The following is a 207,050-nucleotide window of genomic DNA, read 5'->3' on the forward strand; positions in this document are numbered from 1 at the left end:
AAGGCTAATGGTGAAATTAACGACGGGGCTCGTGCTTCGCACTGCAGCGCACGTAGACGCCTTCGAACTGTGCACTGAAAAAAATGTTTATACGATAAAAAAATTCAATTCAACATGATAGAAAAATAATAATTATAGCAAGCTAAGGGTGTAAAATCTAAGTTTGCAAGATATTAGACATTATGCATCTTTATAATACAAATGTTATACATTTTTAGTAGCCGCAAGTGAGTACATAACAGCATTACGATGTAGTCATAAATGTAATATAAAATATTTATTATAAACACACACTATTGAAAACCTGTTTAAGATCTAAAAAACGTATGCTTCCTTAGAAATATAATTTCATAAGACAAATCTAGTCTATGGAATCGCAAAGCAAAAAAGGGGGAACTCCCTTCTTCGAGTTAGCTATTGCTCATGGCTGCAAGAAATTTCTTAGAAGAGCTTTCACATTGATACTAATACATACTAAGCATACTAATTTCGCCAAGTGTATTTCTTACACCCCGTCAAGGAGTACGTGGTGCGGTGCATGGGACCCGCGGTCGGTTGCTCTGCCACCTTATCTGGGTGCCCGGGCCGACTTTAGTCAGCTACTAAGGGCTAGGCCAACACTTGTGCTTTCAATGTTTGTATGTGGGTCACAGCGGCTCGACTTTCGATTAAAAGACTTTGACGTCAAAGCAGCTGGCTGCCGGAACTCGAGCTGGAATAGTGGAATCAGCCTACAGATCGTACGATGCATGCAATCAGCATGATTCGTCTGCGGATTGCTACACCCACAACCATCCGATATCCCTTACAAACAATCTAACAGTCGAAAAGTCGCGAATCTAATCGCGTGATAGTATAAAGAATTTCCTCTTTTCGGGGCTCGACTCATTTCCGGATGGTGATACCTTGGCGCATATATCCCCATCGCCCCATTTTCAGGTGTGCTGAATGTGAGTGCTAAAATTAAAATATTGCCACGATACTAGCCTATCAATAACTATCACTAATGCCCATTCGTGTGACCTTATAAGGAGCACTTTTTATTGTTTTGCGGAACCGCTTAATGGGCTTATCAAGGCGAATGTGTAATTGATTTGCTGATTTGCTGAGCAATTGTAAAACCACCAAAGGAAATGCCTCAGGGGTAAGTGAATAGATAAAATGTAGGCATTTCCATGACTTTGTGCTAAAAATACAGGGCTTTGATAGTACAATTTTCCCTCCCAAGTGCTGAGTTACTCCTGAAAGTCATCTTAATTGTGAGCTTGTCAGTCGCGCTGATTAGAATGTCATTATGAGGTATCAGACTGCACGTGGCCCACCTAAAAATAGGCCAATCTGCGGAACGAACTTCAAAAATACCTCCTGACACTGCGACACTCCAGACAGAGACATTCACACTGATATGAAAATTTTTGTTCATCCGCTAATTGTGACATTTAAATCAAATCTTATCAGGTGTTAATAGTCGTAAAGCTTGTAAATATGCTGGAGTGAGTCTATCTAATGATAGCAAATGGGGGTCTGGGTCTACAAGAAGCTCCCTGTAGTTTTCCATGGCGGAGGAAAGCAACAAATCTTCCGCTCTCGACGATCCAGGGTGTGAATTGTCAACATCGGTGGCCTTTCTCACGATTTTTTCTAGCGTTGGATCTAACTCCACCTTCATTTGGCTACTGACTACCGACTACTGGCTACTGCATACTGGATGATGTCCAGACGTGAGACTTGCGTCATAAGGTCGATATGTCCACGATATCGCCGGCTGAGCCCAAGGCGCTAAGTTTGCGGTTAAGCCTCGGCGATTGATTTATTTTTGGCTTTCGCGCCATAGATTGATTGTGCCCACAAAAGAAAAAAAGTAAATGTGACTGCGATTGGTGACTGCTTTATAAATAAATAAACAGTGCCAAAAATATCACAAAATAACAAAAGAGTTTCAGTCTGAAGATCGTTGCTATTGTTGGTTTGGATGGATCGTACAGATTGCTTTTATAAGTTTTTCTGATTTTTTGGCAGCTTGATTTCATACTTTGTTACTCATTTGTGCCCCCAAGTCGATGAAATAACGCCAAAGCGCGCCTCCAGTGAAGTTATTTTTATTGTTAATTAATACCTGCTATTTTTATGTGCACAGAAAACACTAGAAATCCACATAGTTGTCTATAAGCTCAGATATGTGATCATTATGATTGGGACTTCAAGTCCGATGGCGAAGAATTTGCATTTCAAATTCGCACCCAGAAATGAGCAGACGGCGGAAAAAGTCACCTTGCTTGGAATTTTGCTGGAGAAAAAAAAGTTTTTGAAATTAAAGAAAAAAGTGTGTAAGTCATGATGAGAAATCTATAAAAAGCTGAAATTTAAATAGCAAAACAGAGTTTTTGGCTATAACTGTCGAGGGATTAAAAAAGAAAGAACCAGGGAATTATTTTAAAACTTAATAGGAAAGGCAAAGTCGAAATGAAATAATCACCTCTTTCGCGAGATGTTTTTATCTTCTGTTGGCTTTTTACGCCAACTTAGCTGCTATTTATATATTTTATAAAGTGTCTTTTTCGACAGTTGGACACCCAATTTGGAGTCAGTGGCAGAGTTAGGAACCACAGAACCACTCGAGCTGACGCACCTGGAATTCCCCATAAATCAATCGCAAATAACTAGAAGCAGCTTGTTTGTTTGTTTGCTTATTTGTTTGAATATTTTGTTTATTCTCTGTTATTCGTTGTTTTTTTTTCACAGCCGGGAATTATACAGTAGCCCTACCGTACAGTAAGGCCACACAACAACAATGGGGCAAAAAGGCAAAAAGCGACAATATCGATGGATAGACAAGGGGAAAGCTAAAGACAGATTGCTGATTTATAATTGACTGCGGTCGTACACTGGCTTCATACTAATTACTATTATTATGTATGGAAATATCCAAATGAAATCGAGCTAATAATTCGGTAGTCAACTTTTGGTGGCGTGATTATTTGATGATGATTAGATTGAATTTGAATTGGCATGGTTTAAAAAAAAATATGAGAGCCATTTATGTATAATTATTTCCAAGAATCGAGAACCCAGAGGGGTAGCATGTTTTTAAAGGAAGTTAAGCCATTTTTCTTGGTATTGCAAAATAACACAATGGAAATATAAATCATTTCTTTACACCAGCTGCAAAAGTAATCACAACAAGGCAAATAATTGGCAATAGCTTTCCATATATGGGCGCAATTCTTGCTTTTGTTATTGGCTATTGAGTAAGCCAACAACTTGAGTAACGACGTTCAAGGTCGGCCAAGGTCGTTATAATCGTGCAAACTCAATATTTTGGCTCGTCCAATGACCCAGTTGATCGGGTTTGTGAAGTGTGCGCCAGATCAAAACAAGGGAACAAGAGGCAGCGCAACAGTAAATAGCCATTCCCATGGCTCACGCGGCGTATGCGCAATAAAGTCTCAAAATGCGCCCAAAAACCAAAAAACCTACCCAACCCACAAGGCGCGTTCATTGTACACATAAGCGTATGCAGCTTATGTAGCTCACTTGAAGCTATGGCATGTGCGATTCCATTCGATTCGATTCAATTCGATTTGATGTCTGGCGCTCAGCCGGAACTTTGACTGTGAAAACAAAAATGTGTATATAAATAAAACAAAGTGATGCCAGTTTCGAGCTGCGCTATCTGGGCACGGAACTTAGGGAACTGTGAACTCAGGGAACTGTGAACTTAGGCGACTGGAACCGAAAACTGCGACTGTGACTGCGACTGGATTCGATCAGATCCCATCCCATGCCATGACATCCCATCCAATGTGCGGGTGCTGTTTTTGTGGGCGGGGGCCAGATTGCAGCTTCAACATTCGAAACTGAAAAGCGAAACAGCTTTGTTTGACTGCCGCCGTGTTGTTGTTTCCATTTCGCCGCTTTATACAATTTATTTATAATTTTTTTTGTTGCGAGTGACGCCGCCGAACTTGAACCGCTCAAGGCCAAATTATGTCGATACACCCAGAAAGCGGAGGGTGCGATTTGTGTTTGTGAATATGTGAATATGCGTGCTTTCCGATGTTTGTCGAGCGAATCGAAGGCATTGGGGGTTGTTTATGAAAAATGTACTATAGATCTAGCATGATAAGAGGTCTCTTGAGCCAGAATTCCACGGAAACAAATTACAGATTTTACAAATACAAATATTGAACCCTTGTAATTGCGTTTTTAGCATGACTAACGCTTTAGCAATCGAAGGAGAAGCGTACATAAATCAGTGCGAACTTACATTGTTATTTTAATAGCAATATTACTAATGGGAAACGTTTTACACACACTTCTGATAAAAGCAGGCTTAATTCCAAGAAATCGCTCGGAACCCTTACCCTTCGCTTTCGCATTCTTGGAAAGTAATCTCCTATTACATTTCCGTTCTGTTACAACGGAGACCTTCAGAGGAACCACAGCCTTATCGCGAGCAGAGAGACAAGTGTAATTGGTTTTCGAGTGTGCAACCACCAGTTACTGGAGTTGGGCAAACTTACGCAACTCACTTCTTGGCCACAATGCATGAAAGGGCCTACCTGCGGCTTACTGGCTTACTGGCCAGCATTGCCTAATCCTGGCTAAAAAAAAGGCGCCCAAAGGCTTACGACCCGAGGGGATTTCCATTGTAATCCCGCTCTGCGGCGGCGCACTTAACACCTAGACCAGACTAGACTGGACTGGCTAAAACCGAGGAGTCGGCGAAGGTGATCAAGTGATCAAGTGGACAGGGTGATCAGTGGTCAGTGGTCAGTGGTCAGTAGTCGGTGATTTGGCGGTGCTAATTACCCCTAAGCCAACGGCAGACATCATATATCAGACATCGCGGATTGTCGGACTGACGCATCTTGCCGTTGGCATTGCGAAACCTTGCATAATCATCGACAGACAGACACAAAGAGCGAGTGTGTCGCGTGATCAACGCTGTTGTCAGGCAGGGACTTAGTATCCAAATCCGTATCTGAATCTGGAGCTGTAGCTTTAGCTGTTGTTGTAGCTGTCGCTTCACGTGAAAGGCCTAATCCTTCACGCCGCCGTGTGCGAATCATTAGGAATTCGCTAAACGCAGTGTGTTAGGCAGCGGCGCGTCGTCGTTTAAATGTGATAATCGAGTGGTATTGCATTTAATTTTCAGCCCAAACATTCCAGCCAGAAACTTTCCACCCGCCAGCAAAAGCACGGGATTCAGCCTTTCATACTGAGACTCACATTCAGATACAGATACAGATACAGATAAAGATACTGATCCATTGGCCGCACGCTCGGTTCATTGGCGCGTGCTGCTCTAATGTATCTGTGCGATTGCATGAGCAACTTACGATTTACCAGATATACCCATATACCTATATACCCATATATAATCCATTTCGAGAGACACAAACTCCGAATTTCAGTCACAAGTCACTGGCGACGTCACAGTCACACGAACACTCAAAACAGCGGGGAGCATTCGAATTGTATTCATTTTATTTGGCGAGTCGCTAATTCTAAGTGCTAATAAGCATTTAGAGACATCGTTAGTTAGTACGTGGCAATCGGCGAGTGGGTCATTTCCGGCCAGCCATCAATATATGTTATTTTGATTGATTACCCCAAAAATTACCGGGCTGGTCATCAGCCTGGCTCATCGGGCTATTATCTCTGCGATGCGTCACAAGTTATTCGCACATTTGATATGCACCTAAAACCTACTATATTCTATATTCCCCCCAAGGGGCCATCGCAGGTTAATATCGGGTATTTCCCCAATTATTCGACAGTGCCTTCGGTCTTGCCAATTAAGCTTTGCTACGAAAAACATCTCCGGCACTTTGGCAATGTCACCGGGTTCAGTATACAAATTGTGCGAGAACTTTCAGCGCCCTTAGAAGAATTTCAAACGCTTGCTCTAAGAATTTCAACAATGACTATCTCATTTTGCAATCACCGGCATTTTTTCCATATCTGTTGTCAGTTGAATGCCAAACGCAGGAATTTCATCACACTTTTGGCCCATCTATGAGTCATTTTATGGGAATCTGAGCATTAGTGCGTTGAACATGGGTAGATTGATGTTCTGATGAATGGTATCTGCCATGAGATGATTTCATGGCTTTTATCTTATCAATGAAAGCGTAATAATGCCAGCGAGATCTTTCTGCAAAAAAAAAACCCGGAAAATATTTGTTCTATTAATTGATCCATAAAACCAATTTACTCAGCTACCTCTGCTCTTTCGCGTAGACCTAATATAACAAAGCCAGTAGCTCCAGGCTGCACTGATTTATGGTGCTGCCATATTGCCCCATTCGGCGAATAATTTCATTTGTCAAAGTCACCTTATCAAAAAGATCCATCGAGTTGCCGCGGACATTGCGGACTTTGCATGATGGCAGTTCCATTACTCATACGCCAGCGAGTACACATGCACTTGACTTTGTCGCGCACTTGTGGCGGTGCACCCCATTTGAACTGTCCATCGTTAACACTCTAATGCCCGCGTGACCCGCTGGTGGATATGTACATATAAGCTCCACATAGCCGTTGGTTAAGCCCCAACTTAAGTGCGACTATTTTTGGGGTCGGCCCGCTTCAAAGCGGATGTTTACCCCCCCAAAATAGCTGGCGGATTTCCCCAGTCTGGACTGGCGTTTCCCACAACATGTTATTGATTGCAGAAATGTAAGCCACGTGCTCTAGTGGCATAATGGATGAACTGAAACCGTATCACACGGCACACGCTTCGTGAAAATGAGGAACGGGAGCCACTTGAAAGATAATTGCTAACGAATTTATAGCCGAAAAAAATGTGTTGAAATATGGGAGCATATGGGAGTATGTGTACATGTAGATCGATTGGAAAATACCCTGAAAGTATAATTTCAAACTAAATTATGATCAGTTTTAGTTTCTGATCACAGCTGCCTGAATTTATGTTTGGATAATAGACACCATATGCATTTGAATGCCATCCATTAGATGACTCATCGTTGTAACATCGTATTTTATATCGATCCAATAAACAGCCAACGATAATGTCATTGTCAACTCATTTGCCGAAGTTCAAGTGCCCGTCATTCATGAAGCAAAACGCCAGAGAAGTCACGTTTGGAGCAACGCGATCGTCATCGCATGGGCGTAATGCAGTCAAAGTGGGCGAGTGCGAGATGATGACCAGGAGTCCAGGGTGTCCAGGGTTCTACGACTGAGTGGTCCAGTAATCCGAGCAAACACTCTCAGCTTTCGCACGCTCCAAATGACTGTGTCCACAAACACAATTCGCGGAAAAGCGAATCACAGTGCAAATTTTGGAGCACCACACCGACGGGCACGGGACAAGAGCTCACTTAGTTCGCCTGATTAGCGGGGCAATCAATCGGTTTTCATCGAATGGCTGATGTGTCCAGCTCCAAGCAAAAGGGGGTGGGGCTGTCAGAGAAAAAAATAAGAAAAAATAGTATAAATATTTGCTCTCCTCCCCAACTTCGCCCCTAAAAAACTAACACAAAACTGTTGATCCATTAACACGTTTTGCGGCAGGAGGCGTGTGCTCTCCGTTGGTCGGCGGTTTTTGGGGCGTTTGGGTGTGGTTTTGGGGGGGGCGGTGGAGCCTGGCCATGGCGGGTGGTGGGTGGTAGGGGGGTCAGGTGTGGTGTCCAAGGGTGGCGGCAACAGCAGCCAGTTAAGCAAACACAGCCGCGCAAGCTGCAGTGGAATATTCCCACAGTTGCGTCAACGTCAATGCTCCGTTGTTTGGTGATTTCAATCAAAAAACACCGCGCAAATAAATCACAACAAAAATGTGCCAAGTCAACACAACAAAAGCAGATATCAGAATAACAGAAAGCAGAAAACTGGTAACCGCCGCACCGAATGGCAAACGATTCCCCTCCAGGTCCCCAAAACAAAGCCCCACTCTACAAGGAACACGGAAAAAAATTATTATCAGGTTTAGTAAGTAAGCGGTGGGGAATTCAGAATAAGATATAATGTAATTGGATATGAAATAAATCTTGTTTAATCTTTGATTCTTCCTCATATCGAAACTGCAAATCTACAATTAACAAAACCTAATACATGTCAGTGATCCCACTTACTTTCAAATTTGTGCAAAGTTTAGTGGATATTGTTTTGGGAGTGCCCACTATATCACTTCTAAACATTTGTTCGGTATATCACAAATTCTAATTATTATAATTAATGTGTCTGTGTTCTTTACTCGTTAAATTAAAATATATTTTAAATCAATTTCAGCTTATAAATATTGTGTAGTGTAGAATTACAAAGATTGCTTGTCTTGTTCTTTATATCTTTGTTCTTTCAGATATTTTGGGGCTTTGAATACTTTTTCTTGGATTTTAATAATAAAAACCAAGCATCAATTTTACTTGTATTTTTAATTTTCCCATTTACCTTTGTCATTTCTCTCTGTGGAATCAGCAGAACTGCGGAGATGAGTGTTAATTTCCGGCGGAGCAGAGGGTGTCTATAGAGTGGGTCTGCAACTGGCACTGGGAGTGGAAGTGGGTATGGGATTGGGATCGGGAATGGAAGTGGGAGTGGGAGTGGGCGTGAATTCCCCGGGGCCAAACCTCCGAGTGGATCCACAATTCGATGGAAACACCAGCGGCAACGGGGACGGCGACCGCGACTGGCACCTGGTCGACGATTGACGTCCCGTCCCCGAAACCGAAACCGCGATGACTTTGGCGGTGCTAATCAGACGAGCACATGTTGACACTTCTCATTGGCGGGTCTCGAGCCGTTGATGTAAACCATGAAAATTTTCCACTTGCGGTGCAATGGGTCAGGCCCCAGTCTCCCAGCCTCCCAGTCTCCCAGTCTCCCAGCCTCCCAGCCTCCCAGACAGCCCCAATCCCACAGCAATGGCATTTTCCTCTGGCACGCGCACCAAAATTTTTTCTTTTTCTGTTTAATTCAGCAGCTTGTGCTTTTGGTTCGCCGACAGTGCGACACCGATAAGAATGACGACGCTCCACCTAAAACCCGCGGAGCTTAGACACCTGTTAGCAGTTCCCAGCTGCTAAGTATTGCGATATTCCAAAGTGACACATATCGCAGATTAGACCAGTAATGCAGGAGCCTTAGTAATTTTGGCCAGCTTTAAGATTGCATCAGTGGCGTATGAGTAATGTCTCCGGCGAGTTATTTCGTTTTCTTTCGAAACGTAAAAGTAATATATATACGTTAAATACAACCATTTTTTTAGGTACTTCAAATACTTAAGACTTGTTTTGGAAACGCAATAGAATCCTCTGCACCTGTAAGAGTTCCATTAACATTCCAAGCATTTCACCAAAGATATGGCCAATTACCAATGATAACGTCTAGACTGAAGACTGTTTAGTTTGCAAACATGGCCAACACTCAATCGAAAAACGCCAAATCCGCTTTATCAGATTATGCGGCAAATGAGCGCCGCAAACGCTGACCACTATCAACCAGAAGCTGCCCAATTAATTCCCCATTTTGGACTTAACCCACTCCCACTTAACCCACTCGCTCTCCACCACTCCACTTGATAAGTCAACAACCGTTTGGGTGGAGGAAATGGAAGTGGGGGCATTGGGAGTGTGGAGCCACCAAGACCATATGCCCAGTATACTAGTAAACTGCGCCATTTCCATTTTCAAATCAGTTTCAATGAAAGAACTCAAATTGCGTGACAGAAAACGTGATTCAAGTGGGTTCCGTTGCCGTATTAGCTGCATTGCCTTATTTATTTGTATATTTATTTACTTTTTCCACTTGCTATTGCTTGTTTCAATTTCCCAAAATAAACGGCTATATTTATTTATGTGAAATATTTTGCGTGGCCTGCAGTTTCCTATGCACGGGCTCTGAAAGTTTATGCAATCGAACAGCACAGAACGCAACTCAAAAACGGAATGCAAAACAAATACAGAGAAATGAAAACGAGTGCACTGATGAAAATTCTAATTTAACAATAAACTTTGAGCTAGAAAAAATACAACAAATAATTAAAGTGTAATTAAAGAACTAAAAAGAAGAAGCCAGTGAATTATTATTATATTAGAATTATATTCTTTTACTAGTACATTTTCCTCTCTGCAATTCTGCAAGTGAGTTTGGAGTGATGCATGTATGTACATATATCGAAGCACCGTTGATATTTACATCAGGTGAAGTCAGCCCCCAACCCCAAGGATCCAATGGCATACGATCAGGTTGCTCGCTGGAATTGGTTCGCACCACTGTGATCACCGGAATGGGGCGGTCACGTGCCGCTCAAGGTGATAAGGTGGTGGTGGTGATGGTTCCCTTCGGTGGCTCAACTTAGGTGGTATCAGCGATAGAGTGTGTAAACACCCCCACCAGAATTTTAATGGCGCAGTGTAAGGTGTAAAGTAGGTGAACTGGAGTTAGTTAGAGAACTGACCTTGCTCAGTGGTTGGGATGGTGGTTCGGGGTTCGTGGTTTGGGGTTCGGGAGTGGTTAGTGGCTAGTGCCACTTGAACCACCGAACAGCGAGTTGAATGTCAAAGTCACCGAATTCGATGCCGTCGCTTGTCTATGCTGAGCACGTCTGCTAGCCCAGAAGCAATACAACTAAAAACAAAAAACAAAAAAAAAAAAACAAAAAGCAGCCGAAACCAGACAAAACGACCTTGCCGTCTGTGTAACTGTGTTTAGGCCCAGTTAGCAGCTAGAATCTCATGAATCTCGTTGAATCTCAATCTCCTTGAACCGCCGCACATGGTTCAATAGCACCTAACATTTCCGAGATCCCCGTTCACGGGACTCGCGCTCATTTCATATGCGTTGCCTCTAATCAAGACTCGCAGAACGGGTTCAAAAACACCGAAAATATACCAATCACAATAATAATCCAAACAAAGTCAGTGCGGGTGTCAAGAGCAGTCGGCGAGTCATTAAACTTGGCTCGCATTTGACATTGCCAATTGGCTGGTAGGGAAGTGGTAGTGGAAGTGGAAGTGGAATTGGCATTAGAGTCGCGAAATTCTTGGGTCATTCAACTTGTTTATGCGTACTCCCCGTATTCACCAGCTGCAGCCTCCTAAGCCAATGGCGACTTCAACTCCGGATTATCTGGGCGGCAATTCGCCGAAAAATCTGCGACGACGACGAAGCGATCTTCAATTACCATGAATGAAGTGGAGTGAACTGGAGTAGAGTGGTGTGCTGTGATGCGATGCGAAGTGAGCTGCTCCATGCCGCACACAATTCCACGGAATGCTACACGAGTCGTCGTAAACAAACAGCTTTGTTTTTTCATTCATTTTTGGGGTCATTTGTCAGAGCAAAACGTGACAACTGGCGACTGGCGGCATTCCACGCAGTCGCGAATAGCCTCAAATGTCGCACCAGACCCTGAGTTCCCTGACTTCTCAGACTTCCCTACCATCATATCACAACCCAAGTGAAACCCACAAGAACACAGTACCCAGTACCCAGTACCAAGTACCCCGAAGTTCTTTAATTTCGATTTCATTTGTGCGCAACTGTGGCAAATTCGCTTTGCGGAGTGGAGTGACTGCTGGCGTTGCCAAGCAGATCAAATTGAAGGACCACCGACTTTCAAGCGGAACCAAAAATCGGACGACATGCTGACTGCCGTCGAAGGAATGCGGCTATGCAAATTGCAATTTGCACAGAGTGCTGATCTGGAAATTAGGTAGCATGCATGAATTATAGGGAGCACTTAAGGTTTCTAAAAAACCTTACCGAAATATGTAAAAAATATAGCCCATCAAGAAAGCAAAGAAATGGTATAATATGTGAGCAAAGATTTTAAATTTGTTTGTTTTCAACCAGTAGGTACATTTCCTTTAATTTCTAATCGTTTAAGGAACTTTATTCTATCCATATCAGAGGGTCAAAGAATTGCATTACTAATAAATGAGATGGGTAAATGTTATTCTTATATAAGCATTCTGATTCAGGCTCCCTTGATATACATACATTAGTCATTTAATAAAAACCATTACTTTAAAATCCCAAAAGGCTAACCCAATGAGTTTTTTTTTTGGGGGGTTTTGTGATTAGAAAATTTAAATAGAAATTTGGTCCTCCAATGAAACCAGATTTTCGCCAATTAAAGCGAACGATGATGACTCAGTGGGCGCTTTTTATTCCCCCAAAGGCGGTTTCTTTGTAAATTAGCAGACATGCTGGCAAATTTTTCGAGGCTATTTCCAGCTAGACGAGCTGCGATGAGTAATCCTCATTAATGGGCCGAAAGTCGGTAGCCCACAAATGACTAATCAAGTGCACTTTCGGTTCAGTGGGGCAAAAGCCTGGTCATGCAACCACCCAACCACTCAACCACCAATCGGACTTTTCTCGAAGCGTGTTTCCAGTGTACTGTTTTAGATTCCAGAACATGCGACATCTCAACGGCGTTTGCTGTGTGCAATCTTTGCTTTGTTTTCACGACAATTTTCCCCGGACTTTGAGGCTGCACGAGTTAGTTTTGTGAATATATGTGGGATCTAGTCATGCGGCGAATGAGAGCAGGCCCAGATTCAGACGCATTGCATCACGGGAGCGGCAGGCAAACTCTGCACTTGATTCACCAGCAAATGGGAAAACAAATTTATACACTTATCCGCTTTATCGCACTCATATTATCAGCATGATGCGGTATTTTTTCCGCAGACTTCGCGGAAACTTTTGTCACGAGCATGACGATTAATGGCCCAGGGATTTGCTTAGATTAGAGTGGTGGGGGTGCTATGTGAATATGTGAATTGAAGGGCGTGACTCGGTTCGGTTGCCACTGGGCAACAGATTTCCCTAATGACTGATTAACTTGTATGCGAGTATATCGTGTAGCTAGTAACTCACTGCACTGGAGTGGAGTGAAGTGGATAATTCCAGGGAAGTTCCATCGTTATCAGCCATTCATGATCCATGGCGATATCCGATTGAGTTCCAACTAACGCGATCCGGATCGACTTTCCTGCGGCTATGGCTATGAGTATATTGGCCAACCTCTTGAAATTCCATATGCCTATAAAATTCGGTATTATGCTGAATCATCAGCAAAAAGAATTTGTTGATAATTGCAATTAGAGCTAACCTGCGTTGAATTTCAAAATACACTCTTTTGCGACTTAGCTTTTGCAGCAAAACTTGGCATGCAAACTCAATGGTTGAAATGCAAAATATTTTGAAATACTATTCGTCACAGCTGCTAGAATTCCTGGCTTATCAAACGGATGTGTGAAAATCAAAGCATTCCCATATAATATTTATGGCACACATATATCTATATCCGTTACGCTCTGGCCACAAAGAAACCTTCAACCCGTCGTGCCGATTACATTAGCAGAAACGACCACAATCGAGCCCCTTAAAACGTAGTAGTTGCAGTGTAGAATGGTCGATCCTCTCCAGCGGAATGAATTTCACCATGGCCATGCATGGTCATTATAATTAGCGTCGAAATTTGCTACGATAAGTCATAAGTCGTCGGGGGGCTCGATAAGTCTCTTGTCACTCTGACCGTTTAACCTCCAAAAATAAACAACATGGGACTTTCACCCGATGAAAGAAGAGACCCAGTAAAAGATACCCCAACCACCAGAATAACGAAACTGTTTTGCGTATTTGATTTTTTAGTAGAATCTTTTAAATTTATTTCTTTTTAGTGTGTTGTTTGTTTGTTTTTTTCTTTCTTGTTGATTTTTTTGCTTTTGCTTGCATCAAATTCTTGTTTTGTTTTTTCTTAGAAGCTCATTATGTTCACTATATCACGTGGCCTTATGAATAGATTTTTGTGTTTTATAAATATAATTATTCTTTGATTCGACTTAAGAGCGAGAGAAATAACTAAGCGGCTTAGCTTAGCTGGCTATGGTACAAAACCTATACTTAAATGGAGATGTACATACGTCTATGTGTAAGAGTTATATGCTTTTGCGTTTATCTTTTTCATAAAAAGTATTTCAGCTTTTCAAGTGTTTTTTTTCTTTTCACATTTCGATTTGCGGTGAGTGTGTTTTTGGAAGACTTTCGCTGATTTGCTGTTATTCAAAGAGTAATACATGATACATGAGGCAATTCAACACCAAGTACTTGGACTGAGGTAGTTTGGCGATGTCCTGGTAGAATACCGTTCTCTCAAATCGTTTACATAATATAATAATAAATAAATTATAACAACGTTTGTGTGTTTGTGTGTGTGTGTGTGTGGGTGCGTCTGATGAAGGTCCTTAGTCTCGCCGGCTGGTTTCCAGGATATAAGCGAGGAAACTGAGCCGACGAAGCCCGTGGACCGAGTTAGGATTCGCATGTTTGCAACACTTCAAAGCAACATTTGCGCAATCCCGGCGAATGATGTGAAATGTCTACGCGCATGCGCACAACGCCTGCGCCTGTGTGAGTTGGATGAGTTGTGGGTTGTGAGTTGGATGAGTTGGATGAGTTGTGGGGGGGTCAGTCTTAAAAGCGGGAGATTCGATAGGGGGCTATCTTCAACTGCATATGTGCATATACAATAGACACCCTCTACCAGGGCCGCCAGGGCTGCTCCTCCTCCTTGATCTGCTTCTTGATCACCAGCGACAGGGGCTGCTGATCCATGGGCACGCGCTGGATGACCGATGGCTTGATGTCCATGGGCTCGTAGCTGGAGTTGGCCGGACTGGGCGGTGCGTAGCTGCAGCTGCTGCTGCTTCCGGGCGCCGACTCGTAACCGGCGGAGGAGTGCGAGCTGGCGGAACCGGTGCTGGCCGTGCGCTGTGGCATGCTAACCAACATGGGTTGCTGCTGTGCTGCTGCTGCGGCTGCTGCTGCTGCGGCGGCGGCTAGTTGCTGCTGCTGTTGCTGGTGCTGCAGCAACTGTTGCTGCTGCTGCTGGGGCAGGCTCTGGGGCAGAACGAGGGCAATGCTGCCGTTGGGCAGCTTGGTGGGGATCACCTGCATGCCATTGGGCAGAAAGTAACCGCTGGCCGTCTGCTGGATCTGGCCAAAGAGGTAGGGCGCCGCTGCCGCCTGCTGGCTATCCTGCTCCGGCGAACTGGGCGGCGAGGGCAGCATCTGGGCGTGGATGGACTGTTGTTGCTGCTGGCGCTGCTGCTGGTGCAGCTCCGTCTTCACGCCATTGATGCAGTTGCTCAGGTGCTGCAGCAGGCGACGACGCTGGGCGGGCTCGATGCCGGGAAAGCGGCTAACCTCGTTCACACAGTCGGCGAATCCGGCCTTGAATTTGTTCACAATCTTGGGATCGGCGGCCTGCTGCATGGCTGCCTGCTGGCGCTGCAGCTCCTGCAGATGCTTCACTGTCTTCTCCAGAATGTCGGCCTTTTCCAATTTGGAGTGGCGAGCCGGCTAAAAGTGGAGATAAAATAATTCGTAAATTAGTAAAATTCAACAAAAATAGTTTAGATGTTTTTCGAGTGTTTCATTAATTGAAAAACTTATATTTTTCTGTTTTTTTTTTTTGGGATCTTGTCAGATACTTACGTCTTTTTTGGTGGCATCCAGAATCAGAGTCTTGAGTTCATTGAGACAGTTGTTAATACGGGCACGTCGGCGTTTCTCCATGATGGGCTTGTTCGACTGCAAGAGGCAAGAAATGGAAAAAACATCGATTAGTCACGGCTTTCGCATGGTTAATTTGACCTCATGCAGCGACCCAAAAATAGAGTAAGCTGCATGGGTCTACATTTGGATGGGCTGAGATCAAGGAGGAGGCGGCGGTTGCTGGTGAGGATCTGGGGGATCTGCGGGGAGCGAATTGACTGGCTGGCGGCCAAATTTAGTCGCACGGCGCGTGCTCTATTTATAGCGCCACTCGGCCGAGGCATTTATTTAAAAATAGTTTGGCGGTTATAAATTACAGCCAGTGGCTATAAATAAACCAACCAGGTATGAGCGCAAAAAAAAAAAAAAGAGAATGCGACAAGGTCAAAGCGGAAAATTCGAAGATGACAAAACTAGGTACATTATTATCTAGGGAGCACAAGTTGCCAAATTTGGACACGTACAAAGTCAGCTTTTTTTTTGCTGGCCAACTCAATGAACCGGTGCCGCTCGAATGGCCAAAAACGGCGGCTGATGACCGACAATTGCAGCCACCACGCGACGCACGCGCCAAGTGGAAGCCGAATCCGATTCCGAATCCGAGTCCAAATCCGAATCTGGGAAGCTGGTGGGCAGCTACGCCAGCCAATTTTGGGCGGCACTCATGAATGGATGGAGCGTGTGTAGTCGGAGTAGTATGCCATATGCCACCATAGTAAATGCCACCAACGCGACGCGAGATAAATTCGCTTTGTGTTGGCGCGCCGACGGCGGTTGCGCTCTTTTTTTGGTTTGGCTCAGGCTGTTTTTCTTATTTTTATTCCCAACCAGCCATGTGGGAGATGGCTAAAAAGGAAATGCATTTGGGCAGCGGGATTGATGGGGCCAGTCGCCGCCCACAGTCGCGAATGGAAATCAACTTGAGCTCGAAGTGGGTGGCTCTCAATTAGGGGAATTCTCGATTTGGTTTGGTTTGCTTCGGTTCATTTAATCCACAGATTTCGGGGGAACCAGCGGTTCTGATTTAATCCATTGCGGGAGGTTTTGGGGTTTTGGGTTTTTCGAGCTTAGTTTACTCGATAGACACTTACCCGACGGTCACTTTTGAGCGGCGTCTCCTTGAGCTGGGCCGGCACAACGGCGGTGCCCAGAACGTTGGTCATGTTGGCTGATGTTACGCCGGTAACCATTTCGGTCAGATATTGTTTGTTGAGTTTGAGGCACAGTTTGGGTTTCACTTGGCAGCAAATCTGAATTTGCTGCTCTTTGCAATATATGAGTTCACTGCTGTTTTGGCGTTTTAGTCGAATTCAGTTGACAGTTATATTTAATATTCAAGTTCACTTGGTTTCACTTTCGCGCAGCGTCGCAGAGAAGCACGTAAAATGGTATTGTATCTGAGAGTTCTCTTGCTGTTTTCGTTTCGGTTTATCAAAGCGGAGCGATAGAACCTCACGCTACGAAATGCGGCAGACGAATGAGCAGCAGGTTCTGGCTGCAGTGCGATTAAAAGACCGAAACGACTCGGCACGAAGCAGCAGGATCGATCGTTCGGCTTTCCGATGCTTGCGCTCGCTATATATATATATATATGCGTGTGTGTGTTTGTGTATATAAACGTGTATGCTTTACTGCGTCTGTAGGTTGCGGAGCGTAGCGGGACTACCTTATCGCTGGGCTCTCGGCGGACGACTGACGATTGATCGACAGGTTCGTGGGCTAAATCGCCGCTGCGAGACGCGAGCGCGAGCCACACGACCGCACCAATACAGTTGCACTGGCATTGCGGCTACCTAGGGGCATACTTTATGCGCTACCTGCTCGCACGAGTGTGTGCGTGCATCTGTGTGTGCTGTGTGTGTGTGCTTGCGAGCGGTACCTAAAGTACACACCGCGTTACTCATACGCCCCCGTGGCTCGCGGGAATGGGCATTTCTTCCTTTTTGGAAATCACACTGCGAAACCCCCATTGGTGATCGTCGCTCGATTAGCGATCGGTTTGGCTTCACTCAGGGATTCACAAGAGGCTGTGTTTTCTGGTGTTGGTGGTGGTGCTGTTAGTGGTGCTGCTTCTGCGGTGGTTTCTGTTTCTGGTGGCTCGCCGTTTCGTCGTGGTTTGCTGATTCATGCGGCCAACGCGACGACGTCCCATAGAAGGTGAAAATAGCTGGCTATATGACGCCACCCCAGCAGTGCGACAGGTTCGCTTTTTTGTGTGTACTGTGTGTATCTGCGGCTCGGGGGTCGCTAAACAGTAAACAAGATCACAAGGTTGTGCGCACGCCAGGCGGAAGTGGGTGGCTCGCTGGTTGGGTGGTTGGATGGTTGGTTATTCGGGCAGTGGGTGGTGGCTGGTTGCTATAGTTTTGCCCATAGCATTTTCCAGACCAGTCTGTACAACAGACTCACTCATTCAGCATGCCGTGCGCCTCAATTAAGTGAAGGTCGCCCTTTTGGCTTTTGATCGATAGCCGCCGACGGGCTGAATGAAATGGAAATCGTTATGGACAAGGCTGCGTGGATCACACGTGCTCCGCCGGACGCTTAGATTCAGTTTGATGGCTTCTACGTGCGGCGCTGGCTTTTCACGTTTTACACATACTTATGTATTATGTTTTGTTTGGTGTAATGATTTATTGAAGGTTGGCTGTAATTACGCGACACACGGTATATAGCTAACTTACTATTCATTAACAGAATAAAAAAAAGGGTATTCAGAATATTAAGGTGAAAATGAAGTTTAAGCTATTATTTATTTGGTAGTAAAAGCCTAAGTGCGTCACACATATTGAAAGTGATATTTTGAGTAACGGCTTAAGCCCCGTATTATTTGTAAAATATGGGTATGGTTTCAAGAACTGGAGATAAACATGCAATTAGTGTAACCAGGGTGAGATCAGTAAAGGTAGATGACATATATTTGGGTTACACGATCTACAAAGGGAAATTACGTTATCTTTGACGTTTGTTTGTGGGAAATAATTTTAAAACCTGACTTGGACTCTGACCACTTATTAGTGAAGTTATACCGAAACCACAAATGGTCAACAAAGTTACATGGGAATGAGTCAGTCAGGCAAAAAACTTAAGGCGGGTGTTTACATTCTTCTCTTTATAATGAAAGCAGCTGGGAGTTTTTAGATAGATGCTAATAAAGCTGAATGTAATGGAAATGAACAAAAAAAAGTTTACAAGGTAATACCATTTTACCATACTTCAAGGGGGATTTCTGTTAAATAACTAAATTACATTCTACTTAATCAACAAATGAATTCATGAAAACACAAACATTTTTGGGGAATTTCTGACATTTTTTGAAAACTGTCTAGTGCGTTGTGCGTCTTGTGGTCGCCAGAGAAGGTTGTTATGCCGTGAACACATGCCCCAACATTATGGACATATATATAGGCGGTAGTGGCGGACGTCGACAACACCTTCGCGTTCCAATTACAATTTGGCAGCCGATCAAAAGGCGGCCCGCCCGCGGTCAGCGTCGGCGGAGACAGCGACTGCGGCGGTGGCGGCGGCAGAGGCGGCACTTGTGCATGCCAATTTAATTGCAACGAAAAGCAGCAAGAAAATAAACAAAAAAAAAAAATAAGAGAGGTACGGAAAACGTTGGCGGCGTTTTACATCATGCTCGCTGGCCAAAAACAGCCAAAGGTGTGGATGTATCTCACGGATACAATGCTAAAGATACAGTCACATATACAGATACAGATACACTCGCAGTTGTTTGTGCGTTGAACGCCCAATTTGACGCCCCATTGTTGTTGCTGTTGGCGGACCCGATCACATGCAGCTTCTAAAATAAACTGTGGCAAAAATTTATAGTCTAAAAGGCGCAAGCACACAAAAATGTGCGCATTGCTAATTGCGTCTAAAATTAGACAGCGCCAGATCCCCAGATTCCCCATAAACCCCGGGAGCCCTGATCACTGAAAACAAAACAAAAACGTTGGTGGGATATAGGAAACTAATTTAAGATATTTTGAATCACTTTGGACCATGTAACTAACTATTTAATAATCATAAAAGCGATAATAATAACATGCAATTAAAAAGAAAAAGTTAAGAAGAATATCTTAACTTGATAAGTATCTTCCTGATACTAGTCCTGATATCTAGTCCATCTAGTATCCATTGAACTATTTCTTTATCTGTTGATCCTAGGGCTCTGTTAACAGCGACGTCGCGAGTTTAACAGCGCCAGAAACGCCCACGCGCCGCTTTTAAGTCGGTAGTTCGGCAACAGCGGCAGGTAACTAAAAATAACAGTACTTGGTGGGGAAAGGGGAGCAACTGTTAAGCCAGCGAGTGGGGCAAATAGAGTGAGAAAGAGAGAACATGCGGACGCTCCATGGCCGCGGCGAAAATAAATTTCTAGCCGCGCGCGCCACTCTCGCGATTAAAACGCCATAAAAATCGCCAACGCTGTTAAAAACGCGCGCCACATTTGCGCTATCCGCTGTTGCGAGTGCACTTCGCAAAAATGTTACATACATCAAGAAAAATATATTGATATATTATAAATATTATTGAAATAATTAATAAATAAATAATTACTTTTGTTTTAATATTTTACCATCAGTTTTTATAAAATTTCGGAAAGATTTTAGTTTAAATATTGGTTAAAATATTGTCTTAATTTGTTTCTCTGAGTATGATGCTGTTTTTTTTGCAACTAATGGCGCTGTAAATTTTGGCAAGCCCGAGTGGGAGGATCAGAGAGAGTGGAAGCGAGACAGAATGCGTGCGAGTGAGTTAGCAATCGCATTTGTTCCCCACATTGTGCAAAGTATTTTATTACTCATTAAGCGTAACGACGCATTTTGCCCAGAATTTTATTTTCAGGCAGAGAGGGTAATGAGAAAGGGGTTGGGGTGGCGAGTGGGTGGGTGGGGTTTATTTGCGGCAGAAGGCTTAATTTTTCGACACAAACGTCAGCAAATACCCGACGACAGACATTCTAAATTTAGCAACAGGTAAAAAAACAATGCAAAAATACACTTTTCCCCTTCCTTTCGAGGCTGTTGTCTTCGTTACGTTCTGCGTTTGTATTTTTGCCTCGTATTTTTTGGGTTGCTTGGCCAAGCGACTTTATAAGGGCAAAAAGTGGAAGGGATCCGGGGATTGCGTGATGCGGAAAACGGCTAACTGAAAAAGGGGGCAGTCCAAAACGGGTTTATATTTAGGTAGGATCTAACAGTATTTTCAGGAGTAGAGGAATGTTTCTTTTATTATGATATATTATTATTTGAAAACGGTTTTAAAAGCTTCAAAAGCTGCTATTTAAAGATTAGAATAATACTATCACATGGAAGTTACTGGATTTCTCAGAAAAGAATTAAAGAATTAAATGCAAGAATCAAAGTCCACAGAAAACTTGTTTGTTACCTTCAAAGTTACAAAGGGAGCTGCCGTGTTTCCTAATCCCCTAGAAATGGGCATACCTCAATGCCTTGTGGATCCTCGTTTTGCCGGCTCAGCCGGATAATTTGCTGTTGAAATCCCAAAACCAGACTTGACTTTTCGACTGCTGGCCAAGTGCTGAACAAAGTGCACTGTGTGGCCCTTTGGTATTTGGTAAATATTGGAGTTTTTCCGAAAGTTAAGTCCGGCAATCCTTTCGCTGGAAGTCAAATCCATACGCCCACCGCTCCCTGTCTGACTTTTTCGATAACGCCCACAATTGCTACTGCATCGATGCATCCTTAACCCGTCCTCGGAACAGTAGCCGGATGGCTTTTAGCAGGGCCACCTCCTCCTGTCCTCCGGAGGAAAGGGTTCCGATTTAAGCCATGTCCTGGTATTCGGTGGCTTAGTTGCGACCGCGTTAATTAAATCGCCTTAGACACGCTCGCCTCCGCCTCCTCGCAATGATTCTGGCCCAAAAAGGGTTCAGAATCGCCGCGGAAAGGATTTAGAGTCAGGTAGGGTTACAAGTTGCAAGCGGGTTTCCACGCTTTCTATTAACAGGATGATCATGCCCATCAAAGGGCTAAAACCACACACCCATAAAACCGAGTGTGCAACAATGCCACTGCGCGTGTGCAACAACTCTTGCCCATCCTTCCATATCGATAACCCATACCCTTTGGCCATCTCAACCCGGTTTATTGCACCCTTTTGGCACTTTTTACCTAGCCACGGCAATCCTTCGCGACTGAGTCGCCGTGACGTTGTTTGTTTATTTGCCATAAAAGGATTATGGGCGTGGTGGGTGCAGGTATACCTCTATCCCTCTCTATCTATATCTATATATCTATATCTATGTCTATATCCACACGCCTCTGCACCAAGTTAACCCGTTGAAACTTGAGTGCTGGCGAAGATTTCAGCAAGCGATCGAAGCGAACGGCTAGTTAAGCCAAGTACACAGGAATACTTCTCTGTTTTTTTTTTCACTTTAGAGTTTCCTGGTACTGCAGCACGTTTTCCCTTTTCCTTGACTCCCTTTTTTAATGCCCGCTCCTCCCTCATAATTTTCTCTAAAAAAGTCAACTCGCCATCCATAAAGAAAGAACAACAATCCAACAGACGTTACATGGCATTGCGTAAAAAACGAACGCAGTTCCCTGAATTTTTCAGAAGTCGTTGACAACGAATTGCATAAAAAATGATTTCCTCACATTTACGAGTTCGGCTAAAAAGCGCGTGAAAAAAAAAAGTGGAAAGAAAAAACAAACCTTAGATGGCGGGTGGCTCAAGGTGAGGATCTTTCGATGGATGGGTTCGCAGCATGCAGAAGGATTTTATGGTTTTATTTAGGGTTATTTGACGGTAGAGAGCCTTCAATGTCAAATCAATTGGCGGGCAAACGTCAAACTCGGTGGACAGGTAGGTAGTTGGACTCCGGTGATCGGGGAATCGGCAAAGAGTCGAAAGAGTGGAAGGAGTGGAAAGAGTTCTACGGCTTTTACCTAGCCGACGGCGTAGTCTCGCGCCGAAAGAGGTTCTCTCTGGGATAGAGTTTAGAGTTTCCACGGATTAGCCCTCTCTGTCTCTGTTGTTCAGGGGTTTTACGATCCACCAAGCTAATGTCTTTCATGGCCTTGATGGCTAATACCGCCGATGCAAACCCGCTGCCGCTGCCTGATTCGCAAAGAGTTTTTACGACACGCCATGCCACTGAGCCACTGAGCCACCATGCCACGCACCCAGGCAACTCATTCCCTCTCCTCTTTCAACCGATTACGAATCCTTGCCAATTTCCGGGAATATCATTTCGCCAACGCCAGAGGGCGCTCTGCATAAATTTGGCTAATCGCCGCCAAGGCAAAAAGGAGAAGCTATAATATTATAAAAGAGAACTCAAAGCAGCCGCCTCCTCTAATGCCCAAATAAAATCGTCTGGGGCCCAAAAACTTGTTGAGTTAATTATGTGGGGACTAATTTGACTGCCTCTGATTGGGGGCACCGTTAGGAGGCAGATGCTCCTCTTTTCTCTCGCCTCTCCTCTCCTCTCCTCTTCAATCAGATTCAAAACGATCCGATATCTACATAAATATTTCCCTAATGACAGGATGTGTTTGGCAGCAGTAACGAAAAAAAAAAATCGAGTTCCCACCGAGTGGGCGTTCTGCTTGGTAGCTGGAACAGAAACACAAAAATGCAAAAATGCCATTAAAACGGGCTGGCGAACTCAGCGAGAACAAAGGCAATCGAGTGTCGAACTGCTGAAGTGCAGTATTGCACGCGGATCGATGTGTATGGATGATCGTCAGTTCTCGTGGTCGTCGTCGAGGTGCTAAAAATGTTTTACGAGTCCCAACAAATCGTGACCAGACCCAGACATGGCCGCATACAACACCGCCATCCGCACCAGACTCAAGATCCCAGATCCCAGGTTTCCGAAACTCTCTCCCACCAGCAGCAGTCCCAGTGGAAGGTGTCGATGCTCTATCAGTGGCGGCCCAGGAAAAAGGCAGATTGGCGAACTAAAAATACCCTTGCCTGGGTTGGAATGTATCTTGAAGATAGCATGATCTATTCGCAGTTAGTTCAAAGCTTAGTAACAAAGCCATCATAAAGGGAATTAGTTAGCATTTTTTTCAATTTAAAACAATACTTCATACTGTAAGGTAGCATGTATCTGCTGAAAGAAGTGCACATCCTGCCCCCTACAAGGTAATCGCGTGCAGGAGGAGCAGAAACTTGGGGAGCTCACGCGCACCGGCAACTGAAGCATCCGATCTTCCAAGCAAACCGAACGACGACAATCACAAAAGGCAGCCTCAAAGAAATCGGCTCTGGTATCGATCATAAATGCGCTGGGGGAGTTAAAGGGTCAAGGGGGGCTGAGGAATAGGGTTAGGGGAGGGCGGTGCCACCAAGTCGTGGCTGGCGTTGCATGCACTATTGAACTTTCTGAATGAAACCGACGGTTTGCGGCAAAATAAGCAGCAGCAGAAGCAACAGCAAAAGCGGCCGACCCGCAAAAAGTCGGGGCGTTGAGCCAAGAGGCAAGTTGTAATTTACACTCGCCACAGCCGCTGTGTTGGATAAGGGGATTGAGTGGAGGAACTGCAGCATCCACATCCACGTTCACATCCAGATCCACATCCAGATGCCCCAACCACTCAGCGGGCAGCTTGTCACGGCGGTGGCGTTGGAGGTTCGCCAAGATCATGCCCAGCGATTACCTAAACGCACACACAGACCCAGGGAGTCCGGCTTCAAATCCTTGAGCTGCTGCTGCTGCATAAATTATATTGCGTGGAGGGGAGAGGAGGGTCGTGCGGCAACTTGGTGGGGGCATCGCAAATGCTGACCAACCGGTCCAAAGGTCCGTCCTTCTGTTCCAGCGTCTGCATCTGAATCCGAATCGTCTGGCACACTTATTGCGCAAAATGCGCGATCCACGAAGCATGGCCAGCTCGCTTGGGGTTTAAAAAGTACACTGAGAGAAGTGGAATTGCTTGCCAAAAAAATAAAGGCACCTAATGAAATAAGATTCGAGTTAACTGTCTTTGTGCAATAATACTTTTAAAATCATATAAACACTTGCCACATTTTTACTATGAAAATGGATAATTAAATCTTTTAATAATAAAGTTACACTGATACTTTTAAAATAATACTCTCTAGTAAGTGCAATATTGCAACCACGCATTTTAATAGCATAAAAACGTGTTGTAAATAAAAAGTTTTAAATATTAATTTTATTTCTCTCAGTGCCTTTCGGGAGCTGCAGAGCTCAAACATTTGAGGCTGGCGAGCGAGCGTCGCGCCGGCGCATTGTTTTCATTTTATGGAGATTAACATTGCTGCGTCTGCCACCCGGCCCCCACTCCCTCGAAGCCCCCTACCTCTCCACCCCCTTGAAGCCCCCCATCAGGCTCCCCTTCTTAGATAGCAGCATCTCCGACAAGCATCCGTTGCAATAAACTCTTTCTGTGTTCTGCTCCCCTGCCCGATTTTACTTGTTTTTCATTTCGGCAAGTCACGACCCGCGTAATGAGCTATGTGGCGAGTGGCGAGTGGGGAGAGGGGAGGTGCAGCTTTTGGGGGCAACGAATGGGTGGGGACTCAGTCAGGGTCCGATCTTCGCTTTGTCTGGGCCCCCAAAAAGGAAGTCGCACCAGCGAGAAAATGTTAATTTTTCTTATTGAGCAATGCGGCGATAATTAACCTCGTTGGTTACACAGATGGAAAATGCCGAAATCAGTTCCAAAGTGGAAGGCACAATTTATGAAGGCAATCAAAAAATGGCTAGGTTGTAGCTTTGAAATTTTGTGCTTCAATGAGTTGGTATTATTTTGAGCTTACTGCACTGAATTTCAAGTATGAGGAACTAATTATAATTATTTGTATGGAACCTGATATTGTTGTTCAAAGGCGGGCACGATTTGTATGATTGAGTGAGCAAATTTAATAATTGTAAATAATTTATGCATTTATCTTTGTTTTCATTTACTTTAAGTTAGGGTTTCTCAGTTGTTGAGATTTCTGTCTTCGCAGTGATTTTCCCAGAAAGCAGATTAACTTTGGGTTAGGATCTACTTTATGATCGTCTTTGTAAGTTACCAACGTGTCTGAAAAAACTGATTCCGCGCCACGTGAAATCTCCGCAAAACCCTTTTTTTTGTCTTGTTCCCATAAAAAATAGCATTTGACTTTCTGGCTTTTCGACTTAAAAACATAGTTTTCTAAGGACATCTCCTTTATCTAACCATCTCAATTAACACCAAGGTTGCGGGCTGTTTTTTAAGCCTTTTGCCTAATCAAAAAAAAAAAATGCTGAAATTCTGAGAAACCTAATAAATTCCGCTTAAGTCCCTATAATTTGCCAAAATAAAGATTGCACTTCTAAAAAAACCAAAACATTCTTAAAAAATCGCTACAAACTTCCGGGAATCTGGTAAAAAATGTTATTGTTCCAGAGGGATTTTACAACCCGCGAAGAGAACCCGAAAGAGTTGACCCCGAACTGATCTGAACTGAACGGGTCAGAGCAGAGCAGAGCAGAAAGGCTTAAAAAACGGGCGGAGGTCGTAAAAGCCGTTGAGGATCGTAAAAAACAGCGATCCCGGGTCGAAATTTGCCACAAAGGACACGACAATCGCCACCACAATGGACCGTAACCCTCTGGCAAAAAAGGAGTTGAGACAACCGCAACAATGGACAAATCGGCAAAGGATTGTCCTTCGCCAGGGACGAGTTAAAAAACGAAAGTCAAAGTCGAAGGATCGTGGCAAGGACATGCGCTTGGCATGCGTTTTCGCCAAAGTCGGAATCGCAATCGCAAACGCATTCGGGTTAGGAGAAAGTCGTAAAATTGCGAGCGTGTGCGCGAACGTGGAAGGGTCCAAGGTTGCGAAAGGATGTGTGTCGGGTTCGGCTTAATCCTTGCACATTTTCCCTTTCAGCCGTATTCCCTCAGCGTGTTTGCCAATATTTTGATTTCGAAACTAAACAATAACGCCCACCAAAACTGAACTGCCGTGCACTGAACCGGGTTCAGGTCGCTGCGAAGGGCTTACGGGAAGGATTAGTCGCGTTTAACCATGACGCGGATTTCGCGGAAACTCAATGATTCAGCCGGACACTCGGAAGAACTGGAAGAACTGTGCGAAACGGGGCGGTCTGTGTTGCTGCGTTTAGCAAAGGATTACGGCCCATTTCGACCATAATTAGAGACAACAAGTTGTAAAGCCATTACCCATCCAGCCCTTCCCGTCCGCCACCATTTTCCAACATTTTTGCCCCTCAGTCAAGATGCCAAATCAAAAGTTAAACGCAGTGTCAACGAAGGTCGCGTTCTATGTAAATTCCAAAAGATGTGCACTAATTTTTTGCTACAATTATGCAGAAGTTTCCAAAAAAGGACACAAAAAGCCGCTCGACATTGTAAAACCCGAAAAAGGGTTGTCCGCCAGGACAATGATGTCCTGGGATGCGCTCTACTTTTTTATTGGCCCGCATTGTGCGTTTTTTGTGCCCAACGATCCAGTGACCTAGTTCGGGTGTTCGATCCCGAACCTCGCCAACCCTTTGGTGACCCTTTTAGCGAATAGTTCCGTGGTTCCCGGAAGAACTGACTCAGTGTTTTTGTGTTTTCTGTTTTTTCTGCTTTGTTAAAAATTAGTCTTGCTTTGCTTTGAGGCAACTTTTTGGGAATTGTTTTGAGCAGCGCGTTTTTCGGCTTAACTAGCGCAATTCCCTTAGCGTCTCTGAGGGTTTTTATTGCTTTTATGATATTTACTCCAGTTTAACATTTTAATTGTAGCAAAGGGTTTCGCCCTGCTCTCTCGTCTGAATTTCAGTGATTTTAATGGGTTTTTCGAGTATTTATGGTTGGCAGGGAAAGTGTTGACATTATGGTGTGTTTTAGGTTTTTGGGTTTCGGTTTCAAGCTGAGTTGAAACTACTCATCTGTCACCAAGCCACGGCGATTTGTCAAGGTTGAAGGCAGACCGATTCTGGCCAGTTGTCATTACCAAAGGTTAAAGTTGATCATTAGGCGAAAAGGTAAAAGGCAAGCGCGAGAGTGAAAGTTGAAGTTAAAGTAGAAGGAGTGATACTCTTTCGCCAGAATATGCTAAAAACAACTGAAAATCTTTAAAACTTGATGGACTCAAAAAAGAGTTAGTAAAAAAGAGTTTTAATCTGCGTAGGTCTCATTATAGCTTAAAATTTTACCAGCTGCTACCTAGTCCAGATTTCAGAACAGCTCTCTGTTCGAAACCACAAAAATTGCAACAATTATTAGCTAAAAATTGGGTCCTCTGCTAACCACAAAAAAAGAAAACAGGGCCAAAAAGAACAGCAGGGCTCGGGGCAAATAAAAAATCATGAATAGAAACAAAAACCCCAAAAACAATGCAGAAATCCATAGAAAAACACGACTGCGGCTGGCCACAAAGAAGTGCGACAATTTTTGCGCGTGCTCTGAACCCATAAAAAATAATTAGAACAAAAAATGGGAACATGTCGAGCAGCAGGACGACTTCGCGCATATTACCAATGCAAATATGCAGATTCATAAGTTGTTGGCCAAATTTTCGGCAATGACCTGCGGAATTCGCGCTAAAAATCTGCGAGCAGGTCGCCCTCTTTTTTGTTTGTTCATCTTTTTTGTCACGTGCTGGGTGTTCTGCGTGTCCTGGGTGCTATGGGCGAAAAGTCCTTCGAGGATTGTTGCAAATTATGCGAAATTATGTCATGCCGTGAGGCGGTCAAGAAAAGGACATCGGACGGATGGCGGACAGTTCCGCTAAAAATGGAACGAGATCAGAACATTGAGATCAGAAAACGGGAACGCGTTCCCATTCTTAAGGGAAAAAAATTTATGATCCTCTCATAAAAACATATTTCGGTCACTTACGTAAGAAATTCGTCCTTTTTATGTTGTCCTCCTGTCTGGCCTTGAGAAATTACGCAAAAATCTCGTGGCACATCGGATTTTTTCCCGCCTATCTATGGATCATCCAGGAGACTTGTAACATTTTTTTTCTGCCTTCGCCACTCATTAGGATTTCAGCAGCAGCTCAAGGACAGACCTGCCCTCAGTAATTAAAAGTTTTTTATTAATTACACAAATCTGTCTCATTAATTATCCGCAGATCCCCAGATTCGCAGATCCGCATCACCCATTGCCCATCGCCCGGTCAGCCAAATCGTTTTGCACATAAACAACATTATCAAGAGTCTTGGCAAAATGCGATTAAGTTGGCAACATTAACCGGCGACAGGTAAACGCAGAACAGGCAAGATGCGACCAGTTGGCCGGGACATTCGGGTGGCAATTAATCACCTCTCTTGCATCTGGCCGCATCGACTGGAGTCGCCAGATCCCGAGCCTGGAGCAGCGGAGGATGCTGGAGAAAGAGCTGGCCCAGCAGCCGGATCAGGAGCTGCTGATGGAGTCAAGATAGGGCCAAAAGACGATAATGGCCACGATAACTCCGAACTACTTTGTATCTGAATGATCATTGACAGCAGCTGTTTGAGGGAAGGGGTAAAAAAAAGATTGAAATTTAAACACAAAATCGATTTTATGGGAAGTTTTTAATTAAATATAAATTCATTTTAAACCGTGTCAGTGTAAAATCTGCTACAAAACATAAAGGAAATAAATATAGCTTAAAAGTGTGTATGGTAATGAACTATAGTTATGGCTATGAAATAAATATATTCTCTAATTACCCTTTTACTTTCCAATATTTTCATAAAAACTGCTCCCCAATTAAATATTTGTTGAGTAAATATTTACACACCACCCATAAGAGGAGCATTCAAGCAAATGATCATGCCCGCGGGATGAAAAAAAAAACCAAAGTGTTATCGATATTTCTCAATCATCACTCTATAAATTTGAAATCTTTAAGTATGTGCTTGGTGTCCAAATTGAAAGCCAAGTGCGAGATGGGCATGGACATGGGCATCCTTTTCCCTTTTAATGGCAGCTGCCTGCAAGCGAAGATCTCGGCTGGCAGACACTTTTACTTTTATATCCTGTTAACAACCCGTAATTTGGCCAATTTAGCACTTGTAAACGCGCTTTCGCCGCTCTAATGAGGTACAAAACGTTTGGCTGGCGCGAAAACAGGCTGATGGTCAAAATAAAAAGTGCAGTTTTGAGCCCGGGCCACGAAATTAACATATAAAATAACGATGGAAACAGCAGATGAAAAAGGAGCAGATACACCTCTCCTGACCCAAATTGCACGTTTTCTACCTCTTGGGAGATTTGAGTTCGAGACCAGCCAGTGATGGACACACATTAAATCCAACCAGGATGGGCTGTACCCGCTGCAAGTGGAGCGCAATTACACAAATCTGCAGAGGATTCGGACTTGGATTTCCGAGACTCTCTGGTTTCTGGTCTCTGATCTCTGGTGTTAATTTATGCGTTGACCATAAAAAATCCCCACCAATTACCTACGAAATGCTTCAATTATGGCCTGCAAACAGCTGCTGCCGCTTCTTCAGCTGGGCTGAAACCCTTTTTAGCACTTGGTATCGGTATCTGGCAACTGCCTTTGAACTTCAACGCCGATCTGGAAGCATATCTAATTTGGGTGCACCGATTTGCTCAAGGCCAACTGGCCACATCCCTGAGATGTTCGAGATACCAGATTCCAGATTCCAGATTCCAAGCCCATGAAATGCACTATTTTATGTGAATTCCGGCATTTGTTTCGTGCCGAAAGCGTAAACAATTTCCCAGAAAAACATACGACTGCGATAAGCGCAATAACTGGGGCATAAAAGTGCAAGCACTCGTGGGCATTGGAGACTCTGTTTCACTGGGGGATCTGGTGCTAGTATATCTGGTTACCCATTGCCCATTGCCCATTATCCATTATCCAGGCGACTGACATTGACCAGAAGCGTGTCACAGTCACCGGTCAGCGATGAGCAGTCCCCAGATTTGCGTCGACTTGCTGACTTGTCGCCTGTCATTAGCAGCCACTCGACTGGCGAATGGCGAATGTTTTGTGATAAAAAATGATTCGACTTCATGGCGCGGACTCGAACGCGGACGCGGGCAGCACTTTCATTGGAAACCTTGAAATCGTATCTGCTGCGGTGGGTTATATCGTTATGTATCGTCATTAATGCTGACTCAATTGATAAAGGAGAAGTGAACTTTGGGGCGGAGAGTGAGTGTAATCGGGAATAATTTGCATATGCCCAATGAGCTACTTGTTTCGCGCAACGGCCCTTGATTAATGTGCTCCTTTAACTCGATAAACAGCGACAAAATTGGGTTATCAATCACGAGTTATGTTTCCATTTGGGCAACATTAAGGTTTATAGTTCATTAAAAACGTATATTTTTCCTTACCATATAAGGTATATAGTAAAATAAAAGACAATTGAGAGATTATATTAAATACTTCCTTTGCAGAATTTAAAAGCCTTCTAAAACTGATATATTAGCCTTTATTTTCTCGCAGTGCAGAAAGCAAGGGCTCTCCTGCTTATGGTCATATATCTCCATTTCTGTTGGTTTAATTGGCGACAATTGTCGGGTTGCGACCGACGAAAGTTCACTTCGAGTGGCAGGTGCTCCGAGTAGTCCACTCCACTCCTGCCACTACTGCTGTTGCTTCTGCTCCACTTTTAACCCTTCCGATGGCTCCGGAGAAGAGCCGTGATAATTAAGCCAAAGTGAAAAGCAAGAGCACTGCTAATGAAGCTCATTTAACTGAATTGAAGGGGAAGAATTAATATTCTGGAGCTGCGGACCGGTCATCAAAAGTGGTTAAATCGCATTCCAGGACTTCGATTGAGCCTGGGAACTGCAGACACACAATTAGTCAATTAATCAATCAGGTTTCGCCAAGCTTGCGTCAATAAAGAGGGTGACTAGTTGATCGCAATTAGGTCGTGTTTAAAAACGTCGAACCGTGTTATTTAAGCTGATTTCGGAAATGAGTTAATGCTTAATTACATAAGTAAGTGCGGTTTAATATTCACATCTGCTAGCTTTAGTTTTTACCTTCTAAAATCCATAACCTTAAATCTAGATGAATCTAAACTATTTAAGATGTTAAAGAAATATTTCCTGAAATCGTTAGAAAGTAGATGAGTAGTGTCTCGTCTGCCAACCACAATCCTTCTCGCATTTCCTCGACTTCTGCCTAAAAACGGGCACCTTCAAAGTCGGGTTACACCCACCCATCCGTATGCTCACTTCACGGACTCCTGTGTGGCCGCTCGACTGGTAGCTAATGGATCTACACCTCGACATCGGCATCGGCATCGGGATCGGGTTTAGCCTCTCCTGCCCAGGGGCTACTTAGCAAATAGGGGAAGAGCAAGAAGTCTGCCACTTACACGCAGTACAGATATACAGATCGCTCCCCAGACAATTGCCACATCACGCTTGTTTGCCATCACATTAACGCCGCCGACGAAGACGACGATGCGGATGATTCCGGTGATTCTAGAATGCTGAAATACTGAAATGCTGATGATGACGAGGCGAGACAAATCCTTTCGGGCTGGAAATCGGGCCCGGGGATTTGGGATTGCCTTGGATAAACATTTGCACAAGGCGAGGCATTAGGACAAAGCGGCGGACAACGCGTGATCGTGATCGCACAAACAGAGATCAAGATGCGAGGCAACCCTTGACCATTTGGGTGGGCTGAAACGTGTACGCAGCTATTTTGATAGCCACCGTATTTTCGGTTGAGCAGTAGTAGTAGCAGAGTGTTGTCTCTACCACTTTTCTGGTAGCCGACTGCCTGGCGTCAGTCGCACGCTGTTTGCCTGAGATGGATTCAAAAACAAGAATGATTAATGTCCGGCCAAGGCAGGGCATTCATAGAATCTTCTTCAGCTTCATCAGCTCGAGCAGCCATTGAGCAGTTGAAGGAGCAGCAGCCTCGCTGGCAAACAACATAATCAAGCGCACATCCGCTCATCTACTCATACCCCAACTCCTCCCCTGGAAGAACTCCATGGGTTATATGCTAATGGAGCAGCGTGGTTCGTCACCAAGCGAACACAGATTCCTGGAAACCAAGCAGCAGAAAAAGACAACAAAACGACTGGGAATGTGGAGGGTGGAGGCACGGAAACCGACCTGCATTCGGCATTAGTTTCGCAAAACTTCTAGAGGGAGTCAACTCACACTCATACTCACTCACTGACCAACAGCCAGGAGCGGACTTACTGAAAACCCCCCATTAATAGTAAAATTAATCAAAAATTGAACAAACATTATATTTTGCAGGCACGTGGCAAAGTTTAAGTAGAGAAATCTGGTTCACCCTATGTGCAAACTGGATCAATCAGGCTTAAATGCGAATATGCAAATTTTTCTTTCATTCTTATTATGATAAGGCGGGTAGAAAATAAACTGTTTAAAATTTCTACAAAAATTTAAACAATCAAATACGAGTATTTTAAGCCTTTTAGTAAGGCCACATATAAATTATGCAAGCTTTGATTTTATGTTAGCAATTGTACAGCAAGTAAAATGATATAGCACTTAATAAACGCTTTGTTGTTCCACTGTTTTTGTACTTTTGTCAACTTTTTTCATTGTCATACATATATGTAAGTATTTTAAACCGAACTGAGACCTGAAACACTTTGCATATTTGGTACTTGAATTTCACTGTTCAACTGCACAAACAAGGCACTCTTATTACTCCAGCTATATTTTGTTATTCCCTTATTTTTTTTTGGAGTGCTATCCCATATATTTTGCTGACATGGCCGATCATCCAGTGGAGGCGACCTCGCTCCGCTCCTGATCTCGTGGATAGAGTCACGCATGGAAGCGAGCACTTGGCAGCAGCGGAAGTTGAGACCGCGGGCACGCGCTTTTGCTTCTCTTACCTTGGGCTATTGGGGACTTTGGTATTGGAGTTTGGATCTTGTATCTGGTATCTTGGGTATCTTGGTTTCTTGCGTATGTGTCTGGATTGTATTCGCACTCGGAGTTGCTTCTAACAGGGCTCTGGAATTATTCAGGCACAACTTTGTCAACGAGCTGGCATCCCATAGCCATAATTTGCAATTCGATGCTCTCTTTGCATTTCTGCGTGTTGGCATTTCATTTGTGGTCACCAGCGTGGACGGATTTGCATATGAATGAGACGTGGAGACAGAGCCATCGCCCATCAGCCACCAACCACCAGTTGGGTTAGACTCTTCTCCTCCAATCCTCCGATTTTTCGATCCAATCTGAATCTTCTGTGCTGCGCATGCGCGCCTTCGCCTGTCGCCTCGTTGATTTGCAAACGCAATTGTGATGAACTGTCGTCTTCCCAGGTTCCCCCGATTCTTCTGGTGCTTCTTGGTGCCTTCTTGTTGGCTTCTTGGTTGCCAAAGACGAGAGGAGAACGAGGAGCGAAGACGAGTCTTTGACCGTCGCCGCAATTAGCATTTGAAGTTGCATTTCCATTAGCATTTCGTGCATAAATCAGCGTCTCAAGTGGCGACCACTTCGGCGTCGTGTTGTTGTGCAAACACTGGGACCTTGGGCTCACTGAATCTGAAGAATCAGAGGAATCAGAAGAATCCGAAGAATCGGTGGAGTTCGCAGAGGAGCAGGTCGCAGGAGAGTTTAGGGGCTTCGCTGCGTCATTAGGAATGCCTCGGGCACCTGCTAAACACGCTAACTGCTTGGCATCCTGTTTGGTTCTGGAGTGGCATTTTCTAATTCATTTAAAGGGTACCAATATCTTAGGAATGCTTTAAATATTTATGCAAAATTAAATATGATAATAAAAGCAGAATGAGGTTGTTTTACAATCAACTAACAAAACATTAATGATATAATGGTGAACCTTTTTCAAATTTCTTTTATTTTTATAAAAAAGTTGGTAGTTTATTGTAAGTTTAACTAGATTACCATATAGGAAAGTACCTTTCCTGTTTGAAGCAGAACAGTCTTTATTCTTTGTTCTGGAAGTTTATTCTGAAAGTGAGATTCTGCACTGTGAATAATTCATTTTTCGAAACACTTTGCCTCGCACACCTGATAAAGTCGTGTAAAGAAGACTTCCTGTTCCAAACTCAACCTAGATTTGCACTGCACAATTTGTGAATTGCGAAGCTTTAAGTGCTAATTTCCTTGAAATTTCTGCAGAGCGCACAGGTTTCCCATAACCCACTTCTGGTTCCCCATATTTGGTCACGTTTACCTTGCCAAAAAGCCCCCATTTCCCCCATCCCCCCACTGCCACCCAAAATGTGTGTGTGCTCCACTGTTCGGATGCTCTGACGTCAAAGATTTGCGTAGAGAGGCGGTTGCTAATTTGGCTCATTGAGAAGCAGAAAACTGCGTGCGGATGTGAGTGTGTTTGTGTTGCTTTTTTTTTGTTCTTATTTTGGGTGGGATTGGCATGGGGGCATTTGCGGGAAAATTCTGCTGAATGAATGTGTACTCAAATGCTGCCGGTTGGAGGTCTAAAGCTGCGGAGCGGACTACGGACTACGGACTGCAGACGTAAGAGCCACACACTATACTATATACTCGTACCTAATATCCACACAATACTTGTATATCTGCTATATCTGCGGTCACATGAGGCCGCGTGCGTCAGTTGCTGCAGACGCGTGGCCCTGTCGCTGTGCCCCGAATCCGTGGCTCTGCATCATGGAACCAACCCACCTGATCTGATCCCCATCCGCATACCCATACCCATACCGAGTGATGCTGCCCCCGCATGGGGGAATGCATTAAAATGCTTATGGGCAAATTGCTGGGGCATCGCTCATTATTACATTACACTAATTGCACTTACGCACGAATGGCGTTCAACCTTGGACCAGGTTTATATTATCGCGGTCCGGTTTTAAAGACCAATCCGCAGATTAACAGTAGTTAAGCGATCGTTTAAGCCGCCAGTTAAAGTCCGTCTGTCCGTGTCCGTGTCCGTTGCTGTTTTCAGTTGGCTGGCTGTGTTTCTCGCCGCTGACCCAAAACAATTGCCAATTTTTCAATGCCCAGCGTCCGACGACGAACGCGGTAATGTCCGTCGCGGCATGGCACTACCACTGCCTGCACTGCAAGAAATTACTCACTTTAAATGGTGTATTAAGAAAAATTGTTAAGATTTACATAAATCAAAGGCTATAATGACATATTCAACAGCATAGGAATATAGATATAGTTATTTCATTATGAGAACTCAACTGTTACTCAGATTTGTTGCCCACATTTTGCACAGTGCATATCTGGCAGCAGCACCTGTAATGCCCCCCGAGATGGAGGAGTGCAGGTGGGTGGCGGGATGGGGATGGGAGACGGTAGATGGGGATCTGAGCGGATTGCCCGTCAGCCAAGGTTGGTTGCCAAGTCGTTGAAGTCGTTGGCATCCACGGACAACGCAACACGCGACAATGAATTTCGCATATGTCACAAGGCGATCCTCCGACCATGTCCACTGCCCCTTTCCCTTGTTTAAAAAAAAAATAAAAATAAAATATAAAAAAATACAGCGATGATGCCAACAGCATCCCATGTAAACAGAGGAGCAGTTGCAGCAGCTGAAAGGCAATGCGAATCTTTTAGCCGATTTTGGCTTTTTTGTGTTTTTTCTTCCTTTTTTTTTGAGACTAAAGGGAACAATCACTTTTATTTGGGGATTGTCACCCTGCACGTGGGATACAGAGTTTATTTAGGCGCATAGGAGTGACAGAATATATAAATATATTTATATAGATATATTTATATATGTGTATATACTGGGGTTACCTAGTTTGTTAGTCATATCTTAGCTTTCATAAGGTTTTGCTTATACTGATTAAATATTATAAAGAAGTATTATTTAATAATCGCTTCTGCAGACACACTTTTATCAAGATATACCCTCCACTCCTCTGTAGCTCATTAAAGTGGTTTTTAGTGCCGAACCCTTTGGGAGCTAAATGAAAAACCTTGGCACTCTGGGATATCTCAGTGAAGCGGGCAATAAGCGGCGATCACAATAAATGCCAAGCATCATCTTTCTCGTTTTTTGCAGCTCAAGCTTTTTACTCCATATACTTGCAGTATACTTGCACTATATGCAGCGACTCACTGCCTTACATCGACGACGAATATCGGATAATTTTTGGCATGTCTGTGCAATTACCTTTATGTTTATGCGATTTCGCAAACGGCCCCGTTCGATCCAAAAAATAAACAAAAAAAAAAAGGCGAATAAAATACATATATATGTATATATGGATATAAGGATATAAGAATGTGTGTGCCTGGCACTTTGGAGGACAATGGGGCAACAGGTGGGCTCCATTCGAAGCTGAGCTCGAAATCAACGCTCACTTAGCTGGGGAGCTGGAGTCGGGGCAAATCTTTTTATAACTAAATCCCGGCGGGAAATAAAAGGCTTAAGCTGGCGGCATGTTGGCCAAATTGGATGCTGATTGCCGGCCATTTGGATTTGGATTTGAAGCTGGAGCTGGAGTGGAGTGGAGCTGGCCTAATGATTGCTAATTTAATGTCCGCTGTGCGAGCGGAAATGGCACTTAAGTGAGGTGTCTGCCTGGTGGGGATCCAAATGAGAGCATGTGGCTGGTTAGGGATCCGCATCCTATCATCTCCCATCCGAAGGACACGTGCGGCTACGCATGAGCTGGCCCCTAAAGGCTAATCACATCTTGTGATCCTCGCCGGAAGTGGAAAGTGGGAAAGTGGAAAAGGCGAATGCAATGATTACCATTCCATCAAATCGCCAGTTCATAAAGTTCATAAAGATCTCAACCACCCACTGGGGCGCGTGTGCGAACCGCCTGACCAGCAATAACGAAATGCAAATGCCCACCTTGTTATTTTTGGGAAGATCGGGCGATCGTTGGAAGTCAGCAAAAAAAAAAAGAAGAAATAACAAATCAAAGGCAAGTTCACGCGTCATCGCCAGCCAAAAATTCGATTTAGCAGCAGAAACAGCAGCTCCTCCAAACTTACACGCCCACGTCTGGACTTAACAGACGTAGCCGCCCCCTTTTTCCACTCGCCGCCCCCTTCTCACCCAGCCAAGACTTTATTTAATTTTCGGGAAAAAGTTTTCCCCGCCTTTGCGCTCGCTATATGTACGTACATTCATACATATGAACATTTTTGACAGCCTCCGTTCGCATTGACGTCATTGACGTGCTGCAAAGGAATTTGTTTTTCGTGAAAAATATTTTCGCGTTTTGCACTTTTTGCTTGTTTTTGTTATAAATGTGTTTGGCGTTAGGGTAATGCTAAGATAGGGTATAAAAAAGGGTAACTAAGCTCGCTCGAAGAGTTCGAATGCAAGGCAATAAACTGAACTTAAGATGTAAAAGTATATTTATCAGTGTAAAATTAATATCAGAAAGTAACATTTTGAAAATAAATGTATTTATTTATACATTTATATATTTGAAGAAGTAAAATTTATATTAAATACCTTAAAGGTATGTATTTTTTTTAATTTCATGTGCCTTTAAAGTATTCATACAAATAATCCCATAGAGTATCTACAAGTCGTTTAATTCGAAATTGTTTTTAAATACTTAACGCTGTTATCGTTCAGTGAAATGGATTTTTAGGCCGACTGCTGACGCCTTTGGACCACCATCATCATCATCACCGCCACGATCACCGAAACACACATTACTCGCCCAGCAATTGCGATCCGCATGCGATCTGGCTTTTGCCAATTTTAGCGATTCCCAAGATTCAGCCCTGCTGTTTGCACTGGTCAATGGCAATTGGAGATCGTCATCACCTGGATCTGGAGCCCTCTGTTTAGAATCAGTCCCACGATCCGAGAACGCGTCATCGCGGGGCGCACGTCAGTCGACGGCGGCCGGAATACGGAATATGGAATATAGAATATGGAATCCGGAATCCGGGGGATCTGGGACGGATCCGTGTGGGAGGCGGCACTATTTTTAGCCGGTGAGACGGGCCGCTGAAGTATTTTGGTCATGAGTTTAAAAACAAGTCGAACAGATCAACCGTGGATTGTCGGACACAGTTTTATCTATTCAACAAATTATTTATACGCCAAATATTTTGCACGGAATGAAACAACTTATTTATAGCCGACTGCGAGACGACCTTGTTCCCCAAAAATCGTTCGTCTCGCCGATTTAATTGTATTTTTTTGATCTCTTGGAGCACGCCGAAAAACGTCCTTCACCCTCATCAGTCATTAAATGCCAGCGAGAACCATTTCAAAACCCAGGGCTCACAATGCGAGGGAAATAAATCAATCTCAGTGTTGGATGCCTAATTCAGACATCGAATTTACAAGCTGAATTACAAACACTGCAAGTAATGCGAAGGTTGCAGATATGGAATATTCAAAATCACTCATCACATCGCAGAAATAAACTAGATCTAATATTTTTAGAAACAAATCGCCGCGATGGCTCATCTTGTTTATGAATATAAATTTCAATCAGTTTTTGTTAATAGAACTTGCTGGCGCTACCAGGAATTCAGCGTTATGATTTATGGGTAAATAAAGGAAACTCTTCAAATTGAGTGCTTTCTTTATACAGTAGCCGCTGTGACCCATTTTTTGTTTATTTGGCCAGAAGTGGCAGGGTCCTTTTTGGCCACGCGTCTGCACAGTCGAACTGCCGCCGACTGAGCCAATTTTTTTTGTTTATGTAGGACAACTTTTTGTTTGCCTGGGTCAACCTCAAGTGGCACAAAAAAGAAAAATTGAAAAACAAAAAGAAAAACCTGCTGCCACGCGCATGCAAATCGGCCGAAGGTACAAAAAACAATTGTAACAAAAAATTAGAGCAGCCCCGAAGAGATGATGTGATCCTGTTTCCCTTGATCCTGTTCGCAGGACGACGCAAATTCTGGAAAAAAAAAGAAATGCAAAAATACTTCGCGGAATTAACAGCGGGCACCTTGGCCTTGTTTTTTGCCCGGAATTGCGTAAATTGCCATCCCAAAAACGAAGAGACCCAAATTCGGTACCGCTCTCGATGTCCTGAATTTTTTAACAACATGCCATAAACAAATGTGCGCAGATTTTTTCAGGTCGCAGAGGAATGGCTGGCCATCTCGGCCAGGCAGCGAATGTAGTTCAGTGGCCGTTTTTATGGGCCATCTAGGTCATCTTGGTCTAAGGGTCCTGAGAGCCTTGGTTTTATGGCACCACAACAGCCTCGCTGCTGGTATTGCATAACATTGCGTTTGCCGCTGGCAGGATTTACGCAAGTCCTGGCTGGCTGCTCTCATTATGTCATAAGCGAGCTAGAACAATGGCGTGCCAGGATCAGCGAGGATATGCGAGGAATACGGCGTGCGTAGGTTAGGTAATAATAATTTCCAGGCCGTGAGTTTCGAAAATTGGGCATTCAACACCTTGTCAAGAGTTTCCTGTTGCCTCGGAGATGAAATCTTATGAATAAATAAATTCTAGCGGCCAGGTGAATAAATTCACACCAAATCTAACGGTAGCCACATCCTGGCTGGCTCTCAGCATTTTTAATTACCCCAACAAGGATGTCGGTGATTCCTGTTTCATTAGCCCCGTGAAGACAGGTAGCAGCCCTAATCATTCCACTGACAATTATTTCCGGCACTCTTTTGTCTTTCTTCAAACGAAGGATCTGCTTATCAAGATTGCCCTTATGTTACGCCCACTCAATGTAGAACTGGAAACTGAAACGCCAAGAAACACGCAGAGAAAAACCATCTAGTTTGCGGTGTGTTCTGTGATGATGTGGAACTGTGCACCAACTGTGCACCGAAGGAGGTCTCGATGCCAACTACACGTGTTAGCTGACCAAAAGGCACCGAATGAGCCGGAAAGAACCAAACGAAACGCAACGCAACGCAACGGTGACGATTAAGGCCCCAGTAACAAAACGCTGAAACAAAATTAATACCAGCGACAGCAGTCGTAAAAAGAAGACAGTATCAGTGGAAGTATGCCAGGGAGCACTGGGCACAAAAACAGAACGGACTCGTCGACGTCGTCTGCGGATCCTTTATGGCGCAGATTGGGCAGCGAGATTTCAAAGGGGGCGCGTGATCGCCATCAAAATGCTCGTGGAGGCAATTTAAATTGCTGAACTGAAAAGCGAGGCGCGTGTACTGTGGTGTGTGTGTGTGGAGTTCTGGGGTTCTGGAGATCCAGGTAGAGACACGATTCAGAACCTGCCGACGATAAGGTCCCCCATACCCCCAACCCAACCCATCCCATCCCAATCCATACCATACCATCTCGATCTCCAAGGGAGGCACACGTTTCGAGGGAGCTGCCGAAGCAGAAGCGATTGCCTCCTCGCGTGCTGGGTGTTGAAATACACTTCTGCTCTCCGTTTATTTATAACGAGCTGCAGCAGAAGAACAACGCAACCTTGACACCGACGAGATCCGTGGGGCCAGGGCCAACTCAAGGTTATGGGCCTAGACAACGTGAACTCGGTAAGTGACCAATTTTTAGCCCCTCAATCGCCTAAGGCTTGCAACTTTGTTGCGCTGCTAATTTATTGTAATTTTAAGGACTTTCTGATTCATTTAAAATTGTGTTTCATTTTAATGACGGCAAAGACACGAAATGGGGAGACATTATCGCTTAAAAGTATTATTTCCTTATGCATTTTTACAGAATATCCAATTTAATTTTAGCTTTATACTTAAAATACATATTTAAATGAAAATCAAGGCATAAGTATTTCAGTTTGCGCCGAAATATTCAAAATAAATTAGAAAGCAGTGCTTGCCACTGACAAAGCAGTGCATACATGTAGAATGCGTGTTAAATAGCAAGGTCGTGTATACTGCCGATAGGGTGCGCCACCTATTTATAGCGCAGCCCGTTCTTACCATAAATTTGAAATAATTCAAGTTAAACTAGTCTAATATGTATCAATATTATTATAAAATTAATATTTAGAAAACGTTAACCATATTTTTATATGCAAGTAGTACTACGCTTTTACCAAAGAAAACTTCAGCTGTGCAGTTTTTAAAGCAAATAATGTATTTTTGATACCTGCAAGACTCCTTCATTAAATAATTATTTAAAATAAAATGAGGTGCCGAATTCCCAACAAGATCTGACTTCGCCTAAGGATGAATTCAGCACCTCTCAGCTTGGCAGGCACCAAAAACCGATTTTTATTAACACAAACAAGGCATTAATATCAATTTTGGCTTCACTTGACGGCCCAGCAGATAATTGCAGGTCAGCAGCTGCTGTTCCCTGGTGTCGGGAATCGAGAGTAAGGTCCTCCCGATCTGCCCCCAATTGTCAGAAGAAATCAGCGCCAATTGGCTTCAAAGCAAATATTTGCCCCGAGTGGCACTTAAAGCTCAGTCCCAGGCTGATAATGACGGGATCGGGGTGCCAGGATTTGGGATATGGGATGTGGGATACCAGGGAGCAACTGCTGCCATTTCACACCATGTCAGCCGAAAAGGTGCGATGGCTGGCACACCTTTGGGCCATATCCATCCACCTTGTTGGCAGTGTCAATTCCGGGAATGGCAGGGATTTCGGCTCCACTCGGGCAATAAAACGTTGCAGCAAATTAGCGCTTTATTGCGTGTTTGTTTGGTCAGTTGGTCAGAGGTAAGCCAACCGGATAGGGATGCCAAGTCAATCTCCATCTCCGTCAGCGTCTGTTGGCTTTTGGCTTTTGCCACCTAACCAATTCGAACTCCAATTCCGAGATCCGTTAAATTCTTGTTAACTCAAGGGCCGCGTGCAAATTATAGCCAGAGGCCAACAGGCCAACTTATTGTGAAGGGCATAATAATAACACACAGAGCGCAGCAGAAGAACCATATAATTCATACAATAATCGTGATATATGTAAGCTTTTATTGACATTTTGAAGCACCTGCTTGAGGTTTATCACACAGCTATTTACACGTCATCTTTTGTGCCGATGAGTCCTCGTCCTTGTCCTCAGTTCCTTATAGGCATTGCATATAGCTCAGCTATAGTTTAGCTTGTAGGCCTGGCTATTTCGACGCCACTAGCGCCTTATCACATGTGTGTTCGGTATTTAGGGAGTACCAGTTCCAGTTTCCAGTTGTGGGCATGCCCTGTACAAAACCTAGACGATCAGTTCGCCACTCAGGCACTGCGGGGTATACACGCTGGCCAAGGAGTCCCAGCCACAGTCGGCCAACTGGTGGGTCCTGTGGGGATTCCAGTCCAACCCGCACACGAACTCTGTGTGCCGGGCATTGATTTCCTGGGCGGACTCGCCGCGCTCCAGATTCCAGATCCTATAAAAGGGAGTTGTTACTAACCATACATGTAGGTTATTAAGACCATCACACTAACCTTGTGGTAAAATCATAATTGGCCGATGCCAAAACCGCTGCCGAGTGCGGTGAGCAGGCCAATCGCCGGACAGCAAACTCTCCGGAGTACAGCTCAAAGACATGGGTCCTCATCTTGCGCAGATCCCAGCCACGAATCAGGCCATCCGATCCTCCGGTGACCAGGACATTGCGATCGAAGTGCGACCAGTCGCAGGAGAGTGCCTCACTCGCATGCGCCTCGATGCTCATCAGGGGTTTACCTGCAAAATCAAGAGAGTTCCATAAGTTAAGGTGTCCATCGGTACTTACGCTAGCAAACAGATTGGCGATCAGGGGCGAGAACTTGGCCCCATAGATCAGATCGTTGTGGCCCACAAAGGTGGTGATGGAGTTCTGTCTGTTGCAGTCCCACAATTTCAGTGTGCAATCCCAGCTGGCCGAGAGCAGTGTGTGATAGTTCCACTTCTCGCCCCAGTCCAGGCTGTACACCTCGTTCTTGTGCTCCTGCAGGCAGATCAGCGGTTGCTTCGGCGTCTGCTGGTTGCTCGCCGATTCGCCGTCCAATCCGCACCAGATCTGGAGTGATCCATCACCGGAGGCAGTGGCGGCGATATCGGCGGCATACGGACACCAGGCGACGTCGAATAATCCATCGGACCACTCAAGGCGGCACAGCTCTCCGAGACTCTGGCCATCTGTGGCTGAGGATGAGTTGGCGTTGGAGTTCTGTTCCAGCAGAAAGAGGGAACCACCTCCAGCAAGACCGTAAAGTTGGCTGGGTATCGGAAAAATGGTATAAGGTTAGTTTCCATTTGGTTAGTAAGTTATAAGATTAAACTCACCTTGTAGCTAGCAGCAAGTAGTTAGCCTCGAAGGGCGAGAAGCGCAGGCTGTAGCCATGTCGATCTGCGGTGGTGTGTGTCTGAGTCTGCATCTTGGTTTTAGATCTCAACTGCAAAGAAAAAGGAAATATTATAATATTTACCAAATATCTTATATATAATCTAACATTTATCTATAATAAATTGCGACCTTTTGTATGTCTACTAAACAACTTGCATACAAATCAATACATCGACGTTTGATCAAATTAACACTTCTAAGGTTTCCCCCTGCTGACCACCAATGTTTGGCTGGGAAAAAAAACCAGACTGGCCAATTGATAACAACCCGGTAACATCAAATCGGATGCTAATCCTGCGCCAAGTTGCCCACCATGCCCAATTATTCAACAGTTGGCCAGATGACCTCGCACTAGGTCGGAATCGGAAAAAGATACTTGACATTAGCCAATTTGCTCGGGCAAGTGGCAAACTGCGCAGAAAATAGACCAACCCCTGGAAGCAGCATGTTTGCAGTTTTCCACGTAGTTTCGCTGCTTCTATTTTCTTTGTCGTGTGTTGGTATTGTATTGTCCAACAAACAAGTGCATAACGCGCAAATCCAGTTAGTGGCCAGAATGAAGACCCACGGACAGGGCCAGGGCAAAGGTATATAAGCAGGTTGCACGGCACTTGGGTTTCGCATTTTCCTCCGCCGAACGGAAAACTCTATAACGCGCATCGCCCGCCTTAGCCTCGAATCCAGTTGCATTTGCCAGGAATCAAAGAGATCTATAAGTCAAAAAATCTAATAATCCAGAATGGTTGTATCCGTGAAGGTCTTCAAGAAGGCCACGCCCAACGGCAAGGTCACCTTCTATCTGGGCCGCCGCGACTTCATCGACCACATCGACTACTGTGATCCCGTCGATGGAGTGATTGTCGTGGAGCCGGACTACCTGAAGAACAGGAAGGTCTTTGGCCAACTGGCCACCACCTATCGCTATGGCCGCGAGGAGGACGAGGTCATGGGAGTGAAGTTCTCCAAGGAGCTAATCCTGTGCCGCGAGCAAATCGTGCCCATGACCAATCCCAACATGGAGATGACACCGATGCAGGAGAAGCTGGTCCGCAAACTGGGCAGCAACGCCCATCCATTCACCTTCCACTTCCCGCCCAACTCGCCCAGCTCCGTCACTCTGCAGCAGGAGGGCGACGACAATGGAAAGCCCCTGGGCGTGGAGTACACCATCCGTGCATTTGTGGGCGACTCCGAGGACGATCGCCAGCACAAGCGCAGCATGGTCAGTCTGGTCATTAAGAAACTGCAGTATGCTCCCCTCAATCGTGGCCAGCGTTTGCCCAGCTCGCTGGTCAGCAAGGGATTCACGTTCTCGAACGGCAAGATTAGCTTGGAGGTCACGCTGGACAGGGAGATCTACTATCATGGCGAGAAGACGGCTGCCACCGTTCAGGTGTCGAACAACTCGAAGAAGTCGGTGAAGAGCATCAAGTGCTTCATTGTGCAGCACACCGAGATCACCATGGTGAACGCGCAGTTCAGCAAGCACGTGGCCCAGCTGGAGACCAAGGAGGGCTGCCCCATCACTCCGGGCGCCAATCTCACCAAGACCTTCTACCTGATTCCGCTGGCGGCCAACAACAAGGATCGCCACGGTAGGATTGCTTGTGATTGCTGGAATCTGGGATAGTTTCTAATGGAGTCTGATTGATTGTGCATGCAGGTATTGCCCTGGATGGACACTTGAAGGACGAGGATGTCAACCTGGCCTCATCCACCATGGTGCAGGAGGGCAAGTCCACGGGAGATGCCTGTGGTATTGTCATCTCGTACTCGGTGCGTATCAAGCTGAACTGCGGCACTCTGGGAGGCGAAATGCAAACGGATGTGCCCTTCAAGCTGCTCCAACCGGCACCGGGTAAGCTCTAGAAGATTACCTCCCTCACTTCTGGCTTATGATCTCATTGATGCGGTTTAGGAACCATCGAGAAGAAGCGCTCCAATGCCATGAAGAAGATGAAGTCCATCGAGCAGCATCGCAATGTGAAGGGCTACTACCAGGATGACGACGACAATATTGTATTCGAGGACTTTGCCAAGATGCGCATGAACAATGTCAACATGGCGGACTAGGCCACCGATCTTCAATCTTCTCTGGCTCTGTTGTGAACCGTATTGAACCAAATCGAAAGCACTGAAAATTTGTTGCAGCAGTCTCTATCGTGGAGGCCACAATCTTTGTATTATAATCGTATCTATAATGTAACTTTGGTGGATCTGGAGTTTGTACCCGTACATATGCATGTTGATGAGTTGAACAGACCTCGTGTCCCTATATTATAAATGTGTTATGACTATCAAAAGCACTCACCTTTTCACTCGTTTGCGATGGTGTATCCAAATAGGGTTTCGCTATGGATTTGGTTTTTTGGTAGAGGAGTTGCTCTTGGTGTTGCTGTGGGTTTCAACTTCAGAAGTCGAATGAGCTACACAACTGCGCAGCTCGACGAGGAAGGATCGGCTGGCCGAAATTCTAGGGGGTGATTTTCCAACGATGACAGGGGGTTGAAAAGCCCAGTGCTTATAGGTCACATCGCAGGCTTTCAACCCCTTGAGTGAAGCAACAGGCTGCCAGGATATGCGGTGCGACCAATCAGGATCAGCCAGAACTGGATATGGCCGGCTCTAACGGTCAACGGAAGTTCCAGATGTTGACAATGAATTTGCCGAAATACTTTTTATATGCTAAATAGCCCAAGCTTTTGACCTTGATGATGGCTAAGGCCGCCAGCTGCCAGCAGTTTGATTCTAGGTCTCATACCCGCCAGTCTAGCTGATTTTCCACTGTTTTCTATTTTCTTTTTGTATTTAAAATTTTTTCCATTTTATTTGGCATATCTTATATAAGCAATACCTGCAGCTGACCGTTGGAGCATTGCACAATCCGGGGCAGCAGCGTCGATCGATTTCACACACCGCTGATCGCTGGGCAAGTGACTTCCGGCTTTTGGCCAAGCCCCGAAAGGTGGCCAACTATAAATGGCTATGTTGTTGTCAAAATGCTGCCACAAATTTGACGAGAGTGCAACGCGATGGATCTGCCCCCTGGAAAGCCAAACGGACTACTTAAGATGCAAATGTTGCTCCTGCTTTTGGCTTTCTTCATTTCACCGGCATTGTTGCAGCAGCCACCTGTCTTCTATCATCCAAGACAATTGTACTACGATGCACCGCGTCTTCGGCGATTTGAGTATGCTTCAGCTGCCACGCCCATTGTGGGCGGCTATAGTGCGGCTCCAGCGCCGGCGATTCACTTCCAGCAGCAGACACCGCACTTCCAGCTGCTCAACTATCGACCCAGCTATCAGCCCTTGGGCTTGGATTACCAGCAGCAGCAGTTGCCCGCTCCTGCCCCGCCCCTCCCGCCCCTGTATCCGCAGCAGAGTGTCCAGTATCAGCAGCGGACCATCGCTCCACATGCCGAGCTGGCCAAGTACCGATATGAAGGCAACTATCTGCCGGTGCAACGCGTTTCGCTGCAGCAGCCTCAACGTCGCGCCGAGGAGCAGCAGCAGTTGCAACAGCAGCACTTGCAACAGCAACAGCAACACTTGCAGCAGCAGCAGTTGCAGCAGCAACACTTGCAACAGCAGCCGCAGCAGCTCTTCAATGTGCCACCCGCTCTCTTTACCAGCGATGTGTTGCACGTGATTCCACCTCGCATTGCCAGGTTGCAGGAGCAGCAGCAACCCTCACAGAACGTCCAAACCGAACGACCCAGGAGGTACGCCAAGGATCTGGACACGGATGTGGCCGAAACCAGAAGTCCAAGTGACCGAAGTGCCAAGGAAACCAAGTACTTTCAGTGAGTTGAATGGGTTGAGATATAAATGAATAGTGGTGGTTGCTCATTATTTTGGAATAGCTCTTAGCATGCACTTCATGCCTACAATCAATCATCCACTTTTTTCAAAAATTTATTAACATACATTTTCATGCAATCACTCAGAAAATTTTGGCTTGAATATGGGTGAAATTATCACGAAACTGCGGTGGTGGTTCAGTTAGTAATTAAATAATAGGATTTTCCTAGTGAAAAATGGTGGTTGTTAACCCAATGAGCTTCACAATTTTTTAAGTAGGAAAATTGTTTGAGGAAAAAGGGTGAAAAGTGAGTCAAAAGTTTCGTACAAAATGGTGGCTGTTATTCAGACAAATGAAACCAACAATTAGGCAAACCCAATTACTGTCCGATTTTAAATTTATATGATGTAGCGCACAAATTATTTGAAACCCTTGGTTTTAAACATATTTTCTTTATTTTACTATCTAATATTTTAGTGATATTTTCATGCGCTTTGATGCTCCCGATTCGCGGAGTCATGGTCACGTCCTGAAGCATCCGCAGGCGCAGGAAAAGCGATTTGAGTCGCAGCGAGGCACGAATCGCTACAAGGGCGAGGTGAGTCGAGCTTGAGAGCCAACTCAATAAATTTCCAGATAATTCGCCAGACTTTCTCCCTCTCAACCAACCACTTCACGGACTTAGGTGATTTGGACAGATCGTCAAGGAGGCCACGGCGAACACCGTTGGGACCTGGCGCAGGGAAAACTCTGAGATCAGACCTCAATTTGCATACTCCTCCTTTACATTACCCTCCCCCTAACAAAATGAAAAGAAACTCTTTGTACATACCCATCCGAACTCGCATAAATCGTGACTTTTCATAATTTTGGCGTATTATTTATTTAAGGGCAATGATTTGGCGTGAAATTGGAATAATCACTGCAAAAGATTTGCATACAAATGCAGCTTCCTCAGCTTCTTGTCTTAGGTCATCTTCGGAAAAGATTTGAGATTTTCTCACGCCGCTCCGGAAAAGTGGACTGTCCAACCGGTTACACAAGTTCAGCGGGCACTGGGCCATCCAAAAAGGTCAACTGGCGACGGGCCATCCTTTAGCCGGAAACTGGTTCCTCCAAGTGACCCGAATGTCCTGCAGTTACTTCACTTACAGGACAAGACAGTCGGTCCATCATGCGGGTCGCTCGTAAGGGATATGTAAATGACTAAGGAGCAGGACGAAGGGGTTGAAGATGTGTGAGGGCATTATATCTTGTAACCTCGGGGGTTGCACTCGCCTCATTTGCCTCATTTGCATATCCATCCCAAGACGGCCGAGCAAATGACACAAATGCCCGGCGGCCTGGCCTAATGTCCAGTTGTTTGCTGGAACGTCCCCGGTCGCGAATGACCATGCACATGTTCGGGATCCTTGCATCAGATCAATATTAAGTCCCCGAACCTATACTCTATGTAAATGGGTTACGAGACCTTTGACCCGCTATGCGGGTCATTAGCGAAGCGATCCCGACTGGCTGTCAGTCATCGCACCTCAGCTCATCATCTGGAGACTGTCCAGAACCGGTTCGTAATCGCCGGCCGTCGTCTTCTTGGGCGATAAGGTCATCATCATCAAAGCCGGGGATATTCGGCTGCTCAAAGTTCTCACACGCTCGTCTAATTTATGCAAGGACATTGCAGAAGGACACTGCGATGCGACTGCGATGCGATTGCGATTGCTGTTGGTGTTGCTATTCCTATTGCTTTTGCGGCGTGAGTTCCCAAAGGACAACCGGTCTGACCGGTCCAGCCGGGTCCGAATCGAAAGCCGTGTCTTCGGTGACCACGATCCACTGTGAGAACTTCCATTAGATGGCCTTTGTCAGCGACTGCCCGAACGGGTTGTCCTTAGATCTGCCTTGGGTGTCACTGGGTTCTTGGTGCTCGTCCTTTATGAACTTTGCCAATTGCTCGGGGGTTAGGACATTGATTTATACGCAAATAAAATTGTGTTTACCTTTGGGTTGGCAGACATTGGTGTGACCTCAATTTGGACAGTCTAAGATGATCTTAAGACACATGGGTTTTCAAAAACTGAGAAGAAGTTTTAGTGAAAGTGGGGTGAGCAAGGGAAATTTATATTACTTCTTCTTTGGTTTGATTTTAGCACCTCGCCGCAAATAAAATGATCCATCACGCACATTTCAAGTTTTTCGAAACTTTTAATTTAATATTCTAAACAAGAAAGTCGAACCTAAATGAATGTCATAAAATAGAATAATGTTATAATCTCGTGCCAATCGAGTCTCGGCATATTTACAAACTACATGGACTTGCGGAACTTTCAAGAGTGTTTCGACAAGAGTCTTCGATCTGCTCCAATCGAATCCCCTACTGGTACTGGTGGTACTGTGGCTGCTGCTGCTGCTGTTGGTGCTGTTGGTGCTGTTGGTGCTGATACTGCTGCTTGCTGGGTCCGGAGCTGTACTCCTGCTGGGCCTTGTGGCCACCAGCGCGGAGCAACTGCGTCGGCGGCGGGGGTGTGGGTATCTTCACCACGATGTCGGTGGGCTCGCGGATGACCTCGGCCTTGAAGCCCTCCTTGGGATCGGCCGTGTACTTGACGGTGCGGATGAAGCCATCGGAGTCCACCACCGAGTAGCTGCCCTTGATCACCGAACCATCGCGGATCTCCTTGCGGTTCTGGTAGTTGGTGAACTCGTCGTCCTTCACATCGAAGCCAAACTGGTACGAGGAGTTTTGCTAAAACACATCGGTCAGAGATTAGTTACTTCATCGGGATTTAGTTGAAACTGTAACTGAATATGATAGATACGCAATCTAAGTGCAAATCAAATCAAATGTCAGCACATGTATACTATTACTCTCCTGTAAGGCTATTCATTTCTATTACTTTCCATGTTGCATTAAAGTTTTGAATTAAATGTAATAAAAAAATTGAGATCATATAAATATTTAAGTGGGCTTTTACTGATAGATTAAAGATATGGGTATGGGTGCCAAGTAATTGACCATTGAAAACTGATTAAATTGTGCAATAAACCCCGTACCGATTCCCATTCATTTTCTCAAAGAAATTAAATCCGAGTGGACACTTTGTGGGTGTGTGGGGTTCGATTGGGACTTCAAATGCGTACTGCAACGTGGTGCTGACCCACTTTAGAGGCTGGCCCAAAAAACGTGTCCAGACGCTGGTTACGTCACCATCAACGCCACAAGGCGCAAGCGCGTAGGCTGTGCAACTCGGAGCTCCAAATCGCAGATCACGCACAAGTGAAAGTAATTTGGAGCCGCTTGCATATATTTTAATAGTTCAATCGCACGGATTCAAAGTGCCGGTCCGTTGCAGCGATCCGATGACTGCGAACTATGTTTATGCAACCAGGCGATGGAAGTACCACCACCACCCATAATACCTCGAGGCATTTGATAATTTATGCACAAGGTTGTTGCGATTTCCCCGCAGTTTCTGGTGAGGATCCAATGGCAGCAAGGCCTTCGGCTGGCCAAGACAATCGGATCTAAGATTGTTGGCAACTGGGTTAAGGTAACAAGAAGATCGTGGCTCAAAGGCGTGGCCACAAATCACTAATCACAAATCGATTCCTCGTTCTCTATTTTAAGTAGCCTTAAAGGCCTGAGGTGGCCCAAAAAACAAAGAGCTTGAATGCCCACAGAACTGCTGGCCAAAAATTGGAAAGGCAAAGCCAGTTTGCAAGCCGGTTCTAATGCGTGCCATGTCCACTGGAGCTCATTGTTGTGGGAATTGGGCTCCGAATTGCAGATCTTTTGGGCACGGAGTGGCGACTGGGGGGATTGAGGTAAATGGGTCGCATTTGAAAGTGATTGTCTGGCGGAGACAGTGAGCTGTAAAGTGCAATTACTTAATATAATATATCTTTGCACCAAGCAAGTAGTATTCATGTATACCATTTCCTTGTGTCTATTTATCTTTTTTCTATTTAATGTTAGGCTTGTGAAATAGCCACTTGTATATCATGTAACCGTTTCCTTGACAAAAACCCATCAAACTTTGTTGGGGCCATCAATTTTTAAGTGGGAAAAAGGATGACACGCCAACTGAGCACCTCAATCCCATCTCGTTAACTGGCCGCCACATTAAGCCTGATGGATTATGGTCACTTTGGTAACGGATATTCGCCAGCTTCCGCATGCAAAGGCCATAAACAATCGCCGGTGGCTAAGTGGCCAAACGGACCGGACCAGGAGCGAACCCGGGCCAATGAACATGCACAATGCGATGCACACACATATGGCCATGGCCAAATCCACACTCTTGCCACACAGAGTGTGGTTAATGAACCCCAAGTCAGAGTCACTCCCCCGATCCCCCGATACTTCCACCAATGCCATTGCATGCTTCAATTGTAATTATGTTGCTGTTGTTTCTGTTGCAGTTGCTATTGAAGTTGCTGTTGCTATTGGAGTTGCTGTTGCAGTTGCTGCTGCAGTTGCTGTTGCTGCAGTGAAGCGAAAAGGAAAGTGCGCGAAAGTCCCACTCGAACTCTAGCTGGGTGCACCGCAAAAAGAGGATCGATTCCACTTTAATATAATGTGTCAAAATGGCTGTGTTCAATTAATTGAACTTGTTTCTCTAGGCATTATTCATTAGGAGGTAGCATTGATTTAAACAGGTTTCTGTGTTCCATAAGTATCTGCTAAACCATTTCTTTCACCTATTTGTTTCAATACTACTTGTGCATATCCCCATTATTTGTATGAAAATAAGTTTTAAATGTTTGCTGTGCACTGTCTACTTACGTCATCGTATTCCTCCTCCTCGTTTGGCTGCTGCAGCGACAACTTGTGCTGTCCTTTGCCGAGGACCGAAGTGGACGGAGCCTGGTACGAGGACTGCTGAATCCTGCGGGGTGGCTGAGGAGCGGCCTGGGCAGGTGGACGGTAGGCGGCCTGCTGTGGCTGATATTGCTGCGAAACGTTTGCAGATCCAACCATATAGAGATCGCATTATGGCTTATATGTGGTAAGCAAACCCACCTGATAATCCCGGACAGATGGAGCCACATAGCCCTGCTGCTGCTGTGCCCGAATCTGCTCCGCCACCGTATCCTTGATCCTGATCTGCTGGCCAGAGTTGACGTACTGCTGCGTCTGCTCCGAGTTCTGCTCGAAAATGGGCGTGCCATCGTGGGGCTGAGCCTGCTGTTGCTGCTGCTGCTGCAGCTGCTGGTAGTACTGCCTCAAGTAGGCGGGATCCACGCCCTGCTGTCCGCTGACCACCACACCACAGATCGCCAAGGTGGCCGTCACCAAAAGGAGTTGCATGTTGCTACGGTCTACGTTTGCTCGGTACTAGATCACACTTGGACGATGGGACGACGCGGGCACTGGTATTCAAATTCGAAATCAAATATGAACTCTAACTGAAACCTCGATGGAGCCACAATTGTATCTGCGCTGGCTGCGAATCCAAATTGCACTTTTATATCGGCAAACGACAAACGACGAGCGGCAAACAAAACGTCGGCTCTCTCACGCTCATTTTGGCCATAATGCGACCGACGCTGGCTCTCTTGGCTGATTTACAACAGCTGTTTTTTTGGGTGGCCAAAAGCCCCCAGCTCGCTTCTCACTTCCGTTCGAATCACAGTTCCTCTACCCTCGACCTGGGCCATTGTTAAAGGTTTTTTTTTTGTTTTTCCCTACTCTTTTTTGTAACCCTACGTGATCTCGGCCAACAGCTGTTAACTTGGCCAAAAAAAAAACAGCATTGGAAAACTTTCCCGAATTTGTCATTTGCAACTGCAACACACATTTTGGAAGGCATGCGGTGCCCACGGGTAAATGTAAATTACATTTGCGGTTGACTCCTCCGACATGCAAGTCTATATAAAATATGTATATCTACCTTCGATGCAATTCTATTGATGGCTTGCCATTAGATAATCATGCCCAATTAATCGCTTGGCACTCGGAGAAGAAGAGGTCAATGCGATCGGAGGAGGGCCACACCCGAGTCAAAAATCGAACCCAACAAGTGCATTGTTGCTGACCCAAATTCGACTCTAAACGTTTTGCCATGTAGCCATCTATCTATCTGTGAAAAGCTATCTGTATATCTGTATCTGAATCAGACGTTGCGTTTGCGTTGCGGTTGAATGGGTTCAAGCAAACTTCGATCTACGATGTCGCCGATTGCCAAATCTCCTCATTTTCTGCACTCCCAAGCCCTTTGCATATATGTATGTACTCGCATGTACGATCTTTGGCGATCATGTGATTGGCATCGTGTCATTAAGCCCCATAAGTCCTCCTACAACATTTGATACGTGATTACAATTGCCACACAGAGCACTCTTTTTTGAGTGAGTGGTTCATGATACGCCCTGAATTTGCATCGATTCGCATTCGCATTTGGATTCGCATTGGACAAGGTCGCGTTTTTGGAGGAATCGAAATCATTTGAAAAATGGGGCTGACCGTTTAATGGGATCGCGCTGACATTGTAACAGCTTAAAAATAAAAGTACACAATTGAAAGAAAAACCAACCACATTTGTGGCTTACTTAGCCGTGAAGTGAAAGTACATTATGTGTTGCAGACAATTGTTATGCACATTACACACGTACATACACTCTCGAGTGACTTATTTCCATTCAAATTAAAGTCAAATTTATGGGTACGCTCATTTCTCGGCTCATGTGTGCATATAGTTTCAATATAAATACGTTTAATTGCCGGAATGATTGATGGAATAAGTGCAGATCTGCAGCGTCATGTTATGCAAAGATTTTTGGCTACTTCTTTTTGGTTTTTGGTTTTCAGTTTGGGTTGAACTGGGCTTGGCCCTACTTAATGTTTCACAGAAGGGAGACTGACAGACAAAAAAGAGCTCGTCATATTCAAATCATTGTTGGCATGTTGAAATGTTCAATTCAAAATATATATCGCACTTCAGACACAAACATCAGGTGCAGGCATTTGTAAATTACTAAATAAGTGAGCTATCGCAGAGCTTTTCCACATATGCAGTATAATTGCATCACACTTGAAATATAAAAATCAGGTTCATAATGAATGGGAAATTATGCCTTTCTAGATTGAAATCACACAGTTCACGCGTATCTTTCATCCAATCAAAGTGACTTTTATTAATAAAACATTCTTAATACCTATTACATTCCATGACTAGAATCACTCGGTATTAACACACCTGACGGCTGTTAACTTAGAATCAGCATAACATAAACATAACTATAAATCAAAGATTACTTTCTTTTTTTATTTAATTAATTTATATACGTTTTCTATTGCATATGGAGACAGTAATTAGGTTGAGGCGAAGTTAAGTGGTGTTTAAATTGTAGACACTCGTATATCGTAAATGTATTTCGATGCCAATTGATTACCAATCCATTATATCATCAAGCTTGTTAGTGGTTCACAATTTCTTGTCGTTCTTCATACAATTTATTGAGTAAGTTAAACAGAATTTCATAAAAATCCGCTAAATATGTTAGGAGATAAACAACTGTCGGTGCCCCAACTGCAGCAGATGTTGCTGATGTTGCCGATGTTGCACTGATATGTTGCACTGATGTTGATGTTGCTGCTGTCGCTGGTGTTGCAGCTGCACTTTCTAGTACTCGGTGGCACCAATAACGCTGTACATGAGACGATTGAAGGAGCCGCTCTGGCGTATGTTCTCATCGTGGGTGTTTACCACCTGTACACCAATAATATACATAATTAGCTTAACATTCAGTTAACAGCGACTATAAGTGTGAGCTACTTACATTGTACGGCGGCCGGGATACTGGCGCTGATACTGGTTTCTGTAATAGCATTTGGATGGAGTGAACAGATAAGATACAGCTTATTAACTCTGGCTAAGTCCAGCAATATCGGTTACAAACTTTTCAATGCAATTGTCATGAGCAACTGTTATGAGCTTCGGTTAGATGTTATTTCCATGTTAGAGTGCCAAAAAGATGTGTGTGCTTATTGTGATTTGGAAAATATACACAGAGATGGGGTTAATGGATGTGTATTAGTGTAGTTCGATGCCAGCAGATGGTGATCGACCAAAAATCAGGTTAGTAACACTACTTCGGCCCCATTAGTTGTCGTTACAGCGCGTTTACATGCCGCCAGACAAGGACACACAGACACTGTTGACTAACATTCGGTTGGTTCAACTGTACACGTTACATTGACACGGATAGAGAGACAGCGAGCGAGATAGGAACAGAGAGAGATAGATAGACAGATAGACTTTGTACAGGATGAGCTTGAGGATCGAGCGATATTGTCGGATGCCTGCACATAAAGTTTTGTTTTGTTTTGACTGATTGTTCGACTGATTGTTCGATCGAGTTGATTGAGAGATTTGCTTGAGTTTCGAACGGTTGCGCACGATCTTACCTTTCCTGGAACCAATCTATTGGGCTGATAGACCTTAGTCTGCACAGGAATGGTCACTTCCTGTGGCGAGGATTGGCCATAGTTGCTGTAGCCGCCCTCTTCTTGAATGGCTCTGTAGGTGTCGCTGTTCCTGGGATCGTACTGGACAGTTTTCTTATAGCTGCTCGTTGGCAGTGGTCAGTGATTTGGATTCCGGATTCGGTTTCGGATTCGGATTAAGATTCAGTAATTCGGGGATTTGCATTGAGATCGTTGAAAGCGCCGTTGGATTTTTGTTTGGTGTTACGCAAGTTTTCAAAAGATTTATTTTTTTAATTCGTTTTATTGTTGTTTGTTAATCGAGATTTATAAAGAATATGTTGGTTTTTGATTTTTTTTTTTTTTTTTACATCGGTTGAGTAGCGTGAGACAGAGTAGTGAGAGAATAGAAAGAGAAAACAGGATGTGCACAAAATACGTTAGAATTATTTTGTTTTTGTTGTAGTTGTAGTTTGTTGTTGCTGTTGCTGTTGTTGGTGGGCAATAGGTGTGCTTCGTTGTCTTGGAACTGCACACTCCTCAAACGGATTGCGATTAATAGGTAACTCATTAACAAATTCCTTACGAGCTAGTTATTATTATTATTAAGTGTAATCGAACAGAACTGCATAACAGATGCGAGATTATATTGAGATTATTCGAGATATGTCATCGGATGATTCGAAGCCTTGAGATCGGGCGGGATTAGGATGGTTAATATGGATGGGTTGCATTGGGCGATGGTTAGTGTGATGGCGATGGGAATGGGGATCATGAATAGGAACTTTCAGTGCTGTCTTTCAAACAGTTCGTAAATATAATTCAGCAAACGTCTTTTAGTTTCGGATTAGTCTTGTTGGGGGGCTTGGGTCGAAAAGGCGGAGAGGGGAGGGACTTTCAGCGGGGGTATTGGGAAAGGGTATTTGGCTCATAGTCTAGTAGAAGTGGGTTCAGTTTTTTGGCTACTATTTCATTGATCATTTGTTTTGTTGATAGAGTATTTGCAGTTGATGCTGGCGTTGTTGACGTTGTTGCTCTGCAAGTTGTTCTTTTTGCTTTTGTTGCTCCAGAATAATACGTTTTTGTTCCAGGAAAGATAGATCGATGAAAATTCTAACATTAATCGTGCAGCTAAGTTCTAAGCTTATCAGAATCTAAGAGCTAGATTGGTAGAGTGAAGGGTTTCGCTTATTTGTTGTTAATCTATTGAAACAGCACCTGATCAACCCGTTTAATACCCTTTCCGATGCACCTACGCCACTTTTGCCACACCTTACACTTATGTCTTTACAACCAAAACTGAAAAGCCTCAAGACAAACAACGTACGCTGGGGTTTTCGGTGGAAATAGTTTTCAGAAATACACGTATTTACACAGTAAGGATTTCCTTATCACAGACTCGGGTCATTGGAGCTTTTCTTTGCAATAGGAAGTTTTTGGGAAATATATATAGGAAACACACAACAGAGCACATGCATTTGGGGTTTTGGACTCGTGTCGTGTTGTTTCTGTTGTTCTGACATACATAGATATTGTATCTGGTTCTTGGAAATTACACAGTAAAGTTGTTTAGGTTGCGGGAGACAACAATAATCGAGGGTTAAGCTGTACAGACAGGCAGGGGAAACACGGGAAACTTGGCAAACATTCCTCATATTCAATTCAATTTGTCTCAAGGCAAGTTCAGGTACAATTGCAAGTTCTTGCTCATGTGCTTTCCATATCAAAGTGAAAGTGAAAGTGATAGGATTCAATCAATTCAAAGAACGAAATCAGGCTGTGCTCAAGATATGAATTTACTTTTACCCGTTAAGTTTTGTTGGCAAAGGACGATGCAAAGGACTGTCCTTCAAGCGATTGCTTTCGCTTGTGGCGAAGCTACAACAATATACATAGAATATATATAGGATATATAGAGAGTGGTATATATATATTTAAAACAGAGATCCGGCAATAGGCAGTAAAATAGTAGAGTAGTACGTACAACATCTATGGACTGGTTTTCGTGTTTTTTCTATTTGTGTGTTTGAATTGTGTGTGTTTCTCATTTCGTGTGTGCATCGGTTTAGTAAATTTCGTTTCGTTTCGTTTCGACTTTGATTTTGTGGCTTTTGGGTTAGTGGATTATGGCCGCAACTTAACCAGGAACCAATTTATCGGGTTATGTGGACCTTAGGCTACTCGTAACCGTGTTCGTGACTCGTTTTATTAGTTTCAAGCTACTTGGCGCATTTCGAGTGGCTCTCTCTCTCTCTGGCAAAAAGAAAAGCTGCATCAAAAATTTCGAAGAGTTCTACGCAGGTTTATTCATAAATAGCAAAATCCAAAGAAAATGTAGCGTAATTCAATTTGACAAGCTTTTTCCAAAGTTCAAATATTAGTGTTTTTTTTTTTCGTTGTATTGAGCTAAGCATAAGAGTTTCCAAGTGGTACATTTCTGGGTGACAACTTACGGAACTGTGGATCTGATGGTGTCCTCGATGTTGTTGTTGGAGTACAGGCCGATGGGCGAGTTGAATTGCTTGTGGAAGACCTGAAATCGGGAAATATTATTGTATACATTTTCATTTGAATTTTGAAAAAGCGTTAGAACAAACACCACAGGTCACGAATTCAAAATGATATTGAAAATGTCAATTTTACATGTAGAAAACTGTATTTTTTGTAATTTAACATTATGTGAGTGTGGCTTTAAGTAGTTCACTTACGCGGCCAGTGTCGGCTTCCGAACCGACAACCTTGTGCAGCATGGTGTCGGCCACACGCTGCTTCATGATACTGTCATGGTAGTCGTGTCCTGGGTGGGCGCGCACAGCCGGGTTGGGGTAGTGCCTCAAGTAGGACTCTGTCGTGGGCGCATCCTTCTTCACTTTGGCGCCGGGCAGGACCAGCGGAGTTGTACGGTAGGGCTGGAAAGCGGATCGGTGAAAATTAACGACTTTGTTTACGCCGAAATGGGGCACACATGTGGCAGACCAGCCGTTGCCGCAAATGATAATATAAATAAATCAGACAAAGATTACCAAAGTTTCTAGAAATCACCAGATCTTTGCCCACTGTGCTAGGTATTTCTACGGTGTTTGTGTGTGTGCATAATTTTTCGCTATATCTAAATTCCATTTTATGTGCGCCCGTTTATATACTTTAAAAATATCCCACAACCAGGGGAAATATTTTTAGGCACTTACGTAAGCGTGTTCAGCGTCCAGCGATTTGTGTTTTCTATCTGCCGCGAAGCATTTTATTTTTACCAGGCAGTCTACGCGCGCGTATGTAAGTAATTCAATATAGGCGAACTGCTGTTCAAAATGTTGTAACTAAGCGCGGCTAATCGATAGGCGATAAGCGATCATCGATCGACGATAGGCAGCTCTGGGCCAGGGCTGCCAGATGGTCAGACCAGGCTTGATCAGCTGTTGCTCGTTGTGAATGGCAAACACAATTTGCGCGCTTTTTTAACTGTGACTGCCAGCGAAGAATTTCAACGCACGCTGTGGCTTAATTAACTAGTATTTAATAGTAACTAACTGCTGAGCAATAAACCACACTAAAGCATGGCTGCTGTACGCCGCTCCACGCGTCTGAGTAGCATCAGCAAGTCAGCCGCCGCCTCTCCGCTGCCGCAGTCGACGCAGACGCCGCGTCGCTCGGAAGTTTGGAAACGCAGGCAGCCGAAAAAAGTGCTTGCCGATAGCGACGAGGAGGAGGAGGTGGAGGTGGTTACGGCGATCTATGACCTGACCAGCACCGTTTCAGAGAACAACGAGAACCGCAACGTGCTCAACAAAATGGACAAGATACCCAGGCGCAGGAACTCGCAGGTGCAGGTGGCTCAAGTGGAGCACCCAAAGACGCCACGCAGCACAAAGAAAACAGCCCAATCAGCTGGCAGTTCGCGGGCCAAACGAATGCAGGAGAACCGCGAGGCCACCGCTAGATTCTTGGAAAGCGAACAGGATCTCGAAGAGGTGGACCCGCTTCATGGATCGCCGCCCAAGCAGAGGAAGCTGCAGCCACTGCCACAACACCTGATCAGTCCTTCGCGGCTGTTGGACAGGCTCAGCATCGACGAGCGCCAGGAGGAAGAGGAGGTGGAGGCACCGATACACAAGACTGACAAGGCTGAGCAGCAGCAGAAACATGTGGCCAAGGACCAGCCAAAGCCACGACCAAAACAGCTGGAGGACCCATTAGCACTAAAGCAGCTGGAGAAACCGGCAACTAAACAGCAGGAGAAACTTCCATCAAAGCAGCAGGAGAAACTTCCATCAAAGCAGCAGGAGAAGCCTGCAACAAAGCAGCAGGAGAAACCTGCAACTAAGCAGCAGGAGAAGCCTGCAACAAAGCAGCAGAATAAAACCCAAATCAAAGAGCAAAACCAATCCGAAACCAATGAGGAAACCCTCCAGAATAGCCAGCCCTCTCCCTCCCGCAACAAATACCAAAACGCCAGACGAGTGCTCAACAGCGCCGAGACGCAAAACCTGCCAGGACGTGAGTCGCAGCTTCAAGAGCTCCGTGAATTCTTCAGCAGTCACCTGGAAAGTCAGACATCCGGCAGCCTCTATGTCTCCGGGCAGCCAGGAACAGGAAAGACCGCCTGCCTATCGCTGCTGCTAAGAGATCCCGACTTCTCCAAGCGTCTGCAACGTGTGTACATCAACTGCACCAGCATAGCCAGTGTGGGAGCAGTATACAAGAAGCTATGCACCGAACTGCAGCTCAAAGTCAGCGGTCGCACAGAAAGAGATCACTTGGAGGCCATACAGCGTCACCTGAAGACGGCCAAGCGAATGCTCTTGCTTGTGCTGGACGAGATCGATCAGCTGTGCACCAGCAGGCAGGAGGTGTTGTACACAATCTTCGAGTGGCCAGCTCTTCCCAGCTCTAGGATACTGCTCGTGGGCATTGCCAATAGTTTGGATCTCACAGATCGTGCGCTAATGCGCCTGAATGCCAGGTGCGAACTAAAGCCCAGACTGATGCACTTTCCGCCCTACTCCAAGCAGCAGATCGTGGAGATATTCAAGTCGCGTCTCGCTGAGGCGGAGGTGCTGGACGTCTTTCCACCCGTCACCCTGCAGCTGCTGGCCGCCAAGGTGAGTGCGATCAGCGGAGATGTGCGTAGGGCCCTGGACATTGGACGACGGGTAGTCGAGATAGCCGAGCAGCAGAAGCGCGATGGCGAAAAGGAGTTCAATATGAAGGCCCTGCAGCTGGAGGGCAAGGATGCGGAGGAGGCCAGGGAAAAGCAAGGTAAGCCATTGTACCTTAGTATTAATCAATCTGGAGACTAAATGTTTGTGTAGAATATATTATAAGAGATCATATTTGGATTATTTCAGACACTCTGAAGCCCGTTCAGGTCACCCAAGTGGCAGCAGTGCTGAACAAGGTCTACGGAGCCTCACAGAATCTGGAGGAGGACATCGAGGCATCCTTCCCGCTGCAGCAGAAGCTGATGCTGTGCACCCTGGTGCTGATGCTGCGCAACGAGCGCAACAAGGACATCAGCATGGGTCGCCTGCACGAGGTCTACAGAAGAGTGTGTGCCAAACGCAACATCCTGGCCCTGGACCAAGCGGAGTTCACTGGCACTGTGGACCTGGTCGAGACGCGTGGCATTCTGCGGATCATGCGCAAGAAGGAGCCGCGCCTGCACAAGGTTCTGCTGCAGTGGGACGAGGAGGAGGTGCATGCGGCCCTCAGCGACAAACAGCTGATCGCCTCGATCCTCAGCGACACTGGCTGCCTAAGCAAGTGACAAGATCTGGACGATTACCTCTAGGAAATTGGTGTGCTCGACCAACTGCTGGGTTAATTGCGCATTTTTCTCATTTTCATTCACCTTGGGAACGAACGTATATGTATAAGAATACTTTTTTGACGCTAATTTTAAAATTCGTGGCTGGCGCAAGCAGTGAAATATTTTGAAATATCATTTGACGGTCACTTTCGACATTTTCTGCTATTTTCTGACTATTAATTCAATCGAATCTTCAAGACTTTGTGTGTGTGTCATAAATTTAAGTAAATGTTGCGCCCATAATCTATTTCTAATCCGATCCGTTGACCAATAAGTTATAGAGAATCCCCTTCCTGTTAGCCCTAAGCAAATAATAATAAACTGAATAGTCCCGCAATACACAAAACGCAAAAGTGAAAACACTTTCCACTTTCGCTGCGCCACAAGTTGAAATCATGGGTCGTGCCAAAAGTTGTGAAAACCATAGGGAAAGTCTGCCATTGTTTTCTCAGGCATTTTCCGAATGTACGAGTCAAATTAACACCAGTGTTTCTGAGTTTGTGTGGGCCCGTTTGGCCATCTCGACATGAAATTAATTTCTTCTATAATCATTTTGTTTATTTATTTGCTGGCTTATTGTTGCTCCTCCTGCGCTCTCTGCTCTAAAAATATCCCCATTTGAGTGGTATGAATTACATTGAGCACAGCACAGCACAGCCAGAGCGCAATGAAGAATATGTTTCTGAAACTCTGATTTTCTTTCGACGCGTATTGACGAAAGGCGAACAAATGTTTGAATAATAAGCTATATGCAGAGATATATATATGCATGAATATATCTATAGGTGTAGCTATATGGCGTTCTATATTCCTATTGCCCAAATGTATATATATACATGTATTTCTGAGGGAACAGTAAAACGAGAACGAAAAACCTCGAAAAACACACAGGTCTGTTGGCGCTGACGTTTGAATTTGAACTTGAATTCCAAGATCAAATGCTTGACGGCAAAGGTGAAATGTTTCATCTGGACTTTGGCTTGTACTTAGATATTATTTATGTTTATATGTAAGTTATGTTATAGGTAAGGGTTCAAAGCAGTCTCCTTTATAACTAGCTAGCTATAGTTGTTGCCTCTATAAAACCAACAACTAAATCTTTGTTTCTGATTAAATATATCCAAACACACATTTTAAGTTCTTTAGGCTTTTGTTTAAATTTCTTTTAGTTGAGTTAATGGTTCACTGGCTCGCTTACTTGGTATTGAATGCACTCATTGAGGTCTGGCTGCTCCTTGTAGTAGACTGGGGATCCGTTTTTGAACTGAACGTACTCCATTTTTGTAATGTGTGTGTGTGTTTTGGTTTGAATTTAAACTCCTTCAATTCGAACAAAATAGAAACGAAAGATATTATAGCCAGGTACAATTACGTAATGCAAAATCACGCAGTTTTTTTTTTTTTCTTTAATTTTGTTATATTTTTTTTAATTTGTAATTTATGATTGGTAACTTGCTTCTTCGTCACGTTTAAATCAACGCTGCAGCTGGTGAGATCTGAGATCTATTCACTAGGATTCACTACAAAAAGGATGCTCGAGCTCGAGTCTGATTGTTGTTTATTTTTCAATATTCCGAACGCAACTGATTCGAAAATTTTCAAATGCTGGCGAATTATTGCTATTCCGACTGCGCGGAATTCCAATTTGTCTATATAGCCGGTAGCTCGGTATTGGTTGGAGAGTGTATGTTTGTCTGTCTGTCTGTCTGTTAGTGTTTGTATCTGTATCTGTGTGAGCCAGAAATATAGAAAACTGAGTGCTGACGGTCAGAGGCCGTTCGACCCACGCACCCACACCAACGCACTCGAAAATCCTATGTATTCGAGAGAGAGAGGGAGCTGATTTTTCTTAAATATACAAAATATGTTTTTGTGCAAATCGCCTGTTCACCGAGCGTAAACTCGGCCAACAACCATACGCCATCATATAAACTTGGACTTGGTGTGATCTATATTTTCATTTTGTTTTTCTCCTCGGCTCCTCGCCCACGCGCCACCTCAAACACCCCCACTTCCTCCTCCTCCACCTCCTCCTCCCCCTCGGCGGATGTTGTTGTTTGTCCTGCCGCCTCAGTCGAAAATTATTCACATATAACACATCGCCTATATGTTTTAATTGCTGCTTTTGTGGAACCATTTCACATAGCACTTTTTTCCCATTCCGAAAATTAGGCACAAATATTTATCGCACTCGAGGTTATTGTTGCCCCCATGCAGCAACATAAATGTGCATATATAGTAGATATATTTCGCCAATCTGCAGCTAATTTATTGATTTGCTCAGTTTGCTTTTGGCCAAATTGCACTGCCACTGAGCATTACCAATTCGCAAATTTGTCAACCAATTCTGACAGCTCCAAAGATACCGATCTCGTCTATCTATATTGGATATTGGCATTGGCATGCCGAGTTTTCTTGGCTGTCATAAGCAATTGGCATTGGAACAGGGCATTGGGCATATCATTTGATGTTGATGGGGCGGACAGATCCGAAAACACACACACACGAGCAGGTGTAATTAGCCTTGAAAGGCGGTTGGATAAGTTTCAAGTTCGATGGAGGATCCAAGGAACGCATAACTTACACGCCATTATGTGCTGTGTTTCTTCCCACTGCGAAGGTTGCAGTTCGTCTGTCTATGTGATGCACATGGAGAAAAAGTTATGCCGTACAAAAAGAAAACAAAAGTTCTTCTAAATTTTTTATCGATTTAGTTTTGTTGAAGATAGTTGTTAAAGATGTGTTCAACAACAATGTCAGTTTTTTAGATACCCACTTACTCGCAATTTTAAACATTTTCAAACAATTCTCACTTCATTTTCAGTGTACCTATTTAATTTTTTCTTGGTGTACCCCCGCTTGTTTAAAACAAAACGATCAATAAACAATCCCACTGATGGTTTCTTGTGCCTCCAACAAAGAGAAATTCAGAACACAAATAGAACGCATTCAAGGCACATATTAACCATAAATTAGTTGAGCCAAAGTGCAATAACCCCTCGCAATTTGATGCCGAGAATAGACCAACTCTCAGCCACGGGGAGGTCACCTGTTCTGGAACTTTTCCCCCAAAAAGACACCTATCTCATCACACCTTCGCATGACAAATGGTCAAACATCAAAATCATATAGGTAGACACCTTGATTTTATTTCGGTGCCGCACTCACACCAAACACACACCAAATGGCGACCTTGGCAAGTGTCTTGATTCATTAGCGGCGTCATCTGAGGGGGGTAATGGGGCATATGGAGGGGGAAGGGGGTGTTCTCAGTGGCCTTGCCACGGGGCATCACAAGTTTGGACGGACATTGGATCAAAATCCCCGCTCTGCGCCTCTCACTCACCTGCCCCGAAATAGTTTAGAAAATAGACGCTTGTTTATTTGCGTCTTTGCCTCTTGGCATTTTCCGTTTGCAGTTTTTGGGGGGGTGGGAGGTTTAGTTTTCTGTAGGAGATAGTGACTTGTTTTTCTTTGATTCCCAGCCAATTTCCACCTGCGCACTGCGTCACCGAGCCTTTCCTGTTCAGCGCCCCGCATCCTCGATCCCAGGTCTATATATAGCGGATGTAAGCGATGGAACCTTGACCACCAACATTGTTATGTGCTGATGTCATCGTTTGCGTATATATTCAAAGTATATTCAAATTACAAAAAATATCTGTTTTCTACATTTTTGAAATGCGCTTTACATGTACATTTTCCATATCTACACACACGGACGATGAGAATGAACAACAAAACACGGTTGTCTGCACATTTGGCATTTTGTTAAACAATTTACGTAGATGTTTTGGTCTGACATCGCAAAATTATTTTACCACATTTAATTTACACACATTTTCCGAGTTTATCCCCGAAAAGTATGCAACGCTGAACTGAAGTATTATTTGAAAAATATTTAATATTTTGGCGACGTTTTAAAATATTTATAGGTTATAAGAATTTCACTTGCTTAAAACGCAATCTTAAATATTATTATTATTGAAAAATAATTTCAAATGTATATATTTAATTATTAGTTGCAAAAAGCTGCATCCAAACCTTTAGAAATGGATAAATCCTTTGATGACATTTTCATAATTTCAGTGCGCGCAGCATACCTTCCGGCATAAATGCATTTGTCTTTTATTTAATTTAAAATTTAGACTTGCACACACAAAGGAATAATCGATCAATCAACTTTTATAAAGAGCTGTATCCCCTACAGTATTAATCCTATTCCAACTCACCTGATTCACAATGGCGGCCTGCTCCTCATCGACATCCTGCTGATGATCCCTGGTTGGCTTGGGTGAGAACACAGCCGAAGGCACCTCGTAGCCACCGGATGAGTTCAGCTGGGGAAACACGGTCTGCGGCAAGGTGTCCACTGGCAACTGGAGCGCCCTTTCAAAGTGGCTGGGTCCCGGCAAAAAGGGCGACGGACCACGGTGGGGCAAAAGATCCGGAGTGAGCGGTGGCACAGTGGAGTTGCTACGCGATCCAGGTCCTGCCTCCTGAGTGCCACCCTGCGTGTAGGCGATTTTGTTGTCCCTGGAATTGGAAATTATTAGTATTTGCCATGCCACAAAACATAAAGAAGAAGTGAAGTCAGTTTCGAACGTTTTCTAATCTCATCGAAGTTTTAAGTTTAGTTTCCTTTATATCAATACTATATATCTTTTCTAGAACTAACTAAATTAGTGGTTTTCCTTTTTTATTATAAGCGAACTTTCTTTAAAGTGTGTATAAATAAGTATTTTATGAAATAGATAGCAACGTAGGGAACTGATCTTTGGTATCCCCTTTAACTACATGCGGATTTCCTGGCTCACCTGTGCACCACCAGGCGGATCTCGTTGCCAGCGCCGCGGAACAGCTGCTGTGCATCCGCATGACTCAGGTCGCGTGCATCGTACTCGCCGATCTTCGAGATGATATCGCCACGGAGCAGTTCCCCGTGCGCTGGGCTGCCCACTTGCACCTGCAACGGGCGGATTGAAAGGAGATTAGGAAGGTCATTTCACAAACACACACCGTAGGTCTTGCAGCCTTGACACAGATTTATGGGTGCCTAAATAGATGCAGACAGAATTATGATCGCCACATTGTGTGTGTTTACAACGCGGCTCAGGGCAGGTGGGGGGGAAAAGGGGGGCAGGAAAAGTGGAAAAGTGGGAAATTTCTTCGACTATTCGGTTGCGCCTCAATTAGTTTTACTGGCGTCGCATTTTGGCAACGCTGCTGCGTTTATTGTTGCTGTGCCCGTTTCGCTATTTTGATTTGTTGTTGTTTATTCGGGCGCTGAGAACAAAGCGGCACAAAGGCCAATTGCATTGCCTCAATTTTGATGAATGGACCACAAGCGACCACAAGGCGACAGTCTCTCTGGTTATATAACGCCCATTTACCCTGGTGATGATTAGCGGCGTGTCCAGATCGTTGCCGCCCACCAAACGGATGCCCCAGGGCGTGGCCTGTCCATCGCGCAGCAGCACCACCGCGAACTCATGCAGCTTGGGGCTCATCCTGCTGTTGGAGATGCTGGCAGTTGGTAATCCTGGTCCTGGTCAGAGGCTCATCCAAGCGATTATTCCGAAAATATCAATATATTTTATTGTTTTTTTATGGCCTGCGAGGCGCAGGCGGCGCGAGATTGCAATCCGTTAAGCGTTTTGTTCGATCGCAAAGCTGCTCAAGTACTAATTTTAAAATACAATTCGTATTCCTTTTTGCAGCAACAGCAGCGGCAGCAGAGTACACTGCGCCACAAATCGTTTTCTTACATACATATATGTATGTACCTACATATACAACTTATATCCGCCGGCAAAGGCGACTACATGGTGAGAAACATGAATTCGATTGGCGAATCCTAATCGTTAAATGGGGTTTCCGCTAAGAGCACTCTGAATTTCTCAGAGAGGATGTCGTGGGTTCGAAAAAAAAACAGCGGGAGCATTTACCCCTACTTACCTCTGCAAAATTCATAATTAACAGCGAACAACTAGGCGTATACTTGATACGTGGTTGCATATCATATTACGCATACGCAGTGTTAATGAGCATGAGTGCCTGGCATGTATGCTATGTTTTTGAACCTATAATATTTCCAACAAGCATTTGAACATATTCTATATCCCCCAATCCCATAGAGCATCCAAAAGTCACTAAAAACCCAAACCTCCTTCCCTCATTGTGCCCATTGTTTAATTTGACGTGTGCCCTGCATTGCTGGCATTCTGCATTTCGTTGACCACATTTCAGGGCAGCACTTGATCCAGTTGCACGCCGACCCTGAAGAAATGAATGCCACATATCATCATCTAGGCGAATGCTTTGATGAGCTGATGCCCGATGCAAAGCATAAAAATCAAGTTTCTAGGCATCTGTTTTTCCTCGACAATTTCAGCTATTTTATTGGTGTGTTTTTCCCCCAGTTTTGTTTGCCGAACGATGAGGCAACCAAAAGAGAGAGTGTAATTAATTTATTTATTTACTGAGGCGGTACTAGCTGAACTGAACTAGCAAAAACAAATTCGCCACTCTTGCTTAATTTAAACAAGCTAATCATATCAGATTTTTAATGCATTAGTCAATGGAAAAGTCTACTGGCAACGTGACGTATACGCAATGTGAACGGGTCAACGGTTGAAGGACGTTGAATTGTATTAAACATTTCGTCTGCCTCTCGAATTTGGCAACAATTTTACTGTTTACAGCGGAAAATCTTTTCCTGCCTTTCGGCTTTCCGCTGAATGTGTAAATATATATGCACAAGATATGGCTTGCCATTTCATTTTTCATTTTATACATTCAGATTTCGGCACTTTTTGGCTGCTTCTTGAAAAGTTTCTACTATTTGCGGCTTGAATTGTTTTCATTTCATTTTCAATTGGAATTTGTGTAACGTTTTTAGGGTGACTTTAGCTCTAGATCAGCCTTGAGCGCATCGTAAATCATTTGAAAATCTTTAAGCAACGTATGGCGAATGGTATAAAAGTCGTGGCAATGGAAATATAGATCCATCCATCTTTTTTGGCCCATTTTACTTGACCGAAAAGTGCAGCAGTGGCCAATTAATTAGATTTGGCTTGACAAATTTACGAGCCGCCAGGGGCAAAATGTTATTGAACTGATTTCTGAATCGGTCTGCTGTGAATTGGGGCCACATTATACATTGGAATACGTACAAGAACACCAACAAGAAGCGCGCGATGATTGACAAGCCGGCGATTTTGAAGGGGAATGGGGTTTTTCACTTTTCTCGGGCACTCGGTTAGTCGGACTCACCCCCACATTTTGTTCATCGGCAAAATGGACGCGCTTCTTCAGGCCGCTGCTGCTGCGCCGTCTGCAGGGTGATAGCAGCGGTACAAGCGGCACAAGCGGAGGATTTGAGGGCGGTTGTGGGCGGTAGGACGAGGGCAGCTCGTAACCGGGCACCTTCCAGAAAGCCGGTCGACTGAATGACGCGGACGCCGATGATCTGCTGGTCGTCATTGCTGGCCAGCGACTAGAGTAAACAAAAGAAATGCTCCGCACATTCAGAAATATGCGCTAAATTCTACGTTTCGAACGCGTCTGCTCGCGACTGCGTGTGTGTGTGCACTACTAGGCAATTGAAAAATCAAATAAAAGCATAGGAAAAACGCGAGCAAATGAGCGCAAATAAATATTAATCATTCAAAAGCCTTAGAAAAAATGAGAGCTGGAGAATTAATTGATGAATGAATGAATGATTGATGTTTTAATCAGCTTAGTTTGATAGAGCGAAGCAACAAATTAACTTATTTTGAAACATCTAATAATATTGATTTAATCATTTACACTTAAAATTCAAGTAATAGGGCCTTTCGTCATTGCAAAGCATTCAGCTTGAAACTCGAACATAATCTGGAATTATTATCATTTTTCTTTGCTGCTTTTTACGTTTCAATTATTTTTTAAAAATTTCCCTAGCCAATTAACGTTGCCAGATTAAGAGTTTTAAATTTTACCGCCCAATCCAGCAAATATCGATAATTACACTAAGCATTCGATAAGAGTTCGCACTGTCTGGCAACTCCCTCCGTTTTGTTGTGTTTTTATCTGCAGGTTTCACCCAGCATTAAACGGAGATAAAGCTTTAATTAAGTTTACAAAGGGGTACTGCAAGGACCCAGCATAGCCCCGCTCAAACAAGACCCAAAAAATGTCTATTTTCAAGGCGCGGTATGTTGTCCTTCTAAGCTAATTCAAACCGTCCCATAAACAAAGACTTTCTCCAACCAAATTGCAGAGTCAAGGAATTTGAGGACATTTTGACGGGGCCACAGGACTTTATTGACCTGAAACAACTCAGGAAACTGGCATTTAATGGTAAATAGCAATTGGTGCTTTTGAAACGGACAAATTTTGAAGTCTGAACAATCCACAGGTGTGCCCGACGTGCAGAGTTTTCGAGCACTCAGCTGGAAGCTGCTCCTTGGCTACTTGGGGCCCAGGCGCAGTAGTTGGACCACGACCTTGGCCCAAAAGCGAGCGCTGTACAAACAGTTCATCGAGGAGCTGGTTTTGCCACCAGGCCACGAAAGCAATGGCGGTGGCGTAGACGGAGGAGATGGGGACAAAGTCGATTCGGGGGGCGTTGGCCTGCAAGATCATCCGCTGAGCGAGGGACCCGAAAGCGCGTGGAACACGTTCTTCAATGACAACGAGTTCCTACTGCAAATCGACAAGGACGTGCGGCGCTTGTGTCCAGACATATCCTTTTTTCAGCAGCCCACCGATTATCCCTGCGAGATTGTGGTTCACAGCAAAGGAGAGCATGGACGTAGACTCCACGAACGCGTAGTTCCCGCCGTTCTTAGCTCGGCGAATGTGGAACGAAAAGGCCTGGGCATGACAAAGGTGAGTTACAGATGGGATTTGTGCTAGACAATAAGCTCAGAATGTGTTGTTTTATGCATACCTTATGGACTTCAGCAGCAAGTAAGTAAGAACATCACAAGTTGCCCCAAACCTAATGAATCTTGGTCCTCTTTTTAGATAAATTTGATTACAAAACGCTCCGTTGAAAACTATGCCGCCATGGAGGAGGGGCAAGAAGCTCACTGGGAAGTTGTGCAACGCATTTTGTTCATCTATGCCAAACTGAATCCCGGCCAGGGATATGTCCAGGGCATGAACGAAATCGTGGGACCCATTTACTATGTTATGGCCTCCGATCCTGATCTTTCATATCGCGCCCACGCGGAGGCTGATTGCTTCTTCTGTTTTACCGCCCTGATGAGCGAGATAAGAGACTTTTTCATTAAAACATTAGACGACGCGGAGGGCGGCATCAAGTTCATGATGGCCAGGCTATCAAATATGCTGAAATCAAAAGACCCAAGCATTTACGAGCTGCTTAGGAGCCAAGAGCTGCATCCGCAGTACTATAGCTTTAGGTGGCTCACACTGCTCCTCTCGCAGGAGTTTCCACTGCCGGATGTACTGCGCATTTGGGATTCCGTTTTTGCGGACGAACAGCGTTTTGATTTTCTGATCAAAATATGCTGTTCTATGATACTGTAAGCAAACATCACCTTAGTAGACAGCTAAGACTTATTTTGATTTTTACAGAATCCAAAGGGACGCAATTTTGGAAAACGACTTTGCCTCGAATGTGAAACTCCTGCAAAACTATCCGCCAATTGATATTAATGTTGTGATTGCTCATGCCGGTTCATTGGCGTAGCAGCCAATCCTTGTGCCCAAATGCTTGCAAAGCCCCCTTAGTTTATCAACTGAAAGAACCAAGCAATCAACTATATTTTAGTTAGCAGCTATCTTCGAAACGCACCCTTACAGGAAATCCAATAAGTACACGCATTCACTTTTTTACATGACTTATAATTTGTATGTCATTAATAAACGAAATAATTTTAACATTTTGTGGTCCCAATTAGATAAACGTCAGAACGTTAAAGAAGTCATAGGTTGGTCAGTCGTTAAAAGAATACCGATGAACGTGTGGCATCGTCTGATAAAACTAAAACACCGTTCGCAGGATCACTTGTTAAGTTTTGGAGCTGTGTCCTTGCAAATGGACTGTGCAATAAACTCGATGAGTGTCCTTGTAGGTCGTCCGGCCATGCCCTGACGCAGATACTCGAACTCATCGCCACGTGTGATCATCACGTTGGTGGCGTCCTGAAAGGAATAGTTGCATCAAATCAAAGTGTTACAATTAATAAAATCACAACTTACAATATGCATCCATTGACCACAAGGCACGAATTCACGCAGGAAAGCGGCGGCTTTGCAAGGACGACCACCACGGCCAATGCCGTAGTTCTGCACATCACTGCGTCCTCCGGCACGCACCGCCTTGCTGTAGTAGTTCCACAAGGGGAAGCGCCACACGCGGTCTCCAGTGTGCATACTGGCGTGCTTAATCTGCTGCCACAGGATCTCCGAGTTGGTGAACACCCCACAGGCCGCCTCATCCAACGCCTGGCGCATATATCCCGAGCAGGTGCCAATGTCAATGATGCACTTCGGACAGAAGTTCTGCCCGTAGAGCAGGGCATCCGCCAGCACTAGAACATCTTCGTGGTCGGTGCACTGCACCTCAATGGTCTTGCCATTCATGGATTTCACCATGTCTCCGGGCCGGAAGGAATTGCACCCAATAACATTCTCGCACAGCGGGATTAGTCCACGAATGTTGACCTAAGAGCGAGACGGTTATCCTGGGAATTAAATGCAGCGGTCTAATAACTTACCGGTAACCTCAGACCAGCGACCGCACGACAAGTGGCCACCACTACGGCCGCTCCAGTCATATCTCCGCGCATGTGGAAAAGTTCCTGCTTCTCCTTTAGGCACAAGCCACCCGCATCGTAAGTCACTCCCTGCCCAACCAGGACAATGGGACGCTCCTCGGCACAGGTTCCGTAGTAGCTAAGTTCCAGAAAGATGGGTGGCTCGCAGGAGGCCTTGCCCACCGCCAGGAAGGCGTGCATCGACTGGCTCTCGGCCCAGCCCTCGACTTTGACCTCCACGTTGACACCGGACTTGCAGAGCACCTCGACGACATTCTGGGCAAAGGCAGTGGGGGTCAAAAGGTTGGAGGGCATCTCCTGCAGCTGGCGGGTCAGGTTCTGCGCGGCAGCCTTTTGGAGGCCAATGCGCCATCCTTCTATGTCGCAGATCTCGTCCTTGGTGGCATACAGATCGATGGAGGGCACTGAAATCCGCCGCTTCGGATCCCGTAGCTCCTGGTAGATCCAGATGCCCAGAGCTGCTCCCTCCGCTGCAGATTCGGCGTGTCCACAGTTCTCCACCTCGATGCGGTCGGTATCCAGTTCAGCGAGTATACGGCAGGCATCTGCTACCGAGCGTCGGATGGCCTCCTTTTGCTCGTCGAGCACTTCGTATGGATTGTAGCCCAGGCACTCTTTGCCCAAACCGATAACCGCCACCGCCGAGTAGTAGGGCACACGCTCCGGCTCCACGGCGAATAGGACGCGGGTCTCTCCCCTTTTGGGCATGGGTCCGGACATTCGCAGCACTTCCAGCAAGCGGCCGTGCGTCTTCTGCACATTGTACTTCCAGCCGGTCGGCGTCAGGATGCCGGCGTCATTCTTGTCCTCCTCGTCGGCATAGACTCCTACAACCAGGCCACGCGACGGAGGATCCGCGCAGATCTCCATCTGCTGCAGCTGCAGCATCTGGTTGATCGCCTGCGAGGCGTACCTACGATGACGGATCACCTCCGGCCGCCGAATGGCGAGACTACACGCCCGGGTTATGGCATTGCGAGAAAACCGAAACATTTTGCTTGAAAACTTAACTTGAAACTTTGAGGAATGCTAAAGGATATTACTACAGGGATCGAAAACTACGTTGCTCTTCGATTTTCTGTGCCGCTTCAAAATTATTCATGAAATTTTTTCACCCAGATTAGCTCTAAAAGTGTGTACGTGTTCAACCTCGAAACAAATAAAAATAAGACTGAGCTCAGTCCTATGTTTCAGTTCGCACGTAGCACTGACAGAAATATCGCTAAGGTTGCTAGATCTTTACGATTTTAATTTAAAATCTTTGCCTGCTCAGTGCGATGCTTTAACTGAAAAGGTTCTTCGAATGAAATTCCACGGTCATCAGTGAATTTGCCACATCTGCCTATTTGTTGCATGCCTGCGATTGTATAAAATACAAATCATTGGGAAATTCCATGGTAATTGTGCTTGCAGCATTCCAATACATCCATAAAAAGCCTTGAAACCACTCTTTACCAATACCAAAACTTCAATAGTCTACTGCAGATTTGATCATTTATTTTATTTTATTTTATTTTATTTTTAATTTTAACGTCAACAATTTTCCGAAGACGATGTCTAAATGTTTGCACAAATACATATATTTAAAACCAATTTTATACTAAACCCACGCAAATAAACCTAAAGATCTTATTAGACCAATTAGATACTGCAATAAGCCATTAAAAATATCCAAAATATTCGCCATAAATGGTCTACCATTACCAAAAAACATATATATTTATATTTGAGTGATTTTAAAGGTATTTTATTCATGTTTAATATGTTTACTTAAAACGAACAAACATTTTTTTCCCCGGGAACAATGTCGTTGGAAATTTTAAAGGGACGTTGACGAACTGACTAAAGACATCCATCCTGCATAGACTTCAAAATATTTCACCAAAAATTTGGACATAGTGATAGCGCTGTCACTGCCGCTTGGATTTCGCATCTTCGGTCAGCTGCACATGCCCCGATCTCGCCACCTGGTCCTACTTGCCCATCTTGGGAGCGGTGTCCTTGCAGATCGTCTGTGCAATGAACTCGATCAGAGTTCGAGTGGGTCGGCCAGCCATTCCACGACGCAGGTACTCGAAGTCAATGCCATTGGTGACCATCACATTGGTGGCATCCTTGGTTAGTGAACGAAAGGGATTAGTGGAATATATCTAAGCCATATGAGCGGGTAACCTACAATATGCATCCATTGGCCGCAGGGAACGAACTCGCGCAGGAAGGCGGCAGCCTTGCAAGGACGTCCACCACGACCGATGCCGTAGTTCTTGACATCACTGCGTCCTCCGGCACGCACCGCCTTGCTGTAGAAGTTCCACAGGGGGAAGCGCCACACGCGATCCCCGGTGTGCATACTGGCGTGCTTGATCTGCTGCCACAGGATCTCCGAGTTGGTAAACACACCGCATGCCGCTTCGTCGAGGGACTGACGCATGTAACCCGAGCAGGTGCCGATGTCGATGATGCACTTGGGACAGAAGTTCTGGGCGTACAGCAGGGCGTCGGCCAGAACCAGGACATCCTCGTGGTCGGTGCACTGCACCTCGATGGTCTTGCCATTCATGGACTTGACCATGTCACCCGGTCGGAAGGAGTTGCAGCCAACGACATTCTCGCACAGAGGGATCAGACCACGGATATTGACCTAAGAGCAAGAAAGTTATCTTGGGAATAAGATGCACCTTTCCAATAACTTACCGGTAACCTTAGTCCAGCAACAGCACGACATGTGGCCACCACCACAGCCGCTCCAGTCATATCTCCCCGCATGTGGAAGAGCTCGTGTTTTTTCTTCAGGCACAGACCGCCGGCATCGTAGGTGATGCCCTGGCCAACCAGGACGATGGGTCGCTCCTCGGCACAGGTGCCGTAGTAGCTCAGCTCCAGGAAGATTGGTGGTTCGCAGGAGGCCTTGCCCACCGCCAGGAAGGCGTGCATCGACTGGCTCTCGGCCCAGCCCTCGACTTTGACCTCCACGTTGACACCGGACTTACAAAGCACTTCGACGACATTCTGGGCAAAGGCAGTGGGGGTCAAAAGGTTGGAGGGCATCTCCTGCAGCTGGCGGGTCAGGTTCTGCGCGGCAGCCTTTTGCAGCCCAATGCGCCATCCTTCTATGTCGCAAACTTCGTCCTTGGTGGCGTACAAATCGATGGCCGGAACAAAGATTCGGGTCTTGGGATCGCGCAGCTCCTGGTACAACCAGATACCCAAGGCGGCTCCCTCGGCAGCCGATTCGGCGTGTCCGCAGTTCTCCACCTCAATACGATCGGTATCCAGTTCGGCGAGTATACGGCAGGCGGCGGCCACCGACCTGCGGATGGCCTCCTTCTGCTCGTCCAGGACCTCGTAGGGATTGTAGCCCAAGCACTCCTTGCCCAGACCAACGACCGCCACCACAGAATAATAGGGTATGCGCTCCGGCTCAACGGCGAAGAGGAGACGTGCTTCGCCCCTCTTGGGCATGGGTCCAGACATCCGGAGCACCTCTATCAGACGACCATTGGTCTTCTGAAGATTGTAACGCCAGCCGGCTGGCGTCAGAATGCCGGCATCGTTCTTGTCCTCCTCATCCGCATAGACGCCAATGACCAGGGCTCGCGACGGCTGATCCGCACAGATGTCCATCTGCTGGAGCAACAGCATCTGGTTGACCGCCTGCGAGGCGTAGGATCGCTTGATGAACTTCGGGGCATATTGGCGGCACACCGGCGATCGTGTGCAGATGCGGAAGAGCAACTGGCGCGATTTACCGAACATTGTCCCAGTACTTCTTCACACGTAACGCGTACCCTTGAAAAAGAAAAAATGCTGTTCCGAAATCGTGAGAAAACAAACTGGGAATTTATCGTTCGCTAAATTTAGTATCCAATTAATTGGAAATAATAAACCAGTCGAAATGGGTTTCTAGTGCAAGTATAGTCAATTTTTTTAACGTTAAATTTTTTTTTGTTGAGTTAGTTGTTAACTCTACGAAACGATCACGGATACTGAGTACTGGGGAGCTGCCCAGCGCTCGGGTAGCAAACGGCACCGGAATTCGGATGACGGATGTTCCAGGGCCATCTATACAAGTTTTCAAAGCCTACAGCGATTTAAAGAGAGAATTTAGTTTAGTTTCGTTTTATTAGTTTCCATACTCAGCATAATCATTTAGGTACAATTCGTTCATTAGGTATAATACTGCTTAACATTTGAGACACCAACTAGACACAGACACCATTTTTTTTTTTGTGATAACGCACATACATGGGTATATTTCGATTTAGCTACTATTTGTTTATTTAGTAGATATCAGTATATATATTCCGGTATATAAAATAACAATGGCTATCGAACGTCCTCTATCGTAATTCACTGCGACAATTCTTGTACTTATTGTATGTGTAAATCGAAATCGACCTTTTGCTTGGTTGGGTTGCCGTTGCCTCGGGATATGTTTCAGTTTGAATGGCTTCAGATTCGATTCCTTTCGCTTGGTGGGGTGTGGTTTGTGGTTCGCAGTTCGCAGTTCGATGCGATACAATATGCAGTTGACAAATAGATATAGATATATGTAGGCTTTAGGTCTATATAGTTGAAGTTCAAGTGGGTTGGGGCAAGAGGGGTCGCGGATTCAACAGAGACTAGCGTAAACTTTGAAGGAGTGCAACAATCTAGGGATGCGCAGAGCACAGAAGAGGCACATTAGTTATTCGAGTTATTTGAGCAACAGTAGCATAGAGACTAGAGTGTTAGACAGCTGTGAGTACCCAAGATGCTTGGTACTCGGCGGTACTTTGGCATTTAATCATCAAAAAAAGATCATCATCATTCCAAGCCAGCACTTTAAAGCCCGGCTTTAGTTCTGTACAAGAGGGTGGAACTCCTAACACTTTCCTTTATATCATTATATAATCATATTTACAATTATATTATTTTTACCTTCAAGTTCCTAACAATTCTTAGCTTTTACCTTTACATACTGAAGTTGAGACTTTTAAGACTTCTAAATTTGATTTATTTTGTGCCCATCTTATTTAAAATAACTCGATCTGCATACCAAAATTTAAAATAACTTTATCCGCTTTCCACAATTTAAAATACCTCGATCTGCTTACCAAAATTTAAAATACCTCGATCTGCTTACCAAAATTTAAAATAACTCGATCTGCTTACCAAAATTTAAAATAACTCGATCTGCTTACCAAAATTGCGAATAATTTAGATACTTTTTTATGGAATATTAGAAAGAAGATAATCATTTCAAAGGTATAAAACAGTTCCACCCTGTTGTACAAGCGATATAAAAACCCGATCCGAACAACCTTACGTTCATTGCGACCCAATCTTAGAGTGGCAATCACAAAATCGTGGTCACTGTTACGGGTAACCCATCGGCATTCACGGCGTGCTCCGTCTGCACACGGGTGCCGAAGCTCTCCACGCTGGTGGCCTTGCTGAGATCGATGGCGGGCACATCCTCATCGTAGTCGGAGGCCAGCTCCTCCTCGGCCAGGTAGCTGCACTTGGTGCTGGGCACCGCCACCGATTTCGCCTGGTGCGACTGCTCCTGGTCGTGGTAGAAGTGGGTGCGGTCCATGTAGATGATACCGTCATCCGTGTCGTCGTCCGTGTGGCAAACCGGATAGTGTCCATAGCCCGCCTCGCACTGGTACGGATTCGACTTGACGTGCACATTCCGGCAGCTGCCGCCACAGTTGTGATGGCTCTCGGCATCGCCGCCATTGGCGCCATAGCACTGTCCGCGGTGCAGCGAGTGACCCACCGAGTGGCCATGGGCATTCAGTTGACCCACACCAGCCGCACTGCTGGAGTGGGCCACTGACTGCTAGATGTGCGAGTGGGAGCGGGCTATGGAGAGCGAGTAGGGACTGAGGTCCTTCTGGATGCGCATGGAGTCGTAGATGGGGAACTCGCAGCACAGGATGAACTTCAGGGCACTGGGCACCTCCACGTAGACGGCAGGTGGCACTGGTATCAGCGGCGAGGTGGAGGCTTTGTACTTCCGGTACTCCAGTTGGCTGCAAAAAGGGCAGTTTGGAATAATAAATCACTTCACTAATAGACAGGCCTGTAATTTATTTATGAGCTACTAAAAGCCAATTATCTACTGTTAGTGTAATGGGGTATACTAGATACGCTGATATATTTGAACTTACTCTTTGTACTTCTCGTCGGCACTGCGTTCGCGAAGGGGAATCCCCGACAAAAAGAGGATGATCATCGTGGTGAAAATGGGCGAGGCAATCGCCACCCACTCGTGGCCACTGATCACGTTCAGCGATATGGCAAAGATGCCCCACCAGATGACCACTTCGCCAAAGTAGTTCGGATGCCGCGACACGCTCCACAGTCCTTTTCAATTTCCAGCCCATTGTAAATTAAATATATATTATAGTATTATAATTCCTAGCTCACCATCATTGCAGAACTTGCCCTGATTGGCGGGATCCTGGCGAAAGGAGAACTTCTGCAGATCCGCATAGGTCTCCGCCAGCAAGCCCACGATGAACATGCCCGTGCCCGTGGAGTCCAGTGTGGTCATGGTCTTTGGAGCACGTGGCTGCGAGTGGCGCGGTGAGTTGATTATTATTACGGGCAGTGACACAATATACACCCAAACGGCCTAAGGAAGGAACATGAATTAGCAATTACTTTATGTTTCCAATACTAGTGCTTATGCAATCTATATTTAAATCATTTAGAGGATTTTTGAGTCCTTATGTCACTTATCACAGTCCTCGTTAATAGCATACACCTTTTAGCACTTATCCAACTCTTCGATCATCCCAGAAGTTATATAGCCAAAGTGGCCATTTATAAATAAATGCAAATGGACCAGGCGAATTTCCATTGCGGCAGTTATGCTCAGATTGCAATGGCAGTATTTCAACTGGCAACAAGTGATTGGAATTCGGGTGAAATGGGAAATAAATGAAGACAAAACGATGGCAGGACATGCCACATGCAGCACGCCAACGCCAATGGCCATGCCACTGGCAATGCCAATGCCATGGACTGCAACCACCACCCACTTGGCAGCCAACCGCCCACTTAGCCACCAGCCATCAGCTATCAACCATCCAACCATCCAACCACCCAACCCACCGATCCACTTAACGTTTAGCTGGTGTCGCCCACATGTGTCATGTCACTCTGTCGGAGAGAATGGGGTTTTAATTGTTCGTCGGCAGGGGTCGGGATCTGGGTATGGGTTTTGTGCCTCTGGTTCTGGGCCAGGTTCTGGGCCACATTGAGATTACAATGTCGAGCTCGAATGGACGGACGACAGGTGCTGAAATATGAAATATTCAAAACCTTTGGGCGCGTGTCAATTAGTGACAGTTTGATTGATTTTCCACCAGCAAGTTGAAGGTTCTGTCATTGAGCGTCGAATTGAAAAGTGGCTGACGCAACCAATTTTTCTCTGGCCCCTCCAACCAATCAACCCAACCAACCAAGTCCCAGCGGAACTCACCTGGAAGGTCCAGAAGACCGCGTAGCGAATGATGTTGCGGCGGGTATCCTCGAACTGCTTGTCGCGGCCCAGCTTCACGATCCGATATAGTAGGTATCCCGATAGTCGAGCGCCCCACAGGCAAACGAAGAGCGTGACCATCAGCTGGCGGCTATCGTAGGCCTGGAACGAGGATTTGTAACTATAGGTTAACTACCAAGAGCTTAAATGGGTGTTTAAATAATAAAGTTAAGATCTCAACAGGGTATTATCAATGCACAGCAGCTATGTGATCTGTATCTTAAATATTCCTTCAGCTTATACATTCCCTAAATCCTTGAACTTTAGCTTTATCCTTTACCTTTACCTTACATATTCCTATATCTTTTATATTCCTTCATCTTATACTGTATACCTTACATAGCTTATCTTACATATTCCTTTACTTATTACTTACTTACATATTCTTTTTTACTGACGTTAAATATTTCTTTTATAAATTAATCCATTTTCATTCTATTACATAGGCTTTCAAAGCTTCAAGGAGTTGGCTAGAATAGTAAAGATGTCCCTGGGCAATAAACTGGCGATAAACTGCTGGTTGCATCAGCAGCTCCACTTGCAATAAACATTTACTATCTGCCATTTAGACGAATGAGAAATATTCGGGCGGCAATTGAGGGAGGCTCTGGTAAAGTTAGAGTTCAAGGCTGAGCTGCTATCCTTGGAGAGGAAGGCGCACTCGTAACTATTTCGATATCTTCACAATAGCAATATACCTAGGGTATACCGCCATTCGTGCACACACCTCTAAAGCGTTGGAAAATTCATTGGCCAACGAGCAATTTGCACGAATTTTCCCTTTTTTTGCGCGCTCAAAGTCGAATTTTCTTGTACTTTTTGTTGCGATATTTTATTTTACAAAACAACTTTCAGTGGTCATGCAAATTTTGCATAAATAAAGCGAAAGCGAAAGCGCAGCACGCACGAGTGCCAGCGGCTCTATGCTCCTGCACCCTGGACAAAATGGACACGGGGCAGCCTGGTTTGTGGGTTTCTTGGTTTGTTGGTTGGTTGGTTCAATAATGAATGAGTCGACTGCACTTTGCATATTTATAAACGCCATTGACGGCCGAACTGAATCAGAAATGCATTTCGCATGGAGGAGGAGTCGTCAAGCGACGTCATGGAAAATGCAGGAAAAATTGTTAAATTGCTTTGTCAATGGCAGCGAATGTGCGGCCTGGTTCATGACCGTAACCGTAACCAAAGTCACTGGCAGGACGAGGTCATTGTTGGTTGTATGTGGCATTATGGAAGGGCACTTTTATTGGAGGATAGAGGTTGGAGGGATGGGCGCCCCCTTCAAACAGTTGATAGTTTAATGGGCTTGTCGTAGCGCAGGGCGAACTTGATTGCCCATTTTGTCGATTGATTGAGCTGCCTTCCCCAGCCAAGTGGCTCAAGCTATTTTATCGCTCGATTTATTAAGCGACTCTGAACGGCGATAAACCATCGACGGGCGACTGCATGAGGCGGCAGTAAAGCATTTTTATGGCCATCACAGCACAGCTGCATAGTGCAATATAGCAATAGTGCAATATAGCAATAGTGCAATAGTGCAGTACATGCAACAACGGCCACAAGCAATGGCAGCACTTCCGTTTCCGCTCGACGTCCTGCGAACGCCATTTTTCCCCTCCCCTCCCTCCCCCTCCTTCTCCTTCCACAACAAGGCTTTAAATAAATTTTGCATTGCCAACTTAATTCGAGCCGAGAGCGGCCATTTAATTTTAATTTACGATCGATAGCCAATCCGTTCATGCCACATAAGTGTGGCAACAGAAATTAATTGAACTGTAGCTATAGCTGTAGAGTTAATGCTTCATTACTTACTTCTATGTTTATTTTGCGAGTGGGAGGACACATGAAATGCACATAAATGTGTTTTGCGGTCAAAGGAACAATGCATTTTGTTTATTTTCGCACACACGCGTCTGTTTGGCCAGCAAAAAGCAACAAAAATACCAAGAAATAATTCATTTCTCAATTTGTATGTGTGAATTGCTTTAAACCCTTAACCAGATTTCATGGCCCAAAGACATAAAGTAAATCGATACATTGGGTGGCGTTTAAAACCGAAAACAGGACGAAAAGCTTTTAAGGCCTTTGTTTCATGAAGAGATCCTTCAAGCGTATCGTATTTTATTATATTATATTTTACAGATATATCTTCATTGAGTTCGTTTCAAGAGGCTATAATGTTTCATTTAAATTATATTAAAACCATCTAGATAAGCGGGATACTGAAGCAGATAACTGCGTTTAATGAACACTGAAAATTGAAACCAAATTGAAACCTTCGTATCTCACATATAACTGGATAATTGGGATAATGTTAATTAATACCTTGTTAAATGTTTTATTAAAAGCAATATCAAATATTAACTCTATTTTAAAAGCATTTTTGTTTTGTTTAAATGGTTTTAAAAAAACGGTTCACTTTAAAGAAAGTGCTGTACATGCAGTGCTCTTTAATTGCCTGCAGACAATAATTAAGGTGAACATAATTTTCCACTTTAGTGGCGTGCTAATGAGCGGTAAAACAGCGAAATGGGCCATCAATTGGGATTAATCAATGGCAGTGGCTGATTTCAATCGTTTGGCTTTCGCTTTCGCTTTCCAGCGGATTCGTGCTGCTTTTGGCCACAAATAGCCTTAGTTAGCTGCTTAGGCAGCGTGTTAGCCTGGCGGAAGGACACGCCGACAGACAGATTGAGGACCCTCACGATGCCAAGGTCATGCTCAGCCAGAAGGAGACCAATGTATGTACACATGTGTGTAAGTATGTGCCAGCTGCATCTATGCACCAGCTACTAGATTCTAGCTACCAGCTACCAGTGCTACCAGCTACCAGAGACCAGCTACAGCAACTACAAGTAAAACAGAAACAACAAACGGAACAACGAGGAACAACAGCTGAAATGTGCGCCTCGATGGGCGGGTGGGCGTAACCTTTTGTTTGTCGGCAATGGATGTTTGCCTCTGTATGCGTTGATGTCTGTATCTGTGTCTATACATGTATCTGTGTCTGTGTCTGTATCTGTGTCTGTGTTTGTATCTGTGTCTGTGGCTGTGACTGCGTGCGTATGCAAAACTCAGTTTTCAATGTCAGCAGCCGAAGCCACCAGAGTCCCAAAAACAACCACCACCCATCAACCACCACCCACACCACCAACACCACCCACACCACCCACCACCTACAATAGCAGCCCCTTTACGCCCAGTTGGGTGACTTGTTTATGGACACGCTTCAAGTTCACAGAATTAAATTTTGCTAACAAAAAAAAAATTAACGCACGATGGAAAAGCAACGAGCTATTAAACAAAATAAAGCAAATGGCACATAAATTATGCATTGTTCAAATTTTAACTATAGCAATAAATTATGCGCATATCAGATGTCACATAAATGCAGCTTTTAATTGGAAAGCAATTCATAGCATTTTTTTCTTCACCGAAATTGGTTTCCAGTCATTGGGTATTTATTATTGGCCTTGTGAAAAAAACGCAATTTTTCGCAGAAATTTGGCTGAGTAAAATTTAAATAATAACCAATTCATTATGTTTTTGATGTTTAAAATTTTTTTACGCAAGACTGAGTTTAAATTATTGCATTGCTGCAGCAGACTTGACATTATATATTCCCTTTTTTCCTATTACTTCTTAATACTTGTAAAAGTACTAAAATGTTTCATTTAAATGTTTCCTATTACTTCTTAATACTTGTAAAAGTACTAAAATGTTTCATTTAAATGTTGAATTAATACCTATTCTATAGCCCATTTTACAATTCAACAACCAAACTTGTAGCTTAACTTTATATACCCTAATTAATTATTAAACTGCAATTAGAGGGTAATTTTTACGCACCTTTGAAGGCCGATCAATTTGGCCGAGAAAGAAAGTGAGCAGGGAGATGATGATGAAGTTCACGCCGCCGGCAAAGTCCGTCAGCTTGTCCATTTGGAGCACGGAGTTGATCAGGAAGAAGACCAACTGCAGACTGCCCACCACGATGGCGCTGATGGCGAAGTGATCGTAGTCCAGTACATTTACGGTCATTGTTGCGGCGCTCTGCTTTCACCTTTCACCCAGCCAGACAGGCTTTCACCCAATCCGGTCTCTTTGTGGACGTGTCGGCAACAGGTTCTGTTCCTCCAGCACCTGACCCACCTGCTCCTCCTGCTTCTCCTGCTTCTCCTGCTCCTCCGGCTCCTCCTTCCCTTGGCTGTTCTTTAATATTGCAAAATGTTGTGCCTTCACATCGCTTCATCCACACCTAGCCAAAGTCGCCTCCGAACTGGTGTCTGTGTGTGTGTGCCACTCCCACCGCCCACTGGGCTTTACATGCTGTGGTGGGTGGCTCACTGGTTGGGTGGATGTGGTGGGTGGTGGATTGTGGGTGGTGGTCTGTGGCGTTGGCCGCCTGCCAAAGAGTCGCTGTCTGCTTTTTTGGGGGGCCGCTTGTTGATTACGTATTTATGTGATGATTGTTTATATTGGGGTCGCCTCTGCAAAGTGCAATAAATAATGCAATTTGTATTTGCTGTGGCAGCTGCAAGTTATTTGCTAAATGAAAACTTAATTCAATTTCCCGCGCTCAGCGGCACGCTAAGAGCATCACCCCCAAACCCCCAAACCGCAATCCCACTTTGTAAGCAAATTTGAGTGAAACCACCTCGATATGGCAACAGTCTCAAGCATCGTTTGTGCGAATCTGTGTGCATTGAGCTGGCAAATCGCTGGCGAAACGGAGTCTAGAGCCATATGCCATCTTGGCCAGGGGTGTGCATATGGAAACTTTCCTGGGGGTTTTAAGTCATTCACACAGCACTTAAATATAGTAAACAAACATTCTACAGCACTTAAAAATAGTACACAAACATATATGTAAGCCACACTTATGCGGATTTTTTCTAAACATTTAATGAGCTTAATGAATAAATCCACTTGCGGTCTGAAGTGGCAAATCAAAAGCCTAATCGAATTACGCACAAGTCAAGCCATCAAATGGGTGCACACACTGAAGTATCAAGAAATCAAAGAGGCTTATGCACCCCCTCTAGTAAAATCCCGCTTAAGCCACTGGTGCTGACTTTAAGTGTCTGCCGGAATGTTTTATATGGCACATACTTGAGCTGGCTGGTTTAGCTTCTTGAGCCTTTATTTGCCCCTTGGTCTTGACTGCATTTGCACAGCACTTCCTTTGGGCATCCTCGACTATCCAAATATATCCCCACACACACACGCAGTTGGCTCTTCAGAGATCCTTATTTGGGCAACATTTCCAGCCTGCATTTATAATTAACTTGGCTATCTTGGATGCAGAGTGGCCATAGTTTATAGTGCTTTTGGCGGTGGACAACCGCAGGACATCGATTTTCGGAGCGTGGGCTTTGACATGGGGAAGCTGTGCAAAATTTACTGATGACGGATTAGCTGCGGTTGAAATGCGCACTGAAATGTTTTGATTGTGTTGTGCAACTCAATTAAATGTACATTTTTACGGATTATTTCAGAGATTTAAATATTCAATTGATGCACTCATGGCTTTTAAATAATTACCCCTTTTGGCCCATTTCAGCTCACTTAAAAAAGTTATGAAACTTTCACGTGCTCAAGCGATTTTCCTTTGTTTAGAAATCTGAAGACGCTTTTAAAAGTTTACTCTTGACGGGATAAACTTCACTTGGAATTAATGTTACTGCTTCGCAATTAAAAAGTTTCGTTGTTCGTTTCTATTAAGAAATTCAATTGGATTTTATTCTCCGCAGTGCTGCTCCTTAATAATTTAACCGGAAAATAAAGTTTGTGGCAGCTGTCGGAACTTTTAACCGCCAATAAGTTTTGCTAAACGTGTAATAGTCTGCATTTTAAATTAATTTTTACGCCATAACGAAGCCTCTATTTTCAAACAAATTAGGGAAAATGCGGTATGAGTTCTATAAAATTAAAATGGTATTTAATTTAATTTCGAATTTGCTCCTAATGATTTCTTAATAGCATTGCCATTTGCCAGGATTTCCTATTAATTTATGCGCTTTTTGCGCCATAGTAATTGCTATTTGGGTAATTACATTTCGGCTTTGCAATCGAGTGTGAAATTAGCAAATTTGTGGACGAAGAAGAATTTTGAAAATGTGAATTACGCCTTTCCTCCTTCCTAATTGCCAATGTCGGACACACAAACTATAAGCTAATTCTATTCGCGCGACTTGCTTGCAAGTTGCAATCCTCCGGAGGGCCCATAAAAGTAGGCAATGCTTTTTGTGCCGCGCATTCTTGCCAAAGAAATGCATCAGCGTTGCACATTCATTAAAGCAACACCCGCGGCGCATTCAAGGCCCAAAAACAAAGGCGGCAACAGTGTTAAACTCGTGCCACCTGCAAAGGCAAAAGAAAAGGCAAAAGAAAATGGAAAATGGAAAAACACCTCAGTGTATGCAAATGTGTAGTCAGTCAGCTGTGCTGTTGCCACTTGGCTTGCCCCTTGCTCGCTGTCGTTGTCATTGTTGCTGTTGCTTGTGTTACTTTGAGCTCTGGATGCACAGAGAGAAATGCTAAGCATCAAATGAGAAATGCATTTCAAAATAAATTACACAGCTATTTTATTATATTTACTATATGTATAGATATTCAATTCAACTTTAGGCAGACAATCTTTTGGAGTACAGTTCAAAGCTTTAGTTGCCTGTTTGTCAGCCTAGAGATGCCATATTTTTTTGCAGTGCACTTAGCATTGCTTGGCAACGCGTGGCAGAGTCGCCGGAGTGCGGGGCAATCCGGGCGGACAGGGGTTATTCGTTGCCGCAAGACATTGACAAGGTGTCTGCCAGGCTGTCGCTCACACTCACCGCAACTCACTGCAGTTGCTTGTTGTTTTCCCTGGGCTGTGTTCCTAGTATCACAGTGTGTTTGTGTGTGCCAAAGCTCAGGAGTGAATTTGCATATGCGGCTAGGAGCCCGATGCCTGAAGCCCGATTTCCCCTACATTTCACATTCCACACTCTGCACGCTGGAAGCGAATAGTTTTTCCCCAAGCTGTGCCCACTTTTAAACGCATTTTCGCGTGCTTTGCATTTTTCGCCAGCGTCGTTTGCCATTGTCGCCACCTTCTTGCGGGCATTAAGGAATGGCAACGATGCACTTTTCCCCCACAATTGAACAAGAAAAGCCATTTTCCATGGGGTTTGCGGCTAATAATTTTGACAAATCGAATCAGGCGAGCTTCGCTCGTCAATTGAAAGGATTTGTCAGCAAGTGCTGGTGAAAAAAACTAGTTTCGACAACGAAAATCAAAACCCTGAACATATTTTCAAGTGTTAGAGTGAATATTTATATAACAACTTGAAGAGTAAGTTGTTTTTAGTTTTAGAGTAAGTTATTTGTTTTAAGTAGCAGAGTAAGCTTTTTGTTTAAAGTTGCAGAGTAAGTTTTTTGTTTAAAGGAGCAGAGTAAGTTTTTTGTTTCAAGTAGCACCAGAAAGTATTAATAAGCAGTGATTTTAAATTCTAAAGTCTGTAAACTTTAAGATAAGTTTATTTGGCTCAAAGGCAAAGAAGTGGGGATACAAATAGTTAGAACCCCTTTTAAGAGTTGAGTGATTAAAGTGCTAGCTATAGTAAAAGCACAACACGCTAGATTCACACCTCTTTCCGTGCACTTACATGTGCTCGGCATTAGAGGGAAACCGAGCAGATTAAATATAAACCTAAAACTATTACAACACATTTTCCCGGTCGAGCCAAGACAATTCTCGATTTTTCGCGCTGAACTACTATGTATTTTGCACCGCAAGTATTTGTGTGTGTGTGGCTGTTGGTGGGTTGTAGTGCTCTTGGCACTGAAAATTGCAGCCATGTAATGGAATTGGCTGCGGTTCAACGGTGCGTATGATTAACTTTATGGCAGCGGCAAAGCGGAGGACTAAACAACTTCCATTTAGTGAGCAGCAAATTGCCCTGCTGTACGATACACCACTTACGTGGCTGCCCGTTTTGCCGTTTATGCTAATTGTTGTCATAGTTTCGAAACTACAGCGTTGACCTTAAAGAGACAGTGGTTATTAGACCAGAATATCCACCAGAATATACGCTTTGTGTTGACCTTATTGATTGCCGGGTTGCTGGATGTCTCTAGCAATTAATGGTGTCGAACCTTCCCTGCTGGCGACCAAACCTAATTTAATTATACATGTCCGACCGCAATTTGCTGCATCCACTTGCAGTTTTGCTCAAGTAATTGAAAATGGAATCACGTTTGCACGTTTAGACAAAATGAATGCTTTGGGGCATAATGGTTTCTTTTGCAGTTCTTGATTTGAGATTTTTTGATTTGCGGTTTGAAGGTGATTTAAGTTTCAAACGAAGTATATCAGAGCAGTTATTTAATATCTTGAAGGGTTTTCAAAGCACATACATTTCTAACCCATCTGGTTTTAGAATGAACCAATTTAAATAACATGTTTACATAGCTAGAAATTTGAAACTCAGCTTCAAATGTGCATTTAGGTTTGGGTAACTGGCACAAGGAAGTGCTTCTCGGAAATTAAAGTTTGCACAATGATATCATCTTTGGAAATGTGCTGCTCAGACTGCTGCCCAATGTTTGGCCATGCCCAAGGATTGTGCTGTGTAATGCAAGGAAATTGTATTCCCTTCGATGGAAGTGTATTAAACTTAAATATTCATAAGGTGCAACACAAAGCCGGGCAATTCAATAACGCCGAATCCATATTGAATTGACTGCCAGCGATGGGAGAACTCCATAAATTACGCATTCTGTTGCAAAGATTGGCACTTTATGTAATGCCAGCGAACAAGGCGTGGGAATTGACTTAATATGGCCAGCATGGCAGTACCTTGAACTTCGACAGAGTTTGGCCAAGGACTTTTTCGGACGGCAGCGGCAGCGGACGCGAACAAGGACTCAACGGGTGGTCGCCTGAAGGAATATTGACGTTTTTTCAATTAAACCCGGCCACCAGGCACTTTGTCGGTGGTATTTATGGCGCTCGGTTAGTTCTATTTTTACGAGGAGGGGGGGGGCCAAACAAATGGGTACCAGTGTCAATAGTGTAACTGTAGCTTTTCCAGCTGGCTAAATATACACACAACTATATGTGTGCGCGCATATGCGATATAGCCCATATCCTGTGGCAGATAAATAAGTCGCATAGAAGCTAAGCGGAAAAAACACGCGTACACACACGCACCGTGCGCTCACATACACACTCGCACATACACACACACACTCACGCACACACACACACGCACACACGTGCTTAGAAAGAGACATTAGAGAGTGTCTTGCGGGTAAGTTGGTCCGCCTTTTTCCGCTTTTCTCAGCGCTGACACAAGTGAAAAGTCAAGCAAGTTGGACACGCGCTAAGTTTTACAATTTCCCGCTGAAGGTCTCGACGCCCCCTTTTCCGGCCCCCCTTTTTCGACCCCCTCCTCCCCCGTTCAACACTGCTGTCGACCTGCCAAACAACTAACGCACATTTCCGTTTCCGCTTATGCCACAAAATGGCCAAAAGTGGCCTGGTGATTAGTTACGATTTTTTTTCCGTTTGTTTCCTGCCGCTCTAACGCTTAATTTCTCTCCTTGTTGCCGCGCTGGCCTCTGGTTTTGATTGCTTTCAATGCCTTTTTTTTTGCTTCTCGATTGCAGCCAGCATCTACGAGGCGAAAACAAACACACCAGCCGCCGCCAGTTTTCTGGCCAACGGAAGGGACTCGAGCAACCGACGCAACAGACGACTCCGGGTGGACTGAAATCCACTTTCTCTTCTCCCGCAGCAGCAGCGCAATTTCTGCAGCCCGCCGAGAGAAAGCCTTTCTCTGTGAAGCAGTGCGCACTGCTTGCTGAGCGGAGGGTGCCAACGATTTGAATTTCCTGCATGTTTAGGTTTTTAGAATAATTAATAAACAAATTATATACAATTAATCTTAAGTTAATGTTATTTACAATTTATAGCTATTTTGTAATACCAACGTACATATTACCAAATCACATCTTTCGGCTTAGCTTGTTATAGGCAACCCACAATTTGTGAGTATAGCTTTTGAGAATTTATAATTAAGAGTTTCCCTACTAAGTGTTGCAATATAATAATTAAATTAAACAAATAACAAAGATACAAAATTTCAAAAACAGGAAACTTAACTCACCTTCGTTAAGTAAAAGCAGTATTTTCTAGGCTACAGCGTTCGTTAAGCTGTATAGGTTTGCGCATTCGCTAAGCGCTGGTACGTGCGCTCGCTAAACGTGAAAGCAGCTCTGTTTGTGTGCCATCTCTAGTTCAACAGCTGTTCAAATCGAGGAAATCGTAATTGCTCCTTGAATTTTTTTATTTTTGTGGGCAACTCCTGCTTTGGAGTCGGCGGTTGCGTAATAACGCGCCTCTATCTGGTTTCTGGCTGCCACTTGGAGTTGCAGCATGGCGTTGGCGCTGCGCGTGGCCCGATTCGCCACGATTCCGGCCAACTGTTGGCCCCGCGATCGCCGGCGACTGTTACACCTGTGCGGCAGGTGAGTGGTTGACCCCAATTATCAATCAGCATTAAAATTCAATTACCCAGCGCCAGCGATAAGAGGCCAACAGCGCTCTGCAGCAGGAACTACGCAACAAAGCCCGAGGCTGCGGCACCACCGCAAATCAAGCGAAATGTGGCCGCCGAGATAACCAGCGTGGGCAAGGTCATCTACGAAACGGGCTGGGATGCCAACAAGCCCATGGAGAAGCCAAAGATGCAGTCCAGCCACTCGTCGTGCCCACCGCCGCCCAAGAAACCCGACGAGGAGAAGCGCAAGGAGCTGGACACTGTGAAATCGAAGCGGGATCAGATGCGAGACAACATGCAGGACTACATATTCACGCGGTACTTCAACTATGTGAAGAACTATGACAAAGTGCTCGAAAAGAACTTTCCCAAGGCCATGCAGCTGTACAGGGTGTTCTTCGATGGCGTCAAGGACTTCTTTGGCGACATGAAGCGTTTCCTGAAGATTGCCCGCATTGCCAATGATTCGCCACAAGGCATCAGAGCCCTGAATCGCCAGGAGCTGGAGCTGTACATGCAGATGCCGAGGGACATGATGAAGGTGGCACCGGCTCTGATTGGCTGCTCCCTGCCCATGGTGGGCTATGCGTTCTTTCCCCTGGTGTAAGATTTGCTTTACTCTCTTACACTCCTGGAATGTTTAATTCATCGATTTGTTTATTGCCAGCTTTTATTACCCCCGCTCCTTTCTCACTGCCCATTTCTGGACCCCGCAGCAGCGCTCCGAGTTCCAGAGTTACTACATGAAGCGGCGATTGGGCAACAACAAGGATGTCTTTCGCTGCCTGCAAGCCAAGCTCAAAGCGACGGCATCGCATCCCAAGCACTCGGCCTTTGCTGAAATCCTGGGTCAGCTTGGCAGCGGCACACATCCCACGCCTGAGATGCTCATCGATGTTAAGGACATATTTGCGGATGGACCCTACTCCTTGCTGGGAATGTCGCGGAAGCACGTTGTACGTTGAAACACACAAATGTTGTGCAGCTTAAGAGCATATCGCTAATTTATACGTTCCAGAGAAACCTAGTCAACCTTCATGGACTGCCCAGCAGCATCTTCAAGCGACATCGCCTTCACGAGCACGCCTTCCTGGTGCACTACATGGACCAGGCCATAACCCGCGAGGGTGGAGTTCACAACCTGACGCCGGATGCCCTGCGCTACTCCTGCTATCTGCGCGGATTGAATCCGGACAGCCTGAGCAGCGAGGCCATGATCGAGTGGCTGCGGAAGTGGGTGAAGGTGTCCACGTCGATACAAGGCGAACATATCACGCTGTTCCTGCACTTGCCCATCCTGCTAGGCTACAACCATCCCAACAACTGGAAGACCATCTACGGCAAGTGCCCCACTTGAGCGGGGTCCTGGTCGTTAACTATTTGGTAGACTGTGCTTTAAAGATTGGACTGTTAAGATCATTTTGTTTCTTGAGAGCAAATAAAAACGTTAAACCACAAATAGAAAGAGGGCAGTGTGCGTGTGTTTTTCCTAAAAATAACACTTTCTTTTATTTTTTCCATGGTGGTGGATGTTCATCAAGCAGTTACTTTCGTTAAAGGTAGTGTTTTTTTTACTTCTTGGCCGCGGCCTTCTTGCCACCCTTGGCCTTCTCGGCACGCAGACGCTCGCGACGATCCTTCTTCAGGACGCGGGGAGTGCCGTCAGCCTTGGTGCGCTTCTTCAGTGTGTTGAAGGCGATGGTCAGCAGCTTGTTGCGCTGGCGCTTGGCATAACGCAGCTTGAAGCGGTCAAAGTCGTTCAACGAGGAGCGCTGCAAGGAAGATAAATTGTGCATTAGTACTTGATTTATTCCGATTGTTTACGAATGCAACTAGCTGAGATTGTAATCAGATAAACTAGAATTAGCTTCATATATGTGTCAGCCGGCAATTCCTATCAAGAACTTTCAATTATCATCATGTGCAGCAGTTCAAGGAGAGCAGGAAAACCAACTCTGCCCAGGTGTTAGGTGTCTTCTATATTCCTCCTCGTGCTCAGTGTACATACCTTGCGGATGTTCTGTGCCTTGACGGACCAGGGGCTGACCTTCCACTGGGCCTTCAGGTCGCTCTCTGTCCAGGCCTTGCGCACAATGCGCGTGGGCGCGGTGTAGGGGAACTTGATGCGGTACTTGGTCAGGTGCAGATTGTTCAATCTGTATTCCTGACGGGGCACGCCAGTCAGAGGACCATCGACCAGCACCTGAAGAGTGAGATAAGCCAGTAATTAGTTTTGGGGCTCTATACACATTTATGGTTAGAGACGGAGTACAGCAACAAATGCGACTTTAGCTTGCTTGCTTTCAGTGGGTTAAACTAGCTTCATTTATGTGTCAGTTGGCACTTCCTATCAAGAAGACAAATTATCATCATGTGCGCAAGAGCTCGTCACTTGTCAATCTGTTGCTGCTACTCCGCGCTGGAATGATGCACTTACTCTGTTTTGGTCAATGACGTCGACAATGGCCACCAGGCGCCCCTTCAGGGGACCGGCGGAGGCCTTGGCAATGCGACCAGTTTGTACGAATCTCTCGAAAGGCTGCAAGCAGAGAGAAGTCCATTATAAATGGCTGAAAATGTTCGATTTCAGGTGCTGCATGGCCAGCGCGTTGCTTGTGTTGGTGTCCACCACGTGAATTATTTGAAAGATGGATTTCCCATGGATTTCCATTGCTTCGCCGCTGCTTTTGCTTTTCACACGTTCAACGCACTGACCCGTTCGCTTGGCCGACAGATTTAATTCATCTCGGGCCCTTTGGACCGCTGAATTTTCACATTTTTCAACCGATCCGGAGAAACCTTCGTCGATTCTTACCATGACGCTAACCGGAAAGAAAGAGAAGGAAAGAATTTTTTTGACAGCTCGATAGTAGCATGGCGTTAGTGTTGCTAAACGCAGGGTTGCATGTGGACTAGTGTTGTTCAGCACTCGATAGTGTGATAGTATATCAAATACTACTTTTGTGGCATTTCTGGCCATGGGCTGTTACGGTCACACTAAACCAATTCGATACATTTCGATAGTAAAAAATAACAACATTTTGGAAAAACTTAATTAATTGCTGCTTAATTTGTTTTTACCGGGCTAACTTCAAGTATACATAGCCCAAGTATGGTTTACATACACTTCCCCAGCAATTTAACTGAAGAGGAGCAGATGCTGCAGGCCAAATATCAAAAACTCAAGAAAAAGGTGGGAGAACTCATACCACAAAAATGAACTTTATTTAAATAAGATTTTAACCCGTAGAAAAAGGCCCTACAGGCGCACAAGGCGCCCAAACCAGAGCCGGAGAGCTCCCTGACCCTGAAGCGTCCCACGGATGCCCGAGATGCCCGCGAAGTGGCCAGGAAACTGATTAAAAGCGGCGCCATTCCCGCCATCCAGAAGCAGACCAAACAAGATCAGACCTCCTTCAAGCGGCCCAAGGGGCAGGAAAGAGCCAAGCGCTCCACCTCGGAGACCAGTGTCGCCTCTTACCAGCCCTTTTCGTCCACGCAGAATGACGTGGCCCAGGAGACGATCATTAGCGAGATCATTAAGGAGGAACCGCGCCGGCAGAATCTATACCAACACTTTGCCACCGAGCGGGATCGTGAGGAGCGCGGCATGCCTGAGAAGGTCCCCATGGACACAGCGCAGCCAGAGAAGCCACGGGCCGGCAATACCATCTTTGTGTCCGGTAATAAGGTCACCGAGGATTTCTTGAAGAAGACATTCAACGACTACGGCACCATTGTCAATGTCTCCATGGAAATCGAAAAGAGGTATATGAAACTGGAGAGCTCATAGAAAGTGAAAGAAATAGTAAATTAATCTTATTTGGCTTTGCAGTCGTGGCTTTGTTTCCTTCGCCAAACCGGAGTCAGCAGATCGCGCCATTGCGGAGATCCATGGCAAGAATGTGAATGGCATCAACTTGCAGGTGCAGCTGGCTAGACGCCAGCCCCAGATTGAGCCCATTAACGATGCCTCCTCGTCGGCAGTCTGGTCATCTATTGGTAAGTGCTCAGTGTTTCTCTATACCTTAAAAAAATCAAACCTTATGTATTTCCCAAATAGCCGCCAGCAAATCGCAAAAGGGTAGCCACAAGGACCACCGCGAAATGGTTCAATACGATGAAGATTTCTTGCTGTAGAACTCCAATATTTAGTTTTTACGTTTAGCTTTCTACTTACTTCCTTTATCACTTAGTAACAGAACACATTGCAGTTTATTTTAAATCATTTTGCTTTATTGAAAATACGCTTCTATATATTTATGTATATATGTTCACTTTCTGGCTAAGTACTCGCATTTCAAATTATAACGTTCAAATGAATTCAATGATAAAGAGTGTATGTTTTGTATATTAATTCCTACTTTTTGATCTAAATTAAACAACAATTTGTTCAACAATTGAATCTCTCGCTTTTTGCCTTATGTGGTAGAAAAGATGAGCAAACAAAATAAGTGTTTATTAGTGTGGTTCTCGCCCCCTCTTTGCATGAAACAGAAAACGTCTACATATTTACATAGCATGTGTTAAGTAAATAGTTAATACATGGTCGTTGCTTCTGTTGCTATGCTTTCCCATATAGATTTCTATATCGTTGGTAGACAATGTTGAAAAATGTTCCCTCTATATTTCTGGTTAGTACAAGTTAGATGTCGGTATGTGTATGATGATGGATCATTGAACTGGGATTCTGGTTTCGGTTTTGGTTTTGGTTTTGTGTGACTAGTAGCACGGGCACGCCCCCTGCCCAACGCCGCCCCCATTGGCGCACCTCTTTCCTAAAGTAATTTCTCGTTAGTATCATTAAGGCCTTCAAGTTTCGAGCGGACACCTGGCCGCGTTTAAATTCGTTTCTTCATCCCGCCAAGATTCTTGGCCAGATTCGATGCTCCAAAATGCAATACCGCTCCAAAGGATAGCAAAACCAGGTTGGGACTCCCCACAGTCCCTCACGTCTGCCTGCCATGATCGTTCCCGGGCGGATTAAAGTAGTCCCAATGATGGGTGTGCACCTGCCGCCCCGTTAACAGGAATACCAAAACTCCGATCGTGATCAGGATGAAGAGGAGCATCAGTGCGGATATATTACGTGTCGCCTGTTGCGGTTCCACTGCTTCACCCCGAACATAGTGAGTCAGTTGGTTTATGATGTTCACCAGTTCCAGACTGCAGGCAGAGACAAACTGCCTTCCAGCCTGAACAACTGTCTTGGGCTGATCATCGTCGTAGTCTTCCTCCAATGGTTGGGTAGCACTACGGGTGCGAGAGCGACGCGATCGCGAGCGTGGTCGCTCCACAACCTGTTCCTCTGCCTCGGAACCTGATTCCACTTCGATGGGCTCCTGGACATGACGACGTCGGCATTTGTGTGGCGCCTTTCTCTCCGTTGCCGTCAATGCTTCCGCTTGCTCCGCCTCCGCGCTTCGCTGGAGATTGAAGAAGGCTAGTGGAGCCAAAGACTGGAGGTACTCAACACTAGGATAGACCGCCGGCGGCGGAGGTAGTGGCAACAAGCCGGCCTCCGTCTGGGTCTGCTCGTCCAGATTGGGAGCGGATGGCGCTTGCTCGGTGGTCTTGCTATGACGTGGTGGTTTAACGGGCAGCTCCTTCTCGGAGGTGGCGGGTTCGCTGCTTGCCTGCCGACTGGTCTGCGTTTCGGTGGTTAGCAAAGACGGACGCTGCTGTTCCCGCTGCACCCGCTCCACAATATCGTCAATAAATCCAGGCGGGAGCTCGATATTTTGCACCACCAGTTGTCCAGACTTGCACTGCAGATCGTCTGCTTTGATTTGATTGCCATGTAGTTGCGATACTTGAATCTGGCCAGCCTGCAATGCATGGACTCGCAATCGTTCCACCTCCAATTCGGCCAGGTGACTAGGGAACTGCGGTTCTGGGGCGGATTGCAACGATTGGATAGGCGTCAGTTCGCGGCTGGACTGTTCGGCGATGGTCAGGACTGAGGTGGCAATTGGTTCCAGGGCGGTGGTGGACTTCCGACGTGGTGGTGGAAGAGGAGGCTCCTCTGGTTCCTCCTCCTTGTCTCCGAAAGCGGGTTCGGTGGGCAAAGTGGCAACGAATTTGAGCTCAACTTCGGCCTCGGTGGGTTCGCTAGCAGTAGATTTTTGAATTGTATCCTCCACTTCCTGGGATTCGGGCTCAGTCGGGTGGTGTTCCGTGTCGAAAAGAGTGTGCTCCTCCTCAGAAAGCGGCTGTTCTCCCTCTGACAATGGATGCTCATCCTCAGATGGGTGATAATCGCGCTCTGAGGTGGCCTGCTCCTCTTCAGATTGGTGGTAATCAATCTCTGAGGCAGCCAATTCCTCCTCGGAGAAGGTTTGCTCCTGCTCTGATTCCTGTTCCTTCTCCTTTTGGCGGTAGTCAGATAGCTCCTTCTCCATTGCTTCCTGCAGTTCCTTCTCCAAAGCCTCCTCTAGTTCCTGCTCAGTTAGTTCCTTTTCCAGTTTCGTTGTTTCCTGCTCTTCTTCCTGTTCCGAAAACTTTTCCTCCTCATACTCGCTGTCCCTAAGCGTGCGTTCAACTTCATCATCCTCCAGTCTGCTCTCGTAGTCGCTCTCCAGCTGAGCCTGCTGCAGTTGCTCCACCGCTGCGTCCAAGTCTGCCGTACTGGCGGCGTAGTCACTCAATGCCACCTCACCGTGCTCATCCTCCACGTCGGATTTACTTTGCACCGAGCTGTCAGAGAGCAAGCCCTCGCGACGAAGTTCCTCTTCCTCCCGTCGCAGATCGTCGTCAATCAAATCGGCGGCACTAATGGGCCTTACTATAAGTGAGGCCTGCACCGTGGCATCCTCCTCGCCAGCAGTTAGACTGGGAGTGGGCACACGTCGTTCGATGATCACCGCCGATGAAGGCGTCTGCGGTCGGCTGAGCGACTTGGAACGATCTGCTTGGGAGGAAGCCCGCGATCGCTCCGACATGCTGCGCTGATTGGCATCCCGGAATCTCTGCAGACCTTTAGCCAGCTGCTCGTCCTCGGAAAGAACTCGAGCTCCATCTACCTCATCCTGCTCCTGAGCTGCCTCTACGCTGCGCAACAGATCCTCCAGAGTTTTGTTACCCGATCCATTGGATCGTCGCGGTTCGATGATTTTCATATCCTCAGTGATCTCGAACTCTTCGCACACAAAATCATCGGGCAGCGGATCCGTCTGGGTGGACACCTCCACCTCGAACTCACCCTGGTCGTAACTATCCGCCTGGCTGGAGCTGGCCACCTGTTCACTGTCCTCGTAACTCTCATGAGTCTGGCTTCCGGCTCTCGCGGATCGCTTCTCGCGCGGAGGACGCGGTGGCGGCGGCAGTGGTCGGAACTTCATCTTGTTGATGACGGCGCCCGACTGCAAATTGGAGCGATCCAAAGCACCCGGCTCCTCGTAGTCATCCTCCTCATCCGGCTGCTTCGGCTTCTCCTTCTGTGACTCGTAGCTAGGGAAAAGGGTTTGAGGATCATTAGACAGAATCTTGGGTTTGGGTTGGGGTTCGCAACTGAGCAAAAGCCAAAGGCAAAGGCAAAAGGCAAATAGAGCTGTGTCTGTTGTGTGGTGATCGGCTTTATTGTGTGTGGAGTGCGTGTCTCGGGAGGATCGGATTAGTTGCTTAGCCTAGCCTAGTCTAAAACTTAACAGCAAAGGAATATTAAATAAAAACTTAACAAAAATGCATTCGAAACAAGTTAACGGCAACCAAAAAAAACTATAACAACTTAATTGGTCAAAGCTCAAGAGACCAAACTCTTACTTCGACTTGATCATCAGAGGAATCTCGTCTAGGCTGGCCGCGGATCTGCGGCGTGGCACCACCGGAGAGTCCTCTGTTGGCACGTACTGCTGTGGTGGCGGTGGTCGTGCGGGTGGCGGTGATCCTCGAGAGCCTCGGATGCTGGGCAACGTGGCGAACCGCTCACCCGGCGTTCGTGTGAACTTCTTCCGGCGGGCAGGAGGCGTGGGCTTCGGAAGCGTCTCCTTGCGGACCACCGCATAGCTGGAAGCGGGCAAGAAAGCAACTCCTGGCATTCTTTTCTTGGGGGAACGGGGCTCTTGTACTTACCCATCACTTTCCAGCATGTCGATAACGAACTTCTCGTCGCTCCTTGTGCGTGGTCCTACATCCTCGTTGTCGTCCAATTCGGGTCGGGACTTTATATGCCCGTCCAGAATCAGAGAGTCGGCACCACGGGAAGTGCGGTCGTCCTCGGAACGCTGTGTGCGTGCAGAGGTGGCATCCGTAAATCTATCCGGCGTGGCTAGCGGTATGTGACGATATTCGTGCTCAGTGCGATAAACAATTACCTAAGCAGGAAAGATTGTGGTTCATAAAGAAAATAGATCGATACTTATGAGTATATAGATCAATAACTGCTAATGGGTATTCTCTTCAAATTCTACTTACATCTTCGTGTGGCTGCAAAAAGGTGTTCGATACTGATCTACCACCAAAGCCGTTGAAGAAGGAGTCGGCATCCTTGTCCACGGATGCGTCGTCCCTTGTGCGTTTCTTCTGGCGCCTCGGTGCCTGCGGACGGGGCTTGTTCTGTAGCTCCTGTTCCATCTCCTCTTGAATCATCGCCGCTGCCTTGCCGCCGAGATCGAGGTTATTGAGTGCCTGCTCGGAATCCGTAATCGGTTGATCCCTAACCGGCGGTCGTAGGTACTCCTCGTCGTCTTCGAAGTAGTGGATACTGCTTCCACCATCCTGTGGGATGTCCTGGCTGCCCTCAATCGAGTATTTGCTGCGACTGCGAGCCTTGCGAAGTGGGCGTTTTGGAGTGAACTCACTGCCATTTTGTGACATGGAGAGATCGTCGCCGTAATCGCTGCGCTGAAACTCCTGGGAGTCAAAGTCCGGCTGGTAGTTTCGATGCAGGCGACGTGGCTTGGCCGGAGGCACATCGTAGTCAGCAAATTCCGACGGAACCTGCTCGGCGGAGTATCCCACATGCTTCAAGGCATTGGGCATTTCGTAACCTTCGCGAATAGCTTCACTGATGTACTGTCGCAACTGGATGTTATCCTCGGAAATACCGCGCTTACGCAGGAAGAACTCATCATCATCGATTGGCTCCATGACCACCTTCTGGCCAGAACTGGCTGTGGATTGGGCATCCTGTAGGTCGTGGAACTTGTAAAAGCCGGCCTCCGCTTCCAGTTCTGCCTTCCTCAGCAGCTTGTTCTTCTGTATATCCTTCTCCGTCCAGCCCTCGGCATCTCTGCTATCCTCCGAGCGCAGATCCGAATCTTGATGAACCATAGGGCGACGCTTAAACTCCCGGGATCTCTTACTTGATATCTCGTGTATGGCCCGGTTTTCCTCATCGAATTCGGCAAACTGTTTGTTATCAGCCACCACGCCCAAGATGCCCATCTCCTGTTGGGGCTGTGCCTCACTGGCCGTATCTTCGGTGCCCTCCAAATCCTCCTTCATGCGTCGCTCCAGAGAGGATTCCCGGTCGAAGCTCTCGAGTTCGCTGCCGTAGCGCCGGTAACGTGATCCTTCGCTATCGTTGTAGCTCACATCGGAGAACTTATCGGCCCAGCGGGAACGAACCGGTCCGGGTCCACGATCACCTTGCGGAGAGCTGGTAGAAGTCTGCGACGGTTGCGTCTCCGTGCTGGGAATCACACTAAGGCCTTCTGTTCCCAGTGAGGACTCAGTGGCCACCGCAACAGGTTCCTCCACCGGCTTCTTCTTACGGAAAGCACGTGGATAAGTGCCGAAGTTAAACTCGAACTTCTTCTTTGGCGCCGGCTGAGTTGGGGATGCTGTGCCTCCCGTGCCCTCCGGGGTCTCATCCGAAACCACTTCACCCTCGTTTTCCTTAAAGCTCTTGCTACGACGCAGTTTCAGGGTGGAGAACTTCTCTGGCAATTTGAACTTGGACATGTCCGGCTTGTTAAACTTGGTGAACTCGGGTCGCTTCAGCTCTTTCAGTTTGGACATATCCGGTCGCTTAATTTCAGGCATCTTGATCTTCGAGAACTCGGGAGCCTTGAAGCGTCGTCGCTCCTTGGCCTTGGCTTTGGGACTTCCGGAAACGGGTTTCGGTTTCGGCTTGGTTTGGAGTCGGGTGCGTATTTTTCCAGCTTGCAGACGGATGCCATCCTGCATCTTCTTGGTTCGATCCTGGGCCGAAGCCATGAAACCCTTGCGTCGGTTCTCCGGCTGTAATGGCAGCTCCTCCAATGCGCTCGAGTCCACTTGGCTGGTGTGGATTTCATAGTCCGTCCGAGATTCGGTGCGAGGCGTGGTGCCAGCAGAACTGAGCGGTAAATCGATGTCCATGGGCAGCTGCAGTTCGCTTTGGGGGCTAGGTGCTGGCGAGGATTCGTGCGCCGGCGTCACGCCCACGGGCTCGTATTCATGATCACTGGAAAATATGAACGAAAATTTAAGATTAGTTCAAGGGATTAAAAAGTTGATTACTTTCGTGTGTGAGGAATGCGTAGCTCTGGCGTATCGAAATTGACAATGTTATTTACAATATTTACCTTCTCAATAACTTATCTTCTTTATTTTTAACCATTTTCGTTCCCCATTTCAAAAATGTAGGTTTTAAAATTGTTTACGACTGACTTATACCCTGTTCATTTTACCAAACAGAAAGTTTGATAGTTTCCTTATATTAAACAATTTCAAAGATCCTAATTGCTTTGTATGGCTTTTAAAAAAAGGGGATTGATATATTGCACATGGAACGTGTGGTGTAGAAGCGGTAGGTGTGCTGGTTGGTTAGAGAAGGCCTGCTGCTTGAGTGTCGAGGTCGGAGGCACAGGATGGGGGTCAGAATAGGCGTCGATGGCTTACCGAGTGAAATAGGTCCGTTCGAGAAAGTCTCTGTGTTCTAATTGCTTTTGGTTCAGGGGCGAGTTGGACTCGAAATCCGCGAGGCGCGATTTGCGTTCGTCAAAATGGAAACTAACCGTCTTTGTCATGCGGCCCACCCCATAGAGTTCCTCCTGGGATCGGCCCAAATGGGAGTTGCGGTCGTGCGACTGAGTGCGCGGTTCCCGGAACGACGTCTTCCGCTGAACTCCAAAGCCGCGCTGCTCGGAAGGAGCACGATGCTGGAGAGGTCGGTATACGTGACTGCCACTTCCGGATATCTGAATGGGCACCGAGATGAGTGGCCGACTACCTCCCAACGAAATATCCCTGCTGGCGGAGTCCCTATGTCGGTAGCCCGGATCCGGCATCTCGATCTCGCTGGAGTAGAGGTTCCTGTTTCCGGCCATAAAGCTTCCACCGCTTATGCTCATGCTAGCACTCACACTTCCTCCACGCGGCACAGCCGACACCACCACCGGTGCAAAAGCCTCACTGATGTCCACCGATGCCCTTTCCGAGGCGGCAAAATCCTCGCGACTGCTGTACATGGTCTGGGCATTCGGCGGAGGAGCCAGTGGCTTGGTTGGCCGGGCACAGTACTGATCCATGTCGTCCACTTTGAGGGAAAACGTCTCAGTAACTCGCACTGCCAGTGGTTCAGCTTCTTTGCCCTTGACTGTTGCTGAGGATGTGGTCACCACGGACATGGCCTGTGGTTTGCTGCGTGAAAACACAGACAGCAGTTTAACGGGTGAAGGCGACTTCTCGTGCCTCTGCATTCTGGGACTGGGCGTACGGGAACGCTGTGGGGTCGGAGACGGTGACTTCTGGCGCGGCTCCTTGGCGCCAAACATTGATTTAAAACGCGAGGTATAGGAACTCTTTACTTCCGATGAGGCATCTTGTAGATTGATGGCAGTGGGAGCTGGTGTGGGGCTCACAGCGCGTTCTTGTTGGGTTAACCACTGGGTTGGTCTTTCCGGCGAGAGTTGCCTCTCCGGCGTATGCTGACGCTTCAAATTTTGCTGGCCAACTGGAGCCACCGGTGGTTCCGCTGGAGTGGGACTGGTTGTCCGACTGGAGGGCAACTGCAGAGTGGCCATTACAGGCGGTGACTTTGGCCTCCTTGGCGAAGGTCTGGGACTTCGGCTGCGGTGCTCCGCTGCCTTCTCCTCCTCATCCCGTATCAGTTGATTAATATCCACCACTGGTATGTTGTGGACTATCTCGATTTTCGTCTGTTCCCCCACTTTCAGGGGAATAGCGCTTATATCACCACCAATGGATGGAGGTCGTCTGGTCTCTGCTTGGATGTTGTCCCTGATTTGCACAATACTGTGCTCCTGTGCAACTTGTTCCAGCTCCGCCACGGTTTTGGCCAAGGGATCAATGGGAACGACTGTGGGCTGATAGGGATTCTGCTGCTGCTGGAAATCAGATTCCACAAGGAAAGAAGGCCGCACTGCATCGCCACCAAAGCGGGATACATCGATGGGTCGATTTTGGGGAAGCGTATTGCCGGGTAACTGGTTCTCCTTGTTCACCTCGCTTGGGCGCATATAATCCGTTGAAAGTGGCGGCTTGGCAATCCGGAAATCCTGCTGCGACGGAGCTGGCGAAGCTTGGTGCGATGGAAAGAGTGGTGGTTGGTCCATCAATCCTGGAGTGGCTGTTGCCGGTATTAGATTGAGCTGCGGTGGCTGCAATGATCCTGGCACTATGCTCGCCTGGAAGAGGTCAGCATTGGATGCTCGACGACTAGTGCTGGCCGAGCGACGTCCTCCAGTGGCTTGGGCAGTGGGTATGTTAATGTCCGCACAGAAAAGATCCGTCTTTGAGTTCCCGGCTGAGATGCGGCGTAGGGATGGACCACTACGCATAGAGAGGGTATCGGGAAAGCGGCTTACGCTGCCCGAGGACAAGCCACCCATGGACAGCTGTCGTCTTCTTCCAGCCACAAAGGCTCCACCTACTCCCTGATGCGGGGCAGAGAACTGATCCGGTTCTGTGGCATCCGAGATGCTGCGCACTACCAATCCTCGCGAACGCGCTGTCTGCTCCAGTTCCGGATAGCGTTCCATGAAGCTAAGATCCACCGAGGGTGCAACATCCGCATGACTCACCACTTCGAAACTGTGTGTAGACAGATCGTCGCGCATTATATTGAGATGGCCAGGTGGAAACTGCTCCTCGGCATGTCCACTCAAACGGGAACCAGGACGCGAATCCACCGGATTTACACGCTCTGGGAGCAGGGAGTCGCACATGAAGTACTGGCAGGCGCAGCGGACGTCCAAGGAGGCACCACTGGCGCTCTCCTGGCGGGACACAAAGTGACGCTTCTCGGCGGGCAGGGCGCCCACGGAGGCGGATCGTCGGGAGTTCAACATGGTCACCAACTATTACTTGCTCACTGTCCCCGGACGTAATTCCTCCACTGCTTCACCTCCACCTCCCTCGTTTCTTTGCCAATTTCAGTGCTTTTGTTCGTTTTCGTTGTGTGGTCGTCGTAGTCGGTGGCTATTTTTAAGCACCACCAGAGCAGACATTGAATTTATTTTCTGCCCCGAATTCGAAAATTCTTGCGGGGCCCCAAGAATTTTGCTCTGCGGTGTTGCAAATCGCAATCGTTTGAATTAGTTATTCAACTACAGGTGGTTAATAATCGTTTATCGATACCGGGCTTTGGAATCACTCAATTGCTGTCCCTGTCGCTCGCATCTGAGATGGTGTTTTGGGTCCCGTTATGTATGCGTGCTTGTTTATGCGTGCGCGAGCGCGTCCACATCGTTGCGATTTTCGGCCAGGACTGACGAATGGGAGAGCTTTTCGCCATTTGCGCGACACAAATTTTTCAACCGAATTTCTTGTTCGAAAGATGAAAATGTTTTTCTTTAAAATTAGCAATAACACACATAGTCGCGACACGGATTAGGCGCGTCATGGTGTGAGTGTGGTCACAAAGCAACTTGACTGATCATAATTGCGATCGTGGTGAGCTTTGCACTGAGTGTGGTGGGTTTGCTGTGGATTAGGATGTGGTGGGGCAGAGGATAATCGGCGGATGAATAAGGAAAAGTAACAATTAGTCGCTTGGCCTGCACTTTATCGTTCTATTTTTGGGGGCCTTTGCTCTGCCTGCCGGAAATCTTCTTGTCATTCGTCGACCTTTAGCGCGCTAAATATATAGTCCTCAATTCGCCGTTTATAGTTCGCCAGTCACGACGCGTCGTTAGTTCCTGGCCTATCCATGTAATTATATGTTGAATTTCGTCCTCGAGAAACGGACGTGACGAGACCTTTGGGAGTAGTTTTCAGATGATCAAGGAGCCAATGAATCCACCCCATTCGTTTACCACCACAAATCCACTTGAGTCCAAACATTTAACTATTTATATGTACCGATGTATATGCATGTTTTTAAACATTTATTTAACCAACACCGATGGAAAAGTGAAAGGGACGCACACATTGTAGCAAGGAAAGTGCAGTTGGGTAAGTACAGTAATTACCGATAAAAAGAAACTCGAAAGAAAATCTTAATGTCAACGCTTAACTGGCAATTCAGAAAATGTGCATTTTGAATATAAGGTATTAAATATAACTAGCTAGGATAGCTATTGGAATCCATTGAATTCTATGGAATGTTGTTATTTTGAAGTATTTTTAAAATTCTACTTAGAAATGCTTTTACATATATCCTTATTATTATTTTAACCTTTTTCTTAAATGCTGAAGAAGGCAAATTAACTAAGTTTCGTTAATATTTTCTTATGTGAGAGCTTTGACTATATCAAAGTGGATAGAAAATACTATATTTAAAGTGCCTTCCTAACCGATAGTCACTGTACCACCCCGCCAAGGTCTTACCTTAGGTCTAAATCATTTCAGGCCACCTTTGGCTTGAGCCCGCTACCAAAACTTATTGGTGGCGCCGGCGCTGCAGCAGCAGCAGAGCGTCCAGGATGCGGATCGCTTCACCCGGATGCGCCATGTGCTGGGATTGTGTTGGGTGGTGTTGGTGGGTGCACCAGGAGTGTCTGTGTCGGTAGTGTAGTGGTAGTCTTGGTAACGCGGTGCACGGGCACGGTGGTGCTTCGTGAGCCGGCGGCGCCTTCTGCCTCCGCCCGCAGCTCCACCTCCAGCTCCCGGCAACAGGGTTAGTAACAATTTCATGAGCAAGTCAAATAGGTTAGAGCCTCTGCAAGATTGTTAGAGCAACAGCAGCCGGTTGGGGGTTGTGCTGAGTGTTAGTGTCAAGCCGGGAAGTGGTTTTTCCACTTTTGGGATAGTACTTTATTGGAGCCCTCCTCCCACTTACCTCTCGTTTTTCCATTTGGCGGCATTGGTGGCCGCCTCCAGGACATCCTCGGGCAGCTCGACATCCTCACGATGCGGTTCCGCTTCGTCTTCGACGTGGGAGAATGTCACCTTCTTGTCCGAGGGCGCTGGAGAGGCTTCCTTCTTAAGGGATGGACGCAGATCTGGACTGATATCCATGGGTTCATCACTCTCCTCGGTAACGGGCGAAAGCTGCGCCAGGCGGGCGCGATCTTCATCCGAGGAGGTGGAGTCTATGGATGATATGGGTGCAAAAAGCGCGCCCGGCTTGCCGGCGGTCACTTGCTCCTCCTCGCTGCTGCCCATGCGATCCAGAGGCACTGCCTTGGCCGCCTCGATCTCATCGATGGCGAGATTGTCCTGACGCGTCAGAGACTTCTTCAGAGATTCCAGCTCCAGGATTGGCTGATCCACAAGTTCCTGTGTTCCAGCCTGACCAATCTCCTCGTAGACATGCTCCCGCCGAATGCGAGGTGTTTTCTTGGGCGGGTCCTCCTCTGATTCTGCTTCTGTTTCCAATTCCTTTTCTTCTTTAAGATCCAGCTTCTCCTCTGCGGGTTCGGTGACTTCCACTGTGGGAGCCTCTGCCTCAGCTTTGACCACTGGCAACTCGATGATCTCATCGGGTTCAGGCACTCTTCCACTGCCACTGGGGTGATCTTCCAGTAGCTCCTCCTTGGTGCGCTTGCGGCAGGGCGACTCATCGTACTCCACCAGCTCTAGGATTTCGTCGGAGTCCTGCTTCTCGATGAAGTGAGGAATCTCGCCACGATCCGACTTGGGTGAGGCCTTTAGCTTCATGATCTTCTGTTGCTCGCCGAGAACGATTTTGTCATCCTTTTTCAGGGTGATCCTCTTAATGTTGTTCAGCCGCTTCTTCTGGCGCTCGGCCAAGCTCTTCAGCTTCTTCATGATGTCGAATCCCGGTTTGGGTTTGCTAGACTTTGAAGGCTTCTCGGCGTTGGGTATGAGAGATCCCGGTGGCGGAGCTAGTTCGTGAAGGCTACTCTGTCGACTGGGATTAGCGGAGTTACCGGGCAGTGACTGGGCGTCCTCGTGAGTGCGTCCGCTGCGCCTGCGCCGGATGAGGTCACGGATGTGGGCCAGGCGATTCGTCTTACGTGGTCGGGCGTGACCTCCGACCGCTAGCACGGAGTCGGAAACGCAGGAGATGCACTCACTTAGAGCGTCTTCGTTGTGCTGATCACGTTCAGATTCGGTTTCTGAATCGGAGGACTCCTCGCTGCTGTCGTCGGTGGTGGTGGCTACCGCCTCGTCCTCAGAAAGGTCCTGAATGTAACGTTCGGTCTCCTTCACCAGCACCTGCTCGTCGTAGCGTACCTTCTTTAGGGACTTGGGTGACTCGGACTTGAAGCGCAGTTCCTGGGACTTCCGCAGGAGCAGCACAATCTCCGGCTGCTCGTCGGGTCCCAGTGGCCGTTTGTACAAATGTGTCCAGGGATAGCCGCCCTGTGGTGGCACAAAAATTCGATATTATTAACTAGAAATCTTGGCATTAGATTAATTTAACTAAATAAAAACCTTAATTGCCACTTGTCTGAATTCAAATATGTTTTCCCTTGATAGGGAATTTTTTCTGTTCGAAAAAGAAAAGCGCCAAAAGTTTCGAAACCTCAAAAATACATTTACTTGTGCCATATTTCTAAAATTATTTGCCATGAGTAATGCTGTTTTATAAAACGTAGAAAGAACACAAAAATTGTATTCAGCAAATCATACATTTTTGAAGGTCTTAAATTTACAAGTGGATCGTTTTCGCATCACGAACCGAATTGGATAGCTTACTGAATTATATAAATTCATTTATATCCATTAAAAAAAACCATGTTACTTTCCTAATATTTTCCTGCTTTCTGTCTAATCGATTTAGTCAATCATTTTGACTTACCCGCTCCTTGGCTCGTTTAAGGTCCTCCCAGCGATATGTTTGCAGTGGCACTGGTGGCTTCTCCTGGCTGCTGTGCAGGAGGTACTTCTTCAGTGACTGGTAGTACTCCCGTTTGCAGTCCGCCGACAGTTTCTGAGCATCCGTCTCCTCTGATCCACTGCCTCCCTGCAGGCGATTCTGCTCGATTTGGGGCAGTGAGTCGATGAACTCCTTGCGTTCCTGCTCCTCAGCCTCGGTTTTAGGTGTGGGTACCTCCACGAGCTTCAGTTCACTGGGAGCGGCTACAAATGGTTTCGGCTTTTGCTCCTCCTCCTCCGCTGGCAGTTCCAAGACAATCTCCGCCTGGGGCTTGTTCTTAAGGATGCCGGTCAGCTCATTCAACTGGACCTCGACCTGTTGGGTGAGTGCGTTGATCTCGTCGCGATCCCGCTGGACCTGATCCTCGTGCACGCGCTGCGCCTCGTCTACATTCCGGCTGAGTGCCTGGATCAGCTCCTGTTCGATCTCATCCACCAACTGCTCGGCAGTGCGACGTACTTCCTCCGACGGAGTGGCCGTCTCGTCAACCTCGGCGATTTGATGAGCTGGCGGTGAGATTTCCACTGGCTGTATGGTCCTGACACCAGCTGGTTCTACCTCAATGACTGGCTCCGTGTCATTGGTGCCCGCCTTGGAGGTGCCCTGCTGCAGTTCCTGCTCGAGCGGAGTTAGTTCCCTGATCCCAACGCCACTGGCTTCGTCGGCAATGCTCTCGATGAGATGCGACTCGAAGTCCAGCAGATGGGAGCCACCTGGAGTGGTGGGCACTTGGTGCGGCTGTGCTGTTGCTGTTGCCTCGCTGTTGTTGTTATCGAGGGCTAACTTTAAGGCGGCTGCTTTGGACTGCTTATCCTCGAGCTGCGTATCGCTGGCGATGCCGTTGATCAGTAGTATGGTCGGCTGCTCAGTGGGGCCAGTTCCAGCGCCAGGTAGCGACACTGCAAGAAAATGGGGGGCGGGTTGGTGGTGGAACAGGTGGAAAAGTGAGTAAATGTGGTGTTTACACTTGGCCAGCAACAGGTGCTAAAAATAAGCGCAAACGGCGGACACTAGACAAGACACAATTACATAAGTCGCAACTCGAGAAATGTGAGAGACAACGACGACAACACACAACATCGCGATGTGGTGGACATATAAACATTCTCTTGAATATGCTCTATTTCGATCTCGAAAGCTGCAATTACGAAATACGAATATAATGTAGTTTACCACAATTGATCAACTAGTTTTGGGATCTATTCCCCTGGCTGATTCCTTTTCGTAATTCGTTGGGTTGTTCGTTTTCGGTTTTTTGATTTGATTTTGATTTTAAAAATCGAAAATTAAAATCAATCGAATGGGTGGGTTTTTTTTGTATATTTTTTGTACAAATATCTCGGATATCAGCGCAATTCGCGAGTACACGAGCCGTGCATTCAAATTGTCCGGGGCCAACTGGCCCGTCCAAACGGATTTTTCGCACAGCAAAGCCCCCCGAAAAAATACAAGAAAAATTGAATCGAGAGACCAGAGACCAATTTTCCTTGGCACTACGCTCAATTGTTTTGCTTTCAAAATACTTATACTTATGTTTAGCAAATTTTTCACTATTCCTCACTCGCGTTCTCTCGCGATTTTTCTGCCTTTTCCTCTACGTTTGTTTGGCTTGGCTTGGCTTGGTACGAGAAAAATAGTTGCACACACAACCAGTCGTAAACAATTTGCAGTGTTTACACACATATTATCGTTAATTTAGCACACCGCGGATAAACAAGAGCACCTAGAGCAACCAAACGAAAGCAACCAAAAGCACAAAAACTAGACCCACAAAAACCAAAAGTAAATTTCGTTTTACATTCATGCGCCCAATTCTCGGTGTGTTTTTACATTCAACAATTATTGTTTGCTTACTGTTGCTATATAGCAACACACATGTATCTATATACTTGGAATTTGTAAATATGCGATGGGGTCTAACGTAATCACGTCAAAAATTACAAGCCCACGAAACTTTATTGTTTGTACAAAACTAAAAATTCGCCTTCCGTTACGCCTTTCTGGTTTAGCTTTTGGATGATTCGAGTACTTTATTGATACGATGGGGTAAGGGTAAACCATAAAGTGCAATCATATATAAGGAGAATTTCATTCATTATAGTGCAATTTGCCATATCATGACAAATCGCTTTAATCATTTCCCATATGCGGCTAGTGAGGTAAGAATCTTGGCTCTCAAAGTTGTTTTCCTTTCGTGTGTGACATCATGTCAAAAATAATACCAATCTGGCAAATGTTTAAGTGGGTAATTATAGGGAAATGATGCAGAAAGTACATAAAATATATTAAAAATATGACCAAAGATCAAATTATTATTTCCATACATTGCCATATTGTTTACTTTAAAAACTTACACAATTAAAACTATTAACTATGCCTATATTTCCTTTACTATTAATTAAAATTGATGATGTTTGTCTATTAGGATCAAAAGTGATATCTCACTTCTAAGTTTCCCAACCCCAAAGAACTTCTTGAATAACAATACCTGACTCTTTCCTTTTGATCTTTTGGTATTTTATCATATGTACTGATTTACCCTGCAGCCCATTTCATATTTGTTCATCTGTTTTTGTAAACAACCACGTGTGGATGGATTTACCATAACAATTCGAGCGTAACTGCCTTGGATCGACTTGCTTTACATGGAGATCCCCTGTTCGCAGTTGAGTGAATTCGATGCGATGCTTTTCCTCAAAATCAACTTTTCATACACAAATGAACATGGACAACTGCCGCCGGGAGCATTCGCCTCCTCCTGCTCCATTCCTCCACTTCCTCGACTTCCCCCATTGGGAGTCAAGTCGAATCCGAATCACGGACAAGTTCATGAACACTGTCGCCGCTGAACTTTACACATGAATTTGTGAACAGACAGATAAAGATAAAGGGCTGGCAAACTCGGAACGGGGTGAGTTTGAGTAGAACCCGCTGTGCATATGCGGCGTATACGTAATGCGCGTGCGGATACATGAACTCTAAAAATAGTCAAACTTACACACAACCATTACACTGTTGTCAGTTTATTGCCGAACCCTGAACCTTTTCAGTACCGTCGAATTGCGTAACATGCAAATCAATTAAATGCTCGCCGGCTGGGCTCACTCACCATAATTGCCAGCGACACTGAGGAAAACATAAACCATAGTCGTAGGAACTTTCAGTTAGTTGTACTCATTGGTTGTTTAGGTTGAAAAATGTATTTAGTATATTAAAAAACAAAAAATTATAAATTTGGAAAACAAAACCGAAAAGAAAAGAGAGTATTATTTGTGGAAGCCGCCTGAGCCTCACATGTTCGACGTCTAATCGCGTTTTGAATACTAGCAAGTAAAAAAGCGAAGCTGACAACAAAACTAGCTAAAAGTTGTGGCAGCGCCGCCGGCAGCGAACTTGTCGCTGACGTTGAAGCTTTGACGTTGCTCTCGAATCGCAAAACGTGAAATGCTGATTGAAATGCGAGAGAAGAGACCGGGGTACATCGCCTCCTCCGCCTCCGCCGCCTGGTGCTTCTCCTCCACCTTCTGCAAGGGATCCACCAGCGTGTTGCACTTTCGCCACTGGTTGCATGCGAATGTGGCGACGTCAAACGCCCAAGGTCGCCTTCGCAACCGGGCGCTCTCCACTATATTTAGAATCATTTAAGCGTAACGCACTCAAGGGCCAATGCGGCAGGCCAAGTTATTAATGAGTCGGTTTCTTATTGCTACCAGCCAGAGCACTCAGCCAATCAATTAATTAGTTTTAGATATTCCTAGGCACTTTTATATATTAAAAGAAACAGGTAAGCTTCTATTTGCATGTTAGACAATAATTTCCTTCTCTTAATTTCTTGTGTAATTTTTATTAAACTTTGAAATACATTCAAAAAAGTATAAAATATCAAACGGTTTTTAAAAGGTACACTAAGTTCTATATATTTGGTATATATTAGGTTCGCTTGGAATTTTCTTGGAAGCCACGTTTCTGAGTGAATTCTAATAAATGAGCGAAAATGTTGAGAAACTGGCACACGGTGCGTATGCGTTATGCGGATTCAGGTCGCCGTCCCGGCTAAATATTTTCTGTGTTATTTTGTTTTTGCCCGGCCAATTTTTGCTTGTTGTGAAAATAAATTCTGAAATTCTGGTGACACAATTGCAAATGTGCGCGTTCATTGGACGGTCTAATTATTCCAAGCGAATGGAAATCGACGTAACTAAAACGGAAATTGCCGAAACTAATTGATTTCCACTTTCAGTTGACCCCCAGCAATTTCCACATTTTCCATATTTTCATTGCACTTTAATGGCTGGGCCAAAGGCCCACGCAGATGCTTTCGGTTTCTGACCTTGACTGGTCAGATATTGAATTATTTATGTACCTATAAATATAGTTCAGGGAGAACACTGGTACACTGGTATATACATACATTTTGGCTTTCCTTCATATTGACGATTAGTTCCAAACTGAAATAAAAATAAACCGACGTCGAGCGACAACAAAAACGAAGACGACGTCAACGTCAACGAAACGAAAGCGACGGAGCAGAAATCCAATCAAGAAATCAAACAGGCACAGAATATAAGAATATTACGTATACGTATGGGTAGCGCACATGACACAGAGAGACAGTTCGAATGGGTTGAAGAAATCACAGCACAAACGAAGTACTTAACTTAGAGGCAAAAGTTAAGGAACTTGTGCCACAACACAAGCACGAGCTCACCACTCATAAATAATGAAAGTGCGGACAAGAATGAGTAGTGGCCACAAGAAAGTGAGTACAATTTCGATGAGCCTCGCAGAACCGATTGAAATGAGATGCAGACAGATCCCGAGACAATGTAAACAAAGGTGGTACACACAATACGGGCAACATGTTGCCAGAGAAAATCTCTTGAACTCTTATTTTGTGAATGAACAACATGGTTGGGACAGCACAAGACGAATATATATATATATATGCATATATATCTTAGGGGAAAGGGTGGAAAATCTTTTACCAATCACTGGTGCCATACAGGTCAGGAAGCGGGTCAGTGCTGTGCCCGTGCTGGGAATTACCCTATTTGCTTGGGGACTCTTGGCCGCAGGGTCTGCAATTAGGTTAAAGTTGGTTTCAATACTAGATATTAGCCTGGTGATGGTGGTGGTGGTCATGTGATGGAATGTGGCTTGCTGCTAATTGGAAATCAATCAAGCCACCATTAGTCGGCTTCTTCGATTTCCTCCAAACTCCTCCAACCGATCGAAGATCAGTTTCTCTGCCAATTACCGGCAATTTTCACCTATTCTGAGTCATCGTTTCCATTCGCCATGCTAATCAATGGGCGAAATGTTCCGTGGCTTATGTTTATAAGAGGTTTTTTTTTTTACTGACATCTTGGGCTGAACATCTTAGCACATTTAACTTAACTGGTATTCACTACTGGTCTCGCTGTTGCATGATTTATCAATAAATTATGCCAAAGTAGCTGCAATATCAAATTGAAGGGTTGGAGCTTATTGATTTATGATTTCAATACAGTAATCATACGCTGCCTGCTAAAAATAGCAGTTGACTTCATAGTTGACCGATGTCTAGAGCCATAATGAAATATTAATGCAGAGAAGCATGGTCAAGAAAACTTTTGCCGATTAACATGGACATTTTTATTTAAACTACCTGTGTACTTTACTTCAAGGCAAGTTAAGCACGATACCCAATATTTTGCTATACATTAATTATATGGATTTAAAAATCTATTACTAAAGCTGTAACCCCAATATGCAGTATTAGGGGGAGTTTCCCAAGAAACTTAAAGATCAAAGCTCATGGCGTCATAAACAATTCTCCGGCTTATGTAACAAATGTTTTAGTTATCAACAAGGTTGTTAAAAAGATAAAAGCGGCAAGGCAGTTTTTTCAAACCCTCGATAAGATAGCGCAGCCATATGTTTAGAGCCCCGTCATATGACCCATATGACGTTCCAAGAACGGTCTACGTGCTCTGATCCCAGTGTGCAGGGATCTTGAACTTGGCCTATTTGCTGTTTTAATTGCCATCAACAAAAAGTTCCCGTCAAGTGGCAATCGGAGCAGTGCAGTCTGCATTCTTCAGTGATAAGAGCCCTTTTGTTAGGCCGTCTGGCAACGGAAATTCGAACGGCTTTTGTTCGCTTTTATTGCGCTAGTTTTTCACTTTCGACAGCCATAATAACAGTGGACAGAATAGCGGAAAAGTTCATTCTCTGGCTAATTTTAAACATGATCGATGCAACGCCTAGCGGTAATCTACACAACAAAAATACTGAGGTGAGGTGGATGGGGTGGCGTATAACCGGTTTGTTCATTCACATGGCCAGATCCACGCCCATTGTGCTTAGCAAACAGAAGATGCCGCTGACACGGATGGAACCCACTTGATGGAACTCAGTTTTCAGTTCGTCTAGTCTGTTTATCTGCCATCTGAATGCCAGGCAGTTCACAGGGTGCCGAAATCCATGAGCAAACTTGTGGGGAAACCTAGATTTTTCCAATGCAGAATTCTATATGCTCTTGCGAAGGTCAAGAATTCTGGCTAATAAAAACATTGTGGTGGCTGTTGAAATCGAAAGATCTCTTCAAGTATTTAAAAGCCTTTTTTTAGACAATGGAACGAAACTATAAATGATTTATAATATTATTTGAATATTCCGTCCACATTGTGATTTTTATATTAAGTACTTCTCTAATTCTAAACAGTCCAAATAAGCAATATTGTAATGTGCCCATGTACTTTTCTTAATGAAAATGATTAATAATCGTTCAGAAAATTGTGATTTCTATGCTTTTTTTTTGGTTAATGTTTTTAATTGTTAAAAAAAGACTAATTCCATTAGCCATCTAAGTGGTGTCCCCAAAGTCAATTTGCTTTCTAACGTTCTGCAGGTCAAGTTGATCCAGCCAGTGTTTTAGTACCACCCCAAATGGCCAGAAAATTGTGTGATATTAGTGGCCATTGCATTTGATTGCCGATTTCCGTTGGAATGGCTGTGGGGTCTGGGTGTGGGATCTTTTGGGGCCGACTCCAAAGTTGCATACGAGGGCATAATTGGGGAACCGCCTCTCCGCCGCGGCGCCAAAACAGAGAACTTGTCATAGTTTTTGGCCGCCGTTAAACTTGGCAGGCAATCATAAGTAATGTTCTTGCTTCCCAGCACATGTGTACATATATGTACTATGTAGTTCTCGGAGCCCCACAGAATTCAACTTGTTCTATATTCGACAACGCAACGACTCATTACAGGCGATGCGACACAGCGCCCACGCGGCGTATGCGTAATGCGCGGCTAATTTGTGGGGCAGACGCGAATGTGGGATGCAAGTTGACCCCAGATGTACCTTGGATGGCCCTACCTTCGTCCCAGGGATGATGTTGATGTGGCTGCTGCTCCTGCTGGTGGTTCGATGGATTCTCGGACTCAGCTGTCCGAGATTTGCGTCCTTTTTTCGAGCGTTTCGACTCCATTTTTTTTTGCGGCTGCGGCTGCTGGCTAAGATTTACTTGTTGGCTACAAGACACGCGCGTAAATAGAATAATATATATTTTTATGTCGGATATCGGACGGTGTGTGTGCGTTTTTTATGTGCTCGTGGTTTATCTTTTTCAGTGACGCACACACAAGTGACATTTGGCAAAACACACACAAAATCCCGCACTCTGTCGCGTTTTTTCGAACTTTGCGTATTTTTTTGTCGCTTCGATTACTTGGCGCGTCCGCCGCGAAACCCGTATATATGTGTATATCTTTTTGGCTTGGATATATATATTTTAGATTTAAAAATTTCCCAAGTTATTTATAATGCGATGATTTAATTTAACACACACTCGGGCCACTTTTCATATTCCTTACTTGCCAAAAAATCACGAGAAATGGCGACAACACTTGCTCCTGCTCAGTACGATATATTCCAAAAAAATTAATTATGAAATTAAATTGTATGGGCATTACGTGACAACGCGAAGTTTGGATCCGTGGCTTATGGGTGGGGAGGGTAGGGCAGGGGTGAAAGCTCTAACTTTAACGATTATTACGGATAATGATGAGTTTTCCTCCTAACTTCCGCCGCTAAACTGATGAACTGCTGGACAAGCGAACTGCTGGCCGGTTGCCTCGTTTATTACTGGTCGGGTTGGTATTATTATCTATATATGTAAGTGGGCATATACATATAGCCGAGAACTGAGCACCGAGAAGTTGGGTGTTGGGTGAAAAGTGAATGAAAATCGCGCACGGAGTCCGCTGGTCCGTCCATGCGACGTCGTTTTGTGGTTTTTTGTCGATGATCTGTCGTCGATCGTGGATCGTGGATCGTTTGCCGTGCCGTACCGCGCGCGACTAATGCCGACTAAACCTGCGACGACTACGAGATCCGAAAGCTTTTCAGTTGGTTCACTCACTTTTGGACTGGCTGGTTTTTGTGTTTTTTTTGTTTTTTGTGTTTTTTTGTTTTTTGTCACTGGTGGTGGTCACACGCCACACGAGCATTTGTTCCGCGTTCTCTGGCGGAAAATATATTTATTTTTACGGAGCCGCTCTCCGGCGCTCCGGTTTTCCGGAATTCATCAATCGTAATGCACTTGCTTATCACACACTGTTTCGCTTGGGAATGGTATTTTTAGAGATACAGCCTCTGCCATATCGAGTTGGTTGATTGCCAGCCAGATTGGTAATGGAAAATGGGAGGGGATATTCAATTTTCTCGATAACCATTTAGTTAATGGAGTTTTTCAGATCTATTTCGTCTTAAAAATGCTGCATGGAAAACTGCTAATTCCATATCTAAATCCACTTCGTGAAAGGCTATGAATGTGCCTAAACAAAAATTCTGCGTTTTCCAGATCATGTAGGAATATTTTTAAAATTCTCATATCATATAAATATTTTATACCTTTTATGAATTTCCTTTTCCTTTCATAACTTATTTCTAACGTTTTATAGAGTTTTGGCATTCCCCTTTACCAAACCGCTACAAACAATTTCACTAATAAAGCTTAAGACTGATGGCATCTATTGTCTGGGGTGCATTAAACTGTGATTACGATTACAAAACGGCAAGTTCATGAAATGTTTTTGTGCAGTGGAGGCGACAAGTTCAAGCTGTTGAGTCGGCAGATTGCGTGTTTTGTGCTTCAGCCATGTTTATGAGGATGCAACCTCCCACCAACTGAAAGGGCCCAACATCCCAACAGCCCAGCAGTCGGGTTCAATTGCCGCACTACAAGCCATCGGAGATGGAGACGCCTTTGTGGGCCACTAAAAGTGGCAACTGCTAGTGCTGCTCATCAAGTTCATTCCACTTGGCATTAAGTGCGCCCAAACAAACAGAGCGCCCCAAGAATGCTGCAACAGACACTGACAGTGAGATCTGTTTATAGACCCGGTCGGCATTTAATTGCTGGGAAAGGAATGTGTAGACTGCAGGAGTCGTTTCACTTGGTTACATAAAAACTATGTCCGTTGCATTTGCCAGAGTTCAATCCATTCCCCTGATTAATCGGGCAAAAAGCATGTCATTAAAGTGGCATTAGCCACAAACCAGGACATCTACTACATCCTTGACCTTTAAGCCAAGTGCAGGTGCATTGAGTGGATGTGGATTTCTATGGTCGCTAATTAAAGCTAGGCATGAAAACACGTGCATGACACAACAGCAATAATGAATGCGGATCCAGATCCAGATCCATGGAAACCTACAATATACCAACTGTGTCCTCAGTGGGTCGAAGTTGATTGACAGGATGTGGACGACGACTGGGGAAGGAGCTAGCTAGCTGGCTGGGTTCCTTGACAACATTCAACCGGGTAACATGCCATTAATCAAACGCACACACGTGAGCTGCTCCACCTGCCCGGAGCGACTTATTTATGAGGACATTTATCGATTTGCCTGCCGAATTGTTCAATTATTTGGGTTACACCTGCCCATCGAGAGCCGAAACACCACTGCACATTTGCCACTGTCTTGTTTTTTTTTCTTTGTTTTGCCCCTTTTGCTTCTGGGTACCATCAATTAATTATCCTTTTAGCCTTCCACTGGGCAACACACTTCCGCATCCGGTACGGAATCCGATATGTCCGGTGATGGACACCGACTGCTGCGGCACTGACGATTTTAGGCTCGGTCGCCGCCGCCTCTTTAATTTCATTTAGACCGAAGCTCCTGGCAGACTGGTGGCTCTGTTTATGTTTATCCCTGCGCCTGCACTGCCCTTGTTGTGGTATTTGCTATTGTTGCCGGCATCGGCAGCGGTGACCCGTTCATCTGCCGTTGGTGAATCATGCGCACTGGTGGCCCAGTGTCCCTAATGCTCCCATCGGCAGGTCCTTTGATGTGCTGGTGTAGCAGCTATTTAGATGACCTGCTTCTGGAGGGAAGCGAACTTTTGGTAGTCACAGTTGGAGGCTTCTAAGGGCGATTGGTGAGTCATGCGCAGAAGGGCAATGTTTACTATAAAGTGGCGGGACTTAACATTTTAAAGTTAAATTAACTGTTTTGTATTATTTTAAATAACTATGAGTACATAATGAACATTTCCTAGGAATATTTTTGGTTAATAAATTAATTCAAGTGGTAATACTGAAATGGCGGGCACTTTTGAATTGCCCATTTAAATATTGCGCCAAATAGTGTTGGTAAGTGCTTAAAACACTAAAAGTTATTTGATCTTACCTAATGTTAAAAAAGTTACACTTATTTGGTTAGCTTTGTGCTTTTACGTTTTGATTTTAGTATTTTATTTATTTTATTATTTAAAGTATTTATTATATTGTTTAATTTAATTTTGTAAATTAGTTATGTTTTGTGTTTAGTTCCAACTCGCTGGTTTGGCCACATGCCCGCCCACTTGTTTGAGCGCCACTCGTTGATTTCGCTGTAGCGAGTGGCAACAGCTGATCGCAATTAGATAATAGTATAGAATAGTGTTCCTCAAAATCAACATGGCTCTGAGATATGTGGCCCAGTCATGCAGATCCTTGCTGCAACGTGGCGATCGTCCGTTGTCCTGGACCCGTACCCTCGCCCATTATCCCGTCAACGATGCCATGTTCGGTCTCGATGAGGATCGCCAAAAGCTGCGGGAAGTTGCATTCAATTTCTTTCAGAAGGAACTGGCGCCCTTGGCCAAGGAAATCGACAAACTGGATAATTTCAAGTAGTATAATGCATCATAAATATCCCAATTAGCTTTAAATAAATATTATTTTCTAGGGACCTGCGCCCTTTCTGGAAGAAACTGGGTGATCTCGGTTTTTTGGGCATCACTGCGGAGCCCGATTTTGGTGGCACTGGGGGCAGCTACTTAGACCACTGCATCATCATGGAGGAATTCTCCCGGTAAGATATATCTATATAGTATATATGTATAAAATGATCTTCATAAACCTTACTTTTCCAGTGCCGCTGGGGGCGTAGCCTTATCCTACGGAGCACACTCCAATCTGTGCATCAATCAGTTGACCAAGAACGCCACCCTCGAGCAGAAGGAGAAGTATCTTCCCAAACTGTGCAGTGGCGAGCACGTTGGCGGACTGGCCATGTCCGAACCGGGCGCTGGATCCGATGTAGTCTCCATGAAGCTGCGTGCCGAGCGCAAAGGAGACTACTATGTCCTCAACGGATCTAAGTTCTGGATCACAAATGGTTCTGATGCAGATACTTTGATAGTCTATGCCAGGACAGGCGGCAGTGATGTACCGGACAAGCATGGCATTACCGCTTTTATTGTCGAGACCGCCTGGGAAGGCTTCAGTGTGGCCCAAAAGCTGGACAAGCTGGGCATGCGAGGTAGCAGCACGTGTGAACTGGTCTTCCAGGATCTGAAGGTGCCGGCCAAGAACATTCTGGGCCAGGAAAACAAGGGCGTATATGTGCTTATGTCGGGATTGGACTTTGAACGACTAGTGCTGGCCGCCGGACCCGTGGGTCTGATGCAGGCCGCCTGCGACGTGGCTTTCGACTATGCTCACCAGCGTAAGCAGATGAATAAGTTGATTGGAGAGTTCCAGCTGCTGCAAGGAAAGATGGCGGATATGTACACCTCACTGAGTGCGTGCAGAAGCTATTTGTACACGGTGGCCAGAGCCTGTGACGCGGGCAATCGCAGTCCCAAAGATTGCGCTGGCGTTATTCTCTACACCGCCGAGAAGGCCACCAAGGTGGCTCTCGATGCCATTCAGATCCTCGGTGGCAATGGCTACATTAACGAGAATCCCACTGGTCGCATCCTGCGAGATGCTAAGCTATACGAGATCGGTGCTGGAACCTCCGAGATCAGACGCTGGCTGATTGGTCGCCAGCTCAACCAGGAGTACAAGTAAAGAGAATACCTTCTCTTTTTCCAATGTAACCCAGAATTTCGCATTTATTGTATGACAACTGTGGCAATGACGTGGACCAACTCTACTACTCGACAGACTTAATATTGCATTTATTTTTGAAGATTTATAAAATCTGTATGTTTTATCAATGTTTATATGTGCCTTAATAAAAGAAGTAAAACTTTGTAACCATTATGTTAAAATATTGTTTTTTATTAATTTACAAAAAATACACAATTAAAATATGCAACTGCATACACGACTCGCACACGTACGTATATACAAAGAGAAATAAAAATTATTGATTACATCGAATAAAATTCACAACTATAGAACATAGATTGGTGAAAAACCAGAGGTTTCTTACGTTAGAAAATAATATTTCATGTTTAGTGCACAGTAATAAATTGCATCGAAATAACAACAAAGTGAAGAACCAAATTTGTTTGTGTTACGCTTATTAGAGGTTAATTGTAATTTCGTTGAATTTGAAGAAGGTTGCCTAAATCGGATTCGCACATCTCGTATCAATATATATTGGCAATTGAATGGCAAATAAACACGTAGAACACAGATTTACGAAAACATAGAAACTTGATTAGCAATATTAGGTTGTTAATATTAGGCTGATTATATGGTATGGGTAGAGGCATATAGATGTAGTTTCGCTAGTGGCTAATTACAATTAATATTAAATTATTTCTATTAGTATGTTTATGGGTGTGTAAATGTTAAAAGCACTTTTGGCAATCATCAACATGCTCATCACCAAGCTAGAACATTTACTTAAGCAACTAGAATTGCATCAATTGGAGCGCTCAATCCAATCGAAAACTATGCTTTTCCGTCTTGGTCTCCGATCGCGATTCCGTTGTTGTGGTGAAGGACTTGCGCTCCATCACTCGCTGGGTCATCGAGGTGAGTCGCTCCGAGCCCTGGTCAACAATGCTGATCTTGCCGCCATCGGTGTTAAGGGTCATCTGCGAGAAACTTGACTCCAATGGCTTGACCGCTCCAAGTTCACTGCTGCTGCTGGTGGTATTGTTGGCTGACTTGTCGAAGTTACGCGTCTCATATCTGCAATTTACCAACAGAATTAGCAAGAGGAAACAATTAAGAAAAGGGTTCAATCCCACCTGGACGTGTATCCCTCGTAGTTTTGACCTGGATAGCCATTTCCTCCCGTAAGCTGTACTACGCCGCCCTGACCGAATGTCTTGTCATGCAGATCCTGCACACAGGCCGCCAGATTCCGGTTTGCAGTGGGCTTCTTTGGCACCGCCGGTGGAGATGAGTTTAGCGTTTTAATGCTGGACGACTCATAACTTTGCTGGTAGTTTGTGTTAGTGGGTGTGCCTGAGGTGGTGGGTGCAGAGTTTAGGCCATTGCTGCCGCCAGGACTGCCTGGATAGGGCCTGGGCACGGCATTGGCTGTTAGCTTGGGATTAGGGCGGAAACTGTGACCCGATGTGGCGGTTTGCATGTTAGAAATGGTCGTAGACAGTGGTGGCGGTGGTGGTGGGAAGTCTCCATTGGGATCGTCCATCGGTGGGTAGTTGGACGGCGGTGGAGACACCGCTCCTGGGTGATGGAAGTGCTGCGGCTGCGGACTGGCGTAGTTGTAGTGATGCTTCTGCTGCTGGCCACCGGACAAGTAGCTTGGCGAACTGGGCAGCTCGCTGGAACCGTAGTAACCGCTGCGACCCAAAGTCTGTTATGGTTAGAGGTTAGAAGAGAGAAAAGAAATACTGCCGGTTAGATTGGTTAAGTGTTAGATTGACTGCCCACACCAAATTATAATTAGACTACTTGAAACAAACTGGTGCCTCAATTTAGCCATCTATCTCAATGCCAATTTCATTTGCTCGTGCTTTCAAAGACTAATACAAAATATAACAATGTGGAGAAAAGATAAACGTGTTTCATACATTGTTCTGGCTTCTATAGGCGTACTCGGTGTCACTTTCGTCTGTGGTGAATCCCTGAGCGTTCTTCGCGTAGCGCTGCGCGTGGCGTACATTCTTCAGAAGCTGTCGGGCCTCCTCCAGTTCCTTTTCCTTGCGCAGCACGGCGGAACGAGCGTTGATTTCCTGCGTCATGCCGTTGACCATCGATGTGTTGATCGTAAGCGAGCGCTCCTCCTCCACTTCCAGGCCCTGTTGGGCAGAGTGCACCAGGTTGTCTGTGGACTTGATCACAGCATTGCCAGCGGCCTGGAGACGGCGACCAGCCTCAGAGTTTGGATTCGACTTCACCTTGCAGGCAATCAGCAGCTGGGCCGTGGAAGCGGCAACCTGCTTGGCTGTAGAAATCAGCATCACCTCGGTGCCCACGCCGCGCACCAGGTTTTGGGCTGCCTCCACCAGGCTGTGAGTAGCGGCGGCCACAAGTCGTGCGGCCGAAATGAGGCCCTCCGACCACTGGCCATCGTCGGAGCTCGTTAGCGGACGTCGAGCCACCTTGCCCGTGTCGATGAGCTCACGCTGAGCAGCGTTTGCAGCACGCACCAAGGCAGCAGATGCTCCCATTATGCCCTTGGCGGCCTCCAAGATCATTTCGTCAAACTTCATGTTTTCGTCGAGTTCAATCTGTGTGGCAGAGAAAGCAAAGATGACATATTATTACGTGCTGACTTAAGGCAAATAGGAACAGAACAATCACCAATGGGGTTTTAGTCAAGATCTTGAGCTGAGTGTTTTAGTAGATTGGCGAGGGTCACAGTAATAATATGTTTGATTCCTGGGTGAACTTTTGAATGAAACAACCAAGAATATCAAACATATCTCACTGGAACCATCAATTAGTTCGTTTTGAAGGGCTAGTTAGGGATAATCAAGCACCGCTTATAAACTAGGATAAGTTTTCAGTTATATCACTATAGTTAGTTGTCATTCACCATTTAAATTAGCTTTGAATATGTAAGAGAAAGTAAAGACCCACCTTGACATCGGCCTGACGACGAGGACGCAGTGAAGCCAATTTCTTGGCGGCAGCATCGATGGAGGCAGCAGCGCCCAACAGCTCGTTCTCCGCAATGACCGTGGGATCCTCGGGATCAATCCAATCGGAGCCCTTGAGCAGCCTGGCCATGGCCACCAGATCGGTGACGCACTTGGCAACGCGACGCGACAAGTGCATGCGATCGTCGGCACTGCAATTGTGCAGGATACCACTGAGCAGATCGCGGTACGATTCTCCGACAGCAGTTCCCGCCTCCAGAGTGCGTGTTCTTAGCTCCTCCGTTTCGGCACAGTTCCAGGCCACGGATCGGCAGACGATTAGCATTTCAGAAATGGCACGGCGTCCCAGGTTGGCTGCAGATACAATATCAGTTTGCAAATTGGAGGTTCCGGCAGCAACAGCCTTGGCAGTGGCAGCCGTCACATTCATGGTCACTCGGATCAGATCCTCGGGTCCCACCTGGGTGTTGCCAACTGGTGGGGGAGTGTGCATGGCCTGAAGGAATGCAAATCAAGCTGTTTAAATAAGTTATTCACAAATAGTTTTTGTAAACTTACCCGAATCTCCTGTGAGATGGCTTCCACGGTGGCCTCCATGGCACGAGTACCGCGAGTGTGCTCATCCTCGACAGCCTTCACAGTCTTCAGCAGTGAGGACACATTCAGCACCATTACCTATTTGTTTGCGAATGTAAATAAGTTTTTTGGGAGCAGAGCAGAGATGTGGCGGTTAATGTTTGGTCAGTAAAGAAGTGGTTTGAAAAGATTTGCTTATCAATAGGAGGATGACTACGATTACAAACTACTCTACCACTACATTTGATATTCTACTGCTACTACAACATTCTAATTGGCTTTGGCACTCTTACAAATCAATATAAAACTAAAATGTAGAAAAATAATATTCCATTTGTTTTTTATTATACGCATAAGTAATAAGAATTAGTTTCAAAAATGACTTGGTAACATTCAAAAGAGATAAATGGGAACTTCTAGGCGCCAGGTAAGCGTTTTTTAAATAAAAATTTAAAAATTGTTTGCTGCATAAGAGGACTTTAATTCTCATTGCTCTGCCCAGCACTTAAAAGTTCTCTTACAATCAGATTAAATTCAATTTCTCGAGTGGCGAAATTATGTTTCATTGTGCAATGTAATGCAGAGTAAGTAGAATTTAGTCCCAGAATTTCAGTTGGCCTTGATGTTGATGCTGCTGCTGCCGAGGAGGTTGTGGCTGCCACTTCGCATTTGAGATTGTGGGTTAGTTTTTGAATGGCCATTGTGGGCAGCTGTTTGGCAAACATCTTGAAGCGTCTGCTCGGCGTTATTTTGGTTCGATTTCGTTATATTGTTCGATTTGTACATACATATGTATATGCGGATGAATGGAGATTTTGGTTTGATATCGATTTGATAGCAGATTGTTTTCCACAGCGAGCGCAGCGCATGAAGAGAAGGAGGAGCGTGGAGCGGTTTGAATTCGATTTGCATTTTTGTACAGTTCATGAGTGTATTTTTTTTTGTTTTTTTTCGGTTTGTGTGTGTGGGAAAAAAAGAAGAGCAGATACGTCGAAGGCACAAAGAATTAGCAAAACGAAAAAATACATCAATTTATGGATTTTCCCATTTGGTTTTCTTTTTACAAACGTTGGAAGTGGTGGGTGGTAGGAAGTAGGTGGGTAGGTGGGTTGCTGGGCGTTTGGAAGAGGGTGGGTGTTCGGATAGGTGGGTGGTTGGGGTGCCTCGGTGGTTGGGAGAGCGCAGCAAGCAGCAGCAGAGCCGGAAGGGATGGTACTGGCATGACCACGGTGTTAGAGCTGGGCAAGAAGGGTGGTTGAGTAGCCGGGCGAGAAATCTCTTGTTTGATGCCGTTGCCGCCAGGGAATTAATGCAAGTAGTGGGCTTTTCATGGGTGCGTTCGGTTAAACATTGATAACATTAATAACATTAAAGAAACGACAACACAGAGCAGAAGCTTTGAAGGGAGCAGTATGCAAGAGAGACGCCTTTTTAAATCTTTTGCATTCAAAAAATCAGACAGCAGCAGGGGGTCTCTTTCAGTTAAGTATTCCAAATATACACAGATACATTTATGAGCGGGTGTTGGGATTCCCCTTTTTTTTTAAGTGTATGAGTAGATGAGTGCCAAAGCCATTTGATGTTTATTCATGTTGAATTTTCAATATGCCACAAACAACATTTATGTATGCGCGTTACATATTTTGCGTGGAAAAGAATAAATGATTACAAAAATAAAGATGAATTACATTCTTAAGAATCCGTCCATTAAGTATTCCAATACTTCAGTCTTAATTTCCTTATTGTCATTCAAGTCCCATTCAAAATTTGATGATAAACCAATTGATACAGTTTAGGATCACAAACCATAACCACTTAAAGTCAGTTACAATTTTGTGAGTGAGGATAAGAAACTAGAGCAGCATAATTCCCTTAACTGCATAATTGAAAGATACATGTTTTGAATAGTTAACAATCAGTTAAGGGAATTACCCTACAGCTACTAAAAGCCACAACAACGAAAGCTTATTAGCAAGAGTTTAAAAAACTACGTAAGATCAAGAGAAAGAGAGTAAGAGAGAAAGACAGGGGGAATCGAGTGGGACAGGTGCGACTTACCCTGGCGCTCTCCTTAAGATCCTGCATGGAGGGATCGTTGATGGACTTGCCGGAGGCCAACTTAGTGCAGTTTATCAAATCGCCAAGTGCCGAGGCCACATCCTTGACGGCGTTGATGACCATGACCTGGGAATCGGGTTGCGCCGATCCCAGCGAGCAGGCTCCTCGCTTCACTGCCTCCGCCAGTTGAGCTAAATTAGCAAAATTCAGTTTATTAGTAAGCAGGCGTCGTTATATTTTCTTTAAATTGCACTCACTTATGGTTGAGACAGCATTCTGAGCGGCGTTGGCTAGCTGATCCTGAGTTCCAGCCGCTCCAGTCACCAGAACCTTGGTGTCCTCCACCAAAGCCTTTGCCGTTTGCAGTATGTGCTCGCGGTGATCGGCAAAGCTTCCATCTCCATCCGAATGCAAAGTTCCCGCGGTAGCGAACATAATGGTTGTATCCAGGTCTCCAATGATGCCGGATACCGTGTGGGCAGCATTAATGCACGCCTGAGTTCCACGCGATCCCGCCTGCAAGGCCGCCAGCACCTGGGCCACCTTTTCGGACACCTCCCGAGCGCTGCGGGCAATTTCTTTCTGGGCGCCCACATCGTTAGGTCGTGCTCCGCCTGCCGACGACTGAATCATAGAGCTCACTGATCGGCCCAAATCAACGACCGTGGTGCGTATACGCATTGCTACATCCGGCGAGGAAGTGGTGGTACTTGCTCCAACGGAGTCCTGAGTCAACTGTTGATAGTTTTGTGTCATGTCCACGGCGAGTTGAGGTAGAGCCGATGGTTCAACGCTGCTCTTGGCGTTCATCTCATTGGCCAGACTTGCGATTTCCTTGGCTCGCGCCACCATTCGCGTCTGGTAATCAACAAAGGTATCCGAGTACGAGGCGTTCAGCAGGGACTGCCGCTTATCGGTCAATCGGGTGATGGAACGGTTCACCTGCTCCATCAGTCCAGTCACGATGCCCGTTTCTGCGTTGATCTTCTCCACGGTTTGCTGCAGCTCCTGAATGGCCTCCCTTGTGCCATCGATAGCGTCATCCAGTCGTGGATGGGCATGAGTGGCACGGGGATTGCCAGCCGAATCCTTGGCCGATTGGACCAGAGTAATGGCACTCTCCACCACCGAACGGGTCTGCTGAATTAGCGACATTTGCTGTTGGCTGTGCACAATGTGGGTGCAGGCTCCAATTGCTCCATTAACCATGGGCACCACATAACGTGATATTTCGCCCACAGCATGACCAAGTTGTTCAGCATTGTTCTTGCCGGCCACACGAATTGGTTCCAGTTTATCAATAAGCTCGGAAGCAGAGTTCATCGTCTGGCCACTGAATCCGTGCAAGTTGTTATCGCGGCGCTGACTGAGACCCTGTGCATTAACGGCAAGGGCACAGCTGTCCAATTCCCGGGTGCATGTGCCCAGGGTGTGGAGCACCTGCTCGCACTGTGCCTGTCCAGGTGCCTTGTCGCGAATGTTGTCCACCAATCGTTTTACCGACTCCGAAACCGGGGTGGAGTGCATCGAGAGTTGTTGCCACACTGGCGGATTATCAGGGGTTAGGGCCAGTGACTTGGCAGCCTTGACCATCTCCACAACACCATCGATTACACCGCGACCCGCTTGAATGACTGGCTCCTGGGCTTTTCTGCCCTCCGCAGATATCTTGGCCGGCACTGAGCTGAACTCTGAACTCGAGGCATACTGGCGTACAGCCTTGACAGCTTCCAGTAAAGGATCAACCAGACGCTCTCGACTGCCGCCGGACGGCTGCTCCTCTATAGCCTTGATAGCCTGCACCAAGTCCGAAGTGGCCGTGGCCACCTGCTTAGCAAGCACAATAAACTCGTTCTTGGCCACTGGGTTCGATGTGTTCATCGAGGCCTGACGGCAAATGGAGCACAGGTAACTGGTGTGCTTGGCAATCACCGTGAGGGCAGAAATCATTTGCGGCTTGGTAGACTGCTGGCTGCTCACAATGTCGCAGTGCTGACGGATTCCCTGGTAGGCCCAAGTCAGCTGGGCTTGGTCTATGATTCCTGGTCTTCCTGCTACACTTGAGGGATGCGAAACTCCAATCAGATAGGCGGCCTGCGATGAGCTCTCAATCAATCCCTGAATGGAGTCGTTAACGTTATTCACCGATTGACTGAACTCCACATGCTGCGACTGCTTGGCATTGTTAATCATCTCGGAAATGGCATAGCCAAGGTTTCTCGACTTTCCAGTGGCCTGTTCTACGCAATCAAAGTAACCCAACTCGTTGATAGGCTCATGAGGATAGTCCAACATCAGTCGCAAGGCTTCAATGTTCCGCATAGCATTGTCGCACTCCTTTTGTCCGGGTGCGGACTGGATGCTGGCATCAACCAACTGATTGATACTCTCGGTAACACCTCGGGCAGCGGCATGCAGCAGATTCTTGGCATTAGGCTGACCGGGATCGGCGGCAATTGACTTGGCCGTCGAGAGCAGAGAGCACGATTGAGTGGAGACGTGTCTAAGGGAGTCTATCATGTGGGAGCGCACCTCCTCTTCCTGCGTTTGACCGGCCATTTCCATGCTGACGGACAAAAGATCCCGGTAGTTGGCCGCAAAGTTTTGGCTACTCTCGGCCAGCAAAGCTGGGGAAGAATACGACACAACAATCTCACCGCCAGCGCTGCTCAACTGCTCGGCCACTTGCTTAAGTTCCGACTGCAGAGTGGCATATGGACGGCTTGAAGGTGGGAATTCGCTCATTGATAGGATCTCACTCAATTCGCTGACATTCCTCAAAGCCACATCCACTTCCCGCTGTCCGGGAATGCAGTCCACGGTGGCGGAAAGTGCTCCGGTAACCTCTCGTCCAGCTTGGGTCAAAGCTTCCGGGTTGGATGCTCCCTGCAAAGTGCGTTGGGCCTGCTCAATGAGTCGCGCCGAGCTGGTAACCACATCATCTGCACAGTCGATGATTGCGGGATTCTGAGTTGTGGCCGCCACTCCATGTACACTCCTGGTGAAATCTCCCAATGCCAGAGCAGTGTCCCGTCCGGCAGCTCCAGCGTAGCTGCGCTGATTGTGCAGCACAGAGGAGAGCAGTTGGCTCAAGGCGATTCCCACGTTCTTAGCGGATTTCCTTAGCTCATCGGCTGTATTCTCCACAGTTTGTCCTGGCAACGGGCGCAACTGTCCAGCGATAGCAGCCTGACGTGTATCGTCCAACACGTCGTGCAGTTTGCGCACCTCCTCTAGGGCTGACTCCAGTTCCTGGCCACCACAGGCATCACGAGCACGCTGTGCCACCGAATGTAGCTCCGAGACACATTGTCCCAAGTGCAAGGCACCCTTGGATAGTTGGGTAGCCGATGGAATATCGGTGACAGTGGGCTGTAGAGCTCTCGACGATTTCGACACCTGCAAAGCAGGTTCAACGAACTGTTCCGCCGCCTCGATGAGATTTAGCTGGGCATTAGGATCATCGGGTTGCGCACGAGTTGTTTTTAACGAGGTGACCAGTCGAGGGATAGTGTCCGCCACTCGCTTGCAATCCTGCAGAAGGGTCTCCTTAGTCTGATGGTCTTGGCTGTGCTGCACAGCGTTTTGGGCCGCCGAGATGCACTGGGTAGCTGCTGAGGCTGCTTGCTTCGAACAGAACTCCAGGCGCTGGATAAGTCCACGCTTCATCGCAGGCGTGTTAGCCGCAGTAGTGGTAATCTCCCGAAGTTCCTCCGCTGCCTTACGCAAAGCGTTTTGGTTATCCGAATCATGTGGGTTGGATGAGCAGAGACGAGCGGCCTCTACCAACTTGGCAGTGGCATCAGCTAGCTGTTTGGCGGCGGATAACAGATGACGCTTCATGTCTGCATCCTGTTGCTGATCCGCCTCGCCCTTGATGCTCTGGATAAGCTGGGCAGTGGTTTGACCAAGGGTACGCGCATGGCGCACCATCTCCTGGGGATCGTGGGTAGATACCAGGATATCAGTGCCGATTATCACATTCTCCACGGGACTTAGTTCGGTGCTGGTGCGATTGGCATGCTCCCTGGAGCTCAGCTTCACGTGCTCCAACATATCAGTAAGGCTCTTGGACACATCACGGGCAGCTGCTAGGAGATCGGCCTTTAGCTTGGGGTCATTGCTGGCTTCATTGCACACTTCGCACAAAGAGTTGACGGCTCTGGCCACATTTTGGGCAGCAGCTTCCAGCTGCTCACGACAGGCAGCATTGTGGAGCGTTGGTGCCACCACCTTGGCACAAGCCACCAATTGACTGGTAGCCAGGGCACATTGACTGGCAGCTCCAATCACACGATTCCTGGCCTGTTCATCCTCACAGCTGGCGGCGATGTTCTTAGCACGCAGCACAAGGGCAGCAGTGGTGTTGGCCACCGCCTTGGCCAAGGCCAGAAGCATGTCGTGGAGATCACGGTTCTCGGGAACCTCTTCCTCGGCAATAGTGCTGAGTACATGCGTTGTAGCCTCGCCCACTCGACTGGCTGCATTGATCAGATGCTGTGGCGGCTCCTTGCTCTCGGGTTCGGCTGCCTTGAGGAGATCGCTGAAGGCACTGCACAAGTTGCGGGCGGCCTCCAGCAGTTGGTCACCATTCGTGTCGTTCTCCATTAATGCGGCAATAAGGCGCACCTCCTTGGTCACCTCTGGAATTGTTTGGGCGATCTGGGAGACCGATGCCGATATGGCTTCCGTATCCACTTCATCCGGATGAGAGGCGGTTATAATTTGGGCAGTGGCAGCGCTCATAGTGGCCACATGACTGCTAACCGCCTGCTTGGAAGTGTCTAGGGTGTTCTCACGCCATTCAATGGAGCGCAAGTCGCTGCCCAGCTCTTGGATGGGTGCCTGTAAGGTAACGAAACTGGGCATTAGATAACAAATACTTTAGGGATGTCAATTATCTTACCCTAGTGCGCAGCTCCTCGTCAGCGCGAATGAGGACATCCTGGCCAGCGGAAATGTAACCCAGCAGAGCTCGCTGTGGCTCCGTCAGATTTACAGAACTAATGCGAACTTCCTTAGTCTGAAGTAACATATTTCAAAAGAAAAAATTAGTATCTGCATTTGAAGAAACTCTCTCCAGCTGAATGCATACTTTGTAAAACATTGGATGACCACTGGCTTTATTTAGAGATTGCAGCATGTCAGGAGAAAGGAATTAGAGAAATGATTCATGTTAGTTTGCTTTAGATGAGGTGGGATTATGGTCTCGTGGTTCAGATTTAGTTGTTAGGCTGGTGTTACAAGTTTGTGCAGTGGCAACTTAAGCGAAATGCGTGTGATAAATAAATAAATGGCTGAGTGTAAGTAAGTGGAGTTATTAAAGAATGTTTGTTGGTTTTGGGATGGGGGGTGTGGACTACTCACCGAGGGCGGCTGGTGGGCATGGTTCACCTGGCCGACGAAGGCACCGTACTGCACGGTCTGCACTTCATTCTCCATATAAGAGCGCTCGCCTATTGTTCGATTCGTAGGGCGGAATTCAGAGGGGATTGATAAAAGAAATAAAAATATAAATTAGCATTTACAAGATAAGCAATTAAAAATAACAAAAAGCAGAAAGCTAAAATATATTACACACTGTCGAACCTTAAGTATAATTTTACAGGTTTATTCTCAAATTTTTTCTCTTCTGGTTTTGTAAGAAAGATCTTTGGACTTTTAATAATAAGCTTTTACGTAAAATGATCAGTTTTTGTAAAAACCATCTTCAGAATGTACTAATGTGAAATATAACATCGACATTCAAACTCATAATTATTAACTAAAGATAGTGCTTTACATAAAACTTACCATCATAAGGACGCATAATGCCTGGATGAGCCAAGCTCTCCACATTTAGTTGTTCCATACTATTCGTTTCGTGTTGCAAGAAGGTGGCTCTATAATGTAAATCGAAAAAAAGATTACAAATCTGTATTACTCACACAAAGCCGCTTCACTTACTTGGATGGTGCCACTGACTCTTCCACCATTGTGGATCCCTCATCGCCTTCAATACCGAAATGATCCTTAGTCTGTTTCTTCTTAATAATAATGTCGATGTAGCCAGCAATAAGCTGGACAATCTGCTCGGCCTCCGTCGTCTGCACCGAGTAGTATTGATTGGCGTAGTCGCCAAAGTCCAGGGTGAAGGTGTTTGGCGAGGCGCCCCAACGTCGTACTGTTGTCAAGGGCCATGAGATCAAGATCTCTTTGGTGTGCTCGTCCAGGCGCAGCACCGAATCCTTGGTCACTCCCAGCAGACGGGGAACCAGCTTGTTTTTGCCATTCATCTTCTCCTTGACCAAGAAGAAGGTCACACCGTAGGTGGGCAACTCCCGGGCGGTCTTAGTGTACAGGACTTTGGCGTCGATTTCAGATAGATCCGCATGCTTTCGGTGCTCCGAAAAGATTTTCTTCTCGATTCCCTTGGTGCGCACATAAGACTGAGGCAGGAAGTCCTTCAAGCTAAAGATAACATTTAGTTTAGATGATGTAATGGACATTGGGGAAATCTTTCACTCACTCTAAAAATCCGGTCTTGTGCTTGGCCTCATTATGCGGTCCAAATTGAATATGCACTTGGATGCCAGCAAACTCGCAAGCTGAAGAAATGATAATTATTAAAAGCAGTTCCTTGGTGGCGTTAACCAAGAGACCCACCTTTGTCTTGGGTAACTGGATGCGTTCCATCCAGAATGGCATCCCTGGCTTGGACATACAGCAAATTCAATTGCACAGGGTCTCGAGAATCGATGTTCTGGTCCGAGAAGAAAAAGCGCCGACGGAGCAAAACAGTTTCTGCCTCATCTATGCCCTGCTCCCTCAAGGTGCGACTCACATCCACCCAGTTCACTGAAAGTAAAACCCCATTGTAGCAATAGACTTTTTCTAGATTAAAATAGTAACTTACTTTCATCGTCCGTCTTCAGTTTTTTGCGCAAACTCTCCATTTTGGCATCCCGATCCTTCTCCATAATCTTGCGCTTGAGGGTTAGCGTGCCGAACTTGTTGTCCGGCAGATTCTCATTCTGCGCCTCATTGTCCTCGCGCACCAATCCGTATTCCTCATGATTGGTGATGCCGATCTTTGTGCAGATGACCACCATGAGCTGCGACACTGGCTGGGAGTCATCCACCAGAATGGTCTTTACAGCGCCATCCAACATACGAACACGCAGGGTTCGCGTCTTGCGGCGATACTCCAGCGTGTCCTGGTTGTGCAGTATGTAGTATCCCAGGGTGCGTCCCGGTTCCAACCAAACTCCCTGCTGGTTCTGCTCGTCAGAGATAAACAGGCCATATTCGCTGGCTGTAATACAAATGGATAATATTTTATTAAAAAATAGGATTTGTTGTGAAATTAGTCTGCACATACGTTGTCCTTGCACTGCCTCGGCGAACTTATCGCGAATGACCTTGCAGGCATCGAAGACTGTGGTGTTGGGCTGGAACTGTATGGTCTTGGTCACCCGACCACCCTCCAGTTGGATGCGCAGCGATAGTGTGGACATCGTGGCGTTTTCCTCGCTGTTTCACTGCGACTTCCGCTGCTCCTTTTCTTTTACTTCTTTCTCCTCCGCCTCGTCGTCGTTTCCTTGGGCGAACTTCCAAGGAAGTGGAAAATGCAATGGGCACTGCAAAAAAGGAAATATTTAAGTTAAAGAGCACATTTGACTGGGTGGATAAAACTGTATAAATATATTGCTATAATCTTCTTCCGCTACTGCAATAATAAGGGGGATAGATTTTTCTTTTTTATGTGTGAAAAAATTGGTTGTTTCTGTGTCCCAGAAAAATAGGCTAAGATAAACCAATTTCCCTATTTTATTTGTTTTCAAGTTAATTGGAGTCAAAAGAATAAGCTGAAAGTTTAGTTTATGACAATGATTAAGTTCAACTCGACTTGAATGTTATTGGGTGTTGTTAGCCCACATTTGAATATACTAATTTCCTAATGAATTACACTTAAGAGGACAAACTAAAAGTGGAAAACAGACACCAGAAAATCCGAAACCCGGAACCATCGGCCGAGACCGAAACCAAAACTGAAACCACCCCCAAAGCGCAAGGATATCTTCCGGTGAAACGGGCAGGGGCGATGGCGGTGGCAGCCACCACCCAAAGCGCAGACGGCCGATAAAATTGCTGATGAAAATCTTCTCCAGAAGCACTCGCACACACATAAAGGCATTAAATGTTCACACACACACACACACAAACACACAGAAACACACGCACACACAGGAAAGAGGGCAACGCAGGACACTTGAGTTCAGACCAAATCAAAGACTGAAAACCCAGGCTCTTTGTAGTGTATCCTTATGGGGTAGCAAAGTAAGCCCACTCTGGTGACTTCTCCAACTCTCTCTCTTTACGCCTCGTTCTCTCCATGATTAGGCTTTGGATTTTAAGCCAAGTTCCCTTATAAATGCCACATTCTCCATCCCCGAAAGGCCGGAGTAATTGATTTTCTGTCGCCCGCTTTTTGATCCTGCCCACGTTCAGAGACAAAAGCTGCCTAAGTGTGTCAGAGTTCGGGTGGAAAAAAAACGCTACCATTATTGTTTTCTCTAGCATGTGAAAATCAATAATTTACACAAATGTTTTGTTATTTTCTTCTTTTTTTTTTACCCCCTGTGTGTGTGTGGGAGAACACACACAACACACAGAGAGAGAGACCAAGAGGAAGCACTTGAAATTTCCGGCAGACGACACACACAATATCACGCACAAACTTTCACAATTACTTTTTGTAGGAGGACAACGACGACGGGACGAGGATATCGGTTCCATATGGCGACTGTGGATGGCACCGCTTGTCGGCATCCTGCATCCAACTGGAGTGGCACGTCTGCTCTCCACGGAATCTGGCACGAAAGTGATGAAAAGGCTGACTCAACGTTGCGGCTCAGCCAGCGGCAGAGGGATGGATGCTGCTCCGCCGACGTCAGCAGCACCATCAGCATCCCTTCGGTGTCTAGGACATTATCATCGTGGTCTGGTGGTGGTGGGTGCCACCACCGGCAGGACGCGGAAGAGAAAGTCCGGAAGAGCGTCGCTGAGAGCAGCGCTTGCGCAGTGCTTTTTTTGGAGAGAAATTCTCGGCCAAAGGGTGCAGTCACCGCAATTCACCCTCTTTTTTGCCACCGGAGACTTTGCTCACGTTGTGCCCCCTTTCTCTTGGAGAAATGGTAGACTTTTTAGGGCGCCTGAGTGGCGCCAGTCGGCCGAAAAGTATCTGAATCCTGCGCACCACCAGCCGGAAAATTTGCGTGGTGGCGGTGGCTCAGAGCGGCCAGCAATCACTGCGTAATCCGATATGAAAGTACACTGCGCGACAGGAAAACAGGTTCACAGTTCAGAGCGGTGGGTAGTATGGGGTTAGCTTTTGCTCTCTTAGAGTAGGGATACCTATTTTCACTAACTATTAATAATAAATAATCTGTTAGTGCATCAAATTCGGCTTTTACATAGATTAGATATACTACAGGTGTATTATAACTAGTTTTTGGATGTTCACAAAAAGCAAAATGAACTTTTTATGGGGGTGAAGTCACAAGTGTTTAACGTTTCTGCTAGCATTAAATGTCATGGTTCAGTTTTAGTTTTTTAACAATTGTCTTTGTCAAAAGCACAACAAAAAGCATCATCTTTCAACCCTAGTGAATATTGTAACACGATACGGCCCATTAATTCAATTAACTTTATGTGCTCGTATGTGCCAAACAAGAGAAATCCTCCAAAGAAAGGACATAAGGATTTCGGGTAAGAAAAGAAAAGCTGTCATAGTCACGTTAAGATGGATTTCGCTTGGTAAAAGAGCAAACAAGAAAATGCACGGAATCAATAATGTATTACAATGGACCGCTTATTTAAACGGTTTCAAATTCCCCAGCAACTTATTGCCTTCCGACAAACATTTCCTTATGGCACTAGGCAGTTGCAATTTACAGACAGGTAATAAAACATAATAACCATGGAAATATTCGGTAATTTTAGTACAAACTAAGCGGCAAATTTGGCCTGCGGTTGCCACGAATTTTCACAGTGGGCGCTTGGGAAATGCCGATTCCCCCCACTCCGCCAGCATCCACACCCACTTTCGTGGTTCCTCCTCCACAGCTGGCCATCGAGCGATACCATCCGAATGCAAATGGAACCCATGCAAGGAGTCGGAGGTGGAGGCGGAGTCGAAGCCTCTCACTAATTGGCAACCACTTTCCATCCAGAAGTCACACTGAGCTGCTAATGGATGTAATTTACTGCCGGCAACGTTTTTCTACAAGCACATCTAATTAATTTACTGTGGATATGGATAGCAAGGCAACTTGTGGAGTTTAATATACAGGGAAACAAGCTAAGCGAAACTAGAGTTTAGCTCATAGAAACATTCAGTTTCATATAGGTTTAACTTTTAGGTCTTCAAACTTTAGTCATCTTTACTAGACGGAACTACCCATTTAACACCTTGTATTACAAGGTATGTATTAAATAACCATCTAAAACATTTCAACATATTGTACTTTAATACCCTATAACAAAATATGATACTTTTCAAAACCTTCAAGAACTCATTTTTATGTTTTACTTACTTTTCGAACACTTTGTAACTGTCATCGCGTGATCTTATGAACAATGATGTTCTTTCCAAAGATGTTAATATTTTTCGTGAGTGGCGATCGAAAAACGTTAAGGCACAAAGCTTGGGTTTACTTTTTAAGGCTTAATGCTTATAAAGGCACGCTCGGGCGTAGTGTGTGTATCTTTGTGTGTGTTGTTGTGTTTAGAGTGTGTTTTTTTGTTTTTTGGTGTTTTAAGAAGATCTTTGCGATCGTTTACTAGACGTTGTCATCGAAAGGCAATACAGGGTGTTGTTGAAAGGGGATTTTAAAAATCGTTGACTGCGACGGCAGCGCTGGTTCAGACGAGTCCTGCGACTCCTGCGAGTCCTGCGGATCCTGCTGCGGCAACTGCTCGACGAGCTGAGGCACGTTTGTGGTGTTGGCAACGGAGCGTACCGTTTTTGTACAACAAATTGTACGGAACCGAAACTGAATTTACAAATTACTCAACACAAAACGATGGCAAAAACCGCTAACAATTTGAAAAATCTTAAAAACGCGTATACATCATAATAACGTGTGAATTCTTAATCTTCTCGAATTTCTTAATTTTTGGTTTCAACAAATAACGTTTCAAATGTTCTCGAGTTCTCTAGTATAAAAGCTTGGTTTTCGTGTAAATCTTGTAAAGCATATATAAACGTGTGACTTTTGTATATATATTGTTAAAAACGTGTAAAGCTTGGTAACAAATTTTTATATATTTTTTTGTTTTTTTTTTTTAGTTTTTTGTGTTTTTTTGTTCTAAGGCAAATTAGTGGCAGAGTTTTGAGCGGCGATTGGATCGCATCGACTTAAGGTCTATTAAAAGTAAAGTTTCTGTCCAAGGCACTCGACGACAACAACGCAGGGTGTGTATGTGTGTGTGTGGCTATGTTTTTAGTGTGTGTGTTTTTAAAATGTTAAGAATACTTCTTAGGTATAAGGCACGAACTATGACGAAATAACAGGAACCGAAACGGTACAAAAGGCACTTGACCGCGAAACTTAACGAATTTTTCAGTTTCAAAAACTCAACAAGAACTTAGGCACAAAACGGTTTCAGAACGCGACTTAAGACTTTCTGTCTGAGTGACTTTCTCTGACTTTCTGAATGCTTTCTGAACTGGCAAGTCCTGCCCGATCAGCGGCTAGGCCTAGAATGATGTGCTATGCCGGCGACACATCGTGAGCTTCTGATGTCAGCATCATTCATTCCACTAGTCGTAACCGTTGTGTGAATCCGCGACTCGACGGCGTCGTCCTGGCGGCCCATCAGCGCATGCTCCGCGGACAGGATGCCAGGATGTCAGGATGCTGGGCTGTTGGGCTGTTTGGCTATTGGGATGCCGGTATGAGATGGCATGTGCCTGGGCATCCTTCTTGCCCGGCTGCGCGAAAAGGATGTGAGTAGGTGGCTGCTATGCGAGATCGTAAAAATTGCCTATCTACAAAAGGGGAGGGTTTGGGTTTGGGTTTGGGTTTGCAGCATAGTAACATTTTGGCTTTTTCACTTGGCTTCTTGGGCGCTATGCTATGTGTGTGCGGAAAATCCACCACCAACTGGGAGCACCCAATGGGTGGCATGGACCACCAATGGCTGAACTTCGCTTTCGCCTTATGTACTACGAGAATTGTTTTTGCCAGCGCCCATTTACATGGCTAAAATTGTATAAATTAAACTTGGCTGAGTGGTATTTCTTTTTTTTTTTTTTTTGCTGAGGAACTAACAATCTTATCGGGGCATGCAAAATGAATAATGGTTAAAGAATACCGGGAAATCGAACAGCGGGAGATCGCCGTCTTTGGAGCTACATTCGTTAATTAATCTGATTTACTTTGATTAATTATTACCGAATGAGTTAAGAAAACTGTGGCTCAGCACTGTGTAAGCCACAATCCTTAAGATACAAATGAAGGGAAGGCGGCTGGATAGTTATCTTCACCCACTCCCACTTATCTGTGCAATCGCTGTCGACATAAAAGCAAGCGGAGAACAAAAAAAAAAAATAAGCTCAACTGGCGCGACATCCTGGCGCCAAAGCCACCATTTTGTCTGGCCATATAGCCGAGTACATGGAGATCCGAGTGAGTGTGTCCTGCCCTGCCCTGCCTTGTCCTGGAACGCGTGTGGCCGTGCGTAGGAGTCCTGTGGTGGCCACCAAGGAATCTGCACAGTATTCACTTGTCTTGGAACACGTTTACTCCTTCGCTGCCTTGTTTTCCCCTCTGATTGCTACGCCCCCTGCTCCTCCACCGCCTTTCCATGGAGCTGCGCCAATGTGGAGCCGTTTTATGTAATTTGCACAGTTTTTATTTCTGTTTGTTAAGTGGAAAAATAGAATTCGAGCAGATACAAAGGACTCGTCTGCGGCACAAACTAGAGTAATAAAGTACGAGAAGGCATCTATCTTTTATAGGTAGATATTGGTCTTCAGTTCGCCTTTATTAATTGTGTTTTTTCGGGATGAAGAAAAACAGGAGTTTATCCTTTTACACACGATACAATTGAAGAAGGAAGCGACTTCATTATGAATGACAACTTTAATAGAAATAACTTTCTTTTTCGGAGTTCTAAACAGTAAATGTAGTAAATGTAGATGAGATGTCCAAATAGAAAGCACTTGTTTAACAACAACAACAACCAACAGATTTCCCAAACTAATTGTTTGATTATGCAAATCTCCATTGACAGCTTCACTTACCTCAGTTCGTAGTCAGCCGCTTATCTTCGGCCAGTGGGTTGTTCGATTTAGTTTCAGTTGTTCGGTAGATAGTGGAGAAATGTGTTTAACGAAAGTTGTTTGCTGTGTGTGCGCCCGTGTGTTGATGTGTGTGTGTGTGTGTAGGTGTTAAGGCAGTATTAGGTGTGTTCGTTGTTGTTACGTTGTTTGTTTCTTCGTTGCGGTTGTCGTTTGTTTGATTTGTTTAGAAGATCTGCAAAGAGAGAAAAACACAGAGCAAACGGTTAAAACTGCAGGCAGTTATAGGAAAATCTCTATCCAGCTCTCAAGTTGCCACTGTGGCAACTTCAATCCACTCCAAAACAACTGCAAACGAACAAAGCATTTTTCCTGTTTTAATTTTCCATATTAGCACAGCTCGACCTCGGCGCCGATGGGTGGACGTGTACGTAGATGAGGATGTGGATGTGAATGTGGATGCGGATGAGTCTGTTAGGTGGGGCAAGCTGGAGGAGAAGAAGCCGATGTGGCAGCACATATATGGCTAGATGTCGGCATTGCGGTTAATGCCACCAAGGCAGCCGGAGCAAGAGCACAGCCACCGATATGTGCGCACATAGAAAACCATTCCAAGAATGCTGCACCAGACTTTTCCATTAGCGTTCGCACATCGCCAGTGCGACTTTTGTTTATAGCAACAAAAAATATCAATCAACACCCAAATGCCCAAAAGAGTGCATCAATGTGGCTGATCGGCGGGATCGGCAGGAGAAGTCGGCGGATCGCTTGGAGATTGGTCGTCAGTTGCAGCTGGCCAAGAATGCGGCTGCCGTGGTCTCCATTGCTGACCATTAGTTCTCTAAGCAATAACTAATACTTTTTCACACAAATCTTATGTAAGTTTGTAAACAAATAATCACAAAGTAAACTACTCATAATATGAAAAAACCAAAATGATGTCTTAAATATGGTATTCAAAACATCATCTCATGCGTAGTGATAAATTCACATGAGTAAACAGATGACTTTAGCTTGAACTTATAATTAAGCATTTCATTTAAAGTTATCAAAAAACGTTGAAAGTCCCAGTCGTTTAGTCACAAAAGAAAAGATTTTAAATTGATGATTCAAGAATTGAATTACTTAAAAAAAGAATAATAAGAACATCATGAATATTAGCAACGCTACTTTCACTAAAAGTATACCAAGTTACACAATATTTACATATTTATGAGATTAGTAATGATACATTTTGTGACCACTTTTACCAACTATGGGTTGAGAAAAATCGTCTTATATCCCCCAATAAGTCAACTTGTTACAGGTGCAGTTCAGCCCTCGACTCGTTGGCAAGACAAAAGCCTGGGGCGTGGGTGGCTCCCACTGATCTCCTGGCCCCCATCTGGTCTCCACCTCAGTCGCTCAATGAAAGCGAAACTGCAATTGTGGGCGTTGGACAAGTTTTTTGTAGTTTCTGTTTAGTAGGTCGACGGCTGATTGCGTTCATACAGACTACATTGGCTCGCATGTGTAGTGTATCGCCCATCGCGGAGCAATCAAAATTACAAAACGATAGCGTCACGTAGTTATGGCGAACACAATCTGAGACCTTGGCACGATTCTGCCATGCAGCCAGATGTCGGTCTAGGTGCTCAGGCACGTTCTACAATGCCGAACCTCCGAGCTGCTGCTAAAAAGGGTTCCAAGTGGTTTATGACCGAGACAGACAACATGGACACGCCGGATTATGAGGAACTGTTGAATGGGTTTATTGACCCGAACAGTAGCAGATACACATGTGCAGATCGCAGATAAAAACGTACAGATATTCATAATACTCGCGAGATACTCAGAAGTAACCGCAGTAATTGTCTTCCTCTAAAGCTATTCATTTCTAATTCATACAAACACGTTTGCTCATATATTTTGCGGATTAGATAGTCTTTCAAGTGAACTGTCTATCTGTCACCAAATGGCGAAAAATCGCTAATAATATACACACATAATGACAAATAAAATAATACATCATCATACATGCGGGCGGAGATGACTACACATGCCAGTGCTTAAAACAGCTTCCAATGCTATAAATCACACAACACAGCTCACAATAAAAATAAAACGAGAGAAAGGAGAATTTAAATAAACTGCCAAAAGAAAAACCAACGCAAATTGCGTCGAAAAAAAGCGTCTGAGGAAAAAGTTCCCTCTACGATAAAAGCAAAACAGATTTTAATTAAACCATAACAACATCCATACTACGAGTAAATGTGCCCAAACCCAAATCCATTCTATATATATAGAAATGGAGCGCTATAAATACTGTTTCTAAACGAGAACTTTCAAGGTAAACAAATATTATTTAGAGAGCAGAAAAATCTCTTGGATTTTCCATTCGATGCGCCCCCAAATATAAAATCAATGAACAGTGTCGAAACTGAAAGTGTGAGAAAAGGCAATCCCCACGGATCACACTTGCCCCCTGAATAAAAACTGTGGCACGATGTTCATGCCACACTGGAAATAGAACACTGCCACCTAAGCGGATAAGCTGCGGATCTCAAGAAGCCGTCCACCGAATCTTCACACAGTCAATTCTTTCCTAGCCAAATCTCAACCAGCACACAGATCTTTGATCCATCGAATGGGTCTTCCTGCAGGGCTTTCACTGTACTTGGCTACTGGTGGCGACGGCGATGATGATGCTGCTGCTGCTGCTCTTGGCTCATTCATTTGCTTATTTGTTGCTCGATCCCTGAGTCATAGCTGAATTTATAGAAATTTTTAATTTTTGTGTACTACAACGGGCTAGTTTGGAGGTCCAACAGATGGCCGTAGAGCGATGCCCACCGGCGACTCGCTTGATTATTAGTTGCGCTTGAGTAATGTAACTCAGCATCATCAAACGAGTCGTGTAAAAACTTTTATTTCACTTTTCATGTCAGCGGAAACTGACGAGGTGGTCAGCAAAAAATAAAAAAAAAACTGGTCGTTAAACAAATGTGTCACGACCCAGTGACAACGTACTGAAAATGGCCTAATGAGTGCAATTATGACAGCCGAAAGCTAAACGGATTCCCCAAAAAACAATTTACTCTATTCTGTGGAATTATGTAAGCTGTAGTCAGATGAAATATCTATTATTCCGAAAACTGGGTCGATTGTTTATTCATAAACACTAACTAATTTAAACCAAATCAGTTTAGAGTTTGGTCGGTGAGCTACTTCAAAGGTTTTAAAGTGCAATACGAACTATAGAAAAAGCAAATGAGCTCATATTTGCTAAAAGAAATAAATGAAATTGAAGATTGTATACTACAATGCCCGCAAAGGTAATGGCCGCAATGTTTATTTGGACATTTTGCACATTCAACTCGTTTTCGTTTAGATTAAAACGACTTATAAACAACAGTCACGTTCCTGCGTTTCCTTTTCTCCGATTGGTTCATTCAACTCTACTGAAATGATCGTCAATCAACACTTCTTTTACTTGAAATAATATTCTCCTTGGGCTTGCATTTTCATCGAACACTTTGCCCCACGGAAAACTATCCGAGTTGAGTGGCCCGATAAAAAAGCAGCACTCGCAAACTCACAACGGGGGTCAACTGGGCAGATTTGACATACAGGGACTATGTGTGCACCTTGGATAACCCCTGACTGCGGCCGTAATTTGAGTAAACAAGACATCGTCGCTGGGGCAACTCCGCAATGGGCAATGGACTATGGGCAATGAGCAATGTGGCCAACAATGGGGCTCAAATTTGTGTATCGCTATCAGCATCGCCAGCACAACAACAATGGGCAGCCAATGATGATGGCAAAATCCAGATAAAAGATGCATTAAAAGTAACAAAATACACAAATAAACAAACGAACAAACGGCCGAAGGATGGATGGATGGATGGAGATTCCTAGATGGATGGATGGATGGATGGGTGGGTGGGCAGATGGGCAGGGTGGTTGGGTTAGGCAAACAAACAAATCAAATCGAATGAATCGACGACGACAACGACAAAAGTGACGTCAAAAGGAGGAGGCAGCTGCAAGTGGGTGGTTGCTGGCCGGGATCGGGTTGACAGAAAGGTCTGTAATTTTCAATTATCATCAAGGTGGTGGCACACCATAATGTGGCCAAATTATGTCAGCCAAGTGATAAGGATCAATGTTCTAATTAAAATCCTTTAGAGAGGAGCGTGCGTGTAATTAGCTCAGCTTATGATACTTTGAGTATCATCGAAGAATAAAGGGATTATATATGTACTCCTTTGCTTACAAAAGGGGAAATGCAAGTTTAGAGTTGAAAATCGCAGAGTTTTCTATTTCAAGACAATTTTATATTACTTTCCATAATTTAACACAAACTGATTTTAACTTAAGATACTTGTGAATATATTTTGTCAGCACTTTTATGGACTTTAGTGTATATTCCCCCCCAAACAAATTTCACATTTCCTGCCAACATGGATTGCCTTAGCTTCCTTCCTTCCTTCCTTTCATTTCTCAACGTGCCCCATAAGACACCATCTACATACGAAAGACATTGCCAAGCAATTTTATGATTGGATGCCAAGTCTCATTCCCATGCCACTGCCTGCCCACTTAAGAAGGAGCCTCTCCTTTGAGTCACCCTCTCCGGTGGCCACAGCCGACATCGTCAATCGGAGACGGCAAAAAATTAGGCTCCCGCCAGTCGGGCTCCAATGGATTTTCGCACAAGTGAGTGCCAAAAGCGACAGTGCCACACAACATATACACAAATTTATATATGTGCGTATTTCTATATATAGCGATATAACCAAATAGTCAGGGGCATCCTTGCGAGGGTAAGGGGAGTGGGAGGAGCTGCAGCTAAGTTGACTTTGAGGGGCAGCACTCAAATACTCGAATGCCAGTTCATCCATAAGCCGAATAAGAAATGCATTTTTATTTTCACACTCACCCACCGACACTGGCGACACACAAAGCAGTTCCATTGATTAAAAGAGGCACCCAATCCCCCCCTCTTCCAATCCCCCAGCCAGATGGAAATAAATTGCGAGGCAAGGCCAAGCCTAGCGATAACTGCCAATGGACACGACAATCTCCGGAAAAGGGGAGCCATCCGAAGGAGAGATAATCAAATCGGAAAAGGAATGCATAAAATGTGGTGTTAACTACACAGAAACCTCTTTGATGGCCAAGGTGCCAAGGAACTTTTCTAGATCCGACGCAACTGAGTCACATATCATAAAAATCTAGTTCATTATGTATTGGTTCAAATGTTTAATAGGCATTGAAAAATCGAAAAGATTATCATGATAAACTACACTTATCATAGTATGTTTCATTTATTTCTCACAACCATAGATGCCTTTTTGTCACTAATTAAAAACCAATCAATCAAAATCCGAATGCAAATTTGTTCGCCTAATGGTTTGGATTAGAGAAATTTCACTTGGCGCTCATGGGGCTATAAAATCGGAATCCTCAAGATTTCCATCAATTTTTCATTACAAACCCACACGGTGGGGATCCGGGGGTGTGACAAACCGCAACCCGTTGCAAGTGGGAATGGGAATGCCAAGGCGGACTTATCGACTGACCGCATCGAATCGTTTCGCTGATGGACTGACAGATTGATGAAGTGCCCAAATGCGTGTTCACTCGGCCCTCAGCGCAAAAAAAAAAAAAGAAAAGCGCCAATGAATTACTGACGTAATCGGGCAGGGATTTACGACACCCACTGTGAGATATAGGAGGCGACAAGCCGATCGGTGGGGCCCAACCCAAAAGCCCCCACTTCCAGCGGCGATAAAGGAAACAAATAAAATGATACGTCCACATCTCTCGCCAAGTTCGGTAGGAAAAATGAAATTTTTGCATAAATCTTCGCATGCGTTTGTTTGCATACAAACATGGTGACAATAAAAGTTGTGCCGCCGTTGGCAGACGGCAAATGCGAATGAATACTTGCCGTTTATTTTTAGAAGCGAATGCATATTCTTTATCAGCATTAATAGTAAACAAGGGGTTCCATCTCTGCACTTTCCTGCCAGCGATTTTTAATGACTCAACGATGAGTGTGCGTGCGAAAAGGGAATGCGAATCGAATCGAGTTAAGTTGAGATGGGAAATGGAAATGTTCGAAATTCCGATTCAGATGGTCGGCGCTGCTTCCACCTCCGCAACTTGAGTTCCGCGTAATTAAGAAACATTCCAAAACAATAAACTATTCCACAATACGCTACGGCCAATCGAACTCAATATGGAATCATCTACGGAGCTCCACGAGCTCTGCGGACCATTTTGTTTATTTAGCATTTTGGTTGTTTGATTCAGGTCCGGTGAAAAGGCGAAACATGTGTGCGGCAGCATTAAACCCACATAAACTCACATGAGCCCCAAGTAGCTGTATCTGTTGTACAGAGAGAGGAATATTTAAGATCTACTCAAAACGTTTATCGAACTTGTATCTGTATAAATGACCGCTAAGCACAAAACTATGTTCTCCATATCTTAATAGGTTTCAATATGATATGTGGGCACAACTGTAAGACGATTTTGGTTCAAAACTAAAGTTACAACAGATTTGATCTGTTATCTTAAGACTTCAAAGATTTGTAATAGATGGTTTGTTTGCCCAGTGTATCTATATATAGCCTATGTATATTCAGCATGTATGCATTCATGTATCTCAAGTGCAATACAAAACCATTGAAAATGCTGAGGCGTTAAGAAAATAGAGCACACACATCAGTTGTTATTTTTATTTTTTAATTGTTATTACGCTGGTCGTTTTGTTATTGTTCTTATGGTTGCCGCCAGTAGTTTTTGTTCGATACTGTAACGAGTTGAACGAGTGGCTTAATTTACGTTAATTGAGCTTGAAATATAAATCGAACAACTGGCTGGGAAATTGATGAAAATCATAGGTAACATGGGTGAATAAATATTGAATGGTTTTTCAATGGCGAATTGTGTAGTTTTAACTTTCCCTAGAAGTTGGAAATTTATACGTTTAAGGCCCCTTTTACCAAGCAATCAAAAAGTTCCCATTTCACGCTTGCCAAAAAAAACCAATTCAATTAGTCCCGAAATAATGAAGTAATCCTCGCTGCAATAACATCCCCGGGACATCAATCTCGCATTCGAAAGTTGTATGGCAAGCGATCAGTGGAAGACCTTTGCACTCGTCTCGCCCAGAGCAAAGCGAATTAATGAATACAGCTCAATTAATAAAACGGCGAACATGCATAAAAAGTATGCAAAACCATAAAAAAAAATATCCAGCAGATACAAGTGGAAAATGCAGTCACTTGTCTGGCAATCGAAACGTGCCCCAAAATGGGCAACACAAGCTGCTGCCCACCAGTGTACCAGTGTTTCCACCAGTGACCTGGTTACAAATCACTTTTGCTCAATGAATTGCCGCTCTAGCCGAGCCGAATGTACACGCGGATCACTTAACAAATTCCGGGTAATACTTTTTGGATAATTGCTATAAATAGCGCATAAATGTATAGTAAATTGATGTCTTGGCACATTCCAAGCATGGGAATTATTATAATTTGGTTGATTTAAACCAAATGTACTAATCAAACTTTGGAGTACATGAGTAGAAATTTCGTCAAACACATTGCTACTATCAGCTTCTTTAGAAAAAGGTATATCTTGAGTTGGTTTTGAGGAGGAAATCGAATTACAGATAAGGTGGTGAAAGTGGAACACTGTCATACTTTTACTCGTTCGAGAGTTCTAACATGCAGTAAAGATCTTATCTAGAGAGAAGGCAAGTGTTGAAATATTTATTATGAAAGGCGAAGAATTTCAATCACCAAAAACGAATTAAGATCAGTTCAACATGCATACTCCGAATAGCAAAGTAAATTTTGAGTGATTTGATAGTGATATTTACATATTTGAGTCTTAATATTTGTGAAGTGTACTAATATCTTGGCGGATGCAGAGCGTCCCCACGTCTGCGTCCGAATTATTTGGTGGATGTGGAGCCGAGATGCACTGCCCACACAGTGGCATGGAGTGAAAATGAGCTCCGATCTCGATTTCTTTATGTTTCCGAAGCGTGTTTATGTGGCGGGCATTCCAAAACCGAAGCCCACTGCTAATAAGGTCGAAACGCTCGAAAACGAGAGAGAGAGACTGGAAATAACAACAGCTTTAAACGAGCGCATTGACATTTCGAGATAATGGATAAATAATACAAAATACGCCCACAAAATGGAGCGACGGCGGAATTTGCCAAACAATCGGACACAAAAAATGTGAGGAAAGCAGCACAAAAGCCAGAGAAATTATGACAAAACACCGAAAGACGCGAGTTATTTAAATCTGTGTGGCGAAGAGCGAGTAAAGAGCGAAAAAAAAAACAATAAATCTACGTACAGATACAAAACAAATCGTAGCGTACGTGTATCTTAAAGATAAATCGCATTTGTGGAGGAGGGGAGTGGGAGGGAGGCCAGCCAGCTGCTAGGCAAGCAAGAAATATAGAATGAAATATCTATATGTTTGGCTACACAGCAAATAATATCGTATTTAGCTGTGCAAATCATTGATAACCAATAATATAAATAATGCAGGCGTTTGTACGTTTTGATTGCATAATCAAGATGACATTAGCCACATTCAAATGAATGAGTTACTGGGTTATAATCCATGTTTATCCTGAGCAAGAATACTACAAACACTTTCTCACGAAAGGCGAAAATAAAACAAGTCTGACTAGTACTAAGATTTTGCAAACATGTCATATATGAGAGGCAGAGCATAGTGATCTATTATAATCCCAATTTTTCTCTGTGGACCAGCGTAGTCAGGGGCAGACATCAAACGGCAGACGTCGACGCTGGCGCCGGCAGCGCGATGAGGTAATTTTCAGCTTGTTTTCTAAAATGCTCCACAACCGAATTGGGGAAAAAGGGTTTTCCGATGGGTTTTTGGCGCGCATCGCGCAGGCGCAACGTGCATTTGGCGTTTGATTGGAGTTACACAATTGAACTGCGTATTTGTGGCACATATTCTTGCCAACTGAATGTGTAAAAATAACACCATATGTCACACACTTATGACCGCGCACTCTCGTATACCTTCTTTAATTCCCACAATTGGGGCGCTGGAAACTCTTTCGGTTATTTGAACTTGAACGATATGCACGATATGCGATATTCATATATGTACGAATCGGCTATACATATATATGCATGTATATATACATATATGTATATAATTCAATAGCGATATCGGGCGCGGCACAATCGAACGAATTGGCACCGACGACGGACGAAACTCGAATGAGCGGGCCGTAGAAGCGAGTGGTTCGCTCGGTTCCATGGGCAGTGTGTGATGGGAGCATGAGCAACAGATGGGAGAGCCGCGAAGAGAGCCACCTGCTAGGCTCTCCTCTCTGATTCTTCTCCGATTCTTCCGATTCTCCTGATCGCCGTCTGCAAATGTAAACAAAACAAAAGGTGCCAGCCAGAAGGAGGGCGGGTGATTTGAAGAGACGAAGGAGGAGAAGGCGATGGTGGTGGTGGCGGTGGCCAGGGAACCGAGCCACAAGGTGATGGACCCGTGCCAGTGGTGACTAATCTTTGGGGCCCAACTTATGGCTCTTTCTTTCTTCTCGCAATCGAGCAGAGAGGAAGCGACAAAGTGGAAGAGGAAGTGCGCTTAGTCACTTGGGGTTTTCTAAGAAATAGGCATTACTACGGCTTTTAAAGGGCTGAAATAGTCAAGCGATTGGGGCGAAGTAATAGTATTTGGAAATGTTTTTGGTCATGACGTTTTGCTTTTATGCTATTTATGACTATAAATGACTCTTTTACTCACTAGATGATTTTAAACGACACAAACAGAATACATGCGTAATTTAAATCTCCGCCGCTGCTTTTGCAGATTTTTGATTAGGAAAGTTGAAATACATAATTGAATACAAGAGTAGTTCCCAAAAAAGTGCATAAACAAAAGAAGCAAAATAATAGCCTGTTGACTTCAATTAGGTCCAATTATTGACGCAATTGAGGGTCTGATCCCGGGCAGAGTGAATCTCTATGCCAGTGCCAGCGGGATGTCGGCACGAGTCTTGTGGGTCCTCGCATCTTCGGGGGTTGCATTTACACAGTTAACTTCACAATTAAGTTGAGAATTGAAGGCAATTTGCGAGGCCTGCGAATACGACGACGCTTCTTCTTCAGCGACCAAGGGGTTATCTTATCGCGGATGGAATTTACCCTATATACACCATGATATTCTGCTATTCTGGTATTCTGCACCCTCTTTCAGCTGCTCAGATAAAGCCGTCAAACCAAACCAACTGCTGAGCTGATAATTCGCGGCAGTCGCAGTTGGACTCTCGTTAATTGAATTATATTCGCAGCTTTGGCTAAAAAAAAAGTTGCACTTTAATTAGCATAAAACGTAGGCAATACCAACAAACAAACATACAAATGCGGGCGTTCCCTTTCGTCCCCCTTTTGTTACCCTTCTTGTTGTTACAATAGAAACTTGGCTAAAAGGGCGGAATTCGCGTGACCGACAAAAACAAATGTGCGGGACATGTGGGGTAGACCAAAATCCGAGGAGTCGGCACTGCCAAGGGGAGGTAGCGTGTAGGGGGCAGGGATGACGATGATGACTCCACCCCGGAGGAGCACCCACTAGGCGGCAACAACAAAATATGCGAGTGAATCGAAATGAGTTCTTGTTGGCCAGGCCGCAGCTGAATCTCCACGGGCTCTGTTTACCGGGTTTTCATGCCGCGGGAAAGTCGCTTTCTACGGATTATTGCACTTGGGGCCTTAAACATTGGTTAACTTACAGAAACACACGGCGAAAAGGGCTTAAAGAGTGCTAAAATCGAGTAAATAAAACTAACACTTTACAAAAAATTCCGTAGTTAAGACAGTGTGACCGTGCGCCAAGCAGCTATCGATAGGTAGTTGCGGCTATCGGAACCAATTAGCATCTGATTATTTAATTACAAAATAAATACATAATTAATGTCAATATAAATTCCAATAATGGTTGGACTTATTTTAATAATATTTGAAATGGCTTTGGCTAGCAGAAGTCTGTCTGTATACAGCGCTGTTAGGTCAGTGGCAGACTGTTAAGTGCAGGGTCACCCCAACTGTAAAAGCTTGGGCGCCAAATTTAAAAAACATTAACTAATGCACCCCAACTAAAACAAGGCTTAAAGATTAAGAGATTTGCAACAAAGTCCTGTAAAAACAAAGTCTTCACATGATTAATGAAGGTTACAAGCCTCACCAAAGCGCACCCCCACACAAACTTGATAAATTTGTCTGGCTTTCCTGAATTTTCTCCGAGACGATCATCGTTTCCGTTTTGATTTTAGCGATTGAAGGGCAGCCAAGTGTGCAAGTTACAACCCCCAAGAAAATAGACGAGCAATCTAAGGGCCGAAAAACAAAAACTAGCCAAAATCATAAAAATAAGCAAGCGAATTCATGACTTTGCCAAACTCGGCGGACCGCACATAGCGCGCGACTTTGGGGGCCCTTTCACTGGGGTTGCTTTCCCTATGCCAGCGAAATAAAAATAAATTTAATGTTCCTGTTTTTTTTCCCTTCTCCTTGTCAAGGATATCATATGCGCGTACATGGGTATATGTGTAAGCGTAATTTATGCTGCAAAACATCTCGAGCATAAACAGGAAACAAGCGTCCATGGTCCTTCTTTCGCTACACTTGTAGAAAATGAGATGTAATTAAGGATATCTTGCAATAATATCAACTTTGTGCCTGTGCCAATACAACTTACTCTACATTTTATCGCAACACTTAAGATATATGTACTTAAATATTTCTCACTGTGCACAGTGACCGCCCTCTGCGGGCTTGGGAAATTTCTTGAAATAAAGTCAAGTTCGAGGCTTGGGCGCAAATTCAATTAATTTCAATCGAACGCCTGTCGTTCAGGGCATCCGGGCATTGGGCATCGAGCATTGATGTCCTGCGATCCAAAGCCTGCCAAACAGATACGCAGATAGAAGATGCAGGATGTGAAGATATGGACTCACCCCTCGGACCGATAAATCTCGGAACTGGCACACTCGCTGGCACACACGCCCGTTATGACTGCTGGCCAAGGAGCAAGCCAAATGGATGAACCGAACGCATCGACATGTGTCCTGGTGCTCCTGCTGCGTCATTGCTTTAGTTCCGGTTGAGTTTGTGCCAGCGCTCGCCAAGATTTATGTCACTTTGTTGGGCCAACAAAGGGGCCAGCGATTTTGGTTTTTGGTAAAGGGGAAATAAAAATCCGATTCGCAAATCCTTTCCTCGAGTGACCCACTTGGGACTGACCAGCGAGGAGCAACGCTAATTGAGCGATCTTCCGGTTGGCTAATGGGTTAAACCGGCCAAGCCAAGTGCCCATATATCATGCCCATGGCTGTGATAATTTCGGCATTTTATCAACCAAAATTTAGAGGGTTCTTGGCTCTGCCGAAGATTTATGACCATCTAATTGAGTTTGTTGTTTTCCGAATGCATTTCTGGTTTCTAGTGGCGGATGAGAATGAGTCTCAGCTCTTTGGAGACCAATAAATTGGGTGAAATATAATGAGTATATTTCATATTTTATGTGCAACAAAAACTAGAAAAACTTGAGCTGAGCATGCAGTGAAAAATGTGGAAATTCATGAAGTATTTTTTAAAAGAGCTAAGCTGAAATATTCCACACCATTTATAATCATTATTTCTTATATTACTTCTATAGTTTATAGAAACTAGAACCAACCACTTTAAAGTATTGTTAATAAATGCAAAATGTTATACAAAAATATTCCTGAAACAAAATAAAATTAATTCACATGCAATAAACTTCTGAAATGTAAAGAAAAAAGTATTATTAAGTTGAGATCCCGCTTGCAATTTGGTGGAAATTCGTTTCAAAACCTTCAAATTCGATTTGCTTCACAATTATAACGTGAGCAGGCTTTCTCCCCAATATTTGCTAAGTATTCCGGAAATGCGTAAACTCGTTTTGATATTGCCCGACAAATTCCCCACAAATTCGAAGCACTCAAACGACATTTGCATGCGGGCAGCTACAAAACACCAAGGAGGCGAGTGTAAAAACTTATATTGAGAACAAAATAAAAATTTATGAAAACCCATTAGGGCGAAGCTGGAAAAACAAGCAAACGACTCTACAAATTGCCGGCAGCCGTTCGACCCAAACCCCTTTTTGGATGAACTCGAGATCGGGATTGGAAGCGGCATGGAAGGGGAGTTTTTGGCCACAAATTATTTTTATAGCTGAGCCCGATCCCAGGCACGAGTACGGCGAGTTATGCGCCGGAGAATCCCATAGGCAAGCCGGAGACTAAGCCCGTGGAAGTGCCCGGATGGACGTCTCGGTCGTAAAAAGATGGCACAAGCCAGAAAGGAGTGCACAGAAAGAAATCATTGAGAATTTGCATAGAATTTAGAGCAAGAACTTGTTGCTAAATGTGTTTAAAAAAAGGGTGTTTTAAGTTATGCATTTGATCAAAAAAATGCAAGCTGTTTGAATAGTTTCAATTTACCATAGATACTTTAAGAATGTTAAACTTTGGAACCTATGTTTATAGAAAAGACTTTTCTCTGAGTGCAGCCAAAAGTGGAATAGGACTGTTGTGCCGTGTCATTGTCATTGCCATTGCCATTGCCATTGTCACTATAGTCTAGAGGCATGGACATGGAAGAGAGCGAATTTTAATTGATGACGATTTCATTAAAATTTCGAGGCAGCAGTGGCGGCAGTGCTGAAAATCGACATCCTGCAACCCCGCAGCGTGGTGGGGCAATAAAAATGCAAACAAGCGGCGCGTGGGCGATGTCCTTGCTCCAGGAGGAGATGATGTACACAGTTGATGACGTTGGGTTAACTCGCCCAGCCAAGTGTGAAGGATGCAAAAAGTTAATCGCCCAGGCGGACGACTCAGTCCAAAGCCCAAAGCCCGGCACTTTGTATCTGGCCAGATGTGTTAATGTTTCTCGATTGCAGCATGGAAAACAGGGGTATTTTTTATTGCCCTGTCCAGGACATTCGGCATCCTGCGGGATGTGTGTGTTTGCGCACTAAGTAAATTGCGTAAATTTATGGCTGCGTAAATTGTTTAATGACTCAACAGTCTATTTATCCTGGCGCAGCCATGCACCGACATGGCCTAATGGCCATGTTGAGGTTGAGTTCGTATCCGAGGATTAGGAATTCGGCTCGGAGTCGGGGGTGTCAAGTGGTGGAGGTGGTGCAATGAGCTTGTTAAAAGTGTCATTCGTTTGAGGCATTTATTGACATTTTAGGGCATAAAAATGTTTATTGACAGCTCGTAATTGAAAGTTGTATTCCATTTTTTTTAATATCTTGGAACAAGTTTTCATTTGAAACTTCATTGAGGATTCGCTATGATCAGTTCATTGAACAATTTCCATACGCACATATCAAGTAAAACGGATTTTATTAATATTTATTATATATTTTCTATATTTAATCGTATATCTCCTTACCCAAAAATACTATCGTCCCGCCAACATTCCCAAATGCATTTTATCTTAATGGTCTTCAATTAATTTTCCCGAACTGACCATTTTGTTTTAGGGTTTTGGGACCGCTGACATGTCACTACTACACACACAGGACGACTGCTTATCCTTGCTGAAGGATCTGCCCCGCTGGCTGAGGCAGCAATTAAGCAGGCATTAAACATGTAAACTGCTTGCAACGCCCCAGAGATCAAGGATTGCACAAGGATGAGCTGGAGGATTCGAGACGAGGATGCCGAGCAGGGAGATGGAACCCCTCACCTTGTGGGGGTTGGCTGTCCAATTCCGTTTCCAATTCGCTGACTTGTCGCACCCAGTCAAAAAGCGGAGGACGATAAACGGCGCTGATAGCACAGCATTTATCAAGGAGCACGGAACAGGCTCAATTGAGTTTCAAATTGATGTCACCATTATCGGGAGCTGTCATCTAAGGATCTGGTTGGGGTGACTAGAACATGAGGGATGAGCTGAATCGCAAGAAAAAAACATATATAACAACAAGGAGGTGGGGCCGAGATGTATGCCGTATTTATTTATAATTTTTTCATCATTTATCAGCGGGACTACATTCTCACAATGCCGCAATTGCATATTTATGTAGATGTGCACTGTGCACTGTGCAATTTCAGTTTGCGCTTCGATTTAAGTGCTCATAAATAAAAATCCACGCAAAAATCCACCCCGGAAAAATTGGGTTTGGGATTGGGAAAATGTTTGGAGTTGGGAGGGGTGCACAAAATGGTTCTCCCAACGTCGTCCACCCCGGGCAAACTGTCAAAAAGGCAACGGAAAGTTTGTAAACAAAACTAATGCCGACATGGGTGTTGATAAAGTTCTCCAAACTTGTGGCACCCCATCCACTGCCGGCTTATTGAATTGCCCTACACGCTTGATTGCCCGCTAAACGGATGAGGGGCAGGAGGTTTTTCCCGGATTTTTCCCAGGAGGAGGTGACTTTGCCCATTCGATTCGTGTGTGACATGTGGATTCGTCATACCAAAAAGCGCAAAATATTATATCCAGGCCTTGACTTTTGTTCTGGTTTCGCTTGCAAAAATGATTCACAAAGGGCGCAAAGGGCTCGAAGTGCAGGATGCAGTCGGTGGGATGAGGGTTTCAATGGGACTCCCATTTGCCAGCTCGCTTCAATGGAATTGTGACTTGTGTCTAATGGACTATCCTTTGTCATCCGCCGACCCGCGACTTAATGGCATCGGGAAACTAAAGCAGTTGCACAAACAGCCAGCAGTCGAGCAGCAGTTTTCCCATTGTCCTTGCACTTCGGATGGGAATTTTCCTGCTCTAAATTCGTTCAAATGCAGATGGAATGATTTTGAATCGGTGCAGCAAGCATTGATAAGGAATCAAGCGAAACGAAATGGGTGATTCGATCGACTCATAAATCACTAGCTTCAGTTGGTACAAATAAAACACTATTTAGAACTTGGGAAATATAAGTTTATATTTATTTTCTTTGCTATGAAGTAGGAAACATATTATGTATATAATATAAATTTTTTAAGACTATAAAAAAAAAAAAAAAGATTTGGATAACTATAAGATAGAAAACTTAAGCAATTCAAATAAGGTTCAGAGATACATTGATTGAAAGTAAAAAGAAGATCTTCCTAAGCTTTCCTATGACTACTGGATGAGTCTGTATCAATTTCAACTTGCTCTTTTAAGCCTCGTTCGGGTCATTAGCAAATTACGGAGTGCCATTCAATTTACGGATTAGCTACAAAGTTCGTAATCCGGTGACGGCCAATTTGCTTTCTTCGCCGACTGATGATGAGGAAAAGAAATCTGCCCAGATCGGATGACAGTTATGGAAATTTATGATTCATTGCGAGGCATTTGGGTAGCTGACTGTGGTAGCAATGTAATCCATTTGTTTGCGCAACATTTGTCACGCTGCCGCTGCTCCTCCTTTGCCAGGATATGCAGGACATGGTCTGGGGCTTTGTCAACAGCTAAAGGATACTCACATATATCGCACCGATATATCCAGACAGATCCACCCCGTTACATCGTAACTACTTTGACTTTGATTTTATGTCCCCTTTTTTCGCAAATGTTTGGCAAATGTTGCAAACTGTCGTCCTCGTTTGTCGGTTTGTCGATTGGAGGGGGGAGGAGGAGGGAGGCAATAAGGACATTCGGGAGGGGATTTATGAATTTCATTTACTAATGGATTGTGGTGAGCTCTGAAATTCCACAGATGTGTAAATATGCAATATGGATTATTAAGGTTTTGACATCCTTTCACGACTACACTCATCTGATTCGGGAAAACGAACTGATCTGGATGGTTAAATGGATTGGAAACGATTAAGTAAATGTGGGGGTCTTAAAATTGTATAGTTTAGCGCTTAAATATATCATTTACCAGATATTGTATAATGTTTTATATTTGCCAATGTAACTCGATGATGACTGAGGTATCTTATATATACTGAAATGTAATCAAAATTAGTTATATACATCTTGGTGCAAACTATCTATACCATTATTAAATATAATAAAATTAAGTGTTAGATTTATCTTAAAACTGTGTGCACTTCGCAAAGATATACAAGTTCACATTGCTTTAGGACTTTAGATTAAATGGTCTTATAGAACACCTTTTGGCACATTTGGTTTATAAAGTCTTTTGATAAATACTTTTTATATTTGATTTATTAATAATTTCTTAAGGTTTCTTTTTATTTAAATTGCTAATTTATTGAATCATTGTCTTTTGCCCAGTTATATATTTTTACAGAAGTACATTTTTAGCAATTTAACAAATAATTTACCATATTATTGTTGCGACCACACTTAGTAAACTTTATCTATGCAACTTTTAAAGGCTCATTAAATTCTACGTTTACGAACTCAAGAAGGATGTACTAAATCATGACTTAGTTTAGTCGGTCGTGTGTAAATCGTATACTATGAAGTAAGTTTTGTTGCAGTGCACACATCTCATTCCTGCTGAAAAGCCCCCATTTTCTATGTTTGCCAGCCTCATGCCGATTGGCTGTTATAAAAAGTTAATAGCCGTTCAAGGCCCCCTTCCAATCCACTTATAAACTGGTCCTGCTCCTGCGCAGTGGAAGTACATAGGACGCGGAACACATAAGCGAAGCTACCATCCAACCGCACACCAGGACTGCGAGAAGTGAATCCTCCGGTATAACCCATACCCCGATCCCGTAGAGAATTTATAGCATGAGCCGCGACTGCCGTTGGCTTCTGTCCATTTATCTTTGGCTGGGTTTTTCCTGGGATTCTTCCTTATGCGGTGGAATGGGGTACTCAAACCACAGAGGACCTGCCCACAATGCCACCAATGGCAGTTACATTTTATGGCCAAAGTTCACCAGAGCCCAACTCGTTCCCCAGCTCCACGCACTTTGGCGACCAAGTGGCGCCATTTTTGCCGCATTGTCATCCGTGGGAGGATGAGGATGTGGATGGGCAACTGACAGGGATTGTAGTTTATGCTTACGAGGACTTTTCAAGAAATAAACTTTTTCCTCTGTCGACATCAGCGAAAATAATATCGCGTTCGGAAGGGTATAAAAATAAAATGAAATGAGTAAAACCATCAAGTTGAACAGTTTAAGATAGACTTTTCTATAAATTGATTTTTATTTTCAGTTTAAACATTTCTATCGAGACTGGAATGGACAACATATATAAAAACACACTTCACTTCAATTGTTTCATAATTTATCAGTATGTATATTAAGATTATTCAGTAGAAAACTTCCTTACATCGCACCAATGATGATGCGAACCAAACAAAAACTTAGTGAGACAGTTCATCATAATTATTAAATAAATTCACTTTCTGGCGTAATAACAAAAAAGCTGGCTAACTAGCTTTGTTGACTATTCGGCGCTTGAAAATGGGGAAAAAGATTTATGTTGCCAATTCAGTTTTAAGAGCCGAGCCCAAAAGATTCATCTCAACTCGAAAGTATACACGATAATTAGCTACGTTTACGGAATTTTCGTACATATATAGATTTTGCGATTTTTATTTTTTTTTCGGATAGATTTTTTTTGTGCTTTGTATAAATGCCTGCACACATGATATGCAGAGTTGAGAATGGAGTGAAACTTTCGACTTGACTTGCTAAAACAAATAAAAAACATCTTCTGTTGGCTATTACTAAGGGAAGTTTGTCTTGTGGCTTCTTCGACGGTTTCTTCGTTTTGTATTGCGTGGCATTGTCATGAGGCATACATCATTGATCAATTTTCTTGTTCTTTCTTTGATTAAGTAACGACTTGAGTTTGTATTCGTACCTGACTTCTTTAACAGACTTCTATTTAAAAACAAACAGTTACACGTAATGGTAGAGCATACTACGCTGAAGTCTTAAATCTTTCATTTTAACTAAATTTAGTTGCTGCCTAGTCAGGTGTGCGAATCTGTTTCCTCGTGATTTGTGTGGGTGTATGCTTGTGTGTTTGTTATTCGTTACGATCCCAATGAGTCGCTAATTCGCCTAATAGAACTTTTTCGCCTGCGCTTCGCTGCGGTTTCTGCAGAAAAATTAGGGTATATTTATTAGTTTTAAATCCAGGTTTAGAGATTGCATTAACTCACTTGAAGACGTTGTAGATGAAGACTAGCAGCAGTTGCACAACAGTAACGCTTAGGAACAATGTGACTCCAACGCAATTGCCCGTGGGACAATTGGCCACCTGCGCTGCTCCCTGTGGCGCTCCCAATCTGTTAAGTAAGGAAAACAGAAATTGAGTACATAAACGCATATTAAGGAGGTACTTGGAAAGTGACAATAAAGTGGTAAGTAGGTTAAATCTGAGTAAAGTATTAGATAAGCATATTCTTCTGAGTCAAAATATTGCTGATAAGGTTAAATTTAGTTCGAGCTCAGATCGAATCTGTCTCTGTTAATTGAATAAATTAGCTGACTTAGATGCTAACTGGTTTAAGAAATAATTATAAGACTGAGTGTATTCCTCACCTTTGGCCCACGTGGGTGATGCCCTGCTTGACCTGATTCATGCCATCGCGCATCTCGGCGATGAGCGTTTGTACATCATAGCCGGTGGATTGGATTTGTGCTGTGGGCGCATGCTTCTGATTCGTTTGTATGTTATCAGTGCGCACATTGATATCGCCCACAAGTTGACGTATCTCGCGGATGGAGCTGAGCAGCATGTTCTGATTGGTAAGCAGAAGATCGACATCGGTTCTGCTAACAGCGCCAACGGGCAGCTGTTGCTGTGGCACTCCGCCGGCAGCAGGCGGAGGCAGAGCCTGTCCAGCACTGCGCGAGACCAGCGACAACGTGGTTTCCTGGCGGCCAATAATCTCATCCACCTTGCGGGAAAGCTCGCGTAGATGATCTGCAATTTGGCTCTGACCCTGCCAGATCTGACGCAGCTCTCGCTGGTTCTCCGACTCGTAGAACTCCTCCCAGTCCTCGTCGTCTTTGTGCTATGGGATTATACAAAAGTTGATTATCAGAACTAGCGATAAGCCATCTTTATCAGCTGGCTGCGTGGCAATTACCTCGTCGGGATGCTCCTTCTTGTAGTCTTGCTTCTGTTTTTCCAGTTTATCCTGGTATTCCTTGTACTCTTGCGTCAGCTTCTCCTGGTTGTCTACCTTGGGCGGCTCCTGCACTTGTCCAGCGGCATGCAACGAGGTGGTCAGGAAATGGAACACATCGTGGTCATCGGCCAGACCGCCAGTGGCGGCGGAGATGCCAAAGTAGCCGTTCTTGGGCAGATTAACGCCATCCGCTCGCAGACACAACTCGTAGTCATCGTTGTTGTTGGACATTCCGTTGTGGATAAGGACGGTTAGCACATTGTTGTAGTACTCGATGCGCGCCCGCGTGGGGAAGGGCTTGTTACGGAAATCCCTTAGGCAACCGCTCAGGAGCTGAGTGGTTCCATCGTTGGCATGGTCATACAGCTTGGTGCCGTCATTGAGCACAGCACTAATGTAGGGATTGTTGTGCTTGTTGTCGTTGTCGAAGGAATCGAACATAATGGCGAGACCATTCCAGCGGTCGGAGGATCCGAATACCGGACCATTGTAGTCGCCCTTTTCCGTGGTGTACCAGAAGGCCAATCCATCGGCTCCGATCCTGCCACGTCCCGTCACCCGGAACACGATCTCCACGTCCCACCAATCGAAGTTCGTCTGCGACTTTGTCCAGATGGCACCCTTTTGTGATCGCAGCGATGGCGCCACGCGCACACTTTCCGAACTGGCGATGGCATCTGGAATGAGGAGCAACAAGTTGTGGCTATAGAAACACCCAAAATCGTGGTCAAATCGACATCCAAACAAAGTGCCTGCGTGTACACTTGGCCGCCTCGCGCCATCTCGCTCGCACTCACGGCCGCAGAGCATCAGCGAGTGGGCCAAAACAACTGACGTGGAGCTGCGTCTTCCACTCGTACTCACTTCCCCCGTACTCCCAAAACGGCACGGTGCCGTCTTTCTGAGCCAAATACGGCGGCTTGAACGAGTACTTGTACTCGAAGCGCCGGTGCACGCCCACGGCTCCAGGACTTAGGTTGCCGGTTGCCTCGGAGCTGGGATTCCACGCCAGGAAGCAGAAAATGGCCAAGAATATGGGCCGCATCTTTGCAATTATATGTTGACAACTAGTGGTGGGTGGGCGACGATGGTTCAACTGATACTATCGATAGGCAGCCGGCTCCGATATGCAATGGTATCGCACTGAATGTACTAAAACCATTGTAGAGTTATTTTAAATCAAATATTATTATCTATAGTTTGGTACCCTCCAGCTTATAAAAATGTTGAGCAGCCTATAAAAAGTAACCTTTATTTAGATCACAAATTGAAACTTTTTGAGATCAACATTTTTGCAGCTGTTTTTTTAATCAAGTAAATCACCTAGTAGATCTAAAAATAATCGCTTTCGATTTCGGAAGATTTCCGCGCGATATCGCAAATACCCGCCAAATTCAAAAGTTCTTGTAATCTCTACGATGTTGAGGTGGAAAAACATTTATTTTGAAAATTTAAAAAGTGTTTACGTCCCGTTACAAAATAAACATAAATATAGCAAAATACGCGCCATTCGCATGTGCTGGTGCACAATTACACGACTTACATACATACATGTTTATCAATACGTTATTGTAAAATTATTTCGTTAGTTGTTTCAATTGCCTTTTGCGTGATATCACCAAAGTAGTATTACATCCATTTCTCCAAAATTCCTTTAGCACAGTGTGTGTATAATATGTTTACATCTTTATTCTTTGTTTCTGGTTTCCCGATTGTAGTTTTCGTAGAGCTTAAAGCTAGAATTAATATAGGTTTTAATGCCTCGGTAGCACATAGTGTGGGCTTCATAAAATATTGTTAGTGGCTCAGTTTACACAAGTGATAGCTTTGTGTGCAGATCGGTGTGTGGGGAATAGTCATTAGTGGCGATCGTGCCGCATTTCGCGCCATTTTACAAATGTTAGTTACTCATTTTGAATCACAATCACTTTCGTGTTAGTTGTGTGCGCAATCAAAAGAAATACAACTCAAATCAATAATAACGAAATCAAAGGTTTTGTTTTAGCTTGGTTTATTACAAAATCATAATTAAACGAAGGTGCTACAGGGTAGCGAAAATCTAAATTATGCATGACGGTGCATTATAATAATCTTTTCAATTTATTACAAATACGATAATAAATTAAGCTTAAATGGGTTTTGTGTACATTTCCAGAAGTGGAAATAATATGCGTTCAAGTCGTTAAGTACTGTCAGAAATCATAACAGTGGTGGACATCCCTTGATTCTGGGTTTAGAATGTTAAACTCGCATAAAGGAAACGTGCGCACTCTAGACTACAAAATACAAAAAGTATATGCATGTATACATATCCTACAATATATATATCGTAATTTTTAGGTTCTTTTTTCTTCTGCGTATAAGATCAGTAATTAGAGGATTATGGGATCCAGATCCAATCCATTTTCTGTTCTCTTATTCTCATTTGACAGCAACTATCTCGGCATGCTTTTTAAATGGTTTCATCTAAATTCAAGATCACTTTACAAACTAGCCAATTTCAAGACATCTTACACTAAATTGGGTGTGAAATGGATTCGAACGCAGTTCAAAAAGGGAAAATTAGGAACGAAAATAAAACGAGTTTGCTGAATTGCCTCGCTTGTGTGTGGGTGTGTGGTTGTGTGTTTCATAAACTGGATAACAAATGCGTTTGATAAGCGAAAACCGGCTGTGTCTGTGGTTCTGTTCTGTGTAACTTCCTGGAGTAATGTAAACAACAATGTAATGAAACTATACAAAAAATAATAATTCAAGAGGTCCTATAGGCTTGGCGAAAAAATGCAGTTAATACACAAGATTTGCTGCAATTCACATAATACGCTACAAGATTCGATCCGGTTGGTTACAATTTCACTTATGCTATTAATGCGCGTGCTGGTGAGATGCTCCTCCCCTTGTGCCAAACGCGCTCATCAGATCGCCCTCGTAAAGGGCAATCAATAGCATTATCCCCACTCCGCTGAGCATGCCGAGAATCTGCAGCAGGAACTGGCCCACTGATTTGTGCGAGGCCGAGATCTCTGGCATCTGCAAATAGAAAATATTTTGAATAATTGTAATTGTTTAGAGGTACACTTTATATTGCCCACTCACCATATCGACTAGGGCAATGTAAATGAACAGACCCGCCGCCACGGCGAACATCCACTGGGCCACATCGGGGGACTGGCCAAAGGCAATGCCAAAGATCATGCCGATGAAACTCAGGACTCCCGTCAACAGGTTGTAGTAGACGGCCGACTTCACCGACATGCCCGCTTTAATTAAAATGGCAAAGTCACCCAGCTCGTGTGGCAATTCGTGGCAAAAGACAGCCAGCGATGTGGAGAAGCCGCCGGCAATGTTTTCCGCAAAGGCAGCACCAATGGCCATGCCATCCGTAAAGTTGTGCAGACCATCACCCATAATAATCATCCAGGCCACGGCACTCAACGTTTCCGGCGGCGAATGGACGTGTCCATGGCGATGACTGTGACCGTGATGTGAGGACTCGTGCTCCCGCAGGATCACAGTCACATGATCATTCCGGCCGTCCTTATCCTTAGCACTGTTTGCTGCGTACACCGCGTTTCCGTCCAGATCGGTGACAATTGTGTTGTTGTCCTGGCCCTCATGACTCTGCTGGTGGCTGTTGTGCTTGTGGTTGTGATTATGGTGATTCATCTCCACGCAGTTCGTGTGCAGCGTTGATAGTAGGGATTCGGCAGCGGCGGCCATGTCATTGGAGCCATCGTGATCGCCCACACCGTTACGCAGCTCCAAAGCGGAAGGAGCATCTCCGCCAGCGCCCGCCGCCGAGTTCACTCCATCGCCGGGCAGGTGCATCCACTCACTCTGCTTGTTGTTCATGGTGATCTCGTCATAGCAATATGGATACGAGCTGTACTTTTGCTTGCAGATCTTGTCGCCAGCCACCGAATTGTTAACCGACGAGTCGGGATCACGCATCACCTTCGCCCGCGATGGTTTCTTCGTCTCCTTTTTCTCCACGCTCTTGCGCCACTCGGAGATCATGGTCAGCGCATGCTCCATCACGTAAAAGAAGATGATGCCACCCAGGCAACCCAGTCCTTTCATGATCATCCCCCGCTCATCCTGGCCTGCAAGAGACTAATAATTGAACGTTAGTCATAGCTGTGGACTAACCCATCAGAATTATCAGCTTTACTTACATGAGGAAGCAAGTGCAGCAGGGCATCGCCAGTCATCGTACCCACGGCCAGCGCTACCAGATATTGGATGATGTATTTGTAATACCGGGAATTCATAAACGGTATGATGGCCACGCCTACCAAGCCGAGGATGCCGCAGGCAAATACGGAAATGAAAGCATAGATCCACACTGGAAAATGAGGAACAGATAAGTAAGGAGCTACGAATGGGCCGTAAGCTGTGTCTAACAACACACCATAAAATATATCCTTGTTCTCTAGCAGTATTTCCGTGCTATCAATGCCGGCCAGGACAACAGGTTCTATACATCCGCCGTTTTGGGCTGCCACCTCATGCAGGAGTATCGGACACAGATGGAGCAAGTCCATATCGCTCAGCGTAAAGCTCTTGGCCTTTTCCTCGAGTGGTTGTGTGTTGTTGTTGAGCAGGGGTGCGCATATGACGTTGGAGGTGGTGTCATTCTGCATAAGCGTGCAGTTGTTCAGCTGCAAATTGGGATCTTCTACTTCATCATGAACGGGATGATTATAGTGGGGCTGGACATGATGCACAAGGCGACTAGCTGGAACGCACTTTAAATAGTAAATCCGGAGTTAGTAAGCAATAAAAAGAAGAACGGAACACACGTTTCAATACTCACAGTTCCTTCACTTGCCCCACTGACCAACGCGTTGAGGCTGAGCTGCTTAAGTAGGCCATCGAATACGCTGCTGTTCATCAGCTCATCCCGGGCCATAAGCTTCTCGAGATAGTACTGGGTGATCTGCGGGACGCGGGATTCGAATTCGGATGTGTGATCGTGCCCATGGCCGGCATGGCGCTTTTCTCTTCTCGATGGCGGGCTGATGCTGTAGTTAGAGGTATCGTCGTCGCCAGAAGCGGATCGCTGCTGTCGCCGATCGGTGGTTTCACTGGAGGGACTCAGGTTCGTGTAGACGCGGGCATTCAGCTGTTCCTGGCTGTTTTGGGCCGTGACCAGCGAGCCCGGGCCCAGCAGACTCTCGATGTGATCCTGACAGTGCAGGCGGTGTGCACAGAGTAGGCACACCACGCATACGGCCATAATGTGACGCGCCATTTTTCAGGCCCGACTTGCTCTCGTTCTTCCACTCCTGGGACTAATGCTAATGTCTCTGACTCTGACTCTCGTTTCGGTTTACTGCCCAGCTCGGTTGGCTACAATCATTATATATCCACCGATCAGTCAGTCGTCAATTCACTCGCTTATTTCGATCTGGAATTGAATGGGAATGTCAGCAGGAGATTAGCCAAAAACGAAAACAAGTACATCAAGCCAACACACAATTCTATTTGATTAAATATCGTTTATGGGGCTGCTCTCTACTGTCAGCCCCTTATTACCATCCCACACTCATTAAGTCAGAACCGATTTACAAAGGCCATTTGCCCATTGCATAACCAAAATAGCCAGCGAACCAAAGCGGAAGTTCAAGATCGTTCGTTGGTGGATCGATCGACACCTCCAAATATGGGACATCAAACAACTGGTTTTAGGTGCTTCAAGATCGCCATAAATGGACGGTTTCGCTGCATTCGTTGTCTGTGATAAACAAAGAGTTCTTTCGGTAAGGCAATTGGATATATTTCACTTTTATTAGCTAGGAATATGCCACCAGAAAGCGGTTTCTACTTAATTTTTATGATCTAACAGTTTGTACCGTTCAAATTAATTTATATGTTTAAGCATACAAAGAAATATCACACCTGATAGATAGACATTTCGACCTTTATCACTTGGAAGCCCTATTTAATGCACATTGCGTTAACATTCCTACTTCTTATCAGAGCATTTGCTTTTCAAATCACAATCTCATATTTCACTGGCTTTAATCGAATTTTCAATGCCAGAATTAAAATGTTCGATTCTATGTCGCTACTTTTCTTTAGAAAATCGACACTACACTGCACGAAAATCAGCTGAGAAGTTACATAACGATAACCCATTGGTTATTAGGTATTTACCAACTAGTTTTAAGCTCCTAGCCGGGAGCCAAATTGGTGGATGCCATGCGGCTTCTTCGATGAGCAAAATGCGAGTGGCACGCGCCAAAAAAGAAATTCGCCAGGCGGAACTGGAATATTTCCCAACCTTCTCCCCCGCAACTAAAGGAAAATTAGTTTGTTATTGTGGTGGCACAACAACATTTGCAACAACAACTTGTTGGGACTCGGACAATTTTGCAATTGCGCATTAATGGCAGTTAGTTCAACGGTCCTGCATTGAAATCCAATTTATTGATAAAACTTTGGCGAAAATTTACGACACAGGTAAATACGTATACACAGAGATACACGTGGGTGGCTCGCTGGCTATATCGACTTAATAAAAGCGAAAGCCAAAACCACTATAGGTAATAATAGAAGCGTCATTGTTGTTGCATAAAGTTTGGTTTTGGTGGCGTCAAGGTCACAGGAAGTGGGCGTGCTGCCGTTGCACCCGCGGCATTGACAAGGACACGCGTCGCCTTGGCAAGGGGTTAAGTGTTAAAGGTTGAGGTTGAAAGCTAAAGTTGAAGCTCTGGCACTTGTTGAGGAAATTAACTGCCAAACTGGCAAAAGAAAGAAAATTTGCGAATAATCACTGCCAGGCAGAAACTTAATTTCAGCGCAATAAAAATCAATCAACGATGCTGTTATTTGCATACAAATTCCCCAAATCAGATCAGACACAATTCATCGGCAATATTCCCAATCAATCCAGCAAACTCAGTCAATTGGTCAAGTGCTGCCGCCATTGACCGATTGTTTCGTTTGTATTTAGTGTTTTTTTTTTTGGTTTTTTAAATCAAGCCTCATTTAAATTCTGTTCGCGTGATTTAAATGGAACCACTGCGAGAAAATGTTTAACGATCTCGTTTTTATGACGGCGTCAATGCTATAGGCCCTCTTTTTTCGGGGCCATCACATCATTTCACTTTCTTCCACAGCACACTGGTCGCACATTTATTGTAAATATTTTTTAAAATATCTGAATGCGGCTCGTACCGAAACTTTATATCTTTGGGAACCAAAACACTAAACCCAACCGATCTGCGATCCTCACCACCAGTGAGCTTTGCAAGCGCTTTGCAACTGAGAGACGCGCGTCGCTTGCGGTTCGATTTATAAGCCAGTTTCATTGCTGCCTAATTGAGTATATATGTACGTACATATGTGCATATCTATGTGTATCTCTATATGACTGGGGACCACATTAAAGCATACCCACATCGAAGGCGTGCTAACTTGACGGGGCGTGGCTGATTTTGTACCATGTCTAATGTCGACGAGTACCACAGAACCCAATGATTCCACCTTAATGTTGTGTTCTTGACCAAGAGACTTAATGCGGTTCAAAAAGAGATCTAATTAAAATGCCAATATTATAAGAGTAGATCAGAGGATTATTTTAATCCTAACCAAACTAATTAATTCAAAAAATATTAGTTTTTTGGCCAGCTTTCAATAGGTGATTTATCTCTTAATTGGCCAATTTAAATGGACTTAATTTACAAAAATATAAGCGGCATTTACTTGTAGGTATTTAATACAAAAATATTTGTTTGTTTAACATTAAGAACTTTTATTGTTTCCAATTTCAACTGAAATCTAACATATCAAGCGGTACCCCCCTTCAGAAAATGAGAACGGGTTTCGTTCAATGCTTATACAAACTTTTGCTGAGCAAACATAAATGAATTTCATCTGAGACCGCCATTGGTACAAAAATTCGTTTGGCATCGCATAAGATCTCCATGCTGAAATTTCAGCAGAGAAGGGTGGGTCTCATTTCGCAAATTGTGAAATACCAAAACGTTCTGGAAACTTTTCGCTGACTCAACTTTATGAAATTTCACATGAAATCTCCATTTCATAACCTCAAATTTCCTGGGACCCATTCCACTTTTTATGCTTGGATCGCATAATCAAATTTCGCCCGACATCTACACGAAAACCCAAAATTGCACACGCGATCGCTCAAAGTACAATATATACATAGGTAGATAAAAGCGGCCCAAAGCTGATGAATCACTAGGCTAAATTAAATTTCACATGATATGTACTACATACTTATATCCACGTTTTAGGACGTGACTCTAAATAATAACCTTAAATCGCATATTATAAAAAGTCTAGAGTCGTACTCATAAAACTTTTCGTACGATTTATATTAACATGTGTACATACAGATATTTACCAAGAGCTTAGCACAATCTGCAGTTTGTTTAGCCTGAAATTTCAACCGTACATCTTCATCTCGAGATAGCCTCTCTACCTGCTGAGCAATTTACCTGTATCTTGGCCGCAACAGAAAAACGAAATTCATACCTGAAACTTCAGCGAAATAACCTGCGAAAAGGTCTACCCAAGAATCCAAGCACACACACATACAAATTTGGGCATTATCTTTTTCGTTTCTTTCATGTTTTTGTTGTTTCTACCTTTTCATGAGCCAGTAAATAGTTGGCCCAAAGCTCGATGTGAAATTTCAGTAGACGCTGGAGGAAGATATGAAAAACCTCGGGCCATGTGATGGCCACATGGAACTGAAGTTCTGGATGGATAGAAGCCAAGTACACAAAACTAGACTAAGCTGAGCTGAGGTCAATCACGTCGGATTCGAAACCGAACTCGGAATCCGAATGGACAGCTACGGGGATCCAATCCGATTGGATCAAATCCGTACGGGACGAGGCTCTGACCTTGCCAAGCTGGTCGTCTACTGAATTACATACTATGCATGTGGACTGGCTGGCTGGTTTAATATTCAGCTAGTACGACCACTGACACATAACTGATGTTGAAGGGCTGGCCATATGCGATAAATAATTCATCTGGGGGCATCGAAATGATCATGGATCGCCGAGAATTGTTTGTTTTCCGTATCGAGTTCGTGGATGGTTGAATGGTTTACTGCCTCAGCTGTTGGCGCCAGGTTGCAAGGCATTCGCTGCTGATATTGCATATTTCTGTTTGCAAATTGTACATATCAGCTTTTGCAAATTGCGCTGCCTCATGAATAATTGATTGGCGGCGGGTGTTTGTTGGAGAAATGGAAAAGTTCTCGCCCGATAAGGATGCTTCTCCTTGGCCCCCACCATCGGAAACAACTATCTATGATTCATGCACCACCTACACTTCTAAAAAAAAGAAAACATAACTAAGTGGATGGCGGCCAAAAGTGCGAAGGAAACACATGTTGATATACATGTGGGTCAGTGGCGATAACAGTGACGGCAACCAAAGGGGGTTGCGGAATTAAATATATTCCTTATGATTCAAATTGAGATAACCATATTGTAAAATGACGTCATCGGTGATAAGAGGTCTTATTAATAGGAAAAAGGAAAGTGTATATTTTATTCCCTGATATACGGTCTTAAAAGGTTGAACACGTGTAATGTATTATGATTATTATTCATTACTGAAAACTACGTGCAGATCGCTTACATCACGTTATTGACGTATTGATTTTTTTAAATATTGATACTGCTGCATATAACTTATAAGTTACTTAAGTTATGACGTTTCCTAATCATTAAAAACACTATCTTATGTTTTTTGCTTAGCTAATGACGATTTTTATAGGGGTATATGAATAGTTTTTGTTGAGTTCCTAAGGCAATATAATATAAGCTACACATACTGCGGAGTGGAGACCCCTTCCACGTTGTCATCCCCTTCTAGAATCTTATCTAGCTGCGCCACTGGGCGATAAGCATTCTGGCCCGTTTGCTGCTACTTATTTCTCTGATTTTGCGTATGTAATTAGGCTCTTAAGATAACGCGAATGGAAATGGCATTCGGAATTGCGCTGAATTATGTATAGAACATACTCTGATCACTATAAGTATGTCGATCGAAAATAGCATAAAAACGTGCTGAATATCAGTGTAGTTACGTGTGCATCTGTGTATGTGTGCGTACAACAAATACATATGCATCGAAGTGAGCGGGTGTCAAAATCACACGCACATGGAAATGTCCCGCTATAAATAAATACGAGTGGGTGGTGGTGGGTGAATTGTGGGCGGTGGGATGGGGGGCGCGTCGCATGCACTTCCAAATACTGAATGAGCTTACACCAAGATTATTCACAAATGCGGGTAATTAATGCAAGCCCACTACTAACTCACCCGTAAATTTGCCGGACTGTTTAGCACATCACCACACACCGTAACACTAACACGCACTCACACAATTGCTAGAGTTATTGCGGGATCGAAGATAATGCTGGACGATTCTGGGATCTATAGAATTGGCCGATGCGGTGGGCGTGTGTTAAAGAGGCCGTCGAGATAACGCCGAGTGTCAATTACAAATCACGGGAAATCGAATCTGCATTGAGCGGCGAGATTTGCACGGATACGGAGTACGGGATGCGGCCACCAGCACCAACACCAACACGGGCTCAATTACGCAAGGGCGGGCTAACTGTAAACATTTTTATCTGGACACGCTAAACATATGCCGCAGCAGCCATCTCTCTTTCGCTCACACCGCCAAACACAAAAAATCCGCAACTAAAACAATTTTGTTATAACAATTATCGATAGGCGGTAGGGATGTGGAAAAACACTGGATCATGGGCGATAGCTATCGGTGTTACGTTGTTATTATGCTATATATCGATAAATTACCAAACAATGTAATCTCTTGCAACATGTTTTAAAAATATCGGATGATTAAAATATATATTTGATCTTTAACTAAATAAATTAAATATTACCCGCAATTTACGCATTTTTGAATTGGCGTTTTCAGAGTCCGCGTTTTTATTATGTTATTAAAGACTAACAAAAAGTATTAACTTTTCGATAACGGAATAAAATAATATTTAAAAAATTACTTTTAACCTATATCACAGCTGTTATAATATATGTATGATTTCAAAATTTGTATTTCTAAGCAGCCCCACGACAGTTCTATATAAATTCATTTCGAAATCTAGGCACCTTAACTTTTACTATCATATGTCGATAATTATCAAAAACAACGCGCAAAACAGTTTGTCTTTCTTCACTAAAAATTAATATTTGCAAGAATGGGCGACACTCAGCATTTAACTATTGGTTAGTATGGCTTACTATATCTCAGATCCAACATTAAAAGTCTCATATACGTTGCAGGCTCTAAAAAGCCCATATATCCGGATGATGGGATCTTAAAGCTGTATTCGATGCGCTTTTGTCCATTTGCACACCGTGTGCACCTGGTCCTGGATGCCAAAAAGATTCCCTACCACGCTATCTACATCAATCTTGACAAGAAACCCAAGTGGTTCTCCCTGGTGAGCAGCTCCACCGAGGTGCCGGCACTGGAGTTGGTCAAGGAGCCGGGAAATCCTGTGCTGATCGAGTCGCTCATTATTTGTGACTACCTGGACGAGAAGTATCCGGAGGTGCCATTGTATCCCACGGATCTGCTTAAGAAGACCCAGGAGAAGATCCTAATCGAACGTTTTGGAGAGTTTATCAGCGACTTCTTCTACCTGGTACAGCACGAAGATTCGGAGCAGCTGGTCGACACCGATCTCTACGCCGGACTGGTCGCTTACGAGGAGGAACTAAAGAAACGTGGTACCAAGTTCTTTGGTGGCGCCAGCCCAGGAATGCTAGACTACATGATGTGGCCCTGGTGCGAGCGTTTCGCCTCTTTGAAGTTCACTTTTGATGAGAAATACGTATTGAGCCCGGAACGTTTTCCAACTTTGGTGGGTTTCATTATGTTTATTAATAATTCTTTGAAATTATTGAGATTATTTTATTTCAGATTAAGTGGCGCGACTTGATGCTCCAGGATCATGCTGTCAAGCGTTTCTATCTGGATGGTCAGGCCCATGCCAAATACGTAGACTCCCGGCGATCGGGCAACGCGGATTACAATATGCTATAGTACGATTTTACGATTATACTTATAATATGTGATTAATCTATTTTTAATTTTTAGCAATGAGGCTAAGCGTGTCAAATTGGGCTAGTCCTCAGCATTGTATAAATTTTTGCACATAGAATTATCAAACTACTGCGACAGCCTTATTGTGATTGAAAAATAAATCCTTGCATTTTTATTGTTGAAATAGGTTTAGGTTTCATTCGGTTTTTGAGTATTAAATTGAAGGAATACAGTTTTAAGCTAAAGTTGAATTTATCAATTTAAATTGAACCGCGCCACAATCGAAATATATTCGATATACTCGCTTGTCCAGCGACTGCGACCACTATATAAGTTCGCGGAATCCCTCGATTTGTTGTCAGTCGATCGGAACTACTTTGCTACCAACATTTCGCGTCTTGGGAATTATCTTAAAAACGTTAACAAAATGGCACTGCCGCAAAAGCACTTCAAGAGGGGTGAGTGGGGGGCACTTCAAGGTCACCGGGATAGTGACGCTGCAAAAGTTAGCAATTGATTTCATAGTTTTATCAAGACCTCACATAGAGAGGCGTAAATTACGCAGAGATAGAGATTTAATTTTAGCCCAAGCATAATGGAAAACTTTCCGCTGACGTCACAAATCACCTTTCAACAGGTTCACCCAAACCAGAAATTCCCGAGGATGGAGTCCTGCGTTACTACTCGATGAGATTTTGCCCGTACTCGCAGCGTGCCGGTTTGGTGTTGGCCGCCAAAAAGATTCCGCATCACACGGTTTACATCGATCTTAGCGAGAAACCAGAGTGGTACATCGACTACAGTCCATTGGGAAAGGTGCCGGCTATCCAGTTGCCACATCTGCCAGGACAACCGGCTTTGGTGGAGTCCCTGGTCATTGCCGAGTACTTGGATGAACAGTATCCGGGCGAGGGTTCCCTTTTCCCCAAGGATCCATTGCAAAAGGCGCTAGACAGGATCCTCATTGAACGCCTGGCTCCCGCTGTCAGTGCCATTTACCCCGTGCTCTTCACCAAGAATCCACCCGCCGATGCCATCAAGAACTTTGAGACCGCTCTGGATGTTTTTGAGCAGGAGATCACCAAGCGCGGAACTCCCTACTTCGGAGGCAACAAGATCGGCATTGCTGACTACATGATTTGGCCCTGGTTCGAGCGATTCCCGGCCCTCAAGTACACTCTGGATGAACCCTATGAGCTCGACAAGACGCGCTATCAGAATCTATTGAAGTGGAGGGAACTGGTGGCCCAGGATGAGGCTGTCAAGGCCACCGCCTTGGATGCCCGAATCCATGCCAAGTTCATGAAGACCCGCCATGAGAACAAACCCGACTACGATGTCGCCTTTCAGCCCTTGTAAAGAATGCAGGAATGAATGACGGAAATCAACATACTTAAACTTAAATTGTGAAGTCGTTGCCTATTAAGAAAATATTAAATCCACTTATAAAGTTGAACATAAAATGTTATTTTTGCCTCGTCTGCAGGGATTGGGGTTATCGCTTTTATTCCTGCTAATTAATAAACTTTACATTTATCTTACAGGTTCCACAAAACCCGAGCTGCCGGAAGATGGAGTTCTTCGTTTCTTTTCCATGGCCTTCTGCCCCTTCAGCCACCGAGTTCATCTCATGCTGGCCGCCAAGCAGATTGAGCATCATAAGATCTATGTCGATTTGATTGAGAAGCCGGAATGGTACAAGGACTACAGTCCTCTGGGCAAAGTGCCCGCCGTGCAGCTTACTGGGGTGGAGGATCAGCCTACGCTCGTGGAGTCGCTCATCATAGCAGAGTACTTGGACCAGCAATATCCCCAGACACGACTCTTTCCCAAGGATCCGCTTCAAAAGGCGCTGGACAAGATTCTAATTGAACGATTTGCTCCAGTGGTCAGCGCTATTTACCCTGTGCTGACATGTAATCCCAATGCCCCGACAGATGCCATACCGAAGTTCGAGAATGCCTTGGATGTTTTTGAAGTGGAGTTGGGCAAAAGAGGAACTCCGTACTTTGCCGGACAATCCATTGGAATCGTGGACTATATGATTTGGCCTTGGTTTGAACGTTTCCCCAGTATGAAAATCAATACGGAGCAAAAGTATGAGCTGGATGCAAAAAGATTTGAGAAGCTGGTATATTAAAATTACACAACTTAAGATGCATGCATCTCAATTTAACTTCTTCTCCTCCAGCTAAAGTGGCGCGATTTGATGGCCCAGGATGAGGTTGTGCAGAAGACAGCTTTGGATGTCCAGCTGCATGCCGAGTTCCAGAAATCCAAAACCCTTGGAAATCCCCAGTACGACATAGCCTTCAAGGGCAAGCTATAGAACGCAAACTGGTTTAGCCAAGATCAAATCTTTGCAACCGGCTTTGGACTGCATTTATGTTTTATTCATTCCAAGCGAACAATTCAAATAAATCAAGTGCATCAAGCATCCTTCACCAGCAAATTGTAGTTGGGTCGGCCCAAGCTGCGTGTGCGCAAGAACTCTGCCTGAACCTCGGCCTCCATGTAGAAGGCCATCACAGCCGGATCTCGTTTCATGCGTTCCACCCAAAGAGTCTGGAAAATAGTATACTAATGTACTTAAACCATCCGGGAGAATACAAAGCTGCTCACCAGCTGCGGAAAGCGGCCCTCATCGTAGTTGTAATCCTCTCCACGCTGCAACTTGAGGAGATCGAGACGCTCACACCAGGGCCAAATCATGTAGTCCAGAATGCCCGTCTGCTCGCCACCAAAGAAATCTGTACCACGGCGAGTCAGCTCCCTTTCGTAGATGTCCAGGCCGCTCCAGAAGGGCTCCAGATCACCGCCATCGGATGCCTTAAAGAACGCACCTAGCACCGCTCCAAATCGCTCGATTAGCATCTTATCCTGCACTTTTTTCAGCGGATCACGTGGATAGAGTGGTCGCAGTGGATACTGCTCGTCCAGATATTCACAAATCAGCAGCGACTCTGTGAGCACTGGTGGTCCAGGTTCTCGCACAATTTCCAGAGCCGGCACCTTGCCCTGCGGATTCTTGTCCAGCAGCCACTCCGGCTTCTCTGTGAGATTAATGTAAATGCTGTGATACGGTATCTGCTTGGCGTCCAGGACCAGATGCACTCGTTGGGCAAATGGGCAGAAGCGCATTGAGTACAGGCGAAGGATACCATCTTCGGGTACATCCGGCATGGGTGAGCCTGTCGGGCACATTTATTAATATCTTGAATAACATCCTGGAACTACCCACCTTTTGCCAAATGCCTGCCGTTACTCATGATGTGCGTGCTCGGGTCCAGAGATGCAAGTGGTGATAGCGATTGCCATGCGAGTGATATATAAAGCGCAGCTCACTGCCCTTCGCCGGGTGTCTTCGCTTACCCGGCTGAACTTGGTGGCTTGCGGCTGACACACATACCAAGCCATGTGGATACAGTGAAGCCTCTTTGGAGCCTGCACATTGCTCCATAAGCTTTTTAATTATTTACCTTAAAATATTACATTTTACAATGAACTGATTTTAGGTCCACAATTATATAGATTTTACTTAGAATCATTTTAAAAATGGTGTATATTCATGATTTCTTGATTATAGTTTTAATCTATGGAGATTACCATGTATATACCTTGTCTGCACCTCATGCCCAGCCCCGTATATACCCTTGTATCCAAAACTCAAACCCCGTACCGTGGATTCTGGAATTAATTCATTAATTAATGGTTTGTGTGACATAATATATTTTATTAATTATTGTTATTTAGAGCATTAAAAAATCTCCTTGATATAAATTACTTTCAGTACTGATTTAAGCCAGCAGATCGTAGTTGGCTTTGCCGGCATTCCGGGTGCGCCAGAACTCGTTGTGCTGCTCGGGAGTGGCATAGAAGGACTTGACCACCGAGTCCGCCTTCAGAAGAGCAATCCACTTGCTGATCTTGGGGAAGCGACCCTCGTCAAAGTTGTACTCCTCCGGCAACTTCAGCTTGATGACAGAGAGGCGTTCGAACCAGGGCCAGATCATGTAGTCCACGAAGCCGGGCTTGTTGCCGCCAAAGAATGGGGTACCACGCTTGGTCAGCTCCTGCTCAAAGATGTCCAGTGCCGCCCAGTAATCTTCCAGACCGGTGCTGTGCAACAGGATCTTCATGAAGGCACCGGTGATGCCGCTGAAACGCTCCAGCAGGATCTTGTCCTGGGCCCGCCTCAACGGATCCTTGGGCAGTAGCGGATTCTCCGGGTACTTCTCGTCCAGATACTCGGCAATAATCAGCGACTCGATGAGCGAGGGCTGATCCTTCTCCGCCACCAGCTGCAGGGCAGGCACCTTAAGCAGCGGGCTCACGTCCACCAGCCATTCTGGTTTCTCGGTGAGATTGATGTAAATGGTGTGATGGGGCACATTCTTGGCATTCAGGACGAGATGTGCGCGCTGTGCGTAGGGGCAGAACCTCATGGAGTACAGGCGGAGCACTCCATCGTCGGGGAGCACAGGCTTGGGGGAACCTAAGAAACGCATTTATTTGCCAGTTAATATCTCAGTTAGCAGATAAGAATGGTATTTGCATATTAAACAAAGTTATTTTTATATTTTATGATTGGTTGTACAAGTAAATCAAGTTGCAACCCGAAAATGCGCCCCTGTATTATTCGATTAGCAAGTCATTGCACTAAAGTTAATGTTGATAGGGCCCAGACGTGATAAAGCTAAAAATTTGTCGATACGTTATCTTTTAAAGTGTAAATATTTTGGTTCGTCTGATATCGGGTGTAATGCTGCAGCTCAAAATTGAAGTAATATTTATATAAATAATTATATATATTCCTAGTGTTATAAAAAATAGTAATGAAGTTTATTTACCAACTGCCAGTTATATTACTCAACATATCTAACATTTTGGCAAAAAATCCCAATAATTCATGCGAATTTGTGTAACATCATGAAATACAAAGTCGTTATTCGGTCATTAGGCGGAATGTTGGAGAACTTGTTTCATAAATAATAATAAACAAATAAACTAATGACATGGGCGTTTCTCTTGGCGGCGACTAAAACTGGTTCTCTCTTACCTTTGGCCAAATGTTTACCAGAACTCATTTTGGTTACTTGAAGAACTGAACAAAATTCACTTAACTGTTGAAATGTCGACGTTGAATTCCGAACTGAATTTTCTCTTCGACGGCGCTCTGTTTTTATAAAGTTTCTATAAAGGCGAATAATCGACGGGAATATTCCGAGCTTTTTGCACCGTGACTCTTAGTTTTGTCGGCTCTTGAAATCGCTTTTGAAAGCGAATTCTCATCGCAGACGTTTATTTCGATTTAAGACGCTTTGCTACATTTGCGATTTGTTTTGGGGAAGAAACAATTATCCTCCGGTTTATACATACATCTACTTAGTTTGTTAATAATCACGCCTGCTTGTAAATATAGATATTATATTTAATTTTTTTACATGGTTGTTTGGGGGGAGCTTTTGTAATTGAACTTCGAACTACTACATACATTTAGAGTTTTAAGTTTATGAACTTTTCGCAAAAAGTTACAATCGGCGGACTTTCAAAATAAAACTTAATCTATGTACAAAAAAGTTCTCGAAATTTCCGTTTATGTCTTACAAAAAATATAAAAAAGTATTAGTACATATACAACAGAGTTGCTGACATCATTAAGTCGCGATAAATAGTAGTTATCAGTAATTGCATTAAAAAAAAAACCAATTGGAAAGTAATAAACAATGATTACTATATTTGCTGTTCCAATTAATTGTTTATCAAAAGTAAAAATATCTCTTCGCTGCTTTTGGTCCTACAAATGGGAATTCTTTTGAAAACTCAAGTGGATTGATTTTTATATCATTTTTAAAATGTCCGCAAATGTTCAAAATAATAGCATTAAAAATATTCGTACAATTTTAATGATTAAACTGTATAGTTCTTTTTTCCCGAATCAATTGCGCGTTGTTGTTACACTAATTACATGGGGTAAGTAGCTAAAACTAAGTAAATACGTACACTTAAAAAAATTCTACACACTGGAGTTAAATGTTGCTTTCTTTCGTTTCTAAATTTCTTGCTTTGTTTTTTGTTTTGCATCGTTGCCTGACGATTCCCATTCTAAGTTTCGTTTATAGTTTCGTTAAATTTTTTTTTTCGCAATTTTGTATTTTTTGCTTGTTGCTCTATAAAATATGCAAACTGGTTGCATTTTGATCACGGTTCTTGCTGTTGCATATAAACATCCCTCTCACTTTTGATTATTGGAACGACTTGATTTTCTTCGAAAAATTTAAAGAGTATGGTTGTTTTCAAATTTATCCATGGACATCCAGTTCCTCGAATGCTTCAGTTCCATTCGCCATTTGTCCAGAACGAATCGATGGTGTTGATGGTAATGAAGTTGATCCCGATGCCTGCACTTAGCCATTCGGTGAGGTGGATGCTCTAGGAGATGTGGGTGTGGCTGCTGCTGCTCCCTCGTTGTTGCTCATCTTGTGCAGCATGAGGGAGTGCGTCGATCTGGTGGCGGTGGAGCTGGGATACTTTGGCTGCATTTGTTGGCTGTTGGACACTGTGGAAGAGCTGCTGGTCGCCGGCTGCGGCTGCGGAGGTGGCGGTGGCTGCTGGCTGCAAGTGAACAGAGTTCATCAGTGTGCTCTTGCTAGCCCTTAGGACACACACCCCTTCTGCTCGCCATCCTTCTTGCTGTTGAACATGGCCAACTCGATCTCCGTGTGCTGGCTGTTCATGTGGCGCACCCACTCCGCTGGCGTATCGAAGGATCTGTGCATTGGAAGGGGATATATATATTATGTATTATAATAGTTCTCTATCTCTGAACACTTACGTGGAACACAAATCGCAAAGCAGGGTTACGTGGTCGTGATCCATGTTGTTCTCCTGTTGCTGAAAACAAAATATATATCTTGGTTTATAATAATGCCCATTGATGTATTGATGTCCAAGTACTCACCGAAACTCGGCGTCGTTTCTTTGGCACATAGGTTTTAACAGAGCGCAGGGCGAGATTGCCGGAGGCGGATGTGGCGCTCCCGCTGGCACTGGTTGGCAGGAGATTCCTCTCCGTGCCGCTCGTGGGATCTCCGGCATGTGTGCCCAGGTGACGGACCAGCATTTTGGTGTCCTCGAACGACTTCTGACATATCTCGCAGACCAGCAGCTGCTTGAAGTTGTTATAGTCGCGCAGCGTGTGCTCCTCACTCTCCTCGGAGGGTGTTCCACGATCCCTGTTCACCTCCAGCTTTACGGCAGACATCTTAAAGTCGAGCGGCTGCTTGGGCGAGCCCAAGGGCCCCTCCTCCAGATTGTTGTTGTTGGACGCACTGGTGGCATTTGGTGGGTTGTTGCTCCAGTCGGTCGGCTCCTGTTTGATGGTTAGGAAGTTGTGCGGATGTCGCAGTGTCGGCGGATGTGATTGTGGTGTCTGCTGTGGTGGTGGAGGTGGTGTGGCTGCCAGGCGCGAGGGCACCACGTGCTCAAAATGAGGTGCTTCATAGTAGTCTCGAGCTAAGGGTGAACATAAGATTAGTATTTATCTTCTGTGCTGCGTAATGGTACTCACATCTTTCGCAGGCGCTCTCCCTCCTCAGACGTCTCTCGAAGACCAGGCCCACCTCGTTCCGCTCACGAAGTGCCTGCTCCTCGTACTCCGTCCGTCGCAGCGTGGTCTCCGCTTGGTCAGCACCCGGACCGGCGGCCAGGGGACAACTGCTGCAGCCCACCTCCGTGCAAATGGAGATTGGCTGCGATGGCGGGGCACCTGAACCTCCTACTGCTCCTCCTCCTCCTCCGGTCGTTGTTGTGGAGGTTGGTGGTGGCGGGTGAGACTGCGACTCCACCTGACCGGGTGCCGCAAAACAGCACTTGTCCTCCGGATCGATGGCCACCTCCTTGTTGACGGAAATGCCCAACTTGCTGCTGCTCGCGACGGTTAGGAGTCCCGTGTGTGCGGCCAATTTGGGTGACTTAATAATCACGGGCGAGTCCTTGGGCATTACGGACGCACCGAGTCCGCGAAACTGCTGCTGAGGATTATGGTGATTCAGGTGGCTGTGGTGTGACGACAGCTGGTGGTGATCCAAAGCGAATCGCGTCGAGCCTCCCGGCTTGCTGGTATAGAGATCACCCTGCAGTTGCGCCGACATGGTGGATTGTGGCGGCGGAGGAGGCGGCAAGGCGGTTCGTGTGCCATTCGACATGTACATGGTGCTGGCCTCCCGTGGATGCAGATGCCCGGCCAGTGAATGGGGGTGGTGCGTGGTCGTGACCACTGAGCCGGAGCCACCGCCATTGGAAGAGCTGGTGCGGCACAGGCCGCGGATCTTGAGGATCTCACCGCCGCGCAGTACCTCGTTGAGAATGTCGTTGGATACGGTGGCCTCGCCGCTGTACATGTACTGAACCAGGATCTGGATGGCGCGGTGACTGAGATCCGGCGGCAGCACCACATAGAGCACTCCATTGGGATTGGTGATCGGTGCCGTTTCGAACATGGTGGCAAAGAACTGGGACGAAGCACTCAGGATGAACTTGTGGGCCGAGATGCCCACCGTGGGAATATCCGAGGGGATTCCGCTGCTGTTGTATGAGCTGTACAGAACCACATCGGCGAACTTTTCATTTCTGAAGAGGAAATATGAAACGTTAATGTAGCAATTCTACGTATTTGAGGCTTAGCAATTAAAATATTAAAAAAAAAAATATTGAATAAAGGTTATTTAATGTCAGGTTCTCTTAGATTTAATGTTTCTAACAATAAACAAATAAATAAATGCCAGCTTAAAGTTATAAAATTATAAAAGAACAACTTTAAATATGTACGAACTATGCTATAGCATTACTTACTTATAAAGTGTGGCTATGGAAGAGTTCAGATAGGTGAGGTGCGAGTCCCACTTGAGGTGATAGTTTTCGGCGGCCATCTCTGCGGCCGGCAGCTCCTGTACAACGATAAAATCAATAAACAAATCAATAAATGCCGCCAGTCGGTGGGGTGTGTATTTTGAATCCGCCGATCCCACCACACCACCCAAGGTGTGGTGAATACACACTGCCCTTGTGCCAGTATATTTAACAGTTGGAGCAACGGTCATACTCATTGGTTAGCTTCCATTTGTTTACATATTTTTATTTGTTTTTATTTGGAAAGCATTGAAATGTCGGAGTTCGACACGCGACTTATTGAGTTGGTTAGGGCTAATCCCAAGCTATATGAGCGGGAACTTCGAAACGCGCCCTACGAAGCCCATAAGAAGCGACATCCGGAAATCTGGAGCAGCATCTCCACTTCATTAAATACAGATGGTATGAAACTAACAACTTCTATAGATTTTCGTTAATTCCTCGCTATATTTTGACTTAGTTAATGCCTGTGTCAGTCGTTGGAACCATTTGGTGGCCAAGCACCGTCGGGAACTGGCGAAGGAAAAGGCCGGAGGCACTGGCTCCGATTGGAGCCTTCTGCCGCATTTGAAATTTCTGCAGCATCACCACCATCCCATTAATCACCGAAATTCGAGTGATCTGAGTAGAAGCTCACTGAAATCCAACGACGAGGTGAACGACGAGGAGTATCCGCTCCAGGAGGCCATGGATGAGCAGTTGGCCGTGGCGGGAGCTGCACCACCAACCACAAATCCTGTCCAAGCACCGGCCGCGGCTCCCGTCAGAGCGGAAAAGAGGATAGAAGCCCTGCTTGAAGGTCTGGGAGAAGCGAACCGCATTAAGGCGGAGAAACGAATCCTGGCCTACCTATGCAAATGCAATCTGCGCGCCCTCAACGACGAGCAAATCGATGATATAGTCATATAGAAAGATTGCCAGGATAGAACATCATAAGCAGCGAACATCACTCATCATATAATTGATTAATATTTAAGGCCTTTTTGTTATAGTTTAAATATTTGGACAATTATCTTTAGCGTATACTAAGATACTTTTTCAAATTTATGCTTCCCTAAAAGAAAAAGAAAACTTATTTTTGACTCATTAGCTAATAATAATAATTAAACCTAACATTCAAACTAATTCTTTAATTTAAGATATGAGAACCATTTAACTTTTGAACTCACCAAGTGTTTTGAATAGTTAACTTTGATTGAGGTTGATTGATTTAGCAATTTAAACTTGTTTTAGCCTTTCTTCCAAGCGAATGGTAAACCCCAAACAAAGCATCATGTCTGCATCAATTGACGCCAAAGGTCATTTATGGGCCCAGAGATTGAGGGGATAGTATAGTAATGCAGCAGGAAGCTATCTGTATGGCCGAAGCCAACTTTGGATAGGCGGGAGCAGGTGATAGGCGAGGGAAAATCGAATTCAGCCACGCCAAAAAACTCCTACTATGACGCAGCTGCTGCTGCTGCTGCTGGGAAGTGGTCAAAGAGTCAAAGAGTGCGCGCGCAAGCAATAACATGTCCAATATCCACGTCTGGATCGGATCGGGGGAAGGCCCCACAACACGGGGACAGGGCGACGACGACGCCAAAACAAGCATTTAGTTTATTAATTCGAGGACTCCCAAAGGGGGGACGCGGTGGGCCGAAACAAAAACATAACGAGCGAGGAGCGTCGTGCACCCTTAACGACTGATGCCACACTACCACTAACCCCTCGAACCGACTGAATCGCACAGTCCCACAGTCGACCATTCCTACGTACATGGTGAACCCTCGACGCACTAAGCCACTATATGAACTACTCCTACGGCCAGCCACCTTCCCATTCCCATTCCCATTCGCATTCCCATACCCATTCCCATTGGCAATCCCCGGACCCAGCTCTTGGTATTAACACCGTATTATCGATTGATTTCCAGCACAAGCACACAACAAAAATCAATAAGCTGCCCAAAGCCAAAATCAAATATTGTACAGTTCTGTGATTGCCAGTTCAATGTTCTTGTCCGCCCCAAAAGTTATAAACAATTTGCAGAGTCTGATGTGTACTTACGCCTTAATAAATTGTATTTTCAAAATACGCGCCCAAAATGTTTAAATGCTACATTTAACTGGAAATTCACCTTGTCTCTCCTCCTCGATTTTTATTTGTTTTAAATCGCTTCACTGGATGAATTGAATTGAAGTCCGTGGATTTTGGAGGATCGTGCTTGTTGGTTATTTGTTAGAAATTAATAATTTGTTATTGCTCTTCATTGAGAACGATGGGGAAAACCGTGCGACTTGGACTTTTGAGCTGGGGAAACTGCGCAGCGCGTCGCTTGAGCTTTCGCGTTGGTGGCCACCGAACGAATGAAATCGCTGTCAAAGAAACAGGACCAAAAGGACTCTCCCAGGCGAGAGAGAGAGAGAGCGAGAGAGAGTGTGTGAGAGAGAGCGAGATAGACGGGGTGCGAGCCACAGGATGCGAGAGAGCAGCCCTCGTCCTCACGTGCGCATTGTTATTGTTGTGGTTGGTTCGAAGTTGGATACGAAGCGCGCGTAAAATTGATTTCCCGAGCATATTGATTTTTGGTATCTCACTTGGCCTACACCGCCTCCTCAGCCCCCTGAGTTTCCGCTTGCTCAGTTTCCTGCCCCTCCTCGTCGGCCACCTCCATGTCCTCCTCTTGGGTTACCGCCTTCTTTTCATTGTCCTCCTTAGCCATTGCCTGCTTCTCCAGCTGCGTTTGCGACGCCGAGGATGTGTCCTGTTTCAAGAGCTCTCGCAGAAACATGGTGGCATAGGCGGCCGTGGGCAGCGAGAACTCCAGTAGTAGTGCCATGTAATTGGCATCAGCTTCAGCTGGTTCTGGTGTAACCGGAATGTTCTTCAAAAGCTCCCAGTCGGAGGCAATTAGAGTATCCTCTGGCGTGTTGTACATCCTAAAGCTCCACTTGAGATCACTGGACGAGATGATCATCTTGCGGTAAGCGCCAGCCAAAGCGTATGTCTTCTCCTTGTGCTTAAGCTGCTCCGAGGAGAGACCCACTTCCGCTAGCATTTCCTCGTACCAGGCACCACACTCGTTGTTGGGATAGGTGATGTCGTGTCCTGGCAGGGGCAGGACCACATCAGAGAGTTTGTATTTGCCGCTAGCAATGTCTTCTGCTGTGAGCGGGCGAACCTTTCGTTTGAAAACAGACTCCTCTTCGATGGCTTCATCCTCTTCAACTGCTTCCATAGGCTCATCGTTAGTCTCCTCCTCCTTTTGCTCGTCCAAGGCCTGCTCTTCCACGACTCCTGGCTGATCCTGCTCCACATAAACCAAATCGCCGGGTATCAATTTCAAGCCGAACTCCTTAATCCTTCTGGACGCTATCCTGTTGAAGATCAGACTTTGGTATGCATGTGGATATAGCATAAGCATGTTGCGTGGTATCTGCCGCAGAGCTGAAGAGTAATCTGATTCGCCAAATCTGGCCAAGCCGTCCAGCAGCTTCTTCTCTATGAACTTATCGCCGTAGATTTTTGCAGCTGCCGCCGCGGAGTCGCGATTTTTCCACCACTCCTCGCGTATGGGACGCATAAACTCCACATCCGAGTCGCGAGGCTTCAGTATCAGTTCGCAGGCCAGTTTATAATCGTGTTTGAGCAGAGCCACGCCCACCTCATAGGTGGGCACGCTGGCACTGTTGCCGAACCGCTGCAGCCCATAGTAGTTGATGAAACCGCGTTCCTTCAATGACTGCAGTGCCTGCTCGATTTCTTCCCGCTTCTCCTTGGCAATGTGTCGCAAGGCAATGCGGAAACGATTGCCCTGCAAGTCTCCCAGCTTCAGTGTGTTGGATTCAAATGCAAAGTTGCCTATCTGCACATTCCGTTGGCACTTAGCTGCGCCCAAAATACTCTCTGGTGTACGACGTTTGATGGAGAACTTCTGGGTGGTCTTCGCCCGCTTGTCCTTGATGCCGCTGTAGTTCACCTGCGATGGTCGCAAGCTGTTGGAAAATATTGTTCGTAGAGTAAAGCATTTAAAATTTGTTTTAACTTACTTCAGTCGTGCTGCGAAAATAGAGGCCACATCGCTGGTAACCAAATTTGTTTTGTGCACCAGGAAGGTCACATATTCCGCGGGAAAGCTCCAGCGTTTGTCACCTATCGAATTGGAGATATCAAACTTTGTTTTCCTAGGTAATCATTACTACTAACCGCGTCCTGGCTTTGGCTTAAGTATTCTTATAATCTTCTTTTCCTCTGCCGACACCTGTGAGTCTTTCTGAGTTGGGGTTTCACCTTCGGCCGCATCCTTCTTTTCCAAGGATGCCTCCTCCTGGACCTTTGGCTTAGCCTGCTGCTGTCCAATGGTGGTGGACAGCAGCTTACCCTTGTACAGCTGCTTTATCAACTGGTGGACTTGTGTTCGCTGATCCTTATCCAGAGTGGTCACATCAATCTCCACCTTTTGCTCGATCGTAGGATCGTTTTTGGCCTCGGCCAGTTTGGCTATATCCTGCCAAACTTCGGGGCCAATTACTGCCTCCAGTTCTTGCCGCCAGTTGTCCAGTTCTTTGTCGGCCACAGCTGTTGTATGATTAGATGCATTAGCACTTTTGGAACAGAGTTCAATTGGCATATACAGACCCACAATAGCCACTTTAGGCACACTGAGATCGCTCAATTCCAGCACTTTGCCGTTGCTATCAATCTCGTTAACGTGAAAATCGGAGAAGCGCGACTTGAGTATTCCCGTGAAACCAGGTGCCTCCGGGTTAGTGAACTCCGTAATGCCCACTTGGTTCTCCAGCAGCGTGGTCTTCTGTGGTGGCGCATTTCTATCCAGCAACAAAAAAAAACGCCGGTTAACAACGATATTGTGGATTGGATTGAATACGTACCTGTTGCGCTGACCTCCTCCATTGTTTTGAGGGCGATCCTTCTTCTGGCCACGCCAGTTGCTCTTGTTGTACGGCCCGGAATGGTGATTCCTGCGTCCTCTGCCCCGATCCTTGCCCATCCCGATTCAAAATGCTCGTTTCAAAAGTTGTCGGCAAATGAAATCCACGTTTTGCAGCACATATGATGTGCCCATTCACAATAAGCTTGAAACGTTTTTTAAAGTGACCGCAAGTACTAAAACTTTGAAAAAAAAGTTTTCTAAAATGGATTTTATAGCTTGTTTGCATAAGTTCATCAGCAAATATACGAAAAATTTTATTTGTTGCATGAATAAAATAATTATAAGATAAATTCAATTATTTTTAAAAATAAAACATCTGTTAGTATTTTTAATCATTCACTCTCCAGTATTATTTGGTATTTATCGCTTGCATGCGCAAGTTCACACTGCATACATAACGTAACATTGTATTCAATACACAGAAGCATTGGAAATAAGTGTTAAATTTGAGAAAGAACCAAAAATAGTCAACGATTCATACATTAGGTTTAGCCAAGGAAGTGACGAAATGTTGCCGCATATGAGCGCGGACGAGGCACAGCCGTCCACGACGCGAAAGGTTTACATCAATCCCAATTTCCAGCTGCAAGGTCAAACGGCGCATCAGCTGCCCTTCCAAATGGCCTTCCAGGCGTTCCAGACGCCACCGCAACCTCAGCTCCAGCCCGCGATCCACATCAATCCGCACTTCCTGCATCGCCAACGGGCCATGTACGAGCAATGCCAACGGGAGCAGCAGGAGCAGCTTATGATGCAACAGGTTTCCGCCTCGTACTATCTACAGGATCCGCCAGTGCCAACGATTCCCTTAATGGCTACACCTCCTCCTCCGCCCGCCAAGATCATCAGCAAAGCAAGCACCTGTCTCGTGCGCAAGCCACAAGTCAAGTCCAGTGCTCTGCCAGTGAAGCCCGCTGCTCCAGTACCTGTGTCCAGTGTTTCCAGCCTGGTGCAGCCTCCATTGGTAAGCATTTCCAAGCGGAAGATTGTGCGCCAAGGAGCTTGGAAAACAGCGCCAGCGGTTGCTGCCCCCCATCCTCCTCCACCTGCCAAACGCACTAGGTACAAATTAGTGCGTGCCATCTCACTTACCTGTACACCGCTGGTCAAGAAGCGTCGTCCTCTTCGCGAGTTTGTGGGCCAGTACGCCCTGAGACGCACCAATGAAGCGCAGACCACCAAAAAATTGAGGTAATGAAATTCGGATACGAGCGCTAGTGATAGTCAAACAACAGTCGACTCTCTAAGGCGGAGAAACGTGCATCAACTAACTTAATAATTATTACAGCTCCAAGCCGCAGGTGCTAAAGCTGGGCGTTAACAAATCCCTCAGCATGGTCAGCATACACGGCGTGATGTACAAGAAGATATCGAAGAACAAGATAACCAAGCTGGATGCCAGTTCCTCCGCAAGGGTAGCCAAAACGACGAGTCCTAGGACCTTGCAGCGTACCTTGTCTGGCAGAACCCTCTTCGTCAGCGGCAATAAGTTCATCCTAGATCCATCCGGCTGCCGCCTGACCAGGGTTCCACCCTCAGCAGCTGGTGCTGTCCAGAGTAGCGTAAATCGTAGCATTCTGCGGCGCATCGATATCGGTGGCCTTACCTACGTGGCGTCGCCAAAGGCACTGAATGTCTTTGTACGTACCACCAATCACGTATCGCGAGCTCATCTAATCACCGCCAAACAAAGAAGTCTTACGTTGCTCAACAAATCGTTGGTGAAGACCAATGTGCCTTGTGCCATCTTCCAGAAACTGGGCAAGTGCGCCGCCCACAATCGCGGCAAGTGCCGCAAACTGCACGATAAGCGGCAGGTCGCCATCTGTGTCAGGTTTGTCCTAGGCCAAGCGAGGAGTGCTAAACCTTCGATGGCGTTCAAGGTTCGAAGTTCCCAATGCGGTTTTCTTCTTAAATTCTTTCACTTGCAGCTTTCTGCGCGGCGAATGCACCAAGCCCGAATGCCTGCTGTCCCATAATGTCACCCTGGAGAAGATGCCCGTCTGTCGGTACTATTTGCGTGGCGTTTGCGTTCGCGAGGATTGCCCGTACCTACACAAGAAGCTGAGCAGCAAGACCGAGATATGCATTGACTTTGTGCGCGGCTACTGTCCGCTGGCTGCCGAGGTAAATTGGTCTGGCACTTATTTCCGTTGATAAACCACTAACTCCAATCCTTTTTAAGTGCAACAAACGTCACGAGTTTGCCTGTCCCGAGTTGGAGCGCAAGGGCAAGTGCGAGTTGCCCAGGTGTGTGTTCTGTAAGAAGCCGCCATCGAAGCGGTTGGTAAAGGTGAAGTCGCGTCCCAAACCGAGCTGTAAACCTGTCACCGTCCCGGATACTGCGAAAGAACCTGCCACCGAGCAGGAGCTGCCCACCAGTTCACGGTACTTTGGAACCCATAAGGAGCCGGCGGAGGCTATATTGACCACGAATGACGTGGAGCAGGAGGAACCTGAAGCGGATCAGGCGGAAACGGAAGCTCCTGGCCCTCGACGACGTCCACAACTGGGAACTTTGCCCTCTTTTATTCCTTTAGGTGGCGAAGAGGAATTGTAAGGCAATGCGAGGTGACTTGGATCCAACGTTCAGGTACAAATTAATTCGGTTAAGTATCGTTTTAGCGTTTATTCTAAGATTTAACTTTAGTAGTTTACCTTCGATTTTTAATAAAATACTCAATAAAGACAAATTTACTTGCGTAAAAATAAACAAAAGCTGTAGTTTCTGGGCTGGATATTTGTAACATTTCAATGCTCGATTTTAGCTTAAGATCGTTGGTAAAATGCATCAATGTTTTTTTTCGGTGTATCAAACCATCTGGCAACATGCCGATCGTGCAGTGTGACCAGGCAGCACCACTTGTTATTGGATTTTGTGGCGCCACATAGCTGTGTACCTGTTTTCAAGCCGCTCTCTCGATTCGAGCCACGATTTTCTCGCCACAGTTGAATTTTGCATGCGGCTCGTACAACATCTGAACAATAAACGCGGATTCCGTCTCGAGCAACAACAAAAACAGTGAGTGTGTGTGTTGGTGTTCGTGTGTGAGTGTGCGTAGCGGTGGCTGTTGCAAATTTATTGCTCACCAGGCCAAAAAGAAAAGCGAAATGTTCGTGCAGTTGCTGAAAAATGCGGTCCAAAAACTTGGAAGATCTGCGGCAAATGGCCTTTGAACTCGACCACGGGCTTTGACATCTGTTCGCGATCGGGAATTTTCGAAACTCATCTGCTCTCACTGTCCCTTAGTCGCTCTTTCGCTGTTTCGCTTTGGTGCAGAAAACCAGGCCAAAACCATTTTCCAACCGAATTTTTTTCAATTGTGCACTTGTGGCTGTTGGTACATTTTTTCCGATACGTTCTCGCTTTGGTGCATTCCTAAGTAAATGCTACTAATAACAAGAGGAAAAAAAAGAGAAAAAAAAAGGAAGGCAATCCGAAGATTGGCCGAAGAGGTGAAAAAAGTTGCCTGACTTGTTTGACCCGCGTTTGTGTTCCAGTGTGTGTGTGGCTGTGTGTGTGCGTGTGTGTGTGTGTGAGTGCGACTTCTCCTTCTGCTTTTTCCTCTTCTTCGGATTCTTGTTGTTGGCCAAGCCGTATTCTACATAAATTACTAACCAAAATGACACCAAAGAGCCATATAAATGTATTTTTAATTTATGTAACCTCCTCCGCCAAGCTGCATAAATCTGTAAAGTTATATAATGTGCAGCCAAAGGTTGCAAAAAATAAGCAAATAACTGTTGCATATATAAGCCATTAATCATTTTGAGTGCGAAATTATTTTGAAAACCGTTCGTTACTCATTATTATTGACCCATTACCAACTTAATCGTTGAAAAATCGCCATCAAGTTTGCTCTAATTTCGTATAATTACCATTTTATGAGCCACATTTTCACCCATTACATTAATTCAATATAATTCAGCGGCAGCCTGTGATAAAACAAAGCGAGAAACAATAAAAAGGGGAAAAGAGAGTGGAGAACAAAGCAGAGATTTCCAGTCTCCAGCCACATTCCATGGTGAGCATGAATCCCCATAAATTCCCAAAGAAAGTCTTAACCGAAAATGCTTAAACTTGAAATTTATGTGACAATGGCATTAGGAATTCGAATCTCCAGCACGAAATAATTATATTAGATTTTATTTTCATTTAATAATTTGCATAATTGGGGCCTCGTTGGGATCGCTATGGGATACCTTGGGATCTTCCTCATCGCGGTGGGTCGTGCAGTCGGACTAACGGTGCCGTGTAGGGGTTACTTTTTGGTCGGATTTTACTACAATGACTTTTAACATGCATCGTAGCACGACACCATAAAAAAAATAATGATGCTCATCTTTTTTAGTTTTCGGACTGCTTATTTAATCTTAATTGGCTTTTCATTTAAAGCTATAATTGTATTTTAGCTTATATCGTAATTTGAAGAACCATTTGAATTTTATGATTAATTAACTTCTAAAAATATTGTAGTAATTTTATAAATTATTTGCTGGTTTTAATACAGCCTAGATATTTGTTCCCAAACTCGAATTTTAAAATCAAGGTCAAGTTAATTAAAAATAACCTATTTTACACATATCATGCAATACAGAACAATGCTGAAAGTATTTTCCATACCATTTTATTGAAATGGAGTTCCAAGGAAAAACAAAAGACTTAGGACACGAACTTGCGCTGGGTGGGCTGTGTTGGCCGTAGAGTGGTAATGGGGCTAACGGTGTCCCAATGCCGGGAAGGAAGAGGAAGAGCCGGCCACTTTCTAGTGGAACTCGGTGCGATCTAATGATGTCAATTACATCGTGCCACTCGCATTTGCGGGCAACAAATGCATGCCGTGCTTATAAGGCGGCAACAATGCGGCTTGCCACAGAAAACAACTGCAACTGCAACAAGTGGCTGCGACTTTGGCTTCATTAAAATTGCTTTTCGTTTGGCCTGCCTGCATCTTTCTTCTCCTTCGTCCGCCTTGTTTCCTTTTTCTATTCAATGCTGTTTTCATGTTGTGGCAACTGGAAAATATGTATCTGCAGTTGTGTGTTTCCTTGCCAGCCAGCAATTTTAATGAGTTTTTCAGAAATTGTACAGCATGCCAGTTACGGCTGCGAAAACGTTAGGCCTACGAAACAAAAAACATAAACACCTTTTAGACGCAACACATCTCATGTTGTGTGATTAATTTTGTTGCCGATTTGTCCGTTAACAAGTGTCCGATGTGTGGAAAAAGACGCGGCCATTTAGGGGGGAAAGTGACAACGATCAAAACCCTGGGAAATTTTGTTGGCTACAGTTTTTGGTTTCAGGGAAAGTGCCGTAAATCAGAAAAAAAATTTACAATTAGTTTTTATGAATTTATTATAGCTTACATAGACTAATGACTAATATCAAGAAACTTCTGATTTATTGAATTCATTAAATTTATGTTGATTCCCTATACTTATGATAAGTACATTTTGTATATATTTATGCACAAAGGCATCCCACCAGTTGCCCTTAATCGCAAAATGTAATAAACATAATAATTTATGACTCAATTTCTGCACTGAGAACGCTCCAAATATATTTTTCGCTCTTTGCGGGCAAAGGAAAAGCATCGAAAAAAAAAAATCTTAACCAAAATCGGTGCTGTCACGCCCACGTTTCATGCTCGGGGGTTTAATGGGACAGAATTTGGGGAAGGGACAGGACTGAGGTCTCTTTACGCCCAATTTGTCACACATTTCAACAGGTTACGAGATGGCTGAATCGGAGGAGGGGCATTGGGATGCAGTTGGTGCCGGAGCAGGGGCATTATCATCAAAAACCGTCCGAAGAAGACGTTGACGATGACGATGAACGCGGTCTGGCAGGAGACCCTTAACGCGGATCAGGAGTTTGGGTATGGGTATGGGTATGGTATATGGTATATGGGTCTGGGTAGGCGTTGTGGTGTGGAATATTTTGGGGCATACCTGGCGGGTCTCATGAAGCGTGAGGAATTTCTCCGATGCCCTCCACCTCCTTCCCCTCGTTCCGCGCCGTTCCAGTTCCTGATCGATTTCGTTTGGTGCTGTTCCTTGTTGTCCTTTCTAAGTGAAAAATTATGCAAAAATGTTTCACTTTAATAGCGGAAATCATTTATAGAAGTTGTAATAAAGTCGCAGCATACCCGCTGCCCCCCCTTCGCAGCATCTGAACCATTGGTGGTCATGTTATTTTTTTCGGTTGATGCCGACGAGTCCTCCTTCTCATCCATTTTGCTGTTTCCATGCTGCCCAGGGCTGAGTTTTGTGCTCGTTAAACGACCGCCAACGTAGCCAAATGCAAGATTGTTGCAACACTTTGTTACTGTGACAGTGGCTGGGCCAGAAAGAGGGGTGTTGGTGATGGCGGAGATGGAGGTGGTGCTGGTGACGGTGGAGCTCCAAAGGAGCCTAAGTTAAGGCGAATTTAGTCAACGCTAATGACCTGACAAAAGCAATTCAAAGCGATTCTTGTTGGTGCTGCTGTCGTGGTGTTTGTTGACTTTTGGCGCAAATAAACTGTAAGGGTTCATTAGCTACAAAAAGATATAAAATACCACGCATTACTCCTTGTTTGGAGCCATACAAAAGGATACCCTATTCAAATGATGTTTCAAAACAGCAAAATATTTGTTTCGTTAACTTTTTACTTGCAACCCAAAACTTTCTATGACTTTATTTCCACGCACCTGAAAGAAATCACAAAAGACTTAAGGCACAAACTTGTCGGTTTTTGCAAAAAGTAACAGAAAACATAATCTAAAGCGAAAAATTCGCCCATTTGGATCCCTAGGTATCATAATCTAGCTTGTACAGAAAAACCGAAACACTGGCACATAAAAAGCTGGCACCAAGTACAATTATAAAACCATTAAGGCATCTAAATTATCTCATTTGCTATGAAACCGGGCATCACAACCGGACATTAAAAACCAGCAAAAACGAATGATAATTGTGCCAAAAACAAAAAAAAATAAAGAAAGAAATGGAGAGCAGGTAAAAACAGCAACTTGAACCAATAAAAGTAATAAAAGCGAACTGTTACAAGTGCCGCCACACAGACGCTGACCAATTGATAAGCGCTTTATGACAACCACCTGCATGCATTACGGTTTATGACAATTTTTTATGCCTATTTGTGGGCAGTTTTGTCGACGATAGCAGCGAATTGAGAGCACAGCAATGGCCATAAAAATATAGCAGAGCGAACAATAATTGCCGGTGGTCAGTGCATTGTGCACTGAATAAAATTTGATTGTTGAAATTCCAAGACCGCGCGACTCACTCATTACAATTCCATTCGAGTTGCACTGAATAATCAATTCAGCGGGGGGAACGCACCTTTCCAGGGATTCATGGATCCATGGTGACTGCGGTTTTCCTACGCCTGTCACTCAAGTCACTCTCTTGTTGCAAGGCCTAACATTTCAATTAGGGCCGTGTATCTGTGCATCTGTGTATCTATGGCTTCTGCCCACCAACGGAAGCCCATTAAAAGACGCGACGTACTATTGCCGCATGGTGAATGTATCAAATCGCATATCTTTGGAGTCTGGGAGCTTCCGCCTATGAAGAACGCCTTAATTGATTTCGGTGCTTTTTAATTGCAGTCTCTTGTTTGCTTTTCGCAACTTTCTCTCTAGAAGGTGAGCCAATTAAATGATAACAAATTCGAAGGGAAGAGGCGGTTTTTCAATTCCGATGCTGTTGATAGGCAGGCGCCGCTGGCAAGTGAATGGCGCAATCAGAATCTCGCAACCCAAAGCCGACACCCAAACGCAAAAACCAAAGTGGAAACAGAGTTCTCACCGAAGTTGAGGCCACTGTGCGCCACGGCTTGTCTGTTTTCTGTGGTGGGGAGTTTGCGGGGAAGGGGGTCTGGGTATCGCACAAATTTATGGCCACATTCAATTGTCAAGTTTATGTGACTGCGGCTGAGGATCGGCCAATATTTGCATAAGAGGCGTCCCTTGATTCCCTAGAATTCCCCCGGCATTTGAAAGTCTCATTGTCAGGGGCTTTTTGCTTTTGTTTCGCTTGTATTTATTTTCTGTATTTATATAGCTGCTCTATAAACAAAAAACACCATTTACTCCTCCTTTTGTTTGCAGAGATACGAAGATCAGAGGGCGACCTAATGATTCCTCGCTGGCGCACAAATGACGAATTATGAGAACATTATAAATTTGCCATTAAACTTTAATGCAAATAATCACGCCGCTGGTAATAATGAGAACAATGCCAAAATTGCCATCGTTGGCGAGCAGCTGCTGAATAAGATGTCGCAGCGGGATTTCTCCGAGGTAAGTCGAAAGGCGAAATGAAATCGTATTATTGTTTAATTATTGTATTTGACTGCGACCATACCATACCAACGCAGCACCTCCCCTTCGCCCCAACTATCGAAAAACATGTTTGCGGGCCATGTATTTCCAGTTTGCAGTTCAAACACCATGACAATTATTTATGGCCTTCAAAAGTATAAAACTTAATCAGGCATTACGCGCGCCGAAAACTTTTTCAACAAAAAGCGATGAGATGAGAGGCAGTGGAAATGTATAAGAAAAAAGCGAGTCTGTGCTTTTTGAACAGGAAGAAAAGAAAAGAAAAAAAAACAATCAGGGGCAATAATCAAAATGATGGCAAAATGATTTCAATGTTGATTAACTCAGCGGCAAGACTACAAAAGGGCTTAGCTACAAGGGCCAAATTAAACAAAAGCCCAGCCGAGCGGGGAGATAAAAATGCCAAAACGCAAAACCTCAAGCGATTGCGAATGGCTCTGACACTGACTCCGACTCCAACTCCAACTTCAATTCCTAGTCCTCTGACCCTGACTCCCATTCCCTGGGCCCTTTCATCATATTCCGCGCTGTCATGTCATGGGCAAGAACAAAAAAAGATCCAACAACTTGAGGAACAGACGACAACGTCAACGATGTTGGATAAGTTTCAGACTCTGTCCCTGCAACGGACTCCAGACCAGAATTCGGAATCCAGGGATCAGGGAGTTGGGAGTCCAGCATCCAGATCCAGACCCCTGCGGCCTGTCTCGCCGTCTGTCCGACTGACTGACTGGCATTCGAGTGTCCCCTTTCGCCAGCTAGACGGACTATAGGAAGTTACCATTCCCCTACCCATTCCCAATCCCAATCCCATACCCAATTCCGTTCCCCACAGATTCTACAATCAAAGAAGCGTGGCCAGGAATTTAGGGTTGCTGGGCAGCGAAGTGGGGGAATCAGCAGCTAAATGAGTGCATAAATTCCAGACTAATGTCAATTTCGATTAAGTCTAAACAGACAAATATTTAAAGCTTACCCTCTGATGCTCATATAAAATAAAAACTCCAGTTTAAGTTTGCCTTTATTGCAAAGATATCTGACTTCTCCATAATAATATTATAAATGCAACTCAAGCTTGTTCCTCATATACTTTTATGTTTGTTTTATAATTATGTTTAAATGAAGCTAGTAAATCTGTGTATAGAGCTGCAGCCTTTGAGATTATTAAGTAGCCAACAATTTATATTAAGACCATATAGTATACACATAAAGCGGTATCTAATAAAATTAAAAGTTTAATGCCTGGATTTAATATCCTAGCGGCCCACTTCCTGCCCACTCAGCAATGGGATAATCGCGGATTAGGAGCTGCTTTTAAAGGGGAGAATATTCAGAGTCAAGCTCAGCCCGCAGCTAATTATTTTATTACGCGTTAAATTGCAACAAAATTCTCGAGTTGAGCGCAAAACATGCCAATGTGCGCCACCAGCAATCGTGAAATTGTTCGCATTCCAATGCAGCTGACTTTATCGATGCTCCTCCAGCCTCTGGGGCTAACACACATATACCAACTTACTCAACCATATAGGAGTATATGGCAGAAACCAACACATACTAGCCCGTTTTGGTTCCAGGCGGCAGCCCGAGTGCATCTATGGGTGCCACTTTTTGTCTTACTGAGCGCTCGCTCACTTTATTTTCCCTATTTTTATACCCGTTACTCGTAGAGTAAAAGGGTATACTAGATTCGTTGAAAAGTATGTAACAGACAGAAGGAAGCGTTTCCGACCATATAAAGTATATATATTCTTGATCAGGATCAGTAGCCGAGTCGATCTGGCCATGTCCGTCTGTCCGTCCGTCTGTCCGTCTGTCCGTCCGTATGAACGTCGAGATCTCAGGAACTACAAAAGCTAGAAAGTTGAGATTAAGTATACAGACTCCAGGGATATAGACGCAGCGCAAGTTTGTCGATTCAGGTTGCCACGCCCACTCTAACGCCCACAAACCGCCCAAAACTGCCACGCCCACATTTTTGAAAAATGTTTTAATATTTTTTCATTTTTGCATTGGTCTTGTAAATTTCTATCGATTTGCAAAAAAACTTTTTGCCACGCCCACTCTAACGCCCACAAACCGCCCAAAGCTGCCACGCCCACACTTTTGAAAAATGTTTTGATATTTTTTCATTTTTGTATTAGTCTTGTAAATTTCTATCTATTTGCCAAAAAACTTTTGGCCACGCCCACTCTAACGCCCATAAACCGCCAAAAACTGTCCTTCGCACTTACACTAGCTGAGTAACGGGTATCAGATAGTCGGGGAACTCGACTATAGCGTTCTCTCTTGTTTTTTTTCTGCTCTTTTTGCTTTGGCTGCTGGGCGGACAGCCAGGAAAACGGCGACCAGTTCTCGAATCGCAGGTTTTTCTCTGGCATTCCTGAATTCCAACCGCCGACTTCCTTTCTCTACCCGCTTTTCTCCCTTTCTCATTGCATAAAATTCTTGTTCGTCTTTGACTATTTTCTAAAATGCTGCTGTTGGTTGGTTGGCCGAAGTTGCTGCTGCTGTTGCTGTTGGCCATGTTGCTGCGGCAACTGCAACTGCAACTGCTGCTGCAACTGCTGCTGCCAATTTAGCTGGAATTGGCGAAGCGAGATAGCCAGACTATCACTTTACATGACTTCTCTATGTGCCATTTGGGCGCCAATTCCTAAATTGACATACAGCACGGTGTGCAACACAAACGGAGCGAAAGGGCAGAAAATCCAGAAACAGATCCACTGTGATTTTGTACCCTCTGGAATGGAAAGAAAGGTAGTTAATTAGGAGATACAAATACAGAAAAGTGCCTATAGTGATCTTGTTACAGATCCGGACTTTATGCAATAAGGGGAATAAAGTGCCTTGAGGCAAATTTGGAATTGATATGGTCAATAAAAGCGGTAGTCAGGTACTTAAAGAAAACTTAATTCATTAGAAAACCAGTTTTTAAGCTTTTTAAGGATGTTTTCACGATGTTTTAGTTCACTTATAAATTTTACTGGGTTTCTAAGGCTTAAACCTTAATACTTTCTTTAAAGTTATGTCTACCATCTGTCATCGCTGGATCGCGGAATACTCCTTCTCACGCAGCATTCCCACAGTCTGAGCTTATCCCTATCCCAAGCCATCGACATTCCGGCTCAAGTTCGGCCTAACTCTGTCGGACTGACTGCTATTATTATTATTATTTTAGTCAAAGTGATAACATCTGCGCTAATGCCATTCCGCCAGAATTCCCAGAGCGGCGCTCCCAACCGCCGGAGATCGTCTTCGTTGGCCATTTGGAGGGCATGTTCCTCACTGTGCGTGTTATTTGACTTTGACCATTGGCAGCAGACCCGCCATATCATGTCTGCGAGATCTACTTGGCTAGCACCGCCAACGCTCTGGAGATGAAGAGTCCAAGTTCTGTTTGTATACCCTTTGCAAAAGGGAACTTTAGTTAACTCAGTTATTCCACTTCTGACTTTACCTTACTTTTTATTTGGGAGATTGTTAAGTACACATTTCACTTTCAAAGACCACAATACTATACCAAGACAGGGTATTTAGCAATTCGATTCCCGAACGCTTTTCTTTTTTCGGTGTTTTTATTTTTTTGGAAACGCCCTCTTCATTTGTGCCTTATCGCTGGGGCCAAGTCCGTTTTGGCCGGCATTTATAGGCAGCATAAAACGAAAATTGCGTTCTGCATCTGTCAGATACTTTGTAGCTGGCTGATTTATTCGGAGCTCGGAGAGGTTTTGCGGCCAAAAAGGCCAATCTAGGCAAGACTCACGCTTCGCCAGCTGGCCACGTTTGCTATCAAGGACTGGCCAACTGGGACTCGGTCGCCGTTTCAGTGCTGGCCTAATGCATTTGCATACTCATTGCATTTAATTGCTTCAAAAAATATGTAAAAATTTCCACGTCGTTGTCACGGTCTCGTCTCTCAACGTCCCGGCGAGATGTGGATGTGGCCGTGACCATGGCCATCGGTGGCCTATGCCAAAAAAGGCCAAAGCTTCACAGCTCCACAGCTAGTAAGCTACTGATTCACCAGCAGCATAGTCGTAGTCGTGGCTCTGTTCAGTTCAGTTCAGTGTAGTTCTTGGGCCACGAATTCGTGGAATTGCTTCCGCATTTGATGGCCTGGCCAGCGAACAGGATCGGGAGCTGGGAGCTGGGAGCTCTGAGCTGTGAGCTGTGAGCAGTGCGAGCTGTGAACAGCAGTTGGCCGGGAAACGTGACTCGGTGGCCGCATACCTGTGTTCCGAGGGCAGGCGACTTGACTTGGCCGCCAAGCTGGTGCGTCGGCATTTAACATAATTACAACCCACCGACGACCGCACTGTGGGTCAGTCAGTAGGGTTTTACCTGGAAAGAAAGGTTCTACGGAACACGTTAAGGATTAGGCACATTGGATAATAAACAAGGCAGGGTAATTTAAAAATCATTAAACTTCGTCACAACGTGGACTGCCGTTCAAAGTGATTCCAGTTGATCAAGTATCTTCAGTTTTCTCCTCTGAATTATGCAACTCAAGCCCACTGTGCTTCCCAATAACAGCGGCAGATGTGCAATCAAACAGACTCTTCCCTCAATTCTGCAAATCCCCACCTGGCGCTCCCTGCACCGGCTGCTCCTCCACTTTTGTACAGTTGTGTTTATTGCTCTACTTAGGCCATCGCATTGTGGAATGCTACTCAGCCCAGTAATTTGGCCCTAATCAATGCTAACTCTAATCGGCTACACGTAGAGAAAATATCAACTGGTGCCATCTTTTTCATCACCTTACTTGAAATCTTTTTATTTCACAGAATGAGCCGGAATGCACGCCGGAGTTGCCCGCTGCTAACCGCGCCCTCTTCCTGGAGAAGGTGCGTCAATCGAATGCCGCCTGCCAGAGCGGTGACTTTGCCACGGCCGTGCTGCTCTACACGGATGCACTGCAGCTGGATCCGGGCAACCACATCCTCTACAGCAATCGATCGGCTGCTCTGCTGAAACAGGGCCAATTCACGGCCGCTTTGCAGGATGCGACGCAGGCGAAGGACTTGTGTCCGCAATGGCCAAAGGCGTACTTCCGTCAGGGCGTGGCACTGCAGTGCCTCGGTCGTTATGGTGAGGCGCTGGCTGCTTTTGCCTCCGGATTGGCCCAGGAGCCGAGCAACAAGCAGCTGATGGGCGGCCTGGTCGAAGCCTCCCTAAAGAGTCCTTTGCGTGCGGCACTGGAGCCCACGTTGCAGCAATTGCGCACCATGCAGTTGCAGGAGTCGCCGTTTGTGGTCAGCTCTGTGGTGGGTCAGGAGTTGCTACAGGCGACACAGTATCCGGCAGCGGTAACTGTTCTGGAGGCTGCTCTTCGCATCGGCAGTTGCTCCCTGAAACTGCGTGGCTCGGTATTCAGCGCCTTGAGCTCCGCGCACTGGGCCCTGAATCAGTTGGATCAGGCCATTGGCTATATGCAGCAGGATCTGGCGGTGGCCAAATCCTTGGGAGACACCGCTGGCGAGTGTCGGGCACATGGCAATCTGGGCTCGGCCTACTTTAGTCAAGGCGCCCACAAGGAGGCACTAACAGCGCATCGCTACCAACTCGTCCTGGCGATGAAGTGCAAGGATACACAGGCGGCAGCGGCAGCCTTGACGTCACTGGGACACGTGTACACGGCTAGCGGAGATTATCCCAATGCCCTGGCCTCCCACAAGCAGTGTGTGCAGCTGTTCAAGCAACTGGGAGATCGATTGCAGGAGGCTCGGGAGATTGGCAACGTGGGAGCGGTGTACTTGGCACTCGGAGAATGTGAAGCCGCCTTGGACTGCCATTCGCAGCACCTAAGATTGGCACGCAAGCTGCACGACCAGGTGGAAGAGGCTAGGGCGTACTCCAATCTGGGCTCTGCTCATCACCAGCGGCGTCAGTTCACCCAGGCGGCAGCCTGTCACGAGCAGGTACTCCGGATTGCTCAAGCTCTGGGAGATCGATCCATGGAGGCGGCTGCCTACGCGGGCTTGGGTCATGCGGCGCGTTGTGCCGGTGATGCCAGTGCATCCAAGAGGTTCCACGAACGTCAGTTGGCTATGGCACTGGCAGCGCGGGATAAGCTGGGCGAGGGCAGAGCGTGCTCTAATCTGGGTATTGTCTACCAGATGCTTGGCTCCCACGATGCCGCATTGAAGCTGCACCAGGCTCATCTGGGGATTGCCCGCTCGCTGGGCGATCGAACGGGCATGGGAAAGGCTTACGGAAACATGGCCAGAATGGCACATATGGCTGGATCGTACGAGGCGGCAGTGAAGTACCACAAGCAGGAACTGGCCATCAATCAGGCGATGAACGATCGCAGTGCCGAGGCGGCCACACATGGTAATCTGGCGGTGGCCTATCAGGCACTGGGTGCCCATGATGCAGCCTTGACCCACTATCGAGCCCATCTGGCCACCGCAAGAGCCTTGAAGGATACCGCAGGAGAGGCATGTGCCCTGCTTAATCTGGGCAACTGCCTGAGTGGCAGGCAGGAGTACGAGGAGGCGGTGCCTCACTACGAGAGTTACCTGATGCTCGCCCAGGAACTGGGTGACGTGGCCGCCGAGGGTAAGGCGTGTCATCTACTCGGCTACGCTCACTTCTCGCTGGGAAACTATCGGGCGGCTGTGAGATACTACGACCAGGATCTGGCCCTGGCCAAGGATGCCCAGCATCGACCCAACATGGGCAGGGCCTACTGCAATCTGGGACTCGCTCATCTGGCCCTGGGACACACTGCTGCCGCCCTGGAGTGTCAGCAGCTGTTTCTAGCGGTGGCCCATGCCACCAACCAACTGCCAGCCAAGTTTAGAGCATTGGGGAACATTGGTGATATCCTCATACGAACGGGATCATATGAGGTAAAGTACATGCCATTCAAAAAATTCCACCGATCCCTTCTCTGATCTTTCCCATTTATTTTCCTTCTTCCTCTCTAGGAGGCCATTAAGTTGTATCAACGTCAGCTGGCTTTAGCCAGAGCTGCTGGAGATCGTTCCATGGAAGCAGCTGCCTGTGGAGCTCTGGGATTGGCCCACAGACTGATGCGACGTTGGGACAAGGCATTGGGTCATCACACCCAGGAGTTGACACTGCGCCAGGAGCTGGGCGACTTGTCCGGCGAGTGTCGTGCCCATGGCCACTTGGGAGCCGTGCACATGGCCCTCTGCAGCTGGACGAATGCGGTGAAGTGCTACCAGGAGCAATTGGAGCGCGCTCAGGAGCAAAGGGATGCAGCAGTGGAGGCCCAAGCGCACGGGAATCTGGGCATTGCTCGTCTAAACATGGCCCACTATGAGGCGGCCATTGGCTGCCTGGAGGCGCAATTGGGTACCCTGGAACGCGTCTCCTTACCCTCCACTCAGGCGGATCGTGCGCGAGCGCTGGGACATTTGGGTGATTGCTATGCCGCTCTGGGAGATTATGAGGAGGCGCTGAAGTGTCACGACCGTCAGCTTCAGCTGGCCTTGGGCTTGACCAGCCATCGGGATCAGGAGCGCGCCTATCGAGGATTGGGTCAGGCCAGAAGAGCGCTGGGTCAGTTGCCCGCCGCTCTTGTTTGCCTCGAGAAGCGCCTGGTGGTTGCCCACGAACTGCACAGTCCAGAGATCAAGGCCTTAGCCTATGGTGACTTGGGTCACGTCCATGCCGCCCTCGGGAATCATGCCCAGGCCTTGAACTGCCTGGAGCATCAGCGTGAATTGGCGCAGGGTCTGCAGGATCGAGCCCTGGAATCGGATGCCATGTGTGCCCTTGGTCAGGTGCAGCAGCGAATGGGGCAGCATGCGCAAGCATTGGAGCTGCACCGGCAGGATCTGGAGATTTGTACGGAACTCTCGGCTCCCGCCTTGCAAGCGAGAGCTTTAAGTAATCTTGGATCCGTCCACGAATCTTTGGGCCAGCAGGCAGAAGCGCTCAAGTGCTACGAACGGCAATTGGAGTTGAGTACGGATCGCCTGGCAAAGGCGATGGCGTGCCTGGCATTGGGCAGGGTTCATCATCAGCTGGAGCAGCACAATCAAGCGGTGGACTATCTGCGGCAAGGATTAGCCAGTGCTCAGACCACGGGAAAGTCAGAGGAGGAAGCCAAGATAAGACATCAATTAGGTAAGTGGGAAATAGGTGTGATTTGTGATCATTTGTAACCAAGCTCTCTGGATTCCGTCGTAGGTCTTGCCCTTCGATCCTCTGGCGATGCCGAAGGAGCCCACATTCAACTGGAGACTGCCGCCCAGCTGCTGGAGTCCGTGCGCCATGAACAGCGAAGTCCGGAGACGCGGCAGGCTTTCTACGATCTGCAGACCAGTTGCTATCAACTGCTTCAAGTGCTCCTGGTGGCACTGAATCGCAATGAGGATGCCCTGGTGGCCGCCGAGCGATGCAAGGCGCGTGGCGGAGCAGATGCCGTGAGCGGAGAGGGCGCCAAGGTTCCGTTGGCCGACAGCGAGACCATTCAAGAGACAGTGGACCGTGGTCGCAGTACCGTACTTTACTACAGCTTGGCTGGGGATCAACTCTTCACCTGGCTGCTGGAACCCCATGTTGGCATTGTACGCTTCCATGCGACTAAGATCGATGCCCATAGCCTGCAGCTTCCTTTGTCCCTCAGTGAGCAAGAGGAGGAGGAGGAGGAACTGGAGTTGGAGAGGGAACTCAAGCTTAACAGGGATCAGAAACAGGAGCAGGCTGAAGATCAGGAGACATCCAATAAGGCGAATCGATTACTGGAACGTTATATGAGCTTGGTAAGGGATAATCTGGGTGTGAACTCCCAGAGTCTTCTTCACGAAGGCGACGGCAGTGGATGGCGTGCCAGCACGGAACAACTGCTGGAGGATCTGCCAGGTGCTGGTGGTTCCGGCGGAGGAGGCTTTCTACGCATGGTGAGCCGCAATCAACTGCTCAACTCCTCGAACTACTCGCTGAGTTCGCTTTTCTCGGTGGGATCAGTTGGTGGCTCAGTGGCCAGTCTGCAAGGCTCAACCAGATCCGTTGGCAGTCGCAGTTCCCGGAGAGCTCCCGGCTTGCCAGTCTGGCGAGGACCATCCTGCCTGCACATCCTGTACAATCTGCTGTTAGCGCAATTTGATGACCTCTTGCCAGCTGGAGAAGCAGATACCAACCGACAGGGCAGAAGGGAGTTGGTCCTGGTACTAGATAGTTCGCTATATCTGGTTCCATTTGCCATTTTGAGAGCAGCTCAAGAGGATGGAGAATATTTGTGTGAGAGGTGTGCCATTCTTACAGCTCCCTCACTGCAATCAATGCGCAGTCGTCCGAGGATCAGACGGGATCGAGCTCGTCCACCCAAGGCTCTTGTGGTTGGCGGACCTCGTATACCGGCCAATCTCGCAGAGCTCTGGGGTTGGGCTGGAGCTGAATCGCCTGCAGCCTTGCAGGAGGCAGCCATGGTGGCTGATATGCTGCAGGCCACCGCCCTGGCCGGTTCCAATGCCACCAAGGAATCAGTGCTGGCGGAGCTTCCCTCCGCCGAGTGCGTCCACTTTGCGGCGAATATCAGCTGGCAGCTGGGTGCTGTGGTCTTGAGTCCCGGCGATGTGGTTACGGCTGAACAGCCGGAGCAGAAGGAACCGCACGAGCCCCAAATGACTGACTTTACGTTGGCAGCTGGAGAATTGCGACAACTGCGTTTGAGTGCCCGTCTGGTGGTGCTAAGCTCATATCACTCCGTGGAACCCATCACCGGAGACGGGGTGGCACAACTGGCAGGCGGTTGGCTTTTAGCCGGAGCCGGAGTCGTGCTCATCTCACTGTGGCCCGTGCCGGAAACAGCGGCCAAGATTCTACTGCGCGCCTTCTACTCCGCCTTGTTGCAGGGCGCACGAGCAGCCCGGTAAGTAATTATCCAATCTCACAAATAGAATTGAAAAACTAATGACTTTCGATTGTTTCAGCGCCTTGGCGGAAGCCATGCAAACTGTGCAGCACACCAAGCACTTTGCCCATCCGGCTAACTGGGCCGGTTTTCTACTGGTGGGCAGCAATATCCGGCTATCGAACAAAGTGGCCATGGGCCATGCCCTTTGCGAACTCCTCCGAACGCCAGAGCGTTGTCGCGATGCGCTGCGCGTCTGTCTGCATCTGGTGGAAAAGAGTTTGCAGCGGATACACCGCGGCCAGAAGAACGCCATGTACACCACGCAGCAGAGCATAGAGAATAAGGCTGGACCCGTGGCGGGCTGGAAGGATCTGCTGATGGCAGTGGGCTTCCGCGTCGAACCGGCCGCTAATGGGATTCCGGCCAGCGTTTTCTTCCCCCAAGCGGATCCCGAGGAACGACTGGCCCAGTGCTCAGCCAGTCTCCAGGCTCTTCTTGCCCTGACGCCGGCCACGCTCCAAGCTCTGGGCAAATTGGTCCATGTGAATAGTGCCGAGTATGCGGGCGACATCATTGCAGTGGTGCGCAATATCCTGGCCCAGTTTCCGGGCTCCAATCCCGCCAACAGTTCAAGTTCCACCAAATCGGATGCCATTGCCGAGACTTGCTTCATTGAGATGCCGCTGAGTGTAAGACTCTGGAGAGTAGCCGGCTGCCATGAACTGCTCGCCTCCGTGGGCTTTGATCTTACGGAGGTGGGTGCGGATCAAGTGATCCTGCGCACCGGAAAACAGGCCAATCGCCGGCAGTGCCAGTTTGTCTTGCAGGCGCTCCTCGCCTTGTTTGGTAAGTAATGCTGCATTGGATTACCTAATGGATATAATGATGATGTGATATGATTCCTCCACTTTAGACACCCGTGAGGCGCCCAAAAATCTGGGATTGGATCGAGACTCCGATCACAGCAGCAGCTGTGAGTCTCTGGCGGAACCGGAAATGGACGTGGCTACAATTCCACCTACGGCCAGCAGCACTCCCTCCGTTAATGGTGGTAACAAGGCACCATTGCCCTTGCATCCACGCAGTGCCTTCATCTCATATGTGCGACGTCGTGGGGAACCAGATGGCGGACGAACTGATGCCATTGGCGGTGCAGGAAGTGGCGCATTGGACTCCAGTCTGGCCAACACCACCGACAGTGAGCATTCCCTGTCGGATGGCTATGTCACTCAACCTGGCTTTGGTTTATCCAATCCACGACTGGGCTATGCCAGCATGCGTGCGCCGGTGCGAGTTTCCCGACCTGGCGGTGGTGGCGAAAGCGATGCTGCCTTTACTCCCAGTCCACCAGTGACCGATCCAAGCTTATCACTGGCACTGGCCCATCAGACACGCATTAGGAGTCTCTACTCCCAGACCAGTTCAGCAGCAATAGTTCCTCCAGCATCCACGGCCCTGAATAGAAGACCCGATAGTTCCAGCTCGGCCAGCAGCACCACTGATTGGGAGGGATCTGGTCATGCTACGGTACTGAGACGTGGAGTAAGCACTGCAATCCCCCAGCAGCAGCCACCACTACCGCCACCACGTCCACCAACCTTCCACAATTTGAGTGTGGGTGCGGGAGGACGCAGCAAACCCAAGATTAAATTGGGAAGTGCTCAGAGTTCTCTAGCTGCGCGGGTTAACAAAGAGCATGCTCTCTTTATGGACCGGCTGAGTGTAAGGACTGAATTAAGTACACCTGGAAATGGAAACGCCATGAGCAATGGTTCTGCTGCCAGAAAACCTCTTGCTTTGCCCGAGGAGGAGGACGTTTCCAATGTTGTCTTCAATCCATCCAGCTTGTATTTCTCACAGACGGATTCTGATCTGCTGAACGAACCGAAGCAGGAGGAGACTCCTCCCCCTTCCAAGTCAAGTACCAAGAGCCTGCAGGACAGCATGATGCGCCACATGAACCGCGAACTGACTCCAAGCATATCGGAAATGTATCACGACCGAAATGTGGGCTTAGGATTGGCTCCACCTCTTTCCAAGCTGCTCTTGAGTCCCAACTATGAGGAGCAGGAGGTGGTGTCCATTACGGAGGCCTGTCCACAGTCGGGTGCCAATCTCAAGACTCTGGTCGACGCTGTCAGCGAGTTGGAGCTGAGTGGCAGCTCATCCGGAGCCACCATGCCCACGGTGGTGGGTGGAGGGGTCAATGAAGTAGAGGGCACCTCGGCTACGTCCGTGGAGAACACATGCTCCATTTGTGGTGAGCCCGCCGACGTCATCTGTCGCTGCAAGGCGGTCACCATTCAGAAGAAGAGCATCCTTAAGCCCTGGCTTAGCAATGTGCCGGATAGCAGTTTGGTGCAGGCCAGCGAACTGACCACAGCCGATATATTGGAGCGTCGCCTTGAGATTCACACGGCCGCGAGTTCCGAGCTCCGCTCAGGAGCTCCCTATTCCGTGGATCTTTCTCGACGTGATGAAGGCGATGGACGATCGGTAGCCGATTCCCAATGCAGCAGCAACTACAAACGAGTTTTGGCCAGTGCCTCCGGAGGAACCCTAAGCCTGGCGGGCATTGGAAAAGGAGGCGAGGCGGAACCGCAAAGTGCTTCCTCGGGAGCAACCTGCTCATCTGCTCGCCTTGTCTAGAGCTACTCGATCCCTCGTTGCATTCAATTACTAACTATATTTATTTCTTTCATAGTCTTCATTAAACTGATTCAACGCATAACTTATATTCATAACCAAGCCACTGATTAAAATTTATTCAACTATTTGTGTAAGTCTACATTAAGGTGCCCCTAAGTTAATAGGATTTATAGAATATGACTTAGCAAAAATAAACTGTTATACTGAATATCTGCAAATGAAAATGTTGTTTTATTTCAATTTTATTTAAAACCCTGAAAAGTTGCTCGCTCAAATCACTAAAAAGTGATATCCCACTTTCCCTCTTCAATTAAATTTCTTCAAGGAAAACAAAATGAGTGCCACGTGTGAAAGCAGAGAATGTTTTCTGGGATTTGGTAACTAATGTAACTAATTTTATTTTGTTTTACTTAGTTTTTACAGGTTTTAATAATTTATCTTTTTTGTATGATCTTTTTGTTTTATAATTTATTTAGTAATATAGCTGCAATAATATAGCTGCATTTGTTTGTTTTTGTTTTTGTTTTTTGTATATATATATAAATATGTATGGATCTTCACTTTACAATTCTTAAATGTTAACTACTCCAAATCTTGTGTTCTTTTTGTTTTTTGTTTTTTTTGTCGTTTGTGTGCCATTGAATATGCTTGCAAGACTCCTACAATAAACTTCCATAATTAGTATATAGCTACAATATATTTATATCAATGTGTATATGCAAAATGTGAAATAAAAAACTGTATTTAAAAATATGTTTACTTTGTGTTTCTCTTTTTGTTTAGCATAATTCACACATTTGTTTGCCATTCAATTAATCCATAATAGATCTTTTTAAATATTGTGTGTATTCAATGCTTGTTTTAGCGTATAATATTTGTATAAATTACTAATATAAATTAAGCACTCAAAATTGCAGCTGCTTCAAATGCTGGCATGACACACCCATCGATCGCTGTGCTGTGCTTTTGGGTTTGAAAGCAGCATCAAGTCATTCACATAATACCCATACAATTATTTCGTTATTTTTTATGCACTTTTTACAAAAATGTTATGCCCCACCCACGTAATACTCTAGTCATAGCAAAATAATAAATAATGAGTAGCAGTTAGTTGTTACGCAAAGCTGCTGGCTAGGCTAACACAAACAGGGACTACAAAAAGCGAAATCTAGGCATTGGCGTGATTCGTTTTCCATTTTATTTTAGCTAAAAAGTCGAAAGCAGCAAGCATATATATAAACCGTACATAGTTCAA

General features: G+C 45.4%; 28 protein-coding genes and 2 long non-coding RNA genes across 72 annotated transcripts; 13 read left to right on the forward strand and 17 right to left on the reverse strand.

Annotated features, from left to right (window-relative positions):
• Positions 1 to 13,987: 13,987 nt before the first annotated feature.
• LOC6532676 (protein hairy) lies at positions 13,988 to 17,230 on the reverse strand. The gene is made up of 3 exons (XM_002093384.4): positions 16,626 to 17,230; positions 15,475 to 15,570; positions 13,988 to 15,339 (listed from the first exon to the last, which is right to left on the reverse strand). The coding sequence occupies exons 1-3, from the start codon at positions 16,722 to 16,724 to the stop codon at positions 14,518 to 14,520; spliced, it is 1,017 nt and encodes a 338-aa protein (XP_002093420.1). The 5' UTR covers positions 16,725 to 17,230; the 3' UTR covers positions 13,988 to 14,517.
• Positions 17,231 to 42,264: 25,034 nt separating this feature from the next.
• On the reverse strand, positions 42,265 to 46,026 carry LOC6532677 (peroxisomal targeting signal 2 receptor). The gene is made up of 4 exons (XM_015194034.3): positions 45,948 to 46,026; positions 43,576 to 43,685; positions 42,753 to 43,508; positions 42,265 to 42,694 (listed from the first exon to the last, which is right to left on the reverse strand). Exons 2-4 carry the CDS (start codon positions 43,665 to 43,667, stop codon positions 42,520 to 42,522), a joined length of 1,023 nt encoding a protein of 340 aa, XP_015049520.1. The 5' UTR covers positions 43,668 to 43,685; positions 45,948 to 46,026; the 3' UTR covers positions 42,265 to 42,519.
• On the forward strand, positions 44,249 to 45,939 carry LOC6532678 (phosrestin-1). The gene is made up of 3 exons (XM_002093386.4): positions 44,249 to 45,231; positions 45,300 to 45,494; positions 45,555 to 45,939. Exons 1-3 carry the CDS (start codon positions 44,376 to 44,378, stop codon positions 45,707 to 45,709), a joined length of 1,206 nt encoding a protein of 401 aa, XP_002093422.1. The 5' UTR covers positions 44,249 to 44,375; the 3' UTR covers positions 45,710 to 45,939.
• A 209-nt stretch (positions 46,027 to 46,235) lies between the features above and the next one.
• On the forward strand, positions 46,236 to 48,308 carry LOC6532679 (putative uncharacterized protein DDB_G0271606). Of its 3 annotated transcripts, none has more exons than XM_039373464.1 (3): positions 46,236 to 47,441; positions 47,918 to 48,038; positions 48,089 to 48,308. In XM_039373464.1, exons 1-3 carry the CDS (start codon positions 46,669 to 46,671, stop codon positions 48,305 to 48,307), a joined length of 1,113 nt encoding a protein of 370 aa, XP_039229398.1. In that variant the 5' UTR covers positions 46,236 to 46,668; the 3' UTR covers position 48,308. The 3 variants fall into 3 exon arrangements, with proteins under 3 accessions (XP_039229398.1, XP_002093423.1, XP_043062927.1); XM_002093387.3 differs by having other exon boundaries at positions 48,126 to 48,307; XM_043206992.1 differs by lacking the exon at positions 48,089 to 48,308 and having other exon boundaries at positions 46,236 to 47,083; positions 47,307 to 47,441; positions 47,918 to 48,082.
• Positions 48,309 to 49,622: 1,314 nt separating this feature from the next.
• LOC6532680 (alpha-protein kinase 1) lies at positions 49,623 to 52,892 on the reverse strand. The gene is made up of 3 exons (XM_002093388.4): positions 52,461 to 52,892; positions 52,224 to 52,391; positions 49,623 to 50,183 (listed from the first exon to the last, which is right to left on the reverse strand). Exons 1-3 carry the CDS (start codon positions 52,746 to 52,748, stop codon positions 49,812 to 49,814), a joined length of 828 nt encoding a protein of 275 aa, XP_002093424.1. The 5' UTR covers positions 52,749 to 52,892; the 3' UTR covers positions 49,623 to 49,811.
• A 1,653-nt stretch (positions 52,893 to 54,545) lies between these two features.
• On the reverse strand, positions 54,546 to 69,171 carry LOC6532681 (PDZ and LIM domain protein 4). Of its 17 annotated transcripts, none has more exons than XM_039373451.1 (9): positions 68,947 to 69,171; positions 66,489 to 66,637; positions 65,904 to 66,207; positions 58,574 to 58,774; positions 58,319 to 58,398; positions 57,672 to 57,743; positions 55,848 to 56,007; positions 55,220 to 55,258; positions 54,546 to 55,149 (listed from the first exon to the last, which is right to left on the reverse strand). In XM_039373451.1, the coding sequence occupies exons 1-9, from the start codon at positions 69,154 to 69,156 to the stop codon at positions 55,063 to 55,065; spliced, it is 1,302 nt and encodes a 433-aa protein (XP_039229385.1). In that variant the 5' UTR covers positions 69,157 to 69,171; the 3' UTR covers positions 54,546 to 55,062. The 17 variants fall into 17 exon arrangements, with proteins under 17 accessions (XP_039229385.1, XP_002093425.2, XP_039229388.1 ...); XM_002093389.4 differs by lacking the exon at positions 68,947 to 69,171 and adding an exon at positions 67,065 to 67,342; XM_039373454.1 differs by lacking the exon at positions 58,574 to 58,774.
• On the forward strand, positions 58,946 to 62,024 carry LOC6532682 (cell division control protein 6 homolog). Its single transcript, XM_002093390.3, has 2 exons — positions 58,946 to 61,121; positions 61,211 to 62,024. Exons 1-2 carry the CDS (start codon positions 59,420 to 59,422, stop codon positions 61,627 to 61,629), a joined length of 2,121 nt encoding a protein of 706 aa, XP_002093426.1. The 5' UTR covers positions 58,946 to 59,419; the 3' UTR covers positions 61,630 to 62,024.
• A 538-nt stretch (positions 69,172 to 69,709) lies between the features above and the next one.
• Positions 69,710 to 71,565, forward strand: LOC6532684 (TBC1 domain family member 13). 3 transcript variants are annotated; one of them, XM_015194044.2, is made up of 6 exons: positions 69,710 to 69,867; positions 69,935 to 70,014; positions 70,073 to 70,545; positions 70,621 to 70,626; positions 70,684 to 71,207; positions 71,260 to 71,565. In XM_015194044.2, exons 1-6 carry the CDS (start codon positions 69,848 to 69,850, stop codon positions 71,372 to 71,374), a joined length of 1,218 nt encoding a protein of 405 aa, XP_015049530.1. In that variant the 5' UTR covers positions 69,710 to 69,847; the 3' UTR covers positions 71,375 to 71,565. The 3 variants fall into 3 exon arrangements, with proteins under 3 accessions (XP_015049530.1, XP_039229584.1, XP_002093428.1); XM_039373650.1 differs by having other exon boundaries at positions 70,624 to 70,626; XM_002093392.3 differs by lacking the exon at positions 70,621 to 70,626 and having other exon boundaries at positions 69,711 to 69,867.
• LOC120321402 lies at positions 70,421 to 70,677 on the reverse strand. Its single transcript, XR_005561004.1, has 2 exons — positions 70,607 to 70,677; positions 70,421 to 70,530 (listed from the first exon to the last, which is right to left on the reverse strand). It is a non-coding gene; the product is annotated as an uncharacterized LOC120321402 (long non-coding RNA).
• LOC6532685 (cytosol aminopeptidase) lies at positions 71,509 to 73,652 on the reverse strand. Its single transcript, XM_002093393.4, has 3 exons — positions 72,405 to 73,652; positions 71,887 to 72,351; positions 71,509 to 71,829 (listed from the first exon to the last, which is right to left on the reverse strand). Exons 1-3 carry the CDS (start codon positions 73,455 to 73,457, stop codon positions 71,689 to 71,691), a joined length of 1,659 nt encoding a protein of 552 aa, XP_002093429.1. The 5' UTR covers positions 73,458 to 73,652; the 3' UTR covers positions 71,509 to 71,688.
• A 531-nt stretch (positions 73,653 to 74,183) lies between these two features.
• LOC6532686 (cytosol aminopeptidase) lies at positions 74,184 to 76,443 on the reverse strand. Its single transcript, XM_002093394.2, has 3 exons — positions 75,159 to 76,443; positions 74,641 to 75,105; positions 74,184 to 74,578 (listed from the first exon to the last, which is right to left on the reverse strand). The coding sequence occupies exons 1-3, from the start codon at positions 76,218 to 76,220 to the stop codon at positions 74,438 to 74,440; spliced, it is 1,668 nt and encodes a 555-aa protein (XP_002093430.1). The 5' UTR covers positions 76,221 to 76,443; the 3' UTR covers positions 74,184 to 74,437.
• Positions 76,444 to 76,567: 124 nt separating this feature from the next.
• LOC6532687 lies at positions 76,568 to 89,757 on the reverse strand. The gene is given in 6 exon segments (XM_002093395.3): positions 76,568 to 78,484; positions 78,623 to 78,818; positions 78,882 to 79,089; positions 79,942 to 80,103; positions 83,854 to 84,494; positions 89,541 to 89,757. Coding segments are annotated over 5 exon segments (1,440 nt in total). The 5' UTR covers positions 84,046 to 84,494; positions 89,541 to 89,757; the 3' UTR covers positions 76,568 to 77,802.
• A 515-nt stretch (positions 89,758 to 90,272) lies between these two features.
• On the forward strand, positions 90,273 to 92,007 carry LOC6532688 (LETM1 domain-containing protein 1). 2 transcript variants are annotated; one of them, XM_015194045.3, is made up of 4 exons: positions 90,273 to 90,516; positions 90,573 to 91,151; positions 91,216 to 91,504; positions 91,567 to 92,007. In XM_015194045.3, exons 1-4 carry the CDS (start codon positions 90,425 to 90,427, stop codon positions 91,903 to 91,905), a joined length of 1,299 nt encoding a protein of 432 aa, XP_015049531.1. In that variant the 5' UTR covers positions 90,273 to 90,424; the 3' UTR covers positions 91,906 to 92,007. The 2 variants fall into 2 exon arrangements, with proteins under 2 accessions (XP_015049531.1, XP_002093432.1); XM_002093396.4 differs by having other exon boundaries at positions 90,274 to 90,516; positions 90,567 to 91,151.
• Positions 92,008 to 92,027: 20 nt separating this feature from the next.
• LOC6532689 (60S ribosomal protein L14) lies at positions 92,028 to 93,528 on the reverse strand. Its single transcript, XM_002093397.4, has 4 exons — positions 93,364 to 93,528; positions 92,986 to 93,087; positions 92,557 to 92,751; positions 92,028 to 92,320 (listed from the first exon to the last, which is right to left on the reverse strand). Exons 1-4 carry the CDS (start codon positions 93,526 to 93,528, stop codon positions 92,120 to 92,122), a joined length of 663 nt encoding a protein of 220 aa, XP_002093433.2. The 3' UTR covers positions 92,028 to 92,119.
• Positions 93,528 to 94,883, forward strand: LOC6532692 (negative elongation factor E). The gene is made up of 4 exons (XM_002093398.3): positions 93,528 to 93,741; positions 93,799 to 94,316; positions 94,384 to 94,550; positions 94,612 to 94,883. The coding sequence occupies exons 1-4, from the start codon at positions 93,661 to 93,663 to the stop codon at positions 94,686 to 94,688; spliced, it is 843 nt and encodes a 280-aa protein (XP_002093434.1). The 5' UTR covers positions 93,528 to 93,660; the 3' UTR covers positions 94,689 to 94,883.
• On the reverse strand, positions 94,763 to 117,888 carry LOC6532694 (trichohyalin). Of its 10 annotated transcripts, none has more exons than XM_039373850.1 (9): positions 117,734 to 117,888; positions 115,082 to 115,236; positions 112,707 to 112,799; positions 107,644 to 108,620; positions 105,715 to 107,204; positions 98,961 to 100,935; positions 98,619 to 98,860; positions 98,310 to 98,552; positions 94,763 to 97,997 (listed from the first exon to the last, which is right to left on the reverse strand). In XM_039373850.1, exons 2-9 carry the CDS (start codon positions 115,191 to 115,193, stop codon positions 95,498 to 95,500), a joined length of 7,632 nt encoding a protein of 2,543 aa, XP_039229784.1. In that variant the 5' UTR covers positions 115,194 to 115,236; positions 117,734 to 117,888; the 3' UTR covers positions 94,763 to 95,497. The 10 variants fall into 10 exon arrangements, with proteins under 10 accessions (XP_039229784.1, XP_039229783.1, XP_015049533.1 ...); XM_039373849.1 differs by lacking the exon at positions 117,734 to 117,888 and adding an exon at positions 115,761 to 116,054; XM_015194047.2 differs by lacking the exons at positions 112,707 to 112,799; positions 117,734 to 117,888.
• A 719-nt stretch (positions 117,889 to 118,607) lies between these two features.
• LOC6532696 (isovaleryl-CoA dehydrogenase, mitochondrial) lies at positions 118,608 to 120,251 on the forward strand. Its single transcript, XM_002093402.4, has 3 exons — positions 118,608 to 118,883; positions 118,940 to 119,065; positions 119,127 to 120,251. The coding sequence occupies exons 1-3, from the start codon at positions 118,669 to 118,671 to the stop codon at positions 120,046 to 120,048; spliced, it is 1,263 nt and encodes a 420-aa protein (XP_002093438.1). The 5' UTR covers positions 118,608 to 118,668; the 3' UTR covers positions 120,049 to 120,251.
• LOC6532697 (talin-2) lies at positions 120,062 to 149,836 on the reverse strand. Of its 7 annotated transcripts, none has more exons than XM_015194056.3 (17): positions 149,732 to 149,836; positions 138,934 to 139,165; positions 133,003 to 133,261; positions 132,538 to 132,936; positions 132,288 to 132,479; positions 132,151 to 132,229; positions 131,589 to 132,092; positions 131,436 to 131,524; positions 131,010 to 131,098; positions 130,549 to 130,665; positions 125,900 to 130,487; positions 125,643 to 125,833; positions 123,567 to 123,683; positions 122,989 to 123,504; positions 121,977 to 122,636; positions 121,185 to 121,759; positions 120,062 to 121,125 (listed from the first exon to the last, which is right to left on the reverse strand). In XM_015194056.3, exons 3-17 carry the CDS (start codon positions 133,136 to 133,138, stop codon positions 120,867 to 120,869), a joined length of 8,511 nt encoding a protein of 2,836 aa, XP_015049542.1. In that variant the 5' UTR covers positions 133,139 to 133,261; positions 138,934 to 139,165; positions 149,732 to 149,836; the 3' UTR covers positions 120,062 to 120,866. The 7 variants fall into 7 exon arrangements, 6 of the variants coding, with proteins under 6 accessions (XP_015049542.1, XP_015049543.1, XP_002093439.1 ...); XM_015194057.3 differs by lacking the exon at positions 149,732 to 149,836 and adding an exon at positions 148,002 to 148,188; XM_002093403.4 differs by lacking the exons at positions 138,934 to 139,165; positions 149,732 to 149,836 and adding an exon at positions 136,220 to 137,337.
• On the forward strand, positions 134,563 to 154,157 carry LOC120321432. Of its 2 annotated transcripts, none has more exons than XR_005561042.1 (2): positions 134,563 to 136,107; positions 153,523 to 154,157. It is a non-coding gene; the product is annotated as an uncharacterized LOC120321432 (long non-coding RNA). The 2 variants fall into 2 exon arrangements; XR_005561041.1 differs by lacking the exon at positions 153,523 to 154,157 and adding an exon at positions 139,325 to 139,866.
• A 3,010-nt stretch (positions 154,158 to 157,167) lies between these two features.
• Positions 157,168 to 160,129, reverse strand: LOC6532698 (protein ERGIC-53). The gene is made up of 5 exons (XM_002093404.4): positions 159,910 to 160,129; positions 159,004 to 159,722; positions 158,453 to 158,928; positions 158,071 to 158,196; positions 157,168 to 158,006 (listed from the first exon to the last, which is right to left on the reverse strand). The coding sequence occupies exons 1-5, from the start codon at positions 160,088 to 160,090 to the stop codon at positions 157,970 to 157,972; spliced, it is 1,539 nt and encodes a 512-aa protein (XP_002093440.1). The 5' UTR covers positions 160,091 to 160,129; the 3' UTR covers positions 157,168 to 157,969.
• Positions 160,130 to 161,039: 910 nt separating this feature from the next.
• LOC6532699 (zinc transporter foi) lies at positions 161,040 to 169,768 on the reverse strand. 2 transcript variants are annotated; one of them, XM_015194061.3, is made up of 6 exons: positions 169,359 to 169,768; positions 163,862 to 164,455; positions 163,457 to 163,793; positions 163,221 to 163,390; positions 162,142 to 163,158; positions 161,040 to 162,075 (listed from the first exon to the last, which is right to left on the reverse strand). In XM_015194061.3, the coding sequence occupies exons 2-6, from the start codon at positions 164,297 to 164,299 to the stop codon at positions 161,911 to 161,913; spliced, it is 2,127 nt and encodes a 708-aa protein (XP_015049547.1). In that variant the 5' UTR covers positions 164,300 to 164,455; positions 169,359 to 169,768; the 3' UTR covers positions 161,040 to 161,910. The 2 variants fall into 2 exon arrangements, with proteins under 2 accessions (XP_015049547.1, XP_002093441.1); XM_002093405.4 differs by lacking the exon at positions 169,359 to 169,768 and adding an exon at positions 166,228 to 166,291.
• A 377-nt stretch (positions 169,769 to 170,145) lies between these two features.
• Positions 170,146 to 171,278, forward strand: LOC6532700 (pyrimidodiazepine synthase). Its single transcript, XM_002093406.4, has 4 exons — positions 170,146 to 170,294; positions 170,352 to 170,935; positions 170,995 to 171,116; positions 171,172 to 171,278. Exons 1-4 carry the CDS (start codon positions 170,267 to 170,269, stop codon positions 171,200 to 171,202), a joined length of 765 nt encoding a protein of 254 aa, XP_002093442.1. The 5' UTR covers positions 170,146 to 170,266; the 3' UTR covers positions 171,203 to 171,278.
• A 138-nt stretch (positions 171,279 to 171,416) lies between these two features.
• On the forward strand, positions 171,417 to 173,569 carry LOC6532702 (pyrimidodiazepine synthase). Of its 2 annotated transcripts, XM_002093408.3 has the most exons (3): positions 171,435 to 171,575; positions 172,662 to 173,248; positions 173,309 to 173,569. In XM_002093408.3, exons 1-3 carry the CDS (start codon positions 171,545 to 171,547, stop codon positions 173,444 to 173,446), a joined length of 756 nt encoding a protein of 251 aa, XP_002093444.2. In that variant the 5' UTR covers positions 171,435 to 171,544; the 3' UTR covers positions 173,447 to 173,569. The 2 variants fall into 2 exon arrangements, with proteins under 2 accessions (XP_015049548.1, XP_002093444.2); XM_015194062.3 differs by lacking the exons at positions 172,662 to 173,248; positions 173,309 to 173,569 and adding an exon at positions 171,755 to 172,580 and having other exon boundaries at positions 171,417 to 171,575.
• Positions 173,459 to 174,682, reverse strand: LOC6532703 (pyrimidodiazepine synthase). The gene is made up of 3 exons (XM_002093409.4): positions 174,359 to 174,682; positions 173,740 to 174,308; positions 173,459 to 173,682 (listed from the first exon to the last, which is right to left on the reverse strand). Exons 1-3 carry the CDS (start codon positions 174,384 to 174,386, stop codon positions 173,548 to 173,550), a joined length of 732 nt encoding a protein of 243 aa, XP_002093445.1. The 5' UTR covers positions 174,387 to 174,682; the 3' UTR covers positions 173,459 to 173,547.
• A 147-nt stretch (positions 174,683 to 174,829) lies between these two features.
• On the reverse strand, positions 174,830 to 176,356 carry LOC6532704 (pyrimidodiazepine synthase). The gene is made up of 2 exons (XM_002093410.4): positions 176,177 to 176,356; positions 174,830 to 175,612 (listed from the first exon to the last, which is right to left on the reverse strand). The coding sequence occupies exons 1-2, from the start codon at positions 176,202 to 176,204 to the stop codon at positions 174,915 to 174,917; spliced, it is 726 nt and encodes a 241-aa protein (XP_002093446.1). The 5' UTR covers positions 176,205 to 176,356; the 3' UTR covers positions 174,830 to 174,914.
• Positions 176,357 to 176,363: 7 nt separating this feature from the next.
• Positions 176,364 to 182,284, reverse strand: LOC6532705. 2 transcript variants are annotated; one of them, XM_002093411.4, is made up of 7 exons: positions 182,147 to 182,284; positions 179,971 to 180,065; positions 178,688 to 179,748; positions 178,079 to 178,632; positions 177,953 to 178,011; positions 177,787 to 177,888; positions 176,364 to 177,732 (listed from the first exon to the last, which is right to left on the reverse strand). In XM_002093411.4, the coding sequence occupies exons 2-7, from the start codon at positions 180,045 to 180,047 to the stop codon at positions 177,525 to 177,527; spliced, it is 2,061 nt and encodes a 686-aa protein (XP_002093447.1). In that variant the 5' UTR covers positions 180,048 to 180,065; positions 182,147 to 182,284; the 3' UTR covers positions 176,364 to 177,524. The 2 variants fall into 2 exon arrangements, with proteins under 2 accessions (XP_002093447.1, XP_015049549.1); XM_015194063.3 differs by having other exon boundaries at positions 182,077 to 182,214.
• Positions 180,196 to 181,244, forward strand: LOC6532706. Its single transcript, XM_002093412.4, has 2 exons — positions 180,196 to 180,429; positions 180,488 to 181,244. The coding sequence occupies exons 1-2, from the start codon at positions 180,282 to 180,284 to the stop codon at positions 180,934 to 180,936; spliced, it is 597 nt and encodes a 198-aa protein (XP_002093448.1). The 5' UTR covers positions 180,196 to 180,281; the 3' UTR covers positions 180,937 to 181,244.
• LOC6532707 (pseudouridylate synthase 7 homolog) lies at positions 182,130 to 185,093 on the reverse strand. The gene is made up of 5 exons (XM_002093413.3): positions 184,902 to 185,093; positions 184,648 to 184,838; positions 184,216 to 184,587; positions 184,059 to 184,161; positions 182,130 to 184,004 (listed from the first exon to the last, which is right to left on the reverse strand). Exons 1-5 carry the CDS (start codon positions 185,018 to 185,020, stop codon positions 182,612 to 182,614), a joined length of 2,178 nt encoding a protein of 725 aa, XP_002093449.1. The 5' UTR covers positions 185,021 to 185,093; the 3' UTR covers positions 182,130 to 182,611.
• A 255-nt stretch (positions 185,094 to 185,348) lies between these two features.
• LOC6532708 (zinc finger CCCH domain-containing protein 3) lies at positions 185,349 to 187,676 on the forward strand. The gene is made up of 4 exons (XM_002093414.3): positions 185,349 to 186,154; positions 186,252 to 186,797; positions 186,895 to 187,090; positions 187,149 to 187,676. Exons 1-4 carry the CDS (start codon positions 185,472 to 185,474, stop codon positions 187,521 to 187,523), a joined length of 1,800 nt encoding a protein of 599 aa, XP_002093450.1. The 5' UTR covers positions 185,349 to 185,471; the 3' UTR covers positions 187,524 to 187,676.
• A 219-nt stretch (positions 187,677 to 187,895) lies between these two features.
• Positions 187,896 to 206,013, forward strand: LOC6532711 (tetratricopeptide repeat protein 28). 3 transcript variants are annotated; one of them, XM_039374701.2, is made up of 8 exons: positions 187,896 to 187,985; positions 188,893 to 188,988; positions 193,081 to 193,272; positions 198,099 to 200,168; positions 200,247 to 201,414; positions 201,478 to 203,161; positions 203,223 to 203,992; positions 204,060 to 206,013. In XM_039374701.2, the coding sequence occupies exons 3-8, from the start codon at positions 193,129 to 193,131 to the stop codon at positions 205,793 to 205,795; spliced, it is 7,572 nt and encodes a 2,523-aa protein (XP_039230635.1). In that variant the 5' UTR covers positions 187,896 to 187,985; positions 188,893 to 188,988; positions 193,081 to 193,128; the 3' UTR covers positions 205,796 to 206,013. The 3 variants fall into 3 exon arrangements, with proteins under 3 accessions (XP_039230635.1, XP_039230637.1, XP_039230636.1); XM_039374703.2 differs by lacking the exon at positions 188,893 to 188,988; XM_039374702.2 differs by lacking the exon at positions 187,896 to 187,985 and having other exon boundaries at positions 188,030 to 188,988.
• The last annotated feature ends 1,037 nt before the right edge of the window (positions 206,014 to 207,050 follow it).

This window comes from Drosophila yakuba, chromosome 3L (assembly GCF_016746365.2).
Source record: "Drosophila yakuba strain Tai18E2 chromosome 3L, Prin_Dyak_Tai18E2_2.1, whole genome shotgun sequence".
In the NCBI taxonomy this organism is placed as follows: domain Eukaryota; kingdom Metazoa; phylum Arthropoda; class Insecta; order Diptera; family Drosophilidae; genus Drosophila; species Drosophila yakuba.

Excerpts from the sequence above, each read along its gene's own strand:
- LOC6532678 (XM_002093386.4), top strand. The coding sequence starts at position 44,376 with ATGGTTGTATCCGTGAAGGTCTTCAAGAAGGCCACGCCCAACGGCAAG. Across the intron at positions 45,232-45,299 it reads CAACAACAAGGATCGCCACG|GTATTGCCCTGGATGGACAC; the intron begins GTAGGATTGCTT and ends TTGTGCATGCAG. Across the intron at positions 45,495-45,554 it reads GCTGCTCCAACCGGCACCGG|GAACCATCGAGAAGAAGCGC; the intron begins GTAAGCTCTAGA and ends GATGCGGTTTAG.
- LOC6532697 (XM_015194056.3), bottom strand. The coding sequence starts at position 133,138 with ATGTCCACACTATCGCTGCGCATCCAACTGGAGGGTGGTCGGGTGACC. Across the intron at positions 132,093-132,150 it reads CACAAGACCGGATTTTTAGA|CTTGAAGGACTTCCTGCCTC; the intron begins GTGAGTGAAAGA and ends TGTTATCTTTAG. Across the intron at positions 131,525-131,588 it reads GAGTCAGTGGCACCATCCAA|AGCCACCTTCTTGCAACACG; the intron begins GTAAGTGAAGCG and ends TTTACATTATAG.
- LOC6532711 (XM_039374701.2), top strand. The coding sequence starts at position 193,129 with ATGACGAATTATGAGAACATTATAAATTTGCCATTAAACTTTAATGCA. Across the intron at positions 200,169-200,246 it reads TACGAACGGGATCATATGAG|GAGGCCATTAAGTTGTATCA; the intron begins GTAAAGTACATG and ends CTTCCTCTCTAG. Across the intron at positions 201,415-201,477 it reads CAAGATAAGACATCAATTAG|GTCTTGCCCTTCGATCCTCT; the intron begins GTAAGTGGGAAA and ends ATTCCGTCGTAG.
- LOC6532699 (XM_015194061.3), bottom strand. The coding sequence starts at position 164,299 with ATGGCGCGTCACATTATGGCCGTATGCGTGGTGTGCCTACTCTGTGCA. Across the intron at positions 163,794-163,861 it reads GTGGGGCAAGTGAAGGAACT|TGCGTTCCAGCTAGTCGCCT; the intron begins GTGAGTATTGAA and ends TACTATTTAAAG. Across the intron at positions 163,159-163,220 it reads TGCTGCACTTGCTTCCTCAT|TCTCTTGCAGGCCAGGATGA; the intron begins GTAAGTAAAGCT and ends TTCAATTATTAG.
- LOC6532704 (XM_002093410.4), bottom strand. The coding sequence starts at position 176,204 with ATGAGTTCTGGTAAACATTTGGCCAAAG. Across the intron at positions 175,613-176,176 it reads TGGTAAACATTTGGCCAAAG|GTTCCCCCAAGCCTGTGCTC; the intron begins GTAAGAGAGAAC and ends TGCGTTTCTTAG.
- LOC6532700 (XM_002093406.4), top strand. The coding sequence starts at position 170,267 with ATGGGCGACACTCAGCATTTAACTATTG. Across the intron at positions 170,295-170,351 it reads CACTCAGCATTTAACTATTG|GCTCTAAAAAGCCCATATAT; the intron begins GTTAGTATGGCT and ends TATACGTTGCAG. Across the intron at positions 170,936-170,994 it reads CGGAACGTTTTCCAACTTTG|ATTAAGTGGCGCGACTTGAT; the intron begins GTGGGTTTCATT and ends ATTTTATTTCAG.
- LOC6532706 (XM_002093412.4), top strand. The coding sequence starts at position 180,282 with ATGTCGGAGTTCGACACGCGACTTATTGAGTTGGTTAGGGCTAATCCC. Across the intron at positions 180,430-180,487 it reads CACTTCATTAAATACAGATG|TTAATGCCTGTGTCAGTCGT; the intron begins GTATGAAACTAA and ends ATTTTGACTTAG.
- LOC6532681 (XM_039373451.1), bottom strand. The coding sequence starts at position 69,156 with ATGACGACCAGCAGATCATCGGCGTCCGCGTCATTCAGTCGACCGGCT. Across the intron at positions 55,259-55,847 it reads ATAGATTGGTTCCAGGAAAG|AAACCAGTATCAGCGCCAGT; the intron begins GTAAGATCGTGC and ends ATGCTATTACAG. Across the intron at positions 55,150-55,219 it reads TATCCCGGCCGCCGTACAAT|GTGGTAAACACCCACGATGA; the intron begins GTAAGTAGCTCA and ends ATTGGTGTACAG.
- LOC6532682 (XM_002093390.3), top strand. The coding sequence starts at position 59,420 with ATGGCTGCTGTACGCCGCTCCACGCGTCTGAGTAGCATCAGCAAGTCA. Across the intron at positions 61,122-61,210 it reads GGAGGCCAGGGAAAAGCAAG|ACACTCTGAAGCCCGTTCAG; the intron begins GTAAGCCATTGT and ends GGATTATTTCAG.
- LOC6532692 (XM_002093398.3), top strand. The coding sequence starts at position 93,661 with ATGGTTTACATACACTTCCCCAGCAATTTAACTGAAGAGGAGCAGATG. Across the intron at positions 94,317-94,383 it reads TCCATGGAAATCGAAAAGAG|TCGTGGCTTTGTTTCCTTCG; the intron begins GTATATGAAACT and ends TTGGCTTTGCAG. Across the intron at positions 94,551-94,611 it reads GGCAGTCTGGTCATCTATTG|CCGCCAGCAAATCGCAAAAG; the intron begins GTAAGTGCTCAG and ends TTTCCCAAATAG.
- LOC6532696 (XM_002093402.4), top strand. The coding sequence starts at position 118,669 with ATGGCTCTGAGATATGTGGCCCAGTCATGCAGATCCTTGCTGCAACGT. Across the intron at positions 118,884-118,939 it reads GACAAACTGGATAATTTCAA|GGACCTGCGCCCTTTCTGGA; the intron begins GTAGTATAATGC and ends ATTATTTTCTAG. Across the intron at positions 119,066-119,126 it reads ATCATGGAGGAATTCTCCCG|TGCCGCTGGGGGCGTAGCCT; the intron begins GTAAGATATATC and ends TTACTTTTCCAG.
- LOC6532694 (XM_039373850.1), bottom strand. The coding sequence starts at position 115,193 with ATGGAGTCGAAACGCTCGAAAAAAGGACGCAAATCTCGGACAGCTGAG. Across the intron at positions 108,621-112,706 it reads CTGTATGGCACCAGTGATTG|TGTCGCTACCTGGCGCTGGA; the intron begins GTAAAAGATTTT and ends ATTTTCTTGCAG. Across the intron at positions 97,998-98,309 it reads CCTCTGATGATCAAGTCGAA|CTACGAGTCACAGAAGGAGA; the intron begins GTAAGAGTTTGG and ends CCTTTTCCCTAG.
- LOC6532685 (XM_002093393.4), bottom strand. The coding sequence starts at position 73,457 with ATGTTTCGGTTTTCTCGCAATGCCATAACCCGGGCGTGTAGTCTCGCC. Across the intron at positions 72,352-72,404 it reads TCGCTGGTCTGAGGTTACCG|GTCAACATTCGTGGACTAAT; the intron begins GTAAGTTATTAG and ends TCTCGCTCTTAG. Across the intron at positions 71,830-71,886 it reads GTGGTCAATGGATGCATATT|GACGCCACCAACGTGATGAT; the intron begins GTAAGTTGTGAT and ends TATTCCTTTCAG.
- LOC6532676 (XM_002093384.4), bottom strand. The coding sequence starts at position 16,724 with ATGGTTACCGGCGTAACATCAGCCAACATGACCAACGTTCTGGGCACC. Across the intron at positions 15,571-16,625 it reads CGCTCAAAAGTGACCGTCGG|TCGAACAAGCCCATCATGGA; the intron begins GTAAGTGTCTAT and ends TGCCTCTTGCAG. Across the intron at positions 15,340-15,474 it reads TGGATGCCACCAAAAAAGAC|CCGGCTCGCCACTCCAAATT; the intron begins GTAAGTATCTGA and ends CTCCACTTTTAG.
- LOC6532705 (XM_002093411.4), bottom strand. The coding sequence starts at position 180,047 with ATGGCCGCCGAAAACTATCACCTCAAGTGGGACTCGCACCTCACCTAT. Across the intron at positions 179,749-179,970 it reads TCCATAGCCACACTTTATAA|AAATGAAAAGTTCGCCGATG; the intron begins GTAAGTAATGCT and ends TTTCCTCTTCAG. Across the intron at positions 178,012-178,078 it reads AGAAACGACGCCGAGTTTCG|CAACAGGAGAACAACATGGA; the intron begins GTGAGTACTTGG and ends TTTTGTTTTCAG.
- LOC6532679 (XM_039373464.1), top strand. The coding sequence starts at position 46,669 with ATGGATCTGCCCCCTGGAAAGCCAAACGGACTACTTAAGATGCAAATG. Across the intron at positions 47,442-47,917 it reads AAGGAAACCAAGTACTTTCA|TGATATTTTCATGCGCTTTG; the intron begins GTGAGTTGAATG and ends CTAATATTTTAG. Across the intron at positions 48,039-48,088 it reads CGAATCGCTACAAGGGCGAG|ACTTTCTCCCTCTCAACCAA; the intron begins GTGAGTCGAGCT and ends ATAATTCGCCAG.
- LOC6532703 (XM_002093409.4), bottom strand. The coding sequence starts at position 174,386 with ATGAGTAACGGCAGGCATTTGGCAAAAG. Across the intron at positions 174,309-174,358 it reads CGGCAGGCATTTGGCAAAAG|GCTCACCCATGCCGGATGTA; the intron begins GTGGGTAGTTCC and ends TGTGCCCGACAG. Across the intron at positions 173,683-173,739 it reads AGGGCCGCTTTCCGCAGCTG|ACTCTTTGGGTGGAACGCAT; the intron begins GTGAGCAGCTTT and ends ACTATTTTCCAG.
- LOC6532680 (XM_002093388.4), bottom strand. The coding sequence starts at position 52,748 with ATGCAACTCCTTTTGGTGACGGCCACCTTGGCGATCTGTGGTGTGGTG. Across the intron at positions 52,392-52,460 it reads CATCTGTCCGGGATTATCAG|CAATATCAGCCACAGCAGGC; the intron begins GTGGGTTTGCTT and ends AACGTTTCGCAG. Across the intron at positions 50,184-52,223 it reads AGGAGGAGGAATACGATGAC|CAAAACTCCTCGTACCAGTT; the intron begins GTAAGTAGACAG and ends GATGTGTTTTAG.
- LOC6532702 (XM_002093408.3), top strand. The coding sequence starts at position 171,545 with ATGGCACTGCCGCAAAAGCACTTCAAGAGGG. Across the intron at positions 171,576-172,661 it reads GCAAAAGCACTTCAAGAGGG|GTTCCACAAAACCCGAGCTG; the intron begins GTGAGTGGGGGG and ends TTTATCTTACAG. Across the intron at positions 173,249-173,308 it reads CAAAAAGATTTGAGAAGCTG|CTAAAGTGGCGCGATTTGAT; the intron begins GTATATTAAAAT and ends CTTCTCCTCCAG.
- LOC6532689 (XM_002093397.4), bottom strand. The coding sequence starts at position 93,528 with ATGGCCAGAAATGCCACAAAAGTAGTATTTGATATACTATCACACTAT. Across the intron at positions 93,088-93,363 it reads TCTTTCCGGTTAGCGTCATG|CCTTTCGAGAGATTCGTACA; the intron begins GTAAGAATCGAC and ends CTCTGCTTGCAG. Across the intron at positions 92,321-92,556 it reads AGGCACAGAACATCCGCAAG|CGCTCCTCGTTGAACGACTT; the intron begins GTATGTACACTG and ends TCTTCCTTGCAG.
- LOC6532708 (XM_002093414.3), top strand. The coding sequence starts at position 185,472 with ATGTTGCCGCATATGAGCGCGGACGAGGCACAGCCGTCCACGACGCGA. Across the intron at positions 186,155-186,251 it reads CAGACCACCAAAAAATTGAG|CTCCAAGCCGCAGGTGCTAA; the intron begins GTAATGAAATTC and ends TAATTATTACAG. Across the intron at positions 187,091-187,148 it reads ACTGTCCGCTGGCTGCCGAG|TGCAACAAACGTCACGAGTT; the intron begins GTAAATTGGTCT and ends ATCCTTTTTAAG.
- LOC6532677 (XM_015194034.3), bottom strand. The coding sequence starts at position 43,667 with ATGCAGACTCAGACACACACCACCGCAGATCGACATGGCTACAGCCTG. Across the intron at positions 43,509-43,575 it reads TACTTGCTGCTAGCTACAAG|CCAACTTTACGGTCTTGCTG; the intron begins GTGAGTTTAATC and ends TCCGATACCCAG. Across the intron at positions 42,695-42,752 it reads AATTATGATTTTACCACAAG|GATCTGGAATCTGGAGCGCG; the intron begins GTTAGTGTGATG and ends TCCCTTTTATAG.
- LOC6532684 (XM_015194044.2), top strand. The coding sequence starts at position 69,848 with ATGTCTATTTTCAAGGCGCG. Across the intron at positions 69,868-69,934 it reads ATGTCTATTTTCAAGGCGCG|AGTCAAGGAATTTGAGGACA; the intron begins GTATGTTGTCCT and ends ACCAAATTGCAG. Across the intron at positions 71,208-71,259 it reads ATATGCTGTTCTATGATACT|AATCCAAAGGGACGCAATTT; the intron begins GTAAGCAAACAT and ends TGATTTTTACAG.
- LOC6532686 (XM_002093394.2), bottom strand. The coding sequence starts at position 76,220 with ATGTTCGGTAAATCGCGCCAGTTGCTCTTCCGCATCTGCACACGATCG. Across the intron at positions 75,106-75,158 it reads TTGCTGGACTAAGGTTACCG|GTCAATATCCGTGGTCTGAT; the intron begins GTAAGTTATTGG and ends TCTTGCTCTTAG. Across the intron at positions 74,579-74,640 it reads GCGGCCAATGGATGCATATT|GATGCCACCAATGTGATGGT; the intron begins GTAGGTTACCCG and ends TCACTAACCAAG.
- LOC6532688 (XM_002093396.4), top strand. The coding sequence starts at position 90,425 with ATGGCGTTGGCGCTGCGCGTGGCCCGATTCGCCACGATTCCGGCCAAC. Across the intron at positions 91,152-91,215 it reads TATGCGTTCTTTCCCCTGGT|CTTTTATTACCCCCGCTCCT; the intron begins GTAAGATTTGCT and ends GTTTATTGCCAG. Across the intron at positions 91,505-91,566 it reads GAATGTCGCGGAAGCACGTT|AGAAACCTAGTCAACCTTCA; the intron begins GTACGTTGAAAC and ends TATACGTTCCAG.
- LOC6532698 (XM_002093404.4), bottom strand. The coding sequence starts at position 160,090 with ATGCGGCCCATATTCTTGGCCATTTTCTGCTTCCTGGCGTGGAATCCC. Across the intron at positions 159,723-159,909 it reads GTTTTGGGAGTACGGGGGAA|ATGCCATCGCCAGTTCGGAA; the intron begins GTGAGTACGAGT and ends TCCTCATTCCAG. Across the intron at positions 158,197-158,452 it reads ATCACCCACGTGGGCCAAAG|ATTGGGAGCGCCACAGGGAG; the intron begins GTGAGGAATACA and ends CTTACTTAACAG.
- LOC6532707 (XM_002093413.3), bottom strand. The coding sequence starts at position 185,020 with ATGGGCAAGGATCGGGGCAGAGGACGCAGGAATCACCATTCCGGGCCG. Across the intron at positions 184,839-184,901 it reads GGAGGAGGTCAGCGCAACAG|AAATGCGCCACCACAGAAGA; the intron begins GTACGTATTCAA and ends GTTGCTGGATAG. Across the intron at positions 184,162-184,215 it reads TAAGCCAAAGCCAGGACGCG|GTGACAAACGCTGGAGCTTT; the intron begins GTTAGTAGTAAT and ends CCAATTCGATAG.